The sequence below is a fragment of the Tenrec ecaudatus genome, chromosome X, assembly GCF_050624435.1.
Source record: "Tenrec ecaudatus isolate mTenEca1 chromosome X, mTenEca1.hap1, whole genome shotgun sequence".
In the NCBI taxonomy this organism is placed as follows: Eukaryota; Metazoa; Chordata; class Mammalia; order Afrosoricida; family Tenrecidae; genus Tenrec; species Tenrec ecaudatus.
In genome coordinates this window covers 168,026,007-168,314,364 of record NC_134548.1, presented here as the reverse complement: position 1 = coordinate 168,314,364, position 288,358 = coordinate 168,026,007, and the positions used below count along the sequence as shown (strand labels likewise).

Genomic DNA, 288,358 nt, shown 5'->3' with positions numbered 1-288,358 from the left:
TTGCTTATGTACCCACTTTGTCTTCAGAGATTGTGTAGGGAAGGTGAGCATCATGGAATGCCAGGTTATTAGAACAAAGTGTTCTTGTGTTGAGGGAATACTTGAGTAGAGGTCCAATGTCCACCTGCAACTTTAATTCTTAACATCCAGATATGAGTACATAGTTCTATTCTCCTCTCATTATATATATATATTTACATATGTACATGCCTGTATTTAGGCCTCTAGAAATGTCCTTTGTCTCCTGGTTCTTTCCTCTATTTCCTTTTACTTCCTCTTGTTCCACCATCATGTTCTGCCTTCATTCGGGTTTAGAAATTCCTCGCTGCTACATTGCCCTTGATTAAGCCCCAGTAGGCATCCTACACCCTTCTTTCTATTGATTTTAGTTCACTTGTTGTTCCCTTGTCCCTGGGTTGGCTCCCCCAACCCCTTCCTTTCACCTCCCACCCTCCCATATCCCCCTAGAACCACTGTTCCCATGTTTTGATCTCCAAATTATTTATCCCACCTATCTCATCTAGATACATACATGCAGATACATTAATAAGTGCAAAAACCAGGCAAAGCCAAACAAAACAACAAAGGAAGTCAAGAACAACAAAACACCATAAAAAGAAAGCCAGTACAAAAATGGAAGTCTATAGATAGTTCAAAATCTGTTGGCCTTTATGAGTGTATTCTAGTAGAGTCTGATGGGGTGCCACATTCTGTCTCCAAAGTCTGTTTTTGGTATTCCCTGGGGAATTTAATCATTTTGCTCTCCTTGCTGCTCTGTTGCATGCCTTTAGTGTTTTGCTCCAGCATGATGGGGTCAGATTGTGCACCATTCCTGCACTGTGTCTCCAGTGTTGTCCCCCACAGTGTTATGGTTTAGTGAGGGATGTCATGTCTCGTGTTGGGGCCAATCCTATGGTCCTCTCTGTGCATTGTCTGCTCTGAGCAGGAATATTGCCCTCGGGGTTTGGTGGGCCAATATGTCCTCCCCTCCCTCTCCATCCCTTTTCATTTCTCCCCTGTGCTCTAATCAGACACGCCCCTCTCCCCAAGCTGTAGCCCCACTGCTGTCCACTGGAGTGCATTCTTCTCAGGGGGGGGGCACATAATTGGGATTGGGGCTGGCCTCACAGACCCATTGGTTCCCTGGTACATGCTGCTATGTTCTTGGTGCACTGGGTTGAACCCTTGTCTCTCTCCTTCTGCTGTGGAGATAAAAACAATACCCTACCCTTGGGTGGGTTAGTGCCCTGATCCCCCCTACCCACATCTTTTTTCCTCTTTCTTTCCCCCTCTAATTTAGTTGGCTGCCGTATGTATCCCTGGATTGGGTTTTTCCCTGCCTTAGTTGCTGGACCTCACCCCAGGGATGTGTGCATATAGTAGCATTTCTTCTATGCCCCATGTTTTTAAAGCTTACCTCAGTGGACTCATGTTGTACTTGACCTTTTGTGCTTGAATTACTTCATTTAGCATGAGTTCCTCCAGTTCTTCCCATGTTGCAATGGGCTTCATGCATCCATTACTGCTTTTTAGGGCTGTGTAGTCCTCCACTGTATGTATGTACCACAGTTTTTGATCCATTCATCTATTGATGGAAATTTGGGTTGTTTCCAACTCCTTGTGAACTATGTTGCGATGAACATTGGAGCACAGATGTCTGGGCATGGTTTGTTTCTTGTCTTTTCTGGGTATATGCCCAGTAGGGGGATTGCTGGGTCGTATAGATTGCTGTTTTAGATATCACCAAATCGGTTTCTATAGTGGCTGTACATACCACAGGTCCACCAGCAGTGGATGAGAGTTCCTATCTCACCACAGCCTTTCCAACACTTGTTACCTTCTGGTTTTTTGAATTGGACTATCTTTGAGGGTGTTAGGTGGTATCTCATAGTTGTTTTAATTTGCGTTTCTCTGATGGCTAATGATTGGGAACCTTTTCTCATATGGTTATTAGCCATTCGGATTCCTGCCCCTGTGAAACTTCTGTTCAGGTCCTTTGCTCACCTCAGTGAGCAGTTAGCTTTTCTCTTATTGTAAACTTGCAAAGTATTACTAAATTCTACAGAATTTAGTTATAAGGCCTTTGTCTGATGCATCATTGCTAAAGCTGTTTTCCCAGTCTGTGGACTCTCTTATTACTTTACTCTTGGTGAATTCTTTTGATGTACACAGGTGTTTTATCTTCAGTATATCCTACTTGTCAATTTGTGAGTCCTCTGTATTTGTATCCTTCCCTATTTCCAATAACCTATGTATTGCCTGTGCCAAGGTTTTCAGGTTTGTTTCAATTCCCTCATTAATGGCCCTAATAGTTTGGGGTGTGTTTTCTTTCATATCGGGGTTTATACCTGTTGTATTTTTTCATTGTTGGTAGCCTTCGTGACTCTTTGCTATGTGCTTTCTATGTCTTTCGGTATATGAAGCCCAGGATAGGTGAATCTATAGAGACAACAATTGAAATAAGGGTTCCTTGGGGGTACACTGCGAGAGGGAGGAGTAAGGGTGAGCTGATGTCAAGGGGTTCAAGAAGGAAGAAAAGTTTTTAAAACTGATTGGTAGTGATTGTACCACATTGCTTGTTATTATTGAACTATGGAATGGTAGGATGTCTGAACTCAATCCTAATAAAATGGTTTGGAGATAAAAAAGACAAATACACTACTGTATACAAACATTCCTAGGGTGAGAATCTGGTAGTATGGCAGGGGCCAGAACAAATCCAGGGATACATATGGTAGCCAACTAAAAAGGAGGGGGGGCGAGGGAAAAAAATAAAAGAAATGGGTAGCGGGAGCACAAGGGACTAACCCACCCAAGGGGAGGGTATTGTTTATATCTCCACAGGGAAAGAGGGACCAGACTCCAACGCAGTGCTCCAAGATGTGAACGCAACATGTCGGCATGGAGTAAAGAACCAGTGGAGAGGTCTGAGAGGCCAGCCCCAATACCAACTATTATGTGGACACCTGCCCCCTCCCCCCAGAAGAATTTATTTCATAGGACAGCACTGAGGTTACAGCTCAGGGAGAGGGACATACCTGATCAGAGTACACGGGGGCAAATGAAGGAGGAGGAAGAGAGACTGGAACACATCCTGTCCCACCAAGCCTTGACGACGATATTCCCACTCAGAGCAGCAAGTCCACAGAGAAGACCATATGACTGGCCCCACTATGAGACACGACATCCCTCACTGACCCATAGCCCTCCAGGGGACAACACTGGATACACAGTGTGGGAATTGGGCCCGTTCTGATCCCACCCCACCTAGCAAAACACTAAGGGCGTGGAACAGAACAGCAAGGGGAATAGAACAACGAAGTCCCCAGGGAATACCAAAAATAGACTTTGGGGCCCGAAATTGGTGTCCCATCAGACTCGGCCAGAAAACACTCCAAAAGGCCAACAAACAGTCCTTGAACGAAATACAAGCTTTCCTTTCTTGATGTTGTGTTTTGTTTTCTTTTGCTGTTTGGTTTTGTTCTGTCTTGTTTTTGTGCATGTTATTATCTCTGCAGGTCTGTCTAAATTAGATAGGCTGGATGAACCATCTGGAGGAGAAAACCACGGGACCAACAGTTCCAGGGGGGCATGGGAGAGGGGGAGGTGGAGACAGGAAGTAGTGTTAACAAACCCAGGGACAAGGGAACAAGTGATCCAAATCAGTGGTGAGGAGGGTGTAGGAGACTGGTAGGGCATGACCAAGGGCAATATAACTGAGAGGAATTACTGAAACCCAAATGAAGGCTGAACATGATAGCTGAACAAGAGGAAAGTCAAAGGAAATAGAGGAAAGAACTAAGAGGCAAAGGGCATATATAGAGGTCTAAATAAAGGCATGCACATGTTAATATATGAGGATGTGAGATCTATGTGCATATATGTATAGGTTTAGTACTAAGGTAGTATATGGCCTCCACTAAAGTACTGCCTCAATGCAAGAATACTTTGTTTTATTAAACTGGCATTCCATGATGCTCACCTTCCCAACACAATTGCTGAAGACAAATGTGTGCATAAAAAAATGTGGTGACAGGTCTGTCTGAATAGGACAGGCTGGATGAACTATCTGGAGGAAAAACAATGGAACCGACAGTTCCAGGGGGACTTAGGGTGAGGGGAGGTAGGGGGTAAGGAAGTGGTGTTAACAAACACAGGGACAAAGGAACAACATGGGACCCAAAATGGTAGTGATGGGGGAGTGGTAGGACTGGCGGGGAATGATCAAGGGTAAGGTTGTGTAGAGAAGAGGTATAGCTGTAGCCCAGGTGGGGACAGAGCATGGTAGTAGGGCAGGAGGAAAGTCAAGGGAGATGGAGGAAAGACCTAGGAGTCAAGGGGCATTTATGGAGGTCTAGACAAAGACATGTACATGTAAATATATATAGGAGGATGGGGAAATAGATCTATGTGTCTATATTTATAGGTTTAGTATTAAGGTGGCAGAAGGACCTTGGGTCTCTACTCAAGCACTCCCTCAATGCATGAATACTTTCTTTTATTAAATTGGCACTCTACGATGCTCACCCTTCCGACACAACTGCTGAAGCCAAAGCGGGTGAACAAGTAAATGTGGTGAAGAAAGCTGATGGTGCCCGGCTATCAAAAGAGATAGTGACTGGGGTCTTAAAGGCTTGAAGATAAACAAGCGGCCATCTAGCTGAGAAGCAACAAAGCCCACATGGAAGAACACACCAGCCTGTGTGATCGCGTGGTCCCGAAGGGATCAGTTAACAGGCATCAAAGAACAAAAAATCATATCATTGGCTGCACACCTCCATGATATGATCGCCGAAGACAAACGGGTGCATAAGCAAATGTGGTGAAGAAAGCTGATGGTGCCCAGCTATCAAAAGAGATAGTGTCTGGGGTCTTAAAGGCTTGAAGGTGAACAAGCGGCCATCTAGCTGAGAAGCAATAAAGCCCACATGGAAGAAGCACACCAGCCGTTGCGATCACGAGGTGCCAAAGGGACCAGGTATAAGGCATCATGCAAAAAAATAATACACACACACACACCATAGTAAATGAAGGGGGAAGTGCAGAGTGGAGACCCAAGGCCCATTTGTTGGCCACTGGAGATCCCCTCACAGAGGGGTTTAGGAGAGGAGATGGGTCAGTCAGGGTGCGATGTAGTACCGATGAAGAACACAGCTTTCCCCCAGATCCTGGATGCTTCCTCCCCCCAACTACCATGATCCGAATTCTACCTTGCAGGACTGGATAGGGCAGAGGTTGTACACTGGTGCATATGGGGACTGGAGGCACAGGGAATCCAGGGTGGACGATACCTCCAGGACCAGGGGTGTGAGGGGCGATGCTGGGAGAGTGGAGGGTGAGTGGGTTGGAAAGGGGGAACTGATTACAAGGATCCACATGTGACCTCCTCCCTGGGAGATGGACGGCAGAGAAGGGGGAGAAGGGAGACTCATGACAAAATAACAATCTATAAATTATCAATGGCTCATGAGGGAGGGGGGAGCGGGGAGTGAGGGGGAAAAAAGAGGACCTGATGCAAAGGGCTTAAGTGGAGAGCAAATGCTTTGAAAATGATTAGGGCAAAGAATGTACGGATGTGCTTCATACAATTGATGTATGTATATGTATGGATTGTGATAAGAGTTGTATGAGCCCCTAATAAAATGTTTTAAAAAAGTAAATGTGGTGAAGAAAGTTGATGGTGGCCAGCTATCAAAAGATACAGTGTCTGGGGTCTTAAAGGTTTGAAGGTAAACAAGTGGCCATCTAGCTGAGAAGCAACAAAGCCCACATGGAAGAAGCACACCAGCCTGTGTGATCATGAGGTGTCGAAGGGGTCAGGTATCAGGCATCCTCAGAACAAAAAATCTTCTCATAGTGAATGAGGTGGGGGAGTATAGAGTGGAGACCCAAAGCCCATCTGTAGGCATTTGGACATGCCCTTACAGAATGGTCGTGGAGAAGAGACGAGTCAGTCAGGGTGCAGTGTAGCAACGATGAAACATACATCTTTCCTCTAGTTCCTAAATGCTTCCTCGGCCCCACGATCATGATCCCAATTCTACCTTACAAATATGGCTAGACCAGAGGATGTACACTGTCACAGATAGGAACTGGAAACACAGGGTATCCAGAACAGAAGATCCCTTCAGGACCAGTGGTGAGAGCGGCAATACTGGGAGGGTGGAGGGAAGTTGGGTTGGAAAGGGGGAACCGATTAAAAGGATCTACATATAACCTCCTCCCTGGGGCACGGACAACAGTAAAGTGTGTGAGGGGAAATGTCGGACAGTGTAAGATATGACAAAATAATAATTTATAAATTATCAAGGGTTCATTAGGGAGTGGGGAGCGGTGAGGGAGGGGGAAAATGAGGAACTGATGCCAGGGGCTTAAGTGGAGAGCAAATGTTTTGAGAATGATGAGGGCCATGAATGTACAAATGTGCTTTCCACAATTAATGTATGTATGGGTTGCGATAAGAGTTATATGAACCCCTAATAAAAAGATTTTTTAAAGACAAATACAAGAAATATTTAAAGTAGGTTTATTTATAATAGCACTTCAAATGTATGTGCACATAAATGAAAGATAACTTTGAAACAATGAATATAAAGAAAGATTTTCAGATCAACAAATATAAACTGTATTATCATATACCTAGACTCCATACATGAACATCTAAGTGATGAACTTCCAGAAGAGAGAAGAAGGAATGGTGACAGAAACAAATATCTATTCCAAAACCTCTCTAAATATTCAGATCTATGCCTGGAAGAAAAATCTACAATGTTAACTAAAATGTCAGTCCATCATATCGAAACTAGGTGGAGTGCTGTGGGAATTAAAGTGTTCTGAGGGACTTTTGATTAAATTCAGTTTATGATATTTTTGGAGGGCAAAATATCTATAATAAAAATTAAAATAATTTAAATGGAGTGCATTATCACCAAAAAAATGAAAGAATATCAAGAGCATTGCATTTTCAAGTCATTTTTTTTATTATGCTCAGGAGATGTGGATGATTCAGTTCAGGATGTAGAGAAATCATCATGTTTTCATCTATGAATCTGAATCTTTTTGCTTGGGTACCTTTACATGGGTTGTCTGTGTGAAAGAAAGATATGTACATCTGTAATCACCTCTAAGTGTTCTCTTTACAGTGATCAAATAAATTACCAATAATTGTATACAGAACTTGGATAATTTATCTCATCATCTAATACTCAAACTCTATCAGGCATCCAGGAACCGGAGACTCCAATTCATCAGCTGAAGACTGAAAGAAGAAACATTGTGAATATTTTTGCAAAAAATACTCTGAGGCAATGGACACCTGGATCATGACCCTCTCCCACGTTTCCTCTGCTCCTCCACTGTCCACTTCCTCTCCTGTTCTAAAGCTGGTCTGTCTCGCTAATGCCAAACTGCTATCCTGTGGGCATCCACTAGGGGAAGCAGTAAATACTCAATGCTTTCCCTGAATTAATTGTTCTCTCCTTTGAGCTCCCATGAGAGGCTGTCAGGTAAGAATTGGGCTGCTAACCGCAAGGTTGAAAGTTCAAACCCACCAGTTGCTCCACAGGGGCAAGATGAGCCTGTCTGCTTTTGTGAAGAAACCCTGCGTAGGGGCAGTATGAGCTGGAATCAACTTGACGGCAGTGGGTTTAAGCAAAACAAATACTTTGTAGATGAGGTTAGTCAAAATGTATTGCTACAAGACTAGCAACCTTTCTTAACCTCAAATATCAAAATGTGAAGAGATTGTTTCTTGATGGAGCCTTCGTCTAGGTCTAGAAGTTTCCGTTTATCTTTTAACACCCACTTCTGTTGTCGCAGCATGAGCTCATTATAACAATCAACTCATATATAGCTCTGGTCCTCTCTCTTTTGTGTTGTTATTGCCACAATTTATATCTTTATAAATGGTGTGACTATGACCACAAAATCAGGACTGTTATTCTGTGCCATTGTCATTTAAATAAGATAGGAGAGAAAGGGGGCTCCAGTATTGAAGACGGGGAGTAGGAAGAAGGAGGGAGCAACAAGATCAAATTAAGAGTTTTCGTTTGTTCTGACATGGTAAACAAATTTGTTTGCTCTGACTTTATAAAGTAAAATTAATACATATATATGGTATTGTATAGGTAAATCTACTCAAATACCACAAGAAGGTAAAAAATGGAATAAAGTCTTTTTCCTGGACTTTTTTTAACCATGCAAGGTTATTATTTTTATGGTCATATTTTAAAATTGTGATACATATACCTCAAATAAAGATCATTTAAGATGTCAGGGTTATGCATGTTTCTAAGTAACCCACTACCATCAAGTTGACCCTAAAGCACTGCAACCCTGTATCACGTTTCTGGGGCTGTATATTTTTACAGAAGCAGAAAGCCATATATTTATTCTGGGAAATAGCTGGTGGGTTCGAACCACCAATCTGGCAGTTAGCAGCACAATGCCTAGCCTATATGCCTGTGCCCCAGTGCCTAACCCAAACGACTAGTACCACCTGGGCTCCACATGTTTCAAAGTAGAAGACAAGAAGCCATAAAGACATTACTTGATGCTCTAACAAAGGGGAGAATTAAGTAAGCAACGTTTCAGTGGGAGAGATTGGAATTAAGGGACCTGGTCAGGAAGAAAGATGTCCTTTTCTAGATGCAGAAAAAAACCCAAACAAACCAAACTCACTGCAATCAAGTCAATAGCGACCACCCTTTGGATTTTCGAAACTGTGGTGATAGGAGTGAAAAGTCCAGTGTTTTTTTTCCTGATTTGCTACCACTGGCCATGTGGATCTCAGCCCTCTAGATGAAGAAGGTATTGCTTAATGTCCAATCACATACATGTCCCTGAACCCTAAGGCTTTGCTTTGCTTTGTGTTTGTTAAGGGAAAGCAGCTCTCTTCTGCTCCTGTAAAGATCTACAGTCTTGGAAACGCTATCTAGGGTCACTATGAGTCAGAATTGACTTGATGGCAGTGAGGGAGGGAGTGAATGGCTTAGAATAGTTGTAAATACTCCAACCCCAGACTCTTGCAGCATTGCAGCACAGGTGGAATACAGGCCGGCGAGGCAGAGAATATGGCTGGCGGCATAGGTTCTCTGACTTGGTTCGGTGGTCAGGTGGGTAGCAGTGGCAGGAGGCTATGGGTCCAGGCCATTCCTGCTGCTCAGTGGATGAAACTGGGTGTGCACCCCCCCCCCCTCCATCCTGGTTCACGTTCTTTCCCTCTAGCAGCAGCGACAACGTGGTAATGAGGATGACTGGAAGTGGACTCTCATAAGATTACTCTAACATGGTTTTGTCACATAATGTCCTATTTCACAGAATGTTTTGCTGACATTAAATGACCAATATGTGTACTTGACATCGAGATGGGGCTGATGAGGCCGTTAAATAGCTTCATCTTTGTGGTTCAGATCTATAGCCTTCTCCCTTCTGGCTGTAATTCTATTTCCCTCTTCAAAGTCCAAGTCGTTTAAATATCATTCTGTTGTTGTTACCTCTGTGGGCCAACTCCAACCAATACACAAAACCCTTCCTGCATCATGTTCCCTTCAGCTTAGGTGTCATTGCCATGGGCAGTCATACCTCAAACCTCCAGCCTGGGTGACCTACCCCTCCTGTTTGGTGAGTGAATAACTGAATAAAAGGATGGCTGACCAGACGGAAGAACCCAGCTGAGGTTAAGCAGCATATGCTTTTAGAGGACCAGGCCTGCATAGTTTCTTTCTTTCTTTCTGATGCTGAAAAAGCTAGAATGTGTCCTGCCTCTAGGGACTACCCATCATCTACCGAGACTCCAAACATACCGAATATCCTGGGGGCGAACACGATGAATAGGTGGTCCTTAAGTACAACTGGGTACAAACTGTGGGCTCGGATGCCATTCGATAAGGAGCTCCCATTGGACTTGGAACCTATGGATTTGACACAAAGGGAAAACAATTAAAGTAACAGAGGACAAACATTACATTGGGTGTGTGTCAACTGAAAGGGATGCTAAATGGCAAATACAAAGGGAAAGAGAGAAAGAGAAGATTGGCAAATGAATGGCTAGTGACAAAGTATGGAGGAAGAAAAGCACTGAAGAAGCATTCCTAAAAGGAGGTCTGAGCCAGTCTCACAGTCAGGCTTCACCAGGACACTGGGAAAAAGGGAGCTCCCCTGCTCCACAGTCTCGTGAAGGGACCGCGAGCCTGCCATTCAGGAGCTGAGTCTGTACTCCATCAGTTCTGGCTTATAGCATCGTTCCAGTGGACTCATGGATGCATTTTAAATATTTCAGAGTAATTTAAAATATATTATAAAGTTGAAAGGACATTTAGTGAAGGACAAACAGAAAGGAATTTCACAGACTCATGCAGATGAGGCTCTGAACACACACACACACACACACACACACACACACACACCCCACTGTGACCCCGTTTGGAGACTCTACCTGCTTCCTTTCTGACTATGGAAAATGTGCTCTCCTTCTTTATCTACTGCACTTTCCCTCAAAGTTGGACCAGAGTCAGCAAAAGGACATGAAGATTTCTTCATCTTTTTGCTCAGTGTTGTGGAACTTGCGTCTACCAAACTTTGCTCCTGTAACTGTAGGTAGCAGCAGCCCTGCTAGGACAGTGGGCATGTGTTAGGCTGTTAACCGCAACGTCAGCAGCTAAACACCACTAGCCACTCTGTGGGAGAAAAAGGAGGCTTTTGACTTTCATAAAGATGTACAACTGCTTATAGTATCTCCAGCAATGTTCTATTTCCTTTGCTATGGATGCTTTCAGTAGCTGGCAGTGCTCTGAAGCTATGCACAAGGTTTGTAGCGGCCCTTCCTCTGAATTGGGGTGCAAAGGCCTTCCTCATTGTCTGTTCTTAGTCTGGACATTCTGCTGAAACCTGCTCACTTTGGGTGTCCCTGCTGGCGTTTGAGGTATCAGTGACATAACTTTCAGCATCACAGCAACACACAAGTCACCACAGTATGACAGACAGACAAGTGGTGGTGACAGGAATAGTTCATGTGTTTCTTCCTATCTTAGCCCCATGCCAGCAGTTTAGATGGACCCTATTTTCTGCCTTGTTTGGAAAGAACCCATGTTGGGTTTTTTTTTTTCATGTGGCCCGTCACAGTTTTTACTCTAATCTACATGTTTTGCCTCAAGTCCTGTTATCCTAATAAAAAATAACTAGTGATTACTGATGCTTAACTTGGAACAAGGTCCTATGTAGCACACACACTCCTTTTAGGACTTAGCTCTTGAGTCAGACCTCCCCAGTAGATTATCTCACCTCTATCCCTGTTACCTCCAATCCCTACATTTAGTATTACGGATGCTGAAGTGAAGTTGTTATTATGATAGACAACCCCAAAGAAATGGGAGGGAAACCGAAGTATGGAATTTCCCAATCCAAAAGGAGAGAATAGTTCAAGAACCGCGCCTTCTCCTTCACTGGCAAGTCCTCTTCAGGTTCTTCCTCATGCCCTTGACCCACAATGATGGACCACTTCAAGACTCAGTCCTTGAATATCTACTTCTGCTTATATGTACACCTAGGCTCTGCCGTCCAGGCTCTCTGTTTGCACGGAGGATACTAAGAGGGAGCAGCCAGTTGAGAGTGAATAAAGCAATTTAAGAAGGAAGGAATAATCAATAGGATCAAAGGTTGGTTATGGAGCACGATGTCAACTGAGAAGTAACCACTGGATATAGAGGTAATGAGTGACTGAGATAATACCATTAATTGTACCAATCTGGATAAAGTACAGATCCCAAAGCCATGTAACTCAGCAACCCTATAAAACTTCATGGTATCAGAAAGCCACTATTTCCCAAGGAGCAGCTTGTGGGTTTGAAATCTTGACCTTGAGGTTAGCCATCTAACACTTACCTTACAGCACCACCAGGTATCCTTTAAGTGCCAATAGAGACTAAATATATTCAATTTTAAATTTTTATAAAATAATATTACAGATTTTAATGGTAAAAGTATAGTGATGATGGCATACATGTATGGCAGGCCATACATGACAAAATTTGTCACAGCCATTGTCGCTGGAAAATGACAGAGACAAGAGATATTTTGGCTCTGTTTCTGATGGTCAATTGGAAAGAAATTGGAAAGAAATTGGATGAGATGTTAACATTTAGAGATTCTGCGAGTCAGCTGCACGGAAGTCGGTTACCCTTTGTTCTGCTTGCATTTGTAACATTTTCCAAACAAAGTGAATGAAATAAAACAACATGAGGAAATTCAGTGAAGCTGAGTAACATCTCATACAATTTATGCAGCTTCCGGAAATCATAGGAAGGAAACTGGTGATAACAATTTTGAACTCAGTGCAAAACATTTTAAAACATGAAAATGCTGCCAAATAGGCAAGTCAGAACTAAGTGAAAATTCATTTCATTGGGAAACGGTAGAACAAAAAGGCCAAAATCTGGGGGAAAAAATTTGCTTCTGTGAATATTTTATCCCACTAGAAGCCTTGAGCAATGGGAACCAACCTATCCTCATGAAATTACGTTGATCTTTTACCTCCTTAATATAGGATGGAAGGGACACCAACAAATGAAAGGAAACCATGACAACTGAAGCAGCTCAAAAGGGAAGAATACCAGCAGTAGCTAGTAGTCCAGAACTCTTTAAATAACAAAACCAAATGAGACTTAAATCTATAGTATGAGTATGTGGATTATTCCTATTTTGGATTATCCATTAATTCTGAAAAACTGGCCCTTCACGATTCTATTTCCTCAGGATCCTTTCTCAGTTCTCTTTAGCTGCTCACAATGCGAGGGAAGGATGGGATGGATTGTTTTCCACTTTAAGTGATCTCTACCATGCTGCTTCTCACACTCTTCATGTTTTAAGAGAAATTTTCTTACCATTCTGTACATGGGCACTCGCTCACAAATCAATGGATAGGTCACTGAAGGCAGTACCTTGAAGAAAGATGTCAATATTTACTATATAGTAAGCACAGCATGTTGCCCTCTAATAGTTCATAAGAAATATTACAAGAAAATACAGAAAATACTCTACTATGCGAAGGGCTTCAAAAACTTTGTGGGAAAATTCCACATTTTTTAAATTTCATTTTGTTCTGTGAAGTTTTAGAAGCACCCTCATACAATGTTGAAAATCAATTCATAGGGACTTGCTTACATCCAGGACAATGATCTTTCTTTTATTTTTATTTAGGAAACTTACATGGTAATGATGCTTCTACACTCCAATTGAAGTGGTAAAATAATTGATTCTAAAAGACTATAAACTGATATTTAGTAATTATTAGAGAAAGCAAGAAAAAGACTTCAGAGAGAGATTGTAATAGGTCATGATCTATAATTTAAAATGAAATACTAAAAAATTAGAAGAAAACAGAAAATAGAGGACCTGAACAAACAGAAAATTAATAATGAAATAGTAGGTCTAAGTATAAGCACACTGAGAATGACATGAGATCTAAATTTAATGTCATTAGGTGTAAAATTAAAATAAATTGTTGGAATGTAGTTAAATTAAAGTAGAAACAGAAAAACAAAAAATAAAGTAGAAACAAAATACAGAAGAATAAGAAAATTTTCCAACACTTAGAAATAAGAAAACCACTTCTAATTAAATTAAATTATAAATCTATTGCAAATACACCCTCTGTCAACCCTGACTCAGAGTGGAACTGCTGCCGAGGGTTTTTGAGAATGTCAATCTAGACAAGAGCAGACAGTCTCATCCTAACCAGACATTTAACCCATTGTGCCATCAAGGATCCAAAAAAACTAAATTGAAGGGAACAAAAATTTTTAAGCCACATAAAAATGTTTGGGATACATTGCAAAAGAGAGCTTAGATGGAATTCTATAACATTAATGCATATACTAGAAAAGAAAGATCGTATCAAATCAATATCCTAAAATTCTACCCCAAGAAGCCAGAAAAACAAGAGCAAAATAAACCCAGAGCAGTCAAAAGGAAGAAAATAATTAAAAGCAAAAATCAATGAAACGGACAACAGGAAATCCACAGAGAAAACTCAATGAAACTAAAATCTGGTTCCTTGAAAATACCACTAAAATTGATCACTTACTATCAAGACCAAGAAAGAAAACAAAAGAGAAGAAACAAATCTTCAATATCAAGAATGAAAGTGAGGGTACAACTGCAGATCCTACAGATACTTGAACAACCCTCAGAGCCTGTGGCATGGTTCAAGTAGCTAAAGCACTCCGATGTTAACAGAGAGGTTGAAAGTTTGAATCTACCTAGATGTACCTTCTAAGACAGGCCTGATGATCTACTTCCAATAAAACCAGCCATTGAGAACCCTGGAGAGCACAGTTTTGCCCTGACGCACATGGAGTAGTCAGAAGTTGGAATCAATAACGCCAGGGACAAGGGAAACAACAAGTGATCCAAAACCAATGGCGAGGAGGGTGTACGAGGCCTGATAGGGCTTGATCAAGGGCAATGTAACCAAGGGGAATTACTAAAACTAAAATGAAGGCTGAGCATGATAGTGGGACAAGAGGAAAGTCAAAGGAAATAGAGGAAAGAACTAGGAGGCAAAGGGCATCTATAGAGGCCTAAATACAGGCATGTACACATGTAAATATATATATATAATGAGAGGAGAATAGAACTATGTACTCATATCTGGATGTTAAGAATTAAAGTTGCAGGTGGACATTGGACCTCTACTCAAGTACTCCCTCAACACAAGAACACTTTGTTCTAATAACCTGACATTCCATGATGCTCACCTTCCCTACATGATCGCTGAAGACAAAGTAGGTGCATAAACAAATGTGGGGAAGAAAGCTGATGGTGCCTGGCTATCAAAAGGCTTGAAGATAAGCAAGCAGCCACCTAGCTGAGAAACAACAAAGCCCACATGGAAGAAGCACACCAGCCTGTGTGATCACGAGGTGCCGAAGGAACCAGGCATCAAAAAACAAAAAATCATATCATTGTGTGCTCACCTCCACGATACGATCGCTGAACACAAATGGGTGCATAAGCAAATGTGGTGAAGAAAGCTGATGGTGCCCGGCTATGAAGATATAGCGTCTGGGGTCTTAAAGGTTTGAAGGTAAACAAGCAACCATCTAGCTGAGAAGCAACAAAGCCCACATGGAAGAAGCATACCAGCCTGTGCGATCATGAGGTGTTGATGGGATCAGGTATTAAGCATCAAAGAACAAAATATCATATCATTGTGAATGAGGGGGAGTGCAGAGTGGAGACCCAAAGCCCATCTGTAGGCAACTGGACATCCCCGTACAGAAGGGTCGTGGGGAGGAGACGAGCTAGTCAGGGTACAGGGTAGCAAGGAGGAAACATACAACTTTCCTCTGGTTCTTTAATGCTTCCTCATTCCCCCCCCCCCCCCACCACCACCAGTATAGACCAGAGGATGTACACTGGTACAGATAGGAACTGCAAACACAGGGAATCCCAGACAATAAACCCCTCAGGACCAATAATGAGAGTTGTGATACCAGGAGGGGAAGGGGAAGGTGGGAGAGAAAGGGGAAACCGATCACAAGGATCTACATACAACCTCCTCCCTGGGGGATGGACAACAGAAAAGTGGGTGAAGGGAGATGATGGAAAGTGTAAGACATGACAAAGTAATAATAATTTATAAATTATCAAGGGTTCATGAGGGAGGGGGAAGGGGTTAAGGAGGGGGAAAAGGAGGAGCTGATACCAAAGGGCTCAAGTAGAAAGCAACTGTTTTGAGAATGATGAGGGCAACAAATGTACCAATGTGCTTGACACACAACGGATGGATGGATGCATCATGATAAGAGTTGTACAAGCCCCTAATAAAATGATTTTCCAAAGTAATAAATAAATAAATAAAAATAGGAATGTTTTGTTCATTTTTGCTGAAGGTTTACATGACAGTTTAAGTTCACATTCAATAATTTCTCCACAACTTGTTCAGTGCCATTGGTTACCATCTTCACGAGGTGTGAATGTCTCCATATTTCTGTTCTGGTCCTTCCATTTCTGTTTATCTAGCTTCTAGCTCTCTCAAATTCCCTTCTTTGCTGTAGCAGTAGTTTTTGACCCGTGGGTCTCACATGGATATATATTTTTCCCATTAAATCTCTTTGAACATAAATTTAACACCCATTGCTGCATGGTGATATTTTGTCCTCTTTACTACAAGCCCCAAACTGTCTTCGTAGAGCTTTGGAAGCTTGTTTACCATCTGTACCCTGGCCTTACTAAGCATCCAGTGCCCTCACGCTGCCCTATGTTGTTCTCATACATGTCGCGGTAACCCGAACACACCTCTCCTATTTCAAAATTACATCTTACTTCTTCTAAAGCCTCTAGAAATTCTCATGCCTAGACTGTATTTCAAATAAATATTTGGAAAATGAAGTCACTATAGATGCCACAGTTAAAATGCATTTTCTTATATCATTGAAACAAGGAAGTTTTAAAGCAAATATATTCAACTATTGCACAGGTCAACAATCCCTTCTTTGGAGTCTGATGTGTTTGGGAATTTAGAAAGCTTTGTATTGTGAAAAGATATTTGAGAAAATGCAAACACTGTATATTACATAATACCCCAGTAGGGCTGTAATAGCACCTTATAATTAAACATATTAATATATGTGAAGTCAAATGAAATGTGATCGTGTATGTATTTCTGCACTTCTCTGTGCCACTGAGTGCATTTTGTCTCATGTGGACCCACAGGACAGAGTAGGACTGCCCCTGTGGGTTTCTGAAGTCATAAGAAAGCCGCATCTTTTGCACATACAGAAGGAGAAAGCCCCGTTAGCAGCCTGACCGGAACGGCTCTCCTCTGTCCTATGGTGTCGCTATCAGTCGGCACAGACGCTGTAGCGGTGAGTTTGCTTTGGAATTTGGGATAAATAATGAATGGCTACTGGTAACTGCCAGGTGGGCGGTTCGAAAGCACCAGCCGTTTTGATGAAGAAATAGCAGGCTGTGCTCCTATAAAGATTTCCAGCACCAACACTCATAAGGATGGGTCTTGTCTGTCCAATAGGTTTATTATGAGTCAGAAGTCACTGGAGTAACAATGAGTTTGGGGACTTGGTCATTTTATTCAGTTAACATTTTCCAGTCAAAAGAGTTTTTTGAAAACAAAAGAAAAAATAATCCTTATTTCCAGAGTGTTGTGGACTTTAGAGTTGCACATATATGAGTAGTTCAACTTTCACTCTATTACAAGTTCTACCCACTCTATCTGCGTACTTCTCAAATCTCTTTCCATTTCTAGTGTCAACTACTCTAGAGCAAGCTCCTTTAGCTCTCTCATCTAGATGAACGGAAGACTTCTGACTTTTCCATGTGTGTCTGACTTATCTACCAGCCATTTTTCACACTCCTACCAGACTAATCTTTCCAAATCGTAATATGATCATGTTATTGCTTTGAATTCCTCCCCCTCGAAGATAAAGTCCATACAAGTTCCTACAAAATCTGAGCTCTATTAGCCACTGTAGCTTTGTCTATTGCTATATATTAAAACCATGCACTGCCATCAAGTCAAGTCTGACTCACGTGGACCCTATTAGAGTTTCTGAGGCTGTCACCCTTCATGGGAGCAGATAGCCTCATCTTTCTCCCGAGGAGCAGCTGGTGGGTTTGATTTGCCAACTTTGAAGTTAGCAGTTCAACAACTAACCTGACAGTGCCACCAGGCTATACCATACATTATGTTTTGGCCATGTTAACCTATTTATAGTTTCCCAATGCCCCATGGAGTTTCTTGCCTTTGCTTATAACTGCCCTTATGCCAGGGGCCCCAGGAGCCCCAAGGCCAGTAGTTCAACAATAATAGCCTCTCTGCAGGAGAAGAAGGATGTTTTCTACTCCCATAAAGAGTTACAGTCTCAGAAACCCACGTGGGTAATTTTGTCCTGACCTACAAGGTCGCTGTGAGTCAGCATGGCAGTGAGCTTGGTTTGGGTTTGCCCTTAACCCCTTTATCAGCCAGTGACATTCAATTCATCTTATCTCTTTTCACCTCATGCACAGCTCCTTCACAAAATTAACCAATAAACTCTCATTCCATGCTAGCATTTTATAATATCCAATGCTTTTATTTTCTTATATGTCTGTTATTCATGTGTGTCTGTATTGTTTGTCATAGTTCCTGATAACTAATAATGCGTTCGATAAGTGTGGAGCAAATGAGAATTCTGCAATGGGCAGAGACTGCTGTTGTGGGCCATGGGGCATCTGGTGACTCCCAGAAATGCATATGGGTCAGAGGAGAACTGTCCTACAGGCTTTCCTGGGCTGTAATCTTTCCGGGAGCTAATTGCCAGTGGTGGGTTCAAAATGCCAACCTTTGGGGTAGCAGTCAAGTGCTTAAACTTTTCACCACTAAGGATCCCTGTAGACCTTATCCTTATTGTCATCAGGTCCATTCCAATTCATAGCAACCCTATGTAGGCTTTCTGGGAGCAGACAGCCTCCTCTTTTTCTCATGGGGTGGCTGGTAGGTTTGAACCTCGGACCTTGCAGTTAGCAACACAATGCTTTTAAAACTTGAATTTTCATATTTTGATCTATGGTATAGTTAAATATGTGTGCTAAAATGTTAGTGCAACACATTAAAACCGATTTAAAAGAAAACAAATTTCATTCGATTTTCGCAGTACAAATTTCTAAGATTTATATGTACCACATACACATATATCTATTTCTATATACTGCACATACAAAGATTGACATGTATATATGCAACAGCACAAGTGTTACCATGTAGGGAGCAGAAGGATCACTACTGAGGTTCCCGGTGGCCGGCGTGCAGGTGTTGGTGTTCAACTGGCAGTTCATTCCAGCATTACTTTCTGTCTCTAAGGGTTGATTCATATAAAATCTAAAACAGGATTGATAAATCAGCCCAGGTGGGAGAATCACAAATCTAGCATTTGAACATGTAGCTAGTATCTAGCCTTTGAAACATTGCTGATATTTACCAACAGGTAAGAGATAGTACACAGGAATCACAAAATAATATAAAAAAGATCACTGACAATATACTATATAACATTAACTTCTTACCATTACTAAATTATTTTTCAGCTTAGTTTTGATATATAATGCCAAATTTAAACCATTCTCCATTGACAAAGTAGAAGAATACATAGAAAAAAATTAAATGGTAGTTTTTCCATAAGGTGACTTGAATGAATATTTTGCTCTAAACCAGTGGTTCTCAAGCTTCCTAATGCTGTGACCCTTTAATACAGTTCCTCATGTTGTGCTGACCCCCCAACCATAAAATTACTTTCGTTGCTACTTCATCACTGGAGTTTTGCTACTGTTATGAATCAGGCGACCCCTGTGAAAGGGTGAGAACCGCTGCTGTAAACTATTGTGATAGCCTATGCTGAGAAAAAAAAAAACACCCCGTGGTGGTGGGTGAGCATATACAGTCTAATCTGAGGTCAGAGGCAGAAGTCGTAAATTCTGAGCTCCATAAGGCTACTCACTAACCAGATAACCTTGACCAAATAGCTTAATCTCTGAATGTCTTATTTGTAAAATGGGATTGGCCAACGGATTGTCTATATGCTTCACAGAATAAAGCTTTTAGGGCAATAAATAATGCCATAAGAAAAATAATTTGTAAAACTAAAAGAGAAAGGAAACAAACTCTCCTGGGCATCTCTTCTTCCTGGGCACGGTGTGAGGGACTGACACCGTTTTAAATGTCAGTTAATTTTCAGAACAATCCTGGGAAGTGGGTATCCCAAATTTTCCTTTTAAGGAGGAGAACAGTAGCTTTAGAAAAGATAAATCATTTGCTCAACATTCTACAGTCAATAAGTGGCACCACCATTGAGCTTGTGCATTCTCACCAGACTCTTTTGCCTCTGCACTTTGCAGATATATTACAGCGAAGTATCCAAATATTTTATGCAAATTTCTTCTTTATTACAAAATGATCAAAACCCAATGATTGCCTGTTGGTACTGAAATTTCTCTAGACAGATTTCTATATAATCTGATTCCAAAACTAGACTCCCCCTTAAAAAGAAAATGTTCCCACCAGTGGATTTTATTATCTTTCTTTTCTTCATCACCTTCACCTTGTCCCCTTAACCCACCTGAGATCCCTCCTCTACTTCACACAATGCACATCCCATATGTGACTCCATATGCATAGAACACTCTACTCCACCTACATTGTAGTGCAAATCCTAAGATATGATCCTCCTCTCTAAAAGCTGGTCTTCATTCTGTGCTCCTCATCTAATGTATTTACATTTAACTTTTTTTTAAGATGAGAAGTAAAGGTTTCTTTATTTGGGTAGTTTAAAGGGTCCGAATTAACCTGAGGACCCACAGCAATATAGAGCAAGAATGTCTCAGTCTTTGAACTTAAAAAGTGCATAAGGTTGGTCATGTTAAAGACTCCAGCTGGATTCAGTCAACAAATAGTCACTAAATATCTACGAGGTGCATGGACTATATCACCATATAAAACAAACAAACAAGTCTGTCCTCACGGAACTTATGATCTAGTGGAAATAATAATGCCTAACACAGATGATCATTGGGAAAATTAAATGAGTCATCATGTGTGAAAGACACATTTGGAATTCCGTACTTAAACTCTCAGCCAAACACAAGAAACGAGTATTCCTTTTCAGACACTCAAAATCTCAGAAAATGACCTATCATGCACCTTTGCTCAAGAAGTCCCTAGCACTTCCCATCACTGTCATCTTAGGTGGTCCCGACCACATTCCCTAAGTACACATCCCTGACCCCATACGTTCTTTCTCTTACTATGCTCCCCTGTTTTGCTGTAGCTATGTTCAAGTCATCCTTCCATTTGGTCGTGACTTGAGTATAGGGTCTTGATAGTGGAACTAATTTTCATTAAGAATTTCTTTTCTTAAATTTTATGTTGTTGAAAATAGAATATCGTATATACTCAAGTATAAGTCGATCCAAATATCAGCCAAGGCACCTAATTTTACCACAAAAACTGCATAAAAATGTGCTGAAAAACTAGGTTTATACTCGAGTATATACGGTATATACAGCAAAACACATACCATCTCCATAGCCTCCACACATACAATTCAGTGACATTGATTACTTTTGAGTTGTGCAACCATTCTCTCCTCCCTTGAGTTTCTCCTCCTGCACTAACATAAAATTCCCTGCCCCATAAGGTTTCTATCTAGCCTTTCAAGTTGCTATTGTCCATTTGTTGTCATATAGAAAGCTCTTCAAGCTTCTGCACTAGTTAAGCTCAATTAGTTTGGTTTTAAGATGGCTTCAGTGGTTCATTCACTCTCTATGCCTCCAGAAAGTCCAGAATCCATGTGAATTTGAAATTCTGGTACACCACCCCCTTTGAAGAACATTCTTCTATAAAATACTTGATCAAAATGTTCACTAATGACAGTTGGGGACCATCCAGTTCTCATAGAAAAGGAGATTGTTCATGGAGGCAGTCCATCTTTCCCATCTGCTCCTGACTTGGGGAACTAGAGATTGACTGCTTTGCCTTAGATGGCTGCTTGCAAGCTTTGAAGACCCGAAGTATTGTGCAACATGCTAGGAGGTGGAACAGATGCACTGAACAGTTTATTAGGCCAATTAACTGAGATGTCCCATGAAAGCATGATCCTAAACCTCCAAACCCAGGCACTAAATCCCACGAGGTGTTTGGTTTTACATAAGCATCCTCAGCAGCTACTTAGGGGTGGGGAGGGGAACGGACTATGTGATATAAGAGTACTATATTTCGTTTTCTGAGGAATTGCCACACTGTTTTACATACCAAAAATGAATAATAGTTACAATCTCCCCACATCATCACCAACATTTGTTACTTTCTATTTGTTTTTTTTATTCTTGCTGTTTTTGTTTTAAATATTAGCTACATTAGTGGGTAGGAGATGTATCTCATGGTGGTTTGGGTTTACATCTCTCTGATGGCTAATAACACTGAATATCCTTTCATGTGTTTAGTGGCCATTTGAATGTCTTCGTTGTTTAAATGTCTATTCAAGTTCTTTGCCCATTTTTTATTACCACATATATTCGTGTATAAGCCGAGTTTTTCAGCACAAAAAAAATGTGCTGAAAAACTGGGGTTCAGCTTATACACAGGTCAGTGGTACTCCAGTGAGGTGTAACATCTCGTGGCCCCCCTCCCTGCCGCCAAGGTAACGGGACAAGTGTCCATTATCTAGCAGGTAATTGCCATTTCTCCACTGTTCATTCCAAGGCCTGCTGACACTGCAGGGCTTTGAATGTTTGTTTACTCACATCTAACCAATCAGAGCCGTCCTATGATGTGTAGCTTTGAATAAACCTTTTAAAGACCATGTGCGAAGGATGTGGCATGAATAGATGTCATCTGGTCAACCCCGACTAACAAAAGGAGGAAATCTCATGAAGCCTGACATAGAGTTAATAGCAAAGTGGGTTCCAGATGCATGGGAAGACATTCCAGAAGACATGGTGCGACGTGCCTTCCAGAAATGTAGTATTAGTAATGCAATGGATGGCAGTGAAGACTGCGCTCTGTATGAAAATGACAGCAGTGACGGTGGTGGGGATGACGACGATCTCAGTGAGGACAGCATCTATGATGATCTCACACCAGCTGGAGCTCTGCATTGGGATACGGATGATGATGAGGAATACAGTTTTGAAGGATTTTAACTGTTTACATTTTAGCTTGGTTGCTGACTGAGCTTATTATTGATACCTTATTGTTTTTGTTGAACCTATTTTCCACTGACTGTGCTGGTTTACTAATGTTAAATGACTTGTTGTCCTATTATTTATGTTTTTATTTAAAATAAATATTCAAATACATTACCCCACAGATATCTCAATTTTTAGTAATTTTATTTTCATTTGTTTTGATTACTGAAACTCACCAATAGCTTCTGCATTTTCCAGACTAGGCTTATACTCGAGTCCATCCGTTTTTCTGGTTTCTCAGGTAATAATTAGGTACCTCAACTTATACTCAGGTCGGTTTATATTCGAGTATATACGGTAGGTTGTCTTTTTGTTACTTAGTTGTTGGCACTGCATATGTATTTCACACTTTAACAATGAACTTAACCAACACAAATTGGAATCGTATACAACCAATGAAGTTTGTCATTCAATAATTTAAGGACAACATCCACACAGTGTAGCATTTTATAACAAACAATTCCTACCTACAATTTATAAACAGTTATGTTCTTTTCGTTCCTCTTATAAGTCCCTTTTTCTAACAAGTTCTTACTGGTTGTCTTTTACAAATATTACCAACTTACCCTTTGGCCGGCATTTTTCCTAAGTTAAGATCTGTTTCAGAAAACAGAAAAAGTCTTACATTATTTTGGTATACATACTTTTTTCTTAAAAATTCATTTTAAGTATTCACTGAAGCATAGATACTTAGTTAGCAAACAGCCAGGAAAATGCAATGGAAACTGATTATGTCACCACAGTAATGACATATATGGACTTTCCCATTAAAGCTAACAGAACCTTAAGTTATTTCAGGGACTAAAAATAAGTAAAACGATATTAAATTCACCCAGCAGCCTACTTCTGGAATGTCAGCCATTGAGAAACCTATGCAGAATAGTTTGACTCTGACACACATATGGGCTCCATGAGATGGCCCTGCTAATGTTAAATTATTCATTAAATTAACTTTATTTGAGCACTTATGTGCCAGAGACTGACTTGGTGCCAAAGATAGAGCAATGAACAGAAATGCTGATAAAATTCCCTGCCTTCATGGAATTTGCATTCTATTGGAGACAGAAAACAAATAAGACAAATAAGTATATGCTGGACAATGATAAGTGCTAAGAGAAAAATTCATAGACAAGAAGGTGCTATGTTGGTAAGGGAGAGGCGTGCAACTTTTACATAGGTTTCACTCTAAGGCTAAGCATCTCTTATCTGGACAACCTTCCTAAGAGAAAGGAAGCCTCTGGAGGGATGTGAGCAGAGGAGAGACATGATCTGACCAATATGTAAAGAATGGGCTGTAGAAAAGTGGTCCGTGGAAGACATTATGGTAACGTGGCCCAGAATGGTATCCATGGAGATAATGAGAAGGGGTCAACTTTTGGAGTTCAGGAGGAGTGCTTGTGAGTGGAGATATTAATTTAGTAGTCCTCACCATGTAACTAATATAAAAGCCATTAGCCTGAATGAGATCACTATGAAATTAGTAAGTATGAGTGGGCTTCAAATAGGCTCATGGAAAAACAGAAGTAAAAGGTAATGAGATTTTCCCACGAGCTTTTTGGAGCTCCCTCATTTAGTTAAGGAGAGAAATGAGGAATCGGCAGAAGGAATGAAAAGAGGCCAACAGTCAGTTCAAAGGAAAACATGGAGGCCACCGAAGAACATGAATCCAAGAAGAGAGAGCACTAAACATAGCTGTTTTGGATCCAGTACAACACTGAACCAGGGACTTCAATATCGCTAACCCCTATGGTACTTTCTTAGGCTCTTTCCAGACCCGTCAGCTGCTGTTCCATTGTTGTGCTGGATCCAAAACAACTACTTCAAAACATAGCCAAATGAGGAAATAGGATAATTGACATATTTTCAATATTAATTAACTTATTAAATTTCTGACATAGCTGGTAAGTATTATTACTAGACATGTTATTGGTAAATAGTTGGTCTTTTCAATTTTTTTGTAGGACCTGAAGCAATTTCTATCATTCTTGATATTGATAATTTATTCTTTATTTCCTAACTTTTAATTTCCTTGGGTGTGTTTTATTGTTATTTTGATAGTATCTTGAGATGGTTCTTTGATTTTCATCTGTTCTTCAGGACTGAAATAAGCACTTAAAGATACATATTTTCCTCTAACTGCATTCCACAGATTGGATACATAACATTTTTATTTTATCGTGGTCAATATTTTCTAACAGTGTTATCTAGAAGCATATTTCATAGTTTTAGTTATATGAGGATCTTCTAATCATCTTTTTTGTTATTGAATTCTAGTTAAAATATAAATAGATTAATCTCACTATTATATAAGAACACAAGTAAATGGGTTTATTTTTAAAATGCATGGTTGCTCTACCTTTTAAAAATCAGTTAATGTAATTCATTACATTAGCAGAATTCTAGCGAAAATTCATGTGATCCTGTTGATAGAAAAAGCATCAATAAAATTCTAGCTTTCATTCATGATTGAAAAATCTTAACAAACTATAAATAGAAGTAAACTACCCTAGTGATAAATGTAACATCTACAAAAAATTACAGCAAATGTTATTCTTAAAAGTGGTATATTAAAAGCCTTCCCCCAAGAATCAAAGTATGCCTATGACCAATATCATCAACAAAAAAGAACTAATAGATATAAAGATTGAAAAAGAAGAAACAATGTTGTCATTATTTATAGATGGCCTAGTCATAAATATTAAAAATCCAGAGGGATCTACTGGTAAATTATCAGACTTAATAATGAAATTAAGCCATGTTACTGAATGCAAGTTCAACATTCAAATATAAAACTTTAAATGCTATTTACAATAGGATAGATATATACATCTAAGAACAAAACTAACAAAATATGTGCAAGATCGATACACAGATCATCTAAAAAAGATTATGGAGAGAAGTTAAATACTCGAGTGAATGGAAAGATTTGATAAGTCCATTGATTAGAAGAAACCATGCTGTAAAGGTGACCATTCTCTTTAAAATTCCGCAGGGAAATAAAGAAGAGCCAGCCAAAGGCCTGGGGTTGAACAACTTAGAGGAGTTTATGGAAATATACAAACTTGATTGGAATTCGTTTGAGAGATAATTTGAGGACAGTGAGTAGAAATAACTGTTGGAAAGGAGAGAAATGGATCAATAGCTAGAGAGAGAAGCAAGATCAAGAGAGGATTTGTTTGTAGGCTGATGAAAATTATCCATAGTATTAAGGTAGCAGATGGATATGGGGCCTCCACTTAAGTACTCCCTCAACACAAGAACACTTTGGTCTATTAAGCTGGCATTCCATGATGCTCACCTTTCTGACACGATTGCTGAAGACAAAGCCAGTGCATAAGCAAATGTGGAGAAGAAAGCAGATGGTGCCTGGCTATTAAAAAATATAGTGTCTGGGGTCTTAAAGGCTTGAAGATAAGCAAGCGGCCATCTAGCTGAGAAGCAACAAAGCCAACATGGAAGAAGCACGCCAGCCTGTGTGATAGTGAGGTGCCAAAGGAATCAGGTATCAAGCATCAAACAAAAGATCATATCACTGAAAATGAGGGGGGGTGGGAGTGGAGACCCCAAAGCCCATCTGCAGGCAACTGAACAGGACCTTACAGAAGGGTCACAGGGAGGACAGGAACCAGTCAGGGTGCAGTGTAGCACCGATGAAACATACAACTTTCCTCTAATTCTTTAATGCTTCCCCACCACCACCACTATCATGACCCCAATTATACCTTAGAAATCCGGCTAGACCAGAGCATGTACACGGGTACAGATAAGAGCTTGAAACACAGGGAATCCAGGACAGATAAACTCCTCAGGACAAATAAGGAGAGTAGCCATACCAAGAGGGTAAGGGGAAAATGGGGGAGGAAAGGGGGAGCTGATCACAAAGATCTAATATAACCCCTTTCCAGGGAGATGGACAATAGAAAAGTGGGTGAAAGGAGACATCGGTCAGTTTAAGACATGGAAAAATAATAATTTATAAATTATCAAGGATTCATGAGGGAGGGACAGGAAAAATGAGGAGCGGATACCAAGGGCTCAAGTAGAAAGAAAACATCATGAAAATGATGATGGCAACATATTATGTGCTTGACACGTGGATGGATGTGTGGATTATGATAGGAGTTGTATGAGCCTCCAATAAAATGAATTTTTAAAGAAAATGATCCATAGAGAAGATATATTCAGTGGCTTAAAAACAAACAAACAAACAAACCACAAATTCATTTTGATTAGGGTTTTCTTGTTTGCTTCCCCTTGTGCTTCTGTCCCACACCTTCCTGGATCTTTACTTGCTCTCTCTCTTGACCCTGGCTGTAAATCTTTATGTATAATTTACTGCTAATAGAAAAAATGCTATATAAAATGCATCAATCATGTTTCAAAATACCTAAGACTGTTGTAAAATGCTGACTCTCCATATAAATATTGTTTACTATGTTCCTGAATAGAAAACACTATGATCAATAAGACAAATATTGTCTCTTCCTCATGGTGCTTATAGTTTTGCTGGAAAACTACGATTTTTATGATGAAGGAGAGGTACAGGGTATTTTGTGACTATATCAAGACAATTTTAGTTCATCTACATAGTCAAGAAAGACTGCTTGGTGACAGACTTAAAGCTGAGGCTTCAAGAGGAAAATGTAAGTCTGATAATCCATGATTCTGGAAGATATTCAAAGTTCATGAAACAATTTGTGTATGCTAGAGAGTTAGACAAAACAACGCAAAATGAGGCATTGAGGGCTTATTCTCAGTTGAGCAATCACAGAGAGGTTTTGATTAAGGGACTGCTGTGGTTATAGTTGAGTTTCTAAAAGATTACTCTGGTGTAAATATGAACAGATTATTAAACTCAAACTTACTGCCTTCAGGTAGATTCCAACTCAAAGTTAAGTAGTTTAGAATAGTCCAGAAAAGAATGGCAATAGTTTTAACTAAGGTAATGGGACTTTGTATGGTTAGAAGTAGAGAGAATTAAGGGATCATTGAGAAGTAATGCGGGACTATGAACTGCTTTTATATGGCCTTTCTTGCTATGATACTGTAATATCCATCAAATGACTGGGTGGCTATAATGCAGGATTTTGTTCGATTGTTCTTAGGGTTGCTATGGTTTGGAGCCAACTCAGTGGTACCTAATGATAATAACAACATGCAAATAAGGTGCTTGTGGGCCAACAAGGGGGTTGGGTTGTTTGCTAATGATGTGGGTGTGGAACCCTGCAAGGGTGGGATCATGCAAATAAGAAGCCCCATTGCTGGAAACCAAAGTGACAGATGAGAGAGCTGTAACACTCAACCAGGCTCTGGAGAACACTGGAGTGCTCAGTGGCAGCAAGGCAGCAGGACCAGGAGACCAGCAGGAGGCAGTGTGGTGGACTTTCCAGCCCACACAGTGAGGGCACTGAGACTTTCTTCCTTGAGGCTTTACTGGGATCATGGGGTGCGTTCAGGCACTTTCTATGGGACTAAAAGAGCTTTGTAACATGTGCCAGAGCAGGGGCAGGCTGGACTGGGCTCAAGAGACTGAGAGAAGTGTGCATGCAGGCACAGCTGAGCAGAGGCTGTCTTGACTGAAAAACTGTATACTGAATCAATCGTGAATTATAACCTGTTCCTCTTCCAGCACACACCATAATTTTTAGTACTGAATATTGTCTATAAGTTGTGTATCACCATTACAACAAATTTTCAAACTCAGCATAGAGTAGAAAGTCTCATGGGAGGGATGGCTGGTGTGAAAATTGGATGCAAGGTCGGCGGGTGGAAGCGTGTCTGACCAATACTTCGCAGGGTTATCAGCCTTGGGTTGGTGTTAATGGCGAGTCTCTGTCCCCTTGTAGAGGAGGTCAGATGCCCCCACAATGCCATCATTACAGGTAAGATTAATATCAGGGGCTTTGAACGTTTGTGGAGGTGTTCTATTATCTTTTACATGAACTTCGTAAAGTCCCCTGGTACTTTTTTGGAAATGAAGTATGTGAACATCTGATGTTACTGGAAGGACTTAGGTTCCCTTGTGCTCATCATAGTTTTGGTCAAACTTACCCATTGCAGATGCAGAAGGCAAATCCATATGCACCAAGGGGGAAATATTTAAAACAGATACAGTTTAAGTTTTTCAGTTATATTAAGAACGAGGTTAATACAGATACATATAAGCCCTGTGAAAGCACAGATCATTTTTACGTGGCTCTGTGTCAGGAATAGAAACTGAAGTAACCATTAAGAAACAGGGCACCTGCCTCTGAGCAGTCATGTGCTGGTAAACAAGTAACAAATAGCTCTGCAGAAGAAAGACAAAAGGAAGAAAGTTTCCACTGGAGGAAATATTCCCACTGAGGTCAGTTGCATACTACCAACATGACCTCAACTTGCTGGCAAAATTCCAGAAATGGTAACAATTGGCTCTTATAAGTTGGTGTGTACTGGCTCCAGGATACCACTGAGCTTTGAGGTAAAGTAGCCTCGAGGAATTCCAAAGGACTTCTACCTTAAACACTACAAGGCATCACCCAATAGGCAGGCAATGATATGGAAATATTTCTTGGTCAAATTCTTATTTTAATAGGTAATGATTTTCATGGCACAAAACTCAAAAGTTACAAAATAGTACAGAGTGGAAACTCTCTACCTATCTTTGTCCAGGAACCACCAAGTTCTTGGAAGTACTTTACTTATTTCTTGTACATTCTATAAGTATTCTATAAGAAATTGTAAGCATTTATTTCAGTTTTTAAAAGCAATGGTTATAGCATAGTTTGTTCTACATCTTGCTCTTTTGAAATTTGATTATGCACTTTATTTCAGTAAATAAGAGACAGTACTATCCTGAAAGTCATTCTGTTATCATAGTGTGGTACTAGATATCCTTGCTTCGATATCACTTTACAACGGTGAAATTTCTGGGTCAAAGACTGCTTCATGAAATGGCAGCAGATAGAGTAAGTGGTTAAGAAGTGGAGGAATTACACATTCTAATCCTGACCTCCACTATTCTTGACATATTCATATAACAGAGGCATGTTACCTGCAAGCGAGTCTGTGTGTGGTGAAGTTGTCACAGCTGCATTCTGTGAACTGAAGAGAGCAGAAGAAAGATGACCCATCCTGTGGAATAAATAGGATATATATTCTATAGATCAAAACGTACATTCTTCCCTCCCGAAGAATTTACTTTAGAGGATGACACTGAAACTGCAGCTCGGAGAGAGGGACATGTCTGATCAGAGCACACCAGAGCAAATGAAGGGGGAAGAAGAGAGAGTGGAGCACATCCTGGCCCACCAGGCCTGGAGGATGATATCCCCGCTCTGAACAGCCAATGCACAGAGTGGACGATATGGATGGTTCCACTCTTGAGACATGACGTCCTTCGTGGACCCATGGCTCTACAGGGGACAACACTGGAGACTCAGTGTCCGGACTGGCCTGGACTGACCCTGAGACAGTCAAAACACTAAGAGGCAAAACACTAAGGGCATGCTGCAGAGCAACAGGGGGAGCAGAGCAGGGAGGTACTGAGGGACTGCAAAGGATAGACTCTGGGGCCAGGGCGTGGTACCCCATTAGACTTGACTGGAGGATACTCCTAGAGGTCAACAAACAGACCTTGATCTATTTACAGGGTTTTCTTTTTAAATTTTTGTCTTTTTATTTATTGATTTATTTATTGGCCATTGGTTTTCTTTGTTGTTGTTGTTGTGTTCTCTTTTGTTTCTTTATCTTGCTATGTCTTGTTTTTTTGTGCATATTATTATCTCTGAAGATCTATCTAGATGAGATGGACTGGATGAACAGTCTGGAGGAGAAAACAGTGGAACCGATGGTTCTGGGGGGACATGGGAGAGGGGGGGGGTGGGGAAAAGGAAAGGAGGGACAAGGGGACAACAAGTGATCCAAAATTAGTGTCAAGGAGGATGTGAGAGGCCTGGTGGGGATTCATCAAGGGCAATGCAACCGAGAGAAATTACTGAAACCCAAATGAAGGCTGAGTATGATATTGGGACAAGAGGAAAGTAAAAGGAAATAGAGGAAAGAACTAGGAAGCAAATGGCATTTTTAGAGGTCTAAATACAGGCATGTACACATGTAAATATATTTATATAGGATGATGGGGAAATAGATCTATGTGCATATATTTATAGGTTTAGTATTAGGGCAGCAGATGGACATTGGAACTCCACTCAAGCACTTACTCAATGCAAGAACAATTTGCTCTATTAAATTGGCATTCCATGATGCATACCTTCCCGACACGATTGCTCAGGACAAATGTGCTCATAAGCAAATGTGGTAAAGAAAGCTGATGGTGCCCAGCTATCAAAAGATATAGTGCCTGGAGTCTTAAAGGCTTGCAGGTAAACAAGCAGCCATCTAGCTCAAAGCAACAAAGCCCACATGGAAGAAGCACACCACGAGGTGTTGAAGGGATCAGGTATCAGGCATCAAAGAACAAAAAAATCATATCATTGTAAATGAGAGGGAGTGCAGAGTGGAGACCCAAAGCCCATCTGTAGGTAACAGGACACTACCTTACAGAAGGGTCGTGGGGAGGAGACAAGCCAGTCAGTGTGCAGTGTAGCAATAATGAATCATACCACTTTTCTCTAATTCCTAAATGCTTCCTCCCCCACCACTATCAGGATCCCAATTCTCCCTTAAAAATCTGGCTAGACCAGAGGATGTACAGTGGTACAGATAGGAACTGGAAACACAGGGAATCCAGGACAGATTATCCCTTCAGGACCAGCACTGAGAGAGGTGATACTGGGAGGGTGGAGGGAAGGTAGTGTAGAAAGGAGGAACAGATTATGGGGATCTACATATGGCCTCTTCCCTGGGGGATGGACAACAGAGAAATGGGTGAAAGGAGACATCAGACAGTGTAAGACATGACACAATAATAACAATTTACAAATTATCAAGGGTTCATGAGGGAGTGGGGAGCGGGAGGGAGAGGAAAAATGAGGAGCTGATACCAAGGACTTAAGTGGTGAGCAAATATTCTGAGAAAAGATGAGGGCACCATGTACAAATGTACTTTACACAATTGATGTATGTATGGATTGTGATAAGAATTTTATGAGCCCCCAATAAATTTTTTGAAAACCCTACATTCTTTCATTCATCTAGCCATTCACCCAACTATATACTAAGTGTATCCCTGTCTATGATAAAGAGATAACTAAGATTCATTCAATAGGTCTGTTACCTTGTACGGGTGACAATATAAATCAGTTACAATCAACATAACCGATAAAAGTTGAAAAAATGAAGCATGCACACTTGTAGAAAATTTGGACAATGCAGCAAAGTTCAAAAATGGAAGCCATTCATATTTTTTCTGTTCAGAAAAAGCTAACATAAACATTTTGATGTAGATCCATTATTCTTTTTCTTTTTACTCATTTTATTAGGGGCTCATACAACTCTTATTACAATCCATACACACATCAATTATGTAAAGCACATTTGTACATTCATTGCCCTCATAATTCTCAAAACATTTGATCTCCACTTAAGCACCTGGCATCAGCTCCTCATTTTTCCCCTCCCTCCCCACTGCCCCCTCTTTCATGAACCCTTGATAATTTATAAATTATTATATCTTGCTCTGTCCGACGTCTCCTTTCACCCACTTTTCTGTTGTCCGTCCTCCAGATCCATTATTTAATTTACAGGTATATGCATATGTGAAGGGCAATATGTGTGCACGTGTATCTAACACAAATGTTATAGTTATCAGGCACACTGTTTTGTGAATGAGCAATTTGCAATGATTAAATAATCTTCTTTACTAGTTATGCTTGATAAGGGCAGAAAATCTAATTCTTCCCATCCTAACATGTGACTTGGAGAATCACTGAGTTTAATAAGAGCGTCTCCTTTGGCAAGCATATCATCCTTGTAAAGAATATGTAATTCTGTGAAAGGTTGTAAAAGTTTGTCCCATATCATTATAATTTTAAGTAGCTGAATAGTATTCTACATATGCACAGCCCATTATTTATTTAGCCCTTGCCATATTGCTGAAAAGTTGGCACAAAGACATTTCTTAACGTACTTGTGAATGGGTGAAGGGTTGATTTTCACTTCCATAGAGTCTAAATGATGTTGGAGTGCTTCAAGTAGACTGTGGGGTGCCTAAAAATAGAAGTAAGCAAGATTTATTTTCTGATAATTCTTAGCACATCTGTACTTATAACAGAGTGTTTGAAAGCATCTCTTTTATCGATATGCCCTGGTGACACAAGGGTTACGAGCTTAGCTGCTGGCTGAAAGGTCAACCTTGCGAACCCTCCAGCCACTTGATGGGACAAAGATGTGGCCATCCATTTTCAGAAAGAGTCCAGCCTCAGACATCCCATCAGGCAGTTCTAACTCTGTCCTCTAGAGTCCAACTTTGAGTCGGAAGTGACTCCAAAGCAGTGAGTTTGAGTTTTGGAAGGGATAGCAAATGCAAAACGTTTAACCATTTGGTCACCCCCTCCCAAAACTTTCCGTCCAACAGTAGACAGACCTGAGACTTGATGGTGTCGTGGGCTGTATGTTGGGCTGCTAAACTGCCAGGCCAGTGGTTGGACCCCACCGGCCACTCTTCAGGAGGACATTGAGGCTTTCCACTCTTGTACAGATTGTCACTCTCAGAAGCCCACAAAGGCAGTTCTATTCTGCTCTATGACTCAATAGCAGTGAGTTTGAGTTGCGTTAGATCAACAATAACACCTAAGTACTCCTTAGGATAATCAACCATGCAACCTCAAAAGAGCAGCATTTGCCCAGGAACAAAGTTGACAAGAAGGTAGGAAAGGGCAGGGAAGGAGTATGGGATATAAAAAGACTTTCCCCCAGCTTTGTCTCCCCCAAAAGTTATACCAAACCTTAGAGGCTGTTTGCCAGCACATGGTGCGAGGTCAGATGCTTAGAGATGTTCTCCCTGAAGGCATTCAGCCATCAGACTACTGTCTGCTCCACCATAGGTGGGGCTCACACCCTACTGATAAGGAAAGTAATAGGTTCCATGGAGAGCCAGAGAACAGGTTAAACCTGCTCAGTGACATCCAAAGTTAGGCTGCCATCCTGACTCTAGGATCTGCCCATCTTGTCACATGTGTACCCCAATCCCTCCCCTTCTTATTGCATATATATACCCCTAGATTGTCCCCCTCTCATTACTGTATTACCTATCATCCTGTGACTTATGTCTTTACCTGTAATTAGGGGGCTTGCACGCCCCCGAAAGGTATATAAGCCTTGGTTAGAAACAAAGAGCTCTCTCCCTTGGTTCCCAATTCTTCTCGCCCAGTCCTCTCTCCCCCTCTCCTCTTGTCCGCCTTCCCCTCCCCCTCTATCCTGCCCTGTACCACTAAGAGGAGCTAAGGTAAGCATGCAACCATGGAATGTGTCTGACTCCATTACTTCAATCTCTCGTCTATCTCTTATTCTCTATGACTTTACTATAATCTTTACATATTATCACTGTACAATTGCGCCTACCAGGCCTGTGATGATGTATTAGGGGCTGGCTCCCCTGACAAAGGAGGAGGAATAGAAACAGGAAACCCTCTTTAGGATCACCAAGGCTTTGCAAATCTTTATGGGAGCAGAAAAGCCCCTCTTTCTCCCATGGAGCTCCTAGTGAGTTTGAATCACTAACCTCGTCCAACACTGACCCAATACCAGGACTTCTTAACAGGAGTCAGAAACCAAAACAACTTGATGGTGGTAGGCTTTATTTTGCTTTGCTCGTATGTTGTTTGGGGATTTTGTTTTATTTTGTGATTCTTGTTTGTCTCTCTAAAATCTGGTCCACTTTATTTTTCATTTATGGGATTTAGACACATAACTTGAAAATCTGATCTGATAAGAAGATGTTACCTTGAATAATGAACTTCTATGCAGTAATCAATTAACTTTTTATTTATGTATTCGGGTGACAGTTGACAAGGCAAATTGGTATTCCATTCAGAAATTCAAACACGTTTTATTCTGTGACATTGATTGCAATCCTGACAATGCAATAACTCTTTCCAACAAAAACAAACTCATTACCAATTTGATTCAATTCTGGTGTACAGCAACCCTAGGAGGAGCCCTGATGGTGTAGTGAGTTGTGTTGGGCCGATCACCACAAGATCAGCAGTTTGAACCCACCAGCTGCTCCACGAGAGAAAGATGAGGCTTTCTGCTCACAGAAAGCGTTACAGAGGTAGTTCAGCTCTGTCCTACTGAGCCACTAGCAGTTGAAATCTACTCAGTGGCAGTGCATTGAGTGGCCCTATATAGGGTTTCCAAGATGGCTGGTGGGTTTGAAACCAACAATCGTGTGGTCAGCAGCCCATCGCTAACTCAAAGTCACCAGCAGAGGCAAGGCCAAAGAGGATGAACAGGGGAGGTGAAGGAGATTTCCTCAGTCCAGAAGGAATCACTAAAACGAAGAGCCTCAAATCACATAAAATAGAACTTGTTGGAAGCACAAAGAGAAATTGTACAAATGTCACTTACAGAGGAAAATCAACACGCCCTTTGTGGCACCTGGCCTCAGATTTTCAGGGGGAGGTGGGGGGATCTTGGAAGCATTTTGTTGCTCAGAGCAGACCTGTCCGGAGGAGACCCACGGAGTGTGGCAGAAGTGGGGCCCCACCTCAACTCCCTCCCTCTCTTCCTCCCGTTAATCCTGCATGTCACACTCCAGTCCAGGGTTTCCAGACACCCAGAAAGGCCAAGGCCTTGACAAATGTACTTGTGCTGGTTGTGGACCAGAACACAGCTTTCTGATAAGGGAGCTCTTCCAGGAAAAGAGTTCATTTATGGTGGAATGACCTGAGGATTGGCATTGACATTTACCAGCCTCCCAGCCTTATCCTGTCTTGCAGTTATCCACTTCCTTTCTGACCTAGGGGTCCTGAGGACCACAGCTGAAGTGAGGGGAGGGCTGGCCCAATGGGAACCGCAGTCCTCTCCTGGAAGGTACCTCCAGTCTAAAGTTCCCTTAGAATTTTGGCCACAGGCGCTGAAGACTGAAGGAAGTTGATGGGTCAGTTAAAGTCCCTAGGACAGCAGAATGTGGCTTTCAGGGAAGGGTCCTTTTTCACCCTCAAGGCCTCCCTTGAGAAAAATCAGAGCACTAAAGTTTGGGACATCTCTAGTAATGTTAGTTCTGTTCTTAAAGAACTCAGAGGCTGGGGTCATGTCCCATCTGTTATAGTTCCTAATCTCCTCATAGGGGCCCAAGAATGTGTTTGTTAATGAATGCTGACTGGGCAATGACCCCAGTCTTCTCTCCTATGAATCTTAGAGTTGTCATTGTCTATTTCCACACAAAGGAGCCCTGGCGACTGAGTGGAGTATACATTGTGCTGCTAAACACAAGGCCAGCAGCTCTGCCCCACTAGCCATTCCAAGGGAGAAAGATGAGGCTTTCTGCTTGCCTGTATATTTACAGCCTCAGAAACCCCCAGGAGCAGTTCTACCCTAGCCTATAGGGTCCCTGTGAGTCAGAATTGAGTCGATGGCAGTGACTTATGACGACCTCTCCTTTAGGGATTCTTCCCTGCATGGCGACCTCCCACAGCCTTGATGCCCGACAGCCAGCACTCATTTAATCCTCAGGACGTTTCCATTTGGCACACATGCGCGCATGGAGGGCAAAGGGTGGGGGTTTCATACTAACAATAAACACAAACACAGAAGGACAAAAACGGGGTTGGTCCACTGACCTTAGTAAGATGTGGAATGGCATCCTGGCTAACGCCAACTTGCTGAACTCACACACACACAGAAAAAGAGGGGTGGGGGAGGAAACACATTTACCAAAAGAAGTGACAACAAAGTAAAATAAATTGTGAGATAAACGTGCCAGAGATTGAAGCTTTGGTGCTCTGGAAGGAGCTAAACCGCATTTTGGATATTTTTCAAGTAGTCGGACCTCAGCCATTATTTCTCTTGCTCTCCACCTCATCACAGGTGTGCAGAATTTGGGCTATGACTTACCTAGGGTCCTGCTCTATCTAGTGTTCAGTGCATAGAAAGGCTGATTTCATATATATATAGATATTCCTTCAGGTTTAGACTTGTTTCTGGTGGATGGGTAAGTTCAGTGCCAGTTATCCTTATAGTGAAAAGCAAAAGTTGCCACTTTGAACAGAAGTGAATTGAATAGTACACTGGAAGTCTGTCATGTTCTGTTTACTGTTCTGCAAAGCCTTAAAAACTACAGATTCTTGTGTGCTTATGTTGCGGTGCTAGTGGGATGAGTGGTGTGAATTGGACGGAAAGGGATCTCTGTACCTGTGCAACCTTCAGGAATTCAGCCAGCTTGCTCTTTCTTCCAAGAAACTTGATGTAAATATCTAGGCTTTCTTTGCATTGATTCTTCCTCATGTCAAAATACTTGTCTAAAAACAAGAGGGGGAAATCTCCATGAAAGCGCGAGATTTTCACTTGCTTTGAATCATTAGAATCATTAGAACTCATTTTAATCCTGTTCTTTACTATTGACAACAAGAAGTAACTGCTTAATTCACACAATTAATACAACCCTATGGAGTAACTACCTATGGAATTCAATAACATATACAACTAGCTTAAATTTTAATTTCTATAATCTAGTTTATAGTCACTTTGATTAACATGAAACTCTGAAGCTCTCTCAGAGAAGGAGCTGTGTTTTCTACTGGTTTCTACCCCACATGTGCACTCTGTACAGGTCTCAGATGCCCATCACTAACGTGTGCCAAACATATCTTGTGAAATGTATCATCCATTAGGACACGATGATAGAAATTTCCTGAAAAGACTAAGAAATACAAGTTTACATACATAAATATACACAACACCTACTGTCATGAAGTTGATTCTGACCCAGCAATCCTATATCTCAAACTTGATCTACTTCCTTTTCAGAAAAAAAATTACTCAGTACCCCCCTGGAAATTACAAATTTTTATATTATAGGCCATAATCCAGGATAAGGTATAGATAGAGGTATCTGCTTTTGCAGCACCCTTGGATCATTCTAGCACTGCCTCACTCCTTGCCCCAGGGAGTGGTATTGCCCACTTTGTAAACACTGCTATAGAGCAGCATTTCTCAACCTGTAAGTTGCGACCACTTTGGGGGGTCGAGTGACCCTTTCACAAGGGTCGCCCGATTCATAACCATGGCAAAATGTCAGTGATAAAGTAGCAAGGAAAATAATGTGAAGGTTGGGAGTCCCCACCACATGAGGAACTGTATGAAAGAGTCGCAACCTGAGGATGGTGGAGCATCACTGCTCTGGAGCGTCTCCAAGGATGTCCATCTTTACTGGAGCAGACAACCTCATCTTTCATCCACAGAACAGACGGTGGGTGTGAATGCCAACTTTTTTGTTAGAAGTTCAATGCTTAACCCACAATACCATCAGGACTTCTTATGTTTAAATAGAACATTAAAACGTATCTATGATACAGGCTATGCCTTCTTAGGAAAGCCAGAACTGTCCTTAATATACATTATATAAAAATATGGCAAATCATGGTGACTCCTTTGTAAATCTCCCAGAAATATCAGTTAGTGTCTATGAGTATGGGTTGAAAAACAAAAGCAAAGAAAGCAAACCCGAATCCACTGCCTATCATGCCAATTCTGATTCATGTGGCCCTATAGGACAGAGTAGAACTGCCTCAGAGGATTTCCAAAGCTGTAAGTAATTGTAGAAGCAGTCTGCCCCATCTTTTTCTTGTGGAACAAATGGCTTGTGGGTGTGAACTTTTCACTTTGCAGCCGAGCACTTAAACCATGTGCCACCAAGGCTCCCAGCATCTATAAAGAGATGGGAACATTTTGTGGCCAAGTAGCCAAATCATTTCAAATATGAAGCAAAATAATGTCTCACTATTTAAAGACATACATGACCCTGTATGGGTTCTTTTATCCCGAGTCTAAAACAACTATGAATCTAAATGATTTTTACATATAAATTATTACTATCAGTTTACTTTTTGAAAAGTAATGGTAATTGTTTGGCCTACCTAGCAGATTAAGGATCCCGTCATTATACACTTCAAAGAGCCGAAGAGAATCCTTAAAGAGGAGCAGAAAAGCAGCACGAATTATGTCATTGGTTATTTCATCGGGATTTGCCTGAAAATGAAATACAAGAGTAGTCAACTGTCACCCCATGTGATAGTTAGGTTTATAGTGCCAACCTGGCCAATAGGAACATGTGGGATTAATCTGGTGTCAGTTTGATTGGAGGGCAAAGAGTTACATGCCTCAGCAAGGCCCACCCCTCGCTCTCTTGCTCTCTGGTGATTGGACCTGTGTGTGGCTGCTTTAGCTAGGTCTCTGCCTCAACTTGTGAGCGACACTACCTGTGGGACAGCCAACCTGTGGATCGTGTTGCTAGAGCTGGAGGCTCCTTCAAGATCTGCTTCACCACGCTGCTGGTGTGTATATCTCTTGAGCTTGAGGCTGGTGGATCCTGTTGTCTTCCATTGTTGGAGTTCGATATAATATCCTGGCCTGCTTGCTAAGCTCCTGAGCTGATGACTGTTGGTGACCCGCCCTGCTGTTTGCTGCCTGTGGGCAGACTCTGCCTGCATTTCCCTTGGGAAGACTCAGCTGTCTGCTTCCTTGACCTGGGACCCTGGAGCCCTCGTGAGTTGAAGGGTTTTCAGTATATTAACTGTTCGAAGGAAGTGAGTTGAACAGAGCCCTCTATACTGCTGTGTGGACTAATTAGATGTTATAGTCCTTCGTGCTGTATAAACCCATCATTATATATATATTCCTAAGTGTCCTGGTTTTATTTCTCTAGCAAACCCTGCCTAACACACCACAGTTTAGAAAAATTCTTTCTATTCCCTACAATTAATACAATTTGCTAATGTTGTTTAAAAGTACAAAGTTCTTACATTAAAATTAAGAAGTGCATCAAACTGGGTCTGAATTACTGGAAGTGTGTTTAGTAGGTCTTTTGTATTCATGGTCCTCATTGTACCGTTTATTCTGTATGAGAGAAAATAAATTGATAAGCAACTACAATTGAGTTTAAGGAGCACTGTGATATCATCATCGTGAAACAGAGGTGTGCTTTTGACAAACATATATATCAAACCATATATGTCTATTTCAGTACAAAGGAATAGCTACTAACCCTCTCTTGGTTTTGGTGATGTCAAATGAAATCAGTCTACATGCGAGTGACTTCTCATTCAAGTATCTACTATATCGTCTGATGAAGATTGACATATTATAACCTAAAATGAGATATTGTGTTATTCCCAGTTTAATACATTTACAATATATTCAAAATTTTGATATTGCCCCCATGATGACTGTGGTGTCCCTAAACAGAAGAACTCTCAAAACTGAACTCACTGCTAACACTTTCAGGTTTCCAAAGCTGCTAATCTTTATAGAAGCAGAAAGCCTCATCTTTCTCCCCTGGAGCAGCTGGTTCATTTGAACTACTGGTCATGTAGTTATCAGCCCACTACACTACCAGGATTCCTTAGCAGAAGAACCACTTGACCATGATCAGTTCTTCCACCATTTTTACAGAAGCTACTGTAAATTCTCAGCACTCTCCTTACATTTCCGGTCCCACTGCCAACACCCCTTCCACTCAGTTAAGGGTCTTGTCATAGGGAAAGTGAAGAAACTCCCCACTACACATCCCACAAATAGACCTTGACACATTTGCTGCACTCATGAATTCACTCAGAAAAATGACTGAACCAGGCACTGTTCTAGAGACTGGAAGTTCAGCAGAGGCCCAAACAGACCAAAATCCCTGCTTTCAAGGAGCTTGCACTCCAATGGGGTCTAGCAGGCAATTAAGTGAAATGCAAAACAGAAAAGATTAGGTAATGTGGATAATACTTGGGCAAAGAATGAGCTGAAAAAGGAAAGCCATGGTGAGTAAAGATCTGGACGTGAAGTGGGGACCCAGTGGATGGCTAAGGGGGAATACTCCTGAAGGAGGGACAGGAAGTGCTAAGACTACTAGGTTGGATCGTTAACCTGTTTGGGACAGCAGAGTGCAAAGTGAGATGCTGGGCTCCCTAGGTACCCCAGGGCATTAGCTGAAACCCCATTGTAGTGATGACTGTGCCTTATTCAAACAGGTTGCTGCTTTAGCGATCTGCCAAACCAGACCATCTCATTCATGACGGTCTCTAGCATGCAAACATTTGTACTATCAATGAACCTAAGGGCCTTCATAAGATGTACACTACTCCACACCCTTCACAGTTTAGAACCAATGGGTTCTTTTAAAACCATACATGGTTTTCAGAACTTTTTCTTCCTTGCTCCATATACATAAGTTCATCAAAATTCATCTTACCCTCTATAACATTTTGATCCAGGAAGTTCTGTAAAGTGAACAAGGAGCTCCGAGATGCAAGATGTTGGAGAAAACGCTGTTGGACAAATGTAGCAAATTTGAAAATTAATTTTTGTGGACAAATTGAGCTCATTAATGATCCTGTTACCAGGGAATACATACTTAACAAGTCTATCTCTACAAATCTGTCTTGGAAGTAGTACAGCCAGAATGTTCTTTAGAGGCAAGGATGGTGAGACTTCCTCTCCCAAACTTTGGACACGTGGTCAAGAGAGCCCAGTCCCTGAAGGACACGATACTTTCTGAAGTAGAAGGGCAGCCCCAAAGAAGCAGCGCCTCCAGGAGATGGATGGACACAGTGGCTGCAATAAGGGGCTCGCGCAGAAGAACAATGATCTCTGAGGCCAGGGCAGGACCCTGCAGGGTTTTCTTCTATAGTACTACTGTTAAGTCAACTCTATTGGCTAAATTACCCTCCAATAAACCAGGGATTAAAGATCATACTATTTCACCAAGCCAGACTTTCCATTTAACAATTTCCCCACTTTTTGTCTTCTAAAAATTTAAATTACAGAAAATTATAATGAATAGTAAGACATCTCCATGTACCTCACTGCCCAGAAATGACAACTGTTGATGTTTTGATATGTTTGCTTCAAGTTTGTTTTTTTCTTTTTCAAGGGTGGCAGACATGGGAACTTTTAAAAATAAGTACAAAGCATTGCAGATAAAGAGCTCCTTGTCCCATCCCTAAGTTGCAGCTCCTTCTTCTCCTGCCAAACACCAGTCTAATGCATTATATTTCCAGCCTATTTGCTTCTTCCTTGTACACATATCTGTTCCATGGACAAATACTAACTGTACCCTTTGTAAATTAACTTAAATGTCATGCTATAACCTGCTTTCTCAACAATATTCTGGAGATCTAACCATGTGGAAACACCAAGAGAACAGAAACTCACTGCCCCCGAGCCAATCTCCTTTCATCTTACAAGCACAGCTCATTCTAACTCTCTGCTCCCCACTGATTTCTAGATTTGTATGATGATTAACATATTGTGAGGAGTGGATTTTCTGGGTCACTGGGCAGGGCATTCTCAATTTTACTAAATGTGTCTCAATGCTCATTGTTTTGTCTAGTCATTTTAAAACATGGTTTTGAGCACTTTGGAATATCATCCATGAGGACTTTACTTTTTGGATGTGGTATAAGGATCACATCCTATCTTTTCTTAGGGATGGTGAGCTTCCATATAAATTGAGTTCTGTTTCTAAGCTCTCCATTATATTCTGTTCATATTTATGTCCTATTTTTACCAATACTATACAAACTATGGTTACTGTTACTTTCTTTATAAGTTTCAAAATCAGGCAATAGCCCAACAATAATTTTTTTAATTCAAAGCTTCCTGAAACCAAATGTGCATCTAAAGTAGAAAATCAGAATGTGTTAGCTAGCATTGCACTTCTGCACATGGCAAAGGGGAGCTGTCTGCAGTGAGACAGAATCATTGAGTTACTGTTGTTCCTGTTCGAAATCAGCTAAAAAGACCTGAGGAAATGATCGGCCATTCATACAAACAGAAGGATGAAAGCTCTCTAATACACATGTAATTCATTCCCCCAATCTGTCAACAGTGAAGGCCCATGGGAGTCAGCTCTTGACAAGCCAAACTCATGTTCTGATTGAGTGCTCACAGTTCTTTGCACTACCAGGATAGAAAAGACCACCAAGCCGGACAGACGCCATGCTCACTCACCTCATTTCCATGCACGGTGAGATGGTGTACAGTAACCAGGGCTTTAAACACCACCACCCAGTTGCTGCTCTTAGTTTGTTCAGAGAGAATATCAGCTATACGTACAACACTCAAGTTTGTTTCATTTATGTACCGTACCAGATCTAAATTAGAGACAGTGAAGAACGTTAATTGCAGGCTGGCAAACAATTTTCAAATTCAATACTTTCACTTAACTACAGGTGCAAATCTAATGTCAGGAAAATGATGAAATACATAAATCTAAATTATATTCATTACACTTAGTAAAATTCATAACAATAGCTGTTGCCTGAAAGGAGATCCAGCAGGGAAGCCCTGGCTGATAACCAAAACCCAAACAACAGCCACTCGGTGGGAAAGTGACGTGGCAGTCTTTGTCCTTAAAGATTTCCAGCCTGGGACACCCTGTGGGGCACTTGTATGCTGTCATATAATGTCACGGTGAGTTGCAATTAATGACAACAGGTTTAGGGTTGTTTGGGTTTTAGGGTAGGGAGACGCTAGAGGATTCCATCCACTTGATGAGGCCAGGTCTGATACCTTTGCTCACCAGTGTCTCCCCAAGACCTAGCAGAGAAACTGACACACAGCGGACAATGGTCATCGACTGCTAAATAAGTGGTGAGGACTCAAAAAGGTCAGTAGTATGCCCAAAGTCATACAGGTAATAAGTTGCACGACAGGGATTTGAAACCAGATGGATCTTCTTTCAGGCAAAGCGTCATTCGATGAAGGTTCCGTCAGGAGTTTCCCTTGTCGCATCACCCCCTCTGGAATCCCTCCTTAACGATTTCCTGCTTCCTCTTCACAAATTCACTTCCCCATAGCCTTAAACCTGGCCTATTGTAATAGCTTCATAATTTCCTGCCTCAGGCTATAAAAACGAAACCCACTGCCATCTAGTGGCTAGACTCTAACAGCAACCCCATATAAGGTTTCTGAGCCTGTAAATCTTCATAGGAGCAAGGAGCTTCATCTTTCCACCCACAAAGCGGCTGCTAAGTTTTAATCATCGACTTGCAGTTAGCAGTCCAACGTTAACCCAACACCACCAGCCATGTAGTAATTTACTTTATAAAAAAAAGTTCATTGCCATCAAGTCTATTTTAACTCCTAGAGACGTTACAGGATAAAGTCGAACGATCCTTGGATTTCTGAGGCTATAAATGTTTTTTTAATCATTTTATTGGGGGCTTGTACAACTCTTATCACAATCCACACAGACAGCAATTGTGTTAAGCATATTTGTATATTTGTTGCCATCATCATTCTCAAAACATTTGCTTGGTATCAACTCTTCATTTTCCCCCTCCCTCTCTACTGCCCCCTCCCTCATGAACCCTTGATAATTTATAAATTATTATTTTGTCATGTCTTACACTATCCAACATCTACCTTCACCCACTTTTCTGTTGTCAGTCCCCCTGGGAGGGGGTTATATGTAGATCCTTGTCATTGGTTCCTCCTTTCTACCCCACCCTCCCTCCACCCTCCCGGTATCCCCACTCTCAGCACTGGTCCTGAAGGGTTCATCTGTCCTGGATTCTCTGTTTTTCCAGTTCCTATCCCTACCAGTGTACATCCTCTGGTCTACCCAGATTTGTAAGGTAGAATTGGGATCATGATAGTGGGGGAGGGGAGAGCATTTAAGAACTAAAGGAAAAGGAAAGTTGCATGGTTCATCGTTGCTACACTGCACCCTGACTGGCTCATCTCCTCCCACGACCCTTCTGTAAGGGGGTGTCCAGGTGCCTACAGATGGGCTTTGGGTCCCTACTTTGCACTTGTCCCTCATTCACAATGACATGATTTTTTTGTTGTTGTTCCCTGATGCCTGATGGGAGCAGAAAAGCCTCATCTTTCTCCGGAGGGGTGGCTGGTGGGTTGGAAATGCTGACATTGAGGTTAAAAGCCCACTACCCCACTAGGAGGCCCTTAAGGGTGCATTTCCTCCAACCCGTGAAAAGGGGCCTTTTGTCACTTCATTTTCTCAGTCAACCACATTATCCTGTGCTGCGTATCAATTCAAAATCCCTTTCCAAATTATCTATAAAGTATTATTACCAATTTCATTCCTAGGACTTATTCATTAATCAGCATTTTAACATTAATAGAAACAGGACAGAGATGTGGAAGGTGTGTAACCAATATGAGGAGCTTCACAAAGCCTGTGGAAAATGAAATTAAAATGACATTTTCCCAGAATTCTTTGAAGCCTTCTTGGATGCTAGGGGATTGAAGCAATAGACTGTCCCTAATTGTAGACATGATTCATTTATTTAACAAGAGCACCCTGTAAATGCTTAGCCCACACCAGCTGTGGTGCCATGTCTATCTACACAGACATGCGGAATTCTCTCCGAGTCACTTTCCTCCCCCTTTCTGTAAAAACTTTCTCTGTGGGCTCCTAAGTTTCTGTTTCCTGGTGATCTAGCTAACTGCTGCTCACCCTTGAGGTCTGGAGAGGCCCATCTGGCCCATTTATTGTCATAGAGACAGAGGCCTTCACCAAGTTCATGGGGTAAAAATCCCATTATCTTTTCATTCCAGTTTCCACAAACTTTTTTTAGACCCCTAATATTACTACAGACATAGTAAAGGTCCTGCCCAGAATAATGCTCAGCAAACTGTGAAGGGAAATTCATCAAGATTTTTAACATAGTAAACAAGTAGTTGCATATATGTTCTCACAATAAGAAAATCAAACTTCAGAAGGCAAATGGAGACTAAACAATAAATGGTTTGTAAGCAAAAAATAAATAAATAAAAATAAAGAAGTGATGGGAGAGGGAGGGGAAAATGAGGAGCTGATGCCAGGGGCTCAAGTAGAAAGAAAATGTTTTGGAAAAGATCACGACAACATATGTACAGATGTGTTTGACACAATGGATCTATTTATGGATTGTGATAAGAGCTGGAAGAGCCCAGAATAAAATAAAATTAAAATTAAATAAGACTCCCCCCCAAAAGACGTGATCAAATGTGTGAGCCAGCAGTGAGCTCAAACGATTTCGGCGGGGGGGGGGGGGGGGGAGGCGGGGATGGGGGGGGGGTGCGGGGACGGAGACGTGAGGCGCCTAACTTGGGAGTATACTTTTTCTTTCGGCGACATATCACTTGAAAAATAAAAATGCTCCTCAGAAACACACACCGGTCTGAGGCAAACCCACCACCATCAAGTCAATCCCACTCCCGGCGACCGTACAGGTGGTAACAGAGGGCGCCCACGGGGTGTGCAGGCTGTGAACTACTCACCATCTAGATGTTTGGGCTCGGGCTTCGTGGGCTCATCGGTGGTCGCCCCGAGGGCAGCCTTGGACCCAGCAGACCCCATGAGTTCCTCTCGGACCGCCAGCCACCAGGGCAAGAGCGGGGGCGACCATGCCCCAGTGCTCCCTGGCAGCCGACTGGAGGGAGGCTGGCCCGGCCCGGTGACTGGCCAGACCCCCAGTGACGGCAGAATGGCCGAGCCTCGTAGGCAGCCCTCGCCAGGCGCCCACCTCACGCGGTGCGGCGACGACGCAACGTGAGCCCGGCGGGAAGTTTCCGCTGGGAAGATGGCCGCGTGGAGCTGTCAAGGGGGTTCCCAAGAGCTGGCTTCGACGCGCGGACAGTTGGAGCTTCGGGGCCAACGCCAGTCCAGGGCAACGCGGGCAGAACCTAGAGAGCAAAAGGACACTTTGGTCCTCTAGCCAGGACAAGTGACACTGTTCGAGTCCACTGTCACCCGCCGTTTCCAACTCATAGTAACCCCGTGACAGAACCCAACTGCCCCACGAAGTACACTTGGAAGGCCGTGGCAGAGGCCGGGGGTGGGGGAGGGTGGGGGAGGACAAGGAAACAGGAGATTGGGCCACCTCCACGTGGTGGGGGTGGGGGGCTTTCTGGGATAGGGGTCCATGTGCCGAGAGTGGAACTGTACCTTTCCCTGTGGGTGTAATCACAATGAAAACCACCAGTTTGCAGCCTGCGGTGCTATGCGGCACTTCTAGTTTGTCTCATAGGAGAGCTGTGAGGCATAATTTCAGGCAATGGCGATAGGGTTTGGTTTTTGCTTCAGTATTATATTACAAGGAGCCCAGGCGGTGTAGTGGTTACGCATTGGGCTAGGATCCGAAAGGTCAGCAGTTAGAAAGCACCTTTCTCTCTCCTGGGAGAAAGTCGGGGTTTTCTACTCCTATAACAGTTACAATTTAGCAAACCTACATAGGCAGGTCTGAAGGGTCACTGTGAATCGATGGTAGTGATTTGTTTATGGTATCTCGTTTATGGTATCACTAATCACTGAAGCCTTGCTCACATTTTACAGCCTTTTCTTCCTTTATTCTTAAATTTGGAAGGTTTTTTTTTCCTTCCTCTGTCTTCAAGGTCACTGCTTTTGTGTTTTCATCTGTAGGCTAAGCATCTGTTATTCTTAGCCAGTCCTTGTAGAACCTCTAATACTATCTTTTTCTTCTCTGGGAGTTCCATTTAGTTATTTTTTACATCTCCCATTTCTCTTCTAATCATGGTTCACATTTCTCTTTACTTCTTAGGGCATATTCATAATTGTTAAAATACTGTTACTGTTATAATTGTTAAAACCCAGTCAATTTTGACTCACAACAACCTCATCTGACAGAGGAGATCTCCCCATAGGGCAGTGGTTCTCACCTTTCTAATGCTGCGACCCTTTAATACAATTCCTCATGTTGTGGTGACCCCTGACCTGAAAATTTTTTCTGTTGCTACTTCATTAGTCATTTTGCTACTGTTATGAATTATCATGTAATTATCTCATGTGTAGAATGTATTTTCATTGTTACAAATTGAACATAATTAAAGCTTACTGATTAATCACAAAACAATATGTAATTATATATAGTGAAATATTTATGTGTTTTCCGATGGTCTTAGGCAACCCCTGTGAAAGGGTCATTCGACCCCCAAAGGGGTCGCAACTCACAGGTTGAGAACCGCTGCCCTAGGGTTTCTGAGCCTGTAATCATTCCAGTATCAGATCGTCAGGTTTCTCTCCTTTGGACCTACTAGGTGGGTTGGCCCTGCCAGCCAACAACTGTTGCCCCTCCAGGGTTCCTTTAATAGTTATGAGAAACCATTTCTGTTCAGTCTTCTCAGATTCATAGTAACTCTATAGAACAAAATAAAGCTGCTCCATTGGGTTTCCAACACTGTTATCTCTACAGAAGTCAATCGGCACATCTTTCGTGCGAGGAACTGCAAGTGGGTTTCCACAACTGGCCTTTTAGTTACCAGGCAAGCACGTAATCACTATACCACCAAAGCTCCTTAATAGTTTTACTAAACAAACAAACAAACAAATAAAAAACCCACTGCCATTGAGTAGATTCCAACCAATAGAAACCCTTTATAGGGTGTAGGAGTAGAAAGCCTCACATGTCTCCCATGGTACAGCTGGTGGTTGCAAACCACTGGCCTGGTGACTAGCAGCCCAATACATAACCCTTTAGGCCACCAGGGTTCATTCCCTTACTAGAACACATAGCTCTAACCCCCTCCCACAGAATGACTGACGAACTTGAACCACCAACCTTGGAGATAGCTGTCTGATTGAAAGTGCTCATCTGGTAATTTCATCGATTGTCATTTGTAGGTCACATTTCTCTGCTTCCTCCCAGGTCTAGTAATTTTACCACCACTATACCCTGAGGGGCATAAAGTGGAGACAAGAGCTGAGAAGAAACTCAGAGGAGAGACAATGAGGTGAGTGGGAGCTGGTCTCCCAAGTCTCCCAGCCTCTGGTGTTCTGGGAGGAACCCAAGGCATCTTGCCAAGACAGATTTGCTGCAGTTCAAACTCGCCTACATTTTTACTAGGTTGTGAGGGTATCATGGGAGAGCCACTCCCCTACAGCTCCACCCTCTTACTCTCCAATCTTGCGCATGCGAATTCTTAGGAACATAAGCCACTCCATCAGATATATGCTACACAAATATACAATGGTACTGAGAAAAAAATTTTTTAACCAGAAACCTCTCTTATAGGCAACAGGATACAAGTGACCATGTCTGGGATTGCCTAGTATCATAATCAGGTTGCTTTGAAGAACAGAGCCAGCCAGGTTCACTGTTATTAGTCCAGGTGCACATACTCTAATTTGAGTGGCCAGCATTAAGTCCAGAGCTAACATAACTTATGTGTGGCAGGCTAGTATGGGCCTGATGTTCATATACCAATGAATAGTGACCTTGACAGCAGCATTGTGCTGATCTGGGATGAAGGCAAAATTCTATTACATTTCTGTAAGAAAGATTTTGATCTTTTCCAGAAAATTGGTCTTGTTTTACCATCTTGAGTGAAGGGCCATTTAGCCCTACAGTTAGCAGCTGCTAGTATATTTTTGAGAGTTCTTTGATGACAATTCTTTGTTGACCATCTGTCAAGTTGAAGGTGGTTTCTTTCTCTCCTTCCACAGCCATATGATCAGCACTTTCTCTAGTTTTGGGGAGGTGGGCTGTGGTATTGCTGTTAGGTGTTTGTTTCTAATAATCTGTTCATTTTCAACTTTGTAACAAGTCTGTTCTCATGGTCCACCTCAGTTTGTGGTAGTGTGCTTCTAGAAATGAGTCCATTGTTCCAGGTTTTCTAATGCCTTGGAAGAGTTTTTCATAGTATTCTGTTATTTTTTTTTTCTTCACCATGTTCTGTTGTGACATTGCCTGTTTTAATTCTCTTTCATGTTATTTGGATCTCCTCCCTCTTGTCCTTTGTTAACTTTGCCAGTAAGAAATCAACTTCCTGTCATGCTGATTCTTTCTATAGTTTTTCTGTTTTGTTTCTCCTGAAAGCTTTATTATTTCCTTTCTTCTGGTGACTGTCAGGGTGTTTTTGTTTTGTGTGTTCTTCTTTTTTTTTTTTTACTTTTGGAGCTGTGTGATTAAGGTGTTGATCCCCCCCCTTTTTTTTCCTAATGTGTGTATTTACTGCTATAACTTACTCACCCAGCACTACTTTTGTGTCCTCAGTATTTTGGTAATTTTTGTTTTCATTCTTGTTTGATTCAGAGAAACTCTTGTTTCAATTTTTATTTCTTCCATTACCCAGTAACTTTAAATCATGGTATTCATTGATTCATTGATGAATTCCACCCACCCTCCGACTTGATATTCCTGTTGTTGAGTTCCAATTTGTAGCACTGTGATCTGAGAAGATGATTTTATAGTATTTCAATGTTATGTAATTTACTGAGGTTTTCTTTGTGGCCTAGTGAGATAGTTTACTGTGCCAGCCTGGCCGATAAACACAAGTGGGATTAATTGAAGGGTGGAGAGATAAATGGCTCGGTGAGCCTCGCCTTTCTTGTCTCTTGCTCTTTAATCATCAGACCAGTGTGTGGCTGCCTTGCTTGTCCTGTGCCTCAATTTAAAGGGTACACTACCTGTGGGATGCCTAGCCTGTGGACTGTGTCGCTGTAAGTTGAGGTTCCTTTAAGCCCACACGATTGGAATGTACACCTCTGGAGTTGGGACCGACAGTTGGTGACAGTTGGTGATCTGCCTTGGTGTTTGCTGCCTGGGTAGATATAACCCAGCTCTCTCTACAGAGGAGGAACTGGCGGCCCTCAAGACTTAAAGGATTGCTAGTGTCTCACTGCTTTATAATTTAACTGCTCATTTCTTGTATTATATATCTATCTGTATATAATTTAACAGTTCATTTCTTGTGATATATATATATATATATATAATTACTAGCAATCTGGTTTTGTCTCTCTACTGAACCCTGTCTAACACACCAAGCATATATTTTTGAGAATGTTTCACATGTGCTGGAAAAAATGGATATTGTGCTGTTAGGTGGAGTTCTGCATAGTCTATGAAGTTTAGTGTTGAAACTTCTCTTTGTTCGGTTTCTTTATAGTTTTTCAGTTCTTCATTAAAAATTGTATATGAAAGTCTACTAATGTACTGCTAACCACAAGGTCAGCAGTTCCAACACACCAGCTACTCTGTGGAAGAAAACAAGGCTGTAAGAATTTACAGAATCAACCTGATAGCAGTGGGGACTATTCTTGTTATGTTGACTGTTTCTCTTTTCAATTTTGTTAGTGTGATTTATGTAGTTTTAGGGTTTTTCATTGGGTGTTTAGATAGCTATTATGGCTATGTCCTCTTGTTGAACTGACATTGTAGTCATTATATAATGGCCTTCCTTCTCTCTTGTTTTTATTTTGTCTTAAAGTCTATTTTATTAGAAATTAATGTTGCTACTCCTGTTTTTCTTGGTTGTCATTTGCTTGATGTTATGTTTTTTGGTCCTTTAAGTTTTAGCTTATTTTCATGGGTCATGTTTTTTCTTATCCATTCTGCTGCTCTCTGCTTCTTGTCTGGTGCCTTTAATCAATTTACATTTAGTGCAGTTATTGATAAATAAGAAGTTACTGCTGTTGTTTTGCTGTGCTTGCTTTGTTTTGGTGGTGGTGTTAATTTCTTTGTCTCATTCTGGTACACCGATCCTCGAGGGCAACGTTCTGGCAAGAAGCAGCCCATTAACGTAGAGGACTGCAAGCCTGGTCCCAACTCAATGCGTGACATTCCCCTCTCTAGATAACAGCGATACAGAGGACAGGACTGAAGATACAGTTTGGGGAGAGTGGCCGGCCTGTCCTAATCACATGGGAACAAATTAAGAGGCAAAGAGAAAGAGAGTAGACCTCATTCTGATGCACCAAGCCCTAAGGGTGATTTTCCTGTTCAGAGCAGCTAGTCCACCGAGAGGATGGCAGATCACAATGCTATAGAGGTCAGCACTAAAGATACAGTGTGGGAGAGTGGCTGGTCTGAGGCCCCTACATGTGGATGAACCAAGAGGGGACTACTATAGATCAGTAATGAGAACAAAGTCATTAGGTCTCAGAGGAATACTTCAAGTTAAGCTCCTGACTCTGGGGAGCAGCACATGGCACCTCATCTGAACTGGTTGGGGGACATCCACAAAGAGTAGCAGGCAGACCTAGAACTATTTATATGTTTTTGTTTGTTTGTTCATTTTCCTTTCTTTTTGATGTCTATCTGTATATGATAGACAGGACAAGTAATCTCAAGGAGACAAGAGTCCCGGCATTTGAGGGGGGGGGCATGGAGAGTAGGAGAGCAGTGAGCCAACACATCAGGGACAGGGGAAAAGAAGGGGCCTACAACCAATGGCCAGGAGGGTGTAGTGTTGTTGGGGATGTTTGATTATTTGAAATGAACCCGGGAGGAATTACTGAGAGGCGAATGATGGGTGAACATGATAATGGGGCAGGAGGAAAGAAAAAAGAAATAAGAACGAACAACTATGGAGTAAAAATTACGTAATATAGATATCAATATAAGTAACTATATAAATATAAATGGATATATTTACATATATACATTCCTAGGAATATAGAATATAATTATACCAGCACAGTGTGTACTAATAATGTGGCAATGTATGATACTCAATTTCCTGACAAGATTGCTGAAGACAAAATGGATGCATAAGCAAATGTGGTGAAGAAAGGCGATGGTACCCAGTTATTAAAAGATATAGCATCTGGGGTCTTAAAGGCTTGAGGTCAAATAAGCATTCATCTAGCAGGGAAGCAACTAAGCCCACATGGAAGAAGCACTCCAGCCAGTGTGATCATGAGGTGTCGATGGGAGTAAGTATCAGAAGTGCAAATGCAAACAATCAAATTTATATATAAAGGAGCATAGACAAAGTGGAGACCCAAAACCTCCCTGTAAAATAGTTGGACAGTCCCTTGCAGAAGGGCCATAGGGAAGGGACGATATATCCAGGGTGCAGTAGAGCAATGATGAACCACAGATCTACTCTCTGGTTCTTTTGAAATTTCCTCCTCCCACTACTATGGCCTTAGTTTTACCTCACTCATCTTGCTAGACTTGCATATGTACATTGGTACAATCAAGATCTTTGGATGCACAAAATCCAAGATAGATAAAACCCTCAGAAACAGTAAGGGGAGTGATGGCTCCCTGAGGATACAGGAAGGGAGAGGGACTGATAGCAATGATGACTGTATAATCCTACCAGAAGGAAATGAACATCAAAATTTTAGGTGACTGGATACATGGGAAGTTATGGCAAGCAATAACAATCACAATAATAAGATATAATATATTGAGGAGTCGGTGGGGGTAGGTGGGGAAGGAAAGGGATAAAGAGAACCTGATATCAAGGAGTTCAAGAAGAAAAACATATTGAAAATTATGATGGCAGCAATTGTACAATTATGCTTGAGCTAATGGAACTATGGATTGTAATAATACCTGTAAGAACTCCTAATAAAGTATTTAAAATAAATAAATAAAAATCATTTCATCCAAAACAAACAAACAAAACCCCTGAGTTTGAAAACCAAAGAGGAAAACACACGCAGCATATCTTAAACTGAAAGAAGAACTGAAGGAAAAATTCAAGCCTGAAGTCTCAATATTGAAAGATTCTATGGACAAAATATTGAACAATACAAAACACACCAAGATGGAAGGAGATTCCACTGAGAGGGATATCCTGCATTTCCTACTTACTCAAGTTATAAGCTATGTAGACCCAAGTTTCTTGCAGTAAGAGTACAGCAGTGCCTGCTGACAGACTCCCCTTTACAAGTGACCAGTGGTGTGAGCCACTTCTGTGGGCCCTACTCCTCCAGTACAGGCAAATTTCCCCTCTCCCTGCGACAACCTAGCCAGTCAAACCTCTTATCTTGCTGGCTTCTGGGGGCTCTGGTGGAGAGCAGATTGCACGGGCAGTGTAGTGACGACATAATCAGTACCCAAGCTTTGCTTTTTGATATTTTCCCCTTCCTCCTCCTTTTTTGATTTGTCCTCCAGTGTCTTCCCCGCCTATGTGCTCCACCTATCCCATGCAGCACATATGTATACATAGTAAAACAACCAAAGAAGAATCCCCACCCACAATGTGGTGTTAATTTATTTTCTTTTCATTGTTTTTTGCATTTTGCTCTATTTTCATACTTTTAATTTTTTCTAGTTCTTTCCCACTTCCTCTCCCAGTGATGTGTAAACATAATGGGAAATCCTATTTTAAAAGGGGTAATCAGAATTAATAAGTGTCATATATTGTTTCAAATATATTACAATTTATTTCCTTGTGGGAGTATGTTTCATGAGGAAAAAGCGAGATTGAAAAAAAGAAATAATGGGTGAATTTGCAGGGGAAAAGAGGGACAAAAGAGACAAAAGACTCAGATGTGGTTTGGCTGTGGGTGCTGAAGTTCTGTTGCTATGACATCATGAATGTGGGTGTGTCTGTGCACTCAGAGGGGAAAAAGCCCTTGTTTGGGTGGATGTCCTGGAATCCACACTCCTGTTTTTGCCTGGGGGAAATATGTATTCTCAGGATGGTGTGATTGCATCAGAAGAGAAAGCTGGAAGAAGCAATGGGAGGGAACTAGAAAACATATTAAAGGTATGATAATAGAAAAAAAGTACAAAACCAGAAAAATAAAATAAATGAAAAAACAACACTGCATTGTGGGCGGGGATTCTTGCTCCTTTGGTTGTGTGTGCATGTGCCTCACTAGTGTTACTGGTCCCCTTATAAACCTATCTATTATTTGGACTGAAAATTAGCCAAAGGAGTGAATTCTAGGTTTGATGGGTGACTAAGGGCTATAGTTGGGGGTGGGGTGTTGTCCCACCTGTATCACATCAATAAACTTGGTCTCTTTTATGGTATTGTCCCACGTTTTTGTTACCATCCTATCTAGGACCTTCTAAAATGATCCTTACCAGTGCAGTTGGCGGTGGTATCATGGCACCATCTAGGTTTTTTGGTCTCAGGATTGTAGACACTGGTCTTTGCGTGGTCTATTAATCCACTGGACTAATCGTTTCCATTTGCCTTTGATTTCCATCACTCTCCTTTCCTCCAGATAGGGAGAGAGCAATAGTTACACCTTAGATGACTGCTCATGAGCTTTTAAGACTCCAATCTTTACTCATTTTTATTTAAGATCATTTTATTGGGGGCTCTTACAGCTCTTATAACAAGCTATACATCAATTGTATCAAGCATATTTGTACATATGCTTCCATCATTATTTTCTAAACATTTACATTCTATTTGAGCCCTTCTTTTGACCCTCCCTCACCTTCCCACCCTAGTGACCTCTTAATAAATTATAAATTATTATTAATTTCATATCTGACACCCACAACTGTCTCCCCTCCCCCTTGGTTTCCCCCCACCCCCAACTCACCCCACCTTCTCCCTACCCTCCTAGTATCAATACGCCCATTTTTTTTCCTGAGGGGTATGTCTGACCTGGATTCTGTTTACTTATTAAACTACGATGTAGAACATTGTCTGTGGATAATGATATTCCATTTTACCTAAGTGTCCCCTGACAGTATGGTTCAGTGACTCATTTGGTCAAGGTGTTTAGTTATGTCTAAGAAGTTTCCAGAACTTTGTTCCCTGTGTGTTCTACCACATTCATGAATATATTTGCAGCAAAAGTAAATACCCATGTACACATACCATATATACTTGAATATAAGCCGACCCGAGTATAAGCCAGGTACCTAATTATTACCCGGGAAGCCAGAAAAACTGATTGACTTGAGTATAAGCCTAGGGTGGGAAATGCAGGATGTGAATTAACACAGAGGGGAGAGAGGGTGTGCAGCCACAGACATATCCTTACCAGTTCAGCTGCCGGTGTAAGTGAATCACTACGGGTGCTTCTGCGAATTGGAGCCATGTCATAGGACGGCTCTGATTGGTTAGATGTGAGTAAACAAACATTCAAAGCTCTAAAGTGTCAGCGGGGCTTTGAATGAACAGCAGAGGAATGGCAATCACCCGCGAGATGTTACACCTTGCTGGGGTACCAATGACCCGTGTATAAGCTGAACCCCAGTTTTTCAGCACATTTTTTGTGCTGCATAACTCGGCTTATACACGAGTATGTACGGTATTTGTTAGTGAATATACCCTCATTCTCCCTTACACATTCATTCAACATGCATGTTTATCAAGCCATCTACTCGTAGATCACATTTATTGCAGAATTATGGACATAACAATACTTACCTATTGCGCTTCTAGTGTCTTCACTTGCCCCAATATTTTTTGGTAAACCTCCCTTATAAGACCTTGCCTTCTCCTTCATCCAAATTTACAATACATGTCCACCCACTAGAAAGTGACTTATTTTCCTCTCCCTTTCTTTCCCACCACTGGAAACCATCAAATAATGTGTTGTTTCTTTTTTAAGTGTAAAAATCTTTTCTTGACTTTTTACAATAGTGGTCTTATGTTTGTCCTTTTGTGATGAACTAATTTCATTAAGTATAATGTCTTGTAGGTCTGTCCACATTACCAGGTGTTTTTATAGATTTATCATTTAAAATTTGTTCGTAGTATTTAATTTTGTGTACATACCATAGGTTATTTATCCATTCTTCCATTGATGGGCGTTTAAGTTGTTTCCATCTTTTTACTATTTGTAGTAGTGCTGCCAGGAACAATTATAGAACATATAGTATGTATCTATACTTGTTGTGGCTCTTATTTCTGTAAGATATACAAGGGGGTACCCCCCAAAAAACTGGAATTACACTGGGCAGAGTGGAGCTTTTGTAGTATGCATTTTCCCCACTAGGCAAGCATGTAGCAATTTGCTTTGAGTTAGTGCACCCAGTAGTGTTGCCTGCGAAGATTCTCTTTGGTCAGTGTGAATTTTTTCATATAAGCAGTTTCACTGGAACCTCATTTTATGTGATGGCCAATTTAAGAAAATAGTGTGCAGCTGTGAAATTTTGTTGCCTGCTCAGGAAAAACGCCGCAGAACCTGTTGTGATGTCGAACACAGCTTACAAAGAAAGCACTATGGGAAAAACTCAAGGGGACCAATGGTTTTCTCATTTCAAAAAAAGGTGAGATGTCCTTCCCAACACGATCGCTGAAGACAAACTGGGTGCATAAGCAAATCTGGTAAAGAAAGCTGATGCTGCCCAGCTATCAAATGCTATCGTGTCTAGGGTCTTAAAGGCTTGAAGGTAAACAAGTGGCCATCTAGCTCGGAAGCAACAAAGCCCACATGGAAGAAGCACACCAGCCTGTGTGATCATGAGGTATTGAAGGGATCAGGTATCAAAGAACAAAACTCGTATCATTGGGAATGAGGGGGGAGTGCAGTTGGGGACCCAAAGCCCATCTGTGGGCAACTGGATATCCCCTTACAGAAGGGTCAAGGGGAGGAGACGAGCCAGTCAGGGTACAGTGTAGCATCAATAAAACATACAACTTTCCTCTAGTTCTTAAATGTTTCCTCTCCCCCCCACTATCCTGATCCCAATTCTACCTTACAAATCTAGCTAGACCAGAGGATGTACACTGGTACAGATAGAAACTGGAAACACAGAGAATCCAGGACAGATGATCCCTTCAGGATCAGTGGTGAGAGTAGTGATACCTGGAGGGTGGAGGAAAGGTGGGGTAGGAAGGAGGAACCGATTACATGGATCTACATATAACCTCCTCTCTGGGGGACGGACAACAGAAAAGTGGGTGAAGGGAGATGTTGGACAATGTAAGACATGACAAAATAATAATAATTGATAAATTATCAAGGGTTCATGAAGGAGGTGGAAGCAGGGAGGAAGGGGAAAAAATGAGGAGCTGATACCAAGGGCTCGAGTAGAAAGCAAGTGTTTTGAGAATGATGATGGCAACAAATGTACAAATGTGCTTGACACAATGGATGGATGTATGTAATGTGATAAGCATTGTATGAGCCCCCAATAAAATAATTGAAAAAAAAGGTCAGATGTTGATTGATGACAAACCTCATTCTAGATATCAGTCAACTTTCCGAACGGATGAAAATGTCGTCGACTCAATGCATTTGGAGTTCATTCCACCAGATCAGACTGTTAATCAAGTGTTCTTCTGAAAAGATAGCAAAACAGTGTTCGACAAAAAAGGCCTGATTTGTGGCAGATGGGGGACTGGGTTTGCCACTATAACAATGCACCTCCTCATGCAGCCATCTGTGTACCAGTTTTTGGCAAAATACAGCATGCCTCTCTTACCCCACGTACCCAACTCGCCTGACCTCATTCCATGTAACTTCCTTTTGTTTCTGAGAGTGAAGACATGAAAGGACAGTGATTTGACGACATAGAAAAGGTGAAGAAAAAAGCGAGGGCAGTGCTGTCAGCCATCCCAAACAGATGAGTTTAAAAAATGCTTCCAAGACTGGAATCTCAGATTTGACAAATGCTTTAAGTGTAACGGAGAGTCCTTTGAAGGTGACAAAGGTTATAGTTTTACAGTCGCAGCTGCAGTGTGAGGGCTCCAGTCTCTTCACACCCTCACCAACATTTGTTGCTTTGTGATGTGGGTTTGTTCTTTCTAAAATTGACTGTCGATGCTGGTGTCGGGTAATATTTCCTTGTTTTCTTGATTTGCATCTCTCCAATGGCTAATTGTCATAAGCATTTCATATGTTTGTTGGTTACCTGATTGTTTGAGATAAATTTGCTTATCACAAAGGACTCCGGGTCCATTTCAATTTTCCTTTTCCTCCTCTTTTCTTTAAAGCCATTAAAACCATTACTTAGGTTTGAGGGGTTAGGAATCTGGAGGGAATTTTAATTTTGTTTTTAAAGAAACATACTCTATGGATATTACATAACCCATTTCAAGAAATTAAATCAGCGACAGGGAGGGAAGGAAGACTTTGGGGGTGAACAGTGGGGGGGGGGCTAGAACTGACTGATTGCACAGCTCAGTTTGGGACTATGGGGGTGGGGGGAGACTCTAAGGTAGACGTGGTGTTGATTGTACAACTCCGCTTGATGTGACTGAATGATCGAACTGTTCAATTGTATGATATATGCCAATAACACTTAGGAAAAAAAATGTTTAAATGAAAGCTACTTCAAAATTTAAAAAAATCAATAGCAATATCCTATCAAACCCTTCATTTTTTTCCTAGCCCCTTCTCCATCCCTCCCCTCTCTATTCCCACCTGTCCTTGGCCTCCTCCTGGTCATCAGTCTTGTCTATATATAAACCACCACATTTCTTCTTGTTTTCCCTTATAACCATGATGACATAAAATATTTTATTTTTTTCAGACTAAGCTTTCTAAGCATAATGTTCTCTAGTTTTGTTTATATTTTTCTGTGTTTAACAGTCATCATTGTTTTTTGATGCATAACATTCCACAGAATGAATGTACCAGACCATGTTTATCCATTCCTCTATAATTAAGGTTTTTGCTTGTTTCCATTTTTTTTGCTATTGTGGGTATTGCTGCAATAAACGTAGGTGCACACATTATCTGTTCATATTATAGTCTTAATTTCTTTAGGGTACATACCCACTAGAGATTGCTGGTACTTGTTTTTGCCTTTGTTTCGGGAAGTGCCACACTGATCTCTGTGGTTGGACAATTCGACAGTCCCACCAACAATGTAAGTGTTCCTATCTCTCCACATCTTCTCAGGCATGTTATTTTCTGTTCTGTTGAATTTGGACAAAAGTGTCAGTGTGACTGAGGGACAGGCATTTGGATGGGGGACAGATCAAACCCAAGGATGTACATGCCATTCCAACACAAAGAAGGGGGCAATGATGGCACTCGGGGAGCAGGGCACTAACCCACTGAGGGGGAGAGAATTGGTTGTCTCCACAGAATTGGGAGTGTGCATGCAGACCCCAGCATGGCGCACCAAACCTGGAGGGCAACATAAATAACCACATGGAGCAACTCATGAACAGAGAGGGCTACAGGGCCGGCCCCAATCAGAGCTAGACAGACCCTCTCCATAGAAATATATGCCACAGAGGACAACACTAAACCTACCAGTTGGGGAGAGGGGCTGGCATGCCATGCTCAGGCGGATTCGAACCAAGAAGGAAAAACTGAGGTTCTAGACCTCATATCGGCACACCAAGCCCAAAGGATGACACTCCTGCTGCATGGAGCCACTAAGGCACCGAGAGGACTGTCGGGACATCAGCTCGAGACGTGATGCCCCTCACTAGAACATACCCAGAGTACAATAGTCGGGTCTGAACCCCACATAGTAGCGAGAACCAAAAAGAAGACATGATAGATCAGCAACCGGAGCAAAGCAAAGCCACAAAGCCCCCAAGGAGCCCCCAAAATAGACTTCAGGCTAGGAGGGGCAGTTGCAATTCCTGGAATTCCCCCAAGACCAGTGAGGAGATAGTCATAAAGGTCAACAGACAGACCTGGAATTATGTATGCTTTTTTGGTTTTTTTTTTCCTATTCTTTTTTTATTCAATTTTTGTGTGTGTGTGTGTTTTGTCTCCGTTATTGTTGGTTTTGTCTACCTATATGATAGGCATGGGAAGCAAGCTTGAGGAGAGAAAGCAATGGAACCAACAGTTCCAGAGGGACCTGGGCTAAGGAAGAGCCCGCAATAAAATGATCTTTTAATAAAATAAATTCAGTACCAACATTAAAAAAGTCCTGTGTGAGGTGATATCTCAGTGTTAATTTAATTTGTATTTCTTATTGCTAATGACCACAAACATTTCATGTGATTACTGGCGACATGGATGTCGTCTGGTAAATTGTCTATTCATGTCTTGTGCCCATTTTTAAATTGGATTATTCATTTTTCTTGCTAACGTACTATAGTTTTCTATCGATTTGGGAGATTGGTTCTTTCTAGTGAAGAGGATTATTTGGTGTGTCTGAACAAGTGTGTCTATAGTTAGTGGAACATCACGTCCTCTAGAACCTCTCAGTGGACAACGAAAATGTCTGTATGTGTGATACAGTCATTTATAAGATAAGGCTCTTGTAGCCAAACTCTTTGTAATGCCTTCCAAACAACTGATGGGACCATGCAGATTGGGTGTCATGTTTCCCTGGTAGGTCTGAGAAAGTGAAGGTGGGGAGCATGGTGACAGATTATGATTCAGGTGTGAGTGATTGCTAACAGAATTGTGATTGCAAACACATAAAACTCATGGTCAAGTTTGCCATCCACTGGGTATAAAATGAGCCATCTCAGATTCAGGAACAGGGGTCTCATTACCATAAAGAAGGAAGATTATCAAGTTAAGTAAGGGGGAAAGTATGTCCTATGGACACAGATCCTTGCATGCTGAACCTCCTTGATCCAGTAGACAGAGAGCTGAAACACCAGAGAAGTTGAGGAGCAGCAGACGTAGCAGCAGCAAGAGTATTAGTCAGTGTTGAGCCTCTCAGCCTAGAGTGAGGAAAGTTGAGTGTTTTTGTGTTGGAGACTGGTTTGTGGACTAGGATGTCTCCAGGCAGTTCACAGGAGGAACTATGTTTGCTGACTCAGACAAGATTTATGGTGAAGTAGACTGCCCTTTATGCATTTATTGGCAGTGCTACAGGAGGTGACCAGAAGGGGGATAGTTGTATGCAGGACACAGTATTATGTGTGAAGATAATGGAGACTGGTGCACGTAGTAAAGTAATAACAGATCTTATGGCCATCTACTTGTTCATTTTGTACTCAAAGAAAATGAGGCCCAGAAAGGGAGAGAGATTTGTAAAAAGAGTCAAACCATTTTATTTCTTGCATTTTTATTACCCCCTTATTTTATAAAATAAGTATCAAAATTCCTAGTTTCTTGATTAATACTTATAACTTTATTTTGCAATTATAAATGTACAGGAAATTGCAAAGTTAGTACAAAAAGTGTCATGTACTCTTTACCTAGCTTTCCCAAGAGGGAAGATGTTGCATAATAACAGTACAACTTCAAAATGAAAAACTGACCACGGTACAGTAACTATTAACTAGACTATAGAACTTACTCAGTTTCACCAAAATTTACATGCATTCATTGGTGTGTGCATGTCCATGTTATTCTATGCAATTTTAACACAGGTATAAATTTGTGTAATTACATCAAGCAACGGAGCCGTTCAATTCCCTTTTATACCAGTTCTTGTCTCTGGCTACCACTCATCTGCTCGTCATTCCTGAAAGGGCTATTTCCACTTGCAGGTGACTGCAAAGAAAGCAGCTAGCAGCAGTCCAACACAGGTTTCTTTCTCTGAGATAAATGGGAAGGCGCATCATGACTGGGTCACATGTCAAGTGGACGTTTAACTTCAAAATACAATTCTAAATTCTTTTCTAGAGTGGTTGTACTGTTTTACTTTCCCATCAGATAGATGAGATGTATCGTTTTGAAAGGTCCAGCTTTTCTGTTGAAAATTCAACAGTATTTGGTATTATCACTATTTTTTCCCTTTAGCCATTCTGATAGCTGTATAATGATAATACAATATGATATTAATTTTTTATTTCCCTGTCAACTAATGGTATCCAACATTTTTTCATATGTTTACTCCCACTCATAAATCTTCTTCATTGAAATATCTATTCATGTCTTTTGCCCAATTCCTGACTTTTTTTTACTTTGGAGTTTTAACCATTCTTTGTATTTTCTAGATTGGTCGGATACATAAAAGGTTTATATATACGTTCCCTCAATTTGTAGCTTGTCTTTTCCTTTTCTTTAGTTTTTTACAGAGCAAAAATTTTAATTTAGATGGAGTCCAATATGTCAATGCTTTACTTTTGAGGTTCAAGCTTTTATGGGAAAATCTAAGAGTTGATTGCTTGCCCTAGATCCTGAGGATTTTCTCCAAATTTTTCTAAATGTTTTGATATCTTGCATTTACATGCACGGTTCATTTTTAGTTACTCTTTATAAAAACGAAGTGGTTTAGGTTGAACTTCATATCCTTAAGGTGGAGGGGGGCACTATGGATGCCCACTTGGGAAAAAGGCTATCCTTTCCTCTATTTGATTGCTTTTGCACCTTTGTCAAAATTGCTTGGGTATATTTGTATAGGTCTGTTTTTGTGTGTCCATCCTCCGCCAACACTGTCTTCATTACTGTGGCCTTATGTGGTAAGTCTTGAAATCAGCTTTATGTGAGTCCTCCAATTTTATACGTCTTCAAAATGGATTTAGTGTAATTAATTTTACATCTGGGTATTTTGCCTTTCCTATAGAGGAAGAAAAGAATAGAGAAAAACTGTGGCTGTGAGGAATCAGAACAATGTATCCTTGACACCCCATGTGATTTCAAACTTCAGTATGACTCAGACGCAGCAGATTTCTAGGCTCCATCTCCCAGAGCTTGACCTCCAAGTAATTCTGAGGCAAATTGTTCTAGATTAGACTGTGAAATATAAAAATAACAATAATTCAAGAAGAAACAAATTGAAAAAAAAAACAAACCCAGTTATCACCCTTTCTTATCATTGTTGGGGTTAGAGCGCTCTTTGCTTTCTTTTATACCTTCTCCCAATCCTCACTTCAACTTCTAGTGTATGATGGACCTACCAAAAGAACTTTGAAAAGCATGATTCTTTTAATACATCCTAAATCCTGATAGTTTCTGGAAAAACACATTCAAATTCTATTAGACGCTCCAAGGAAAACGATATTTGCTCAATAGGAATTTTTTTCAGAAACAAAAAGCAACAACTCCTCTATGTAGTTAAAAAGGGCCACGAAATGGGCTACACCTTTAATGAGTTAGCTTCTGACAGCTATTGCAGCGCATATTCTCGGAATAGACAAGGGTGGTTCAAAAGCCTTCTGGCAAATGGAATTCAAACAGAAAGGAATGTCCCACAAACTTTTTGGCGACCTTCTTGGTTTCCAAAATACACACCAGGAAAACATGAGAGACATGCCTATCTCTCTGACGGCAAAGAGGAGAGGGAGGGTAATGATGAGCTATCTACGTTTCTACTAGGCCTGTTGTGTTTATTACTCAAACACAAAAATTTTTTTTAGCTAATTCCATGAAAACAAAAACAAAATGAGGGAAAAATAAAGATTTAAAATACATATCCCAGGTAGAAAAGAAATTCAAAGTATGTATTGTATTGGAAAAATATGCTGCAAAAGACCTCTTTAAAAATAAGATGTACACTTCCCAGACGTTTCCCCAAGACTTTCCTTGCCAATGTACCTTAAAAAGATCATGGTCTATAAAAATCATCTTACAAATGCTATTTGCAGGCCAATTATAGGTAGGTGGGTTTAGTCATCAGCTGTAATGAAACTGCCCAAAAAGTATCATTGCAAACACAGATACATAAATATATAAAACTCAAAACACTGGGATAAAAATTGGTCTGTTTGTTCCACATGAGTTGCGTACATCTTCACAGACTATATATCATACTCATCATCACAAGATTGATGGTTTGAAACCACCAGCTACTCCGGGGGAGAAAGATGAGGCTTTCTGCTCCTATAAAAAGCTACCGCCTCAGAAACCTGCAAGGGGCAGGTCTACTCTGTCACATAGGGTTGCTAAGAGTTGCAAATGACTCAATGGCTTGGAGTTTGTTTGTCTTGAACATTCAGTACATTGAAAAATAATCTTACCACAGTTCATCTCCGGCTTATTCCAGGGAAGAAAGCTCTCGCATAAGCTCTTCTTTTTCTTGTTGCAGCTCCTGCAAATGCTGTTGGTTTTGCTCCAGTCTGTCCTCCAACCACTGCAGGAGAGGCCCGCTGACTGCTGACATCTGGCTGCACAGGTTCTTGGTAAACACTGGAACAGAATGAATGCCAGTGTAAGTTAGTCAAAAGGGCAAAGACAGAAGCATGGAACGAAGCAGACACCTGCCCGGAGGGAAAGCTGACTGAAAGCAGATAGAAGGCCAGCTGCAAAAGGACCCAGGGCCCCAAAGGGGGTTCCTTTCCCCAGCAGTTCAGACCTGCCCAGTCAGTGGCCACCGCCCCCCACCCCCCAAACCGGCGCACACACGGCAGGGTGCTGTCCCAAGGAGCTTGGTGGGGAAACTGCTCGTCAAATGTGACAATTCAACTCACCTGACGCTTTTTTTTTTCAAATTGAGGAAAAAACAGAGGGATGAAGAGTCAGGAATTTCTCTTTCATGTTTTATCGTAAATTCATGTGATTAAAATGTGGCCCTTCCTAAGCTTTGGGTGAAGGTCAGCTTCGCCGTGAGAATGAGTCTCAGGCACTCTTTTGAAACAAACTCCTTTCACAAAACAAAACTGTTCTAGAAATTACCACTGCTTGTACTGCAGAAAATAACTTTCCAGCGTTTCTTCAAAGTATACATTTATGTGGGTGCATGTGTGAGTGTGTGCACGCGTGTGCGCATGCACTTTCTAAAAACAGCTCTACTGGGGAATTTACTTCCCCCACCCATGTAACAATATAGCATAGAGAGCTTTTAGTGTCCAAATACCTAACGTTCCTCTTGAAGAGCTGCACAACATTCATCTGAATAGATGCACCAATTTAATAAGTTCCTTATTGATGGACATTTCACTAGCATGCATTTTTCACTCCCGACTCGCTAAAATTCATTTACATGTATGTTTGCATCTTTGTTCTATAACTTTTGAAGGATCTGTTTTTACAAGTGGAATTGCCAGATCCAAGTCCATTTATATTAAAACTGATTATTCTGTATTTTTCAGATTATACACCAAGATATACCTCCCAAAACAGTATATGTCAGTGCTCAGGTCCCTCATTATTTCTCAATTTTATTACTTTCAGGAGAAAAGAGGAGAAAAATGATAACTTGATTTTAATGTGTAGGTCTTTTATATTAAGGTTAGACAGTATTTCGTTGCAACTGGCTCTTTTATCGGCCCTCTTTATGTCCTTGGCTCATTTTGCTTAGAGTATTTTTCAATCGTCATAATAGCTAACATTTACTGAGACCTAACTATAGACCAGGCATTCAGAGTTCTTGACACAAATTACATCACTTAATGCTCACAGTAGAACTAGAACAATGGAATTTTTCCTCACTAAGCAGCAGCACATGGGTTAGTTAACTTGAACACCTCGCACATAGGATTTGCATTAGGTTCTATCTACTATGTGCCCTCAGGAACGTTATTCAACATCTCCGATCGGAGTTTCTGCATCTATAAAACAGGGCCAATAGTAGTATCGACTCGCACAGCTTAGCTTTTAAAGATCATGACTGACAATTCAATTTTTCTGGAAAGCGTCTATAAAAGTCCAAAAGTTATTCATTTAAATCTGTCAGTCTTGCCTTACATGACTGTTTCAGATAACACTTAGGCCATCATCATCTCCCCAGATTCTGAAAAAATATCCTTATCCTTTCTTCTTATGTTTGTTTCGCTTAAACAAACAAACAACGCTTTATTGGGGGTATACTTGGCAAGCAAAATATGCACCCATTTAGCGTTTACAGATAAATGAGTTTTCACAAATCTAAGTATATTTTAAAATATATTCACCTGTCACCCCCAAAAAGTTCCCTGTGCCATTCTCTGGGCAGCCCTTCCACTCCTGATCCCTTGCCCCTGCTCATGAATGTCAGTGTATAGAGATGGCCTTTGTGCCAGGCTTCTTATACTCAGCATGTTTTTGAGACTCACCCAATTGGTGAGTGTATTAGAAATCTATTGAGTGCTTTTACGGGTGTATAGTATATGCATGTATCACACTCCATGTATCTATTTATCCATCGATGGATGGTTGTTTGTATAAGCTTTTGGCTACTAGGACTGATGCTGTTACAAATCTTCATGTACTGGTTATCGTGTGAACAGAGCTTTGAATTTCTCTAGGAGAGGAACTAATGGGCATTTGGTAATCATAATCGTCAAACTCTCTTTTTTTTTCTCGTCAAACTCTCTTACAGAGTGGTTATACATATTTAACGGTGAAAGTTGAAATATATCTGGCATCATTTCTTTGGAAGTTATATGGTGGGAATCTGCACTTCCTTCAAATGGAAGTCTGGAAAGCTTAATATTGTCTCTTTGGTCAGGCAGTAAACCTAGTGTCTGAAACAGCCCAATAGAGGGTAGCCATTACACTGCTGAGTGAAATGCATGTATATTAACAATCAAACTGGCCCAACCTTTGTGAATAACCTTCCAATTGGTTAGAAGTAACATCCTTGTCAAATATAAAGTCTTATATTTAGTGAGCCTATTTTGGAACTCTATTCAGTTCCACTAATCTATTTATCCATGTTTGAGCTGTTATTATTTTACAGTAGTACGGCTTTAGAATGTGGTTGTGTATTAACTCTTTGTCCATGTTTTACCCGTAGGCAAAAATGACAGGAGAGACTAAACCATCTCTCCTTTTTTTTTCCTTCCTTAAAATAATTACTGTAAAAATTCTTTCACTTCGCACTGGTCACTAGTCTAAAGTCAGGGTTAGGCAGATAGAAGGGAGGAATGGGTAAGTATGTCTGTTGGGGAAAGTGACTTGGTGTATGTACATGAAGCTTTCTGCTCCTTAGGCCTGTATACAAGTTCCTTCTATATTTATTGATGTGAAAAATGTTTTTCCCCTTGCACTCTCTTTAATCTGTCTTTCTGTCTATCTACCTATTTATCAATCTGTCGAATATTTCAACCCTTACAACAGGCAAGTAGTGGTGTGCTGGGGTTGCTAAGACTCAAATATTAAAATTTCAGGAAGTTCACAAGCTAGTAGATGTCAAGACAGTAGTAGCTTGACACCAGCCATGGTAGGGTTATCACACCATGGAAATTGGAAAACACTACAAACAAGGGCCCACCTCACTCCAAGAGCTGCTGGTTCAACACCTAGCAACACCACTAAGTATGTAGCTTATTTTCTCTTGACTTATTCCAGATAGCATTTATAGTGCTAAAGGGTTCGCAGGCACAAAACAAACATCAGGAACAGGCTAGATGGCAAAGCTCTTGCAAAAGGAAACTCAAGAATAACTTGTACCCATTACTTCAATCGTTTAAACTAATTTTACTTCTGTCAGCTGAATATTTCAGGGATCCCTCCTCACACTCATGAAGAAAACCTTACCGGAACCATTATGGATCTTGGTTACTGAGTCCAGATGAGTAAGGCTAAAATGACAAAATGGAGGAGGTTAGTGGCAAACAAACAAACAAACAAACAAACAAACAGTGCAGTAGGGCAAACAAAATAGTCATGGGCCATTAAAAATGGCAAGTTGTATCAGACCTTTGCCAACTGGATGAGATAGACATGTGTGGCTTAAATTCCCATAGTGTACAGATGTTAAGGATTGTTGAGATATGATTTTATTAAAAAATTCAAGAGACACACATCATTTTGAAGTGATTGTCTCTCATGAAACCTTGGGCATCGATCCAAAGTGAAATGGGACAGATGTAAATGTTAAAGAAATTGTTATCCTACCATGCAAGAAATATGATGAGGGAAACTAATTAAAGACACAGCAGCTGTGCTACTCAAGATTAAAGGGCAGAAGAGACTAAGGTCCTGAGGAGGGAAAAAGCCAGGAGGGGAGAGTCTCTACCTGTGGATCCTCCTATATGCATCCTGCTCCTCCTGGCACAGGATCTTGGGTAACTCTACTGCTGATTCAAGGCACACTTTCCCAATGGTGACACGAGGCACAATATGGATTGGGATTTCGATTCTCTCATACCTGAAAGGCAATCAGCTCAGGTCAGCCTTCAGCCCAGGATCAGAAATTTGCTGTAGTTTTAATGGAAACTTTGGAAATGTTTACTTCAAAAACTCAATAGTCCTATCATTTATTTTTGTGGCTCAACTTCAAAGGAGAAAGCATTCATACTAGCTTTATTTGTGTTGAAATCCAGAGGCCCAGTTGCAGAGTCAATATTTTCTAATCCCATAGACAATCTGATGCAAATTTAATGAAGGCCTTAGGAACTCAGGAAGTTGCCAGGGACACTGAAGAGGTTCATCACAATGCCCGTGGCAGAGGCACCGCAAACTCGTCAATGACTCCAGCAGATTCACTCAAGTTGGGATTACTTGCATAACTGCTCACTTGTTCTAACCGAGACTCCACCACCACAGGAGTAAATATGTAAGAAATTCACAAATACTTGTAGGAGAAACAGATGATTGTTAACAGGCCAACCAATTGACCTATATCCATGGCTCCCCTCAAACACACCTAAATTGCAACTCGCAGTGAGCTCTGTCACATCTCCAGGCCGAAAGATGCCTGGAGATGTGAAAAGGAAGTATCGTCCATAAGCACTTAGTGATAAAGTAACACAGGACCTGGCTTACCCCTCTTTTTGCCCCATCTCGTAGTGTGGCTAGTCTCCATGCTACAACCTGGATGGAACACACACAATGGGGAATGATCACACTCCTCCCGCCACGACCCACAGAGAAAGAGGAATCCGTGAAACGGTATACCATAGCCATATGGCTTTCAGAAAGCCCTTTGAAGTAACACATAGTGACTATGATTGCTAGTAGTTCCAGCAACCTTAAAGAAATCCATCTATTGATTGCTACTGGTTTGGTTGGCAGGGCTTCCAGTGGAGCTTGGCAGGATCACGAGCAAAAATAGTTCCAATGGTCCATTGGCTTCAGAGAAACAGCTTCATAAATTCTAAGAGCGAACACTAGTGTCTCTAGGCTTACTCAGGACCACACTGTGAGGACCAAGTGTATGACACACTTTTGTTTCTGTGAATGACAGACTAGGTGGTGAAGACCCAAAGAACTGGACCAAGTGAGACAGCATTGATGGTCCTAGAAATTCTCTCTCCCAGCTTGGGAGATGGTTTTTATACACAGAGGAATGCCTTTGATGGAGGGGTGGCTTTTGTCTTTTGGGAGTCCATTCCCCCCCAAGGAAGCAAAGGGTGGTGACTTGATTCACATCTCTTAGTAAGATGGGAACTCAGAGTGCCTCCCACGTTAGTCCTGTCCATTAGCAAAGCAGAGCAATCTCCCCCATACCACCAACATGGGATTATAACCACAGGCCTAGAGGCTACATTTCAGAATACATCACATAGGGGATTATAGCTAGAAGGGCCACATTGACTATATCTCGCAAAGGAAAACCGTAAGGAGATACTAGCACATCACACTTGTCAGGATGGCTAAAACAAATGTCAGAAAATATCAATTGTCAACGAGACTGTAGAGTCAAGAGAGCTCTCATATTACTATGCAGGTCTAAATTTGTACAAGCACGTTAGAAAATTGCAATGGCATAATATACTAAAGTTCAGTGCAGGAAGTCCACAGGATACTATCAAGATCCATCCCTAACTTTGTCTTTAAGATGCTGTTGTTAAGTGGAACCGGAGTTGTAATAGCAGTGTGGGAGAAAGATGAGGCTTTCTGCTCCCATAGAGTTAGTCTCAGAGACTCAAGAAGGGGCAGTTCTACCCCCTCCTATGGAGTCACAATGGCAGTGAACTTGAGTGTCGCTGTGAAATAAGCACTGAACTGTCTATCTCAAGGTTGACAGCTGGAAACCACCGGCCTCTGTGCGAGGAAGACAAAGTCACCTGCCCTGTTGAAGATTGAGTCTAGGTCACTATGAGTTGGAATCAACTTGATGGCAGTGAGTTTAGAATTTGTTAACTGCAAAAGGAGCTTTGGTGGCACAGGGGTTAAAGTTCTTGGCTGCGAACCTAAAGACTGGCGGTTCGAACTCACTAGCTGTTCCACAGAAGGCGTGGCTGTTTGCCTTTGGAAAGACCCACTATGGGGCAGTTCTACTCTGCTCTATGGATTACTATGAGGCAACCCTGACTCCATGGCAGTGGATTACACGGCATTAAATTAACTGAAGCCAAGCAGCTGGTTCTGGCTCACAACAACCCTATAGGGAAGTTTCCAAGGCTGCCCATCTTTATGGACTCTTTCTCCCATGGAGTAGCCAGTGGGCTCAAGCAGCAAAGGCTCCTCAAAGCTTCCACTCCACAGAAATGCATGCCCATCAGGAGACATGCATAAGGTTTACTTCATAGCTTTATTTATATTAGCCCCAAACTGGAAAGAACCCAAATGCTTAACAGGAGAATGGATGAATAAATGATGGTAAATTATACAGCAGTTGAAAAGAACTACTGGTGTACACAGCAACATGGGTGGATCTCACAGATAATATGTTGAGTGAAGATGACATACAGAAAATTGTACTTACTGTATTTGGCCATTTATATAAAACTCAAATACTAAAAAGGAATCTATTTTGTTAGAAGTCAGAGTCATGGTTCTCATTGGAAAGGAAGGAAGAGGCACCTGGTGGGAGCAGCCAGGGAAGAGGCTGCAGGAGAGCGGGGGGTTCTTGACATGTGTCATCTGAGTTGAGGCTCCACTTTGTGAAAAGTGATAGATGCAAACACTTCTAATTTTTAAATGCTTTGTTATATGTGCTATGCTGCAACTGAAAAGCTCAATTTAAAATAAACATGCTCGAACTTCGAGTATGCTGGAACTCACAGGTCAGTCGTATCTCAAAAGTTAACAAGTATTTGAAGCCTACAGCTGCGGGGACATTCAACAAGTATGTTTTGAGCATCAGGGGCACAGTGGCAAAAAAACAAACAAAACAAGCACAGCCATTGTTTCAAGGAACTTGCGTGACAGAGGAGACAAAACATTGGGAGTTGAGCATATCATAGAAAAACCAAACCAAACCCAGTGCTGTCGAGTCAATCCTGACTCAAAATGACAGAGTAGAAACACCCCTGTGGGTTTCTGAGAACACAAATGTTGATAGAAGTAGAAAGCCTCATCTTTCTCCCAAAGAGCATCTGGTAGTCTCAAATTGCTGACCTTGCAGTTAGCAGCCCTACATGTAAACCCACTACGCTGTAAGGGCTCCCTAAGCACAAGTAAGGTGGCAGAAGCAGTAGAGAAAAGATGAATAACAAAAAACAGTGCCAAGCAATAGGTTAGATATTACTTTCAAAGCTGTATACTACACTCATACCACACATCAAAAAAATTAACTGGATAAAGTTATTAAATAAAATAATAAAAGATTGAATATACTAATTTGCTTCTCCTGCTACCAAGTCAGTTTAAATTACAGGAAAAAATATAAATGTGAAAAAAGTTTTAAATCTTTAATGGCATTAGGAAATAAAAGAGAGTATACTTTGTTCTCGAAAAATTAAGAGGCATTCCTGAAAGGCAGAAAGTAAATGGGATTGGACTGGTGAGCCAAAACAGAGATCAAGGTACCTAGGATAGTCCCAGTGAGGATCCTACATGCAGGCGCCAAACTTAATGCACAAATACTGAGGGCAGAAGGAGTCTTGGGGTAACTGCTAGCATACTGATTGGGTAGTTGCAATCTGAGCAACCATTCTGGACACACCTGTACTCACTGTCCCAGCCCCAACCCTTGAGCCAAGAAATAGGCAACAGAAGTGCCTGCTCTCAAGTAGGAGCAAGGGATATGGGGCATTTGAACCTAAGCGGCAGGGCTGGGCCCTGGTGGCAGGCAGGCTCCACATCTAAATAACGAGACAGTATAAATACTGTCCTCCCATAATCAATGAAGAGAGAAATCACAACACAAGAGAGGTTAAAGAAAATCTCAAATGTACTATTTTTTAAAATGAGCATATTAAAGCATCAAGCAGTTTTTTAAAAAAGAATGAAAAAGAGTCAACAGTTCCATCAACAAAGGCATCTGATGAACTAGAATGGCTAGATGTAAATGCGTAAGTACACACTTTAAAGAGAGTGCATTTTAAAACAAAATTTGATAGGATCACTGGAATTAGAAATGACTCCGCATTGATGAATCTAAAGGCTTGTCAGAGACAGAGTTCACTGAAAGGAAAATGACTTTTGCAATGAAAGGTTTATTAGATAAGAATAATATGGAACTAGATGAAGTCTGAAGCAATGAACTGAAATAAAAAACTAAGGAATTCTTCTAGAATATAGTGCTAGTGGTCAGATGGAGAATGAGAGCTAAAGGTCAAGAAATAAGTAAAATACATCCATATTTAACAGCAGTAACCAAAGAAGAGATAATCCGTAAAAATTTGGGTGAGCAAAAATATCTATGGTGTATATTAACAATAAATAATTGGAAACAAAAATATATCATTTAAAATTGCTAGAAAAAACACAAAATCCCTGAAATACAAAGTTATTATTGTTGTTCCCATGGCATGACTGCAACAAAACATACATAGGATCTGTATATTGTAAATTATAAAATCATGAAGAAAGAAAACATGTTAAGTAGACATGAGAAGATATTTAAAACACCCAAATTGAACTTCCAGACATGAAAACTTCAATGCGCAATACAAAAAGTACACTGGATAGAACTCATGGGAAATTAAACTGCAGAAGAAAAACGAGCAAGCTTGAAGACAGACACATAAATGATACAATATAAATTACAGATAGAGAAAAGACAAGGTAGAGAGGAACAAAGGATGACTGCAATAGAAAAATAGTTTTAAAGCTTTGAAAGAAAGTCAACCTGCAATTTTTAAAAAACTATCACGATTTGGGTGAAAGTTTACACAACAAATAGATTTTCCATTCAACAATTCAGACACAGTGTGATTTGTGCGCTTGATTGCAGTCCTCACAATACAAAAGCACTCATCACTTACTGCCTTCTGAGCTCTACCCCGGGGCCACTGGTACCCTTTGATCACTTATGGCTGCTGGTTCTACTTCCCTGCTGTTTTTGTTCACCTTAGACTCTAAGGCTTAGAAGCCAATCATTTGCTAAAAGTTGAACCACAGGGATGAGTTTAGTTCCAGGCCTGAAGGCTATCTAAAAACTGTAGTATTGGAGGTTCCACCAGTTTGTACCACACAAGTAAACCTAGTATTTTTTTATGAGTTTTGAATTTTGTTCCACCTTTTTCTCCTACTCTATCTAGGATCTCCTACTCTGTTCACTTTCAGAGCTGTCAGCAATGATAGCTGGACACTACCTAGTTCTTCTGGGCTCAGGGCTGTGAAAGCTAGGGTTCAAATGAGCCCTAGCTCATTTAGAATAATTTTCTTCACTCTTCTTTGCTCTAAATAGGGAGAGACCAATGGCTGTTCACGAGCTTTTAAGACCCTAGTTGCAGGTCAGTCCCACATGACAATAATTGAGCCCACAATGTCAATAATTCGGATGTTAGAAATGATACTACAAACATAAAAGCAACTAATAAAAATGATACAATGAAGAACTATAACTAATAAGCCAACAAGAGATAATATAGAATCATAAAAATTCCTCAATATCTCCAAAGCAAAGGAGAAAAAGAAAAAGCAGATGAGACAAATAGAGAAACTAATAGCAAGATGGAAATTTTATACCCAGTCACATTAATAATCTTATTAAATCCAAGGGGACTGAATATACCAACTAAAAGTCAGGGATTACCCCTTTGAATTTTTTTTACAAGTTCAACTACATAGTACTAGAAAGGAACCTAGGTGGCAAAGTGATTACACCTTGGGCTGCTACCTGCAAGGTCAGCAGTTCATCACCACCAGCTGTTCTGTGGTGGAAGGACAGGGTTTTCTATTCTCGTCCAGAGTTCCGTCTCAGAAACTCACATGGGCAATGCTACTCTGTCCTGTCAGGTCATTATAACTAAATGCTGACTTGATGGCTAGACGAATCACACTTCAAAGAGAAGGACACAAAGAGGTTACAAATAAAAAAGATAATCTTATTAATAATAATCCAAAGATAGTTGGTGTTAGCTCTATTAATATATGTTCTTTAGCGGCAAGGATGGAGACTTTGTCTTACATACTTTGGATATGTCAGGAGAAACCCGTCTGTGGAGAGAATATCATGCTTGGTAAAGTGGAGGGGGCAATGACAGAGATGGACGGACACAGTGGCTGCAACAATGGGCTCAGGCATAGGAACAAATGTGAAGATGGCGCAGGACAGGGCAGTGTTTCAATCTCTTGTGCATGGGGTCTTGTGTATGGGTTGGAACCGACTCAACGTCAACTAATAACAACAATACTTATAGTAGAAGAAATATATAGGTCTCAAGTCAAATACCACAACTTCCATCTAAATGAAAAGAAACTAGAGAATGAAGGGAAAAATGAGGCTCAAAGTAAGCAGTAACACCAATCAGAGCAGTAATTAATGGAACAATAAAGAAAATCAGTCAATCCAAAGTTGATTTTTCCTTGAAAATATCAGTAAAATTGCTAAACCTCTAGCCAGACTTATTGGGGGGGGGGGGAAATCACCAATATAGGCGTGAAAAAGAAGATACAAATTGCCAATATAGTAATTAGAGAAATGACATTATTATAGACTCTATAGACAATAAAAGGACAAGGGAACATTATGAACAACTCTATGCCCACCCCCTGAAAATCAACAACTTAGATGAAATAGATAAATTAATTGAAAAACTCAAATTGCCAAAACTCATTCAAGAAAAAAAAAAAAGATAACCTGAATAGTCCTTTACCTATAAAAGCTTCCAGCAAAAAAGCCTTTAGGACCAAAGGGCTTCACCAGATATGCAAGAAAGAAATGATATCAATTCTACAAAATTAAAGAGGAGGTAATACTGTGCAGCCCATTTGCTGAAGGCAACATTTCTCTAATTTCGGCCAAAGACTTTACAAGAAAACTATAAACTATATTAAATAATTCTAGATAAAATTTTAGCAAATTAAATCTAACAGTGTATATAATGGATAATATTTCATGACCAATGGGGTTTATACCAGAAATAGAAGGTTTATTTTACATTGAAACAAGTTAGTGAAATGCCTCAACATTAGCAGACTGAAAAATAAAAATATATATAATCATCTCCATAGATAAAGAATGAGCATTTGATAAAATCCAACAAGTACTGTGATGACTCCTCTCAATAGCTTACTGGAGGTACCGATGAGTGGAAAGAAAGCAATCACAAAACAAGAAAAACAAAAGACATCAGATTACAATAGAAGTAAGACTGTCTTACACAGATGACAGGATCACCTATGTAGAAAGTCTTTTCAAAGCTACTAAAATTAACAGGTGAATTTAGTAAAGTTGCAGGATAAAAATTCAATATACAAACAGATGTCTTTTGTTAACTTTGGCTTCTGAAAGAATTCAGGCCAAGAAAAGGATATGTACTCTGGTTCCATACATATAATATTCTGAAAATGCAAGCTAATCAATTGTAACAGTAAATCAGTATTAGCTGGGGCCAGGATGGGGAGAGGTGAGAATCAAAAAGGCGCACAAGGAAATCTTGAGGGATGATTGTGGTTTCACATGACAAAAAATTATCAAATTATGTCCTTTAAACACGAATAGGTCATGATATGTCAATTAAGCCTTAAAAAGCTATTAAAATAAAAGGAACCCAAAATACTTGAAGATATGCTGAATCTAGGATTGGGTACAGGAATGTAGGAGATAAAACCTGAGACATCACCTTGTGCTAAAAAAATCAGGTGGCACTCAAAGAAGTATTGAACATGTCAAAAGAACATGGGAGGGACTTTCGCTGGCTGAATCTAAAATAATGTGGGCTTCCAAGTACTCGAATGATAATAATGATATTGTTAGGCAGATAGGCAGGGATGGGATGTCCATTGACATTCCCAAGAGAGTCAAGCAGGAGAACAAAGGGTGGCGCACTGCACATGCTCAAAGGCCTAGGTCCTCCCCCCCCCCCAGGTGGGCATGGGTGGGCGTAAAACCTGGAAAGGCCCACCTGGGCCAGGTGAATTCAATCCAGCCAATGGGGTCGATCTGGGAGTCATCCACCAAGCCTCCCCCTGGAATCCTTGAAAAGGCAGGCGCGAGGGGGAGGGAGGAGGAACTGGGGAGAGAACTTGAGAAAGACCTTGAAAGGTCTTTGGAGGAGAACTTGGGAGAGAGATCTTTGCGTGACGCTGCATGGTCGGGAGGAATCCTATGGGTGCCACGTGAAACCTGAAGCTTCTTCTAACTCTCATTAAATTCATTTGGATCACGAGCCAGGTTTTGGCATGAATTCTTTCTCGTCTGCGGAGCCAAGGACCGAGGTGTAACTCTATCCCCAGAGAGATCTTACAATATCATTGGAACGATAATAATGGAGCAGAATTCAGATGTCCATACAGATTGAAATGAATGAGCAAATAACCAAAGGAGGAAAAAAGACAAAGTCCTCAGAGGGAAGTGTCAACTAATTAAATGGAGAACATTGCCATATGACAATCATCTTAGTAATAAATGGTCAAAAGAATAATCAGTGAACACCAAAACTCCCCAAAAGATTATTAACTGTAAAGGGAAAAACAAGTCACTATCGTGGAAAAGCCTCAACGATAAGACCTTATACACTTGATCAAAGTTGAAACCACCAGTAATGGGACAAATTGTTATCATGCATACCCTGATGCAAATCACTGGGGAAAATGCATTACTTCTTACCCAAAGTGAATAATTTGCACCATCATTATAAAATATTAACAAATCCAAAATGAAGGACATTTATCCAAAATAAATAGCCTGTAGTGGTCAAGAATGTTAAAAATCACAAAAGATAAAAAAAAATCCCAAAAGATATGCCCACTGAAGTAGCATTATGTGTGCAATACAGAGAAAAGAGGAAATGTGGCCAAATATTAACATTGGGGAATATGTGTTAGGGTAGACAGAAATCCTTTGTACTATCTATGAAATGTTTCTATAAATCTGAAATGATCATGAAACAGAAAGTTAAAGAGGAATAACTAAATGAACAAAAACAAAAGAATAGTTTCTAAAGCAGAAATGCAAAACAAACAAAACAGGTAACAGAAAACTCAATGCAACAAGTGACAGGAAGGAGAAACAGAACGAAACCAAAGGCCGCTATGCGGATAAAGGAACCTCTGAGAAGACAGGTGGCTCTGGGTGTTTAAAACTGCAACTGGAGATCGGATTAGTGTATTTACAAAAGATCTACCTGAAACGAAATAACCAAGGAAAACTGAAAATAAAGGAACGGAAGATGTTCTAACAAGCAAATGCTCAAACTGAGAAGTAAAACACACAGCAGGCAGTGGCAGATTGCTGGCTGTCTATGCCAAATATTCATTCTCACCTTCCTCCTATGTATTAGAATACCAATTTTTAGCCAAGGCAGGACCGTCTGAAGGAAACCACTACATTCACCAGCCACCCTTGTAGCTTACACATGACTTGGCTAAATTCTGCCAAAAAGATGGAAATAGAATTGCTTTCTGGGACTTCTGGGAATGTCACTTATAGGAAATTAACTCTTCTGGGACAGGTCCCTTTTACCCTCCTACCTTTACTCTTCCTTCTAGCCCTCAATGGAGATATGCTGGGCGGAGCTCCAGAAGTCCCGTGCTCCAGGAGGGGACCTTAGGATGGAGACCATATGCCAAGATGGTGAAGCAGAGAGATGGGAGCCCGCTCTCTAATGACAACATAGAGTCCTGGAATATCTAGCTCCATAATTATTTACCAAAGAAAGTAAGTATCTTTCTTCTTTAAAGTGATTTTATTTCTTTTTTATCATTTTATTAGGGGCTCATACAAATCTTATCACAATCCATACATACATCAATTGTGTAAAGCACATTTGTACATTCATTGCTCTCATCATTCTCAAACATTTGCTCTCCACTGAAGCCCCTGGCATCAGGTCATTTTTCCCCCTCCCTCCCCCTCCCCCCTCCCTCATGAACCCTTGATAATTTCTAAATTATTATTTTGTCATATCTTGTGATTTTATTTCTTAAAGTATTTTTCTAAAGGAAAGAACTAGGATACAAAATACATTTATAGAGGTATAAATACAGGCACATACATATATAAATATGCTTATATATAATGATAGGGATATAGGACTATGAATATATATTTCTATGTTAAGTATTAATAAGGTATCAGATGATTGGGCCTCTGCTTAAGCACTTCCTCAATGCAAGAACACTTTATTCTAATAACCTGGCATTCCTTGATGCTCACCTTCCCAACAAGATTGCTGAAGACAAAATGGATACATAAGCAAATGTGAAGAAAGCTGATGGTGCTCAGCTCTTACAAGATAATAGTGTCTGAGATCTTAAAGACTTGAAGTTACTATAGTGTCTGGGTTCTTAAAGGCTTGAAGTTAAACAAGCGACCGTCTACTAGGGAAGCAACAAAGTCTCCTCAAAGAAGCACATCAATCCATGTGATCACGAGGTGTCAACAGGATCAGGTATCAGAAGACCCAAAACAAAAAAATCATATTGATGTAAACATGGGGGGGGGGCTGGAATGGAGACCCAAAGCCCATCTGTAGACAATGAGACATCCCTCACAGAAGGATCACAAGGAAGGAAGAGTCACCCAGGATGCAGTACAGCGCCGATGAAACACACAACATTCCTCTAGTTCGTTAAGAATTCCTCCCCCCACTATGATGACCCAGTTCTACCTTACAAATCTGGCTAGACCAGAGCATGTACACTGGTACAGATAAGAACTGGAAACACACAGAATCCAGGACAGATAAACCCCTCAGGAACAGCAAAGGGAGTAGTGATACCATGAAGGTAGGGGGAGAAAGTGTGAACCGATCACAATGATTGACGTAAAACCCCCATCTGGGGAGACAAACAATAGAAGCATGGGTGAAGGGAGACAGCGGACGGTGTAAGATATGAAAATAATAATAATTTATCAAGGGTTCATGGGGGGGTGGGAGGGGGACAAAAGAGGAGCTGTTACCAAGCTGATACAAGTAGAAGGAAAATGTTTTGAAAATGATGATCGCAACTTATGTACAAATGTGCTTGATACAAATTGATGTATGGATTGTTATAAGAGCTGTGAGAACCCCCAATAAAGTGATTTTAAAAAATAAAGTGTTTTTCTAACTATGCAGATGGCAGATGAATTTAATCATGATAGACAGGAACAATTAATATTCTTTTATTCAAATCATAGAGACATGGAAATTATTTCATATTGAGTGAAGAAAGACAGCAGGAAAAATTCATAGCTACGAACCATCATGTACTGAAAACATAGCTTCAACATACATAAAGCAAACCCTGACTAAATTACAAGTAGATAAACTTACAGTTATGATAAAAAATTTATACATACCTATCTCAGGTATGTATAAACAAAAACATAAGCAATGAGAAAGATATAAGGACCTGAATAATATGACTTAACATGCTTATTTTTATAGGGATATACCGTAAGTAACTCTGTACTCCAGAAACAATACACATAATTTTTAATTAATGTAAAAAAGTCACAGAAATTGATCATGTTCTGTCAAGGGCCAGATAGACAATAAGTATTTTAAGCTTTGTGGGCCAATGGGTCTTTGCCACAACTATTTAACTTTGAGGCTTTAGCTGGCAAGTAATCACAGATAGTATATAGTTTTTAAACTCCTGTTATAGGTAACAGAGAGATATTTTTAAATATCCAGATAACTTTTATCACACAGGCCACAGTCAGCTATCATAATGTGGTTTTATATTAGCATAAAAACAATAACGCCCCAACTTAACGCACACAGACATTTTAATACAGCAATGTAATAGGAGGAGATGGGTAAGCAAAATAAAAATGAATAATTTAAATTGTTGTAAGTGCCATAAAAAAACTGAAGCAATTCAAAAATTAATTACATACCTCTTCAAGAAAAATAAGACGTTCATGAAATGTACAAATTTCTCGGTAATTATGCATAACCATAATTGACTTAAGAAGGTGAAGAAAACCAAATTTTTAAGGAAGCGATCATTCTACTTTGATACAACTTTCCCCAGGGCATACAACAGGCACAATAATAGAATATATAAAAATAAATGGGTAAGAGGGGAAACTGCATCTTCAAAAGAATATTTACAAAAACAAAACAAATAACCTAGAGCAGAAATCATGAATTTGGAAATAAGAATAGGATGTCCTCTCCCATTCCAGAAGTCAGAGTAACTTCAAGAAAAAGAAATAAATGGGATACAGATTAGAAAGGAAGAAAAAAATTGTGATTTTTCATAAATGGCCTGATTCTGTACATAGAAAAAAAGCCACACAATTAGAATTAACTAGATTTAGCAAGGTTATTGAGCACAAGTTCTACATATATGTCAGCAACAAATAGAAAACGAACTCTAATATGTGATACCACTTATATAGTAGCTATACAATGTTTTTTAAGCAAACATCAAAAATCCAGGAACAAGGGGACTTCTGGGAAGATGGCAACAGAGTAAAATATACCAGAGGGACTCTGCAGAATTCAGCCCAGGAGAGTTGCTTAGAGGGAAATTCAACACTGCTGGAATGCATGTGGAGCATCATCAAGATAATAGGCACAGACCCATGGGGTTTGGAGGGTCTGGGGGCTTTTTGCTTTCCTCAGTGGAGGCTGGCTGGTGCTTGACCTTGGCCCTGCCACTGTCTCTGCCGGAGCCGGGAATATTTGGAGCCCATAAAGGGGCTTAATGTTAACACAGCCACAGTTTGCCGCTGCCTGCCTCAGGGCAGGGATCGGGGTTCAGCTACATTGTTACTTTTGTTTCCTCTCTTCTCTATATCCCCACAGTCTTGGAGGGCTGCACAGGGGCTTTTTCCAACACAGCTACAGCTTGCCACTGCAGCCTCAGCCAGGGACGAAACACTTGCAGCTCCACGGAAAGGGATCAGGACTCAGCTACATTGTTACTTTTGTTTCCCTCTCTTCTCTATATCCCCCCCCCTGCGCGCCCCCTCACCCCCCCACCCCCCACCCCCCGCACATTTTAGCGGGCTTACAATTTAAATATTTTTTCTCTTCAAAGAAATGGAAAAACTGAACACCAACTTCACATGGAGAGGGAAGAATCCCAGAATTAGCAGAGTACTCCTCAAGAAGGACACAGTGGGAGGGGCTTGCTTTACCTGACTTTAGCACATATTTTATAGCCACAGCTGTCAAAACCACATGGCATTGGTACAATGACAGATACTCAGACCAATGGAAAAGAACTGAAAACCCAGAAATAAAATCATCAGCATACAGAAAACTGATCTTTGATAAGGGCCCAAAAATATCCAAATGGGAAGCAGATGCCCTCTTTAACAAGTGGTGCTGGAAAAATGGATATCTACCTGCAGAAAAATGAAGCAAGACCCTTATCTAACTCCATGCACAAGAATAAACTCAAGGTGGATCACAGACCTTGAAGTTAAACCCCAAACTATTAGGGTCATCAATGAGGGAATTGGGACCAACTTGAGAACTTTGGCACAGGGAATACATAGGCTATCAGAAATAGTGAAGTACACAAACACAAAGGAGGCACAAATTGACAAATGGGATATACTGAAGATAAAAACACCTGTGTATATTGAAAGAATTCACCAAGAGAGTAATAAGAGAGTCCATAGACTGGGAAAACATCTTTAGCAATGGCACATCAGACAAAGGCCTTATGACTAAATCTACAATACTCTGCTAGCTTCCAAAAAAGAAAAAAAATAATTGCCCACTGAGGAGGCGGTCAAAGGACCTGAACAGAAGTTTCACAGGGGCAGAAACCTGAATGGCCAACAAACATATGAGGAAATGTTCTCGATCTTTAGCTGCAAGAGAAATGCAAATTAAAACAACCGTGAGGAACCACCTAACACCCTCAAAGGTAGCCCAATTCAAAAAATCAGAAAGCAACAAGTGTTGGAGGAGCTGTGGGTAGACAGGAACCCTCATCCACTGCTGGTGGACCTGTAAGTATGTACGACCACTATGGAAATCAATCTGGCAATATTTAAAACAGATGGAAATCAAGTTACCATATGACCCAGCAATCCCCCTACTGGACAAATACCCAGAAGAGGCAAGAAACAAACCAAGACCAGACATCTGTGCTCCTATGTTCACTGCGGCACAGTGCACAATTGCAAGGAGTTGTAAACAACCCAAAATTCCATCAACTGATGAGTGGATTAAACAGCTATGGTACATACACACAATGGAGTACTATGCATCGCTAAAAAGCAGTGATGAATATATGAAGTACATCGCTGCATGGAAAGAACTGGAGAAAATCATGCTAAGCGAAGTAAGTCAAACACAAAAGGACAAGTACAACATGAGCCCACTGAGGTAAGTGTTAAAAAAAAGTACAAAAAAGGCATAGGGAAAAAGCTGCCGTATACAAACATGCCTGGGATGAGGACCAGGTAATATGGACCAGATGAAATACAGGGATATATATGGTAGACAACTAAAAAGGAGGTGGGGAAAGAAAAACAAGATAATAATAAAAAAGAAAAGGGTAGCAGGAGCATAGGGCACTAACCCACCCAAGGGAAGGTTATTGTTTGTGTCTCCACAGGGAAAGAGGGACCAGACTTGAACCCAGTGCTCCAAGATGTGAATGCAATATGCTTTCGTGGAGTAGGGAACCAGTGGAGAGGTCTGGGGGGCCGGCCCCAATCCCAACTACTACGTGGACACCTACCCCTCCCCACAGAAGAATTTATTTCAAAACACGCCATTGAATCTGCAGCACCGGGAGAGGGACATATCTTACACACGGGAGCAGATGAAGGGGTAGGAGAAGAGAGTGGAGCACGTCCTGGCCCACCAGGCCGTGAGAACAATGTTCCCAATTAGAGCAGCCAGTCCACAGAGAGGACCACTTGGCCGGCCCCACTATGAAACAAGACGTCCTTCACTAACCCATAGCCCTACAGGGTACAACACCAGAGACACAGTGTGGGAATTGCGCCCAATCTGATCCTGCCACACCGAAGCAAAACATTAAGTGGGTGCAACAGACAGAAAGGGAATGGAGTGGCAAGGTCCCCAGGGAATGCCTAAGGTGGACTTTGGGGCCAGGGCGTGGTGCCCCAACAGACTGGACTGAAAAACTCTCCTAAAGGCCAACAAACAATCCTTGAACTAACTACAAGCTTTTCTTTCGTGTTGTGTTTTGTATTTTTGTCACTGGTTTGTTGTTTTATTGAATATTGTTGCTTGGTTTTGCTGTCTTGTTTTTGTGCATGTTATTATCTCCGCAGGTGTGTTCTAGATAAGATAGGCTGGATGAACCATCTGGAGGAGAAAACAATGGGACCAACAGTTCCGGGGGGACATGGGACAGGGGGAGGTTGGGGGAAAGGTAGTGAGTGGTGTCAACAAACCCAGGGACAAGGGAACAACAAGTGATCCAAATCGGTGGTGAGGAGGGTAAGGGAGAACAGTGTGATCAAGGGTAATGTAACCAAGAGGAATTGCTGATACCCAGGTGAGGTCTAACCATGAGAGTGGGAGAGGAAAGTCAAAGAAAATAGAGGAAAGAGCTGGGAGGCAAATGGCATTTATAGAGGTCCAGATAAAGGCATGTACATATGCAAATATATTTATATGAGGCTGGGGAAATAGGTCTATGTGCATATATTTATAAGTTTAGTATTAAGGTAGCAGAAGGACATTGGCTTCCACTCAAGTACTCCTTCAATGCAAGAATACTTTTTTCTATTAAATTGTCATTCTATGATGCTCACCTTCCCAACACCATTGCTGAAGACAAAGTCGGTAAATAAGCAAATGTGCTGAAGAAGCTGATGGTGCCCTGCTATCACAAGATATAGCGTCTGGGGTCTTAAAGGCTTGAAGGTAAACAAGGAGCCATCTAGCTGAGAAGCAACAAAGTCCACATGGAAGAAGCACACCAGCCTGTGTGATCACAAGGTGCCGAAGGGATCAGTTATCAGCCATCAAAGAGCAAAAAATCTTATCATCGTGTGCTCACCTCCATGATATGATCGCTGAAGGCAAATGGGTGCATAAGCAAATGTGGCGAAGAAAGCTGATGGTGCCCAGCTATCAAAAGATATAGCGTCTGGGATCCTAAAGGCTTGAAAAGTTAAATAAGCGGCCATCTAGCTCAGAAGCAACAAAGCCCACATGGAAGCAGCACACCAGCCTGTGCAATCACAAGGTGTCGAACGGATCAGGCATCAGGCATCATCAGAACAAAAAAATCTTATCATAGTGAATGAGGGGGTGAGTGCGGAGTGGAGGGCCAAAGCCCATTTGTAGGTCACTGGACAACCCCATACAGAAGGGTCTTGGGGAGGAGACGAGCCAGTCAAGGTGCGATGTAGCAAATATGAAACATACAACTTTCCTCTACTTCCTAAATGCTTCCTCCCCGCCCACTATCATGATCCCAATTCTACCTTGCAAGTCTGGCTACACCAGAGGATGTACACTGATACAGAAAGGAACTGGAAACACTGGGAATCCAGGGCGGATGAGCCCTTCAGGACCAGTGGTGTAAGTGGCAATACTGGGATTGTAGAGGGAGGGTGGGTTGGAAAGGGGGAGGCGATTACAAGGATCTATATGTGACCTCCTCCCTGGGCGACGGACAACAGAAAAGTGTGTACAGGGAGACTTCGGACAGGGCAAGACATGACAAAAAAGTAATTTATAAATTATCAAAGGGTTCATCAGAGAGGAAGGAGCAGGGCGGGGTGGGAGGGGAAAAATGAGGAGCTGATGCCAGGGGCTTAGGTGGAGAGCAAATGTTTTGAGAATGATGAGGGCATTGAATGTACCAATGTGCTTTACACAACTGATGTATGTATGGATTGTAATAAGAGATGTATGAGCCTATAAAATGATTTTAAAAAAAGATACAGAAGTTGAAAAAATAATCCAGGAACAAATCTAACAAAAGATGTGCAGAACTGAAACTTAAATAAATGAGAGAAATGTAAAGATCTAGAAAAATAGAGGTCTATAACAAGTTCATAGGAGAAAACGCTCAACATAATAAAAATGCCAAGTATATAAAATTTTAGTTATCGATCAAATGCAATATTACCATATATACTCAAGTATAAGCCGACCCGAATATCAGCCAAGGCACCTAAATTGTAACACAAAAACTGCATAAATATTGCGCTGAAAAACTCGCCATATACACGAATATCTATGGTAATGAAAATGCTAGCTGATCTATTTTTTTTAGTTGAATTCTCAAGTTTATATTGAAATACAGAGGGCCAAGAACAGCTAAAGCAATCGTAAAGAATTTAAGGGGTGGAAAACTCCATTAGCACACGTCAAGAAACGATTATAAAGCTAGGATAATCAAGACAGGGTGGCACTGGCACAAAGATAGAAAAGCAATGGACTACAGATCTCAGAAACAGATTAATACATGCCTGAACTCCTGATCTGTGATCAAGGAATGATCTTTGCAGTAAATAGTTGACTCACTGGATAGCCACATGAAAAGAAAATTAATCTCGAACCGTGGTTCATAACATACACAAAACACAATCCCAGGTGTATTATAATTGTAGCAAAAGTTCCAGGGAAAATTAGAACATCTTAATGACTATGGTGGTAGGGGAAAATGTACATAATGACCTACATTAAAATTAAGAATTTCTGTTACCAAGACAGTAGTTAGACCCCTTTGCTGCTGGCTGAGCAAATCAGTGACCAGAAACTGGCTGAGTCGGGGGGACAGCAGGTGATGCCGTGAGCAGCCCCGCCCTTTCCTTTTTCCAGAGTGGGAGGTCAGTGGGCACCGCTGTCGCTAAGTCCCCAGGCTGGGGACTGAGTGTAGCGCAAGGTCACTTGTGCCAATGCTGTTTGTGAAAATGTGGTCTTCCCAAAAGACTAGTGGATTCGTTTGGGTTTTTTGCTTAAGTTCTAAGCCAAATCCTAGAGTTAGCTGATACTATTTAATAATCTGGAGGATGAAATAATGGTGTATCAATAAATGGAGGGTCCTCCTTATGACATATGCTAGATTATGAAAAATGTAAAATATTCAACTTTATCTCCCCTCCTTTTTGGACTTTGTATTTTACTGCATGTCTCCTTCATTTTTAATCAATAAAGAGTAGATTGTCCGTAGTGGTGTAAAAAAAAAAAGACGCTAGTTAGAGGGTAAAAAAGCAGGTCAAAGAGTATAAGAAGCTAAATAATTACAACAAATTAGAAAATGCAGACAACCCAATATAAAAATGCGCAAGGGGATTCAATAGGCACTTCTCAAATACTATTACACATTCATCATAATAGCTAAAATGTAAAAAGATAGACAAATACCATGTGTTGGCTGGAATGTGAAGTAGGTTATGCTGTTAAGATTATAAATCAGTACAATTTCAGAAAACTGCTAGTGTTATGTATTTAATAAAACTGAACACATACATATAGATTTCACTTTCAGGTATGCACTCAACAAAATATCCATCCAATAAATGCACATACGTTCACTAAAAGACATCTACTACAAGGATATCAATTGCAGCACAATTTATAAGAACCAAAATTAGAAGTGTCTAGCAATAGGAGGATGGACAAATTGTGGTATATTCATGCAATGGAATATTATATGGCGATATTGTTGTTTGGCGACTTTGAGTCAGCTCTGACTCCGAGTGAGCCAGGACACAACAGAATGAAACAATACCCACTTCTGCACCAGTCTCACATTGTTGCTATGCTTGAGATCATTGTTGCGGCCACTGTGTTGTGGTCATGTCATTGAGGGTCTGCCTCTTTGTTGCCCCTCTACTTTACCAAAAACGATTTCTTTCTCCACGGACTGGTCCCTCCTGATAACATGGCCAAAGCACCTATGTCTAAGGAGCATTCTGTCTGTACCCGCTTCCAAGGTACATATCTCCACTCTTCTGACAGTCTGTGGTATATTCAATATCCTTCTCTAATACCAGAAGTCAAACGCATCAATTCTTGTTTGACATAAAAGTGTGACTCTCTGGACTGAACAAATTGTAAACGATTTCTGAAAACATTTTTAGTACCTGGACATATTGCTCTTATCTGGTAGCATTTTGTTTAGGTGGAATACGTTGAAACTTTCATGTAAATACTGTCAATACCACTCTTAGGTATAAACGAGAAATGCTTAATACAAAAGAAAAACTAGTGTGTATGATCCCATTTATGTGAAATATATAGATAGGGAAATGCATGGAAACCACAGTTTATTACTGGTTACCAGGAGGGGGACAGACCACTGATTGCTCATCGGCAAGTATGTGCTGTGGGATGACATCAAGAATATCATTCATCCATGAAGAAATCAAAAGATCATTTAAAGACAGGAAAGAAAGAAAAAACCAAGGTGGATAGCACAAGAAACTCTGAAACTTGCTCTTGATTGTAGAGTAGCTAAAGCAAATGGCAGAAATGATGAAATAAAAGTGATGAACAGAACATTTAGAGGGGCAGTTTGAGAAGACAAAGGAGAATATTATAATGAACTATGCAAAGATCCAGAGTTAGAAAGCCAACAAGGAAGAACATGCTCAGAATTGAAGAAAATTTCAAGCCTCGAGTTAAAATACTGAAGGATTCCAGGATGTAGAAATCATCAAAAGATGAAGGAATGCAGAGTCAGAGAACTTGTTGATGTGCAACCATTTCAGGAAGTAGCATATGGTCAAGAACCAATGGTCCTGAAGGAAGAGATCCAAGCTGCACTGAAGACAATAGTGTAAAACAAGGCCCCAGGAATTAATAGATTATCATCTAAAGTTTCCACAAGCTGATGAAGCACTGGGCGTCCTCACTTGTCAATGTCAAGAAATTTGGAAAGCAGCTACATAGTCAATTGGCTGAAAGAGATCCATATTTGTGCTCATTCCAAAGAAAGCTGACCCAAAAGAATGAGAAAAACTATTGAGCAATATTATCATATGGAAGTAAACAGCAGTATATCGACAGGGAGCTTCCAAAAATTCAAGCCTGATTCAGAAGAATGTGTGGCATAAGGGATCTTGTTGTTGAAAGCAGGGAATACCTTGCTTTATCGTCTACGAAAAAGCATTTGACTCTATGGATCATATTAAGAATGGAAATTTCAACCTGTACATAGATCAAGAGGCATTTGCTCGAATAGAAGAACTACATGATTAAAAATCAGGAAAGGTATGTCAGGGTTGCATTCTCTATGCTTGTTCAATCTGCATGCAGAGCAAATCGTCAGAGAAGCTGATTTATATGAAGAATGTGGCATCATGGTTGGAGGAAGGCTTATTAATAACCTGCAATGTGCAGGTGACACAACCTCGCTTGTTGAAAGTGAGGAGGACTTGAAGCACTTGCTGATGAAGATCAAGGGGTGCAGCCTTGATTACAAGGATTTTACAAGGATTACAACTCAACGTAAAGAAGACCAAATCCTCACAATGGAACCAAAAGGTAACATGATAAATGGAGAAAAGACTGAAGTTAATGTCTTCAGGGATCAATCCTGGTCATAGCATATATCAGGATTTCATTTCTCTTTGTGGCTGAATAATATTCCATTGTAAGAATAGACCACATTTTGTTTATTCTTTTAATATCTGCAGTCAAATGCCCTCCCCTTCCATCCTGAGCTTCATAGATTATGTCTTGTCGCTCCTTACTATTTCAAATGTCCTATTAGTTTATTCATCTTATTTTTCCAAACTATTTTCTCTATTGTTTATCGGTGGCTAATTTAATTCATTGCTACTATTATATGCATTTCTGTCCTTTTGTGTAAGAAAAGCTCATTTTGCTCTTATTTTTCTAATATCTTAAGGCGAAAGCTTAGGTTCTTGACTAAGATATTCATTTTTTAATATAAGCATTCATTGCTACACATTTCTGGAACTTTAAGTACTGCTGTAGCTGCATTGCACAAAACTTTGATATATTGTATTCTCATTTTCATTCAGTTCCAAATCATTGAAAAATTTCAAGATTTTATTGTTCAACCTTTAAAAAATTTTTCCAGTATAATTGCATGATAGTCTGACAACCTACTTTGTAAAATTACCGCATATACTCAAGTATAAGCCAACCCGAATATCAGCAGAGGCACCTAATCTTACCACAAAAAACTGCATTAAAAACGTGCTGAAAAAACTCAGCACACACTTGAATACATATGGTTAATGGTTCCCTTTAATTCTGGGGTTGTACAATCCAGGAGCTAGTCTCCCTTGGTGAATAGTCTATGTGCACTTAAACAGGAATGTGTACCATGTGGCTCGTCACTTGCTAACCCGTCCTCCACCCTTGTAGATATTGCCTATTTCTATGACTGTGTTTAAGTCTTTTCTTTTAATTGGGGGCGGGGTTGAGACCAAATCTTTTTTATTATTATAAAATACTTTTATTGGGCGCTCTTACATCTCTTATCACAATCTATACATTCATGCAGTGTGTCAAGCATATTTGCACATATGCTACCATCATCATTTATAAAGTATTCTCTTCCCAATTGAGCTCCTGATATCAGCTACCCATTTCTTCCCCCTCCCTCCCCGCCTACCCTCTCTTAAAACCCTTGATAAGTAGAGATTATTATTTTCATATCTTACATCATCCTCCGTCGCCCCTCACCCACTTTTTCCTTGTTCGTCTCCCTGAAAAGGAGTTATAAGTTGATCCTTATGATCGATTTCCCCTTTCTCCCCCCACCCTCCCCTAATCTTCCTGGTATCTCTACTCTCATTGTTGGCCCTGGTGGGGTTTATCTATCCTGGATTCCCTGTGTTGTGGGCTCTTATCTGTAGCAGTGTGCATAAACCATGAGATAATTTGCATGTCTCAAAAATGAGTTATAACTTTCAGTAACATCAAAGTCATCTTTGTGTTTTGGAGAATAATGTAAATGATCTTTTATCTCACATTCTCTCAACTGTAAATCTCTTCAAAATTTCTTTTAAAAAGTGGGTCAAGGGGCGATGCTGGGAGAGTGGAGGGTGAGTGGGTTGGAAAGGGGGAACTGATTACAAGGATCCACATGTGACCTCCTCCCTGGGAGAGGGACGGCAGAGAAGGGGGAGAAGGGAGACTCCGGATAGGGCAAGATATGACAAAATAACAATGTAGAAATTACCAAGGGCACGAGGGAGGGGGGGAGCGGGGAGGGAGGGGAAAAAAAAAGAGGACCTGATGCAAAGGGCTTAAGTGGAGAGCAAATGCTTTGAGAATGACTGGGGCAGGGAATGTATGGATGTGCTTTATACAATTGATGTATGTATATGTATGGACTGTGATAAGAGTTGTATGAGCCCCTAATAAAATGTTTGTTTTTTTTAAAAAAAGTGGGTCAACTGTAGCTAATTTTTACTCTGGGTTATGGAAAACTCTAATAATTGAAAACAAAACAAATCTTATATTCAACACACAACAGAAGAAGTTAGTTCTCAGGGACACGCATGAATTTACTGCAATTTTTTTTATCTACAGCATGGGCCAGTGGAGAGCAAATGCTTTGAAAATGATGAGGGCAAAGAATGTACAGATGTGCTTTACACAATTGATGTATGTATGGATTGTGATAACATTTGTATGAGTCCCTGATAAAAATGTTTAAAAAACATGGGCCATTAGTGTGGGATTGAATCCCTTCTTAAATACCTGCAAAAAAACAAAAAGAGAGCACGAGAGAGTGCTTAAGTCTCCAACGATAACTGCAGATTGATCCACATCTGCTTTTCTATTCTTCAGACTGTCAACTGACCAATCCTCGAGCTTACTGATTATTTCTTCTAACTACTGAAACCTATTGCTGAATGCCTCTATTAAAGTTTTCATTCCCATTATTGTATTTTTTCTCTTTGGTTTTATCTTTAAATTTCTGTGTCTTTAATGGCATTTTTCATGTGGTGGGCATTGTTTTCCTGGCTGGAGTTCTTTGTTCACAGTTTCCTTTAGCTTTTTAAGGATAGTTACAGTAGTTGGTTTAAAATATTTATCGTACAAGTCTGATGTGTACACTTTTTCATAGACAGCTACTATTCATTTCTTTTTTTCTTATTTATGGGTCATACTTTCCTGTGATTTCAGGTTAAAAGCTGGCCATTTTGGACATTATAAAGTGGCAAATCTGTACATCTGAGTCTTTTACCTTTCTAGGGTTTCTGGTTGTAATATTTCAAAAATTTATTTTGTTGTTTGTGAGAATATCCATAGAAAACATACACCCCTTCAAGTTTTTACACATGAAATTCAGTGACATTGATTATATTCTTCAAGCTGTCTGAACATTCTGTTATTTTCTGAACTGTTCATCCCCTATGAAACTCAGTGTGCCCTAAGGTTCCAATCCAATCTTCTGACTCACTGTTGTCAATTTGATCCCATATAGAAAGATCTTGAAAAAAGAGGAAATCACTCAAGGTAGATAGATTGTATTGCACTTTTAACAGTTAAACTATTGTTTAGTTTTACGGAGATTTCAATATTTTAACAATAGTTAAGAAAAACTAGTGTTGGGTTTAAGGTTTAAATATTATCTCAGGACAATAATTTTAGGAGTTCATCCAGGCCCCATGACTTAAGAAAAGATTGATGTTGTCTTATAGATGAGCATGGGGTAAGAGACCTGGAAGAATGAATGAACTATCCTTCCAAAGACTGAGTTAAACTTTAAAGAGACTGTTGAAATTTATGAATTAGACTAAGCTATCAATAAGAATGATATCCCAGGAACCAGGTAGATTATGGAATGCTTTATCTAGCAAGATAATTATTAATAGGAACATTTTCGGATAAACAGATTTAAAGTTTAGTTCCAGTGCATATCTTTCTTCGGAAGTTAAATGATGGCATTTTGCCAGCAAAAACAGGTGATATGGACTCTAGGAAACGGCAAATTTTTGTTTTCTGTAGAAAAGCATTTATTCCATTAGAAGCACTTACAGTTAGTCACGGAAAGCAACAGGCCTGCTTGTGAAACAGGTCACCCAAAAGGGAGCTGGTATCCAACTAGTGGTCAAAGACTAGCGTTCTATTAAAAAAACCAACTCATCCAAAATTAATTTATTTTTAAAAACAAGTATCAGCTATCAATGCACTCTTCTCAACCTAACTGGACAGTCTGCCTGTGGTATAACTGGCAGGTAAAAACATCTTACAACTTGGTGGTCCCAAGTTACAAAAAATCCAACAACAAAATGAAAACAACCATTTCACAGAAAGGAAAGAAAGAATATGCAATCCATTTAAGAAATACACTAATGAGCAAAAATACATGGGAAACGAGGAACATGAATAGTTTTGACTTGACTGAAGGAATGGAGAGACTGGGCTACTGGGAAGAGGTGCATGACGGCAAGTTAGGCGTGAAGATTATGGAGTAGGACTCTCTAGCACTGGAATCTCCCCGGCTTCCTGAATGAACATGACACCTTGCAGTATTATAGTTCCTGGCTCAGACACCTACCTCATTTGGCTCTATCCCTTCCCCACTCCAGCCAAACTTGGGAGCATAGCATAAAAAGAAAAATGACCACGTGTATATATATATTCCCCCTTTCGGTGGCTACTTCAGACCTGGGTTTGTTTTTACAAAATTCCTGAAGAACATTTATTAGAAGTCTGTAGTTTTGCTAAATCAAGTCTCCCAGTTAACATTGAGAAAACCCCCAGTTTGGACTAAGAGCATTGCTGATGGCACCTAAAGAGGGGTAGGGAAACAGCAAATTTCATAAAGGAAAGTTGACCATAGGCCTAGAGATTGGGGGAAGACGGTAGCGGGTTCCAGAGAGTAATCTGAGGAAAAACAAGGATCCAAAGATTTTAAATATTATTTCTAAGAATTTGGAATTTTGGGAAATGTTCCAAAATTTAAAGGGAACAATATTTGTAACCCATGAAAAAGCCCCAAAAAATCTGTAAAAGAAAGGAAAAGAAATCATAGTAGACTACCTCACAACGTTGTATCTGTTCACTCAATACTATTTCTATAACAAGGAGCCCTGGTGGTGCCATCATTAAGCTCTTGGCTGCACACCCAAAGGTCAAGGGTTGGAACCACCCATAGCGATGAGAGACTAGGAAACCGTATAGGTGGTGCCACTCTGTCATAGGGTCACTATGAGGTGCAAGCAGCTTGACAGCATCTAAGGACAACAAGGTAAAATAGTTTCTATTTTTAGAATTATCTAATGTACAAAGCACAGGAAACACATTTGTGGTTACAATCTAAGCTTTAGAGAGTGGCAATCATGACAAAAGAAAAGTTTATGGTAAAATATAAATAACAATGGGGACTCAAAAGATACTGTCTGTTGACTATGGCTGTGGTTGCTTGTTCTCAGGTACTGATGAGATGGCTTAGATTTGGTGATCCTTTAGGCAACAAAACGAAACCAACTTCTTCACTCAGAAATGGATCACACATGCAATCAAGATGCACTGATGATGATTGCAATGAGGAAGTTGGAAACCAAGAGGAAGAAATAGCTGGAAAACATGGCCTCACCAAGGAAACAAAGCTGGAGGTCACGTGACAGAATTTTGCAAGACCAATGACTTCTTCATTGCAAATACCTGTTGTTGATAGAATAAATAAAGGATACATTTTATTGAAGGGTAAAAAAGTAACCAATAGAAGAAAAATTGTAATTTTATTAGGGGAACGGGAAATGATTTAAATCCTAATTTGTGAGAGCAAGGTAAGATGGTAATAATGAGAAGAATAGATAAGATCTAAAAATGATAAATTAAGTAGTGTCATAGGTATGCTAAGTAGAGTTATAAAAATGAGAGAGGTGTTTCCTTTTGGAGAATAAGACTATTTATTGTAAGCCTTTCAGTACCACTTGCTATTTTTATGATAAAAATGTTAAAGATCAATGTTTCCTAATTAGGTGACATTTGTGCATGGTTTCACATTTCAAAGCTACAAAAAGGATACATTGCCAAGTGCCATCCCCTCCACTCTCCTACATAGTTCCTCTCTGAAGAAGCGAACAAGGATTTTCTTTGTCCTTCTGGGCATGTCAAAGCCAGTAAGTGGGTGTGTGCATGCATATATTTCTCTGCACATCTTTTCACACAGTAGTAACAAACTGTACCTAGTGTGCCTGTACCTTGTCTGCTGGCAAACGGGGCTACACATTGAGCTGCTACACAGCAAGGTCAGCAGTTTGAAATTAGCAGGGGTTCCACGGGAGATACACAAGGCTTTCTAGTGTCATACAGATTTACTGCTTTGGAAACACCCCCAGGGCAGTGCTGTTCAGTCCTGGAGGGTCGGTGTGAGTCAGAGTGGATTCATTGGCACTGAGATATTGAATCAGAGATAGATTTTACTCACAGGTTATATTTTATATGTGCATAATATTGCATTCTAATATGGATACATCACAATTTATTTATTCAATTCTGTACTGACAGCTAAGGTTTTCTTCTTTAAATTTTTGCTGTTTCAAAGCACGCTACAAAAGAAATTGATTTAAGTATTGTATTATAAGAAGAGAATTTAAGACACTTGTTGCTTTTGCCTTCCAAGTAGACAGTGATTTCAGTCTCTGTATCCTTGATGTCTACCATGGTCAATATAGATTTGCTAATGTAGACTAAATAGAATTAAGTTAAACAAAAGCCTGACCTACATTTAATATGAAATATTTAATTCTGAAATTTAGTCTTTGCAAAAATGAGGATCTATACAAATCAGGAATAGTCTGCATGCATGCACAGTCTTTGTTTTTCAGATAAAAGAAAAGGAAATGAGGTTCCTAGGTTGTAGGAAACACTGTAGTTCTGTGTTATCACCAGTGAGAGAAATAAATGAGCCAAATATCCAGCAGTGTCTGCACATACTTACTCCGAGCTCTTCTGGGCCTGTACAGATTGGAAGCAAGTGTAGAGCACCCGGCCAGTCTAGCAAGGGAGAGGAGAGGAAAAAAAAGGTCACACCAAGATGGCTTCATATTGAGAAAGCTTTAGCAATTTGGTGGGTTCAAAACTAAACCCCAAAGTCCACTCTGGAATCACAAGGTAAAAGGGAGTGCCAAGAAGAACATAACTTCTGTAAGAAGGATTTGTATAGTCAGTCACCCGTGAGAGGACTGGGACCACACATCTGATTCTGTGACAGCAGCTGATGAACATGAGGAATAGGAACTTTAGAAGCAAAACTTTAAAATAGCAAATATCAGGCTGCAAAGAAATTCATGATGGTAAAAGCAAAAGCTGGTCAAAATAAAGTTGAAACATGAAATCTGCATGTTTCTGGAAGAGAACAATTTTATGGAGCACATCCTTAATTAACACAGCTCTGAGACACTAGTGAATAGACTACAATGTTAAATAGTTAGGCTCCTTTCATGGGACCATCAACTTGTACCAGAAGCATAGGCTGCTGGAAGAGTCAGGTCAAACTAGAACTGCGACGAGCGCTCAGCTATTTTCCTCCCTCTTCCTCACTTGGCTGCCACCACACCCACTTTCTAGATACCCCTTAGTGGTTCTTTCCTCTGCCTAAAAAGTTCTTCCCCAAGATTCACTCTCTTGCCTTCTTCAGGCCCCAGCTTAAAGGATGTGCACTTCTTGTAGCTTCTTGCTTTCCCTGCCTCTTACTGCCCTCAAGTCGATGCCGACTCATAGCGACCCTATAGGGCAGGATAGAACTGGCCCTGTGGGTTTTCAAGACTACAACTCTTTACAGAAGTAGAAAGCTCCATATTTCTCCCATCCAGTGGCTGGTGGTTTCAAACTGCCAACCTTGCAGATCACAGCCCAGCACGGAACCACTATGCCACCAGGGCTCGTCTCACTTGCTCTGCCGACCCTAGTAAAACTTCAGAGATTGCTTATACTTACACACACACACACACACACACACACACACACACACACACACACACACACTACCTTGGTGTTTTTATCTTCAATGAAACAGGAAAAAATCAGTCCTACAAAGCTTTGGTCCATCATCTGGTACATGGCTTGTGTGCGAACATCTGCAAATTAAAATTTAAAAGCTTCTGTCAATAAAATGCGTACCACACACTTGAAAATAGTAGTGTATTGTCTTCTCTGGATTCACATTCTCCAAGGAAAGCAAGGATGTATACATCCTAAGGACACTATGAGTATGAACATAGCTTACAGTTATTAGGCTTATTGTGTTGTGTGATGTGGGGTAGCACTCCTGAAAACTTGCAGCAAAACTTCAATGATTTGGGAAGATGTTCACTTGAGTTTCCTTAACAATGTGTTATTAGCTCTGGCCTCCAAATTGTTGGGGTTTATTTTTTCCATGACACCGAAAGTATCCCTCCGTGCCACCTTTTTGAAGGTACTCTATCTACTAAGCCCAAGACAAGTGTTTGCCTGAGAGAACTTGTCTACAGGCACCTACTGAGCACAGAGACCTGCTTGGAATCAACGTGTACACCCTGGCAGCAATACTCTCCTAAGAAATTCTGTGTAAGAGGAGTCAGCTTGAGGGTAAACATGGGGTAGCCTAATCAAAAGCAAAGCAAAAATTACACTACTTTGTAAGCACCATGGACACTGCAGTCCCCTCCTACTTACCAACATGAGAAGGCCAAACAGTGATATGAGGATGGGAATGGTACCAGCCCACGACTCTCATGGGGCGACCTGTGAGCTCGGCCAATCTGTGTGACTGTCAAGGTATTTTCCAAACAAGAGGACATTTGTGAAGTTTAAAATAAATGATGTAATGCCAGCAAAAGCCTGAAATAAGGTTGATGCTCAGATTTTCAAACTGCCCGCTTAAAACCAGTTTTTAAAAGTAAAATCCTTGTGACATCTATCACTAGACAGTTCATTTTACCCTATTAATTCAGTGTTAGCTAACATTCGATCACTCAAACCCCAGTCACTGTGCTGGCTGAAAAGCTTACCTCCATCTACAGCCAAGGTGGCATTCTTCTGAGGATAAATGTAGAGGAATGGAGAGACTAATGTGGGGGCCTTTATTCCTTTTCTCGCTGAAACCACGGTAATTCCAACTGTTGATGAACTCTAACCCAAAGCTCTGGACTAGACAGAAGCAGAGGAGGGCATACATAGTGTAGTACAGGAAGGGCAGGGTGAGGTAGGAAGGAAGGAGTCAGCAGGAAGGATGTCCAGCGTGCAGGGCTCCTGCAAGATAAGGAATACAGGTCCCACCAGCCCCAGGACTCTGCAGCCAGCCAGTAGAATGCTCAGACAGTAAGGACAAATTTATGGTCCTACCAACCTGCAAGTCTTAAAAACAGCAACACTTGAAAGGAACATCTGGGTGCCCTGGTGGTGCTGTGGTTATGCATTGGGCTGTGCTCTGCAAGGTCGGCAGTTCAAAACCACCAGTCACTCTGCAGAACGACAGGGCTTTCTACTCCTTTTGACAGTCTTGCAAATGCACAGGGGCAGTTCTACCCTGTCCTATAGGTGGTGGAGGTCGTGGTCTCTGTGCCAATGTTCTGTATCTTGACTGCTGTGACAATTACAAATGTATGCACAGAGCAGCACAGCACTACACACACTATGAATGGCAATTCTGTGGGTCTCATAGTTAGGTAACCTTTAGGGGGAAGTTGGGGCAAGAGTACAAGCAATCTATTCGTACCACCAATAAGTACTGTAAATGAAGAGGGTTTTTTTTAATTAAAGAGTTAAAGTAGTTAATGAAATATAAATTGCAGAAGGCTTACACCAGAAGAAATCAGTAAGTTGAAGATATAAACATGATCTATCAATTGGGAAAAAGCAAACACTATAAAACACAAACTAGGAAAACTGCTGCTCTTATCACAAAGGGCCAATTTTCTTCATCTAGTACCTATATGTTATTAAGAAAAAGATGATCAAATCAATAGAAAAGTGGACACGAGAAATAACCACGTAATCAACAGCGAAATACAAATAACACTTTAAAATGAAAATCTGATCCTGGTTATGTATATGAAAAATGCACATTAGGAATTTCAAGATCTAAAACACAATTTTAAAAATAAGATGTTGTATAAGGATACATAGAAAACTGATAACGGTGGATCCCTCTGGAGAGCAGAGGTTGGAATGAAAGTTGTTTTATTTTGTTTTTTAATACCTTTCTGTACTTTGAGAATTTTATAGCATGTATGTGTATGACCTATTTTTTTAAATGGCCTTTAGATTAACTCCACCAGAAAGGACAGGGAGTTATTAAAATCGCTGGAGCACCTTTAACTTGCAATCATGGATTACAGGAAGCAAATGCCCCAGTTGATTTTTTTTTGTTCTTCTTGTATTTAATATAGCATTGTATTTTTTGAAAGGCTGTCAATAGAAAGGAAATTTCTCCAGAGGGATTAGGGGACAAATCAAGTCCATCGTCATAGGATTTGACCCTGACGCCGAGACCTTTCAACATTTTGACTCCTTCCAATAAAAGGCACTCAAACAGAGCAGTGGAAAACATCCCCATGAACCCAGCAATCAGCTCGAAGGGGGCAAGCATGAAAACTGGGAATAGTCAGCAGAAAGAAAACTCATAAAACTGGAGGCTGCAGCCAAGGTGCCCCACCAAGGATATCTCTGCCTCTGTGGAAGCCGCAGACAACTGCTCGGGAGAAATCTCCACTCGGTCCTTCCTTTTATCAGAACGTCGCAAGATGATGACAGAGTGAATGTGAATAATCTTCCCAGTGTCAACCTACGGAAGGCCCACACAATTGTCATTTCTCTCCCTCACTAAAAGCCTCTCTTCCATTACAGAATTGCATTTTATTACATTATCAGGTGAAATATTCACTGTAGAAAATTGACATGCTTTGTTTTTTATTATTTGACATATTTGAATGAGATATAAGCCACATCCCATAAACTCTGCCCTTTTAAAATGTACAATTTGGTGAATTTTGGTGTACTCAGAGTTGTCCAATGATTACCACTGTCTGATTCAAGAACATTTCACCGTCCCACAAAGACGCTCCATACCTATTAGCAATCACTCGCCATTAGCCTCTCCCTCAGCCCTTGGCAACCACAAAACTACTTTCTCTCATTAGGGTTTTATCTGTTCTGGAGATTTCACAAAGATAGAAGCATATACTATGTGATCTTTGGTATCTGGTTTCTTTTACTTAGCACACTAATATGGACAGTCTTCTTGTGAATAATCAAATGTTTCAAATAAAAGACATCCAACATTTATATATACATTTCAAAAACAAACATCTATAGGCAAATATTTAGATCAAGGAGGGATTTACCTACCATGTGATCAACGAATAAGTACCATATATACTCAGGTATAAGGCGAGTTTTTCAGCACATTTTTAATGCAGTTCTTGTGGAAAAATTAGGTGCCTCCGCTGATATTCAGGTCAGCTTATACTCGAGTATATATGCTACTTGATTTACAACTATATACAAGACATTGGGTGGCACAAAGGAATCCATGTTTCAAGAAATCAATAGCCACACCTGGCCAATGGCTGCTAAATTAGGTGGTGCAGCCCTGACAAAAGGTGTGTTTTCACAGATCTTATTAGCTGCACAACCAGACTGTAGCTATTTATTTCCACTCACACACTGATTCCCACATTGGACAATGCTTGTACCATTCTGTTGTCCTGGTTTGGGTTCCTCCATCTTCCTCCCTGGCCCCTTTTATTCTAGCCCATCATAAACATAAAAGAATGGGTCAAGGTTCAACCATTTCTGGTGGTGCATATGATATAGAACTAATGGCCTTTAAATTGGAAATCCAACAAGCTTTGAAGGAAATGACCAAAAACAAGGTTCCGGTTATCACCTGAAGACCGATGAAATGGTTTAACAAATGCATGCAGCTCCAGAGATGCTCACTTGTCTATGTCAAGAAATTTAGAAGACAGGAAACTCATATTTGTGTGCATCCCAAAGAAAAGTAACTCAACAGAAAACAGAAATTGTGGAACAACGTCATGTGTGGTTGAGGCTGCCGAGGAAGGCGTCTGATTTCAGATGCGGCCTGCCCCACCTGCCCTGCCTTCCTGGTCCAGCTGGCTCACATCTGCTTGCCTGGCCCCGCCCCAGCTCTCCACACTTAGCAGGCACAGAGAAGAGTGACACTCCCTGTCAGCAATGAGAACCCACCATAAAGATTTACAGCCTTGAGAACCCTATAGAGCAGTTGTCTGGCTACAAGTTAGGGCTGATTCTGATTCTGTGGTGACGGGACCTGAGACTATGCTATAAACAACAGAAAATGAGGTTCTTTACCTAGAGAGCACATTCCTAGCTGATTTTAGTAGAAAGAGCACTCTACTCAGTCATAGATGTGGGGCTGCACACCCCAGATGGAGCCCTGGCTACCATCATCAGAATCCAGAATGCCTTCCCCAGTTGTGTTTCCATTATGCAAAAATATGGCGCACATACCTTTTCACCAACTGTTCGCAATTCAGCTCCAGTAGGTGCAAATTTTGAGTCACTTCTATTGGGGCTAAATTAGGAGGGGGGGAAAGAACTGGAGTTTGGATTACAAAAGGGGAGTAAAGGCAAATAACAGTATTAGCAGTTCATTCACCGAAGCGGCAGCATTGACAAAGGGTAACCGAGGCCTTGGGCTAGAATGAACATCATATTATCTAAGCACTCTGGGAACCATTGCAGTTCATGATGTCATCATGCACAAAGCGAAACTGTTGGCAGCCTGGGCACTGAGGAGGGGAGCTTTGTAGTGTTAAGTAAAGGCCACCCAGAACTTTATCTACTCCAAGCATCCAAGTTCCAGTGGCTCTGGGAGATCAATGGAAAGGAGGGGTCAGAAATCATTTAGCTGGAGGGGAGCTTAAAAGGGAAATGCCACAAAGAAGATAATCGGTAGGTTGCAAAATTTTCGGGGGAAAGAGAACAAAATCTAACTTATAAGAGCTTTCACAGGCTAGTGCATTTTCACACATCACACATGTCTCCGTCCTGGTTGATCAAAGCCTGATCACTGAGGAATACCTGACCAGCAGCGCTAGTCTATGATCAACTCCACACCTAAACAATATTGCCTAGTGCACCCTAAAATTTGAGATTGCAATGAAATAAAGAGTATAAGAGTAAACAATAAAATAGTCTTACCTTATGTCATCATTCAACTAGAGTGGGAAAGAGCAGAAAACATTATTGGCCATAGGATTCAGAGTATAAGAAAATCAGGTGTTGCCTGTAAGTGCGCTAGCCTTAGAGCAGCGGTTCTCAATCTGTGGGTCTGGACCTCTTTGGAGGTCAAAAACCCTTTCACAGTGGTAGCCTAAGACCATCAGAACACATGTATCGCAACCTTCTTACTGACTTTGGCTTTTTAAGAATACTGTTGCAAAATGTAGCAATGTAGTTTACTGGTTTTTTTAATCATTTTATTGGGGGCTCGTACAACTCTTACCACAATCCATCCATCCACTGTGTACATTTGTCGCCAGTTTACTGTTGTTATATTAAGCCATGCTACACCATGCTTCAAGAAAAAATTTCATTTCTTTGTCATTAGAACTAAACATTTTACAATCTACAATGACCTATTGCTTTGTGATGAATCACTAGGCTTTCATGATGTTCAATTTGTAACAATGAAAATACAACCTGCACATCAGATATGTTCATGACGATTCACAATAGTAGCAACATGACAGTGATGAAGTAGCAAGGAAAATCACTTGATGGTGGGGGGGGGGGTGTCACCACCACATGAGGAACTGTATGAAAGGGTCGCGGAAGGAGGAAGATTGAGAACCGCTGCCTTAGAGGCTGGGGGATTCTGACCGGGGGTGGATTTCTATAGAGTTCTCTCAAAGACTCCACTCGGGGCAGCGGGGTGGTCTGACTTGTGATGGCGAACAGCTGTAGGGTATTTAGTTTATCCTCCTCAGCCGCTCTGCAGCGAGAACTTTTTCAGCCCGCACAGCCTGCCCTCTCAGATTCCGTGGTACCGAAACTCGTTTGGGTTCATCTGGTTCCCTGCTGAGGAAGCAAGCAGCAATCGATTATTAAAATGCTACTAGCAGTCCCGTGAGGGCCTCGGTGGAGCACCCAGTGGTTGTCTAGCCTGTGTGGATCCAGTTTCCGTCACCGGGCGGCTGGCCGACCCCATGGACAAAGCCCTGAGGACTTCAGCAGGTAGCTGCGAGCGGCGGGAAAGCCCACCTGCGTCCGTGGACCGAGACCACTGGAGCCAGGCGCGGGCCCCCCAGTGCTGGGGGCTGCCCAGGGACCGACTCACCTCTCCGATGCACAGCCCCATCACCTCCTCCTTCTCTGTGCTCAGAGCGTGGTTGAGGCAGACGAGGAAAGCGTCCGACTCCAGATGCACGGCCTGCACCACCTGCCCCGCCATCTTGATCCGAACCGCCTCACATCCGCCTCCTGCCAACCGTCTCCGGGGGCGGGGCCAGACAGGAGGGGCGGGGCGGGACAGGCGACTGTGGGCGTGGCCTCGGGCACCTGGGGGCTCCCCACCCCCCTGCGCCTGGGCTGAACTTGCCGGCGGGCGGGGCCGGGGATGGGGGTGGCCCTGTGGTGGCCCTGTGGTCCTGGGCCGCCGAGCTTGTGACGCCTCCGTCGTCGGCTGGGCGCCCATCTTGCGGAGGAGCCTGAGCGGCCTTCGCCCAGCGGACAACCCTCGGGAGCCAGGGACAACCCTTGCGGTGCGGGCCTTAAACAGTTAAGGGTTTGTTTTCTTTGGTTTTCTTTCGGGTCAAACTCCCGGGCCACTTCCTGGTTCCCGACCTCCGACCGTCACCTCCGCCTGGGTTGCCTGACAGACAGTCTGGCCCGTGAGTAGCCATTCGCTGAAACCGAGCTGAGAAAGTGGTACTTGTCAGGTGACTTTTGATGACTTTGTACCGAGGGCCGGGGAAGGGGAGCTGAGAGACTTGAACTTTGATTCAAAATCGAACAGTCCCAAGTTGCCCCAGCTCCCCTTGCCGTGATGGCAGCAAAGGTGGTGAAATTACCTGGAAAGGTGATTTTTATGCTAGTGTGTATTCCCAACATGTCACCGGTCAACATACGGATCTTCCCCGTTTAAAGGCCACATGTACAGATTGCACATGGGTTTTTAGGGGTCATTCTAAATCAAAGGGGGGAGGGGGAATGTGGATTTCAGACTTCTCCGGGTTGTTTTTGCCTCTGTAAAGGCAGGCAGAGAGGGCGGTACTGGCAGGGGTGTTGATGCTTTGCTCTGTACTCCCAAGTCTGATCCAACCAAAGGCACCCTGCGGACAGGATTCCCCACCCCCACCCTCACCCCCACCTCCTTGATCCTCACATGTGACAGAATGCTTCAGGGTCATATAGCACATTTCCCCATGATCCTTTGGAAGATGAAGGTTGTGCAAAATTTCAAGTGCAATTGCATTAGATCCATCTAAGCTTTCACTTTAAGTTTCAACCCTACACCCAAGTAGTTTTAATCCATTGCACTTTGCACGTGTGCATGTGACAGTTCTGAGTTCTGTGGGAGAAGAAAACACAAAACAATGAACATGTCTTTGATTGGGTGCACTCACTCCACTAACTGTTCATATGCACACAGGCTTGGCAGCTTCTCAGCTATGGGGTTTGGGGCAAGTCACTTCTCCGTGCCTATGAGTTTCCTCGTGTTATTGACAATAATGTTCAAACTCAGAGTGCTTGCACCTTGAGATGTTGAACTCCTAACCCTGCAGTTTGTATCCAGCTTCTTGGGAAGTTTTTATACATAAATAACATTATATATATGTTACTCTATACAACTATATATAAATGTAACCACATATATCATGTGTATGTGTGTGTGTAACCACTGCTATCAAGTCAATTCTGACTCACACCAACCCTATATAAGTGCTAACTAAGGGCTGCCTCTACTGAGTTTTAACTTTCTCTTTATAGAGGTCTGAGGTCACAACGCTAGTGAGATGCCCACATTCTTGTCCATGACACAAGCGAATATATCAGTAGTCTCACCATTTGTCATTAGAGTAGAGCTTCGGATAAAGTGAGTGCTTTCAAAAAGTTTCCAGCTGTTCAAACATCCGCAAATTAAAGACAATCTGTACTTTCAGTAAAGGGCACAAGGGAATGCAGCCTATAAAGGAAAACCTGTCCTCTTAGATTGACTTCCCTGGGAAGCCCTCCTGGGCTGTGTGTGTCCTCAGTTGAGAGCAGAATTGACAAACGGCCTGCCTTAGTAAGAGTCCATCTTATCTGCTGTGGTGCTGTTCCCAGCATCCAGAGAACCTTTATGGTTTCCATCTCTCCTAGTGCCTTCATGGGTGAGAAAGCGAGAAAGTTCTCTAAGCAATTCTTGGAATCCATTTGCATTTACAGCTGGTAGTCTTTGAGCTGAGGTACGTCGTGTTCTGCATAGCATATTGCATCCTGTAACTCAATTTATTGTGGGGTTTGAAGAGATTTCCTGTAGTTCAAGGGGTCATGTATTTTGTGTCACGTGGAGGAAAATATCCTCTAGTCAGATTGGGGAAATATGGAGGCAAACGAAAGCATTTTTGGCCAAGTTAATGGTTCATGGAAAATGAAGGGAACGTGTTCTAGTCACTGTTCTAGTCACAGAACCCATAGGACTTGGTTGTAACCCTCTTGTTCAGCCTTTGATCACATGGAAGGCAGCTTCTCTGTCTCTTGATCCCTGCAGTTGCCTTTGTTCAGAGCTTCAGCCTGCTGACATTCCACTGGCTCTCTTCTGAGGAGATTTTGCAGTGACTCATAGTCACTGTGACGTCGATCTCCTTTGCTGGACTTCCTTTTAATCTCAAAATAGCAAAATCCTGATTGTTATGAAAAACAAATTGAAATTTTAGTATGTTCATTGTTGCTAGGACCTATCCATGATCAGCGCTCAAAACCTAGACTTTAAAATGTTGATATTAATATGTACTGATTTTTGTTTGTAGCTCTCCTTTTCAAAGCCCAGGAAAGGAGAAGCAGCAGAATAATTGCATCTGCTTGACGGAAAACAAATGGCTTTGAAAAAATGACATTTCACTAGAGGCTTAAGTCATCTCTACCCGTGTATGCATGGCCAGTCATACCTTCCTACACACCAGACATTTCCACCCACTCATGGCTACTACTTGAGACTTCAGCTAGGTCCAAGGCTTTTATCATTCTTTCTAGTGAGGAAGTTACCGCACTCTTTTTTTTTTTTTTTTTTTGGCAGAGGGATAGAGGTAGGGTGATTTCTGAAATAAGTGCAGAACGAATGTGCAACAGGGTGGTTTATAATTAAGGGCCAAACTGTGTCCTTAGGTGTAGACATAAATGCTACAGTAATCATACAACCCAACCCAAACCCACTGCCATCAGGTTGATTCTGACTCAGAGATAGGGATTCCAGGAATGTCATTTTTACAGGAGCAGGCTGACTCATCTTTCTCCCACAGAACTGGTGGATTCGAACCACCGACTTCTCAGTTAGCAGCCCAATGCCTATTCATGGAGAAGGCAGGTACCTAGACTATGTATGCCCTAAGAGTCATGAAATAGAAGTGACCATGGTATTTGGGAGTGTTTATTGACATAGGGTAAAGTCTACAGGTAGGATCAGAGTTTTATGAGAAGTTGGCCTCATATTTAAAAAAATAAGGTTATAATGGATTCTTAAATGGAGACCTGCTTTAGGAGGGTGCATCTGGGTCTTATATTCTAATCGATTGACTAAGGGAAGAGGCTAGTGACCAGTTTTGATAATGGAGTAATTCAGACATCATGGTGACATGGATTGAGAGGGGGTGGGGGTGGAAATGGAGAACCAGAAATGGTGTGAAGAAAGAAGGCTAAGTTTTCAGAGTGCATCACTAAAACCAGATCACTTCTTAAGTCTCTAAAGGTAGTTTCTACTTTACTTTTAGGGAAGGTAAATCAATGGTGTTAAGAGAAAGAAAAAATATCATCCAGCTCGTTGGCCTGCAATAAAAAGGATGGCTTTGTCTCAATTAATTCTTCTGGCTAATTTCTAAAGTATAGGGCTCTTTCCTGCACTCTGTGCTCTGCCAAAGGGAAAATACAGCAGGGCCCAGAAGATTTGATGATACAAAATTTGTATGGAGTTACTTGGCAGTCAGATCTGGGGCCAGACAGAGGCCAGGAAGCAATTACCAGTGGTGTTAGAGCCCAGGCTGCCTGCTGGAGGAGAAGCAAGGTTTCTACCGTGGCTCCATTAACATCCCAGCTCACCGGAATTACCCCCAGGTCTCTCACAGCCCCAAACTTGCAAACACGAAAACCTGCTTCTGAAAACATCCAGCCACTATGAGTAACCTTTCACAGCAAGCTGAAAATGGGTTCTTTGCCCTCAAAACAGGTTTTGATACAAATATAGGGAGCAGCACACCTAATCTGAGCTTCAGAATCTTCCCTTTCAAAATGGAAGTTGTTTTTTACCAGGGAAAGTGGCCTGCACGTATCTGCCATACATAGCCCTTTCTGGCCACTAGGCACTCTTGTGCAGTTTCCTGCTGGCTCTGGCTGTACGAATGCCCAGGACCCGAGGCCACTGCTGAGCTTTATGTAGTGCTAGGGCTACACGTTCACAGCTCCGCCTGGGCCTCAGTTCCATATCTACCAATAGACATCTGTCAGGTTTGGTTCTGCTTGGTGGTTGCTAGTGCCAGGTCACCTAGCTCCGTGGAAAACCAATCAAACCCAGAAAGTCACACTGTGTCCTGTGCGTGGGTGCTGCAGGCTTAGGTGGAGAAAATCAGGGATAGGATTGGAACCCAAGGCCCAGAATGGCAGGAGAGGATGTGGGGGCTCCACCCGATCACCTCTGGGTTCACCAAGAGGGTATCTACCGTGACGAGTACCAGCGCACGTGGGTTGCTGTCGTGGAAGAGGTAACTGTTTCTGTTTTTCCTTATTTTGCTTTCAAGCAGCTTGATTTCTCTCCAGTCTCCATTTCTGAAGTCTTTGGTTTTGTTTCTGATCATCCCTTTCCTTAGGAGACAAGTTGCCTAAGGGCACGAGTCCAGCAAGTTCAGGTCCCCTTAGGTGATGCAGCTAGGCCAAGCCACCTCCTGACCTCCCAGCTACCGCTCATGTGGCAGCTGTACCCTGAGGAGCACTACATGGATAACCAGTCTCGCTTGTGGCAGATAGAGCATCATTTAATGGTACATATTCTGTTTCACTGCCTCCACTTGCATTGGACTCCTCATGAGTCCTCTATAAATGCCTTTCCCTGACAGATCATGGGAGTACAGGAGCTGTTGCTGAAGCTTTTGCCTCATGATTAACCTGGTACGTATTTCTCTTTCTTCCCAGCCCACCACCTTCCTGTTGTGTTTCTTTTCTCTATTTGGTTACGGGGATTCTAATGACTTATTTTTATTTCAGGTGCTGGGATTATTGGAAGAAATGCTCCTTTATTCAATTCAGTATATGGCAATCACATCGTCCTCCACTGCAGTGCACCCACCCTGGGCCTGGGGGGGAGGGAGTGGGCTGAAGAACTGATGCAGGAAGTTTAGGAAGGGTCCTGAAGCTGCAGAGCCAGGTTTACACAGGCAGAAACCATTAGTCAGGGTCCAGTAACTTGCTACTGACTCCTTTGGAAATGGCTGTAGAACCTTTAATGGACCTCATCGGCTGGAACTGGGATCTGATAAGTCCCACAAACGTCAACGCGTGCTACAGAACAGAGGCTCTAACCACCAAGAACTTGGTCCTGATTTAGAGAAGAGAGCAGCTCCTGGCAACAGCAGCATCTATTTGTTGCTAATTTTCCCTGCAATAATCCACCATCCTTTCCTTCTCCCATCCTGTAAATCTCTTGAGTTTTTGCTCCAGTGTTGCCCATCCCAATACTAACCTAACTTGGGGGGGTGGGGGGTGGGGAGGAGTACTCACATTGATAAAAATAGCTGCAAAGGCTCCTGGGCCTTTTTCCTTCCCGAAATTGTGTCTTCAAACGATTAGGAGTCACTGATCAAAATCGGGAGCAACTTCAGCACATTCTCTGGTCACATGAGTGCCAAACAGCCCCTTAGCTGCTTATCACTGGGGCAGTTCTCAGGGAGTCCTAATAGCACCAAACCTTGCTGCTTCCTGGGAAAGCACTTCCTGAGCTGAAGTAGGCAGATAGTTTATCTGCATTGGGAGGAAGGGTGGTTCACTTAGAAAAAGTTCTACCATGCATTGAGTCCTTGCTGCCTTCCAGGCACTAGTATATGCACTTTATCTCCTCAATCCCATTCAGTCCTACCAGCGCTTTGCTCAGAAGTCATACGCACCAAGAGGCCAGGAGTTGAGTCATTTACCCACTTAACCCGAGGGTGTTGGTTACAATGGTAACGATAAATTGATTGAATTCAAGTTGTTTTGTTTGTTTTTTCATGTATAGCTTTTTATAGCTCCCAAATCTAATGAAATGGATATTATAAAAAATATTGTCTATTTGTCCTCTGAATGGGAAGAGTACTTTTTTAAAGTGTAATTTCTTTCCAGGAGTTGTAAGAAAATGCCACGCAAAAGGGGGTTTCAAGTCTTTATGGGCACAAAGGCAAAGTAAACATCTTTTCTTTCTTTTTTTTTTTTTTTTTTAGTTCTCTGGATATGCCACAGAAGGATCCATGTCAGAAGCAAGCCTGTGAGATACAGAAATGTTTACAAGGTAGTATGTGGACGCAATTCGGTGTTTGTCCAGCATTTCCATGCATGAAGGGACTGGAGGAGCTCAGTTGCTGTAGTGGGGTGGGGGTGGGGCTGAGGACTGCAAAGTCTAGGAGCACTTACCATTAGGCACTTCCTGTCTAACAAGCCACTTCCATCAAGATTATAGCCTGGGAGACACTACGGGGCCATTCTATTCCATCCTGCAGGGTCACTATGAGTTGGAACTGATTTGATGGCAGTGGGGCGGGTTGTGATAGGTTAGATCTGGTGGGCATGACAGGTTCCCTTGTAAGAGCTTTAACCACATTACGTCGTTTAATCTTGTAATCATTGAGATGCCACTGTGACTACATTCTAAAGATGAGAAGAGAGGCTCCGAAGTTATGTAAAGGGTAACGTCAGAATCTGAACCCAGATCTTAGTGGCTTCATCTTTCCTACTCCTGACTAACTCCGACACACCCGCATGAGTACTGGGGGGACTAGACCCCGAAGCCATTAACTGTAGCTGACCTAGAATCATAGGTCAAAATAAGAAAAAAAAACCACAAACCCATTGCACTGAAGTCAATCTTTAAGGAAGCAGCTCTCTTGAGGAGTAGCTGGTGGGTTTGAACCACTGACCTCTGGTCAGTGATTGAACTCTTAACCACTGTGGGGCTCCTCTGAATCCTAGGTCAAGTCTTTCTTACTAAAGGGTATACTAGAAGTGATACAGTGGTTTAGGGATTGGGCTGCTCATGGAATGGCTGATGGTTCAAATCCACCAACTGCCCTGCAGAAAGCCACAAGGCAGTTCTACTCTGCCAGAGAGAATTACCAGGCATTGAAATCCACTTGGTGGTAGTGGTTTGGTTTGGTGAGAGGCTGGCAATTTTTTTTTAATTGCCAGTCTTTGGGGAGGTCTAAAGTTCTCTGCTACATATTGTATGTGGGTTCATAAAATCCTTTAAACATGCAAAAAGCATTCTTAGCTCATAAGTTGTGAAAAAGATAAAGATGATTTTGGCCCTTAGTCTGTTGTTTACAGAATTTGGGAGAGGAAGTCTAACCTGAGCCAAACTCACTGCCATTGAATCAATGCCGACTCCCCAGGACCCTCTCGGACTGGGGATAACTGCCCCTGTGGCTTTCTGAGGCGGGAACACTTTCTGGGAGTAGAAAGCCTCCTCTCCCTCCTATGGAGCAACTGATAAGTTCAAACTGCTGACCTTGGCCTGGACCCAACGCTCCAGGGCTCTTTAACAATCACCTTTGATTGATGCAAAGGCTTTTCTAGTTCATCAAATTAACAAAAGGGGCTAGTGACACCCCCCAACCAAAAAAACAAAAAACAGGTCACAAGCACTCTAGAACAACAATACATAAGCCATTAACTCACCCTGTGAAACTGTTGACAAGTCTCTAACCCAGAAAGAACCTGGGGGTGGGGGTACCTCCTCTTGCTGCCAGCTTGCTAAATGACCTTATTATCCCACAAGATCATGGCCAGGGTATGCCCATCTGTTTTTCAGCCAACAACTACATGGAATCTAAATGTAAGGCTGTCATCCAAGAACTGCGGAAATGTTGTGCTCAGTATCCCAAGGGAAGATCCGTCGTCTGTTCTGGGTTTGAAAAGGAAGAAGAAGTAAAGCTGACATGACAGAGTCACAGGAGAGTCAGGTTGTGAGGTTGACTGCTGCTCCAGGGTTTCACCAAGTTCTGTTGTCCTGCCCCTTTCTGCAGGCCAATGAGCAGCAAATGACACCTGGAAAGTCCACTGTCAAGGTGAATGGATATGCCATTGATGTAGAAAAGACAAAATACAAATATACTAAAATAGAAATGTAGACTATAATAAAATAAGAAGACACAGAATGTAATAAATTGAGCTGCTTAAATAAACTTGTTTTCAACTAAACTCTTCTGTTTGGTTTAATGATCCCTAATTTATCACAATGGAAAGGAGGATAAATAATTCACCTGAAGTCTGTCAGACAGCAAGAGAATTAGAATTCGCAGGTGTTGTACCCCCTCCCTTCTCTTGTAATCAAAGCCTAGTATAGTTCATCTAGATGCCTTTCTAAGCAAGATAACAAATTCTGATACAACCCTGATGGTCCAAATACCATTCTTACTTGAGACCAACTGTGCTTTATCTCAGTGTTGCCCAGGACCTGCTAAAACATGAAAGAAGGCTCCTGTGGCCCAGTCTGGGAAATGCTAAGCAAAAGGCTTCTTTCCTGTATGTCATCAGAGCTTTTCATATGCACACTGGAATGATTTTTTCACATTGACTTGGACAAAGCGTGCCTGTGACGATCAAAATTGTATACCACCTTGGCTGGGCCATGGTCCTCAGCAGTTTGACAGCTACATAATGATGTAGCTTGGCAGTTATATAGTGATGTAATCATCCTCAATGTGAGCTGATGTGGTTAGCTGCATCTAGAATATGAGGGCTCTTCTAAAACTTCATGGAAAAATTCCATTAACTTTTTGTACCTCCCCTCCCCTAGTATGTATGGACATTCTGGAAAAATTTGTTCACTTGCTCTGGACCATGCATCCAGCTTGTCATCATGTAATAAGCCTACAAGCCTGTCATCTGACCTGCAGATCTTGTGTTCAGCAGGCACTGCAGCCACCTAAATGAGAAGAAGCCTCCAATCCGACACCTGATCCCCTTAAGACTTGCCAAACTTTACAATTGTGTGAGTTGTTCTTGTTTTGAGACAAATTTCCTTTCCTCCTCCTCCTCCTCCTCCTCCTCCTCCTCTTCTTCTTCTTCTCTCCTTCTCTCCTCTTTCTCCTCACCACTCCAAAAATATGTGTTCTGAATCCTAACCCCCATGTCTTAGCTAAGTAAATGAGACAGGATTAATGTGAGATATTGAGTTCATCTCTTTTGAGACAGAAAAGAGGTTAAACATGCAAGAAGGAAGACAGATGCCAGGCTTCATGAAGAAGGCCCAAGAACCATTCAGAAGAGACCAGGACTTTCCCTGAGAGTCAGCACCCTGCATTATGACATTAGCCTCCCAAACTTTGCGAGAATCTTGTTTCATGTGGCTCTTCTAGCCAAAGTCTGTAACTCCCACCAAAGCACCTTTCCCTGCATGGGTCTGGGTAACAAGTGGGAGGAAGATACTGATAGGGTTCATTTGTGAGCCATTGCAAACAGGATTCCCTGGATTAGCATCTATGTTAGACAGGGTTCTCTAGAGAAATGAAACCAGAACGCTAATAATTTTATGTATATATTTAGAGATAGATATGTAACATAAGAAATAATCTATAAAGCAGTACAAATGGCTCAGTGCAACTCACTTCCATGAGACAGTTGTGAGACACTGGCAGTCCTCCAAGTCTTGAGGGCCATCGAGTAGTCCTCTGTAGAGCAATCCAGGCTATCCGGGCACAGGCAGCAAACAGCAAGGTATGTCACCAACAGTTAGCCAGATGAAAGGGTCCGACAGTCCCCAGCTCAAAGATGTAAATTCCAATAATGTGGCGAATATTGCCACAATAAACGTTAACTATCTCAGCATCCTACTGTGTACAAAAATGGGCCCTCTGGGAAGCAGCAGGAGGCATCTCATTACAGGAAAGACCCAAGATTTCTGTGCAAATGAACATCTTTGACTCAGAAGCCAGGTGTGGCATCAAAGAGGCAGCAGCATAACCAGGAGCCAGAGCATGGGACAGAGCAGTGGACTTCCCAGCCCACAGAGCTAGTAAAGCTGAGTGCTTCGGTTTGGGGCAGGAGGCTGGCTCATAGTGGGAAGCCTCTGGGCAATTTATTGGGGAACCTGGGTTTGCTGACCCACAGACCAAGTTGAATGCCTTCGGACTGAGGCTTACAGAATAGCATGCCCTTTGGACATGTATTGGCAGCCCTAAAAGAACTTTGTAGCATGTCTTGACTGAACTACTATAACACGAGCATATCTCTACTTGAATTGTAAACTGCTACTTCCATAATAAGACCCCATAATTGTGAGCAGTGTGTGAGTTCTGTGTGGCCCTTGCAATGAATTACAGAACCCAGCATTACAGTAGAAAATGCTGCATGAGATGGTACAGGTTCTCAACGGCTCATTTTTTAGGAAGTTAGATTGCCAGGCCTTTCTGAGTCATCTCTGGGTGAACTCGAACCACCAACTGTTCAGTTAGCCATCGAGCGCTAAACTATTTTTACTACCCAGGGACTCCTCAGCTGAGAATAATGTGCCAAATTTCCATGAAATGATTTATATGAACTCTCAGGCTATTAGTAAAATAGCAATTTAATAAAGCATTTTACAACTATACTGTTGACATAATATACAAATCTAAACAGCTATACATTTATGATTATCAATGAGAGTGACACTAGGGTTTACGAATCACTACATGACCCAAGAAAATTTTCTTCTGTGCTCTCGTACAAAAATATCTGTAGTGAGTTAGCTACTCAAGTTTCAGACTGGCCTCCCCCCACAAGCTGCATTTTATTCAGTGGGATTTTGCAGGGAGAATTGTGGTTGGGAAGGTATCTCTGATACAACAGCTGGGTATCAAATGCCTTTATCTGAATGAATGGCACAAATGAAAAAACAGAAGTGGATGTTTGGGTACAATGTCAAGAAAAGGGACGGGTCTCTACCCAACATGTCTGTGCTGCCTTGGTGACTGGGGGAAGCCGGGCCACCACTTAGCCCTCTTTGTCACTGTCCCCCAGGGTGTGCTTGTCAAAGAGAGATTGGGCCAGGCTGGAATTGGGTGCGGGATGCATCTTGTGCGGGTAGATTGCCCCCCCAGTTCCCTGATGGATCTCATGATGCATTACCTGCTAGCTCAGGTAAATGCATCTCGATGAAGTCATAGGTATATGAGTTGTTCTTGTCGGGGGTGATTTTGTGCAGTTCCAGGAGGGACCAATTCACGTTCTTCTCCAGGTGCAGCATGTGTGCTCCCTTCCATTGAGCTCCACTATCCCCATCAGATGTGGTTTGTTGACATCCTGGAGGAAGATCCAGACCCCTCGTTGCTTCTAAAGCTTCATCAGATTCTTGGTATGATTCTTGGTTCCTTCTCATGAAAGACTGGTTCAGAAATATTTGACTAAATTCTCCCCGTGGAAGCAGTGAGACATGGAGGCGCAGAGTTCCAGGTTGATCTGACGGTGGTGGATGGAGGCCTGATTCATGGATGTCGTTCAGAGCACCTGTGAGGGGGACGCTTATCAGGGGAGTCCGTAGCAACCTTGGGGCATCCGAGGGCTCAGCTGGGAGGCAGTGATGGGGGGCTGGTGAGCACTGGGTTCCTCACAAGCCCTATTGAAGCCGGAGACTGTGGTGACTCTACCAAGAAGGTGTCTGTTGTTTTTTTAAGGTGCACTAGCACTTTTCAACCTTCAAAAAGTTAATTGTTCCTTATTTGGAAATTCAACCCTGTTTCAGTTCCACTCTGTCAATTGGCAGACACCGATTTAAGGTCTTCTTCCCACATAGAAAAATTGGTTGGCTGAGAAGGTCGACTGTTTATCAATAACTTTTGGTGTGTTAGGAACTATGGCTAGCATTGTTTCCCAAACATCAGGAAATAGCTCTATACAGGTAAGCACCATCATCTACTCAGTTTCGTGATGAAAATGCTGAGAAGGTCATGTCACCGAGAATGCACTGCTCATAAGTTACCCAGCTAGATGTCAGAGCCTAATTGTCCAAAGCCCTTCAATGTATTCTGAAAAAATGACAACCCTAAAGAAGTCATAGAATGACCCAGTACATACCCACCGAGTTTTCACTCAATTTATCAGCTGCTAAGATTTTGCCTGATTTGCATAATCTCACAGAATTTTCTTTCCGAGCCTTTTAAAGACTGGAGTAATAAAATCAAGTTCCTAGGTCATTAGCTGTTTCCCTAGCTCTTACAGAGGTGTCTCCTCAACGCAGGACTGAAGTGGGTATTGGGTTTCTGTTGAGTATTTAGAAACCTGGGGCCATAGCCCACATTCAGGCTTTAATTGCTTCTTATGAACTGGATTTTTTTTCTTTCTTGAATACTTCCTAGTTTTTGTGGTGGTGTGTCTTTATACTGCCTCACACCCAAAACCAACCTCTGCCATCAGAAGTCCACTCAATGGCAACCACGCAGGACAGGGTAGAACTGGCCCTGTGTGTTTCTGTGAGTGTAACTCTTTCTAGTAGAAAGACTTGGCTTTCTCCCAAGGAGTGGCTGGTGGTTTCAAACTGCTGACTTTGTAGTTAGTGGTTAACCCAATGCATAACCTGTATGCCACCAGGACATACTTTTCTCCAAGGGGTTTTTAGTGTTAGTGATGCTAAGTTAATCACTTGGTAAAGCAAACTGGTGCATGGAGGTCCCAGTAGGCAACACTGGGAGTAGCACAAACTAAGAGGTTGGTGTTACAGTAAGAGAACTATTATATTTTCTGCCAAACTGGCTTATTGATTAACTGCCAGGAATGTGATTAAGAAACCAAAAGGCAGCAACAGGGGAAGGAGAGTCAGCAAGAGCAGCAGAAGGAAATGGAACATATACCTCTTTCACCAGGAAATCAGAACTGGATGGTGCCTGGCAACCCTTCCGAACATTGGGATCAAATATGCCATAGAAGAGTCCTCATCCCAAAGTGGGAGGGGATTGCCCTGAAATAATGTTTTAAAACCTTAAACCAAAAATATTCCCTTCGAGTCTTCTTCAAATCAAACCATAGCATAACTGGCAGTGTCTGCTCTTCGGAGCTTAGATGGGAACCCTGGGGGTGGGGTGAGGGTGGGAGCAGTAAGTGGAAGGGAGTGGGGAGGGTGGCTGAGGAGGAGCTGAGGATGGTTACATGACTTGAAGAATGTCAGCATCACCAAGCTGTCGGCATCAGCTGGACTGGCGTTCTGCTGTGTGTGTTCTCAACATGAGAATTGAAAAGAAAAGTGCAATGCTGTGGATTGATTTCCTTTATACTAGTGTTCGCAAAGTTAATGATTCCTTCAAAAGAATAAAGCATCAGATATTTGCCACAATTAAAGTCAATTTTGTATTGACTTCTGGCTGAGACCCCAGTTAGGATGTGTACCACAGGACTTCAGGTCCCAATGTGGCACTAAGCTGGCCAGAAACTTCACCTTGGCCACCCTGCCCTCTGACTCCTTGGTACCCTAAAACATTCTTTGGATCATCTGGTTCCCTGTTGGGGAAGCCTGGGGGCTCTAACTGGCAGGCCAGCCACTGTCTCTAGTATTATGCTCCTGCAGGAGGAGGAAAGTGTTGAAAACAGCAGGCCCTCCAGGCAGAGACCAGAGGAGTTGCATGTGAACAGGGTATTGCAGTAACAATGACACCCAGTGTCAGCGAGGAAACACTGGGAGGGGCCAGCTGCCCAAGTTCAGCCCCTGACCCATTAGGGGAGACTCCAGCTAGGTGGCAAGCAGCCTCCCCCTACCCCCCACCGGTTTACCTCATTGCAAAATGGAAAGGCCTGTGTCCTGAAGCCTCCAAAGGACTGCAGCTGCCCTTCACTGGGGACTCCTGACAGCTGTTCAACCCACAGACCCGTAGTGGCGCAGATCTCACAGCAAAGAAAAAAACATGCTGGCCTTTCGCAGCATCTCTATCTGCACACCTTGCAGGGTCTGCTCACTTCTTCAGGCCCTGAAGCAAGGCTGCTGGCTCCATGGGGCCCTCCGTTCAGCAGGGGAAACCACAACAGTGCTTCCTCCCTCTTCCTCCCCATCCACATTCCTGCCATTGTTTCGTCACAAGAGTGTGGACATCCCCAGAAAGGGGTCGACTCTTGACTGCCTCCCAGGAAATAACCAGAGCTAAAGGACGGTAAGGTGTAAGAAATTATATAAAGCCATTTTTCAAATGTTGGGATACCTCTGACTCTTCTGCCACCTGAGTCAAATGGTTCAGGTAGAAATTTTAGTTCAGTCTCCAGTGGGTCAGGAGAGTTGATTGTTGGGAGATGCAATCTGCATCAGCCGAGTGTGCTAGATGGAAGGTCCTTCCCCTTCCAGCCCTCCGCCATTTCTAAGGGCTGTACTTTCAGCAAGCAACCTTGAGAGCTAAGAGCAGGCTTGTTACCAAACCCAAGCTCTGCATTCCTCCCCTTACAGTTCAGGCATTCATGAGGGGGACTTTCTGAGGCTTGGAGGGACATGAGGAATTGGCCAAAGCCAACAAGAAGCCATACCAGCTGTTTCCCCGAGTGATCAAGCTTTGTCTTGATGCATACAAGGAGGCTTCAACAGATTCAGATAACAGAATTTTCCCGTGTACTTTTTGAAGCTTTCCTGCACACCCACGTCTCATCCCCCAAGCACCTCATTGGTCACCCTCGAGAGCAGTGGTTCCCAACCTTCCTAATGCTGCGACCCTTTAAGACAGTTCCTCATGTTGTGGTGACCCCCCAACCATAAAGTTATTTTCGTTGCTACTTCATAACTGTAATTTTGCTACTGTTATGAATCGGGTGACTCCTGTGAAAGGGTCATTTGACCCCCAAAGGGTTGTGACCCCCAGGTTGAGAACCGCTGCTCTAGAGGTTGCTAGGGAAACAGTAAAAGCTAACCATTTAAACCTAAAAGTTCCCAAATAAGGAACATTCTCTAAGCATTTGAACTAAAACAAATGAAGACATGGCTATAGATTACCATATGTCAAAATACTAATGACAGGGCCATCGATGGTCTCTGAGACCACAGGTAAGAACATGCTAATGGAGGCACAGGACGCCAGCTAGGTAGAAATCTGGCCCCCCAAACTGTTGGGAGATACCACAGGGACATGACCAGCAAAATCCAAACTCTGGGGGGCGGTTGGCAACAAATAACTTGGGAGTCTTAAATGGCTAACAACAACAAAAACCCGGAGGGGGCTACAGGTTGTTGAGGCAAAATAGACCATCTGAAAGCAAATGTCCAGCTGTGAAATTACACAAGCCAGATGGAAATGCAACACTCAGGCAATAATTGGGGGAATTGTGAACACTGATGTTTAGTGAGACTAAAAAGTACTGCGAACTTTTTGGGTGTGACATAGTACTGTTTATTATTTTTCAAAATGAGCTTTAAAAGAAAGTTCTTACCTTTTAAAGATACATATGGACATATCTATAGGTGAAAGAATACATTTGGCATTTCAAAACATTGCTAACACAAGTGTAGCTGTTAAGTCCGTGATTGACACATGGGCTCATTGTGCTATTTTCTCAACTGCTTTATACAATCAAGTTTCCATAATAAAAAATGAAAAATAAGTTCTTATAGAAAATTAGGCGGCAAAGGGGCTCATACTATGATGGCTGATGGTTCATACACTTTGCAAAATAATGTCTGTTGCCATGATAGAATCCAGGAAAAATCCTGGGTGAATACTAAATAGTTCCCCACATGCACACCATTAACAAACATATTAAACTCAAGGCCTTAGAGACACACATACATTTCCTGAGGGATTACCTGGAAAGTTAAGATCTACTGCAATCGCCAGTAAAACCAGCCTTTTAAGTTTCCTGTACTCTCAGAACTCCTTCATAAAGCCTCCACTACTTCTTTGAAGCAGCACCTTCCCCAGATACCTGTCTTCGAGGTCACTATTGTTTCACTGAGCAAATACTGAACACTGAGGATGCGCTAGGCCCAGTGGAGCACAGTGTTAAAGATGACAACACACCTGGGAGCTGCAGGCACGCACACAGGTCATCACACCAAAATGTGCCAAGATTGTAAAGTTTATTTCTGAAAAAAAATGCTAAGAGTTGGGACCATTGGGAGACAGTGGATCACATCCTTTTCAATTCTGAATAGCCAGAATGCCACTTCTCTAAAAACTATGGTTCAAATGTTACAAATTTCCTCCAGGCTAAGGAAGGAAATACTAGAATTGGTACTGGAGCTTGGAGCTATGGCTACCTCGTAGTGTTCTGATAAAAAGGGGAGAGTATTTCAAATTTCAATGCTTAAATTTTTTAGAAAATATCAAGCCGAGCACTTCTTTCGGGCTCCTCTTAGTCACTCGCTTACCAATTACATAGCACTTTTGAGCAGTCGTGGAGTTCATTCTCCTGGCGCACTCACCTAAATTGGGCCAGTCCATGGTACAGACCAGCTCCCAAAGACCTTCCTACCAATCCCTTCCTAGGTTCATTCTATAGTCATTTTTACAATGATAATGTTTATATTGTTATTTACATCAGGATAATAGTAACAGGTATAAACAGTTCTTGTTCTAGCGTATAAAACCAATGAAAGAAGTAGACAACAAGACAGCACAGTGTTTGATGCATGAAGGCAAATGTATTCAAGGTCCTTTCCGTGCTGGACAAGATGTCTACTTGCTATTTCTTTTCCAAATCAACAATTTGGGGCAACATTTTAGGACCCAATCATCCTTCTGGGTAGGCCAGCTTGCAGCTTATGATGGGGAGACACACATTCTTGCTGACCTCCAGACTAGCCCTGTAGGGAAAGTGCTGGTTGGACAAGCTAAGGTCTATTGTCTCTTCTATCATTGGCAAGTTCAAGTCAGGTCAGTACTAAGCTATCTCGTACCAATAGAGAGCTATTCTGATCTGCCAGTGCAGGAGGAAGGCACAGGAGGAGAGGAAGACGAAGGGAGACTCAATGTCCTATGATGGAGTGTAGAGGCTTCTGGTTGGAAAAACACAACTGACATATTCTGATGAGATGATGGAGGGAAAAACAACACAAAGGTTGTCCATCTTAGGATGCCATGCCCAGCAGAAAGCCTCCAAAAAATCCCCCCGTCACAAGGACATTTTTCTTCACAAATGATACCACCTGCAAAGACAAGACAGCATCCAAATATTAGGAACTGCCTGCACTCAGAATGGACTATTTCATCTCTTTCACCTGGAGGTTTTTTCAAGTAATTTGCATATTAATCAAAGGGACTTTGTGAACACATGGGGGACAAGGGAGGGAGAGGTCAAGGGTAATGCCTATGATTCTGCCTTTACCCATGCTGTTTCATGAGCAAAGTCTGCCCAGGATTTACTCCAGTCACCTGGTACTTCAACCACCTCCTCCCCACCATCATTTAAACTCAAGTTTCCCATTAGAAAGAAGCAAACAGCTCATTCACCTCTCCCTTCCCCATACACCCTGCCCTTCCAGCTACTTTCTTCTCTTCCTCTTTTCCCACAAAATCTTTCTGAGTTACCTGCTATTATTCAGTGGCTTGACTTTCTTTCTTCATACTCATTTCTCAAATGTGCTTGTTTGGCTACTCCACTCCTCATCCACCCCTAATAAAACTGCTTTTTATCAAAGTCACCAGTGATTTCCTGGCTGCCAGATACCTAACTTACTGTTTTCTTCCACTATCCTGTCCTAACTTGTTTCTCTTCTTCAGAAAACATTCACTTAATCCTGGCGTCATTCTCCCAGCTACCGAAAGCAGAAACCTAGATATAATCCTTGCCAGCTCGTCACCCCTTCATCCCTCTTTATCTGCCCTCAATGTTTACAAACTCTCAGCCACTTCCTTCCTCCTTACTACGACCACTGTAGCCTCTCACAAATTATCTTTCTTCGTTTTTTTTGCAGACGTATTCCTTAAGGTTTAGGTTCCCAGATGCTCACTCTAGCAGGCTGGGCTAGGGGCCTCTCAAAAGTATGTTCACTGGCAACTTGTACTTAACCGCACGCTCCGGATAAGCCAATGTTCCAATGAGGGGCATAGCCGCCCACTGTCACCTGTAGGCTTATGGATGCTAGGGTAATAACAGGAACGCACATATTTGCTGAATGGACCAATTCCAATGTTTCAAGTGCCTTGAACTCTTCTGGAGATTAAGCAAATGTGGCAAAATCTTAGCATTTTCTTTTTCCAGAGTTCAGGCTTGACCAACACAATGTAGTTTGGACTCATGACTCCAAGGTTTGCGCTATCTTTCAACCTAAAATGTTAGCCTGACTACCCCATTTGTCTACATTTGTGAAATAAACAGGCCTCACCTCTTCTGCTTTGCTCTTGACTTCGCTAGAGATTTGGTTGCTCTTATGAATTTTCAGCTGCTCCTTGGCTTTCCTCATATCCTTCTCTACTCGTTTCCAGTCAACCTTGATGTAACCAGTATGGTTTGCAATCTAGTTTCAAAATAAAATAATTAGAAACAAGAAACACAGACTCACTATTTCTTTTTTTCAGGATAAATCACTGAAACCCACTGTCAAAACGCTTCTCAATTTCCAATTTTAGAATTATCTGCCATCAAGTTGTGTGTGGAAAATCTAGCCTTCTATGACTTCTGGCAATTGTTTTATTTGACTTTGTGTACCCCCAAACACCCCAACAGAGGTTTAGGTTAGTGTAAAAAATACAACATGAAGGGAAAATCAGAAGAGGTCAGGATTTAAGATCTCAGAGCCAACACAGGATTGCTTCTGAGGGCAGAGCACGAAAACAAGTCAGACTGCTGTGTGTATCACCCAACACCACTACTCATCAAAGTGAAATTCTTCTAGAGACCAAGAAGAAAACCACTGGGGAAAATGACCAAAGGTCACTTGCTATAGAAGAAAAAGTTCAAACGACACAAGTGATCAAAGGAAAAGAAGATAGAATAATGATAAAGTCTAAGTTATCAGACGGGAAAATGAAAATATGTTAGAAAGGATGTGGAAAAAACAGACACCTTATATGTTCTTATACTAATTGGAACAGCCATTTCTTCTAAAATTTTCTGTTTTGTTATGTTGAAAAGTGATGACATTTACCCAGTGTGCCACCATCTCACCCTCCTTCTCCGAGTAGCTCCCCCACACCCCCCACAAACTCTCCACCCCCTAAGCTCCCCATGGAATCCTAGGAGTTGCTGTTGTCCTTCTAATCACAGATCGATCTTGAAAGACAGCGATGCTCAAGGCAGACATGGTCATCTAGGTATCGTGAAGTATTGTTTGGCTTGAAGGAGACTTCAGGGGATATTTCTCAGGGAACTTGAACTTGCTTCCCCAAGTATGGAACCCAAACCCCTATCGCCATCCAGTTGATTCTGAATGTTAGTGACCCTATAGGACAGAGTAGAACTGCCCCTGTGGGTTTGCGAGCCTCTGAGTTTTGCCACATCTTCCTCCCAGGAAAAGGCTGGTGGGCTTGAACTGCAAGCCTTTGGGTGCTTAACCGCTGCCCCACCAGGGTTCCGCCAAATACCAAGGCTTATTATGAACCTATCAGCAGAAAAATAAAAGGTTAACGAGTGGAACAAAATAGTTAAAGAGCTAGATCCATCCAGGCAGGGACCTTAATATGTGAAACTAGTCAATCTATTCGCTACTGGGAAATCTATGACCCTGATGGCCCAGCACCGTGCCTCCGATGATAGGTAATGTGAATTATTCATCTGTAGATCACAGATTCCTCATGTCCCACCTTGCCAGCAATATGAGGCGGCTTCAAAAAATGCTGAAAAAATCCCATTCCCTTTCCCACAAACATTTGGAAACCCCCCTCGCCTATGCACCATGGAATACCAAAATCCCATCCTAAGGCCTTTCCTGTCTGCCAGGGTCCTGAAAGGGAACACCCAGCACTCCCTGGGACCCTGAGCCAGAAGCGCCCACCTACCTCTCCCACATTTCTGGTTCTGGAAAACCATGAGAGGTCATCAACTACCTGGTATGTAAGTCAGTCAGGTTTGGGGGAAGGAGCCCTGGCAGGTGGTTTTAGAGATCTCCAAGGCCCTTCTGTGCTATTCAGGGACAGCTGAGCCAGCAATGCTGTTCCTTCGCCATCTCGTCTGACCTACTTGATCCCAGCCCACTTCCCTGAAGGTCAGCCAGCTCCAGGACCAAGAACTAGGACAGTGTATCACAATGTATTGTTAGCCTGCACCTCTGATGGACACTTTGGGGTTCAAGGTGTCCCAGGAGTGAAAATGGCTATTTCCGCCTCTGAGAACAGATCTCACACAGCACTTGCATGCCACCACTTTTTAGTTTGGCTTTAGATTTCAATGGGTCTCAACTCTGTGTAAGGAGGCTATGGGAAGGAGTGTGTCTGTCTGTCTCCATTTATGTGCTAACTAGTACGTGACACAGCTTAGCCACACACCTAACAGCTTTCTGAAACACAGATGCAAAGGCTGGCACACTCGGAATCAACTCCCAACGCCAGACAGGCGGAATCTGAACGCATGCCACATACAGACCTGAAGGAGGAAAAATCCACCGCCCACAGCTGTTGCCGCCAACTTTCCAACCTTCTGGAATATGAAACCCGTACACCTACAAAATCAAACCAACATCAGACAAGATGACAGGTTGCCAGGTCCACAGAGATATGCATTTTTGACAGTGTTCAAATCCTAATTACCTCAAGCTGAACCATCTCCTCCATGCAGCCAGGTCCCATGAGGAGGTTTTAGAGAAAGTAACCCAAGAGAGGACAGAAACACTGAGTCAACTGATTTTCAACAGACTCCGAAGGGTTTCAGTGGAGAGAGGACAGGGCTTTCAACACACCTGGATGGCACAATTGGACACCTATATGCAAAATAATGAACTTGGGAGTCTTACTTTGAACCATATTCAAAGGATCATGGTCAAGTTCAGTTTATCTGATATTTAAAAAATAAACTATTAAACTAATAGTTGAAGCTTTTGGTGTCTTAAGAAATGTTTATGTAACACAGAATCCCCAAGGTTTTCTCTGAGATCTTACATAAACATTTTTTAGAACACTAAAAGCTTCAACTATCAAAAAAAAGGTTGATAAACTGTACTTCAAAACCAGTACCTTTTGCTCTTCAAAGACAATGATAAGATAATGAAAGGCTACAGAGTATAGTAATGTATGAAATGGGCTTGAACAAGTACGGAGAAAACTCCATTATCTTTTCCTTCCATTTTCCCATGAACTTTTTGAAATTCCTTCAGTATTTACAAATCACACATCTGATACAGGACTTGTAACCAGAATTCATAAAGAACACCCACAACTCAATAATGAGAAAACAAATAGCTCAATAAAAATAAGGGGCACCGCTTGGAATAGATAACATCGCAAAAACTCCAATCAAACTCCCTGCCCTCAAGTCCATTCTCACACCGTCCCTAGTGGGTTTTGCCCCATAGTTTGTATTGAGCTACCTTAGTCTCATTACCAAATCTGCTGCCATTGACTCTTTCTCCCCTTATCAGACTATAGGGAAATCAAAATAAAGTATCAATGAGATGACATTTCCTATCCGGGTGGTTACAATAAAAGAAAGTCGGTGAGAATGTGGAGATGACTCGGTCACATTGGAAGACAGTTTGGTGGGTTTGCACTATTGACCTTGCTGTTAGCTGCCAGTGCCTCAGTGCTGCTTCTTGCACTATCGCAAGAGTGACAGGTGCCCAGTCCCCGGGCTGTGTAAAGCCTAAGAAAGTATCAATACCAGCTAACATCACACACCTCACCAATGATAAGCCATTTCAGCCATCACAGTAGGGGTGAGTTCATGAAGTATTTGACCAGTATGGCCCTCGAATGATGTTATAAATGTCCATATAGCCTTTGGTAAAATGATAGTTCCCCTCCCCTGCAGTAAAGTGAAAATAAGTAAGAACTGTATGCACCTGTTGTGACTTAACAACAAATCTCAAAGACACACTTAGGAGTGGAGCTTGTGTATAAGCAAGGGACTGCTTGTATTCAGTAACTGTAACCACTAAGTAAGTAGCACTTCAGTACACTGAATTTAGATGAATGTGACACAGTAAGTTACCAACTTTACAAAAGTCAAGGTATCTTCATTTATTAAGGAGATGTTTCCTACAACCACAGAAACCAACATGTCTCATCACCTACCATCCGGTGACGCCTCCTATGAGCAGCTGGGTGGTCACACTATACTTTTCGGCAGAGGGCCCAGATTCTTGGCCGAACAACTTGCGCCACCATGGCTGCTTTTTAGCAAATTCTGCGAGGTCCAGAGGCTCAAAATTTCCATCAAAGTTTCCTATAAGCATTAAGACACTAAATAAGCATAGACATAGTTTGATGATCATTCCTTACCATTCTTATGTCAATTAAAAGACTTTTAAGGGAACAAGGGTTCTTTTTTAAATAGTAAGTGAATTTTAAACTTCAACTAGCAATTTTGGAAAATCAGTCTAAAATTAACTAATACTAATCACTGCATTAGAGGGAAAAAGAAGTCTTAAAATTTTAGTTCTCTGCTTCCTTTAGAAACCCCTCTGAGGCAGCTGTACCCTGGCACATGGATTGCTATGAACTGAAAATCAAGTCAGTGGTGCCCTGTGTACAAACACTGTGTCCTTATAGACCGTCCAGTGAAGGGCTGGTATTTCTGTAGGAAGCAGCACAGAAACCCAAGCTGGGAGCCACGATCTTGATTTCCAGCTGTCTAGTACTAAAGCCAAGTTTCTTCTTATAGAGTGGCAATAATAGCTACCTCATGAAGTTGTGAGCAATGAAATTAGGCATGAAAAGCGAAGTGCTTGCACAGTACCTGCACTCCATCAGTGTTCATTTTTATTAGTGTAAATATATGTAAATCTTAGCAGCAGGTCTAAAACAAGCTGGGAGTGTGGTCTGTGGGTTCTGCATGGCCACTGCCTTGCGAGTGGGAGGGGTGGCTGGTGTTAGGAGTGTTCAAGTGATTGTAAAGTGGCAGCATGTCTCAGTGCAGCCTCGGAGGAAACCAGCCTTGGACTGGTGGTGATGGGGGTTCTGCCCCTCTCTCTACTGTCGTTGGAGGACGTCATATGCCCCCCCCGGACGATTTTGAAACCACCTTAATGGCCCGGTAAGTCACAGATTCACAGTATTATGTGGTCATCACTATGAGATTGAAATTAGAGATGCTACAACGAGGTGATCAACCTATAAATTTTAAGTGAATGAGGGCAGGAAAATGATTTCGCCTGGCTGATGACTGTCTAACAACCAGTTTGGAGGGGGTGGGGGATGTGATTTGTAGTGCATGCCACTCCACCCAACATGAGGGACATCACTGGATGGGGGCCTCATTGAACACGATACAGCCATATTGCCCTGTACAAATAAAATAGCTGTAACTAACTGTAATAGCAAAACCTAAAGGGCAGGAAAAAAGTAAAGCACGGCAAACTAGAGAAGATGCGTTTTTCCAGGCTCACAGCCTTGGTTGTGAATTTAACGTACTTCGTCTTCAAGGGTCCCATTTGGCCGGGCGGGGGGCGGGGGCTGTGTGTGCTGACCTTGTGAAGTCGGGTGGCAGCGTACTTTACTGGATGCATGCAGCTGGACAAGCGGCCCGCACGAGAAGCACGCCTGCCGGGCTTGGGGAGGAAAGCACACGCAAACACGGATGTCGCCTCAGTCCTATGGCAAGCGCATTTGAGCAGGAAGAGGTCTCAGAGCTTTTGGCCAGAGAGCCTGACCAGAGGCAACATCCAAGGGTGGTTCGGCCCCGCCTGGGCGTGACCTTGACTGGACCCTGGGAGGCGGTTGGGCCAGGCAAAGCCAGGGAACAGGCCACCTTCCCCGCCCCGCGCCTCTCGGGCTCCCAGGGGAGAGCGCAGCCAGACTGGCAGGCACCTAGCTCGTCCCCTTCCGGGCCCAGGACGGCGCCTCCCCAGGGCACACACCCTGGGCGCCCGCGCTTACCTTGACTGGAAGCAGCCATTTCGGCGAGCTGGTTTCGCGAGGTCACCCGCAGGGTCTCGGTGCGATGAAACACCGCCGGTAAGCGCGTCGTTGTCGCCACCCGCTGGCTTCCGGCACGTGGGGCAGATGTTTCCATCCCCTCAGCCTTGGTGAAAGAGGGCGGGATTGCGCTCAGTCGCCCCGCCTCGGCCGGCGCAGCCGGCTGCGTCACAAAAGCGTCACAAAGCCGCCCCGCCCAGCCTGAGAGCCTCCTTGGCCAAGCGCTGGTCAGTTGCTTCAACGGTTCAGCCTGCATCTGCGCCTGTGCCCGAGGCCCCGCCCAGCCGGCAGTACCGCGCATGCGCAAAAAGGCTTTCGGGTGGGAACGGCGCGTGCGTAGAAAGCTTTCAGGCGGAGCCATCCAGCCAGTTGCCCAGCCTGCTACGCAGTTCATCCTGTTTCTGAGTTTATTTGGCGACCATTTTCCCTTAGTCGCTGCGGCCCTTTGCAAGTGCCTATTGGACCCGCAACTTTGCTGGAAATAAAGTAGCATTGTCGTGCTTATTAACCATGACACAATATTTATTAGCGTCTGCGAGTGCCCGACGCTGTTGTAATGTAAGGTGACCAGATTTTAACATTGCTAAAACCGACACCATTGACGGGGGTGGGGTGGGGTTCTTGATTAAAAATTTGTTCTATGTGGAGCAACACAAATTTTCATAGAACGCAAAAATAGTATTGTAATATATATTTTTCAATTTCAACAAAAGTACAATTTACAAATATAATACATTAAAATTATAGTGTTATTCTTTGACATATTTCTCATTTGAGTGAATTTTTTTAGTAGATTGCTGTCGTTTAAAAGGTCATGAAAATTTTCACAAGAATTTGTTAAATTATATTTCACACACAAAATGGCTTTCAAAGTCTCAACACTTCATTGTGATTTTTCTGATGTCCACACTTTATTTACCATAGAAAAAACACGTTCAGTAGCAGCATTAGTTCCTGCTAAGGACAGCGGGTATTTCACAATTTTTAGTGGATTATTGTATGGAACATGGTTTGTTTCAAAATGATGAAATATTTCTAACCATTTGTTCTCTGTTGTGATTTTTTTGATGCCCAAGACTTAATCTTTTCCTTATCAATATATTTTTAAATAATGATACCTCATTAAAAAGATCATTTTTGGAAATCTTACTATATGGGAAATTTTGAGTAATATGATCAAATGATTTTTGCACATCATTCCAATTAAGTTCTTGTTTTCATGTAACCCAATGAAAATGTTCAATATCAGTGTAATGTACCATCCGCTCTTCTAAATAATCGATGCAGTTACTATAGAACTTTTTAATGTGATTTATGATATCTGCATGATTTATTGCACCTTGTTCTTCTAGCTGGCTTATACTATTATGGATAGTTAACGGAAGAAAATTATTTTCTAACCGCTCTTGACACTGAAATTTTAAATTATCAACTTCACTTGCTACTTTGAGTACCGAAATTTTGTCACCTTCAATAAGTTTTATAGCATTTTGAAAAAGAGCTGCTTGATTGTGTACAAACTCTAGCCAAATTTTTGAAGATTCTTTTTTAAAAAACTCTTCTAAAATTCTAGGACATTTATCCTGTGATAGAAAGTAGGATTTCAAAGGATCGTGTATTTTCAAAATTCTTTCGACAGCTGGCAAAAGAGCTAACCAGCGCGTTTTACTGTATCCAAGTATTTTCTGATATTCGACTTCTGCAGTTTCACAAAATTCTTTAAGCATTTCAATGCACACAGTGTATATATAGAAATAAGAATATATTTTAATAACAATATTTTCCACATCTACGGGCAACAAATCAGCAGCTGTTTGGCGTTATGTATTATGTGCGCTTGCACAATCAACACCAATAATGTTTTGATTAAGGTTTTTGTTTAATTTATAAAAAATATTATTTGTACCGCTTCTCGCTTTTCCTCCAAAATTTGTGTTCATGTTGTCTGCACAATATGAAATCATTTTATGTTTTAAATGTTTTTTCCAAAATATTAATAATGGAACTGAAAATTATTTCAGAAGTTTCGCCGGGCACAGAAACGAAATCTAAAATTCTAATTTTTATTCCAGTTTCTGAATCCAAAAATCTAATAATGGTTGGAAATAACTTTATATCATGATCAGATGTGTCATAATATATGGATATAAAATTAATTTTTTTCTAGATTTTTGTTTAATTCTGAAAATGCATATGGGGAAGACACGTTATACACAATTGCCTAGGATTTTGTTCTAGCACAGGCAAATTTTTTGTTGAATAACTTTTTGACAACTTGTGATGTAAAGTCCATAGATCTGAAGGAGTGATTGTGATTAAAAGACATAAGTCCTTCTGCTAATGCTAATTTCTTTTCTTTGTCTCCATACGTTGTTTTCCAAAAAAAAAAATTCCTGTATTTTGGAGGAAGATGCAGCAGTATTTAAATATCTTTTATGTTTCTGTGTCTCCAAGTGCTTTGAAATATCATTCTTCCTGCCGTACGAAATGGAAAATTGACCATTACATTTCTCACATTTTACCATGTAATCGCTTTTGCTTTTTTTAATAAAGGAAATTCACTTCTTAGATCATTGTTGAATTTGCCTCCTCTTTTCTGACTCAGTATGTTAAAAATCTAAAAAATAAATTTAAAATTATATTATAAATTGTTATATACATATTGCTTAAAGACACAGCAAGTAGGTACATAATTACATGAATATATTTTATTGTTAGTTTATAAATTAAATTAAGTTGATTGTTATAAAGTAACTATATATTTTTAATTATTTTAATTTTAATCCTATATTTATTTCTAAATAATAACCATACTAACTTGTATTATTTTTTTCTCTGAATTTGCCGTAACATAAGTCGTAAGTGTCACTTTCAAGGCTGGTGCTAACTTTCTGTCGCCACTATAAAATATAAATAATATGAGTACTGTCTGCTAAATTCGAGAAAATGTATGTATTTATGAAATAAATAAATAACCTAAATTATCTGAATAGCTGATTTGTTGACATCCCCTGTTTAATTAGCACTAGCACGCAGTACGATGTGTGTCGTCTGAGAGACAATTACAAAATGTTTCCGTCGTTGCCAATGCCAAAAAATGTCACTGTTCATTAAGTCCAAACAATGGTGGTCGAATTCTAACAACTGATCAACAATGCGAACTTTGATAAGCAGTTCTCGATAATCAGTTCTCAACAATTATTTGTTATTATTAAAGTTTAACATTATAAAATTAACAAAAATAACACAAAACTCATATCCTGGTGAAATAGCCACATGGCACCCGAAAACCATATATTCCCTTCCGGTTCTCCCGCCGTTCCCTAGCTTGTCGTGCATTCTTCCCCAAAATCGGGACTTTTTAAAAACGCCGCGGGACAAATTGTTCAAAAGCGGGACGTCTGGTCACCTTATTAGTGGAGAAAAACAGCCCTTTACAAAGCATCAGAACCACAGGAAGAAATCTGCTCCGAAAGCAGGGACGTGGTCTTCTAGTGCTGATGGAGGAGATCCCTCCTTAACTCAGTTAAAGGCACCTGACTGTTCAGATCCAATTTATCAGCAACAACCATAAGCGCAGCCTTCACACTCATAACTCTCTCGCCCCAAAGCCATAGTCGTTTTTTTTTTCAATCTCAGTTAACAGGTCACCCTGATCCTACCCTTGACCTCCTAATAGACTCTCTCCCCTCCCCCCCACACCACCAGCACCATCCATCTAAAAGGTGCTTCTGGTCACCTTTCTCCTGTACTCCGAAGCCTGCCATGGCTCCCCACTGCCCTCCGTGTAAAAACCAAAGGCCCTTTGTTCAAATGTAGTTTTCTCAGTGAGACCTTCTATGACCAGCCCCTGTTAAAATTGCACCCTGTTACATCCGGAATCTTCCTTAGCCTGCGTATTTCCTAGTTTGCACCCAGCGCTGACAATGATGTCTGTCTAGGACAAATGGGTAGTTGACTGACCTTGGGAAGCATGCCTTTTGCTTCTTTTGTGTCTACTTTGCAGTGTTGTTGTGATAGCTTTATGCTTCCACCACCACCCCCACCCCCACCCCACCACTGACCTGTGATTCCAAAGGACAGGATCTGGGTTTATTCATCTGATGAATTGGGGCCATGACTTCTGGAGCTATATTACAGGGCTTTGAATGCTACCAAAAACTACCTGTGTGACCAGGGCAAGGTGTCTACGTTTCTGAATATTTTAGTTTCAAACGTATTCTTATTTGGTGCAGACTTAATAAAATTCCTTGGACTTTCAATGATGATATTTATTATAGCAACCTGAACCAAGTTTTCTATTAGCTCCTGTACATTTGGGTCCTGGAGAAGTCTGAGTATACTATACGTTAACTTGAATAACTCACTGCCATCAAATCAACTCCAACCTGCAGTGACCCTATAGGACAGAATAGATCTGCTCCTGTGCGTTTCCTTTTGAACTGCAGCGTGCCTGGTGATTGTCAACTGCTGACTTTGCTGTTCGCAACTCAACTCATGAACGATCACACCACCAGGACTCTTAATAATTTGAATAGATTTGCTGATTACTTAAGGTTTCTGCTTAGCATGAGCTTAGCATGGCTGCATCTTGATGTAAAGCAATAAAACCCTAAATGTGGACCAAACTTAAACTACCTCAAAAAAGGACCACATAGCTAGAAGCCAAAATTAATAGGCATGTCAATGCCAAGTGCCAAGTGACTATGAGTGCTATGGGAAAGCCTAAAGTAGAGAGGGGGTGTCAGTAGTGGTGACAGAAATTAAAAGCATAGCAATTGAACATGGTGCTCCATAGTTTAACTCATTTTTAAGGCAAGATTTGGAAAAAAAAAAGATTTCATGAGACTTTTAATTCCTGTAATGAATTACGATCTCAAACACACAGGGGCAATTCTGCCCTGCCTTGTAGGGTCACGCTGCATCAGAATGGACTTGATGGCAGTGAGTTTGGCAGTGAGTAAAGGTGAAAGGTGTGGAGATCTCGGAGAATGAGGTTCTGCGAGAGGAAATAGAAAGTGCTAAGGAATACAGGTTGGTCTCTCCTGCCAACCTGTCCAAAGTACATGAGATGAAGTACCTTGCCTCTAAGGAACATTCTAGCCGCACTTCTTCCAAGAGAGATTTGTTCATCCCTGGAAAAGGGCATCATACTTGGTTACGTGGAAGGACAGTGACCAAGAGGAAGGCCCTCCACAAGCTGGATGGACACCGAGGCTGCAACAATGGGCTCAGACATGAGAACCATTTGTGAGGATGGCGCAGGCCTGGGCTGCACTTCCCTCTGTTGTGCATAGGACCGTTGACAGAACCAACTGGAAGGCACCAAACAATAACCAGGGCTATAGCAAGAGCTCTGGCAGAGTATTGGGCTATGCAATAGGCTGTTGGCTACAGCGTCTGAAGTTCAAGCCTTCCAGTCTCTTCATGGAAGCAGGGCTCTCTGCTCCTGAAAAGAGTTATAGCCTTAGAAGCTCATACGGACCATTCTACTCTGTCCTATGAGCTATCAGTTGGTATCAACTCATTTGCAGTGAGTTTTGAGAATGGCCAGGGACACAGCTATCCTTGGTATTTAACAGAATGCCAGAGGATCCCTGGTGGCAAGGTGGGTTAAGCATTGGGCTGCTAACCCCAAGGTCAGTGATTCAAACTCAGCAGCCAGTCTGTGGCCATTTGCTCCTGTAAAGATTTATAGCCTTGGATCAGTTCTATTTTCTATAGGGTCACTTTGGGTTGCACTTGACTGGCAGTGGGGTTTTAGGAGGTCAGGATGACCCAAATAGAGTAAATGAGGTAAGAAGCTATTAGAAGATGTTTGAGTGTTACTGTTTTACAAAATGACTCTGCAGCAGCTCTGGGAGGGGTAGGGATAGAAGCAGGATGTTTGTGACACCTGCTTGTGCAACTGGATTCCAGAATAGTCAGCCTCCTGGATTTCTCATCTTACTGCTACTAAGAAAGAGGATTTGAGTAGAGGAGAGGGTGCTGATTGAGCTCCTCTTGACCGTGACCTCTGTCCCTCTCTTTCCTTCCTTCAAAGCTCTTATTACAGCTGGCTTCTTAGGCCCACTGATCTCGGAGGTGAACTAGTTAAGCTTTGGCTAGCTCAGCGACGATTTTCCTGCTTCAGTTCTTCCTGCCAAAAAGGAAGCAATGCTATCAGCGGCTGCCTTCAGTGCTGATGCTGCCACCCCAGGCAAATTTCCTACAATTCTTGGGAACTTTTCACTGAATCGCAGATAATTCACCTTTTGTTTTTTTTAATCTCCTCCTGAGAGCCAAAGCTATTTCAGAGAAGAATCCATCTCATGTTTCTCTGGTTGAACCTTTTCTAGCAGTAAGAGCCATGCAAATAGAGCTCTCTGTCAGCTTTTTCCTTTGCCTCTTACCATTCAGCTTGAGTGCCACCAGAAGACACTACCTGGCTGCCATGGAACTGTCCTGGGACTACATGACAAGTGACCTGCTCCATCAGCTGCATGCAAACCCAAGGTAAAGGCCGGCCTGACCAGGGGCAGCAGTGTGGGAATGTGACATTTCAGATGTAGGTTGGTTACTGGTTTGTTGATTTATTTTGCTGATTGAGTGATTCACATGCTGTGCCCTATTTTCTTTGACCTGTGAAATTTTTTATAATGATGAGAACCCTTTTACTGTTACAAATATTAATTAACCCTTTGTCATCTGTATATCAATGTCCCCCAATTCTATTGTTTGTTTTTTGATTTTGTTTATAAATTTTACCAAAAAGTTTTTCAGTTTTATAAAGTCAAATGTATCTCTTTTCTTTCATATCTTCAGCCTTGCTAGAATTGGTTACAAATGGCTCCCTCATAAGAAGAGAAATCATAGAAGGGGCAGTTGGGTAAACGATTGGGAGCTGGATAAGTAATTGACTACTACATCCATGCTGTGAAATAGAAAAGCCACATCTGTTTTGCGTGTTACATTTACGTCTTTCATCCGACGTTGTTTGGTGTCTATGAGCTAGAGGTCAGTGGCCGCCGTGGCTGCACACAGGGGTAGATGCTGGGCTGCTAACTGTAAGGTCAGAGACTCTCCCATCAGCTGCTCTGAGGAAGAGAGAGAAGGTTGTCAATTCCCAGTAAGATGATCAGTCTCAGAAACGTTGCATAGGGTTTTAGTAGATCAATAGCCAGTGGTGATGGCACAGATTCATTGCATAGCCTTCCCATATATGTTGGTGTCTCTCTGTGGAGTCATTATGCAGTTTTTCTCTTGCTATGTCAATATCATTGATTTGATTCGAGTGGCTGTACAATATCTTGTGAGATCAGGGGAGGTTAATTATTCTTTGTCCTAATTTTTATATCTGCCTTAGCTGTTCTTAAGGAGCCCTGACAGTGCTGTCGGGTAAACATTGTTATAACCACAAAGTCAGTGGTCAAACCCACCAGCTGCTCCAGAGGAGAAAAATAAGGCTGCTTATAAATCTGTTCCCCTAAAGATTTATAGCCTCAAATGCTATCTGAGTCGGAATCCACTTGATGATAGTAGATTTTGAGGTAGCTGTTCTCAGGCATTTGATTCTTTCATGTAAAAATGTTAAGATGTGGTTTTCAATTAAAAAAGGCAAGCTTTCTTGTGATTCTAATAGAAATTTCATTGAATTTATACATTTTATTAATATAACAAACATGTAATTTTAGTATTAAATTTATTCCTAAGCATTTGTATATGTGCATTACTAGTATAAATGAAATTGCTTTTCTCCTATTGTCACTTCAAAGAGAAAAGCTATTCATTTGTGTAGATTCATCTCGAATCCAGCTACCTTTCTGAACTCCTTTGTTAATCCCAATCATTTTACACACATCTCTGAGCATTGAGCAGTATTATCCACAAAAGGAAAGACATCTTAGCATTGTTCAATGTTTGTAAGTAGTCAGTTCATTTTCATATTACATTTATTGGAGAACACAAGACAATGTTAAATCCTAATGGTGAAAGTGAGTATCTCTTCTATTCCATCAGTTCCTGAAATAGTTTTAATCTTTTGTCACTTAGAGTAATGTGAGCCTGCCCCCACGACCCCCACAAGCCAGAGGATACCCTCCGTCCTCCCACTAATTGGCAATAAAGATGGCGTGCTGCTCAAAAAGCAAACAAAAAGAATACTGTTAGTGCTTGTTTTGATTACCATAGATGGTCTTTGTAACCTCTATTCCAGCGGTTCTCAACCTGTGGGTCGCAACCCCTGGTCGCCCGATTCATAACAGTAGTACAATGACAGTACAATGAAAATCATTTGATGGTTGAGGGGTCACCACAACATGAGGAGCTGTATTAAGGGGTCCTGGCATTAGGAAGGTGGAGAACCACTGCGCTAGTCCTTTTCTCTCTCTTTAAGGCATTTTATTGGGGGCTCCTACAACTCTTAACACAATCCATCCAGACATCCATTGTGTCGAGCACATTTGTATATTTGTTGCCATGATCATTCTCAAAACACTTGCTTTCTACTTGAGCCTTTGATATGAGCTCCTCATTTCTCCCCCTCCCTCCCTGCCCTCCCTCCCTCATGAACTGTAACTTCTATTCCTATGTGTCACAAGATTTTATTAGTAATGACATTTTAGCACCTAGCATCATCTGAATTTTCCTCTTTAGTGTTTGGATAGACAAACACAAGTCCCATGGCAGCAATTAGACAGAGTAGAACTGGCCTTGTGGGTTTCCAAGACAATCACTCTTTACTAGAGTAGACAGTCACATCTTTTGCCCATGGAGCAGCTGGCGTTTTTGAACTGCTGACTGGTTGTTAGCAGCCCACTTTGTCACCCACCTTGAGAGACAAATAGATTTTGTTCATAGATTTCCTGACATTGAGTCTAATTTTTTGGAGTACACTCTACTGTTCGTGTAGTTTGCATATTTCTAAGATTTCTGTGCAAATATTCCCTTAGAAACTGTGAGCCTTTACTATTTGGGTGTTGTAGATGAAATTGGATCCCGAATATATGTTGCAAATCCTAGCCCCTGTGATTATAATCCTATTTGTGAATAGGTTTTCTTTGTTATGTTAATGAGAAATCTTAAGCAATTGAATTGAGAGGCCTAATTGCATGATACCAGATGCCACACACCTCATAAATATCACCAAGAAGCCCAGGAAGGAAGCCCTTCCCCTAGAGTGTCAAGAGAGAAGAAAACCTTCCCGTAGAGCCAGTACTCCGTAGAGGAGAGAGTCAGAGAAGAGGCAGGCACTGAAAGAGATGGATTGATACAATGGCTTCACCCATGAGCTCAGATCTAGCAATGACTGTGTGGCTGGAACAGTGTTTTGTTCTGTGAGCAAGACCTGACTGGACAGCACCTAACACCAGCATGAATAGGTGCCCTGAATTTGGTCTTCTAGCCACTTAAACTGTGAGGAAAGCAATAAAGCCATCTAGTTATGATATGTCTAGTATAGCACCACTAGTTAATTAAGGCAATGGGATTTTAATGTTTTTACTATTACTGTTAGATAGTAGTACAGTTTTATAGGCTTTATGAGTTCATGAGCTTTTTAATTATTTTGAATATGTTAAATAACATCAGGATAATCCATTTTTACAAGTTACAAAACTTCACTTATTAGTCCACTTGGTAACTTTTGCAATATTTTACATACGCTTTCCAAAATCTTTCATGGTGCTCAACTCAAGTTTGCAACAGACTCGCGTGGGTCAGTCTGAATCATTCTATTCCTTTCTAGGAGCTCGTTTCCTTTCGCTTCTCTCTCTTATTGCCTCAGTATCGCACACAGCTTCATGTTCCCTCTTTTCATGCCGAAGCTCCTATCTTTGCTATTTATTGGCATGCATTTTCTACAAACACATTGCCAGTGACTTGTCTGTAATCTTGTTGTCGCTGTTCTTTCCAAAGAACAGTTTGGGTGTTTGTCTATATATATAGACATTTTATCTATATATAATATAAATGTCTCTCTATATAGACATTTTATCAGTATCACTTATCTCTCCCTAGTTTATTTTGGTTTATCATACAATATTTTTGTAATTTGGGGGAACAGTAATATGCTACTTCCCCCCTTCATTTTTAATAATGAAGGCATTCACTACTATAAAGTTTCCTCTTAGAACGCCTCTTCCACTCTCCGTAGGTTTTGGTATAAAGGGTTTTCTAGTCCTTGTTTTCAGGAGACTTTAAATTACCTTCTTTGATTTAATATTTGATGCAGTTTTTATTTTCTCAACATGTTTTTAAAACTATTTGAATAAAAAGTACAGTGCTGTGTTCATTTTTATTGCAGCCATAGCAAATCTCCACCAATTTCTCAGCTTGAGAACTCCTTTTTTATTAATATATGTATCTTATCATCCCATAGTTCAATCACGTCCAGCAGAATTGTACCATTGCTGCCACACTCAGTGTCCCAACATTCTTTCTCTACATGGACTCCATGATATGGTCTCCCTTTTAGCCCCTCCCCGCCCACCACCACCGTACCCTCTTCCCCTGAAACCCTAATTCTACTTGCTGTCTCTATAGGTTCATCAAACCTGGGTTTCATATGTTGAAAAACGGAAAACCATATAACACAACTTCAAGAGGGTGCCCTCCAATGACATGACACCTCGGAGGTATCCACACAGAACAGGACAATTTTGGAATCCAGATCAGGTCTAGCCTGCATCGTGACGGTGGGGGGTGGGGGAATATACTGATAACGTTTTAACTCTTCAAGTCAGGTTTACACCTTTGGTTAAGAACACCTAGTTAATGATCTCCCTGGTATGGATATAGAAAAGCACTCAGTGGCTAACCAAGGGGTCCCATGGTGTCATTGTGCCTTACAGTTGGTCAAGGGGGGGTGTCAATTTTTGCTTACCGCAAACACAATTGACATAAAATGAAACACATGAATTTTAAGTGTTCAGTGTGATGAGTTTTGTTGATGCTAAGAGCCCTGGTGACATAGTGGTTCGGTGTTGGGCTGCGAGCCGCACGGTCAGCAGTTGGAAACCAGCAGCAGCTCTGCGGGAGAAAGACTGGGCTTTTTACTCCCGTCCTCAGTGACCGTCTCGGGAACCCACAGCATTGACTCGACGGCAGTGAGAGCCATTATGATAATCAACATATAGAATACTTAAATCAAGCAAAACACGCTCCTTCCTGTAACTTTTCAGTGAGTCCTCCTACCTTAACCTGGCCTCAGACAACCAGTTACCTGCTTTCTTGACTTCTAGATTCCTTTTTGTCTTCTAGGATTAAGTCCCAGAGTAATCGAATCGTATAGTCCACACACTTCGCATAGTCTGAACTCTTCTGTGGCTGACATATTTTCTTCAGCATAATTATCTTGAAAACATCCAGGTTGTTTTGTGAAGTTGTTGGATTCTTTGTATTGCTGCTTATGATGTACACCTGCTCACGGACCTGTGGGTTGTTTCCAGGTGTTTTTTCATTAATATGAATCAACTTGCAGTCAACATTTCTACACAAGCTTTCGTATGATAATTGTAACGCATTTGGACATTTTATATTGCCATTGTTTTAGTCATTTTAATAACTGTGTAGTAGTATCTGACTGTAACTTTAATTTTAATGTCTGGTGGTGTAGGTGGTTACACTGTGGACTCTGCCCCGTAAAGTCCGCAGGTGAACCCCCGCACCATTCCTCGGGAGGAAGATGGAGTTTTCTACTCTTGTCAATGGTTTCAGCCTCCGAGACTCACAGGGGCAGTAATACCCTGACCTATAGGCCCGCTGTGAGTTCGCATCCTCGCCTCGAGGGCATGAAGTAGCGTTTGGACTTCCTAAGCGCTCATAGACAGGCGCACTGATGGCATTGGGCTGCTAATTGCAAAGATAGTGGCTTGGAAACACCCACCAACTGCTTTTCAGGAGGAAGATGAAACTGTCTGCTCCTATGAAAATTAACAGAGCAAAAGTTTGGCAGTTCGAACCCCAGCTAATTCTCGATATATGCAGCAGTCTTTCTCTGGGGATTAGAATCATGGAAAGCCTGTGGGGGGAGTGAGACAATATACGTCTTAATCGAATTGACTGAAGATGTATGCTCATTCTCTGATTGGATGGCTTGTCCTCCTACTGTTGAGTTTTGAGGGTGTTATTGAATTTTGAGTTTCTTATACTAAAAACCTTCATGAGGTACATGTAAAAATGAAATTAAAAAACATGGGATTTCCCCACAAACGTTTTGAAGACCTCTCATATGCTCATATGTTCTGGAGACAAGTGTGTTTACAGATGTACCTGTTTTGAATATTTCCCCCCATTTTCTAAATGGTGTCTTTAAAATAGCAGTGTATAGGGCTTTTTAAAATGAAAATACTGTGTATTCCACTGGTATATTTCGGTCCCCCAAACATTTGCATTGGTCTGATCACGCTGCTTTTCTGTCCTATCATTGCATTCCAACATACTTAGAACCAAGCACAGGGTGGAGTCCCATGTTTACAAACAAGCATTATGGACAACACATTCTTGGCAAAGGAATGTGGCCAACACTTATCAGGCATGGTAGGGAATGTTCTCACTGTGCAACGCAAAAAGGACTGCCAGATATCAACTACTACAGACATGAAAGATGGGAATTGTAAACAAACTTTTCTTTAAAGAGATTCCCCTCTACTACCAGAGATCTTGAATAGCCTCTTGGTTCATTACCTGGAATCACTTCTTCACTAAATGATTAATTTGGATTCAACTTGGGGAAGTGAACCATCTCTTTCTACACTTACTTGTGGTGTTGCTTTAATATCTTCTTCAAAATATGGGGGCCCTGGGAGAGTAGTGGGTTAATCCACCAGCCTCCCCAGTTCTAATCCACCAGCCTCCCCAGGGGAGAAAGCTGAGGTTCTTTACCCCCATAAAGAGTTATAACTAAAAAAAAAAAAGTTATAACTGGATGGAAACAAAGCAACAATGTAGCTGAGTCACAATCCCCACCAGCTGAGCTGCAAGAGTTTAGTCCCTTCTTGGATGTGGCAGCCGCAAGCTGTGGCTGTGTTGTGAAAGGGCCCCTACGCAGCCCTCCAATAACGAGGGGGACAGAGAGGAGCTGCAAGGGTCCTGTCACTGCCCTGAGGCGGGTGGTGGCAAACTGTGGTTGTGTTGAGACCAAGCCGCCCTACAGGCCCCAAATGGTCCCAGCTCCGTCAGAGACAGTGGCGGGGCCAAGGTCAAGCCCCAGCCAGCCTCCACTGAGTAGCCTATCATCTTATCTGCCTATCTTGGGATTGCCAGCTCATGAAGCTACATTATTCAGGAGAAACCTCCAACCTGACCTCTGAACCATAAAATTGGGACTGTCAACATATACAACCACATGAGCCATATCCCTCAGATTATGTCTTTTCCATCTGTGCTCCAATGTTCATTGTGGCACAGTTCACAATTTCAAGGAGTTGGAAGCAACCCAGATTTCCATCAACCAACGAATGGATTAAAAAACAGTGTACATACATACAATGGAGTACTACGTATCATTAAAAAGCAGTGATGAATGTATGAAGCACATCACTGCATGGGAAGAACTGAAGGAAATCATGCTAAGCAAAGTAAGACAAGCACAAAAGGAGCATACAACATAAGTCTGCTGAGGGGAAGGTATTGTTTATATCTCCACAGGGAAAGAGGGACCAGACTTCAACTCAGTGTTCCAAGGTGTGAATGCAACATGCCGGTGTGTAGTAGGAAACCAGTGGAGAGGTCTGAGGGGCCAGCCCCAATCCCAACTACTACACGGACACCTGCCCCTTCCCCCAGAAGAATTTATTTCAAAGGAAGGCACTGAATCTGCAGTTCTGGGAGAGGGTCATTTCTGATCAGAGCACATGGGAGCAGATGAAAGGGGAGGCGAAGAGAGTAGAGTACATCTGGCCCACCAGGCCTTGAGGACAATGTTCCTGATTAGAGCAGCCAGTCCACAGAGAGGACCATATGACCGGCCCCACTATGAGACATGACGCCCCTCACTGACTCATAGCCCTAGAGGGGACAAGACCGGCGACACAGTGTGGGAATTGCACCCGATCGGATCCCGCCACACCAAGGCAAAACGCTAAGGGGGTGCAACAGAACAGCTAGGGAATGGAGCGGCTGAAGGTGAACTTTGGAGCTAGGACATGGTGCCCCAACAGACTGGACTGGAAGGTCAACAAACAGTCCTTTTCTTTTTTGTTGTGTTTTCTGTGTTGTTGTTTTTTTGTAATTGGTTTGTTATTGCTTTGTTGTATATTGTTGCTTGGTTTTGCTCTGTCTTGTTTTTTGTGCATGTTCTTATCTCCGCAGGTCTGTCTAAATAAGATAGGCTGGATGAACAATCTGGAGGAGAAACAACGGGACTGACAGTTCCGGGGGGGACATGGGAGAGGGGGAGGTGGGGGGAAAGGTAGTGGTGTTAACTAACCCAGGGACAAGGGAACAACAAGTGATCTAAATCAGTGGTGAGGAGGGTGTAGGAGGCCTGGTAGGGTGTGATAAAGGGTAATGTAACCAAGAGGAATTACTGAAACCCAAATGAAGACTGAGCATGATAGTGGGACAAGAGGAAAGTCAAGGGTAATAGAGGAAAGAGCTAGGAAGCAAAGGACATTTATAGAGGTCTAAGTAAAGGCATGTACATATGCAAATATATTTATATATGAAGATGGGGAAATAGATCTATGTGCATATGTTTATTGGTTTAGTGTTAAAGTAGCAGAAGGACATTGGGCCTCCACTCAAGCACTCCCTCAATGCAAGAATACTTTCTTCTATTAAATTGGCATTCTATGATGCCCACCTTCCCGACACAACTGCTGAAGACAAAGCAGGTGAATAAGCAAATGTGGTGAAGAAAGCTGATGGTGCCTGGCTATCAAAAGATATAGTGTCTGGGGCCTTAAAGGCTTGAACAAGAGGTCAACTAGCTCAGAAGCAATGAAGCCCACATGAAAGAAGCACACCGGCCTGTGTGATCACGAGGTGCCGAAGGGATCAGTTATCAGCCATCAAAGAACAAAAAAAATCATATCATTGTGTGCTCACCTCCTTAATACAATTGCTAAAGACAAATGGATACATAAGAAAATGTGGTGAAGAAAGCTGATGGTGCCCAGCTATCAAAAGATATAGCGTCTGTGGTCTTAAAGGCTTGAAGGTAAACAAGCGGCCATCTAACTCAGATGCAACAAAGTCCACATGGAGGAAGCACACCAGCCTGTGCGATCACGAGGTGTTGAAGGGATCAGGTATCAGGCATCAAAGAACAAAAAAAATCATATCTTAGTGAATGAGGGGGGAAGTGTGGAGTGGAGACCAAAAGCCCTTTTGTAGGCCACTGGACATCACCTTACAGAAGGGTCTAGGGGAGGAGACGAGCCAGTCAGGGTGCAATATAGCAACAATGAAGCATACAACTTTCCTCTGCTTCCTAAATGCTTCCTCCCCACTCACTATCATGATCTCAGTTCTACCTTACAAATCTCGCTAGACCAGACGATGTACACTGGTACAGATAGGAACTGGAAACACAGGGAATCCAGGGCAGATGAAACCTTCAGGACCAGTGGTGTGTGTGGCGATAGTGGGAGGGTGGAGGGAGGGTGGGTAGAAAGGGGGAACCGATTACAAGGATCTACATGTGACCTCCTCCCTGGGGGATGGACAACAGAAAAGTAGGTGAAGGGAAACGTCGGACAGGGCAAGATTTGACAAAATAATAATTTATTAATTATCAAGGATTCATGATGGAGGGGTTTTGGGGAGGGAAGGGGAAAAAAAGGACCTGATGCCAGGGCCTTAAGTGGAGAGCAAATGTTTTGAGAATGATGAGGGTAATGAATGTACAGGTGTGCTTTACACAATTGATGCATGTATGGATTGTCATAAGAGTTGTATGAGCCCCCAATAAAACAATTAAAAGATGGGAAAAAAGTTATAACTGCAGAAATCCATAAAGGTAGCTGTAGTCTGTCCTATAGGGGCACTGTGGGTTAAAGTGGACCCCACAGGAGTGAGTTTTTCTTTATATTCTTTTATAGAATTTGATGCATTTGGTGTTTGCTTGCTTGCTTGTTTGTTTGTTTTTGAATGATTCTTGATCTTTTGAGATTGGCATTGATAATTCTGAGTCTTTTCTATTCTGGTGTGATGTTGTGCATTTGGGGCTAGGGTATCTGTATAGATTTCTTCATTGGAGCTTTTACTTCAGTTTTTTATCAGCAAAATTATCCTCATCATCCTCATTCTCGTCAGCAGCAGGAGTTGATGTTACTGAAGTGTCACCTCTTCCTCCTCTTCATCACCTGATACGCTCACTGCAACGTGAGCCCCAACCCAGCAGTGAGAGTGCAGGTGCAGTTATTTTACAGCCCCCCCCACCCCAAGGCTGGGCAGACATTGCCCAGGGTGGCTTTCATTAGGCTGCCTTCATAGTTCTTGGCCTCTGCTTCAACAATGGGCAAGCCACACTGTGCACCACCCCCTAGTGGGACCATCCTTACAGATGCTGATTTTCATCCCCAGTCACATGAAAATGACAATCTGTGTGGACCTTTAGTTCACAACCAAAAGGATAGTGAGGCTTGGCGGCCTGGGGAAGCTCAACTCTCCTGGGGGTGGGGTGGAGGTGGTGGGGGCAAGCACTTAGAGAAGAATGCTACTGTTGGGATTACTGCACACGGGAGAATCCCCCAGGGCAGAGGTTATCACTTTGATCAAGTCTTCTGTATGGCGTTTCTTTTATGACTCATGCTGTTTTTAATCTTAAGTTTTGCTTACTCCAAGTTCACAAAGCTTTTCTGTTTTCTTCCAGATGTTTTATATTATTTATGTTTAGGCTTATGCTGCACCTGGAGATAAATTTTCTGTACTGTGAAGTAAAATCAGGGTTCATTTTTATTATATAAAAATATTCAGTGGATCTAGAACCATTTGTTGAGAACTTTTCTTCCTCTGTTAAATTGTCCTGGCATCTTAAACAAACAAAAAAACCTCAACCAATCCTATATACAGTGAGTCCCTTATAGATTATTGAACTCCATTGATTTATATGGCTGTGCTTATGCCAATATCATATGGCTTTGATAACTGTCATTTTATAAAAAGTCAACATTTCTAACTTTGTTCTTCATTGAAATTGCTTTTGATATATTTAGGCTTTTGCATTTCTCTGTTCACTTTATAATCAACTTGTCAAGATGTGTAAATGGGAATTTTGTGAATTTGGGAGCTGGAGAGGAATTAAATTGAATATAAAGACCACTGTGGAGGGAATTGACATATAAAACATATTGAACCATTCTATCCATCAACAAAGTACAGATTTCCATGTCTTTTACCTCATTGGGGCAGAGTAGATCTGTGTTTCCAAGGTGTAAAAAGAAAAGATGTATCATGTCTGACCTCCTCTCGCTACAGAAGGGGAATGGGAGATCACCATCATCAGTATCAGCTGGCTAAGGCCTGTAAACTCCAGGTCAGACATGCCTCTACCCTCCAACCATCCCTCCCGCAAGGCACTCTTCTCAGCTGGGTTGGATAATTGCATGGCCACCCAGAACTCAAAAACAATGCTAACTTTTATGGCAGTGGTTCTCAACCTTCCTAATGCTGTGTCCCTTTCATACAGTTCCTCATGTTGTGGTGACCCCTTATGTGTGTGTATCTGCATGTGGGCCGACCCACCTGGAGACAATAGAGGAGCGGTGTCTCAGTTCCTAAGACCATTGGAAATGTGGTCTTAGGTGACCCCTGTGAAAGGGTCATTTGACACCCCCCCCAAAGGGGTTGCAACCCACGGGTTGAGCACCACTGTTTTATGGGATTTATTTAGGAAATTAATATGTTACTATTATTCAGAATATAATTATTCAGGCCAGACAGCCTCCACAGGCAGGCCTCTCTCTGGTCTTTGGTCTCTCAGCCCCATGGCCTCTGCCCTACTCATGCAATTTCACAAAACTCTTTTAGGGCTGCCAATAAATGCCCCGAAGGCATACCACTTCTCCATAAGTGTCAGCTTAAAGATGCTCAGCTCTCGTTCTGTGGGTCAGCAAATCTAGCTCCCCCAATTAAATGCCCAGAGGCGCTACATTCCACAAGCCAGTCTCCTGCCCCAAATAACTTGGCTTTACTTGTTCTGTGGCCTGAGAAGGTCACTGCTCTGCCTCATGCTCTCGCTCCTCATTCTTCTGTTGAAGTTTCTCCACCATCATAGCTGTTTCCCAGATCTAGGTTCCCTGCACAGGAATCTTAGGGTTCAAAGGACTGGCTTGACTCCTGCCTTCTCTCTCTCTTCACTCTCGCTCTCCCCCTCTGTGCCTCCCCTACCACATTTTATATACAGTAGAATGACACTGATCCTATTAATAATCAGTCAAACTGAATCACATAATCCTATTAGCATGTTCCCCTATCTTCTTACCAAGACCGTTCAGGCAAACGTCATTTGGTATCAGTAACAAAGACTATGGCCACAAGAGTCATATTAAATAATTCACTGTATTGAACAAGACTCTAAAACTTTATACAATCAGAAAGCTTCATCTTTTTCTCCAAGAGTAGCTGGTGGGTTTGAATGGGTGACTTGTGGTTAGCAGCCTAATACGTAACCAACATCTCATATAAATGGAATGATATAATTAGTCAGTGGCCTGTTTAACTATTTGTGGAAGGGCCAAACTGCTTCCTAAAATGATTGAACTCGATAAGGATTATCATTTCTCTGCACTCTTGCTACCAACACTTACCATTTTCTATTTTTTTGTTTTGTCTTTTAAATTATAGCCATCCTTGTGGATATAAAATGGTATCTAAAGGTAGTTTTGATTTTGTATTTCCTTAGTAACTAATAAGGTTGTAAGCCTATTGGCCACTTGTGTATCTTCCTTGAAGAAATTCTACTTAAATCCTTTGCCCATTTAGAAAAAAATTTTTTTAAATCATTTTATTGGGCGGGGTGTCATACAACTCTTATCACTATCCATCCATTGTGTCAAGCATATTTGTACACATTTAAAATTTTTTATTTTAATTTATTATTAGTTGGGAGTTAATGCATATATCCTATCATTCCATAGTTCAATAACATCAAGCAGGATTGTACATTTGCTACCACAATGAATTTCCAAACATTCTTTTGCTTCCAGGACTCTTTTTCTTCCTGGACTCTTTGACATCGTCTCATTTTTATACTACCACCCCCCCTTTTATATGAGGTCATCTTTTTATTGTTTAGTTATTTGCATTCTTGATATACAAGGATGATATTGCACCTTATTAAATGTATGACTTTCAAATATTTCAAGGAACATATTCTATGAGTTGTCTTTTTACTTTCTTGATAATGTCCTTTGATCCACAAATGTTTTCAATTAAAACATATTTTAAATCATTTTATTGGGGGCTCTTACAGACATTATAACAATCCATAAATCAATTATATCAAGCAAATTTGTACATATGTTGCCATCATCATTTTCAAAACTTTGTCTTTCTACTTGAACCCTTTGCTATCAGCTCTTCTTTTTTCCCTCCCTCACCCGCCCTCCTGCCCTCATGAACCCTTGATAAATTTTACATATATATATATTTCATATCTTACACCATCTGCTGTATTCCTTCACCCACATTTATGTTACTCATCCCCCTCGGGGAGGGGGATTATATATCCATCCTTGCTATCAGTTCTCCCTTTCTCCCCTTCCCACCCCCACCCCCTTCCCTGTACCCTCATGGTAACGCTACTCCCATTACTGTTCCTGAGGGGTTTATCTGCCCTGGATTCTGTGTGTTGAGAGCTCTTATTTGTACCAGTGTACATGCTCTGGTCTAGCTGGGTTTGTGAGGTAGGAGTGGGCATAAGAATGGGGGAAGAAGTATTAAAGAACTAGAGGAATGTTGTGTGTTTCATTGGTGCCATACTGCACCCTGGGTGGCTCATCCCTTGTGAGGGGATGTCCAGTTGTACAGATGGGCTTTGGGCCTCCCATCTGACCCCTTTCCTTCACATGATATAATTGTTTTTGATCTTCTGGTACATGATCCTATCTATCCTCATGATCACACAGGCTGTTGTTTTTCTTCCATGTGGGCTTTGTTGCTTCTCAGCTACATGGCCACTTGTTTAACTTCAAGCCTTTAAGATCTCAGACACTGTATCTTCTAATAGCTGGGCACCATCGCTTTCTTCACCACATTTGCTTATGCACCCATTTTGTCTTCAGCAATCATGTCAGGAAGTTGAATATCACACAGTCAGGTTATTGGAACAAAGTGTTCTTGTGTTGAGGGAAGACTTAAGTAGAGACCCAGAGTCCGTTTTGCTACCTTAATACTTTTAACATGTAAATATATGTTTGTAGCCCACTACCCCTATCGTTATATATTAATATATTTACATATATGTCTATAATTATACCTCCATATCTAGCTTTTACCTCCTAGTTCTTTCCTCTATTTCCTTTTACTTTGCTCCTTGTTTTCAATTTGTATGTAGTCCAATTTATTTAATGTTGTTTCCTGTACGTTTAGAGTCATACCTAAGAATTGATTGCTTTATGTGAAGTCAAGACACTCTACACCTATATTTTCTTCAACTTTTAGCTCTTACATTTAGGTCTTTGACCCATTTTGAGTTCAGTGTTTTTGTGTGGTGTGAGGAAAGAATTCAGATTCAGGCTGTAGTCTAGATAACCTACAGCTGAGCAATGTCAATGCTGATGCAGTAAAGACCCAGGTGGTCAATACTTGGTATGTAATTGAACAAATAGTCGCTTATCCCTCAACATTGACCAACAATTAATTTTGAGGTAGTTCTGCTTAAGACTGCTTGAAGTATTGTGAACAAGAGCCTGGGTGTACAATTGAATTGAATAGAGTAAATGATTAATCTGTTATTTAGCTTTTTATTGCTGTGTAGACAGTCACATGTATTTACCAGGAAAAGGATTACAGAAGTTGTATTTTGATGATACTAGATTATTTTGATAATGATTAACAGGATAAGCTGTCCCTGGACACATCCTGACAGCCTTTGCCAGGGTTTTGAAATAAATAGCTGAAGAAATGTAGATTTATATTATCTGTTCCTGCAGCTGCTTATGTACTTGTAAGTAAAGGTCAGAGAAGATAATGAGTTTTCTACTCTATTTTAGATAAAATGTGAAATAACAATTCTTGTCAAGGATATTGTTGCCAAATATATTTGGCATGATTTACATATTGAATCCCCAGGGAAATTCACACAGAAAAACTGCACAGTCGTTGGGAAGAAGCTAATAGCGTGAACTCGGGAACATTTTGTCACTTATTGAGGCAAGCAAATATATCACATATTTCTGTTGTGATAGAAAATATTCAATCGAAAGGAGAAGGTATCAGGCCAGAGTGTAGTATTTTGACAGAAGCAACACTAATGATAGACTCGTTAGCTGAGGGATGATACCAAGACCATCATACATGAAGAAAGCAAAAAGCTCATTTAAAAGAAAGGAAATGAAGACAAGACCATAGTGAATGCCAGAAGAGGCTCTGAAACTTGGTCTTGTTTGTAGAGTAGCTAAAGCAAATGGAAGGAATGACCAAGTAAAAGAGGTAAGGAGAAAATTTCAAAGGGCAGGTTGCAAAGGCAAAGAATTAGACAAAGTAAAATATAATGCAATGTGCAGAGAGAACGAACAAGAAAACACACACTCAGCAGACCTCAAGATGAAAGAACTCATGAAAAATTTCAAGCCCCGAGTTCCAACGTTTAAAGATGTTATGGGCAAAATATTGAATGATGTAAAAAGCATCCAAAGAAGATAAGAACTAGTTGACATTCAACCACTTCAAAATATAGCACATGATCAAGAATCAATGGTGCTGAAGGAAGAAATCCAAGCATCACCAAAGGCATTTGCCAAAAGCCAGGCTCCAGGAATTGATGGAATACTCATTGAAATGTTTGAGCAAGCTGATGAAACACTCGCATCAATTACTCGTCTAGGTCAGGGCAATTGAAAGACAGTTACTGGGCCAACTGACTGGAAGTGATCCATATATGTCCCCGTGCCAAAGAAAGGTGACCCAACAGAATGCTCAAATGATAGAGCTCTATCCTTGGAATTACAGCAAGGAAAACCATGCTGACAATCATACAGCAAAGGTTGCAGCAGTACGTTCAAAAGGAGCTGCCAGAAGTTCAGGCTGGATTCAGAAGATGACGTGGACCAAGGGATATCATAGCTGATGTCAGGTGGATCTTGGCTGAAAGCAGAGAGCAGCAGAAAATGTTTACTTGTGTCTTACTATTTAAAGGTATTTGATTGTGTGGACCATAACAAACTGTGGATAGTGCTGAGAAGAATGAGAATTCCAGAACCCTTCATTGTGATCATCTAGAACCTGTATGCAGAGCAAGAGGTAGTCCTTTAAACGGAACAAGGGAATACTGCAGGAGTTAAAAACCAGGAAAGATGTGCATGAGGGTTGTTTCCTGTCACCATACTTCTGAGAAAATCATCTGAAAACCTGGACTATATGAAAAAAAGTGTAGCATCAGAATTGGAGGGAAGTTTCTTTACAACCTGCGATATACAGATGACGCCACCTTGCCTGCTGGAAGCGAGGACTTGAAGCATTTGCTGATGGAGCTCAAGGATTGCCATTCACCATAAAGAGAACCAGACGACAAGAGGAAGGCCTCCAAGGAGACGGAGGGACACAGTGGCTGTAACAATGGGCTCCAACAGGACAACAGTGGTGAGGAAGATGAGCACGTGTATGCTTGGACCTGGGCAGTCTTTCCTTGTGTGGCCCATGGTGTCACTCTGGCGAGTCCAACAACAACAGCAGTTTCATCTCCACCTGAACAGGGCCAGTGCTCTCAGGAATGTCTGCCTGTCTTTAAAGAGGAGGTTCTCACCAAAATCATATCCCAATTGGCCACAAACAGAAGCAAACAACAATGCGTTGCCAGCAAGTAAGTTTTGCCATCTGAGCAGCAGAGGCGAACAATTCCCCAGGGTTTCTCAGACTGTAAATCTTTACAGGAGCGGGAGAGCTCAGCTTTCTCCTGCAAATTGATTGGTTGGTTTGCAGGGCTCCCCTTATGGTCCCAGCGCTTCACCCACTGTGCCACCAGTCACCCTCCCACTTGACTAGGGCCCGAAGGCTCTCCCCCTCTGCCAAGGCATGCTTGGCTTTTCTCTGGAGGCAGTTGCTGCTTTTCTCACCCTTCCTGCAGAGGAGGACAAGGGTCTGTGTCCCCTTGATCACGCTCCAAAATCTTATAGGTTAATGTTTCCTCCATGTCAGAAACTAGGAAAAGGAAAGCCAGACGCTAAGCATATGTCAAAACACCTCTCTGCAGGTGTCTCAGAATCTCGTTCATTTTGATGGACACTTTGGAGAAAGAGGGAGAGTATATTCAATAAAACCAAGGAAATGCTGCGTCGCTGGTGCAAACAATGGGAAAATTGTAAAGGCAATGGAGGGCAGAAGCCAGAATGGACACAGGGAAAAGCAAGGCCGCAGGGCCGGCCCCACACAGCCTCAGCAGGGAGCTCTGGAGCTGGAACCAGCAAGACCAGGCCTTTCTATCTCTGCAGTGAACAGTCCTTGAGCAGATGCCCTGTGAGGGGCACGATCACCCGGGGACAGGGCAGGGCTGCCCTGGGAGCAAGGTGTGACCCCAGCCTCAGGGACTCTGTAGCCAAAGTAGTCCCGGCATGACCGAGGATGTTCATTGAGGTGGAAGTGGGAGTACACAGGATGAGGGGTTGTCAACCTACTTGCAGTCTGCTTGGGTCATTTTGTCTGTGCAAAATCCCCAGGTCATTCCACCATAAATGAACTCTTTTCCTGGAAGAGCTCCCTTATCAGAAAGCTGTGTTCTGGTCCACAGCCAGCACAAGTACATTTGTCAAGGCCTTGGCCTTTCTGGGTTTCTGGAAACCCTGGACTGGAGTGTGACATGCAGGATTAACGGGAGGAAGAGAGGGAGGGAGTTGAGGCGAGGCACCACTTCTGCCACACTCTGTGGGTCTCCTCCAGACAGGTCTGCTCTGAGCAACAAAATGCTTCCAAGATCCCCCCACCTCCCCCTGAAAATCTGAGGCCAGGTGCCACAAAGGGCGTGTTGAGATTTTCCTCTGTAAGTGACATTTGTACAATTTCTCTTTGTGCTTCCAATAAGTTCTATTTTATGTGATTTGAGGCTCTTCGTTTTAGTGATTCCTTCTGGACTGAGGAAATCTCCTTCACCTCCCCTGTTCATCCTCTTTGGCCTTGCCTCTGCTGGTGACTTTGAGTTAGCGATGGGCTGCTGACCACAAGGTGGTGATTCCAATCTACCAACCACTGTGTGTGTGAGAGAGAGACAAGGCTATCTGTTCCCATAAATAGTTACAATCTCAGAAACCTTATACAGGAATTGACAGAATTCCAATGGAAACATTTCAACAAGTTGATGAAGTACTGGAAGCATACACTTGTCTATGCCAAGAAATTTAGAAGACAGCTACTTGGCCAACAGACTTGAAGAGACGTATATTTTTAATCTATTTTAAAGAAACGTGTCCCAACAGAATGCTCAAATTACAGAACAATATCACTGATATCCAGAACAATATCACTGATATCATATGCAAGCAAAATTTTGCTGAAGATCACTCAACAAGGGAGGTAGCAGTACATTGACAGGGAGCTGCTAGAAATTCAAGCTGGATTCAGAAGAGGATATAGAACAAAAAATATTACTGGCAACAGATGGATCTTGACTTGAAGCAGGGAATACCAGAAAACATTTACTTTGGTTTTATTGATTATACAAAGACATTCAATTGTGTGGATCCTAACAAACTATGGAAAACCTTGAGAAGAATGGGCATTCTGTCGGGCCCCATCACGCTGGGGCAAGGCACTGAGGGCATGCAGCAGAGCAACAGAGGAAGAGACTGATGAAACCCCCGGGGAATACCAAAAATAGACTTGGGAGACAGAGTGTGGCACCCCATCAGACTCTACTGGAAAACACTTGTAAAGGCCAACAAACAGACCTTGAACTATTTATAGGCTTCTCCATTTTTTGTCAGTGGTTTTCTTTTTGATATTTTCTGTTTGTTTTTTGGTGCTGTTGTTATTGTTCTGTTGGTTTTGATTTCCTTTGATGTTTTATTTGGCTTTGCCTGGTTTTTGCACTTATTAATGTATCTGCATGTCTCTCTAGATAAGATAGGCGGGATAAATAATTCGGAGACAAAAAGAATGGGACCAGTGGTTCCAAGGGGGATATGGGAGAAGGGTGGGTAGGAGAAAGGAAATGGGGAGGGGGGGGGCATCCCAGGGACAAGGGAACAAGTGATCCAAATTTAGTGGTGAGGAGGGTATAAGAGCCCTGGTAGGACTTGATCAAGGGCAATGTAACCGAGAGGAACTAGTGGAACCCAAATGAAGGCTGAGCATGATAGTAGGACAAGAGGAAAGTAAAAGGAAATAGAGGAATGAACTAGGAGGCAAAGGGCATTTATAGAAGTCTAATTACAGGCATGTACAAATGTAAATATATTTATATATGACCATGGGGAAATAGATTTCTGTGCATATATTTAGAGGTTGAGTATTAAGGTCACAGATGGACATTGGGCCTCCACTCAAGTAATCCGTAAATGCAAAGAAACTTTGTTCTATTAAACTGGCATTCCATGTTGCTCACCTTCCTGGCATGATTGCTGAAGACAAAGCAGGTGCATAAGCAAATGTGGTGAAGAAAGCTGATGGTGCCCGGCTATCAAAAGATATAGCATCTGGGGTCTTAAAGACTTGAAGGTAAACAAGCGGCCATCTAGCTCAGAAGCAACAGAGCCCACATAGAAGAAGCACACCAGCCGGTGTGATCACGAGGTGTCAAAGAGATCAGCTATCAGGTATCAAAGAACAAAAACTCTTATAATTGAGAATGAGCGACAGTGTGGAGAGTAGACCCAAAGCCAATCTTAAAGCTACTGGACATCCCTTACAGAAGGGTTGCGGGGAGGAGAGGAGCCAGTCAGGGTGCAGTGTAGCAACGATGAAACATACAACTTTCCTCTAGTTCTTAGATGCTTACTCCCCACCACTATCATCCCAATTCTACCTTACAAATCTGGCTAGACCAGAGGATGTACACTGGTACAGATAGGAGTTGGAAACACACAGAATCCAGGACAGATGAATTCTTCAGGACCAGTGCCGAGAGTGGCGATACCTGAAGGGTGGGGGGAAGGTGGAGTAGAAAGAGGGAACTGATGACAATGATCTACATATGGCCCCCTCCCTGGGGGATGGACAACAGAAAAGTGGGTGAAGAGAGACACCGGACAGTGTAAGACATGACAAAATAATAATAATTTATAAATTATCAAGGGTTCAAGAGGGAGGGGGAGCAGGGAGGGAGGGGAAAATGAGGAGCTGATATCAAGGGCTCAAGTAGAAAGCAAATGTTTTGAGAATGATGATGGCAACAAATGTATAAATTTTCTTGGCATAATGGATGTATGCATGGACTCTGATGAGTTGTATGAGTCCCCAATAAAATTATTTTTAAAAAAATAATGGGAATTCCAGATCACTTCGTTTTGTTCATCTGGAACTTGGACATGGATCAAGAGGCAGCGATGTGACCGTAACCAGGGGACGTTGCATGGTTTGTAATAGGAGAAGGTGTGTGTCAGGGTTGTCACCATACTTATTCAATCTGTGTGCTGAGCAAATAGTCAGAGAAGCTGGGTTATATGAGGAATGGGGCATCGTGATTGAAAGGCAGCTTATGAACAACTGGACATATGCAGACGACATAGCCTGACTTGTTGAAAGTGAGGAGGACTTGCAGCACTTGCTGATGAAGATCAAGGATTGCAGTCTTCAGTGTGGATGATGACTCAATGTAGAGATCAGAATCCTCACGGCTGGACCAATAGGGAACAAATGGAGATTGACGTCAAGGATCCCACCTTACTTGAATCCACAATCGATGCTCATGAAAGCAGCAGTCAAGAAAGCAAATGTTGCATTACATCAGGGACGCTGTGGTGCAAGACCTTTTGAAAGTGTGAGAAGGGCAGTGATGTCACTTTGTGGATGGAAGTGGGCCGTGCTATTTTCATAAGACTCTCCTGCCCAGCACTCCAGATCCTTTTATTCGGGGACTGTTGTTTTCAACTGCTGAATTTGTTGTTGTTTTTCAGTGCATCCTTTTCTATCATTTGTTGCCTATAGTGTAGGGCACCTTTCCCTCAGTGCCTTCCCTCAACATCCCTATACTGATCCTGGATTTGGTCTGTAGCCTTGATCCAGCCCTCCCCTTGCCCGCCTTCTCTTAAGACATTTCCTTGTGACTTCTAGGCCAAATTCAGCTGACCTTGACTTTGCTTGCTCAGGTGCTGAGCCTTCCAGGGGCTTTCCTATTTCTCCTCAATGCTTCCCCCATGAGGAAAGGGAAGGATGGCCTCCGCCCCAACTCCTGGGATCTTCTATTGTCACTAAAGACAAAGTCAATGTAACAAGTGTTCAATCCTGATATGTGTTATCAGTTAGACACAACACCCAAATGATGAAAAGTTTCCAATGAAAATACAAAGAACTTTCCATACTCAGCCTTACACGCATGTTGTGCACTCATTTCCTCAAGTATAAAATTCCTTCTCATTTGCACCAAACCTTGGATATTAAAGTTTACCTCTGCTTGAATGACCTGCATAACATCGATAAGCCTTATTGTCTTTTATTTCGCATACAAGAAATGCACAGGTTCAGAGAAGACACAGGGTAGAGCAAAGCAGCGTAGATCAAGGGTAAGTCAAAAGGTATTGCTACTGAGGTTCCAGTTCATACATGTATGAAACATAAAGTTTAAACATGTCTCTGAGATCAGTGGATGGCTGTAGACAAGTTCTTTAAAACACTTATCTTCGTCTCATTACCCAAACGCCAAACCAAACTCACCGCCATTGAGTCAAGGCCAACTCATAGTGACCCTGTATGACAGGGTCGAACTGCCTCTGTGAGTTTCCAAGATGGTAATTCTTTTTAATCATTTTATTGGGGGCTCGTACAATTCTTATCACAATCCATATATACATCCATTGTGTCAAGAACATATGTACATTTGTTGCCATCATCATTCTCAAAACATTTGCCTTCTACTTGAGCCCTTAATATCGGCTCCTCATTTCCCCCCTCCCTCCCCACTCCCCCCACCCCGTGAACCCTTCATCATTCATATATTATTATTGTTTTGTCATATATTACACTGTCTGATGTCTCTCACTGCCCTCTTCTCTGCTGTCCCTTCCCCAGAGAGGAGACTATATGTACATTCCTGTAATCTGTTCCCGCTTTCTACCCCACATTCTCTCCACCCTTCAGGCATCGCCACTCTCATCACTGGTTCTGTAGGAGTCATCTGTCCTGGATTCCCTGTGTTTCCAGTTCCTATCTGTACCAGTGTACATCCTCTGGTGTAGCCAGATTTGCAAGGTAGTATTGGGACCATGATAATGTGGCGGCGGGGGGAGGAAGCATTCAAGAACTAGAGGAAAGCTAAATATTTCATCGTTGCTACCCTGCACCCCGTCTAGTTCATCTTCTTCCCACAACCCCTCAGCAAGGGTGTCTGGTTGGCTACCCTTGGTCTTTGAGTCTCCACTCTGCACTTACCCTCATTTTCAATGATATGATTTTATGTTCCTTGATGCTTGATACCTGATCCCTTCAACACCTCATGTTCACACAGGTGGTGTGTTTCTTCCATGTGGGCTTTGTTGCTTCTGAGCTATATGGGCACTTGTTTATCTTCGAGCCTTTAAGACCCCAGACGCTATATCTTTTGCTAGCCTGTACCATCAGCTTTCTTCACCACATTTGCTTATGCACACGTTTGGCTTCATTGATCATATCAGGGAGGTGGGCACCCACCGATATGGTTTTTAGCTCTTTGATGTCTGATAACTGGTCCCTTCTGCACCTTGTGGTCAGGAAGGCTCGTTTGCTTCTTCCTTGTGGGCTTCGATGCTTCTCAGCTAGATGGCCACTTATTTATCTTCAAGCTTTTAAGACCCTAGACGCTATGTCTTTTGATAGCCAGGCACCATTAGCTTTCTTTACCACATTTGCTTATGCACACGTTTGTCTTCACTGGTTGTGTCAGGAAGGTGAGCACCCACTGATATGGTTTTTAGCTCTTTGAAGTCTGACAACTGGTCTCTTCTACACCTCATGTTCAGCCAGCTGGTGTGCTTCTTCCATGTGGGCTTTGATGCTTCTCAGCTAGATGACCTCTTGTTTATCTTCACGCCTTTAAGACTCCAGATACTATATCTTTTGGTAGCTGAGCACTGTCAGCTTTCTTCACCACATTTGCTTATGCACACATTTTTCTTCAGCAATTGTGTCGGGAAGGTGTGCATCATGGAATGCCAATTTATTCGAACAAAGTGTTCTTGCATTGAGTAAATGCTTGAGTGGAGGCCCAATGTCCATCTGCTGCCTTAGTACTTAACCTATAAATATATGCACATAGATCTGTTTCCCCACACTCATATAAATATATTTACATATGTACATTCCAGTCTTTGGACCTCTATAAATACCATTTGTCACCTAGTTCTTTCCTCTATTTCCTTTTGCTTTCCTCTTGCTCCCACTATCATGCTCAGCCTTCATTTGGGTTTCAGTAATTTCTCTCAGTTACCTTGTCCTTGCTGACTCCCTACCAGGCCACTCACACCCTACTTGCTACTGGTTTTGGATCACTTATTGCTCCCCTGTCCCTTACTTGATCAGCACCACCTCCCTGCCCCCTCGCCCCCCTCTCGCACAAGACGGTAATTCTTTATGGAAGTACACAGTTTCATCTTTTCCCCATGGAGCCGCTGGTGATTTTAAACTGCTGATCTTGTTTGTGGTTAGCAACCCAACACATCTCGTTAGAACACATTAAAAAAAGGGGGATACTGAAAAAAAATTTGCACAAAGGTCAACTCATTCAAAGAGCTGATCTTTCTTTCTTTTTTTTTTTTTTTTTACATTTTATTAGGGGCTCATACAACTCTTATCACAATCCATACATATACATACATCAATTGTACAAAGCACATCCATATATTCTTTGCCCTAATCATTTTCAAAGCATTTGCTCTCCACTTAAGCCCTTTGCATCAGGTCCTCTTTTTTTCCCCCTCCCTCCCCACGCCCCCCTCCCTCATGAGCTCTTGATAATTTATAGATTGTTATTTTGTCATATCTTGCCCTATCCAGAGTCTCCCTTTCCCTCCTTCTCTGCCGTCCGTCTCCCAGAGAGGAGGTCACATGTGGATCCTTGTAATCGGTTCCCCCTTTCCAACCCACTCACCCACTACTCTCCCAGTATCGCCCCTCACACCCCTGGTCCTGAAGGTATCATCCACCCTGGATTCCCTGTGCCTCCAGCTCCCCTATGCACCAGTGTACAACCTCTGCCCTATCCAGTCCTGGAAGGCAGAATTTGGATCATAGTAGTTGGGGGGAGGAAGCATTCAGAATCTGGGGGAAAGCTGTGGTCTTCATCGGTACTATATCTCACCCTGACTGACCCATCTCCTCTCCTAAACCCCTCAGTGAGGGAATCTCCAGTGGCCGACAAATGGACTTTGGGTCTCCACTCTGCACTTCCCCCTTCATTCACTATGGTATATATATATATATATATATATATATATATATATATATATATATATATATATATATATTTGCATGATGCCTTATACCTGGTCCCTTTGGCACCTCGTGATCCCACAGGCTGGTGTGCTTCTTCCATGTGGGCTTTGTTGCTTCTGAGCTAGATGGCTGCTTGTTCACCTTCAAGCCTTTAAGACCCCAGACGCTATCTCTTTTGATAGCCGGGCACCATCAGCTTTCTTCACCACATTTGCTTATGCACCCGTTTGTCTTCGGCTATGGTATCATGGAGGTGTGCCGCCAATGATAATGATTTTTTGTTCTTTGATGCCTGATAACTGATCCCTTCAGGACCACGTGATCACACAGGCTGGTGTGTTCTTCCATGTGGGCTTTGTTGCTTCTGAGCTAGATGGCCGCTTGTTTATCTTCAAGCCTTTAAGACCCCAGACACTATCTCTTTGGATAGCTGGGCACGATCAGCTTTCTTTACCACATTTACTTGTTCACCCGCTTTGGCTTCAGCAGTTGTGTCGGAAGGGTGAGCATCGTAGAGTGCCAATTTAATAAAAGAAAGTATTCATGCATTGAGGGAGTGCTTGAGTAGAGGCCCAAGGTCCTTCCACCACCTTAATACTAAACCTATAAATATAGACACATCGATCTATTTCCCCATCCTCGTATATATATTTGCATGTACGTGTCTTTGTCTAGACCTCTATAAATGCCCTTTTACTCCTAGCTCTTTCCTCCATCTCCCTTGACTTTCCTCCTGCCCTACTACCATGCTCCGTCCCCACCTGGGTTACAGCTATACCTCTTTACGTAATCTTACCCTTGATCATTCCCTACCAGGCCTGCCACTCCCCCCTCACTACCATTTTGGGTCCCATGTTGTTCCCTTGTCCCTGTGTTTGTTAACACCACTTCCTTACCCCCCCACCTCCCCCTATCCCAAGTCCCCCCGGAACTGTCGGTCCCGTTGTTTTTCCTCCAGATAGTTCATCCAGTCTGTCCTATTCAGACAGACCTGTGGAGACAATAACATGCACGAAAACAAGACAGAGGAAAACAAAGCAACAGTATACAACCAGACAACAAAACAACAAAAACAAACCACTGACAAAGAACAAAACAAAACACGTCAAGAAAGAAAAGCTTGTACTTAGTTCAAGGATCATTTGTTGGCCCTTAGGAGCGTTTTCCAGTCCAGTCTGTTGGGGCACCACGCCCTGGCCCCAAAGTCCACTTTCAGCATTCCCTGGGGACCTTGCCGCTCCATTCCCTTGCTGTTCCGCTGCACTCCCCCAGTGCTTTGCCTCGGTGTGGCGGGATCAGGTCAGGTGCAATTCCCACACTGTGTCTCCGGTGCTGTCACGTGCAGGGCCATGGGTCACTGAGGGACGTCATGTCTCATAGTGGGGCCAGCCATGTTGTTCTCTCTGTGGACTGGCTGCTCTAGTCAGGAACATCATCCTCACGGCCTGGTGGGCCAGGTTGTGCTCCACACTCTCCTCCTCCCCCTTCCTCTGAAGAGCTGATCTTTCCCTCAGTCTTTTAATCAATTTGGAAACTAATGAAGGTGATTTTATGAAACAAATTATAGTCTTGGATTTGCCAATAGGATCCAGAGGGGTCATCTTGAGCGATATTTCGGAAGGCCACTGGATAGTCACGGGGGTTATTAGGCTTGTTGGGAAGAAGTTTTAAGAAATTTGGAAGCTGCATCGATGGGAAAATGACCAGTTAAAAGTGCACCTAAGCTTGGTTCCCCGATCTTGGTAATGCACCTTTGAGGACAGCAAGGGCTGTCCTAGGGGAATTTTGCTGGCAAACCCTGCTCTTGCCTTTTCAGACTTCCTTTTGCTCCCCAAACTCTAAGAGGATTTGAGAGAAATATAATCTGAGTCCCTAAAGCTGCTGCGTTGATGTAGTATAAATTTAAGAGCCCAGAATTCATTGAAGATAAGGAAACGCCCCTTTCAGAAGTGTGTAAACCTAGATGTAGGCTACGTAGAGAAACAGGAGCTTCACATTCTAATCTTTTACTTTAATGCAGATTTCTACACTTTTGTAGCAATACTTTTTTTACTTCTTCCTGTATTTAGGATATAGGTAAGAACTCTGGCCTAGATGTCATACCTGGATTCCCCAAATCCTAGCTTTGTCAGCTCAGAGTAAGGCAAAAGTTGGGAACCAGCTTTCACATAAAAAAGTTTTGATAACCAAGGCAAAGAAAAATATTTTGAGAATATTTACAAAGTTTCTTAATAGACATAGTCCTCATTGGAAGGCATTTTCTTCCAGTGGTATTCCCAGTATTCCTAAGAGAGGAAGTATGGTTTTCGGTACACACACCACTTGCAAACAAGATAATTGGGTAAAATTCTGTGGTTGTTTCTTTGGCAAAGGCTATTCGGGTTGATGCGCTGCATGGTCATTGGTTTGATGATGTTTCTTAACGTATGGTTCCTGAGTTATCAGCTGACTTGTGAAAACAGTCTTCTAGTTTAGAATGTTAGGGTGGTAATTCTCAAAAAGATATATAGAAGTCCTAACCTGTGGCTGTGACTTTGGCAAAATATGGTCTCTGTAGGGTCAAAGAAAGGTCCAACTAAATGAACAAACTTTTCATTTATTTACACAGATTGCTTCATCGAGAGCCGAGCCCTTTCCCATTCAACACTTCAGCCCTGTTCAAGAAGACCGTGTTTGTGGAGTTCACAGATCACCTTTTCAGCACTGCCAAGCCCAGACCACCGTGGATGGGTAATGAGGACCGCCCTGACTATTTACTTTTGAAATGGTGTAGCTTGTCTTCTAGCACATATTCTCCAAGCTTGGGCTCTCGTTTGAGAAGACAGCTGCTAGGAAAAATGCCAGAGGGGACGCCTGATGGAAGAGCCACACCCTCCTTTCCTTTCCAGTCTTTTCTCTGCTGTGCAAGGAACAAATCGGTTTATGTTTTATAAAATCTAAGTTCAGCCAAATTTCTGTGGTCTATGAAGTCCTACATAGATTATTCCTTGCCTATCTCCTTGACCTGGTTTTATATTATTCCCCTGCTTCTGCCATATGTTACTCAACCGTGCCAGACCTGTGCCTGCTTTAGGAATTTCCATTTGTTTTATCTGCCTCTGCAAGCGTTGTTCCTTTTTCAATAGCCATATCGCTGGTCAAATGCCAGCTCATCCGGGAGGCTCTTCTTGACCACTGTATTGAAAGTATTCCCTGCCGACTGCCTCATCATTTTCTAGCACACACCTATTTTATGTCATATTTATTACATTCTTAAATTTTATTGTTTACTCAATGTCTCTTGAAAGTGGTCTCCCCAATCTGTCTGATTTATCTTTGTTTGGATTCTCAAGTGCTGCTGCAGTAGAAATATCACATGGATGGCTTTAACAAACAAGTTTTATCCTGTCGTGATTTGGAAAGCTGGATTCAGGGCGCCAGTTCTGGGGCGCTGGGAGGGGCGTTTCTTTCTCTGTCAGCTCTGGAGGAAGGCGCTTCTCTCTTCTGAGTTTCGGATTCTGGGCAACCTCTGTGTGGATTGGCATTCATCTTCTATCTTTGCTGCCTTGCTTGCTTGTTTAATGTCTTTTCTACGTCAGAAGAGATGGGCTCTGCTTCCAGTCAACTGACAGACTAAGCAGACATGCTGCACACCCTCTCTACAACAAAGATATGCGAGACTGGATGAAGCAGGCATGGATGATCATCCTGGGACCCTGAACTGCAGAGGAAAGGATAGAGAAGTGGATTGAATAGAGACTAGAAGAAGAAGAAGCAGAACAAAAGTGCAAGAGAGGAGACAGATAGATGGGTAGATTGCTAGCTGGCTTGATGAGGCATGACTCTCTTGAAATTGTGCAAACAGCATTTGATGGAAGACAGCGGCCCAGATACATGAAAACATAGCAGTGCCTGTCAATAAGAAAGGTGGGATCCTCCCTCCTGCCCCATACCCTTCTGGTGACCAGAGGAGCAGCAAGGTCCCATGTCCACCCATCATCTAGTGACACAGTGACAGCCCTCCCTCCATCTCACCCCCACCCCCCAGCCGCGTAGCTCATGCTCTGCCTGAAGTCAGAGCCTTGCCCTCTTGTCCTGGGCTCCCGGTGTGTCTCTGTCCTGCCTGGAGGCACATGAACCCTGCCTCCAAGTGAACTAGCAGAACATACAGTGCCAGTCCCTCGCCACCCCTGAGTAGGCGAGAACTCCTTCTGCACCAGTCATCCTCCTTCAGCTGTCCCCCAGGCCCAGGGGGCGTTTCTTCTGGGAATAAGCACCGGACCTCACTCACCCTCTAAGCCAATACAAACTACTTTCAGATCATCTACCCTGACACAACAACTAAGTTGGCAGGATTGGACATCCCACCTGCTCCCCCACCCCGTTCCCATCCTGTGCGCTCCTTGATGACAAGGGGCGCTAACAGGATATACTGGATACCCTGTTCCCCAACACTTTTCTCCTCTCTGGGTCCTGCTCTTGCTTTAGCTTTATCCCCTCTCTCTTTCTTCTTTATTTTTATTCTTTCTTTCTCTGCTTTCTTCCCTTCTTTTTCCCTATTGCTTATTTTTGTTTTGAGTCAATTTTTCTTGTGCCACTCAATAATAGACCATAATGCTGTCCCAAAACTGTACCTCCTGCAGCCACACTCCCGGGAGGAGAGTCACTGATAGATTGGGGCCAACATTAGATAAGCCTTCCCTCAACTGAGCTCCACAAACAGGGAGCAGAGGACTGGACACACACCATCCTATTCACTATCCCACTCACCGGGAGGCAGGTGGTGAGTGCTGGAGAACACACCAACCTACAATCATTCCATGCCCTTGCGACCAAAAGACCTCGATGGGGCCTGGCTACCACTATCAACCGCTCTGGAAGGGATCACATTCGAAGGTCCTGGAGAGAGCAGAAGTGAAATGTGGACTAGAACTCAGAGTCCTAAAAATGATTAGGTTTGCTGAGCAGCCCGAGGCTGGTGGAACTCCCAAGGTTGTGGCCTTTCAGGTCTGAAATGGAACTCCCCTTCCAAGCTCCGTTTCTAAGCAGGTGAGTCTGAGGGGGGGGGGCGCACTAATACTAGAGAGGTACACACCTTGTGACAATTAGCCACTTGAGATCAGAAAGGGAGCATGTCCTCATGGACAAAGGTCAGAGGGTTGGGACGGAACAAGGCATGGAAAACGGAGACACCGCGAGGAAGTGGGCAAAGCCAGGCTGCATCAAGGGGCTCGCCATGGATGAGCTGCACCAGGATGCGTGCGAAGTGGTGAACGGAAGACCGTTACCTGCTCTGCAAACCTGCCCAATTCACAAGGGAAAGTTTTTTTACAGAGATCGACTCAAGAGGACGCCACACAAGTCCTGATTCATTAACACAACAGAAATAACCTGTTGCGGAATGCCATTATAATCACAGGGTAGGATTTGCAACACACAAATATATTTGTGGAGAAATTCAATAGACTCCACCACTCTGTTATTGTTATTAGGTACTTCCAAGTCGGTTCTGACTCAGACTGATTCTATGCACAACAGAACAGAACACTGCTCGGCCCTGTGCCATCCTCACGATTGTTCTTATGTTCGAGCCCATCCCAAAAGCCACCATGGCAATCCATCTAGTCAAGGGTTTCCAGGGACTGATCTCCAAAACACTGGTCTGCCATCCTCTTTTCTAAGGAGCATTCTGGCTGGACTTCTTCTCAGACAGATTTGTTTGTTCTTTGGCACTGCATGGTACTTTCAATATTCTTCACCAACACCACAATTCAAATGCATCGATTCTTCTCTGGAATCCCTTACTCAATATATATAAGGCAGTGAAAGATTCCATGACTTGGGGCAGGCACACCTTAGTAATGGCTTTACTTTTCAGTACTCTAAAGAGGTGTTGTAGAGCAGACTTACCTAACGCAATACATCATTTCATCATTTGACTGTTGCTTCCATAAGCATTGATTGTGGACCACAGCAAGACAAGATTCTTCACAACTTCAAGCTTTTCTCCATTGATCATGATGTTCCCTATTGGTCCAATTGGGAGGAGGTTGACCTTCTCTACATTGAGTTGTAATCCACGCTGAAGGCTGCAGTCCTTCATGTCATCAGCACATGCTTCCAGTCCTCCTCACGTTCAGCAAGCAAGGTTGTGTCACCTGCATATCACAGGTTGTTAATAAGCCCTTCTCCAATCCGGATGCCACATTCTTCTCCATAGAATCCAGCTTCTCTGAAGATTTGCTCGGCAAACAGATTGAACAAGCCAATTGTAAACCAGGCTGTGCGCCCTGGTTCTTCCTCAGTCTTATTCTGAGTGCCGTGTGACACCGTTCTGTGGCTATTCAAACTATCTGACAGCGTTTCTATGCGATCCAGAAAGTGTTCAGTCGCTGTTTCCTCATTTTTGTAGGTCTTTTGGGTCCTACCATTCGGACTGAAGTTTATGATACAGTAATAATTACACTTAAAAATATGGCTTCTCATCCCGTCAGCCTTCATGCTGTTGGCATATCCTACTGGAAAGCTTCCGAAGGTGAGTGCAGTGCCCTCTTGTGGTCAGTCTGGGGAGGTAAGCATGAACCACGTGTGCTCTGCGAGGGTGCCACACTTTGGATTTTGTATGCTCTCCTTTCTCTTGGTTTTCTTGCCAGGTAGGCTTTTCATGCTGACAAAGTGAACCGCCATCAGCACAGACACCCCAGGTTCTCTCCCTTACCCCTCCCTGGCCCTCACCATCATCTAGTGCAATGCTTGAGACAAAATCCATAGTCACTATGTGTTTACTGAGTTGAATCGACTTGAGCTCGAATGGAAACAAGGCATTGATTGGTCAACAAGATCTGGAGATCTCAGTAAGAAGCTAGCTCGCTCCACGTCCATCAAGTCCATTATTGAAAATAAGCTTTATGTGTTCCCTTGAGTCAACCACACCCAGAAAGGACACTTTTATCTTTCTTGCTTTAGGAGTTGAATACGATGATAAGACCAGCCCAAAGGAGAAAGAAGATGGTCAAGTCATTCCCGGGGAGAGCCACACCTACATCTGGCAGGTCCTCAAGGAGAATGGTCCAATGGCTTCTGACCCCCCTTGTCTCACCTACTCATATCTTTCTCATGTGGACCTGGTGAAAGATGTGAATTCAGGGCTCATTGGGGCCCTGCTGGTATGTAGACAAGGTAAGTGCAAGAAAGGGTAGCATTAAGATGAACTCAACTGCAAAGGACAAACAGCTGGGGAGTTGGTAAGAGAGCACTAGTATTTTTAATCTGAAGGAGCTTTATTTAGCATCTTGTCTTGGATGAAGAGAGGGGCAGATGCCACAAAGCGATTAGCAGCACAGGTGAACGCCCACACGCACCAGTGGGCCTTGACCCAGGCCCAGGTTTCAAAGATTTTCTCCTCTTTTACACCTCACACTTCCCAGTTCTCTGTTGTTTTACATTTTCTTTTCTTTTAATTAATAAATCTTTTTATTGGGGCTCATAAAGCTCTTATCACAATCCGTACATCAATTGAGCAAAGCACCCTTATACATTCGTTGCACTCGTCATTCTCATAATTCACCTTCCACTTGGGTTCCTGGAATCAGCTCGGTTTCCTTTTTTCCCCCTCCCCTTCCCTCCCCAATCCCCTTCCCCCTGGTTCCTTGATAGTTTATAATTATTATATCTTATCTTATACTCCCCGGTGTCTCCCCTCACCCACCTCCCCATTGCCCCTCTCCCAGAGAGGAGGTTACACATAGATCTCCAAGATCGGTTCTCCCTTTCTACACACCCTTCCCTCCTGTTGTCGCCACTCCTACCGCGGGGGTTGAGGGGTTCGTCTGTCCTAGATTCCCTGTTTCCAGATCCCTACTGCACCGCTGTACATCCTCTGGTATAACCAGGTCCGCAAGGTAGAATTGGGGTCATGATAATTGGGAGGGGAGGAAGCGTTCAGGAACCAGAGGAGGGTTTTGAGTTTCATTGTTGCTACACTGAACACTGAGTGACTCATCTCCTCCCCACTACCCCTCTGGAAGGGATGTCCAGCTGTCTACAGATGGGTATTGGGTCCCCATCACTCACTCCCCCTCATTCACGGTGATATGATTCTCACCACCTCCCCGCCTTTGTTGTTTGAGACCTGGTCTCCTCTGCCCTTCACGATCACCTATGTTGGTGTGCTGCTTCCATGTGGGCTTGGTTGCTTCTGGGCTAGATGGTCGCTTGTTTGCTTTGAAGCCTTTAAGTCCCCAGACGCGATATCTATCAGTAGCCGGACACCATCAGCCTTCTTCACCACACTTGCTTATGCACACTTTCGTCTTCAGCGATTATGTGAGGAAGGTGATCACACAACGATTGTTTTTGTTCCTTGGTGTCTGCTACATGGTCCATTCAACACCTTGTATTCGCTTAGGCCGTGTGCTTCTTCTCTGTGGGCTTTGTTGCTTCTGAGCTAGATGGCTGCTTGTTTGCCTTCAAGCCTTTAAGACCCCAGACGCTATCTCTTTTTGATAGCCGGGCACCATCAGCTTTCTTCACCATGTTTGCTTACACACACATCTGGCTTCAGTGATCATGTTGGGAAGGTGGGTATCATGCAGTGACCGTGTAGCAGGACGAGGTGCTATTATATTGGGGGATTATGCATGAGGAGGTCCAATGTCCATCTGCTACCCTACTACTGAACCTATAAATATATGCATATAAGTCTATTGCCCCCATAATCATAAATATATTTACATATGTACATGTCTGTATTTAGGCTTCTCTGTATGCACTTTGCCTCCTACTCCTTTCCTCTATTTCCTTTCGCTTTCCTCCCGTCCCACTACCATGTTTAGCCTTCATTCTGGTTTCAGTAATTCCTCTCAGTTACCTTGCTCTTGGTCACTCCCTACCAGTTGTTTTACATTTGCATTGGAATCTATGTTGAGTTAATATTTCAAGACTTGTGATGAGGGAGAATGATTTTGAGAAGACCCCAAAACACAATCCATTAAAACAGATACATTGGACTTTATAAAAATCCATCGCTTACCCAAAGCCCATCCGTAGACATTGGACGTCTCCTCACAGAAGGGTCACAGGGAAGAGACGAGCCAGTCAGGGTACAGCATAGCACCGATGAAGCACACAACTTTCCTCTAGTTCTTGGGTGCTTCCTTCCCCCCACTCTTGTGACCTCAATTCTACCTTACAAATCAGATTAGACCAGAACATGCAAACTGCTACAGAGAAGAGCCGGAAACACAGGGAACCCAGGATAGATAAACCCCTCAGGGCCAACAAGGAGAGTAGAGATACCAGGAGGATTAGCGGAGGGTGGGGGGAGAAAGAGGGAATCCATCACAAGGATCAACCTCCCCCTCCTGGGGGGACGAACAACGGGAAAATGGGTGAAGGGTGACAGAGGACGATGTAAGATGTGAAAAGAATACTCTATAACTTATCAAGTTCATGAGGGAGGAAGGGTGGGGGAGGGAGGGGAAAATGAGGAGCTGATATGAAGGGCTCAAGTAGAAAAAAATGCTTTGAAAATGATGGCAGCAAATGTGCTTGACACAATGGATGAATGTATGGATTGTGATAAGAGATGTAAGAGCCCCCAATAAAAGTATTTAATTAAAAAAAGAAAAGATCTCCAGTGGCCAACACTTGAGCCTTGGGTCTCCACTCTGCTCTTTCCCCTTCATTCAATATGGTATATATGTACATACATATATATACACACACACGTATATATATCTTTTTTTTCTTGCATGTCTTATACCTGGTCCCTTTGGCACCTCGTGATCGCAACGGCTGATGTGCTTCTTCCATGTGGGCTTTTTTGCTTCTGAGCTAGATGGCTGCTTGTTCACCTTCAAGCCTTTAAGACCCCAGACACTATCTCTTTTGATAGCCGGGCACCATCAGCTTTCTTCACCACATTTACTTGTTCACCCGCTTTGGCTTCAGCAGTTGTGTCGGAAGGGTGAGCATCGTAGAGTGCCAATTTAATAAAAGAAAGTATTCATGCATTGAGGGAGTGCTTGAGTAGAGGCCCAAGGTCCTTCCGCCACCTTAATACTAAACCTATAAATGTAGACACTTAGATCTATTTCCCCATCCTCATATATATGTTTGCATGTACATGTTTTTGTCTAGACGTCCATAAATGCCCCTTGACTCCCAGCTCCTTCCTCCATCTCCCTTGACTTTCCTCCTGTCCCACTACCATGCTCCGTCCCCACCTGGGCTACAGCTATACCTCTTCTCTATGCAACCTTATTTAATTAAAAAAAGAAAAGAAAAAGAAACACACACACACACACACAACACAAATCTATCACTTGTGTTTATCAACAACCCCGTGACAGGCATGGAGAGTGAGCAGGTGGCCTCCAAGTTTCGGGCCCATGTCCACCATGGGCCTTCTTGTGTTTCGAAATACAAATATTCTGCTCTTTCCAAGGCCCCCAATGGCGTCAAAGCTGTGATGATTACGCACGCGGGGTTCGCCGAAGTGCCCCTTCCAGCTGTGTCAGCTAGCGCCTCCTATCCCACTGGAGAGCTTTGCCCCTTGGAGAGCTAGTTTGGGCCACAGTAAGACCCAGGAGCCTTGTGTGGTTTTGGAAGCTGGTCACTGGTGCCAGCTGGAGGGCATGGTGGCTCCAGCAATGTTTGCCCAGAGGAGGGTCCCCGCCACCTTCTGTGGGCCATCACCCAACAATCCAGCGAGGCTTGTCCCACAGGAACGCTCCTGAGAGAGAGGCGTCCGTTTGTCTCCTACCTTGCCCACTTGGTGGGTGATCAGGATCAGTTTGCCAATTTCCTCCAGTTCTATGCTGATGAATTTAAATTCCCAAGTATCTTAGCTAATGACACTGGAATTCTTTGTAAACCATTTCCCTGCCCCTACCTTCCTGATAGCTCCCCTGCTGAGGAGTTTATCAGGAAAACGAGTAGGAATTGCTGGCAGACAGTTATGCGGGTGGGGAGGGAGTCTAATTTAGCACAAATTCCCTTAAATGTCCTCATTCAATTTTGATGGAAAAGACTATCAATGTCTCCTTCACAGTGCATGGCCACGCATGAAATGGGAATTCAGGGGCTTGAATTTTCTGTCCTTTGACTATTTATAGCAGTTTTCTTTTGTTATATTTCAGTAATGTATTGATCTTCAAAGACCTCCAAATACAGGAACTTAGTCCAGATAGTTTTAGAAGCACTGGAATAGACACCAAAGGAAAAGTTGGGACTGCCTCTCCAACCAGCAATGGAGTAAAATCGCCCCCTTGTGGCAGTTTCCTATAATCGCATTATTGAGTAGATAAATCCCTTTCCTTCTTTTTTAGGGAGTCTGGCCAAGGAAAGTACACAGACCTTCCACGAATTCATACTACTTTTTGCTGTATTTGATGAAGGTTAGTGAGTTTCCATTTGAATTTTGAGATCCTGGAAAAACATTAGCTAATATTTGCGACAATGGGATGTTATGGACGAGAAGAGGTGAGGAAGGAAGAAGGAAACTTCGTTTCAAGGGGGAAAAGCAGGCCAAATTCCCTTTGCAGCCATGAAGAAAGAACAGAAAAGTTGAGGAACAGGCTGGCCTCTGACTCATCATTAAATTAAATTAAATAGCTTCCCTTATCTTCGCCTCTTAATCAGCATTTGACTTTTGCAAGTTGCTTACTGTCTGCGTGCCTCAGTTTCCTCATCTGAATTTGAGACAATTGTAGTGCCTTTCTCATAGGATCGTTGTGAAGAATGAGTGAGTGTTAGTACTTCTGGCTTCTAATATCGTCATCATTGTCATCAACAACATCCTAATCTTTTCTCCTCGTGCACAAGGAGCAAGCTAGGTCTTTCTGTTCTCATAAAGACTTCCAGTCTTGAGAACCCGCAAGAGCGATTCGACGCTACCCCTCGGGGTTACCATGAGTCGCAGTCAACCTGCAGGCAGTGGGGTCTGCTTTCGTTTGGGTTTACTCCTAACAGTCCCCTCCTTAGTCGAGGGACTCGGTTTTCCTTCTCCTGGATTTTCATTCTTTCTGTCCCTGACACCCCATTATTATGAAAGCAGCTAGAAGAAGCAGGTCACTCGGGTGGTCCAGACTTCCGGTGTAAAAGCCTTGGCACAGTGGTGTATGATGTCACCCCTACGTACTCTTCCACCTTCCAGCTAGAGCTTTTCTTTCGCCCAGAACTTGGCTGGTGCTATGCGTTCTTCCTGGAAAACCTTTCTCCCTGTTTCCACCAGATGAATTCCCGCCACCTCCCACCCCCAGCCTCGTTGACTCTGAGAGCAGGGTTTGGAGGCGGTCATGTTTTCCCTGGGCAGAGGCTGGAGGGCTTTGAATTGCCCACCTTGTGGTTAGCAGTTGCTCTCCCAGAGCGCATCAGCCTGGGATCGACGCTGGCTTTATATAGTCCCACAGCACTTTTTGCGTACGCGTTCTTGTACCACATCATCAGTGTCTGGTTTACTTTAGTAAGAGTTATCTTTGTGAGCCCCATGGCCTTTCCCTGCATGGAACGAGAAATTGTGAAATTCCAAATTCCTTAGCTGCTTAAGCAAGCTGACTGCACAAACAGGCGGCGCCCTTATCAGTACTCAGGAAGCCTGTGCTTGTTTGCAGGATTGATTAATTCCCTCCGGCTGAAGGCTTCTGGTCAGAGGCTGAAAGTATTCCCTGGCCAGTCCTTCCTGGAGATGTTGTCTCCTGCTCAGGCCTCCAGTTCTTTAGCTTTTATTACTTTCCCGGGGCGCATGGGAGCCTCGCGGGTAAACTGGAAGATGTAGCCGCAGATACAGCACTCTTTCCCAGGGCGGTCTGCTTCCTGTTCCACATCTCAGGATGAGGATGAAATCACCCTGGCTGAAATGAACCAAGATGCTCCCTTCTCCCAGCTATCATTTATCACCACGTCTGCCCACCTCTGCTAGGAACACATAGAAGCCAAACGTGTTTTGGCTTGCTGTCAAGTGAATTCCAAACCATACTGACCCCATAGAGAGGCACTGCCCATAGGGTTTCCAAGGCTGGAGATCCTTTTCTTGCAAAGTGGTTGGTGAGTTTGAACTGCTCACCTTATAGTTAGCAGTTGAGTGCTTTGACCTCTGGGCAGCGCTGGATTCTTACGGACAAATACAAGGAGAAAAACCCATTTGGGGTGGGGGGCTGGGGTGGGGGGCAGGATCTGCCTTTTCATGACTGTCTTTGTCCTCTCACTCATTGATTTTGTTAAGATCCATCCTCTGCCTACTTTGAAGATAACAAATCCCGAAGGTCTGAGCTTTCTTCACCCCACAGGAGGAAGAGAAGGGGTGAGGGTGGACCAGTCAAGTGAAGGTTGCTTACCTGGCTCTCTCCTTGCCTCCTTTCTCCTTAGGGAAAAGTTGGCACTCCAAGGCAGATGAATCCCGGGCCTTGGATGCAGAGTCTGCACCAACTCAGTCCTGGCCGAAAGTACACACAATTAATGGCTATGTAAACAGGTCTTTACCAGGTACGTACACGCTCGCTCAAGAGTCCTCAGGGTCTTCCGAAATAAATGCCGGAGCTCTTTTAGCCCACTGAATTCTGGTCTTTTGGGAGTCTTAATATAGCAGCGCACAAAGCTCATAATCAGATTTCTCTTTTGTCGACGGAATGTGAGTCGGCGACCCAGGGTAACTAGACATTTAAGGGAAATTTGAAACAGTAAAGATATGTGAAAAGACAAGCAAAGATCAAATAATTCCAGAACGAGTTTACTTTTCCCCTGAGTATTCAAGAAGTGACTGCAGCCCTAAGTCAATCACGAGACTGCAAAAGAAACAACCAGAACAAGAGCACAGTTAGACAGATGGCTGGCCAATCAAAGCTCAACAGAACACGGTAGATAGAATCCAAAAATAAATCTCCCGGATAGTCAAAGAATAAGAAAAGAGATAGAGAGTACAGTTTAAAACAAGTTTGTAAAAGGAATCAAATAAATTGGAGAAGAGAATGTTGAGAAGGCAAAGATATGAGTCTCCATATGGAAAAGGCTTGTAAGATCTCTCTGGGGACAGAGTTACACCTCGGTCCTTGGCTCCGCACCAGAAAGAATTCACGCCGAAGCCTGGCTCGTGATCCAAGTGGGTTTAATGAGAGTTAGAAGAAGTTTCAGGTTTTACGCGACACCCATAGGATTCCTCCCGACCATGCAGCGTCACGCAAAGATCTCTCTCCCAAGTTCTCCTCCAAAGACCTTTCAAGGTCTTTCTCAAGTTCTCTCCCCAGTTCCTCCTCCCTCCCCCTCGCTCCTGCCTTTTCAAGGACTCCAGGGGGAGGCGTGGTGGATGACCTCAGATCAACCCCATTGGCTGGATTGAATTCACCTGGCCCAGGTGGGCCGATCCAGGTTTAACGCCCACCCATGCCCACCGCAGGGGGTAGGGGGGACCTAGGCCTCTGAGCATGTGCAGTGCATCGCCCTTTGTTCTCGTGCTTGGCTTTCTGGGAATGGGTCAATGGACATCGCAACCCTGCCTATCTGCCTAACAGGCTCAGCCAGCTAAATGAAACCATAAACCAAGAATAACGAGTCTTGGACAAAGAAATGAGCAGCAGGTTGCAATAGAGAGGTTAAAAGATCTGAGGAAAATTTCAGTTTCAACCTAGACTTCAGAACCAAACTATGAATCTTCTTTGAGGGGAAAATACTTTAAAAAAAAAACCCCAAATGGCAGGCCTCAAAAGGCACTAATTATGAGCAATCCAGAAACCCAGGGGAATAACGAAGAAATGAGGAGAGAGATATTTTCGTCTGAATTATTTTTTGTATTTTTCCTAGTAATTAAATGCTGACTAGGCATACATTTTAGAATCCTTTTCTTTTTAGGAATCTATTTTAAAACATGAATGTCTCTGGAACCTTTAAAAAAGTTCATGGGAAATTGAATTAAGAGATAATAGAATTTTCCCAGTAGCCTTTTGGTCTCTCCATTATATGAGGGGGCTTCAAGAAGTTCATGGGAAATTCTTTTAACTCAATTTTCCATGAACTTCTTAAAGCCCCTCATATAATGGAGAGGCCAATAGTAGTAGAAATCAATATAATACGTGGAACATTCCAAACTGAACCTTCTCACTGAAGGAAAATGACATGATCTGGGGGAACATGTAGGAGTCGGACCTGCCTGGAGAATCAAAGCCAGCTTCCCCAGCTAGCTAACAGTCTGAGGTGTAAGCAGATTGCCGCCTTGGTTCAAATAGTGAGCAAATTAATGAACATTTCTGGGTGCCAGTTTCCTCTCCTATAGGAGACGGATGATAATAGTTTATATGTTCAGAGAATTATTATGAGGAGTGACTGTGTTAAAACTTGCAAACCATTTTGGACAGTTCTTGATACAAAGCAAGTGCTCCGTAGAGACTAGCTATGGCCTTGCCAAGGATGGGCTATGAGAGGGCACAGGTAACGCTCACGTCCTGGAGGGAAGAGTGGTGCCTGTCACCAAGACACAGAGCTCAGGGAGAGGAGGAGGTGAAGTCGTGATGACCTCACCACTTCTACTGGAAACATGGATGTGTGAGCTACTCACAGACGGGCGGCGGGGCTGTCCAGGTGGTTGGCTGCAGGCATCTGGGACTGAGGAGAGGTCTGAAGCAAGAGTGTTGTCAGCATAAATGGTCACCAGGGGCAGAGGAAGGGAACCAGCGGCCATGGAAGTTTGCTTGGAAGCAAGCTGTGCATTCAAAGTTATCAGGCCCGTTGGCTCATCTTGCACTAGCAGGTGGTTTCTAATTCAAAGTCCGTCCATTGTGCTTACGGCTACTTCACTCCTCCCTCGCGGACAGGTCTGGCTGGATGCCACCGGAAGTCAGTTTATTGGCACGCGATTGGAATGGGCAGTACCCCTGAAGTGCATTCCATTTTCCTGGAAGGTCATACCTTTCTTGTGAGAAACCACCGACAAGCCTCCTTGCAGATCTCACCAATACATTTCCTGACTGCTCAGACTCTCCTGATGGACCTTGGACAGTTTCTCTTGTTTTGTCACATCCCTTCCCACAAACACGGTAATATCTGTGGTTCTTACAAGTAGATATTGTAGTAACTATACAGCTTTCCTTTTAATGGAATTTATTAGACTGTGTTCAAGAGCATAGGGAGTTGCATGCTGTTGTGAGATTGTTAGATGCTACTGAGCTGGTTCTAACACATAGCAATCCCATGTCCAACAAAATGAATAACTGCCTGGCCCTGCGCCATCCTCACAGTTGTTCTTATGTTTGAGCTCATTGTTGCAGCCACTGTGTCCATCCTTCTTGTTGAAGGTTTTCCTCTTCTCTGCTACCCCTCTTACCAAGCCTGATGTCCTTCTCCAGGGACTGGTTTCACCTGACCACATGTCCAAAGTACAAAGACTCGCCATCCTTGCCTCTAAGGAGCGCTTTTTGCCCTACTTCTCCCAAGACAGATCTGTTTGTCCTTTTGGCTTTCCATGGTACTTTCAGTATTCTAGCTCAGCATCATAGGTCACAGATTCATGGTCCAGCTTTTGTACGCATCTGAAATGCCTGGCCACTTGTCAGTTTGTCGTGGTGTGGCGGCTTGTGCATTGCTGGGAGCTATGTCACTGCCAGCAGAGTCACCGGGTGAACAAGTTTCAGGGAGCTTCCAGACTAAGGGCAGATGCTGAAGAAGGCCTCCATTCTCCACTCTGGAGCAAGTAACTACTGACACCCTTGTGCATAGCACGGAAACATGGTCAAACACCGACAGTGTAATGAATGGAAGGAGAACGTTGTTGGACTGGGATTGGCCATTTTGAATCAGAAAATCAGATGGTTTGTTGTGTCGGGAATGACACAATCCAGAGGAATGGTGTGGCATTCCCGTTAAAAAAGGACATTGCAAAATACATCTTGAGGTGCAGTGCTGTCTGTGATAGAGTTAAACCTATCCACTGTGAAGTAAATCTAATCAATACAACTATTATTCACATTTGTCCACCAACCACAAAGATTAGTGATGAGGAACTTGAAGGATTCTACCACCGACTTCAGTCTGACATTGGTTAAACATGCAAGCAAGATGCACTGATAATTATTGGTATTTGTAATGCAATATTCAGAAACAAAGAGTTTTGGAAAATATGGACTTGGTGAAAGAAACAAGGCTGGAGATGATATGATAGATTTTTGCAAGACCAATGGCTTGTTCATAGCAAATACCTTTTTTTCAGCAGCACAAAAAGTGACTGTACACTTGGATTTATTCATATGGAGTACACAGAAATCAAATTGACTTCCTATATAGAGAGAGACCATGGGGCAGCTCAATATTGGCAGTTAAAACCAGACCAGGGGCTGACTGTGGAACAGATCATCAATTTCTTATATATTAATTCAGGTTAAGGCTTTAAAAAATTAAGAGAAGTCCATGAGAGCCAAAATACGACTTTCATTCTATCCCACCTGAATTTTGAGGACATCTCAAGAACAGACTTGATGCATTGAACACTAATGACAGAAGACTTGATAAGCCATGGGAGGATATCCAGACCATCACCCATGAAGAGAGCCGAGGGTCATTAAAAAAGACAAGAACGAAAGAAAAGGTCAAAATGGATGTCAGAAGAGGCTCTTAAACTGGCTCTTACTCGTAGAGTAGCTAAAGCAAATGGAAGAAAGGATGACATCAAGGAAGTAAACAGAAAAATTTAAAGGACAGCTTAAGAAGATATAATCGAATGTTATAATGAAATGTGCACGGACATAGAGTTAGAAACCCAAAAGGGAAGAACACGCTCAGCATATCTTAAGCTGAAGGAAAAAATTCAAGTCTCAAATTGCAATATTGAAAGATTCTATGGGTAAATATTGGACGATTCAGGAAGCATCCAAAGAAGATGGAAGGAATACACAGATTTACTGTACCAAAAAGAACGAGTCGACAGCCCACCATTTCCGGAGGTAGCATCTGAGCAAGAAACAATGGTGCTGCAAGAAGAAGTTGAAGCTGCACTGGAAGCATTAGTCATAAAAAAGAGTCCCGGAATTGATGGAACACCAATTGAAATGTTTCGACAGGAGTGATGAAGCACTGGGAGCACTTACTGGTCTATACCAGGAAATTTAGAAGACAAGTACCTGGCCAATTGACTAGAAGAGATCTATATTTGTACCCACTCCAAAGAAAGGTGACTCAACGGTAGAACAATATCATTGAGATCTCATGCAAGTAAAAATTTCCTTAAGATCATCCAACAACGGCTACAACAATACATTGATAGGGGGGCTGCCAGAAATTCTGGTCAGATTCAGAAGAGGATGTGGAACAAGTGATATCGTTGCTGATGTCAGATGGATCTTGGCTGAAAGCAGAGACTACCAGAAAGAAGTTTACTTGTGTTTTATTGACTATGCCAAGGCACTGAACTGTGTGGATTATAACAAACTAAGACATGAATGTAAATCCCAGAACACTTTATTGTGCTCATTTGGAACCTGTACATGGATCAAGAGGCAGTTGTGCAAATAGAACAAGGGATTGGAGGAAGATTTATTAACAATCTATGATACACAGAGTGACACAGCCTTGCTTTCTGAAAGTGAAGAAGGCTTGAGGCACTTGCTGATGAAGGTCAAGGATTGCAGCCTTCAGGATGGATTACAACTCAATGTAAAGACAACGCAAATCCTCACAACTGGACCAGTAGGTATTCTTGATGTTGTCCAGGATTTTGTGTTGCTTGGACCCGCAATCAAGATTCATGGGAACCACAGTCGAGGGATCAAAAGAGGCACCATGCTGAATCAACGTGCTGTGCACGTGCTGAAAAGCAGGGCTGCTCCTTTGTGGACTAAGGCGCACCTGAGTCAACCCATGGTGTTATCTTCCCTCTCATGTCCATGTGAAAGTTGGCCATTGAGTAAAGAAGAGCGCAGAATTGATGGTCTGACTTCTGATGCTGGTAGAGAAGGTTGAAAGTACCACAGATTGCCAAACGAACAAACCAATCTGTGTTGGAACAAGTACAACCAGAGTGCTCCTCAGAGGCCAGGATGACAAGACTTTGTCTCACAGACTGTGGACATGTGGTTAGGAGAGACCAGTCCCTGGAGGAGGGCATCCTGCTTGCTAAAGTGGAGGGGCAGGGAAAAGAGGAAGGTCCTCAAGGACATGGACGGCCACCATAGCTGCAATGGCAGGCTCAGGGAAGAAGGGGTATTGGTATGAAGGTGGATCGGATGGGGCACTTACGAGAAGGTCTTGAAGTCCTGACAGGGAAGAACGGAGTCATAAAAATTATAGCGAGAAAATCTTATGAGACTCTGACATTGTTTGGTTTGTATGAATCCAGATGGCATGGAAGCTTACATCAAAGTAGACAGCTGCCTAGAGAACCCCCAAGTACGCAAGAAACTCAAAGAAGAGGACAGTTCTGAGGATTACTTTTATGAGTCTGACATGGAAGTACTCAGTTTTGATGACGGCATCTCTTCTCCCTACATTCACATGCGTTCATTTGCCAAGAAGTACCCTAAAACGTGGATCCACTATCTTGCTGCTGAGGAGGAGGAATGGGACTATGCTCCTGCAGCCCCCCACTCCACTGACAGGTAAGCACCTTTGGACTTTTCCAAGTTCTTCTGATAAAAAAATCTTTAGGACATAGTCAGTGTTAGGTACATATGTGGACTCCAATGGCAGGGACATTTAGCATGGTTTGACATGAGCACAGGGAAGCATGTTTCACTCCTTTCCAGCTGTTTGATACTTGTCCTTTCCCGAGAATTTTCCACCCCACACCCTCTCTCTTTCAGAAGTTGCAAAAGTCCACATGGAGATGATACTCGGTGCATTGGTCGGAAGTACAAGAAGGTCCGATTTGTTGCATACACAGATCAAACCTTTCAGACACGTGCAGCTGTCCAGTACGAATTAGGAATCCTGGGGCCTTTGCTTTATGGAGAAGTTGGAGACACATTGTTGGTAAGTTGAGGAAAATACGTATGAGAGTAGGGAAGAACAAAATGGAGAGATGTGACTTTCTAAAATATTTAAGAATTCCACATTGGGCTTAGTGGGCATGATCTTTTAAGAACTATAAATGTTACACAAGTAAATGCTAGTTGTTAAGAATTAAATATGAGTATAAAAGTTTAATAATGTCACTCAATGATCCTGTCATTCCTCTGAAATAGCTATTGCATAGACGTGTGTGTGTGTATACATATCTCCTTCCAGAAGTTTTCCCATTACATAAGAAACAGCAAATAACCGGTTACAAGGATCTACATATAACCTCCTCCCTGGGGGACAGACAACAGAAAAGTGAGTGAAGGGAGACATTGGACAGTGTAAGATATGACAAAATAATAGTAATTTATAAATTATCAAGGGTTTATGAGGGAGGGGGAGGGGGAGGGGGGGGGGAAATGAGGAGCTGATGCCAAGGGCTTAAGTGGAGAGCAAATGTTTTGTGAATGATGAGGACAACGGATGTACAAATGTGCTTGACACAATTGATGCATGTGTGGATTGTGATAAGAGTTGTATGAGCCTCCAATGAAATGATTAAAAAAAAGAAACAGCAAATAATGGCCTGTTTATCAAATTTGTAGACACTCTATGAGTATATAATGGATTTTTATATTTTCCTTTATTTTTTCATGGTGAAATATGAAAAAAATAATTGCCACTTCGACCAGACTTATATGTCTAATCGAGTGACATTGATTACATTTCCCATGTACAGCTATCTAAATATTTTGTTTTTGAATAGTTGTAAAGAATTGATGTCTGTATATGTATGGATTGTGATAAGAGTTGTATGCGTCCCTAATAAAATGTAAAAATAGAAAAGGAAAAAAAAAGAAAGAAAATGATTAGGGTAAAGAATGTACAGATGTGCTTTATACAATTGATGTATGTATATGTATGGACTGTGATAAGAGTTGTATGAGCCCCTAATAAAACGTTTAAAAAAAAAGAAAAGAAATATGGGACAGAGACCCGATACTGCTTACAAAGCTTAGAATCCTTTCCAGAGAATTTTTGTTAACCCTCTATCTCATGTGGTAGCAATTGTATAATTCTACTTGACATGATTGAAATATGGAATGATATATGTATCAAAGGCATGTACTGTAAGTTCAGTTTAGCCCTTTTGTGTTGTTGTCTTTAAACGCCATTAAAAAATTTTTTTTGTTTTTCTTAAAAAAAATTTTTTTTCTTTTAAAAATTATTTATTTATTTATATGTATTTTTTAAACGCCATTTTACCAATATAAAAAATCAGCCCTTGGTCTCTGATGCAGTCCATCTTATTAAGTCTAGGACTTCCACAGAATAAGAAACACAAACCATATTTTTGCGCAGTAATAATTCCTATTTTTCAGTGTACTGTTTTATCAGTACATATTCTGGCCTCAGATTTTTCACTCAAAGGGATGTTTATTCTCCTTTATATTTTTTCTCTGGAGATCAATTCCTTGTAGATCACTTCTTCCAAGGTTTCATAAAACTTCAGTGTGGCCCGTGAGATCGAACTAGCCCAGCCTTGATCTTCATCTTCTTAGAGTTGACAACATTTTTTAAGAGGGGCGAATTTAACGCCTCCAAAGGTACACTCAATCAAATATATCATACTTAATGTGAAGTATATAGTACGCTCTACAACTTGATCATTTTATTTCTTAGCTGTAGCTTTTCCACTTAGAAATTGAACTCTTCTTTTTCCACTTATTAAGCTGTGATGATTTCCTTATCCTTCACTAGTCTAGAGATAGTGTGCAAAAGGCTTAATTTGTATAAATTGCTATGAAATTAGATTTTCATTTATATATACCTTGTTTATAAAGTACTCCAAATTGTGCCTTATGATGTGTAACTTTTTAAAATTAAACATTACTCTTAACATGCGTGTTTTTCTCTGTGGAAAACATTCTACATACATTAGAACATGTCTGTTTGGGAAATTTCCTATGCACAAGACTAAAAGAAAAGTATTGAGGAGCCGATATTAAGGGCTCAAGTGGAAGGCAAATGTTTTGAGAATGATGATGGCAAAAAATGTACATATGTGCTTGACACCACTGGTCCTGAAGGATCATCTGTCCTGGATTCCCTGGAAACACCAATCCATTAAAAACAAGTCAACCTGCTTGAATAAATGGTACCCATTCTGATGAGGTTTTAACCTTCTATAATGGAAGAGAGCCCCAGAACTGACTTTCAGCAAGCAAGCTTGTGTCATCTGCATATCACAGGTTGTTAGTGAGCCTTCCTCCAATCCTGATACTGCAGTCTTGTTCATATGATCCAGCTTCTCTGATCATGTGCTCGGCAGCCAGTTTGAATAAATATGTTGAGAGGATGCTAAATGGATGCACACCTTTGCTCTTGATATTTAAGCATGCAGTAAGGGAAACGAAGTCCTAATATATGCTGCAAATACGGATGGAGCTGGAAGACAGGATTGCGCTGAGTGACAGAAGTGCATCACAAACACAGTTTTTGTATGACTTTACTTTTCTGAAAAGACAGAAAAGGCAGATGTAGAGAGAACAAAGTTTTACTGGTTAATGGGGGGGGGGGGAAGCAAGGAGGGCAGAACTAAAGCCCCTCAGAAGCAGTTCTGCTCTGTTGTATAGGATCACTATGCGTGTGAATGCGCTCCATGGCAGGAGGTTTGGATTTCGGAAGGGCAGGCCTGAACAACTGGTTATTGTAATTGTTGTCAATAAGCTGTTCACCTGTAAAAAGTGGAATTGTCCAAAGTGTATGATAGATGTGTTTACAACAATGACTGAAAAAAAAGAAGACAAGCTTGCAAGTGTGCAACCAGGGGACAACACTGGTCTCTTCACTGGAGGTAGATCCGAAGGAGGAGGAGGAAGTCTGGAATGTCTCTAGTGACAGCAACCCCCTTCACCATGAGGTCAGAAGACCTGCACGGTGTCTGGCCACTGTTACTGAACATTTTGAGCAAATGTCCATAGAAGAATCCTGATCAAAAAGCCATAAATGCAGAACAGAATATAAAATTTTCATGGAGTCCAGACTTTCCAGAACACCATGAAGGGTGGCGGAGCTTCTGAAATCATTGCACTAGTAGAATTATCAAGCTTTAAACCAAAAATATTGCCTGAAGTCTTCTTAAAACCAAATACTACTAAAAAAATGTCTGCCTTGAGCATTGTGGTTTTTGAAGAACCACCACCTAGATGAAATCAAATTGACAATAACAACCGCAAAGATGCGACAAGAACCTTGCACGGCAGTGAGCTTAGCTCAATGAGGCAGAGACAGCTCCGAAAAGGCAGGGGAATGTCATCAGTGATTCTAAGTGGTCCAAGTGCAAGCTGTTGAGTTGCTCTATATCTTGCTGCACATATTCTCAGTGACAAGAAGACATAAAATTAGAAAAGAATGTTATGCATAAGACTTTAAAATAATAAAATGTGTTAGAGTATTTTAAACAAAAGAGAACAGGGCTTATACACTGAAAAAGTCACTATTGAGATAACTGTAGTATTCGCAAAGGTTCATTTTTATATTATTGATCCATTTCTAGTTTTTTCTTGCCTATGAAGTGTGTTATCAATCCTATTATATCTTTTTACCACATGACTCACCAGTTATCCCCGCATAATTTACTTAGAAAAAAAAACAACCTTTTGTTCCAAGTAGTTGAGATGTCTCCTTTATGCCATTTTAATTTTTAGATGGGCTTGTGTCTATTTCTGGATTTTCTAAGGTAGAAATAGAAGGTGAGCCACCTGAATCTGATCATAAAAAGGAGCAAAGAAATAAGATGGTGGCTGGAAGAGTGTTTTTGAAGGGCAAGGTGGAGCGCTCGCCACGGAAGCTCCTACAATCGCATTGAGAGTAATGGTAACTAGTAAACAAGGAGCCCTGGTTGCACTGTGGGTTAGGCACTGAACACCCGGGAAAGATTCATAATCTCACAAGCACACAGGGTCACAACGGTTTGAACTCGACTGAATGGCAGGGGCCTAGTAAACAAGAAGAGATGCTGCAGCTGATTTTAATAGGAAAGAATATGGCCATATGTGTACACAGGTGGGGATATTGGGTTGTGAGAAGATGCGGGAGTTCTAACTCAGCCCCTGAAAGTGAGGAGGAGCAAGTATGTATTGAACAGTCAGCTAAGGGGTGGAGGGTGAGCTTCGAGGCAAATAGGCAAGGGTAGCTGGGTAGCTTGAGTGTTCTTTTGAAAGCTGCCGTCCTGAAGGGAAACACGCTAGTGACAGTGCTGTGATTGTCCTCCAGGACCAGTCTGGTGCTCAGCTGACATCCAATATCAGCTAATGTGAGAAAGGACCAAGAATATTTTATTTATTGATGTGATTGAATTTTTAAAAAGTTATTTTAAATAACTATGACTGTGGGCAATTTTATTCATGGAACAAATATTTTAAGGTTTATCTAGGCTCGAACCTCTATAGTGTCAATACAAGGGGTCTTCAAAACTTCATGGAAAAATTTCATTAGTTTTCTGCTCAATTTCCCACAAACTTTTTGAACGTCCTAGTACAGGGAGCTCCCGCAACCATTCCTAGAGGCAGGCCTTTTTCATTTTTCTGGATCACAATTGTCTTAGAACTTGACCTTATAGATCATTTGTACTTTCAGATTATATTTAAGAATCAAGCCAGCCGACCATATAACATCTATCCTCATGGGATCACCCATGTCAGTCCTTTGCACTCAAGGAGATTACCCAAAGGTAAGCACGCCCCTCGTTTGTACAGCTCGCGCCTGTAGGCACACGTGAGGTTACGGCATCGATCAGAATGAAATCTTACAGGTTATTGACCCAAGTTATTGATCTAGGACCTCCAACCCTAGTCTAGAGTCATGCCAAATCAACTCTACGAATCCTCAGGGGATGACACATATAAGTTGATTGAGTTCCTGGATGTATTTTTGATATTACCTACCAGTGATGCTTAACTATCACACAATCAATAAGGTTGACGCCTACGCCTATCTACTGTCAGTGCCCTAAAAATCAAAGCTAGGTCTTCTGACCAAAAAAATAAATAAAAGAAAAGAAATCTTTCACTGTTTCTCTTACATTATTCTATCAGTCTGTTAAGTGAATGCAGTTGAACGGCATACTTATATTTTCAGTTTTATAATTGTTTTTAAATGTTCAAATATATGTGATTTTCCTAGTATTTTTGTTGTTAATGGTGTGTAATTTAATCTCTATGTGATCAGAGAACTCTGCATGATTTGGATCACATTAAGCATATTGACACTTGGTTTGTGACCCCAAATATTGTTTGGAGACTATTCCGTGTACACTTCAAACATGTCTGCGTTTTGGTTGCAGGATGTAGTATCCTATCAGATCACCTGAGTTCACAGAGTTGTTTTGGGGTTGTTCTCTAAATCACTCTCAGAGGGGTATTAAAATTTCATACTCTTTTGAATTGTCTATTTCTCCCTTTAATTCTGTCAAAATAAAAATAGATATTCCTACATATAACCTCCTCCCTGGGGGACAGCCAGCGGAGAAGTGGGTGAGGGGAGATGTCAGATGGTGTAAGATATGACAAAATAAAAATAATTTATAAATTATCAAGGGTTCATGGGGATGGGGGAACATGGAGGGAGGGGGAAAATGAGAAGCTGATACCAAGGGCTCAAGTGGAAAGAAAATGTTTTGAGAATGATGATGGCAACAAATGTACAAATGTGCTTGACACAATGGATGTATGTATAGATTGTGATAAGAATTGTACGAGCCCCCAATAAAATGATTAATTAATTAGATAAATATATCTATTCCAAAGCTCTATTCTTAGCACATAAAATTTATGATTGTTATAGCCTTAGATGAATCAACCCATTTTTGTTTGTCTCCTTTATATCATAAAGACTTTTGTCTTAAAGGCTAATTTATCTGATAGTAGTATAACCACTCTGGCCTTTTTTTTTTTTGCTTTCTCTGAGGGGTTTGGATCTTTGTCCATCCATTTACTTTTAATTTACATATCTCTTGTATTATAATTTTGAATCTTGATCTTTTATGGTGTCTCCATCCTAGCCATGATGCGCTCATGCTAACTTCAGTTCCCCCCATTTCCACTCACCTTCACCCTTGGCTCCTAGAACAGAGATGAGAAATAGGGTAAACAATATAACCCAATACAATTTTTTAAAGAGATACTGAAAGATTATATCATGACACTCCCTTTCTATAGGTTTCTTACTCTTAGGTCAGGCCTAACCTAATGGGGGTAAGGAAGCTCTTGGAATGGATATAAAATGAAATTTTATATTTATATTGGATCTTCAAGTACTAAACATACCCCAAACGCATTTACCTAAATTAGACAATGAATCCATACAAATTCATTTAATTAAATTAGGCCATTTATACCCTTAGACCTATTAGCCTGGAGGAAGCTCTTAGTTCTTGCTTTTATTGTTAAAAAAGGTGTGCTATACCAGTTTCAGTTTTCATTTATTGAGAGACTCTGTATGTACACATAGAGTTGTTGATCCTTTGGGATAATAGGATTGCCAATGTGTGGCTTGTAATCCTCTAATTGATCTATTTTGGGTTTGGATGTGGTTAGGTGTGAAACATTGGAAGGATTTTCCAATTATGCCAGGAGAGACATTCAAATATAAATGGACAGTGACTCCCGAAGATGGGCCAACCGACTCTGACCCCCAGTGCCTGACGCGCTATTATTCTAGTTTTGTTCATCTGGAGCGCGACATGGCTTCAGGACTCATCGGGCCTCTCCTCATCTGTTACAAAGAATCTGTAGATCAAAGAGGAAATCAGGTGAGCACTTTCCTGTGCTTATGTTTGGTTTGAAGCTAAAAAAGGTATGAACTTCCAGGTAATCGTTCCTGTCTTCTCTCAGCCTCTATCACCTTCTAGACTATAGAAAACATAGCACAGATATAAAAACTAAGAAAAGGAATGAGTTGGGGCTTGCTTGGCCTTTATTGAATATGTGCTTTCCTTTTTTATTGCTCTAGTTTCTTTCTAAAACATTCATTTCCCATCGGGAATTTTGCTTTCTCTAAGTGATCTTGCCTAATTTTCAATCTTCAGTGACAACCTATTTTAGATAACCCCCACGCCCTATGTACAGCCTAGACTTCTCTGGACATCTCATTTTGAGGGACCCAAAGGCATTTCAGAACGCATGTGCTGTAAGCATCTTACACAATTCATGGAACTCAAGAAATAATAGTTGTTGAGTGAAAGAAAGGGAAAGGGATAAAACATTTCAGAATTAGTTGAATGCAATATGGCTAGAATTTGGGCCATATCTATTAATTCTTTTTAAAAAGCGAAATCATCTGAACAAACCTCGTTGCTTAGCTCCAAACTCACTCGTGGGGGTGCAGTTGGGTCAGCGCTGGGCTGTGGAGGCAAGGGATAAAGAGAAGGCCGGCTGCTTCAGTAAAGCTAGCTGGGGAAACGAGAGAGAGAGAGAGAGAGAGAGAGAGAGAGAGAGAGAGAGAGAGAGAGAGAGAGAGAGAGAGAGAGAGAGAGAGAGAGAAAGAGAGAGAGAGAGAGAGAGAGAGAGAGAGAGAGTTGACTGGATCATCTGAGAGGCCCCTAGGAGCACTGTGGGCTAAGCTTTGGTCAGTGATTTAGAGCCACCATTCACTCAATAGAGCAAAACTACTTTGAAAATAGTTTTTATCTAACATTTCACAAATCCAGAGAGGCAAGCATTTTGTCAAGACCTTATCCTGACAAATCTTTCCTAATTAAAGTCCCCCTGTCCCCCGCCACCCCCACTTTTTTGGAGAAAAGAGTGAAATTTTCCTCTATATCCCTCAGTCTTCCTGATTTGGCAAGTGCCAGGTTCACAATTTTGATGTATTTGCAAACTGAGCTTCTAAAACAAATGAAAGCATTTTAAAGCCTCAGACTTCTGGTGTGACTGTGGTTTAATGGATCTAGTCACTGTCTTGCCCTGAAGATCCATTTGTTCTACACACATCCCCACTGCTTGCTACCATCATTGACACCTGACAATACCAATAACATTGACCTCTCCCTTTTAATACCTGTAATTAACAGATGATGTCAGACAAAAGAAACGTCATCCTATTTTCTATATTTGATGAGAACCGAAGCTGGTACCTAACAGAGAATATGCAGCGCTTCCTCTCCAATGCCTCCGGGGTACAGCCGCAGGACCCACAGTTTCAAGCCTCCAACCTGATGTACAGTGAGTAATAGAGGCGGGAAACTGATGCTCCAGCTTGCTGTCTACATCGTGGATGCATTTAAATTGTAGGTATGTCAGGCTGGCTTCTCAAGAGAAACCAAAATGAGTGACGCTTAGATGTGCACCTACCTGCTGGCTGCGAAGGTGGTGAGAAGCCCCTGAAACAACCCACGCAGCAGACCCAGGAAGTGGACGAGGAAGGCTTTGAAGCAAAGCCAGAAAGAAGAGCAGAAGAAACTGGAGGAACTAAAAGCAAAAGCCTCAGGGAAGGGCCCCCTGGCCACAGGTGGAGGGAAAAAAATCTGGCCCCAAGTCAGCAGGTCTTGGGGACTGCGGCAATGAGGACCCTTGATTTCATTCCCATGTAAACATCTGGATTTCCTGCTTGAACATCTGTTGCCACCTAGCGACGAAGGGTTGTCTTGGAGCGTGCTGTACATTTGAGAATAAAGTTTTGTCAATAAGAGGAAACATAAATCATACGACGATTCATCTCTTTAGTTCTCGCTGAGCCAGTCTTCTCGCAGCTGTGAGGGAGGGCAGAGGGAAGGCAGGCCAGAGCCCTGCCAGAGCGACTGCGCTGCAGGCTTGGTGAGGCCGGCATTCTGTACCACTCACAATGAAAGCAGATCATTGGGAAAAAAGAAAGAAGGACAGAAAGTGGCTCACATGGCGGTAGAATTTGGTACCAAGAAATTCACTGCCATCGAGATGATGCCCATTTCTAGTGACCCTATACGACAGGGTAGAACTGTGCCTGTGGTTTTCCGAGACTGGAATATATTTACCGGTCAGAATTTTACTGTAAAGATCCCTCCCTTCGCTATCTTTCTATTCACTCCTACATGCATAGATCACCAGTGTCAGGCATCCTGGGGACACAGTGGATTAACTATCAGGCTACTAATCTGCCAGCTGCCTATAAGGCCGTCTACTCCCACAGCTTCGCTATCTAGGAAACCCTATGAGGCAGCTCAACTCGGTTCTATGGTATCACTTTGTGTCAAAATCGACTCATGGTGGATTCCTATTTTATTCAATGGGTTACTATATTTACTAATCTTGATGTTTAAATTGTACTTTAATTGTTTAAGGTACTATACTTACTGTACTCATTAATTTTGCTGTTTAGAATGACTGTATTTGTCCAAAGGGAGACATGACCCTGTAATTTGTTTTAAGTACTTCCTTGTTTTCCAGCAGCCTTGCTTTCTGGCCGAAGGCCCCAGGCTCATTTTGTCCCTTTCATGACCCACAGCCTAGCATTAGACCATTTCTCCAACGTGCTTTGGTTCCTTTTGTTTGGCGATGGTATTTAGAAATTAAGACCCAGGCTTGACATACAATCATCATTCCTGGGGGTGTGATTGCTACAAACACATACCTTCACACACTTACCTCTAATTACTATACGAAATCAAACCAGTGCTACTGTTTACTTTCTGTTCAGCCCTTGTGGCTGCTGCTTGGTCTTCTTCCCTCCAAACTTTTGGGTCAGTTGCATAGCATACGTGACCTCACCTATTTTTCCCTACATTCCAAAAGGCTCTTAGAAATAATACCTGCATATCAGGCATCAAAGACCCAGAACAAAAAATCATATCAATGTGAATGAGGGAGAGGGCAGAGTGGAAACCCAAAGCCTGTCTGTAGACAATTGGACATCCCCTTACAGAAGTGTCACAAGAAAGAGACGAGTCAGTCAGGGTGCAGTATAGCACCAATGAAACATACAACTTTTCTCTACTTCTTTGATACTCCCCCGTCCCACTATCATGACCCCAATTCTACCTTACAAATCTGGCTAGAACAGAGCATGTACTCTGGTACAGATAAGAGCTGGAGACACGTGGAATCCAGGACAGATGATCCCCTCAGAACCAATATGGAGATAGCCATACCAAGAGGGAAAGGGGAAGGTGGGGGGAGGAAGGGGAACCGATCACAATGATCGACATATAACTCCCTCCCAGGGGGACAGTAAACAGAAAAGCGGGTAAAGGGAGAGGTCAGTCAGTGTAAGACATGAAAAAATTTTGTAAATTATCAAGGGTTCGTGAAGGAGAGGGGAAATGAGCTGATACCAAGGGCTCAAATAGAAAGAAAATGTTTAGAAAATAATGATGTCAACATATAAACAAATGTGCTTGACACAATGGTGGTATGTATGGATTGTGATGAGAGCTGCAAGAGCCCCCAATAAAGTGATTAAAAAAAGAAATGATACCTGTAATTTCTTAGTTGCCTACTTTTTAATAGTCTCTATGATTTTCAACAAAGAATGTGTAGTTATAATCATATAGTCCACACAAATTCCATTTATTTCGTTATTTTCTTCCGTTAAATTATTATTTTAATCATTTTATTGGGGGCTCATACAGTAAAATTAGTTTTTAGCAGTTTCATCAGCACTTCAACCACATGTCATGCATGTCAATATTCAGTCATATCAAGAAGAGTTGTACAGCTATCACCGCCTTAAATTCTAGAACATTTTCTTCGTCCTTGTAGTCACTGTTATTCATGTAATTATTTATTTTCTAATTGTGGCAAAAATATACACAACAGAACATTCTCCAATTCCACAGCTTCTGTTTGTATAATCTAGTGTCATTGACTATATACTCTTCGTGTGGTACAATCATTATTGATATTCTTTTCCAAATCATTCTACCACCATTGATATAAACTCAATGCCCTCTACGCACAAATTTTGCTTATTTCACTGCTTTTCCCAAGAGTCAGACCTGATACACATTGTTGCATTTGACTATTGAGTGGGGAAAGCTTCCCACCTCCACAGATTCAGAAAGCTATGTATAAGTCTATGACTCTCTCCTCTCTTTGTCATTGAAGCCAAGCAGATCAACTCCTAACATATATACCCAAGTAGGAGGCAACTCTACAGTGAAAGAACTCTGTAAAGTGTCAAACACAAAGCGATCACTTTGAAGACTCGGATGCACCTGACCAAAGCCAGGTTTTTCATTGCCTCCTGTACACGTGAAAGCTGGGCATTGAATAAGCAAGGCTGAAGAAGAATTGCTGCCTGTGAGTGATGGTGCTGGCAAAGAAGAAGGACTGTGGGCCTTGGACTGCTGGAAGAATGAACAAGCCTCACTGGGATGAAGTCCAGAAGAATGCTCCCTAGAAACAAGGATGGGGAGACTTTGTATCTCACGCTTTGGACATGTTCTCAGGAGAGACCAGCCCCTGAAAAATGACATCTTTCTTGGTAAAGTGGAGGGGCAGCATAAAAGAAGAAGACTCTCAGTGAGATGGACGGACACAGTGGCTGCAACAATGGGCTTAGACATAAGAACAACTTTGAGGATGGCACAGGACCGGGCCGTGTTTTGTTCTGTTGGACATCGGGTCACTACGAGTCAGAACACACTCAATGGTAGCTGACTACAACACACCTGGATGGTGCAGACAGGCAATTGACTCTTAGCCAAAGGTTAGCTGTTTGAACCCACCCAGAGGTGCCTTGGAAGACAGGCCTAGCCTTCTGATTTCAAAAGGCCCCTGCCTTGGAACCCCCTGGGAGCAGTTCTACTCTGCACACATGGGGTTTCCACAAATCAAGTGACTCGATGGCATTAACAATGTCTGCCATGACAACAACAGCAACACACTTTTTGGAAATGTTTCTTCTTAAGGATTAAGTGATGGCCATAATATATAATCGTTTCTAAACATGTTATGATAATCCAAAGTGATAGGCTTGGCATACTGCTAATATCTCTTGTTTTCCATTTCTTTTTCAGGTATCAATGGCTATGTTTTTAATAGTTTGCAGTTGTCCGTTTGTTTACATGAAGTGGCATACTGGTATATACTAAGTGTTGGAGCACAAACTGACCTTCTATCTGTCTTCTTCTCTGGATATACCTTTAAGCACAAATTGGTCTTTGAGGATACACTTACCCTATTCCCATTCTCAGGAGAAACTGTCTTCATGTCAATGGAAAACCCAGGTTAGTCTATATATGTATATGCCCACTATAAGATTAGAGTCACATGTAGTAATACTATCTGTTTCTCTCACCATCATATGCTCTTTTCCCCACAAGTTCATATCTGAGGAAATACTCATCAGTGCTAAGCACATAGCATTTTATTTGCAGTACAAACCCAAAGATGTCACTTGAAGTCCTTGCTGTGAAAAATGTCTTTACACGCCATAAGCCCAAGTTTTAATTGTGCTTTTTAAGCTGTACCGGTGAGCATGCATTGCATGTTAACCACAAGGAATAAAAAGAACAGTGTCCCTCGTAGAGATGATCAAAATGAAATGCACCATGTGATAACATAACACTGTCTGAAGGGCTAGGTCACTTCACACTTCTGCAGCAGGGAGCACTTAGAACTGCCTGTAGTGAGTCTCTTAACCTTATGGCTTTTCTGGAGCTACATTCGTATAGGAGAAAATTTGGGTCATAAAGAGTAATCTCTTCACCTATAAACATATTCACCCTCATAACCCAAAACTAATATTCCTTAAAGTGATGCTTTTGTGGCAAGTGAGTGAACAGGAACCCGGCAGAAATGCTATAACACCTCCTACTTGAAAACATCCAGACCGATGTTTAGAACATCTTTCACAGTCCCAGTGCCCATCTTACCGGGCAGTCCCACAGATGAAAACCAACACACTGAAGTCATCAGAATAACCAGCACTGCTGGCCCTTATACTTCATACCTCAATTCACCAAATGCTATTTTCATCTCTCACAGTGAAAAAGATTAAAAAGAAGAAATAGCTGTCATTGGCAAAGGTACGGTTTAATGCCAATGGTATCCGCAAACCATTCTGACACTTTTTTTTGCATTAATTTTTTTTCTTTAAAAGGAGTGACTTGTGTATAGGAGGTTAAATGCTTTACAGACTGGAACCAACTTATTTATCATGATCTTCATCTTCTGCTTCCCTTTCCTCCTCTTCATATTACTTGTCCTCTTCTTCCGCCTTCTTCTTACTGCTTTTCTCAGGCTTGACAACTCCCTTTTTGGCAACACATGGTTTTAAGGAATGTAAATTGATAGACTTTCCAGAGATTGATTTGGAAATAGATAGAAAGGCCTAAAAACATATATGTTAATTTGGACCCAATAGTTTTAGAAACCATTCAAGAGTCAAGGAAGCTATAAATAAATCATTGTCATCAGTCACTTCCTACCTCTTTACTCCATTTGATGTTTAGGTTGGTATTTATCAGATCATCACCACTCATCTGTGGCTTGTTTTGTGCTATGATGTTGGCTTTGTCAGTAGCATTTCAAATACCAAGAGTCACACATAGTGAACAAGTTTCAGCAGAGCTTACAGACTGGGAAGAAGGAAGAGATGGTCCATTTGTGAAAATTTAGCCACTGAAAACTTTATGGATAGCAGTGGAACATTGTCTGTCACAGTGCTAAAGATAAGCCCCTCAGGTTGGAAGGTGTTCAGATATTATGAAAGAAGAGCTGTCTTCTCAAAGTATACTCAACCTTAATGATGAAGATGGAGCGAAATGTTTAGGATTTTCATTTTCTGATGCAGCATAACTCAAAATGAAGAGAAACTGCTGAAAACATCTAGGAAAAATTGATTGGAATTGTCAAAAAATTAAATGAAATGCCTAAGGATCAATAGCCTAGATATTAGTGATCTGAAGTGGGACTGGTAGTAGCCATTCTGAATTAGACACCGATATGGTTTACTATGCTGGGAAAGGCAAATTTATTCCTTATGGAAAAGAACATTTCAAGATCAATCCTGAAGTATGATGCTATCTCAAACTCACTGCCATGAAGTCAATGCCAAATTGCCTCTGTGGCTTCCCAAGATTGTAAGTCTTTACCAGAATTGTAAGCCCAGTCTTTCTCCCGAGGAGTGGCTGGTGGCTTTAAACTGCTTGTGGTTTGGAGCCCAACTCATAACTACTACACCAGTGGTGATAGAAAAATATCCACCTATCTACCAGGAAACCCAATTAATATGACTGTTACACAAATTTATGAACCAATCACTAAAGCTGGTAATGAAGAAATTCAAGATTTTTCCAACTTCTGCAGTCTGAAATTGATCAAATATGCAATCAAGATGCATTGATAATTATTGGTGGTTGGAATGCAAAAGCTGGAAACAAAGAGGAAGAAATAGAAGTTGAGAAATGTGGCCTTGGTGACAGAAATTCAGCCTGACATTGCATGACAGGATTTTACAAGTTGAATCACTTCTTTATCACAAATAATTTTGTTTAACAACACCTAAGGAGACTATACACATGGACTTCTCCAGATGGAATGCACAGAAATCAAATTATCTACATCTGTGGGAAGAAAAGATGGAGAAGCTCAATATCAGCAACAAAAGCCAGGCCAGGGACCAACTGCCAATTACTCATATGTAAGTTTGGGATAAACTCACTTCCATCGAGTCAATAGTGACTCATAGTGCCCTCCCTGTGGGTTTCCAAAAGCCCGGTCTTTCTCCAGCAGAGCTGCAGGTAGTTTCAGACTCTCAACCATGTGGATCGCGTAACCACTATGCCATTAGGTGTAACCACTAGGGCTCCAAGTTCAGGCTAAAGCCGAAGAAAATGAAAACAAGTCCACAAGACCCAAATTAGAACCTTCAGTCTATCATACTTGAAGTTAGAGACCATCTCAAAAACAGATTTGATGTATTGAACAATAATGACCATAGACCAGATGAGTTGTGGAAAGTTTCAAGAGCGCCGTTATATGGAGAGAGTGAAACTTCATTAAAAAGGAAAGAAAAGACCAAAATAGGTAGCAGAAGAGACTTTTGAACTTGCTCTTAAGTGTAGAGAAGCAAAAGTGACTGGGAGATACAATGAGGTAAAAGAGCTGAACAGGATCTTGTCAAGAGAAGCTTGAGAGGACAGGGTAAAGTATTACAGTGAAAATTGCAAAGAAATTTGGTTAGAAAACCAAAGGAAAGCCCACACTTAGTATGTTCAAAGCTGAAAGAGCTGAAGAAAAATTTCAAGCCTTGAGTTGCAACAGTGAAGATTCTAGTATTTTTAAATCAGGAAAGGTGTGCACCAGGGTTGTCGCCTCTCAACATATGTATTCAAATTGTCTGCTGAGTAAATCATCAGATAAGCTGGATCCTATGGAGAAGAGTGTGGCATCAGGATTGGAGGGAGGCTTACTAACAACCTGCGGTACGCAGAGGACACCGCCTTGCTTGCTCAAAGCGAGGAGGACTTGAGGCACTTGCTGATGAAGATGAAGGACTGCAGCCTTCAGTATGGACTACAGCTCCATGTAAGGAAGACCCCAATCTTTTCCACTGGACCGATAGGTATGATCGTGCTAAATGGAGAAAAAGTTGAAGTTGCCAAGGATGTTTTCTTACTTGGACTTATAATAAATGCCCACAGAGCAGCAACCTACAGATCAAATGGTGTATGACATTATGTAAATTTGCTGCACAAGACCTCTTGAAAGTGTTGAAAAGTAAGGATGGCAATTTGAGGACCAAGGTGTGTCTGTGAACCTGGATGTTGAACAGGGAAGACCAGAGAAGAATCGATGCATTTGAATGTGCTGGAGAAGAATGTGCTGGCTCACCAGCGACTGCCAAAAGGACAAGTCATCCTGTCTCCAAGAAGTATGGCCAGAGTGCTCCTAAGAGGCAAGGATGGTGAGACTCTGTCTTACATTCTTTGGACATGTTATCAGGACAGACTAGTCTGTGGAGAGAGACATCGTACTTGGTAAGTTAGAGGGGCAGCGATAAAGAGGAAGGGCCTCAATGAGATGGATGGGCACAGTGGCTGCATCAATGCGCTCAAACAGAACAACAATTGTGAGGATGATACAGGAAAGGGTAATGCTTCATTCTGTTGTCGCTATGGGTTGGAACTGACTCTATGGCACCTAATGACAATAACGACATGGACGAAATCTTGAATGATGCAAGAAGCATCAAAGAAGATGGAAGGAATACACAGAGTCACTGTGCCAAGTATAACTGGTTGACATGTAACCATTTCAGGAAGTAGCATATGATTAAGAACCAATGATACTAAATGCGGAATTCCAAATTGCACTGAAGGCTCCAGGAATCGATGGAATACCAAAGTTTCAGCAGCTGATGAAGTACTAGAAGCCCTCACTCGCCTATGCCAAGAAATTTGGAAGACAGCTACCTGGCCAACTGACTGGAAGAGATCCATATTTGTACTTATTCCAAAAAGAAAAGTGACTAAATCTAATGCAGAAATCATTGAACTGTATCATCCATATCACATGCCAGTAAAATATTGCTAAAGATAATTCAGAACAGTTGTAGCACTACATCAATAGGGAGCTTTCAGGCCAGATTCAGAAAAGGTTGGGGAACAAGGGATATTATTGCTGATGTCAGATGGATCTTGACTGAGGATACAAGAAAGACGACTCACTTGTGTTTTATTGACTAAATGAAAACATTGGACTGTGAGGATCACAACAAACTATGGATAACCTTGGAGGAAGGCTCCTTAGCAACCTGTGATATGCAGCCCACACAACCTTGCTTGCTGAAAGTAAGGAGGACTTTACTGATGAACATCAAAGACTACGTCCTTCACTATGGATACATCTGAACTCTGCCGCTGGGGAAGACTAATCAGTTTGTGCATGGACTGGCAGAAGAATGAACAAATCCTTCTTGAAAGAAGGTAGCGTGCACTTTAGGCATGAGGGTGACAACACTTATTATTTACATACTTCGGATACATTTTCAAGTGGGTCCAGTGCTGCCTGGTAATGTAGAGGGTCAGCAAAGAAGAGCCAGACCCTTCCGGAGATGGTTTGATGCAGTGACTGCAACAATGAACTCGAACGGAAGAACACTTGTGAGGACGACTCAGACGGGGCAGTATTTCATTATGCTGTACGTCAGAATTCAGTGGATGGCACCTACCTACAACAACCACACGTTCCCTGGGGAAGGCACTTGTGTGTTCACTGAAAGGTCAGCTGTTGGAACCTATTAGCTTCTCCACATGAGAAAGTTGTAATGTTCTTCGAAACAAGAGATAGGCCCTTGACAAGATAGGTTGACACAGTGGCTGCAATAATGGGCTCAAACATAGCAACAACTGTGAGGATAGAGCAGGACCAGGCAGTGTTTTGTGCTGCTGAACATAGTTGCTATGAGTCAGAAATGGACTCGACAGCACCCAACAACAATGAAAATTCACCATTTTAAAGTGCAGGATTCAATGGCTTCCAGTACATTCTCAATGTTGTACAATCATCATGAAATCTACAGGCCATGGGCTTCCATTCTGTGTCTTTTGATACCTGCTTTCCCTCACGTAAAGTATTTGGTATTTTTCTATGCCAATAAGGAAAGTTGCATCTCATCATTTAGAGAGATTGCTTAATATTCCATCCTAGGAATGTTGTAGGCGCATTGACTGGGTCAAGCTTTGTCTATTGTGACCAGCTGAGTTACTCTGGGTTACCTTGATAGCAGCTAGTTCCATAATTGTATTCAGTGGAAAGCAATGATTTAATCACTGAGACAGAAGGTTGGCCACATGTCAGGAGTTGAAGGAGCAAATTGGAAAAGGAGTTTCTAAGGGATTATAATTCTTTTCTTTTCCTTTATATCTGTGATTATAGTCCCCTTATTATAAATTTTGTACATCGGAGTTTCTTATATTTAAGTTGATTATTTTGTTGCGTTTTCATTATAGAACTAACTCTCCTTTAATCTGTCTGTTTTCAGTTTGTTAGTGATAGTGAAGGCGTGCTGTTTTATCTGTTACACTATAATACAATGAGATGTTCCGATTACAAAAATCCAGTGCTATTTGTATCTATCATTCCAAATTCCAGAGTTAAATCCTATTATCAATGTAGTGTATGCCATTCCATGTTTTTTTCTGAAAGTTCATTTCCTTTTTTCTGATCCAATCACTGCCCTTCTTAGGGGGAAAGGGGGAGGATTAGTTTGGTCTCAATTATTACTCAAATTTTAAGAGTCAAAGTCTTACTTAGAAACTCTTCATTACCGCTCCAATCCTGGTCTACCCTGACCAAATAGGGGTTTCACTATCAAAATTGTGCTTGAAATCACATGAAATAAGGCTGGCAGTCCCCAAAGTATGCTATAGTTATGCCCCTATTTTTAGTGAAATCTCATTTTTGTAATGCTGCAAATATTCTTCACCTTGGAACCAATAGGATTATATTTTGCTTGTTTGTTTCAGAACATGTTTAACTGGAACTTATAATTGTTTTTCTGTTCTCTTAGTTATTATCTTCCCCCCCCCCCAAGAGATCTATCATAGACCATGTTATTCTTTGTTATGAACCTGCCTTTCTAGAAATATGTGTGTTGCTACTCTCATCTGGGCTGGTTCTCAGTATGTCTCAGGCTCTGCTTTCAACGTGGGACTTTCTTCACCCTTCCTCGGGATAGGTACCTGGCTCTTGCAACCCATGATTTCTTTTAAAACAATATATACTCCTTTATTTCAGTGGATAACTTTTTGTAATAATATTTTGAAAATAACTGCAATAGAGGTAGATTTTCTGAGTCTTTGCATGTTAGGAAAGATCTTTTTCCTTTTTTTGCAATGAAGAATTTTATTTTTTTACATTTTTATTGGCACCTAATGCACATATCATTCAATTCAATATTTCAATCGTGTCCTTTTCTTTCAATTGTTAATTTGGCTCATCATAGAGTTTTCAAGTTGGATATAATGTTCAATGACTCTAATATTTATTGAACCACAAAGACCTTTTTCCATGGGCATCATATTATCTCACAGAGTTCTATGCAGGGTTCCAAAAAAAGGATTTTTTAAAAAGTTATGTATTTAATTTTTTATTTTTACAGAACAACCTTATCACCTTCAGAATACTCTCCATTACACTTAATACATTTGTCGAATCTGCAATTCCATTCTTGGAAACATTTTTCACATTCACCTGTTTGGGTGGCTGACAGCACCTCCCTCATTTTTTTCTTCACCTCTTCTATATCATCAAATCGCTGTCCTTCCATGCCTCTCTGCATGCATATAAACAAATAAAAGGTCGCATGGAGCAAGATCAAGTGAGTCAAGTGTGTGGGACAAGAGAGGCATTTTGTTTTTTGACCCAAAATAGCACAGTGAGATGGCTGTGTGAAGAGGTGCATTGTCATGGTGGCAAAACCTGTTCCGTGTCTGCCACAAGTCAGGCCTTCTTTGTCACACACTATTATGCAGTCTTTTCAGAACCTCTAAATAGAAAGCTTGATTAACAGTTGACCTGGTGGAATGAACTCCAAATGCACTACGAGTTGACATTTTCATCTGTTTGGAAGCTGATGGATGTCCAGAATGAGGTTTGTCATCAATCGACATTTCACCTTTTTTGAAATGAGAAAACCACTTGTACACTTGAGTTTTTCCTACAGTGCTGTCCTTGTAAGCTGTGTTCAACATTACAACAGTTTCTGCAGCATTTTTCCCGAGCAGGAAACAAAATTTCACAGCCGCACACTGTTCTCTTAAATTAGCCATCACAAAAAACGAGGTTCCAACGAAACTGCTTTCATGAAAAATTCACTGTGACCAGAGAGAACCTTCCCAGGTGATGCCACGGGGTGTACTAACTCAGAGTGAGTTGCTCGATGCTCGCCTAGTGGAAAAAATGTGTTTCACAAAAGCTCCACTCAGTGGATCTTTTTTCCTTTTTTTGGGGGGGGGGGTACCCCCTCGTACTGTTAGGAAAGGCTTCCTTCAGAAGAAAGCTTATGCTTACAGATTTATCTTACCACTATGGGATTGGCATATTGTAATTTATTGTATTTTTTACTCAGATAATCCTTTTCATAGTAGAAATTATTACTGTGGTGAGTGTTTTGTGTTAGTTGGATCCTAGACCTAACTGGCTCCCTCACACTTACTTATGCTGCAAATTGGTGATGGTGAATCCTATGCATTGTGATACGTGATTTGAATCCCTTATATCCTGGTAGATACTAGTAGACTCACTTACAAATTAGAAAATTGGAGTGCTGAGACCTTATGTGACTTGCCCAAAGAAATACAGGCAGTAGATGGTACAGCTATAATGTGAACCAGACAACCTATGTTACACAGCAGTCACATCCATCCTATGTAAAAACTTCCCTGAATTAGTCATCCTCCTAGAGTCCTGTGAGACTAATAAAACTCTCCACTACTGCATATATTAATTACCTTTCTACATTCTGTTCAATTGACTGTTCAATTTAATCACAGTCCTTCCTTGGGTTCACAAAAAGGTAGAACACAAGTGAGGCATTGAAAAACCAACCAAACCAACCCAAACCACATTCACTACTCTTGTTGGACTCCTGTCACCCTTGTCAGGAATTTAATCCTCTGGCCTATGATTAGGGAATGGGAGTGACCTTGGAACAAAGAATTTGGGTGATGAGTAACTGAGTCTTGTTCTCCCTTCTCTCCAGGTCTTTGGGTTCTCGGGTGCCACAATTCAGACTTTCGAAACAGAGGCATGACAGCCTTACTGAAGGTTTCTAGCTGTGACAAGAACATATATGATTATGAAAACATATATGAAGATATTCCAATCAATTTGTTGACTGAAGATAGTGGCATTGAACCTAGAGCCTTTTCCAGGAACTCAAGGAATCTTAACTCTAGACAAAATCAAATTGAGGCCACCACAATTCCAGAACATGACCTAGAGAATCTCGACCCTCAGTTTGGAGAGAAAACACAGCTGCTTCAGACACAAAATATTTTCTCTAGTGATTTGTTGCTGCTCTTGGGACAGAGCAGTGCTCCACATGGTTTATCCTCATCTGATATCCAAGAAGCTAACTATGAGGCTATTCCTGATGACTCTTCCCCGGAAAGAAGAGGAAGTAAGGAGAGCCTATCTGAAGTGACACACCTCAAGCCAGAGCTCCATCAGAGCTCCCGCAGAGAAAACTGGAAACTTGATTTAAATTTTTCTAGTTCATCAAATAATGCAATTTCACCAGTAAGTTCAACAAACAACTTGCCAGCAGGCACTGAAAAGACAGACTCCTTAGGAACCCTAAGTACACCAGTTCACCTTAGTAGTCAACTAGAAACCATTCTAATTGACAACAAGTCCTCTCCTTTTATTGAGTCTGGTGCACCTTTGCATGTAAGTGAAAGAGATAATGATTCTACCTTGTTACAAGTAGCTTTAGGGAGTAGTCTAGAAAGTTCACCTGGAAAAAAGCTATCACCAATGGAGAGTAGTAACTTATTTAAAGAGAATGAAAGTCATGGACATGCTTCTTTGATCAAAGATGAAGCTGCATTAAAAGGTAATATTTCCTTAGTAAAGGCACTCAAAGCACCCAATAACTCAACAACTAATGGAAAGCCTCGCATTGATGACCCAACATTAGTAAATAAGAATAATGCACCAGGCTGCCCAGGAATATTAGAAAATGATACTGAGTTTCAAGAAGTGACTTCTTTGGTTCATAATGAAATGTTTATAGATAGAAATACCACCTATTTGGGGATAAATCATACATCATATAAAACCACTTCATCAAAAGATGAGGAAATAGTTAGCCACATAAAAGGGGGGCTTGCATCACCAGATGCAGAACATCCAGGTGCGTCTTTCTTCCCTATACCAGATTCAGCACATCGGACTACAAGGACCCCTGGAAGGAACTCCTCGAGCTCAGAAAAAGGGCTGAGCACAAAGCAGCTCCTAGCCTTGAGCTTAGAAAATTCTGGGAAAGATCAGAATTTGTCAGAGACAAGTAAGGCGGCAGCACGAAAGGATGAATTTGCAAAGGGCCCAGGATTCCAAGAGATGATTTTTCCAAACAATAGAAGAGTATTTTTTACAAATTTGACTAATGTACAAAAAAATGAAACCCCAAATCAGTTCCAAGTAGAAGAGAAGGAAACACTAAGGCAAAGGAATGCAGCGGTCCCAGTGTCTGGTGCTGAGAATTTCCTGAAGACACTCCTCTTACTGAGCACTAGGCAAAATGTTACAAGGTCATTGACTAAGTCAGCAAACAGATCCGGCCTTCCCGATGCCCACTTCCTAAAAGGAAGGGAGGAAACACACTTGGAAGGCTTGAGAAATAAAACCAAGCAAGTGCTTGAGAACCACCCGAACCCCACAGGGATGTCTTCTAGTGCAAGTCAGGAGAATGTTATCACTCAACATGATAAGTGGGCGTTGAGACAATTTGGATCCTCACTAGAAGAAAAGGAGTTTGAAAATTACACCTCAACCAGGCATTCAAGAAACATGAAGAATTTGACCCAAGGCATCCTCACAAAGCTACACTACAATGAAAAAGAGAAAATGACCACAAACGGGTCTCCCGTGTCAAATGATTCTCTAAGAAGTTATGGCTTCACTCAAACGAACGACTCTGCATTGCCCACTGCGAAGGTGTCGGCACTTCCCACAGCTAGCTCTGCAGACCTGACCAGGGTAGCATCCCAGGACAGCAGTTCTCGTTTCCTGCCATCAGCCTATCATTCGAATTTTAGTGAGAAGAGTTCTAGTGTCCCACAAAGTCATAACTTATTACAAGAAGCTGAAAAAAATAACCTTTCTTTGGCGATGATTAGAGGTCAAGAAAATGCCACCAACCCATTCAAGTATGAGAAACTTGACAACAGCGTTCTCTTGAAACCTCGGCTAGCTGGAAAAGTTGAATTGCTTCCTAAAACTCATGTTCATCAGGAAGACCCTCTCCCTACTAATGTTTCTCCTGGCCACCTGAGTCTCATGGAAGAAATCTCCCGTAAAAAACCACAGGGGACTGTTACATTGAGTGAAGGCAACAGACCTGGAAAAGTGCCCTTTCTGAAAGGGACAACAGAAAGCCCTAAAAAGATCCTCCCCATGCGACCTGACGCTCTGGATAACCAGTATGCTGCCCAGATATCAAGAGAAGAGTGGCAATCCCAAGAGAAGTCATCCCCAAACACAGCTTTTAACACAACAGACACCCTTTGTCCCCTGAACCCTTGTGACAGCAGCCATAAAATAGAAGCGATCAATGAGGGGCAAGATGGGCTTCAAACAGAAGCCGCTTGGCCAAAGCCAAGAGAGACTGAACAGTTAGACTCTGAAGACCCACTGGTCGTGAAACACCATCATTTAAGGGAAACAACCCTTACAGCTTCTCTGCAAGAGCAAGACAAAATTGACTATGATGATTACCTCTCAAATGAAATGAAGACGGAAGACTTTGACATTTATGATGAGGCGGAAAAGCAAGGGCCTCGCAGCTTTCAAAAGGAAACACGCCACTATTTTGTTGCCGCAGTGGAGCGACTCTGGGATTATGGGATGAGTACATCTCCCCATGTTCTAAAACCCAGGTATGCTTCCATTGGTTGGTTGTTTGTCCCTCTGTTATAATCCATGACTTTAGTAACTCACTGCCATCGAGTTGATTATGACGCTGAATGACCCTATAGGACAGGGTAGAGCCTTCCATGTGGGTTTCCAAGACTGTAACTCTGTATTGGAGTAGAAAGCCTGGTCTTTCTCCCATGCAGCATCTGGTGGTTTCAAACTGCTGACTTTGCAGTCCAACTCATTACCACTACGCCATGCTAGGTGCTCAAATAATAAGAGAGCATGCCCAATCTGCAGCAGTGAAACTCCAAAGATTGTTTTCTAGAGGAACTCTGAAAACCACGTAGCAAACTCTAGATTAAGCCAAGGAGTGGATGGAAGTTTCAAGAGGACAGCAACACTGAGAGGGAGGGATTGTAAATCCAGATTGCATGAGTGTCTCGCTCGCTTGTTCTGGAAGGTTGCAGGAGAGGAGAGTTGCAAAGAGAAATTTGAGTCTGGAAGTAACAGGGGAGAGCAAAAAGAACATCAACCTCACCCCCCAGTCCTATGGCCTCATGCTCACGTGTGATCTCTGAGGGGCAAGAGAACGAACTGAAGTATTTAGTAAAGAGAATGGGAGTGTAGGAAGTTTGGTTTCCCTGGCACAGGACTGTCAGGAAATAAAGTAGGAAGATGTGATTGTTAAGCAGGCAGAAGGTTGTTGGGACAAGGAAGGACAGACAGATTTGGATGGTAAACATAGGGAGTGTATTAGGCTGGGTTGACTAGAGAACCAAATCCAGGATACTCATTTATGCATTAGAAAGATATTTAGATTAAGAAGTAGTTATATATCAAAAAGATAGTCCAGCCCAGTGCATCTCAAGTCCAACAAATCCAATGCTGGTCCGTAAGTCCTTCTTCATACTCACATAACCACATGTTGGTGATGCAGAATGACGAGCTTAGAAGCAGAGGATCACAGGCCAGTGGGTGCAGAATTGGGTGGATCCAAGGTCAGTGGAACCCTGGCAGGATGCCAACAACTCGCAGGGCCAGGCAGCCCACTTGGAGCTCTCCCTGGAGGCAGAGCATTCCAGCAGGCAGGAAGGCAGAGGGCCCGAAAGCGTTTCCTGTTTCTCTCACTCTTATAAGAAGGCTGCACCCCCAAAAGAGGCCTCTTCAAACTACCATTTAATTGACAGGTTAGACTCTGTCCATAGCCAAGAGTGTCAAGTTGACATAATATCTGACTGGCACGGGGAGGACCAGACAGTTAATATTTATTGAACATCTACTCCATGCCAGACATTTTTGTTGGCACAGTACAATAGGAGCTTGCATTCTATTGTGAAGAGCAAGAGATAATAAATTATTAGAAAAATTAAAAGATGACCATAATAATTCTAATCAGAAGATAAAACAATAATATGGTAGAATGAGTGGGGAAAGCTACTCTAGTTGGGGTAGTCAAAGAATTCTTTTCTGTCAGGATACAAATCTAAAGCCTGAGAGAAACATTGCCAGGCAGAGGGCAGGAAATGCAAAGGCCCGGAGAATAGAGTTCGCTTGGCATGTTTACAGAATCGCAAAGAAGAATAGCAGAAGATAGTTGTGAGATATAAGGTCTGAAATCGATCCTTGGCCTTTTGCCTGAGATAAAGTGAGACAAGGTGTTAGGCACAGAGTCAGAAAGTCAAGATTGTGGTCTTGCTTTTTCCCTCAAGCGAGCCTTCTCTTCTGCGGAACAACCATGTTGTAGTTCTGTGTTCCACTGACTCACGCCATTTCCTTGGCCTCTTTTTTTACATCTTACCCTTTATCCTTAAGTCTCCAATATATTTTACCCCATTCTCACTCTTAGCTCATCTATGCAGTAAACTTCCACAAACTCACTCACATTATTCACGTTCACATAATCTGCCTAGGCACTTAGGACAGTATGTTGACTGTCCTTCCAACTAAGGCCAATCACTCCAGTTTTTCACTTTATCTCATCCCATTTACCTGCATAAAAATACGTTGCCCCTGTTCTCTCATATTATCAATTTCTCCTTCTCTACTAGATCAATCCCACCAATATCTCTCCTATTTTAAAATAAAGCCTACCATATCCTCCTTTACCCTCTAGCTACTGTGTTCATTTCCCCCTTAACATCACATAAAATGTTTTAAAAATAATTGTCTCACGACATCCCATGGACCCATGGCCCTATGAGAGACAACACTGGAAACTCAGTGTCGGGATTGGCCTTGTCTGACCCCACCACACCAAGGCAAAACACTAAGGGTGTGCAGCAGAGCAGCGGGGGAAGCAGAACAGGGAGGTCCTGAGGGAGTGCCAAGGGTAGACTTTGGGGCCAGGGCATGGCACCCCATCAGACTCGACTGGAGGACACTCCTAGAGGTCAACAAACAGACCTTGAACTATTTACAGGTTTTTCTTTTTTAATTTTAATTAATTAATTAATTTTGCCATTGGTTTTCTTGTTGTTATCATTTTGTTTTCTTTTGTCGCTTTGTTTTGCTCTCTTGGTTTTTTTGGTGCCTATTATTATCTCTGCAGGTCTATCTAGATAAGATAGGCTGGATGAACAGTCTGGAGAAGAAAACAATGGGACCGATGGTTCCAGGGAACATGGGAGAAGGGGAGGTGGGGAAAGGAGGTGGTGTTGACCAACCCAGGGACATGGGAACAAGTGATCCAAAATTAGTGGCAAGGAGGGTGTGAGAGGCCTGGTAGGGATTGATCGAGGGAAATGTAACTGAGAGGAATAACTGAAACCCAAATGAAGGCTGAGCATGATAGTGGGACAAGAGGAAAGTAAAAGGAAATAGAGGAAAGAACTAGGAGGTAAAGGGCATTTATAGAGGTCTAAATATAGACACTTACATATGTAAATATATTTATATAGGATGAGGGGAAAATAGATCTATGTGCATATATTTATAGGTTTAGTATTAAGGTAGCAGATTGACATTGGGCCTCCACTCAAGTACTTCCTCAATGCAAGAACACTTTGTTCTATTAAGTTGGCATTCCTTAATGCTCACCTTCCCGACACGATTACTGAAGACAAATGTGTGCATAAGCAATTGTGATGTAGAAAGTTGATGGTCTTAGTAGTATTTGATAGTTGATTCCTACCTGCACATTCACATAATCCAGCCGCTTCTTGTCTATCTTCCCCTAGCTAGAAGGTAAGCTAACGGAGAGCACAAGCTTTGACGAGGTTGTTCATGATAAGTGCTCAGAACCCTGAAGAGTGCCTAGCATGTAGCAGATGCTTAAATAAGTGTCTATTGAATGAAATGGTAACTGATTATGGGTGCAGGAATACAAGAAGTCTTCCTCCATGTGTATACAAACCCCAAGGAACATCATTACCATGGAGATGTGTGAAATAGCACCTCCCACTGCACCAGGCAAGAACAGAGGCCAGGAGACCAGGTAAAAGGCTACTGCCATCATCCAGGAAAGAGAGGAGAGTTAGTTGGACTACAATGGTGTCAGTTCACATGGAAATAAATGGAAGGATGTGGGGAATAAATTTGAAGATAAATAAATTGATGGCAAATTGACTGGGAGGAGTGAGCAGAGAGGATGACTAGATGTTTATTTTCAGTCCTGAGCAAGATATGGAAGACTTGATGTAAATTAGAGTTCTTTGAGGAAAGAATAGAACGTCTGTTTTGTACAAATGGAGATGCTGCATAGGTGGTTCGATGGTGTAAATCTGGAGTTCAGGAAAGAGGTCAGTATGAAAGACATACATTCGGAAGTCATAAGTATTTAAGACAGCATTCCAATGAAGGTAGATGGAATTACTATGGGACTAAAAGCAGATGTAACTCATCCTAACTTTCAGCTGGGCCTCCAAAGGGCTACATCTTCAGTGCTATGGTGAACCGTCCACTGGAAGTGGGGGGAAAAACAACATACTAAGCCTCAAACTCTTTTCTTTTTTTTTTCCTTTCTTTTTAGAAAAATCATTTTATTGGGAGCTCATACAACTCTTATCACAATCCCTACATACATCAATTGTGTAAAGCACATTTGTACATTTGTTGCCCTCAACACTCTCAAAACATTTGCTCTTCACTTAAGCCCTTGGAATCAGTTCCTCATTTTCCCCTCCCTCATGAACCCTTGATAATTTATAAATTATTATTTTTTCATGTCTTATACTGTCCGATGTCTCCCTTTACCCACTTTTCTGTTGTCCATCCCTGAGGGAGGAGGTTATAGGTAGATCCTTGTCATCAGTCCCCCCTTTCCACCCCACCTTCCCTCCACCCTCTTGGTATCACCACTCTCACTACTGGTCCTGAAGGGATCATCTGTCCTGGATTCCCTGTGTTTCCAGTTCCCATGTGTACCAGTGTACATCCTCTGGTCTAGCCAGATTAGTAAGGTAGAATTGGGATCATGGTAGTGGGGGCGGGGGGCGGGGAGGAAGCATTTAGGAACTAGAGGAAAGTTGTATGTTTCATTGGTGCTATACTGCACCCTGACTGGCTCCTCTCCTCCCCGCAACACTTCTGTTAGGGAATGTCCCATTACCTACAGATGGGCCTTGGGTACCCAATCTGTACTCCCCCTCATTCACAATGATATGATATTTTGTTCTTTGATGCCTGATACCGGATCCCATCAACACCTCATGGTTACACAGGCTGGTATGCTTCTTTCATATGGGCTTTGTTGCTGCAGAGCTAGATGGCTACTTTCCACCTTCAAGCCTTTAAGAACCCAGACATTATATCTTTTGATAGCCAGGCACCATCAGCTTTCTTCACCACATTTGCTTATGCACCCATTTGTTTTCAGCGATTGTATCATGAAGGTGAGCACACAATGATATGTTTTTTTGATCTTTCATGCTTCATAACTGATCACTTTGGCACCTCGAGATCACACCAGTGCTTCTTCCATGTGGGCTTTGTTACTTCTGAGTCAGATGGCCGCTTGTTTACCTTCAAGCCTTTAAGACCCCAGACGCTATTTTTGCCTCAAACTATTTTCATATATATATGCCAAATAGAACATCAGAGCACAAATAAGCTAGGCACAAAGAAAGATGACACCAAATGAGCAAGAGGTAATGGAAACAATAGGGAACCAAAATAAATACCCAAGCCTAACCTTTTGAAAGCATTAGACACTCTTCTGAAAACAGCTATGCATCCTATTGGATCTGTGAACTGATAGGCATACAACAATACATGGTATGGAATGCAATATGTATTTTTAAAATGGAAAATACAAAAGATATAGCAAGAGACTATGGCCAACTGTTGTCCGAAGATGGTCATGCTAGTACCTCCTGTCTGATATATTCCTGTACAATGTGACTCTGCCGCTCTCCCATCCAAAGGTCAGGTCTCATTCCCCTTCCCTTGATCTTGACTGCCAGTAGAACTTGTTTGTGACCATTAAACAAAAAATAAACTCCCTGTGAATTCCCAGTTAACCTAGGGGGCAAGGTAAAACTGCTCCACGGAGTTTCTGAGCATCTTTAAGGGAGCAGACAGCCCTGTCTTTCTCCCACTGAGCAACTGGTGGTTTTCAACTGGTGACCTTGCGGTGAGCAGCCTGATGCCTAACCACTGTACATACCACCAGGGCTCCTCTTATGACCAATAGGTTGTGATAAATGGGTGGTCCTTCAGTATGTTATCTGCTTCTTGAGGCGAGGTGGGAACAATGAGCGCACACATAAGGACGGTTTGGGGGGAGCGGGGCCCGGAGTAGACAGGGTCTCCTTCGGCTGTGCATCAGGTTGCTGTGAGTGGGAACAGACTCGAGAGCACCTCCCACGACCACCAAAGGTGGGGAAATGCAATGCAGCTGGCAGTTGGTTCTCTTGGGATGCTCCCGCAGGCCCTGCCAACACCTTGATTTTGAATTTATAGCCTCCAGAACTATCTGAGAATTTCTATTGTTTAAAATTATTTATTGTGGACACTTGTTATAGCAGTCATAGGACACTAATGTAGGAGCCCTGGTGGTATCGTGGTTATGCATTGGGCTGCGATCCACAAAGTCAGCAGTTCGAAAGCACCAGCTGCTTCTCTGGAGAAAGAGGGTTTTCTACTACCATAAGCCACTACAACCTCAGAAACCCATAAGGTCAGTTTAACCCTGTTCTAGAGGGTCACTACGAGTCAACATTGACTTGATGGCAGTGAGTGAGAGCACACTAATCCAGCCACCATCTTATTGTACTGATCACTTCTGTGAGTCAGGAATTCTTGCAGGCTCAGGAATTCTTGCTCTGTTCCTCATAGTGTTGACTCAAGTCATGCCGTACTAGATAGTTGGCCAATGGACCTATCTGGAGTGTCCAAGATGCCTTCATGCACATACATGTCTGTACCTTTGGCAGAGACTAGTGGAAGACTGAGCTTACCTGGTACTATTGATGGGAGAGGCTGTGAATGACCTCTCCAATATGGAGATCTCAGGTGCTGGCAGGACCAGACTCCAGGGAAGAGTCGTGGGGGGTGTTTTTGGTCTCTTTCCAGCTAGCTCCAGACATTCCTGGGGGGTGCACCTGCATCATTGTGGTCTCTGTATCTTTCTCCACATGTATTCAACCCACTACAGTTGCAATTCAAAGCCACTGAAGTTTTGCAACAGATAATCAGAAGAGAGACCTAAAAGTTAAAATGCGTACTGACTGGAAATTCCAGAAGGCAAGGAAAAGTGACTGAAGGAGAAACAATAGAAGGGTACCTCTGAAAGTATTGTTTAGAGGGTTCTAGTTCATATGTAACACCGTTTATTTCATACAACAAGTATTTAAATATGTCTCTGCCATTCGTGGGTGTTTATAGACCAGTTCGCTCAGGAACACACTTACTTGTCTTAGTTTCATTAGGGTGCTTACAAAAAAAAAGCCACTGCTGTCTGGTTTATTCCTGCTCATGTGGTTGTTAGGTGCTGGCTCTCAATTCATAGCGACCCATGTACACTAGAAGGAAGCACTGCCCAGGCCTGTGCCATCCTCACCATGATTCTTAGGTGTGAGCCTATTGATGGAGCCTCTGTGTACATCCATCTCAGTGAGGACTGCATTCCATTGAGAAACTTTATCCTATGCACTCTATCCTACACCCTGATTTTGCCTCTTTAGATTTCTTTTTTCATCCTTAAACTCAAATGACATTGAAAAGGAAGTTGACTTGAGTCCCTTGAGGATGGTAAAATGTCTATTTGACATGGTATCATTGAAGAGTGTAACATTCTTCAAGGTATAATCATAATCATACATAACAATAATAACAAGGATCAGAGAGGGAGGGGATAAAGGGAAGCTGATATCAAGGAGTTCAAGAAGAAATAAAATGTTTGAACCTGATTGTAGTAGCAACTGTACAATTATGCTTGATCTATTTGAATGATGGACTGTTATGACCTCGGTAAGAGCTCCCAATAAAACGATTAATAAAATAAATAAAAGATGGAAGTGATTGTGAATGAGAAAACTTGACACCCCCCCCCCAATTTTTTTAAAGGAAAGATTCTCACTGCCATCGAGTGGATGCCAACTCATAACAGCCCAATAGGACAAGGTAGAACTGCCCCTGTGGGTTTCCAAGACTGTCACTCTTTATGGGAGGAGAAAGCCCTGTCTTTCTCCGAGGAGTGGCGGACAGTTTCGAACTGCTGATCTTGTGGTTAACAGCCCAACTCGTAACCACTACGCCATCAGGGCTTCTATGGAAGGATTACATAGATGGAAATACTGCCTTCAGAAATATGTAGATTTGGCAGAGGATATACTTGGAAACAAAAGCTTCACATTTGGATTTTTTTGTTTAATAGAGGTTTCTATGATTTCATAACAATACTTTTTGACTCACCCTTGTATTTGAAGAAGCAAGGGCTGAAAATTTTTCAGAATGGAAAAGGTAGCAATGCAGATTCAGGAAGCTCCACATTTGCATACAACACTGTAATGAGCAATGAATACTCATTCTTTTCTAGAAAATGTGGAATATATCTCAATGTTGACTCTGCACAGTAATCATGAAATAAATTTCACTCTGTTATAAGGAACTAAAACAATAAGTATACTATTTACCTAAATTACAATGAGGTTAGAAATATACATACAGGATGTTATATCATGTCTATTTGATTTATTCCTGGATTACAACATTGGTTTAACATTTTTTAAACAATCATTTATATACAGAATTTGTTTTATGTACTTTATTGTATACATTTTATTTCTAAATTTTTAAAAGCTCAAAGAAAGCCCATAGAAGAGGTTCATGGATTGTTCAACACATTCTCTTACCTTTAAAAATCTTATTGTGAATTTGGTGAATGTTTACACAGAAAATTAGTCACCTTGTGTTAACGCTCTCATTTTTTCCATCTGGTTCTTCCATTTCCATGAATCTAATTAGCTTCCCGGCCCTCACCTTATCCTACCCCCCGATCAGCCTTGTCATTTGTGTTTTTGGGTGAATGTTGACCACTTGGTGTCATGTAGAATATTTTCATAAGTTACGGGTTCCATTGTTTATTTTATAAGCCAATTTGATATTTAACTGTAATATGTTAGTAGATATTTATAGAGCACCACTATGTGCCAGGCACTGTCTCAGGTTCTGGAAATGCACCAGTGGACAAAATGAGGCTAAACCCCTTACATACTAGAAAAGCCTAGAGAAAGTATTTCAAGAACGATGGAGTGATTAGCTATGTAAAATGCTGCTCACACATTGAACAAGACAAGGACATAAAAAGTGTCCACATGTATAGAACTATTACACCCCACATCGACTCCTCCTCTAAGGTTCCGTCTCAATGAATTGCCTCACCATCCTATATTTTCCCAAACCAGGGACTTGAAGCTTATCTTTGATTCCTCCATCTTTCTTCGTTGTCCCATTACACTTCTCATCCATCATGAATTCTACCAAAGGAATTTCAAATCCAGGGAAAGCAAAGATGTGAGGCGTTTCAATTCATTTGGTCCATGAACATACCGCTTTTCCTCTGCTTTTTCCCTCCAGGGCTCAGGATGGCAATGTCCCTCAGTTCAAGAAGGTGGTTTTCCAGGAATTTACTGATGGCTCCTTTACTCAACCTGTATATCGTGGAGAAATAAATGAACACTTGGGACTTTTGGGGCCATATATAAGAGCGGAAGTTGAAGACTTTATCACGGTGAGTTGAAGACAAGGAAATTACGATAAAATTTATCTGACATGCTAGATGACTGGATTCTTGAACACTTGTGAGCAGCCATCTAAGGTGCAGCCATTGGTCTCTTCCCACTGGGAGCAAAGAAGCATGACAGAAATCAAAGACAAATGGGAGCAATTAGTCCAATGGACTAATATTATGATCACCTGCACCTATGAGCAGTCAAGCTGAAATGGGTCACAGTAGGAGGTCCTGAATAGAGTGGGAGAAATACGTGGAACAAAATTCGAAATAACTAAAAAGTTTAATATTTTTTAAAAGGACCAGGCTTACTGGTCAAATAGAGACTGGTAGAACCCTTGAGACCATGACCCTTTGTCACCCTTTCAGGCCTAATCTGAAGTCACCCTTGTAGCTCAATTTTCAGCCAAACAATAAAACAAAAACAAAAAAAAACCCACTTATGTCAAGCCTTTAAGACAGAGTACAGCTGCCTTTCTGGGTTTCCAGGACTGTAACTCTTTACAAGATAGCCTTATCTTTCTTCTGAGGAGAAGCTGGTGGGTGGAAATGCTGACTTTGTGGTTAGCACCACACTTTGTAACCCACTACATCACCAGGGCTCCTTTGGGTAAAGATCAAGGAGAATCAAACAATGGACAGGGCTACAAGGTGACTAATCACACTAGGGTGTTACTCAGAATACTCAACCATCTGAAATAAAAAAGACAGCATGTATGTGCCCAAGTACCAAATTAAGACGGCAGGAAAAGTTAGGAAAGAAAGAGGAATGGAAATGGGAAACACGGGAGAGTGCCACAGGTGTTGTTACATTGTGGGAATTACAGTCAATGACATGCAGCAAAATGGGTATGAGTTGTTGAATGTAAAATGGATTTTATCTATAAACCTTCACCTAATATACAATAAAAAGGTTTTGTTTATTTTTTTAATTTTGATTTTGTTGATTTTTGAAAGTATTGCTACAAAATAATAAAATCCTTATCGAACAATAATATCAGAATGTGAATCTATTGTTTCTCAATATATTCTTCATCTGTGTTTATACATTTCTGAAGGAAGTGTTCATCTCTCTAAGCCTTCCTGAAGAATCCTGCATCTTCAGGTTACACCACGGCCAAAGGGCAGTTTGGGAAACCTCAAGGTATTCAGATCATGTTCCTTCTCAATGCTCGCTGAGTTTGGGGAGCAACAAGAAGTCTGAAGGGACAAGCTCAGAACTGCAGGGCAGACAGGTTTCCAAAGAAATTCTCATAGGATAGCAGCTCTCCAATATTAAGTAGGTGCATTTTTGTAATGGAAAAAATTCCTTTGGGCAACTTTCCTGACTTTTACTCATCACTGTAGTTTCCAATTAAAAAGCAAAACAAAACAAAACAACCCTCTATGATCATATTTTGTCCTTTAAGGAAATCTATTCACATCATCCCTTTGGAATATATAATCTTTCGAGTTTACCTCTGCCTTGAGTTCATCTTTGAGATCTTCCTGACCTATCTTAAAATGGTTGATCCGTCAAAAATGGCTGTATTGTGTGGGGTACCATTCCTCTCAACCTTTTTCAAACTTTCACTGATTTTCAACGTCCACTTGAGTTTTGTTAAAAATTGGATATTAGCCCTGACCTCAAACCCATTGTTTTCCATGGCACACACACAAAAATCTTTTTTAAAAAAGTCGCCTCAATGAGACTAAGACAAATATATAACGAAGAGGACTATGTCTGTAGCCACCCACTGATCACAGAGACCTATTTCCTATTTCCCCACAGCCCCTCCAACACTTGTTGTTTTCTGATTTTTTGAATTGGACTATCTTTGAGGGTGTTAGGTGGTATCTCTACACTTGATCTTAGCCAAAAGGCTGAGTAGTGATTAATAGGTGGTATCTCATAGTTGCTTTAATTTGAATTTCTCTTATGGCTAATGATCGGGAACATTTGCTCATATATTTATTGGCCATTTGGATTTCTGCCCTTGTGAAACTTCTGTTCAGGTCCTTTGCCTACCTCCTCAGTGGGCAATTAGTTTTTTTCCCATTTGGAAACTAGCAGAGTATTGTAGATTTTAGAAATAAGGCCTTTGTCTGATATGTCATTGCTAAAGATGCTTTCCCAGTCCTTGTGCTCTCTTATTACTCTCTTGGTGAATTCTTTTGATGTACACAGGTGTTTTATCTTCAGTACATCCCATTTGTCAATTTGCACCTCCTCTGTGTTTGTGTCCTTCCCTATTTCTGATAAACTATGTATTCTCTGTGCCAAAACCCTCAAGTTGTCCCAATTCCCTCATTGGTGGCCCTAATAGTTTGGGGTTTAACTTCAAGGTCTGTGATCCACCTTGAGTTTATTCTTGTGCATGGTGTGAGGTAAGGGTCTTGCTTCATTTTTCTGCAGGTAGATATCCATTTTTTTCTCCAGCACCAATTGTTAAAGAGGGCATTGGCTTCCCATTGGATATTTTTTGGGCCCTTATAAAAAATCAGTTGCCTGTTTGCTGATGTTTTTATTTCTGGGTTTTCAGTTCTTTTCCATTGGTCTGAGTATCTATCATTGTACCAATACTATGCATTTTTTACCATTGTGGCTCTATAGTATGTGCTAAAATCAAGTAAAGCAAATCCTCCCACTCTGTCCTTCTTCTTGAGGAGCTCTCTGCTAATTCTGGGCTTCTTTCCTCTCCATATGAAGTTGGTAATCAGTTTTTAAATTTCTTTGAAGAAAGATGATGGTAATTGTATTGGGATTGCATTGAACTTATATAGATCCTTGGGCAGAACTGACATCTTTACTATATTGAGTCTTCCAATCCATAAGCATGGGATATTCTTCCATTTGTTGAGGTTACTTTTGGTTTCTTGTAATAGTGTTCTGTAAATTTCCTCATATAGATCTTTTGTTCTTTCAGCCAGGTATATCCCAAGATATTTCAATTTGTGCTTAGCTATTGTGAAGAGTACCACCTTTTTTAATCTCCTCTTCTGTGTTTTTATCCAAAGTGTACAGCAGTCCGGTGGACTTCTGTTTGTTGATCTTGTATCCTGCCACTCTGCCAAACTCCTCTTTTGCTTCCAGTACTCACCTTGTGGAGCTTTTGGGATTTTCCATATATAAAACCAAATCATCTGCAAATAACAATAGTTTCACCTCTTCCTTCCCCACACGAATACCCTTGATGTCTTTCTTTGCCTTAGCCTGTTAGCTAAAAGCTCCAGTATGATATTAAACAAGAGTGGGGACAAGGGGCATCCTTGTCTGGTCCCCCTTTTCAGTGGGATTGTGTTAGTCTTTTCTCCATTGACTACCATGTTGGCTGTTGGTTTTTCATATATAGCTTGTATTGTCTTGAGGAATTTCCCTTTCATTCCTATCTTCTCAAGTGTCTTAAACAGGAATGTTGGATGTTGTCGAATGCTTTTTCTGCATCTATTAATAATATTATGTGGTTCTATAGTTTTTCATGTCAATGTGGCGAATCATACTAATGGTCTTTCGTATGTTGGACCATCCCTGCATGTCTGGTATAAATCCCACTTGGTCATGGTGAATTATTTATTATATATACTTTTCTATTCTATTGGCCAGTATTTTGTTAAGTATTTGTGTATCGATATTCATTAGGGATATTTGTCTATAATTCTCTATTCTTGTGGGACCCTTGCCCGGTTTTGGTATTAGAGTTATACTAGCTTAATAGAAGGAGTTCGGGATTTTGCTGTCTTTTTCAATGTTCTGGGAGAGTTTGTGTAGGATTGTGTTAGTTCTTCCCTAAATGCTTGGTAGAATTCTCCTGTGAAGCCATCTGGTCCAGGGTTGTTTTTTTGTTGTTGTTGGTAATCCCTTGATAACCTTGTCTATTTCTTCTATTGCTATGGGTCTGTTGAGATTCTTGACGTCCTTTGGGGATAGTCTAGGGAGGGGTTGTTTTTTCAATAATTCGTCCATGTCTCCCAGGATGTTGAATTCATTGGAGTACAATCCTTCGTAGTACTGTGTAATTATCCTTTTGATTTCATTAGGGTCTGTTGTAATGCCCCCTCTTTCATCCCTCATTCTTGCTATTGGAATTTGTTCTCCCCTTTCTTTAGTTAGGTTTCCCAGTGGTCTGTCGATTGTTTATTCTTTCAAAGACTCAACTTTTAGCAATATAATTTTTTTCATAGTTTTATTTTCCCAACCCTGAATCTCAACCCTGATTTTTATGATTTCTTTTCTTTTGCTCGTAGTAGGATTGTTCTGCTGACTGCTCTAGTTGTAAATTTTGTGCCAGCATATCAATCATGAGACTCTCTTCCTTTTTCAGGTGTGCATGAATTGATATGAAACTTCCTGATAACTCCTTTGCTGTGTCCCATAAGTTTTGATACGTCGTGTTCTCATTCTCATTGGTTTCTAGAAATTTCCCTATTTCATCTCTGATCTGTGCGAGTACGCACTCTTTTTCCAGTAGAGAGTTATTCATCCTCCAATAGTTTGCTCTTGTTTTCTTTGTCTTCCTTTTGTTGATTTCCAGCCTCATGGCCCAGTGGTCAGAGAGAGGTCTGTATGATATCAATGTGCTTAAATTTATGTAGATTCGCCTTATGCCCCAGCATGCGGGATATCTTCGAATATGTGCCATGCAGGTTTGAAAATAATGTGACTTTTTTTGTATTTGGATGAAAAGCTTTGTAAATATCTATCAGGTCAAATACCCTATTTATAGAATTTAGATCTCTAGCTTCCTTGTTGAGTTTCCCTGTGATATATCTTTCTCAGAAAGTGGTGTATTGAAGTCACCCACTATAATTGTTGAGGCTGTGATTTCTTTTTTCATCTTTTGGAGTGTTTGGTTGATGTATTTAGCGGGTCTCTCATTCGGGAAATACATGTTTACAATGCTTAGTGGTTCTTTGTCTACTGTTCCCATGAGCATTATATAGTGTCCCTCCTTATCTCTTTTTATGGTTTGCACTTTGAGGTCAATTTTATCCGAGATTAGGATTGCAACCCCTGCCTTTTTTTTTTTATTTGCTGTTTGCTTGGTATCCTTTTCTCCAGCCTTTGATTCTCAGCCTGTTTTTATCTGTAGCATTCAGAGGCATCTCCTGTAGGCAGCAGATTGATGGATTGTGTGTTCTAAGCCAGTCTGCTAGCCTCAATCTTTAAAAAATATAATTTTATTGGGTGCTCATACAATCCTTATCACTATTCATACATACATCCGTTGTGTCAAGCATATATGTACACTTATTGCCATCAACATTCTCAAAACATTCTCCTTTCACTTGAGCCCTTAATATCAGCTTCTCATTCCCCCCTCCATTCCCCCTCCCCTACCTCATGAACCCTTCATAATTCATAAATTGTTATTATTTTGTCATATGTTACCCTCTCCAACGTCTCCCCACACCCTCTTCTCTGCTGTTCATCCCCCATGGAGGAGGCTATACATAGATTATTGTAATCAGTTCCCCCTTTCTATGCCACGTTCCCTCTACCCTCCAGGCATTGCCACTCTCACCACTGATCCTGGAGGAGTCATCTGCCCTGGATTCCCTGTGTTTCCAGGTGCCATCTGTACCAATGTGCATCCTCTGGTCTAGCCAGATTTGTAAGGTAGAATTGGGATCATGATAGTGGTGGGCGGGGAGGAAGTATTTAAGAACTAGAGGACAGTTATATGTTTCTTTGTTGCTGCCCTGCACCCTGACTGGCTCATCTCCTCCCCAAAACCCTTCAGTAAGGGGGTGTCCTGTTGGCTGCCAATGGGCTTTGAGTCTCCACTCTGCACTCACAAATTTACAATGATATGACTTTTTTCCTTGATGCTTGATACCTGGTCCCTTTGACAGCTCGTGGTCACACAGGCTGGTGTGTTTCTTCCATGTGGGCTTTGCTGCTTCTGAACTAGATAGCCACTTGTTAATCTTGGAGCCTCCAAGACCCCAGATACTATGTCTTTTGATAGCCGGGAACCATCAGCTTTCTTCACTACATTTGCTTATGCACACTTTTGTCTTCATTGATCGTATCAGGAAGGTGGGCACCCAGTGATAAGATTTTTAGTTCTTTGATGTCTGATAACTGGTCCCTTCTACACCTCATGGTCAGACAGGCTGGTGTGCTTATTCCATGTGGGCTTTTATTCTCAACTAGATCGCCACTTATTTATCTTCAAGCCTTTAAAACCCCAGGCGCTATATCTTTGATACTCAGGAACCACCAACTTTCGTCGCCACATTTGTTTATGCACACATTTTTCTTCAGCAATCATGTCAGGAAGGTGTGCATCCTGGAATGCCAATTTAATAGAACAATGTGTTCTTGCATTGAGTAAGTGCTTGAGTGGAGGACCAATGTCCATCTGCTGCCTTAATACTAAACCTATAAATATATGCACATAGATCTGTTTCCCCACACTCTTATATAAATATGTTTACATATGTACATTCCAGTCTTTAGACCCCTGTAAATACTCTTTGTCACCTAGTTCTTTCCTCTATTTCCTTAAACTTTCCTCTTGTCCCACTATCATGCTCTACCTTCATTTGGGTTTCAGTAATTTCCCTCGGTTACCTTGTCCTTGCTGAATCCCTACCAGGCCTCTTACGCCCTCCTTGCCACTGATCTTGGATCACTTGTTGCTCCCCTGTCCCTGGGTTGGTCAGCACCACCTCCTTCCCCCCTCCTCCTCCTCTCCTGTGTCCCCCCAGAACCATTGGTCCCATTGTTTTCTCCTCCAGACTATTCATCCAGTCTATCTTATCTGAATAGATCTGTAGAGATAATAATATGCATCAAAAATCAAGCCATAGCAAGATAGGCGATGGGTGAGAACACAGCGATGACAACAAAAAATGAAACCAATTACCCATAGAAGAATACATTAATTTTAAAAAAATTTAGAAAGAAAGCAAAACCTGTAAATAGATCAAGGTCTGATTTTTGATCTCTAGGTGTGTGCTTCCATCATGTCCCATGGGGTACCATGCTTTGGCCCCAGAATCTGTCCTTTGTATTCCCTCAGGGGCTCCCTGCTCTGCTCCCACGGTTGCTCTGCTGCACGCTTTTAGTGGTTTGCCTCAGTGACACAGGGTCAGTCTGGTCCAGTCCCGACACTGATTCTCCAGTGTTGTCCCCCTTAGGGCCCTGGGCCATAAAGGGACGGTGTGTCTCATAGTGGGATCATCCATATTGTCCACTCTATCCATTGGCTGTTCGGAGCGGGGATATTGTCCTACAGGCCTGATGGGCCAGGATATGCTCCACTCTCTCTTCCTCCCCCTTCATTTGCTCCCATTTGCTCTGATCAGACATGCCCCTCTCCCTAGCTGCAGCTTCAGTGCCGTCCTCTCAAGTAAATTCTTCTGGGAGCCTCAGTCTTTTAATGCCTGTGTTCAGGCCATTGATATCAGGGTTATTATCTCCATCTGCGGATTCTGTGATGTCATCTTATACCTTTTTTGTTGGGTGTTTTCCTACCTTCCTTTCTTATTAGTGTGCTGTGCGTGCATGCGTGTGTATGTATCATTCATGACTTCTTTCCATCCTTAAGCCAATGTTATCTTGGGGTCTGTTTTTTTCTTTGTTGCCCTCTGGGTGAGGTTGTTCTATGTGGCGGTTTCTTATTTATGCTTGGTGAGTGGTGTTCTTCTGCCCATACTGGGTTGGCAAGGATCTTTTGTAGGACTGGGTTTCTTCTAACATATTCTTTGAGTTTTTTCTTGTCTGGGAAGATTCTTACTTCTCTATCTGTCTTAATCGATAATTTGGCTGGGTAGAGTATTCTTGGGTTTGCATTGTTTTCCTTCAATTTTTGGAATATGTCACTCCACTCTCTCCTCTTCTTCACAGTTTCTGCTAATAGGTCTGAGCATATTCTTATTTGGGAACCTTTATATGTGATTGCCTGTTTTCCCCTAGCTGCTCTCATGATTTTCTCCTTTTCCTCAAAGTTGCATAGTTTAACTATTATGTGCCTTGGTGACTTCTTGGGATTTAGTCTAGCTGGTGTTCTTTCAACCTCCTGAATGGTTGCCTGATTTTCATCCATTAAGCTGGGGAAGTTTTCCTCCAAGAATTCTCTTACTATTGTTACAGATGACTTCTTTGTTTGTGTTCCTCTGGTGATCAAAGCTTTCAAATATTGTTCCTCTTCATAGCATCAGACATAGCTCTTACGTTTTCTTCAGCTTCTCTGATGATCTTATTCGATTTTTGTTCATGTTTGTTAAAGTCTGCTTGGCTCTCCTCCAAGTCACTGCTGTGGTTCTCTGCTTCCTCCAGTTGATTCTAGAGGTCCGTGTGCCTGCTACTGGTTTTTGTTATCTCCTCCCTAAGTTCTTGTGTTTCCCTTTGGTATATGGACTTTATCTCCTCTATCATTTCATCCTTTTTCTGTGTCGTTTCCCTCAGATCCTGTATGACTCCAAGTAGCACTCTGGAAATTTCTTTCTGTGGCTGTTCAATGCCTGCTTTTTCTATGCATGTCATTATGTTCAAGACATCTTCTGCCATTGCTTTTTGTTTCTCCTGTTTTTCCGTTGAGGTAGTTGGAGCTGATGGCTGTTTCTGTTGCGTTGTTTTAGAGGAGCCAGGTGTCATTTTCCAGGGAGTTGAAGAGCATTGGCTCTCTCTGGGAGACTTGTAGGAATGCTTTTTTGAACTGCCTACACCTAATTTCACTATGGAATTAGCCTACCACTTTATCCTCCTTTGGCTTCCCACTCAGGGGAGTGCCCCAGAAGGCTGGTAGCTTGCCTGCTTTGGTGTAGAACACCGCAAATGGTGGGTGGAATTGCCTTGACCAGGTAGATCACTGTAGAGGTTGGGCAGAGGTTCCTGCAGCAGCTTGGAATGTTGGCGAGTGTTGGCCAAGCTGCCTTAGGCTGTGTGAGGTACTAAGGTAGGCAAGAGAACGTTCCTTTAGTCACGTGGGACAACTGAGGAAAAATAAGAGCTCCCCCGGTAAGAAGTTGGGTGGTGTATCCCCTAGTGGAGGTCAGCCGGATTTCCCCCCAGCCTCAGGCTACGCTGCACAGGGTAGAGCTCACCTAACTGGGTGGGCTGCTGGCAGTAGATGCCCTAAGATAAGGGGAGTGGTCTGGAAGTCGGCAGTGGAGTGTGAGAGAATAGGGAAGAGACAAAGAGGAGAAAAAACAAACTAAGTCTGTTGAGACTGTGGCACAATAGAGAGAAGAGAGGGAAACAAAAGTAACAATATAGCTGAACCCTGAGCCCTGCCCATGGGGTGGCCTGTGTTGAGATTAAGCCCCTATGCTGGCTCCAAATTATCCCTGAACTTTCAGGGCTAAGGTCAAGCCCTAGCCAGCCTCCACTGTGGTAAGCCAAAAGTCCCCAGTCTCTCAAAACCTTGTGGGTCTGTGCCTATTTATCTTTATGATGCTTCTCCTGAGATCCGGCAGTGTTGAATGTGCCTCTTAGTAACTGTCCTAGGATGATTTCTGCAGAGTCCCCTAAAGTTGTGTGTTTCATTGGCAGTGAAGGTTATTTTTCCAAATTTGTTCTCTTAATTTTATGTTTTTCAAATTTTAAAAATTAGTGGTAACCCATCAATCTTTATCTTGTTTATTCTTTATTTATTTATAAAAATTCCTCCACATTCAGAGGTTACAAAAAATAAACAAACAATAGTTGTTCCAGATATATGTTTCCAGTTTTATATTTCGCGTCTAACTTTTAAATCCATTCATATTTCCAATGGACCAGAAGTGGTTGTGGTGCCAAAGATCAGTCATTATCTATCTATTTATTTATTTATCTAAAAAATAGACATATTATTTCTGAATTGATTATTGATATGAAAGATGTTGAAGATTGTAAACTTAAAAGAGTGTCAGTGGATTGTTTTTACCTTTAATTTTATTGTATTTTTATATGTTCTATCATAAATATGAGTAACTTTTTCAATCCTTTAAAAATCATCCTGAAATTTATCGTGTAGAACCTCAAGTGTCAGCTCGTGAGGGTATTGTCTCTTAAAATCCCTGTGGTGATATTTCATCTTTGACTTTGGAGTTGTTTTCAAAGTATTTAAGAAATTTTCTCTTTTGCAGCATCGAGTTCATACCTTAAATAATTCCTATTTCTTCTGTAGATCTTTAAGCTTGGGTTCTAACAAAATCCACTTCCTAGATCAACTTCCTGCATGGTATTAAAAACTTCAATAAAACCAAAAGATGGGCATTCCTATTAGGGATTTGAACTCTAAGCTGAAGACTTTATGATCCTACAAAGAGTGTTACTTTTTTCCCCTCATTCTTTTCTTTTTCCTGCAGGTGACTTTCAAAAACCAAGCCTCTCGTCCTTACTCCTTCTATTCTAGTCTTATTTCTTATCAAGAAGATCAGAGGCCAGGAACAGAACCTGGAAAAAATGTAGTGATGCCGAATGAAACAAAAATTTACAGTTGGCAAGTGCAGCATCATATGGCACCCACGGAAGATGAGTTTGACTGCAAAGCCTGGGCATATTTCTCGGATGTGGACCTGGTAAGCAGAGGTCGTGCTGGCCACCTCATGGTGGAGAAGGACTGGTCAAATTTTTGTCTTTATCACCAGAGTTACTGTTGGTTGGTTGGCTTGGCTTGCCATCATGTGGCGGCTTGGATTGTGTGGCACCAGGATTTCCAAGACCAGCAGGGTCACCCAGTGTGAACAGGTATGAGCAGAGCTTTCTCACTGGGAACAGCATAGGAAGAAGGAGGGATTATCCAGTAAAAGCCTTATATATATAGCAGCAGAGCAGAAGACATTATCGGGGAAGGCTAGTCCCTGGAAAAGTTCATTGACATAGGGGGCCAGGGAAGAAGAAGCAGCCTCTCATTGAAATGGATTGTCCCAATTGCTGAATCAAGGGGCTCAAGCAGAGGAACAATTGTGAGGATGGTGCAAGACCAGGCAGGGGGTTTTGTTCTGTTGTTCATAACGTCGCTGTGAGCTGCTGGGAGAGGCAACAAAAACAACAATCTCCAAAGCAAAGGGAAATTTTAAATAGGGAGGTGTTTGTTTTTAAGAAATAAAGAATCAACTGAAGAGGGACATACTGAAGTGGCATAAAAGCTTAACAGAAATCTACTCTGTAGATGACTTGAACTCCTAGTTTTGGCTTCTTCCCTCCTCAGGAAAAAGACCTGCACTCAGGCTTGATTGGACCCATTCTGATTTGTCACGCCAATACACTGAGCACTGCTTATGGAAGACAACTGACAGTCCAGGAATTTGCTCTGTTTTTCACTATCTTTGATGAGACCAAGAGCTGGTACTTCACTGAAAACAGAGAAAGGAACTGCAAGTCTCCTTGCAATAGCTACACAGAGGACCCCGATTTTAAAAAGAACTATCGCTTCCATGGTAACATATCCTAGACCCAAATATTACTCATGGTAAAATGTGGCCAACACTATATCAAATGAGCCTTGAACACTATGTGAATCAAGAGTATATGTGTGGAAGTGGCATCTTCAGAAGCAGCAATGCTTGGGGTGGGCTGGAGAGAAATGTCTGCCATCTGTTTTTATAGCCTTCTGTGCTTTCTTCTCTAGCAATCAATGGCTATGTGATGGATACTCTGCCTGGTCTAGTCATGGCTCAGGATCAAAGAATTCGGTGGTATCTGCTCAGCATGGGCAGCAATGAAAATATCCATTCTATTCATTTCAGTGGACATGTGTTCACTGTACGGAAAAAAAAGGAGTATAAAATGGCAGTCTACAGCCTCTATCCAGGTATGAGCTGGTGCATGCTTTTTCTTCTATGGAGTGCTTTAACTATTCTGGCCACTGGTCTAAGCACAAAGCAGAGAGACTTCCTGTTCTTAGAGAACTTCCATTTTCAAGTAACTATAACCTAGAGAGAGGTAGATGCAGAAAGCATACTTGAAAGGAAATTCAGGAGAATTATTTCATAGCGAGCATGGGAGCACTGTCACTTTCCAGCTCACATCCCACATTGCATCAGTAGTTAGCCAAAGAGTTATTGGGTTATGGAGCTTTTTCCAGCTCACATCCCACATTGCATCAGTAGTTAGCCAAAGAGTTATTGGGTTATGGAGCTAACGGGTATATTAACCAAGCTCTATTTAACACGTTTTTTAAAAAACACAAATTAAAAAAAAAGGTTTGATAGTGAGGGCAAACGTCTCCTGTTTGGAGGTGAAAATTCTGAAAATCTCTGTGACTTTTCTGATTACTCTTAAACAATAAACAAGCCTGCAATCACTTTACTGTTCAAATCATAAAATAAAATGTCCCCTCCAAATACTACTCACAACTCAGGAACTTGTAAGTAAAGGTGGTTGAGTCCATCATCTTTATGTTGGTTATACTGTGCTGTTTGAACACCAGCATGGATACGGCAAGGGTAAATGGATAGGCTAGATCTTACTGACTTACGTTGTTATTAGATGCCAATGAGTCAGTTCTGACCCATAGCAACCCTATGTACAACAGAGCAAAATACTGCCATGTCCTGCACCATCCTCCCAATCATCAAGCCCACTGTTGCAGCCACTGTATCTATCCATCTTGTCAAGAGTCTTTCTTTGTTTCACTGCCCCTCTATTTTAAAGTGTTATGTCTTTTTCCAGGGACTCATCTTTCCTGATGTCCAAAGTATGTGAGATGAAGTCTTGCCATCCTTGCCTCTAAGGAGCATACTTCTTTCCAGAGAGATTTATATATACTGCTGTATATCTGGCACTATTCCCGTTGCCTGCACCTGGCAGACACTTAAAGTTGACTCTTCCTCTTGCAGGACATTTTCAGGGACCTTTCAGCAATGCTCTCTCATAAATTCCTCTTTCCCTGGCTGGTTTCACTTTATTTTGGATGATTCTTGTGACTCGGTCCTCAACCTTTCAGCGTTCATCTCTAGTTTCATGCTACTGGGCTTACCCTTCTAGGTCCCTTTCATGGACTAGACCCAAGAGGACTTTATCCTGACCTCCCTCCCCCAAGAATTCCTTTTCTGTTCAATGGAGGAACTTATCTTTTGCTCTGAAATATCTTGCGAGGGCAGGCTACTCTGACTGCATACTCCGGTCTCCACCATCAAAGCATTCCATTACTGGCCTCTCAGTTCACAGGGAGGAGGGGCATCAGAACTCAATCCCCAGTGCCTGCAAGGGTACGGGTCACGTAGCAAGGACTTTGGGTTTGAGAGGTCCAAGAGTGATGTGACTAGTTTCAAGAGATCTATTTTGATATTTCTGCATAAGCCAATGGTCCTTAGCTCTTTTTTTTTAGTGAAAATAAACAATTACTCTTTTTTTGTTTTAACAAGGTGTATTTGAGACCATGGAAATGCTGCCATCTAAAGCTGGCATTTGGCGGATAGAATGCCTGGTTGGAGAGCATCTACAAGCGGGAATGAGTGCTCTTTTCCTGGTGTACAGCAAGGGTGAGTAGCACTGTGGGCGAGGCTCACTACCTCCCAGAGGCACATAGACTTTTCTTCCTGCCTCCAATGGTTGCCGATGTATGGAATTAATACAGGCACATAAGCGGTTCTTAGACTGAAAACGGATATTGCTGACAGAAATCATCAGTCCTCAGTGTGAGGGCAAGGTATACTTTATGCTTTGGACACTTTGAATTTGAAGCTCTAAATATTTAATAATTGGTTCTAAAGCATCTCTTTATTTTCACTAATTGATGGAGTTCCAAGAGCTCAAGAGCAGATCATGGGACTGAATCTTGAGTCAGTAACCAACTCTGGGAAGAATTAGGAATCTAATCCGCTACAAGTAGGGGACCTTCTGTAGAAACTCAAGTTGCTTGAGGTGCACAATGTAAGTGTGGTGCCTACCGCTGGGCTGAATGCCAGGAAACACTTAGGACAGTTCTTGACACATAGGTCACACCAAAGGACATGAATTTTTGTAGTGTTCTCTAATTTTCACTGACTTACATCTCTGTAGCTGAGTTCTCTGCACTTCCAGCTACTATTTCCCCTGTTTTGTTTCAGAGTGTCAGACTCCCCTGGGAATGGCTTCTGGACACATTAGAGATTCTCAGATTACAGCTTCAGGATATCATGGTAAATACTGTTTCCCTCTAAGAATCTGTGCTGATTATATATGGTTTTTTAAATTTCTGTTAGATTCAGACAACCAATCCATCTCTATAGTTGTATTAATTCTATTCCATAAGTAACCATCAACTCCACCCCTTCTCCATTTTCCATTGTGATTATTTTGAATCAGGTCATGATCGTATCTCACCTAAGCAATGATTCTGCTTTGTTGAATGCCCTTCATTTATACTGCTCTTCAATGTGTTGTAAAGCACAGATCAAATTACTTCACTTCTGCTTAAAACATCTTAGTGGCTTTCTGTTGCCTTCAGAACAAGACTGAACTCTGCCACAGTCTCCATTCTCATTTCTACTATTCACTGGCCCTTGCCTCCTTTCCTTCCAGAGCACTGAAGACTCCTGCCTCAGTGTGCCGGTTTCTAGCTTTGTATATTTTTCCCCTTAGAGGTTTTTTGGTAAGCCATAAAATCCACAGATCATATGATTCAATAATTCCATCATATTAAGAAAAGTGTACAATCATCACCACAATCAATTTCATAACATTTCTTATTTCTTGTACTCGTTGTTAGCTCCCCATTTTACCCCAACCCTCCCCTGTTATGCCCCTAGGTAATTATTAACCCAATTACTGTCATATACAGGAAATCAGAAAAAACAAAACAAAATCGAGAAACAATAAAAACCCCAGAACAATGGCAAATTAAAACTGATAAAAACCTCAACCAAAATGCAAGCAGAAACTATTGAAAACTGGAACACATTTAAAATGGGTCAAAGGGGAGATCAAATGATAAGGTGTTACTTTTAACCCTCACTGCATCTACCATAAAAGCCCTTACAGTGCTCTCTGATAGCTAAGGTCCTCACCTCCCTTCACTACGGTCAGAGAGGATTCACTCACTCGAGGCAGAATCCATGTGAGGACCCTGCAAATGGATTTTGGGCTCCTACTGGCATCGTCGTCTTCTGAAAACGAGGTTTCACAATTTAAACTCTGATATCCTTCCATCCTTCAGATTTGGATTTTTTTAAATTTATACTCCTTGGATCACACAGGCTGGTGTGCTTCTTCCAGGTAGACTTAGTTGATGGCTCACTTAGATGATAGCTTGGTAAAGAGAAGCTTTTAAAACCCCACACGCTATTCTTTCTGATGCCTGGACATCATCTGGTTTCTTTACCAACTTTGCTATTGTACCCATATGTTCCGTGATCTCTTCTCAGAGTTAGAAAATAAGAACACAATACAGCCTGCCACCTGTTTTTGTACAGCTGAGGAGTGAAAAAAAAGGCTTTTACATTTTTAGATTATTTGAAACATAAAAAGAAGAAAAATATTTCCTGACATATGTTCTTCAAAGTTCAGAATCCATACATAACTTCATTGGAACACAGCCATCCAGTTTTGTTTGCACATTGTCTATGACTGCTTTTTCACAGTTAAGTAGCTGCTGCAGAGACCATATGTTCTACAAAGCTTAAATTATATACTATCTAGGCTTTTAGGAAAAAAATTCACATTCTTCTTTAAGAGGATAAAAAATTCTCCTTGAAAACAAAACTTTAGATTATTTACTGAAATAGTACCATAATTTTTTTGAGGCAGAAGTTTGTTTTCAGAAATATCTTTGATTTGTATTTTTACTTATATTTTATTTTCTGGTTTTCTACAACGAATATGTATTTTAGTTTGTTTATTTTTAACAATTTTAGCAACACGCAACTCACTTCCCACACATCTCAGTTCAGTCACATTTGTAAGAGTTGTGCAATCATCACCACAATTAATATGTTGTATGTAATAAATTAATAATATTATTTGTTAACTCTGGTAAAATATTCCAGTTTCAGCCCATTAGAAGTATGAACAATCATCAGAATTATTAAATGTTAGTGGATCCTCAGCTACGAAGTCTTTATTCATTTCTGTTTTCTCCACAACTATGATTAGTTTTTCTCAAGAGAAAGAATTTCATTCCCAAGTTCCAAGAACCAACCTAACTGAATCTAATCTCTCTCGCTTTGTTTGGGTAAAGAACAATGGGCCCCAAAGCTGGCCAGACTTCATTATACTGGATCAATCAATGCCTGGAGCACCAAGGATCCCTTTTCCTGGATCAAGGTTAGAAAAACTAATCAATAATGGGAAATACATCATATCATATTTAATCACATCATGTCTTCCTCTTGTAAGCTCAAAGCTCAAGGGTGCTTTTGTGCTTTCTCTCTCTCTATCTACCTACCTATCTATCTGTTACCAATCATACAGAAATATAAAGCTGTTGTCTCTCAATATATTGTCCATATAGGTCTACACACCACCACTTATCTGTGAGTTTGTTTTACTGTGGTGGCATGGGCATTGCTGTATGACACTGGTATTTCAAATACAAGCAGGGCACCCATGAACAGTTTTTCGTGGAGCTTCCTAACTAAGAACAGACTATGAAGAAGGACCCATCTGTCCATTTCTGAGGGATTAGTCGCTGAAAACCTTATGAGTAACAGTGGAACATTGTCAAATATACTGATGGAAAATGAGTACGTTGGGTTGGAAGACACTCAAAATATAACTGAGGAAGAGCTCGTTCCTCCATGTGGAGTCAACCAACCATAAAGCCATAGATGAAATAAAGCTTTCTACACCTTCATTTTCTGATGTGTGGCATGACTCCAAGTGACAAGAAACAATTGCAAACATCCATTAATTATCAGAACGTGGAATGTACAAAGTATGAATCTAGGGAAATTGGAAGTAGTTAAAAATGAAATGGACTGCATGAAGATCTATATCCTTCCTAGGTATTAATGAACTGAAAAGGACTGGTATTGACCATTTTGAATCAGACAGTTATATGGTTTACTATGTCAAGGATGACAGAATAAAGAGTAATGATACAACATTTATTTTCAACAAGATATTTCAAGATTTATCTTGAAGTACAATGCTGTCTGTGATAGGCGAATATCTCTATGCTTATAAAGAAGTCCAGTTAACACATTATTCAAATTTACACACTGTCCACTAGAAATAAAGAAATTGAAGAATTCTATCAATGTCTTCACTTTGAAATTGATCAAACATGCAATCAAATTGGAATGCAAACATTGGAAAGAGGAAGGATCAGTAGTTGAAAACTATGGACATAATGATAAAAATGAAGCTGGAGATTGAATGATAGAATGTTACAAGGTCAACAGCTTCTTTATTGCAAATACCCTTTTTCAACATAAACAACAATTATACGCATGAACCTCATCCAATGGGATGCACGGAAATCAAATTGACTACAGAAGAGATGATGGAGAAGCTCAATATCAGCAGCCAAACGAAAGGCCAGGGATGACTGTGGAGCACGCCATCAATTGCCCATTTGCAAGTTCATGTTATGGTTGAGGAAAATTAAAACAAGTTCTTGAGAGTGAAAATATGACTTTGAGTCTATCCCACCTGAATTTTGAGAACATCTCAAGAACAGATTTCACACCTTGGACAATAATGACAGAAGATCTGACGATTCTATTGTCCCCTTCCACCGCATCACTTTCTGGACCTCAGCCACCATTTCTTCTTGTTTGAGGTTACCAGATTCACTCTCATGATTTATCTTCATTGTCTTCTTCACCATTTCGACCTTTTTTAAAATGCGTAATACATCTACAAATTATTCTTTTGTGTGGACCAGAATTCCCACAAACTTGTTGGAAAACTTCAATTATTTGGGATGTTCACTTAAATTTTGTTAATTTTTTATATTACAAAAAAATAAAACTTGAAAAAATATTTTCCTTGGTACAAAAAGTATCCTTTTTGTAAGGCACCTTAACCAGACTAAGACATGTGCATTGATGAAATAACTCCTCTTCAGCCATCTTCTGATGGCAGAGACATCTGTAAACACGTTTTGTTTGGAATAGACCTGTGTGCATATGATTTATGACCATAGTAGTAATACTTCTTGTCTTACCATCATAAATATTTCAGTTATTCTCACCAGACCCCAGCTAACAGATGGGAGAAGCTAAAAAAACAGGGTGGCTTGTGTATTGTACAAAAACGGGGTTTGAACTACTGACTTTGCCGATAGTAGCTTATCACAGAAGGACAGTAGCGTAGAGAAAGAGGAGACAGTTTGACTAGAAAACATGTAAGCAGAGGTAAAGAGTACATCTATTAATGACACACCAGCTCACATTTTTCCTGTAATTTGAGCTGAATATTCACTAATCCCTAAGTATTTTTTGTGTGTACTGCTGCCAAACTATATATTCACCGCCTTGTGTTTTTTGCTGTTCTTGAAAAAAATTTTGTTGTGTTTTCTATGGAAGTTTACCTAGCAAATTAGGTTCCCTCAGACAAATTTTGAAGAGCCTGCCTGCTGCTGTGGGTTCAGGGTTGGGCTGCTAACCACAGTGTCAGTGGGTCAAACTCACCAGGCCCTCTGCAGGAGAAAGATGAGGCTGTCTGCTCTTTCAATGATTTAGAATCTCAGACACCCTACCGAGCAGTCCTGCTCTGTCCTACATAGAGCTGTGAGTTGGAATTCATTTGATGACAATGGGTTTGGTTTTAACGATTTGATCTAATTGTTCCATCCTATTGGTTCATGATTCAAAATCATAAAACATTCTTTGATCCACAGGAGCGCCTCTCCTCGGCCAGCAGCCAAGTCTCTCTGTGGTCCTCAGCCTCTCTGCCATGTGGTCCCTTGGTCTCTGCCTTGTTCAGTGGGCTCTGCCACCCAGTCTCATAGTCTCAGCACCGCAGGCTCTTCTGCTCTGGTACCTCCAGTCTCAGCATATCATGAGCATTGGCATTTCAGATAGAGGTCTCAAACACGTTCCGCTGGTGACTTTTCTTCCTTGATGTTCCCAAGACATCTCTCTGTGGTTACAATTTGTACAATATGTCAGCATGATCATTCCCCATTCTATTTGTTACATTTCCACTGGTCTAATTTTTCTTCCCCTCCTTGCCTTCTCGTCTCTATTTTGGGGTAAATGTTGATCCTTTTGTCTCATCTAGCTCACTGTTTGAGGCAGCACACTATGCATAGTGTTTAGTTTGGAAGCCATTCTATTATGTGGCTGAGGGGTGACTTGGAAGTTACTTTAGGGCGATAGTCTTCATTTGGGGTTCCTGCAGTTTCATTCAGTCCAGTACGTTGGCCTTTTAAAGGGATTTAAATTTTGTTCAACGTGGTCTTATATTCTAGTTGGGAACCTAAGGAGCCCTGGTGGTATCAAAGGGTTAAGAAGTGGGCTGCTAACCACAAGATTGTCAATACAAGCACACTGGCCTCTTCACAGGGGTAAGTTGAGGCTCTCATAAAGATTTACTCTAAGAAGCAGCTCTACTTTATCCCATAGGGTCTACATGAGTAGGAAGCAGAGGGTCAGGTTATTCATAACCTTCTACTGTGTCCCTTGTCAGAATGGTTGTTATCGGGAGTTTTTCTGGTCTCAGGTTTGAAAAGGTTGTATGAGTGCTATTGGTCCCATTCGATAGGTGATCTTTTAAAAAAATCATTTTATTTTGGGCTCGTACAACTCTTATCAAGTCACACATACATCCATTGTGTCAAGCACTTTTGTACGTTTTTTTCCCTCATCATTCTCAAAACATTTGCTTTCTACTTGAGCCCTTGGTATCAAGTACCTCAGCTTGGTAAAAGCTCCTCATTTTACCCCTCCCTCCCCGCTCCCCCTGCCCCATGAACCCTTAATAATTTATAAATTATTATTATTATGTAATATATTACACGGTCTGACATCTCCCTTCACCCACTTTTCTGTTGCCTGTCCCCCAGGGAGAAGGTTATATATAGATCCTTGTAACCTGTTCCCCTTTCTCCCTCACCCCTCCACCCTCTCGATATTGCAACTCTCACCACTGGTCCTGAGGGGTTCATTTGTCCTGCATTCCCTGTGTTTACAGTTTCTCTCTGTACCAGTGTACATCCTGTGGTCCAGCCGGATTTGTAAGGTAGAATTGGGATCATGATAGTGGGGGGCGGGGGAGGGGAGGAAGCACTCAAGAACTAGAGGAAAGTTGTATGTTTCATCATTGCTACACTGCACCCTGACTGGCTCATCTCCTCCCCAAGACCCTTCTGCAAGGGGATCTCCAATTGCCCACAGATGGACTCTAGGTCCCCACTCTGAACTTCCCCTCATTCACAATGATATGATTTTTTGGTCTTTGATACCTGATACCTGATCCCTTCCAGTCCTCGTGATCTCACAGGCTGGTGTGCTTCTTCCATGTGGACTTTGTTGCTTCCAAGCTAGATGGCCGCTTGTTTATCTTCAAGCCTATAGGACCCCAGACTCTGTATCTTTTGATAGCAAGGCTCCATCAGCTTTCTTCACCATATTTGCTTATGCACTTGCCTTGTCTTCAGCAACAGTGTCGGGATATGCTGGTGTGGTTCTTCCATGTGGGATTTGTTGTTTCTGAGCTAGATGCCCGCCTATTTATCTTCAAGCCTTTAAGACCCCAGATGCTATATCTTTTGATAGCTGGGAACCATCAGCTTTCTTCACCACATTTGCTTATGCAGGATCAGTGTTCCATTGACCTTTGATTTCCTTCATGCATCTCTGCTCCCTATAAGTAAAGACCAATGGTTGTATTGTGAGGAATGGAGAAAAGGTGGGAGCTGTCAAGGATTTTGTCTTGCTTGAATTCACAATCAATGCTCATGGAAGCAGCAGCCAAGAGAGCAAAAGACACATTGCCTTGTGTAAATCAAATCTACTTCACAAGGCCTCTTTAGAGTATTGAAGGGTGAGGAGGTTACTAAGGTGCACCTGACCCAAGCCATGGTGTTTTCAATTGCATCATATACATGTGACAGTTGGACATTGAATAAGGAAGACCAGAAAAGAACCAATGCATTTAAACTGTGGTGCTGGAGAAGAATACTGAAAGTGCCATGGACTGCCAAAAGGAAAAACAAATCTGTCTTGGAAGAAGTACGGCCAGAGAGCTCCTTTGAAGCTAGGATAGCAAGGTTCCATCTGACATCCTTTGGACATATTGTCAGGAGAGACAAGTCCCTGAGAAGGACATCCTGCTTGGTAAAGTGAAGGGACAGGGAACAAGAGGAAGGCCCTTGATGAGATGGAGGGACACAGTGGTTGCCACTGTGGGCTGAGGGTAGGGGTAACAGTATAACAGGACCAGACAGTATTTTGTTCTGAACTGACCTGAAAGCATCTAACAGCAACAACAACAACAACAACAACACACACACATAGGCTTCATAAAATTCACAGGAAAATTCCATGATCTTTTATTTCCATTTTCAATGAACTTTTTAAGCCCCTTTATACACACAAATGTATGTGATATAATTGGTTGGTTTCCAAATACAAATTTCATAAGGGAAAGGCCTTTTTCTTGTTCAGTACGCTCTTACTGATGTCTAGAACAGTCCTTGGCACCAAGCAGATGCCCAAAAAATATTCCCTGAACTGCTTTTTGGGCAGAAACAAATCCCAAAGTTGGTCTCTGTGCACTTCAGAATCAACCAATGTGCACCAATGTAAATTCTTCTTAAGTCAAGAGTTCATTACGGAAGGTGAACACACCTTTTCAAATAGATTAACATAAAACATTGCTTGGATTGGTAGGTGGACCTGTTGACACCAATGATTATTCACGGCATCAAGACCCAGGGTGCTCGCCAGAAGCTCATCAACCTCTACATCTCCCAGTTCATCATCATGTACAGTCTGGATGGGAACACGTGGCACAGTTATCGAGGGAATTCCACTGGGTCCTTAATGGTAGGTTATGAGTTTTCTCACAAGAAGGTATGAATCCTGTAAAGAGCTTTTGGCAAATTTAAAATATGGGACAAACATTTCTAGCTGCTACAAATTTAACTCCAAAAAACTTTTCCACCATGGGCAGTAGGAGTGATTGTGGTTATGTGGACACAACCAAAGTATTAGTATCAAGGATCTTATTGGCTATAGAAATGATGAGATGAAATTGACAGGAGAGAGAGGTGGGGGAGTTGGGCTATGTGTATGTGTTTTAGAATCCGCTTGCATACCTAATACTGTGCTCACCGGGGATGCTTTGCAAGGCGTTTACACCAGAGGCTTAAGGAGGCTCCTCCTCAAGCCAGAATGCAAAGGTTATCAGCAGTCACCCTCAGTGGCTCTTAAGCATTCCTGTCCTAAGAGAGGACTGACTGACCAGGCCTGCAGTCGCGGCTGGGGAGTGTCCCAGAAACAGCCAAAGAACACAGGAGCGTGCACTCTGACCGGATTCCCGGTCAACTGGGCCAGGAGTCTCCTGCCTGGCAGCTGAGTGAGAGCAGAGAAAGGGTGGCCAGCTCGGTCGAAGACAGGCCTCTCCTGGATTCCCTGACCTGTTTGCTGGGCCCGCGCAGAAGGAGGCAGAGAAAACAGAAAATCGACCTCGCCACCTCCTGGCGACCCCACATGTGTCAGGGGGGATGGAAGGCCCGCTATTTGGGGAGTCGACCACCAGGCCCCTATTTGGGGTGGTGGTGCTCTGGGCCGACTCAGACCTCCAAGCTTCTGGTTAGCAGCCAGGCACTCAGACCGACGGGACCACCCAGGGAATAGGAGAGAGACCCTTCAAAGGCACACCAATCTGAGGCACCCGCACCCCAGGTCGCCCTTTCAATCCCATCCCAGAGGTTGAGCACTGCATACATGGTCCAGGTCAGCTGCTCCCAACCCCGGGGCCACTCTGCTCCCGGGGACAAAGACAAGAGTGGCTGTAGAGCACGGTGCAGAGGGACAGTCTCGGAAGCCCCCATGTGCCCTGTCCTATGGGGTCGGGCTTCGAGTCGTTAAGGATGAGGCCACATTTCCTGGTGTGCCTACCACCCCGCTCACAACTAGGAACTCATCCACAGAAGAGGACGGGCGTGGGCGGGGGCAGGAGAAGCGAGAGGACAGCCACGGTGGTTTTCGTGTCACACTTGGCCTAAGGGTCCTCGGAAATCGTGCATCGTCCGCATGGAGAGCCACCCGGCCGGCCTTTTGGTGGCGAACGGCACTGACCAGATGCCAGAGACGTGCTCTTTGCATCAAAAGCAAACCGCAGGCAGGCAGACAAAGAGAGAGCCCTATTGCGACAGAAGCGGCAATTCAGGTCGTGCCCGGTTGGCTACCAGAACAGGACCCGGACTGTGAATCCCAGTGCCTGAGGGGTGTGGGAGAGACGACGACGCCAACGACAATGGGAAGATGGGCCTGGCAGCCCGCAGAGCAAGGGGCCTCGGGCACGTCGGTTCCGGACAGTCACTTGCTGTCGTAGCCCGTCTACTCCCTGTCATGCACACCCCACATCCGTACACCGCACGTGCTCAAAGTAGACTGCACGTTCCACACACACGAGGGTCTATTGGCACAGCCAGGGGAGGTCCCAGCTGTGCTTCTTGCCTCCCAATGAGGGGGCTCAGATGGCCACGTGCCGCAGAGGGGGCACGTCTAGGCCACCCGGTTGGGAGTGCTGGCGGGGCACGCTTCTCCCTGTGCATTTAGGGCTGGCTGTACCAACAAGCGAGCTGTCAGGCACCCAGTGACTCCTGCGGCTGGATAGAAGGGTAGGCATAACACACAAGGCAAACCGGTGATCGCGGAGCCCTTGCACTCAGCTCAGAGTCCCGGGAAAACCACAGAGGCAGCGTTTAAGGACAACCCTGCCCCCGTCCAAGACAAAGCAGAGTCGGGTGGGGTGGGGTAGCGGAAGAGGAGGAAGGGTACGGAGTGCAGCGCTGAATGGGAAGGATGCCAACCCCAACACCCTCAACGCCCTGCGCTCTCCCCGCCCCCACCCCCCTCGCGAGACCTGCTGTCCAACCCGGGACACCTGTGAAAAGTGACCCTCCTTGGAAGAAAATAAGGTTCTTGGCAGATCCCACACTAAGTGAAGGGTCTGGAGAGGAGAGTGCTCTTGGTTACCCGGACGCGCCCCCCGGGACCGCAGGGAACCTTGTCCCTCCTCTAAAGCGGGATGGCCGCCCAGAGAGGAAGGCTGGAGGCAAAGGTTGGAGGGGTGTGCATCTAAAAGCCAAGGGCCACGGGTCTGAAGACGGAAGAGGCGTGAGCCAGCCCGCAGAAGGTACTCTCGTCCGGAGCCTCCGCTTTGGCCTCCAGTCTTGTGAGCTTCATGGTCACTCGTTAGGGCATCCCTGGGCAACCTCGAGATTGACTTTTATGCTGCGGCCTTGGGGGAGTAAGCCCTGTCTTTTGGCTGGCGCGCGCGCGTGTGTGTGTGTGTGTGTGTGTGTGTGTGTCTCCTTCCCTACCACTGGCAGCCGCGCGGATGCTCTCGGAAGAAGGGCCCGTTGGGCTGGTTCTGAAAGGCCAGAGGCTGGAAGAACCCCGTGGAGCGGAGCATCCTCCTCTGCCCCCCTGGGGTGGCCGTGAGCCACGGGGTGGGGGGGACTCCAGCCAGGGCTACTGTCTGTTCCTCAGGCTGGGAGGAGCAAGTGGGGTGGGATGGTGGGGGTGGGGCTTCAGGACCCCGGGAAGGACACCACTGTCACGAGGTTCAGGATCAAGGTATCTTTTATTTCAGGTACCCTGCAGGGGCGGGAGCAGCATGAGGGTGGAGGGGAAGGCGGACGCCGCCCCTCAGATGCCCTGCCCCGAGGGGGAGACAGTTTCTTGCAGCACGAGGTGAAGGAGGTGGTTCTGCTCGGCACTCAGCAGCGGCCACAACTCGCGCTGCAGCGACTTGACGGCTTCAGTGTCCTTCTCGTGGGTGGCCATGACCAAGGACTGGAGTAGCAGAAAGAGTTCCTCGGGCAGCTGGTCACCGCTGTCCTGCGCGTGGCCGTCGAAGGCGTCCCAGGAGTACTTCTCCAAGGTGTGCGCGTGCTCGGGCAGCAGCTTGGCGGGCGGTGGCTGCAGCAGGAGCAGCAGCAGCACGCGGGACACCTCGCAGCGCACCAGCACGTCGCAGAAGGCGCCCAGCGCGGCGGGCGGAGGCCCAGCGTTGCCCACCTTCGGGCCTGAAGGGGCGTGGGCGGGGGCGGCTTCGAGATCGGGCCCGAGTGGCGGCAGCGGTGGCGGCAGCGGTGGCTGCTGCTGCTGGGGGGCCTGGAGCGGGGGCGGCGTGGGGGGCGGCGGCGGCGGGGCGGGCGACGACTGCAGCAGCGGGTGGGTGCCGTGCTCCAGCGCCAGGTGCTGCATGCGGGTGAAGAGCGCCAGCGCGGCGTGGTAGTCGCGCGCCAGCAGCTGGCAGGAGGCGGCGTCGCCCAGCGCCTGCAGCGCGGCCAGGGGCAGCTGGGGTAGCTGCAGCGCGGCGGCCCGCTGGAAGTGGCCGGCGGCGGCGGCCGGTTGGCCCAGGTCGCGCAGCGCGGCGGCCAGCTCCAGGCAGAGCGCGGCGGCGGCGGCCGGCTGGCCCAGCTCGAGGTGCAGGCGCACGGCGGCGCCCAGGGCGGCGGCCGCGGCCTGCAGCGGCTCCCCGTAGGCGGCGGGGCAGAGCAGCCGCTGGCGCGCGTCGCGCTCCTGCCGCAGGAAGAGGCGCGCGGCCTCGGTGAGCGCCAGCGCCTCCCCGGGCCCGTGGAAGAGCGCCTGCTGGCAGCGCGCCACCGCCAGCTGGCACCAGGCCGCGTAGGGCAGGCACTCCTGGGCGCGCAGCTCGCGGCCCAGCTGCCCGAACTGCTCGCCGGCCTCGGCCACGTTCGGCTTCCGCAGGAACCGTTTCTTCAGCTTGTTGGACACCAGCCGGTAGCGGGCCAGGAAGTCGCCGGCCTCGGACCCCAGGCCCGCGGCGCCGCCGCCGCCCAGGCCGGCCCCTGCAGAAGCCATGCTTGCAGTCTCTGTTGCTGTGACCACGGACTTAGCGCTTCCGGGTGCGCGGAGGCGCCAGCGAGGTAGATGAGAGAACATGGCGCTGGCACTGTTGCCTAAGAAGTGCCTTGTGTCCCCGCTGCCTTGGTAACTAGCAAGAGGTGTGTTTGGGGGCGTGGCCTGGCCCTAATGCTAATAATGCTAACATGCCGCCCCTGCTGGCCCTGAGGGCCCACCGGCCAGCCCCTGATTGGTCAAAGCGCAGCCTGCGTGGTGACACATGACCCACGCACGTGATGTCACTGACTGACCTCGAGGACCATGAGGATGGGGGCCTGAGAAGGTCACACCAGCCCCTTACAATCAATCCGCGTACCCTGGGGATTGGAGGGAGCCAGGACTCAAGGTCAAACACCCCCTCCTCACAGACACTGCCTGGACAGTGGCCTGGGGACTCTTGTCTTGGACATAGTGTCCCGTAGCCTCCGCTAAGGTGTCTTGAAACTGGCCCCGCTTTCCAAGGCCATCTCTACCCACCCCCACCCCCACCCCGCTCAATCCTCCGTGCCTGTGAAAGCACCCCCTCCTCGCAGACACTGCTGGGACAGTGGCCTGGGGACTCCTGGACATAGACAGTGTCCCGTAGCCCCCACTACGGTGTCTTCAAACTGCCCCCGCTTTCAATGGCCATCTCTCTCACCCCCCCCCCCCCGCCACCACCACCACCCCCACTACCACCCCGCTCAATCCTCCCGTGCCTGTGAAAGCACTCCCTCCCGCGGTCTCCCCTCCCTCCAGGCCCTGCCCATGCGCCTGAGGTCCCCTGGGTGAGCTGCTAGCCCTCTCCCGTGCGGCCATGCGCCCCTATCCTGGGCAGAGGTACCAACGGAGCCAGGAGCCACGCACTAGGAGGCCTCCTTTGGGGCCCGGCCTCCCTCTCTCAGTCCCCAGGCTCCCGCCGCGTGCGTGAGCATGCATGTGCGCCACTGGGGTTTGCTCCCATCCCTCTGACCCCGGCACGACTGTGTACACCCTAGGGGGGAAACCCCGTTCTCCTTTGGACGTTTTCTTAATCCGTTCATCCCCGGTGTGATCATCGGGTGGGTCACTCCTGCACGCAAGCCATGAGCCCAAAACAAGGCTCCAGGAATTGATGGACCACCCATTGAAATGTTCCAGCCAGCTGATGAAACACTGGAAGCCCTCACCAGCTGTGCCGAGAAATTTGGAAGGCAGCTAGCTGGACCGGACGACGTCCACATTTCTTTCCATCGCAAAGAAGAGTAACCCCACAGAATGCACACAGTGTACAACAAGATCATTGATAGCGCATGCAGGTAACATTGTGCTGAGGATCCCCCAACCACGGTGGCGGCAGCACCCGGGCAGGGAGCTGCCAGAGGTTCCAGCAGGATTCAGAAGAGGGGGTGGAAAAAAGGTGGATCCTGGGTGAAAGCACAGATTACCTGGAAACTGTTTGTTGATGTTTCCTTGACTCTGCAAAAGCATCTGAATGTGTGGGTCATCACAAACTACTGATAACTTTGTTCTGACTTTCAATATTCATTATATGATGCATAATGTTTTTTTATTTACAAAATCAAACTCACTGTTATGAGGCAACTTTGACTCATAGTGTCTCTCTAGAACCATAGAACTACCCCTGTGGATTTTCAAGATTATAACTTTTTTTTAAATCATTGTATTGGGGGCTTGCTTGTACAACACTTGCCATAATCCATATATCCATACATTGTGTCAAACACATTTCTACATTTGTTACCATCATCATTCTCAAAACATTTTCATTTTATTTGAGCCCTTGGTGTCAGCTCCTTATCTTTTCCTCTTCTTCCCCGCCCCCCCTCACGAACCCTTGATAATTTAGAAATTATTATTATTTTGTCATGTATTATCCTTCCCGACGTTTCCCTTCACCCACTTTTCTGTTGTCCATCCCCCAGAGAGGAGGTTATATGTAGATCCTTGTGATCGGTTCCCCCTTTCCCACCTTCCGCTTCCCCTCCTAGTATCGCTACTTTCATTATTGGTCCTGAGAGGTTTATGTGTCCTGGGTTCCCTGTGTCTCCAGTTCTTATCTGTACCAGTGTATATTCTCAGGTCTAGCCATATTTGTAAGGTAGAATTGGGATCATGATAGTGGTGGGGGAGGAAGCATTGATGAACTAGAGAAAATTTGTGTGTTTCCTCAGTGCTATACCGTACCCTGACTGGCTCATCATCTCCCCGCAACCTTTTTGTAAGGGGATGTCCAGTTGCCTACAGATGGACTTTGGGTCTCCACTCTGCACTCCCTCCATTCACAATGATTTGACTTTTAGGTCTTTGATGTCTGATAACTGGTCTCTTCGACACCTCGTGGTCACACAGGCTGGTGTGCTTCTACCATGTGGGCTTTCTTGTTTCTGAGATAGGTGGCCGCCTGTTTATCTTCAAGCTTTTAAGACCCCAGGCACTATATCTTTTGAGAGCCAGGCATCATCAGCTTTCTTCACATGTGCTTATGCACCCGCTTTCTTTATAGGAGTAGACAGCCTCCTCTTTCTCCCACAGAGCTTCTGGTGGTTTCAAACTACTGATCTTATGGTGCATAGTCCAACACATAACCATTATGCTGTTGGGGTTCCTGGTGGTTTTATATTTAGGGTTGCTGAATTAGCATTCCTACCATATTTCTCCAACTGTGTTCCCTTTCCTTTGAATTTATCACACCTGTTTCTCTAGATTATACACATGGCAAGATCCTAAACTCCACATGTTCAATACTGTGTTAGACAGGGTTCTCTAGAGAGACAAAACCAGATTTCTAGTAATTATATATATATTTATAAAAATAGATATATAACATAAGAAATAAACCGTTAAATTATAAAGCAGTGAGACACTAGCAGTCCATTAAGTCTTGAGGGCCACCAGTTCCTCCTCTGTAGAGAGAGCTGGGCTATATATACCCAGGCAGCAAACAGCAAGGCTGGTTTCCAACTGTAACCAACTGTCGGTCCCCAGCTTCCAGAGATGTACATTCCAATTATGTGGGCTTAAAGGGACCTTAACTTACAGTGACACAGTCCACAGACTAGGTGTCCCACAGATAATGTATCCTTTAAATTGAGGCACAGGGCAAGCAAAGCAGTCGCACGCTGGTCCGATGATTAAAGAGCAAGAGACAAGAAAGGCGAGGTTCACCAAGCCATTTATCTCTCTGCCCTTCAAGTAATTCCACTTGTGTTTATCAGCCAGGCTGGCACAATAAAGTATCGCAAATACTAACATGTTTTTCATGAATTTATACATAAGGGTTTATTCTTTAGTGTCCCACAATTCATGCACACACATATCCATGCACACTCACTCATACTTGCATAGCAGACCTAAGACAGAGTACAACTGTCCCTGGATTTCTATGGCTGTACCTTTTGATGGGAGCAGTCTCATCTTTCTGCCAGGGTGCTCTTGGTGGTTTTGAAATGGTGCTCTTGTGGTCACCAGGGCGCTTGCTTCTACTTTGGGTCCTGATAAAAGAATCAGAAGTTGGAAAAGCTGTTTGGGGTTTTGCTATTCCAGTGTAGTCCAAAGACCATCTTCACCTGAGCGCTGATAAGAAATGCAGGATCGATTGTCACCAGGGTGACAATGACAGCGGCTGCTTGGGGTACTTGGCTCCCTCCCATCTAGGCTGGCTCTGGCCCGTATTGTCCCTAGGTCCGTCTTGTCCACACTGTTTGTGGCAGTGGACTTTCTTTTCTTTGGGGGTGCCTGGGAGAGCTGGCCGTACCGACTTGCGATCTCCAAATAATATCGGGGAAACAGAGGTGACCATCTGTGGCAGGTTGGGGTAGACTGGAAGTGACGAAAGCCGTCGGCCTTGCAGCCCAATGCTAGTACCAGTACCAGTATGGAGTAGCCTGGAGGTGCTTGTGAAGACCGTGGACTCTGAGACTTGGCCCTTTATTTGGGGGGCCCAGAGGAACGTGAAGGAGTTCAAGGAACACATTGCTGTCTCTGTTAGCATCCCCACTGCGAAGCAAAGACTGGTCTACCAGGGGCGTGGGCTGCAGGCTGCAAAGAAGCCCCAAGAATACAATGTTGGAGGAAAGCCTATTCATTTGGTGGAACGGGTTCCTCCTCAGACTAAACTCTCTTCATCTGGGGCTTCTTCTGGGACAGGGGTCCTGGGGACTCTGTTCATGACTGGGATGCCAACAGCTGTGTCATGGTTGGAACTTGCGATCTTCCTTGTGACAGCTCTGCACGGACATGCACATTGACATGGAACAGGCCCTGATCCCGAGTGAACCTAGGGAATGAACGGCTGGTGATGGCTCAGCACATGGTCAGGGACGTACACACCTTGCTCTCTCAGACAGAGTGTGGAAGCCCCACCTCGGAAGCTTGTGGAGGTGGAAGAGGTCAAGGAGCAGGTGCGAGCTCAGACCCCAGAGCTCACTCCTTCTGGTAGTCATCCATCCCCCTTCGGAACCAGCACCTGACCCAGAGACAAATGCAGCCCACCATCCTTCCCCTGTGGAATGCCACAAGTGCTCTAGGAGCTGATCATCTCAGTCGCAGGGGAGAGTCTGTGGTGGCAGGACACCTTTGTGACACTGTCACCTGCCTTGCGTGCCCCCTCACCCCTGCCCCGGTCACCCTCATGTGGCCTGGCCCATGTCCCACGTCAACGCCCCATGGAGCTCCACATCCATGTCAGCACCACTGTGACTATGATGGGGAACAGGACTCACCGCCCCCCAGACCACCCCCTCAACCTCCTCTGCCAATGCGCAGGCACCTCCCCCTTGTCCTGGGCAGGCTTCCTCGATGGCTCCCTCCTCTACCACTGTTGAGCCCTCCACTGAGGGGGCACCCCACTTGGGGCCAGTTCTGGCCCCCCACCACCAGCCACCCTCTTGGACGCCCTGGTTATGGCCAAACCCTGGGATAGCAGGTGCCAGGCTTGCCAACAACTCCTACCCAGGTGATGATTACCCGGCCACCCCTCCACTGGCTTGCTCTTCTCACGCAAAGGGACCACTATCTCCCCCCTCCCCCTGTCTCACTGTGACTCGGCAGGGTGTCGGTCCCCCGATGGTGAGCAGCCTTGTAGGGCAGCTTCCCATCAAGCCTGCCCAGCCTCCACCCCCACAACCCTCCTTGGCCGACCTTCAGCTATCTAAGCTCCTGGGGAACCTCCTGGGACCAACGGAGCCTGGGACAGGAGCACCTGGCATGGCATCCCCCACCATCACCATAGAGATGCCTGGAGTCCCAGCCTTCCTCTAGGACATGAATGACTTCTTGGGGTCAACTAAGATGGCCCTCCACCCCACCACCCCACGGCCACCCCCTACCCCAGAGCAGCAGACTATGCCCCCATTCTGGTCCCCTCCTGGAGGCGCGGGGAGTCCCAGAGGGCTGGGTCATCAGAACCTGCCCCAGAGTTCTTCACCTCAGTGCTGCAGGATGTGCTGCGCCCCCTGCTGGGCTCCTGGAGAGCTTGGACCACCAGCAGCAGCAGCAACAGCAGCAGAAGTTTTGCTGCCTTCACACTGCACATCATTGAGCCTGGGCGCATGGGCCCTCAGATCATTTAGGACTCTGCTCTCATTCTTAGGCCAGAACCTTGCTGTGTTGGGCGTGGTGATGCCACTCCATGGACGGTGCCAGCACTACCTGATGGCCAGGAATCCACACCTGATCACATGTGGGAACAACCCACCAGCTGATCAACGGGCAAGAAGACACGCGGGAGAGTTTCATCTCTGGTGCACCCTGAGCCTAGTGTGGACATCCTCCAGACAAACCTGGCCTTGCACCAAGAAGAGCCGTTTCATCGCCCTACTGCCTACATGCTGCATGGCACACACAGTGGATTCAGAGCCCGTTTGCTGAAGTCTTTTAACCAGGGCCTGTTTGAAATGCCTGCCCCTGAGCCCACACTGCCTGAGGGGACAGCAGATGAAGCTTGTCGCTGGAGAATTCTCCACAAGTCTCGAAGGGTGAATCCCTCCTTAGTGAGTTGTCTGACCACTGGGACTGGACTGAACACATGCCCAAGGCTCTGATACTTCGCAGGGCTGGTGATCTGCTCCAGGAACTTACTGAGGAGCCAATGGAAACTCAAGGAGCAGAGAGAATACCCATAAGCCCCAGGGGGGAAATACTTCACCAACCCCGGGAACAACAGCAAGAGAAGTCAGGTCTCAAGGCCCACCCCCTGCTCCAGAGGGGGCAGGCTCCAACATGAGCAGGATGGAGCTTTCGGTGACACAGAATCTTGGGCTGCTGCAATCCCCCCCCACACACACACTGAATGGATCCCTATAATCCAGCAGGACATTCAGAGCCAACGGAAGGTGAAACCGCAGCTGCCCCTGACTGATGCCACCCTCGGCAGTGGTATGCCTGCCAAGAGATGCAAGACCATGAAGGGCGAGGGCCCCCAGCCAAGGCTGCTGCAGCTCCGGTGTGATATGCAAAAGCAACTGCAAGGGACCCCAACCACAGTCCTCCGTGTTTCCCCAGTGCCCACCAGGCCTTCGCTCATGATCCCTAGCCCTTTACTCTGCAAGCCCACATCATCTGGGGACCATTTCCCCCCTCTTCCTTCATACTCTTTAAGAAATGAAAGGGGAATTTTCCCGGCAACACCACCAACCAAAAAAAGGCAGAATCTCAGGCCCCATCCTGGGTTCACCAGAATGTTCACAAGCTCCCCACCTGCTTCCAGGGCACGTGAAGGTGTGAGTCTGGAGTTCTGTCAAAAATCACCTGCCTCACAATTCATCCTTGTGTCTTACAATTCTTGGTAGTTGACCCTGTAAAGACGAACTGAGGCACAAGACGAGTGAGAGGTAAACCAAGGCACAGGGAGACGGATAAAGATAGTTGACAGGACAAAGGGAGAGCAGAAACAGAAATAGCTTTATTAGGGGGGAGCTCCCAGGCAAAGCCCCATGGTCTAGCAAGTAGTCCAGGGGAATCACGGGCTCCTGTTCAAGGTCTGGGGTTTGTAAAGGAAAGGGGGTGGCGAGGGGGAGGTCCATGCTGCAGCAGCAAGGTTGATGGCCCAGGATGTCAGCAGTGAGGTTTATGGCTTTGGAGGTCAGCGGTAAGGTTTATGGCCCTGGAGGTCAGCGGTAAGGTTTATGGCCCAGGATGCAGTTTATCAGCTCTGGCAGACAGAGTGTCCGGTTATCAGGGAGTCAGGCATCCCTGGTGCCGTTTCTCGGTCCCCTTATTTCAGAGGGAACCTGCTGACCTTCAGGGACGTGCAGGGAAGTGGGGCTCCAAACATGCTTAAGCTTAGCCCAGGCATTCCAGCCTTTTAGTGATAAAAAGGGGCGCCGAGATCTGATCTGACTACTTCCTGATGGTACGGGGCAAAGTGGGGAGGGCTATGGGCTGGAATGGTTTGGACCAGCATCAGCAGGCAGGAGGCTGTAAGGATGTAACAAGAGTTGGTTCACAGATTGGATGTGTCTTTCATTCGTTCTTGAAGGAACTCAAAAAGACAGGGACTAAAAGTAAAAGTAAGCCAATCATTACTAGGGGTTTGAATAGGGGCATGACTTAAGACATAATGGGGTTTGGGGACCAGGGGGTGGTTGCTGCATTGCTTCAGCGGTGACTTCTGATCTTTTCAGCCATGGTTTTTTAACACCTTGCCATTTTGCCCAACAACTCTATAGTAGCAACACTCTTTTTTAGAAACCTGCACATGCCTTTCTTGTCAGCTGTTAACAGATTCAATGCGTGATGGTTCTGAAGGGCTGTCTGTGTCAGGGATGTAAGCTGTTGCTGCAAGGAGCTGAGAGACTGTGAGGTGGAGTCCAGGACCAGCTGGAGGTGTTTGTTACAGTCCTGCGTTTGTGGGAACAGAACTAGTTTTTAAATTTTCCAGCCATTCGAATCCTGTTTATTCATACCTGGTGAGGTGGGGTGCTATGGTAACTGGGAGACAGGGGAGTGGTGTAGAGCTATTCACATTATAACAGCACTCTGGTGCTATCACTGCAGGGAGGCTAGATAGACCAAGGTGGGTTAGGAAGCTTTGCTGTGGAAAAGTTTATACATTTAGTTAAAGTTTTATTGCACCAAAATTTACACAGTTTCAAACCATCAAAAGAATTGCTTGGGTAACAGTTATATCTGCAAACTTCATTCAGAGAAAAGCCATGTGCACCCTGATGTGTGAAGTCACAGACTAGCTGTGGCTGGACATTGGGCAGGGATGAGCTGCTCTGACGCCTTTGTGTTACCAGGGAGCCATCAGCTTGATGTTTTTCGTATTCCTACACTGTAATCCTTCTCTTACAATAAACACGTGTACTTTCCCTTTTTCATTAACTTCTCAGCAGTTTTCTGCAAACTTTCAAGCTTCTTCCACACTCTAGCACAGTCAGACAGACATTTTATAATAAGTTATCCAACTCTTTTTCTATTTTCAACTTACTCTGACCTTCTGAAACGTACTGTTTCCATTTAAACGTAAGCAGTCACTGAATATGAGAATTGTATTAACTGTCAACAAAGGGTTAAAGGTTTGCTGGGAATTCTCTTTGCTGCCTCACTAAAGGGTGCTGTGACCACCCTCCTGGAGTTTAATGGCTTAGCTATAAGGGAGAAATTGGGGATTTAATGTTTGAAAATTTTACAAAGCTAAGGAAGCGAAGTATTTGCTTCATTGCAGTTGGTGGAATTGTAAAGAAAAAGGTTTTCAGATCCAGTACGGAAAAGTGGGTAGGATTAGGGGGAATAAGAGACAGAAGGGTGCAAGGGTTAGGGACTACTGGGTGAATGGGGACTACGCCTTCATGTATAAGACGCAAATCTTGCACTAAGCCATAGGAACCATCTGCTTTCTTAACAGGCAAGATAGGGGTGTTGCAGGGAGAATAGACTGGTATAAGAAGCTGATTAGCAAGGAGGTGTTGAATGATAGGCTTTAGGCCTTTTCGATGGGTGAGGGAAATTGGAAACTGGGGGCAGGATGGGACGGTGGAGGGGTCTTTAAGGCGGATAAGGACGGGTTGGTGATGCTAGTGAGGATGGGTGGGGAAGTGTTCTATACTTTCAGGTTTACCCAGGGGGACAGCAGAATCGAGGAGGGTGTGGGCGGGGAGTGGTGATGGAAAGTATTAACACAAAGGGGGTTGGGGAAGGAGAGGTGGGTGGCAGGCCGTTCTACTGAAAGCTGACTCCTAGTTTAGAAAGCAAATCTCTACCTAGTCGTGTCACAGGACATGAAGGCATTACTGAAAAGGAGTGGGAAAGAGGGGAGCCCCCTGTGTCCAAGAACAAAGGGGAAGTTATTAGGGGTGTTGAGGGTTTGTTGTCTTCTATTCCCATAACCATGACAGGGGAAGAAGTTGGGCCCTTGAAAGAGGTGAGGGCTAAAAAGGCAATTCCTGCACGTTCACCAAAGAGGAAACTGGCCTACCTGATGCCTCGATATCGCCCTGGGCTGGCGGGGAGAGTCACTAGTCACTAGTCCCAGCAGTGTCAACGGCTGGTCAGGGTTCAGAGGGACAGTCTCTGCACAGCTAGGCGCCAAGAGGCAGTCCATTTTCCAATGGCCTGCTGACCACACACCGGGCAGAGCTTACTGGGGGCGCAGGGCTGCGGATAGTATTTAGCCCAGTGCGTTTCCTGACCGCACTTGAAGCAAGGTCATGGAAGCGGGCGGTGAAAGCTGTTCTTTCTGGCAGTTTTCTGCCCCTTCCCACTGGCTGGCTTTGGAGCAGCAGGCCGGGTTTGCTTGTTAGCTTTCTGGCGAGCCAGGGATTTGTGTACCACCTCTGCCTATTCCTCTTGGGCGTTAAAAACTTTAAAGGCCCTGTTTACCAGGTCACAGATAGGGGTTTGAGAACCATTCTCAGCTTTCTAGTTTAAATATCATGTTAAGTGAGGTCGTGTGCCTGAGTAAGGGATCGGAACTCTTTGATAAAGGTGGTAGGATCCTGTGAGAAAACACCTAGCCTGCTTCTTACAGGTGGCTATTATGGGCTTGGGAGGCTGCGGGTGTTGCCTCAGAGGAGGCTGAGCAGGAAGGGAGCTGGAAATGAGGAGAGAGAGACGCCAGGAGTCTGAGGGGTCTGGCCCCGGGGAAGGGACGGGTGTCAGAGGCATAGTCACCTCAGTTTTGGGGAGTTGAGGGGGCAGGGGAGGGAGGTGATGGTGAGGGGTACCCAGAATATGGAGGAGGCTTTACTAGGGGCAAAGACAAGGAGTCCAGGGGTTCAGAGAAAGACAAGGGGGAGTACTGTCAGGGGCCTGATTAAGAGATTGTTTGGCTAAGAGGACTTGAGCAGAGTGACAGGCAGTACACAGAGAGGGGTGGGAGCAAAGAAAGAAAAATACCTGGACATAAGGGACTTCAGACCACTGTGAGTTTGCTGACAAAAAAAAATGTCGAGGTCGTGGAGGATGTTCAAATTGAAAGTGCCATTTTCTGGCCAGTGCAACTCATTGCCCAATTGGTTTTGAGGCCAAACTTGATTACAGAAAAAGACCAGGCGCTTAGGGCAGAGATCAGGAGCCAAATCCAAGTCAGTAGGGTTGGCCAGGAGGCAGGGGCTCCCGATGGTGTCTCAAACTGTAGGGGATACGGGCAGAGTAGAAGGGTGTCCCTTGGTCCCCGTCCGCACCCATCAGTCAGGAAGCGGCTGGCAACCCTGGGAGGCATCCCCATCAGACTTAGGGACCCAGGAGAGAGTCCTGGACTTCTCTGGAACAGGAAAGCTCCCTGGCGCAGGCCTGTGACTTTGTCCAGCAGACAGGGACCTTGGATCAGTGAGAGATGCAACAGGGAGCAGAGGAGGTGGAGGGAGGCCTGGCTTTTATGGCTGGTAAAATGGAGGTCGGTCAGAGGCCTTTGTTCAGGGTGAGAGAAAGGGGGAGGAGTAGAAGGTTTTAGAGAAGGTACTGCAGAGCTGCAGACCCAAAGCACACAAATAAGTAGAAAAGGGTCAGAAATAACTTAGGCACCTTAGTCGTCTGAACGCACGGTGTCTGGAGTCCTGTTCCAGAAAGTAAACACGGAGATAAAGACAAAGGGCTGGGGGCCACACGAGGGAAGTGAGATAGACACGAGAAACTGTCCTGATTGTTGCACCCCTTTTGGGAAAAGGCAGTTATTTCCAGCTCCTCCTAGTGAGTTTGCTGGTCCTCAGTGTCCGGAAAGAAAAACAAGACAGATGAGACAGATCGAACATACACAGAGAGATACTGACCCGAAATCTCTGGTCCAGGTGGGCTTCCAGAGGTTCGAGAGGAGAGGAGGGGTGGGCTACATCCCAGCCAAAGCAGGGCCGGGACAGCATGGAGCCCCTTGCCCCCCTGCCTCTCCTGGGCTTCAGCTCCGGATATCAAGATGAACTGAGGCACAGGACGAGTGAGAGGTAAACCAAGGCACAGGGAGATGGACAAAGATAGTTGACAGGACAAAGGGAGAGCAGAAACAGAAATAGCTTTATTAGGGGGGAGCTCCCAGGCAAAGCCCCATGGTCTAGCAAGTAGTCCAGGGGAATCACGGGCTCCTGTTCGAGGTCTGGGGTTTGTAAAGGAAAGGGGGTGGCAAGGGGAGGTCCATGCTGCAGCAGCAAGGTTGATGGCCCAGGATGCAGTTTATCAGCTCTGGCAAGCAGGGTGTCCAGTTATCGGGGAGTCAGGCATCCCTGGTGCCGTTTCTCAGTCTCCTCATTCCAGGGGCCGATTGCTGACCTTCGGGGACGTGCAGGCAAGCAGGGTCCCCAGCCTGCTTAAGCAGACCCCTTCCCCTCACTGTCCCTGAGTGCATTCTGACTCCTGGTGACCTGCCAAGACAGGGGAAAGTGCCCTTTTGGGCTTCCTTGACTATAACTCTGTACCAACGCAGAAAGTTGCAACCTTCTCCCAGGGAGCAGCCGGTGGGTTCAAAGGGCTGGTTTAGTGGTTAGCAGCCCAAAGTGTAACCTGCCACAGCACCAGGGCTCCCCACTTGGTTCTTTAATATATGTTAAAGAAACAAACAGAAATCATAGCCCCACCATTTCCATTCCAGCTCCTAGGAAGCCTATATTGCAGGATAGACCTGCTCCCTAGGGTTTCTGGGATGGTCCATCTTTACAGAAGCAGAAAGCCTCAAGTTTCTCCAAGACCACTTGATGAGTTTGAACCACCAATCTTGAGGTTAGCGGTCCAATGCTTACCCCAGTGCCACCAGGGCTTCCTCAATTATATTATGATGTACACACACTAGCCCGAATGTCGAGCAATGCACAAAGCATAGGACAACGGAAGTTCTGACTGCAAACACACTGTGGTCAATGTGGCGCCCTGAGGAGAGGGCAGTCTAAGCCACTGGCCGTCCAGAATTTGCATCGTGAACTATCCGCCTCCCAGGGACCCCCAGGGCAGGCAGCGCAGGAGAAAGGGATCCAAGCAAGCTTCGGTGGCTGTGGAAGGGTGATGAGCAAGTAGGACCTGCCTGCCACACAGCCTGATGGGGCTGCAGTTCCTGCCTGCCCACCTGGCCCAGAGCGGTCACGTGGAAGCCCCTTCCTGGAGTGGGTCATGGAGGCATGGAATGGCGTCTCCAGGGAGTTCGTTCATGTCTCTAGCAACTTGAAAGGTGAGGATGACACCCTGCCAGGAGGAGGCACTGAAAACGTGGCTGAGAATAACTGAAGGAAACAGCAAGCCCAAGAAACAGTGCCTGCAGGGTAAACGTAGAAAAGGGCGGTGGGACACAAACCAACCCCACCTGAGAGAGGGCCCACATGACCAGGACACATGGGCTTCAGGAAGATGATCCGAAAAGAAATTGCTTCGGTCCATTTCTTGGTGTGGGGAGTCCACTGCGTTCCCATCCCAACTCCAAACTCAGTGCCACTGAATTGATTCCCTGCACTCATGGACCAGGCTATGTAGAAATGTTCTTTGGGAAAAATGAGATGCTAACATCGTGACAAAATTATGACCAATTGCCTCCGTGCCAGCTGGTGGCTTTTCAATAGAGAAAGGAGGTGAACGTGGAAGAGGGTGGATAAAATACATGATGCTGTTTCATTTCTCTTTCTTGCATGTGTGTCGTCCTAAGGTCTTCTTTGGTAATGTGGATGGGTCTGGTGTCAAGCACAACACTTTCGACCCTCCGATGATCGCTCAGTACATCCGCCTGCACCCCACCCACCACAGCATCCGCAGCACACTTCGCATGGAGCTGATGGGCTGCGATTTAAACAGTGAGTGTCACGCCATCTCATGGCTTTCTCTTTCCTCATGGCACATACCCCGCTTGCCCAGGCCTAAGGGATGTCCCAAGACCCAGGAAAGATCGGGTAAGCCAACTATTTGCTCATCCTATCCATGGGGTCCCCGGGGTCAACCACCTGCTGCATAACTATCAACAAGGCAGAGAGAACTGGGTGGGGCTGAGCTCAAGCGGGCGGCCCATTCACAAAGCAGAGCGCTGCCAGCCGCCCTGTGTGGTGAGTGGAGGCCTTTCTTTTCTTTGAGGTTGTAGCATGCCACTGGGAATGGAGAGTCGAGCAATATCTGATGCACAGATTACAGCCTCCTCCCACTTCACCAGTCTGTTTGCCACCTGGTCTCCCTCACAAGCCCGGCTTCACCTCCAAGGCAGGACCAATGCCTGGAGACCACAGGTAAGAGGCAAAAACAAGGGGTCATTTCACTGCCTCAGAGCGGGGGGGGGGGGGGGGGGTCACACCTGGGGAGGAATAGGGAACGTCCTTTACCGTTCCTTCAAAGACATTTCCGTCAACTTGTTTTCAGAGTGTCAAAGAAAGTTGATTCTAAGCAGAACATTTTACAGACTGCTCTTAAATGTATACTGTGATTTCACACAGCATTCACTGGAGAAATGACCTTCACGAAACCTTTTGGAAGGAGACCCTCTCTCTCCAGTAGTGGGCTCAGATGCATCAAAGACTTGGAGGAGTTGAAGTTCCGCTGTGTGGAGGAATCGCAAACTCTCTTGGCTTTTCAGTTCCACACAGGAACAACTCGCAACCACGTGCAGTGTGCTGGGCGCAATCCCCTCCCAGAACCACGCTGTTGTGCTGCTCAGTGACTGAGCAGCATTTTGAGATGAACGGAGCTTATTGGCTCCCTTCCTCCACAGACCTACTGTAAACAAAACAGGCAGGTGGCCATATCCTTCACACCGCCAAACTGTCTATACTTTAGTCATCATGATTTTTTGCTTGTTTGTTTTTCCCGAGCGGAAAGGGTTTCGAAAAAATTGTGGAACAATTCCATTATCTCATCATTCTATTTTCCATGAGGTTTTGGAAGCTCCTGCGGATGTGGCTCATCTATTCTTTCAGAAAATATTTGTGGAGCTCCTATTAAGTGGCTGAAGCTGGAGGGACAGAAATGAGTCATGCAAAACTCCTGCCTTCAAGTTCCTTAGTGTCTAGTGGGGGTAACTGACTAAGAAGCAGGCAATTAAAGTGCAGAATGGTAAGTGCTGGGGTAGAGTTAAGAAGAGACTGAGGGTCAGCAAACTGTGACCAACACTCACTTCTGCAGGTGAATAATGCACAAGAGTGGCTACAAGTGGACTTCCAGAGGACAGTGAAGGTCACAGGCATTACCACCCAGGGTGCCAAAGCTCTCTTTACCAGCATGTATGTCAGGGAGTTCCACATCGCCAGCAGTCAAGATGGCCAGCACTGGACCCCCTTTCCGCAGGAGGGCAAGGTCAAGGTATGCTATCCCCTCTCTTAGAGCTTCACATCCAGCAACATATGAAGTGATAGTTGATCAAATGTGCAGGGTCATCGTTTGTGGTCATACAACCCCATGCATGGCCTTGGGGAGGACACAGTGACTCTGAACAAGAAGGTAGCATCCCAGGAAAAGGTCAGAGTGAGGCCAAACACGGACGTGATGGATGTCGATGTTGTAATACATTTGCACCCAAGATCGATGAATCACACGTCATTTTATATAAAAGCCTTTATTAATGGCTGGTTTGAGAGGGAACTATCACCCTGAAAAACACTCGTGACCTAAGACAAATGGAGCACAGGGTTTCATCATTGTTTAAAGGAGAGGTTGGTTCAAGATCAGCCTGTTGAGGTATGGTGGGGAGGGGGCGGGCACACAGCTGCAGGGGATCCTTCACAGCATAACAAGATAGTTTACATTTATTGCTCATTGGGCAGGCAGAGTCTGGAGACATCTCAAGAGAATCAAGGTCTGTCAGGAAAGCAGTGGGGGAAGGGGGAGCTACCTACTAGCTTGGACTTGAAGGCCGTTCAAAACAGAACGGCTATGACAGGGCTATCCAGGATGATGCTCAGATCTTCACTGGCAAAGCTTCCTTGGCCTTTGGCTTTCGTGAGCCAAACAGTCTTCATTCTTGGTCTGCATTTGCTGGCATGTTAGATTCCTAGTGCCAGCATAACAAGAAATATCAAAAGTAGGTGGCTTTAAAGGACAGAAATGCATTTCTCCAGAGTGATAGAGGTTAAAAGTTCAAAATCAGGGCATGAACTCTAGGAGAATGCCCTTCTCTGTCGCTTTCCACTCTCGTCACCACAGTCACACAAGCTAATCGATGCATCTGTCTCTATCTTTACCTGTGTGTCTGTGTTTTGTCTATTCTCTTTCTAAGACACTGCTCCCTTCTTATGAGATGTGATCTTATTCACACACAAAAGAAATCCCCTGTGTCTAAACATGGACAGTGGTTAGGACTTCAACATGACTTTTCCGAGGACACAATTGAATCCATATTGTTGTTGTTGTTGTTGTTGTCACAACAGACAGACTGTACCTTAACAACAGCCACAGGGTCCATCCAGCTCATTGAGGGCCTTCCTCTTTTTTGCTGCCCCGCCACTTGACTGAGCATGACGTCCTTCTCCAGGGACCAGTCTCTTCTGACAGCCTGGCCCAAATATGCAGGACGAAGTCTCACCATCTTTGCTTCTAAGGAAAACTTCTTCCAAGACTCATATGTTTGTACTCCATAGCAGCATGGAAAGTCAACATACTGTGCTTATTAGAAGCTATGACATAAAACTGTGCTATCCTAAGTAATGGCCTTTATTTCTCTTCATGGCTTTAAAAGTTATTACTACTATATTGGTGAAATGTAGATAACAACACTTAGACTAATTCAACAACATGTACTTGTACAGTATAGTGACATGGATTACATTCTTCAAGCTCTGCAGTCATTCTCACACCTTTCCCAAAATACCCTGTCCACAGTACCTTAACAATACATAGTATCTTAACAACAGACAGGACCTTAATAATAGAGAGACAGTACCTTAACAACAGACAGTATCTTTAACAACAGACAGTTCCTTAACAACAGACAGTACCTTTAACAACAGACAATACCTTAACAACATACAGACAGTACCTTAAAAATACATAGTATCTCAACAACACACAGTAACTTTAACAGCAGACAGATATTACCTTAACAACAGACAGTACCTGTAACAACAGACAGACAGTACCTCAACAATACTTGGTACCTTAACAACAGACAGTACCTTTAACAACAGACAGTTCCTTAACAACAGACAGTACCTTTAGCAACAGACATTTCCTTAACAGCAGTCAGTACCTTAACAGCAGACAGACACTACTTTAACTACAGACAGACAGTACCTTAACAGCAGACAGACAGGACCTTAATAGCAGACAGACAGGACCTTAACTACAGACAGACAGGACTTTAACAGCAGACAGACAGTATCTTAACAGCAGACAGCCAGTACCTTAACTACAGACAGACAGGGCCTTAACAGCAGACAGACAGTATCTTAACAGCAGACAGCCAGTACCTTAACAACAGACAGTACCTTAACAACAGACAGACAGTACCTAACAACAGCCAGACAGTACCTTAACTAGAGATAGTACCTTAACAACAGACAGCACCTTTAACAACAGACAGTACCTTAACAACAGACAGTACCTTTAACAACAGACAATACCTTAACAGACAGACAGTACCTTAAAAATACATAGCATCTTAACAACAGTACCTTAACAACAGACAGACACTACCTTAACTACAGAGAGACAGTACCTTAACTATAGACAGACAGTACCTTAACAACAGACAGACAGACAGGACCTTAACAACAGACAAAACCTTTAACAACAGACAGGCAGTACCTTAACAACAGCCAGACAGTACCTTAACAACATATAGTCCATACCTTAACTACAGACAGACAGTACCTTAACAGCAGACAGACAGGACCTTAACAACAGCCAGACAGTACCTTAACAACAGACAGTACCTTTAACAACAGGCAGTACCTTAACCAAAACCCAGGAGCTTTCAATGAAAGTTAATGAAGCAAATTAACCCAGAGCAGGAACCGATGGGACATGAGCAAATGTAAGAAGTAGGACCTTTCCTGAAGAAGCAGCCCTAGTGGTGTGTAGGCTCTGCCAACCATAAGGTCAGCAATTTCAGCCCGCCCGCTGCTCCTGGGGACAAAGTGGAGGGTGCCTGTCCCATAAACATGTACCGCCTCAGAAACTCAAAGCAGCAGTTCTACCTTGTTCTACAGGGAAGTTGTGGGTCAAAGCTGACTCTACCCCCAGCGAAATTCCCAGGGGAAAACCCCAACAGCCTTTATTAGTATTGATAACGGAAGTGGAGACATCTGAAGGCAGAAATGCCGGAAGGGAGCTCAAAGTGGGTGCATATTAGTAGCATACTCTGCCCCATTGAAACTGCCTCTCAAATCTGAAGTAGAGGCAAGAAGCCCCAATTTAGACCTCTAGCATTTCCACATGCTAATATCAAAGAAATATGAGATCATCACATCAGTAAACATGGAAGAAAATAAGCCATTGAGCACAAATGACCCAAGCACAATTTGAATCCAAAGTCCATCAGCTTATCAGAAAGATAACATCAAATCAGTACGTACATTTAAACATAGAAATGCACAATAAAGGGCAGAATATCCAAAATTAGTAAGCAGATTTGAGAAAAATAACTTTTAGAAATGACAAATAATATAATTGTTAACGTTTAAAAATTAAGGAGCGATTGAAATAGGAGACTATGCACAGCTAGAGAGACATATGATCAACTGGAAGCTAGCTGAAAAAAAATGGAAAATATGAGATAACAATGAAGAGACGCAGAACATGTGAACAGAAGGGAAAGAGAAAGCGTAGCGGAGAGGAGCAACGTATGAAGTTTCCAGAACCAATGAAAGGTCGCAAGGCAGAGAGTCAAGAAGTCAAGCATATCCTATTCAAGATCAAGAAAAGAACAAGTCTATAACTAGTCCCTTTATAATGAAGTGACAGAAAATCAAAAGAAAAAGGACCTCACTGCCATCTAGTCGGTTCTGACTCAGAGTGACTGTATCGGATGGGACAGAACTGCCCCTGTGGTGTCTGAGACATTTATGAGGGTCCACGTGGTAGGGATGGTGTGTGTGCAGTAGAATATATAGTGTGAGGTGTGTTTGTGAGTATGCAGTGTGTGTGATATGTATGTGTGGTGAGTTGTATATATGTGTGCATGATGTGAGGTGTGTGTGCGGTGTGAGGTGTGTGTGTAGTATGAGTGTGTTGTGTACATGTATGAGGCATGTGTGGTGTATATGTGGTATGTATGGCATGAGATATGCATTATGAAGTGTAGCTGTGTGATGGGAGTGATATGTAGGTATGTGGTACATGTATAGGTGGTATGAGGTATGTATATGTGTGGTGTAGATGCGGTCTGAGGTATCTATGTGGTGTGAGCTATGTATGTAGTATGAGATGTGTACGGTCTGAGTTATACGCAGGTGTGTTATGTGTATGGTGTGTATGTGGCTGGGGGTGTGTAGGTAGAATGAGGTGTACATGTGCGTGCTATGAAGCATGTGTAGGCATGTGATACTATGTGATATGAGGCGCGCACGTGTGTGTGTAAATGAAGACAGTCTACAGACCGCTGACCCCTGTTGCAGCCGAGACCACCCCTGGGTGCTCTCTCCACCCACACAGCATCCAGCTTTTGCAGAGTCCTCCCCACATAGCGGGGACAGGTCACCCCACACAGCCCCAAGTCCCAAAGCTGACAAGCAACATCAGGTGCACGGTCAGCCACGCAGACTGTGGCCCTGGGGCCCCTTGAGGCTCAGCTGCCCGCAGCATCAGGGAGTCTTCACCCACACCTGTCATCTCGTGGGATGACTACTGACCCACCACCCAGGACTCCATTCCATCTTGGAGCGCCTCTGTAAGACAGAGGTGAACTGCCCCTGGGGATTCCCCAAGCTTCCGGTGCGTAGTGGGGCAAGCGGCCTCACCTTCCTTCCTGGGAGCAGTGGGTGGGTTTGAACCACCAGCCTTGAAGTTAGCGGCCCCACCCTTAACCCACAGGGCCCCCAGGACTCCTCAGAATTATTAAGAATATCCATCTACACTCAACCAGAGGGCCCCAGTTTGGACAATGGGGATGTTGCCACTAAATTGTCTACCCCATCGCTAATTCAAGTGGGGACAGCATGTGAGCACTGGGCTGTGACCTGGGAGACACTTATGGCCTTTTCACATGTAACTAACCAACATTGTGAGGCATCGTCCAAAGGCCTCCTGACCTCTCTGAACCCCATGGAGCCAGCACTCCCAAAGAGGCTTCCAGGAGACGCAGACCGCAAGTCAATGCCATGAAAAGGAGCAGGCCTACTGCTCGGACAGAGCCGGGTAGAACCCTGAGGACAACAGCCTGCAGCCATCCTTCGGGCCTGAAGATGTTTCAGTCTGCAGCCCAACAAAGGGCAGGCCTGTCAGGTCACACTAGGGTCACACAGCTAGGGTCACAGGGTAACACAACAGTGTAAACCAGGGATAGGTAAGTCTATAGACACAGTGCCCGGATGAATGGTACCTTGGTGGGGGGTGGGGGGAAGGGGAGCTGGCAGGGGAAGTTATGGGGGAGTGGGGAGCTAATAGTGACGAGAGCAAGAATGAAGAAAACGTTCTAAGATGGATCATGGTGATTTGCACAGCCTCACTTAATTGGACATGTTTTCAGGAGAAACCAGCCCCTGGAGATGGACATCATGCTTGGTAAAGTGGAGGGGGCACCGAATACAAGGAAGGCCCTCAAGCAGATGGATGGACATAGTGGCTGCACATGTGCGCGCGTGCACACACACACACACACACACATACAAATATACCTTCTATACAAAAATAGTTCATGAAATCCACTAAAGAAACAAATAATGCAATAATAAACACCCTGGGAAGGGGAGACAAACTAACTTCCAAAATGACCACACTGTAATCTTCCAAATGCTGATTTTTCCACAACAAAACCCCAAACAGTCAAAGAAACGACGTTCTGTCCATTCATAGGGGAAAAGGAAATGAACAGAAAATGTTCCTGACTACTGTACTGGATCTTTTGGGGGGGGGGTATCTTTTTGTTGTGAACTGGACAAAGGTTCACAGAGTAAGTCAGCTTCCCATCGAACACTTCACACATATCACTGATTGCCATGCCCACAATACAACATCACTTATCCCACTTCCTACGTTTGTTTCCCATTTCCATTCCCTTCTTCCTACCCTTTCTGAGCTTTGTCCTGGGGTAAATGCCACCCACTTGGTGTCCACAGTTGGGTACTCTAAGAGTCAGTGCATGCTTCCCTAGTGTTGTCACTCCCCTGGAGACCAGAAAGCTGACCTATAGGCTGAGTGCATTTCCATAGCGGAAGAGTGACTCAGAGCCCTACTCTGGGAGTACCACCAGTCTCGATCCGATCAGCAAGCCTAAGCTCTTTGATGCGTTTGGGTTTTGTTCCACATTTTCTCCCACTCTGTCCAGAACCTTCTAGTGTCATCCCTTTGAGAGCAGTTGGTGTCTGAGGGACGGAGGTGGTGTTTGCATGGAGCCTGGGTCCAGTGGACCGTGTCCAGATGGCTCTTCTTTCTTCTGGCCTAGGAGAGACCAGTAGTTGTACCTCAGATTGTTGCTCATGAGAATTTAAAGACCCCTGTGTCTTGTAGAACATTGCTTATGTGGACTATGTTATGCCAAGTGACCATGGTGTCCCCCAAGACAATAATCCAGAGTCCCTAAGCCCTGTCACTCATTCCCTCAAGGTGTTTGCTTATAAGCTAAGACATTTTCATAACTTTGTTTCACCACACTCATGGATATCTTTGCAACATAGGTAAATGCACATGTAGAAATCACCTCTGTCAAACATGTATGTTTGTGAGTAGAGTCTCACTCTCCCTCCCACACCTGTTCAGGTGACAGGTCTGTCCATATTCATGCATCTACTTGTCAGTCATCATTGTTACAGGCCTGTGTAGCTAACAGTATTTACCTTCGTCGTCTGCAATGCTTGCGGCGTCTTCCTCTGCCTCTAACTACAACCTTCATATTGTGGGCAGAGTCAAACTTTGAAGGACCTTCATTTGCTGACAATGAGAAGCAGCTGCAGGTCTCTATTAATAACCAGAACATGGAATATATGAAGAATGAATCTAGGAAAACTGGAAACTGTAAGAAAGTAAATGGAACACCTGTAGATAGATATTCTAAGCATTAGAGCTGCAATGGTCCGGTCTCAGTCACTCGGAATCAGACAAGCATATGGTCTACTATGTTGAGAATGATAAGCTGAAGAGGAATGGCACCAGACAACAACAACAACGCATGCATGCCAACACTGGGTAATGAATGGATGCATCTGGATTATAGCAGAAGACACTGCACCAGTTATTCATTGCTGCCCGACAAACCACTGGGAAGCACGCTCACAGTTTATAGACCAGCAAATCGGAGGCTGGTGTATGCGGCACCAATGAGGGAAGTGGGTCCACTTCCTAGTTTTTGTTCACAAAAAGATTTGATAAGTTTGATTAATACAAAATCGAGACGCAAAAGTATCCTATTTCAGTGTACCAGAAACAAATCATTGGGAAATGATATTGTAAAAGATAATGCCATTTTAAATAAACCTGAACAACTCCACACAGCCTTCAGACCTGGTAGTGTTTGAGATAAAACCACCCAGGACTTACCTACGGAAGCAGGAGACATGAATACTACTCATTTCAATTGATTTTGAAATAAGAAATAAAAATCCAAAGCTAGAAGATCCGGCGGTAGAGCTCACCCTCCAGAGACTCAGGAGGCCCTGTGTGGAGAATCTGCATTGGCTGCCAGGGGAGTTGAAAGTACTCCTACATGGGACTAAGGAGCCAGCCTAGGAAAGACACTACTTCTGTGAAGGAAGATACCTTGGTGAGGAACAAAAGAAGAAAACAAATGGTGGAGATGAAGTGTCCTATAGAAACAAAAAGAATCACAAATTCACCTGACACACACACACACACACATAAATCTCTTCCTGCCCTATTAAGAAAATGCATTTCACTTTATCAACAGCAGAGGGTGCACTTGTGCCAAGAAACTTGGTAAATCATCTAACCTTCCCATCATGGGTCATTGCAGCAACTCCCGTACATACTTACTCCAGAGAAAGGAAAATGCATGCCCACCCCAAAATGTGTATCCATGGGTGTATAGCAACCTTATTCACAGCTGCCACAAAGGGTTGGTGGGGGGCAGGGGGGACAGCGTGCCTCTCAACAGATGAAGGGATAAACAAGATGTGCTCTATACATACATTCAGAGATGGATTATTACTTGGCTTTGATAAATAAAGTTTGGATACTCGCCATGGCATCAATGGCTCTTGAAAACACCATGAGGGGTTCAGGAAGTTAGTCACAAAAGAACCGCTATTGTGTGATCCCTCTGACGTGGAATAGCTACAGTAGGCAAACGGCCAAGGGCTCAAGCAGAAAGCAAATGTTTTGAGGATGACGGTGGACACAAATGTGCTTGACACAATGGATGGATGCATTGAGATAAGAGTTGCACGAGTCCCCCAAAAAATGATTAAAAAAGAAAAAAGAGGAGCTGATACCAAGAGTTCAAGTAGAAAGAAAATGTTTGGAAATGATGGTGGCAACATATGTACCATCGTGCTTGATACATGGATGGATGGATTGTTGTAAGAGCTGTAAGAACTCCCAATAAAATGATTTTTTTAAAGTAGGCAAACTGAACTAAAGTTCGTTAGTGATGGTCAGGGATGGGAGGAAAAAGGGAGGGGAACCCGTACTTATGGGTCCCAGGTGACGGCTGTACCATATGAGGAATGTAATGAACAGAAAATGGCAGGTGAAGTAGATGGTATTTTGTTCTTGATATTTTACTCCCACCTTCCTTGTAGGTCCCATTGACGTTGACCTTGGCCCTGTGACTTAGTTGGACCAGGGAAATGTGAGCCCATATGACTTACATCTCATCAACAGAAATTGTATATGCAATTGCGTGCTTTGATGGTCTTGCGCTTCTGCCATAAGTGAAAAATGACGCAGCCCGCCCTGACTGTCCTGCAGCCTGGCCCTCGGCCTGAGAAGGCACCCGAGCCCTCTTGTAGTTTGAGCAACAAATAGACTTCCAAAAGAAAAACAAAACCAAGTGTCCGTGGTAAGGGATTGATCAGATTTCGAGGAGGCTTTCAACCACAGCAAAAGCGGATTCATACAGCAGACAACAGAAGCAAAAAACTACTAGCAGGAGAAGACCGAGACTGGGAATCGCAAAACCCCTTCCCGGACTCATCGCAAACAAACCAACAAACGCGCTCCTACCTGGAAGACAGTAAAGACCCTGGAAGCTGAACTGTTCAAGTGATTCCTTTCAAGCCATTGGAGGGGCCCGAGGGGGGTGTTTAAGGGGAGAGACTGTCTTGAGAGGTGGGAGAGCCAGAGGCTCAAAGACGGCGTTATTTCAGAAACCCTGGGGGTTCCAAGAATCGAACTCTTTCAAGAGCAGAAAGCCCTGTCTTTCTCTCACAACACATCACCACTGTGCCACTGGGGCTCCTGGCTTCCTGGAGACTTCTGCAAAGTCTTCCCATTTGGCCTGATTTTCTGCTGTAGGAATCCACAAACATCCCAGGTGTTGAGAGTTGCCTTGAGTGACATCTGTGAACACACCCTTTCCTTTTCCCAAACTGTCCCTTGTGCTCCCTTCTCTCTTCCTGCTCACCCCCCTGGGTCCCGCCACACATGCTGTGTTGCTTTTGATGTCCTTGGCTGTGAGCGTCAATAGAACAGGCCTGTGTCCTGACTGTGGCTAGTCTGCACTGCGGGTGTGGGCGGGGGGTGGGGGAGGGCACAGCATTGACTACATTGAACTTTGGGGAGGTGGGTGAGAAGATTGTAGAGGGAAGACTTAGCTGGAGCAGGTAAACAGAGGCTCTTCATCCTTTCCCAGTCGCCGATATGTCTGACATGCCTCCTCGTAGGGTGCACGCCTGGGTGATTGGGAACAATGTCTACCCAACTGGAAATTTCAAAACCATCAGGACTTTGGAGTGGCAATCCTGATGGCTGCCAGCATGGAGGGGCCATGCTGAGGGCGGAGACTGGCAGAGAAGGAGTCCGGTAAGGTTGGGGATAGATCTTTTTTCTTCTGCTGGGCAACTAATAAATGCTATCTTCTCTCTTTCAGGTTTTTCAGGGAAATCAGGACTCCTTCACACCAGTGGTAAACTCTTTAGACCCACCACTAGTGACGTCCTACCTGAGAATTTACCCAAAGAGGTGGACGCACCACATTGCCCTGCGGCTGGAGGTTCTCGGCTGCCCATCCCAACAGCACTACTGAGTGGTGGTTCCCAGCTCCTGGTGGTTCCCAGCTCCTGGTGGTTCCCAAGCTCTGCTTTCCAGTCCAGGCCCTCCTGGGAGGGGGAGGGGGGTGCTGGGGCCCTCTGGTGCAGCTGTTTGGGGGAGAAACGCCTTTATGATGTAAGAACTTTGGAAGCAGCTCCAAACATTTCATCTAAAATGCTCACTTATTTATTATCCGAGTCAAGCATGGGACATCGCAACACCTGCAGGACAGGAAATGAACTGTCGCCATGTCCTTCCAGCAAAAGAAAGCAAACCCAAAGTACATGTTGTCTGGACACAGTGCCAATTAAATGGAGGGCTTTCTTTTCAAGAGCTAGACCTCAAGCCCATGTGTTGAGCTGAGAGCAGCACAGCTTTGAAGTGACAAGACAAGCAAATTCGTTTGTCCATCTGTAACATAGAGACCATGTGAGAGCCTCCTGATACTGAACTAGTTATTCACTTTGGGACATTGTTAGTGTACAGTCTGACTTCAAAAGTTCATGTGCTTCAACAGAAATGATATGTAATCAGAGTTTAAAGGGGAGGGGGAATGGTCTTAAAGGAGTTCTGTTTAATCTCATGTAGTAGAACTAATGAAGCTATTTGATCTTAATTCTAAGTAACAAAAATATAGAAGTATTGGGAACCTTGACATAAAGTGACCGTGTGATGGTCAGGAAAGGTCATGATCCCCAGAGACTTCTAAAGGACAGACTTCTAATCGTTCTGGGAAAACTGACAAGAACCCATTGCTCTCTGGGACAAACTCACTGCCAACGAGTCGATTCCGACTCACAGCGACCCTATGGGACACAGGAGACATGCCCCTGTGGGCTTCTGAGATGGGCCCAATGTACTAGAGCAGAAAGACTCCTTTTTCTCTAGACCAACAGCTGGAGAGTGCGAACCGCTGACCTTGTAGTCAGCAGCTCAGTCCCTAGCCCACTGCCCCATGAAGGCCCCTTAATCCAGGAGAGTAGCTTCCAATACTATAATTCTAATGGTGCAAAAATAAATGCCTATTAAAAAGACACAACAAAAGTTCTGCAAAGGCAATGCAGTGTCTAACCTAGACAGTAAAAACATCAAGGAGTCAGAAGCAAATTGAGCAAGGGAACAAAGAGAATCACAGGGCAGTCCGCTACAGCGACCACACATGAGAAACGTCACTAAGTTTGGAAGGGTTCACTGTTCCTAAGAATGCGCGAGCAGGTGAAGGGATTGGAGGGTGCGTCCCAAGTTGGCCAGCCAAGCCATTGGAAAACAAGAGTTCTTAGTGTAATCAAAGGTTTATCCTTCTCTCAGAAAAGCCAAGAGAAATACTGCTTTTGTTTTCTGTCCCCCCCCCCGCCCCCCCCCCCCCATATTACCTAGTAAGACCTGACCTCATCAGATATTGTGACTCCGCTGTCACCGTCACTGGATAGTTGCTTAACAAGTCCTGTGAGGTTCTGTAAAGTTCGAGGTTAACTTACAGGAATCAATACATTGTTTTGTTTTATAACACAGTGGAGAAGTTTAATCCCAAAGGTAACGTGGCGTGTTCGGGGTGGTTGTTTGTTTTCTTTTTATTGTAACAGATTGACCAGCCTTCTGTCTGACTTAGCAATCTTGTATTGGCACTCCTTTCTCATGATTTCTATAAATCTTCATTTCTCAAATTCTTTTGCAATGAGCACTTTTGTCTTCTTTCTGATTGCCTCAATAAAATACTGATGTGTACAAACAGACGCCTTTGTTTAAGATGAATGCATGCACATTTGAAATAAAAAAGAAAGGAATGGTATTGCACAACCAAACAGAGGGATGGTACTAACAGCATGGATTTTTCAGAGACAATTGCTAACTTCAGAAATCTCCACCATTTTTTTCATGCTGGTTGAGTTAATTATAAGATCACTAAGGTCAATAGTCTTGGCAGGGTGGGAGGGAGGAAATATCAAGGTCAGTTATCAAAACATCATCCACAAAGATAATGTTCTATGTCTAACTTTGGTGTGTAGGCACTGAGGTCTCATGACCGGCCTTCTAAGGTACAATTATTGATCTCTCTCAGGCCAGAGGAAAGGAGAAGGATGAAAATCGAAACCCATATGGAAGAACTTAGTCTCATGGACTCATGGGCTGTGCACACATGAGCCTCCACAAACCTGAGAGCAGAAAACCTAGATGATGCCTGTTGTCTGCCTCTACCAATGGTTCTGAAAAGGATCCCATTAGAGCAGCGGTTCTCAACCTTCTTCCTGCCGCGACCCTTTCATACAGTTCCTCATGTGGTGGTGACCCCCTCAATCTATAAAATTATTTTCATTGCTACTTCTTAACTGTCACTTTGCTATTGTTCTTAATCTGGTGACCCCTGTGAAAGGGTCATTCAGCCTCCAAATGGTTCGCTTCCCATGGGTTGAGAACCACCGCATTAGAAGGTCCTGGGTAAAGTGGGAGAAAAATGTAGAATAAAGCTCACAATCATTAAAGAGATCAGGCGTATTTGTTGGAGAGAGACTGAGGGAATCCCCGAGTCAATCTTTGGATCTGGAATTGAACTAACCCCCCCTGGTTCAAGTTCAGTCAAATAATAGACCTATTCTCTAAGGAGAATGATAACACTAGGGAGGTACCCATATCTCTGAGTAATCAACAGTTTGAGATACAAGAGAGGCATTTACTAAAAGACAAAGTTCAGATTGGAGGAGGAAGACTAGAAGCAGGAAACACAGGGAAGAAGTGGGATACAGTATTGACATTGTGGGGTTTGCCATGAATTAGGTACAACAAAATGTGAATGAATGGTTCAACAGAAAACTGATCTGCTCTATAAACCTTCAGCCAATTCATAATAAGAAGCATATATACATATATATATATATATATATATATATATATATATATATATATATCCCTGAGATCATAAGTTACTTACCAGAAGACTGCTGAGTAAATTCAGTCTCCTATAACAAATGCAGTTGTACCGTTAAATGAACAGCTATAATTTTCTGTCACAAACATTCTATCAAACATAATCTCAAGGTTATAAGTCAAATATCTTTGGAAGACACATATTCAAACAAATCTCATTGATACAGAAAAATTTTGTACTCTTTTTAGTAAACAGATTGTACAAAAACATCTTTCTGATGACAAGAAGCAGACTAATTATGGATTAAACTTTAACATTCACTAACTGGCTACAAATGGTACTTGGTGTCAACTTCTTTTTCTCAAAATGTCTTGTTCAGAATGATTTAAACTTGTGGATTACAATTTCATAGCCAAAGCTGAGACTTCCAATCTTAAAATTTTCTATTTCTGTCAGGAGAGACAAAATAATGGAAACATCTTGTCAGAAGAACCGATCACCTGCAAAAACAAGAGAATTAGAGTGCTATCAGAGATGTTCTGTGTCTACCCAACCTTCCGTCCTTTGGGAAATTACCCCTCTTTCATTACAAAATATGCTTGTTTGGCCCCTGTTCCGTGGGGCCCATTCCACAATCTTCTTGGTGCTTAAATGAGTGGAAGTTTGATTTTTGGCACTTGCAAAACAAAGAATACTTTTTTTAAAGCCTCATCATTCTCAACTGTAATCCTAAATGTGACAAGACAGAGAAAGAAAATCCCTCAAAGAATTTTCCAAAGCAGATTAACGAAGATATAATTCACAGGCGTATTCACATATAGTTCACCCCTTTAAAACGTATGGTTCAGTGGTTTTCAACCTAGTCACGGAGTTCCGCAATTGTATATATTTACCGTGGATACCATCGGGAAGGTGCTCCTAGTGAGGAACAGTGAAAGGTCATCGTCGTGTTTATTTATCCAGAAATAGCCTCAAATCACGAGGTGGACTACAAAACCAGTCACCAAGGACGTGAGGCCATCCTACAACAGCCTCAATAGCCTCAAATCACGAGGTGGACTACAAAACCAGTCACCAAGGACGTGAGGCCATCCTACAACAGCCTCGCGCAGACAGACGGCTGGAGTTCCTGCTTCTTGAAGCCGGTTGCCCAAATCAATGCCTAAGGCAAAATTTTCTCTACTGATCTGTTTACTGAGTTCTTGTGACTCCAGTGAACCAGTTCCTTCAACTTTCCCAAAGGACACCTATGGGTGGATGGCCTGCCTGGGCCACCCCAATTCTATGAACCCAGAAATCTAGATTTGGGGGAACCCAAACAATGTTGTCAACAGTTTGAGAAGTAGTTAGTGGAGTAACAAACCTGAGGACAACCGAGGTATCGGCAGATCTGAATCGAGTGACCTCAGACCTAAATAAAAAACTCCATTTTGATTTAAATGAAGAATGCCGTTCTACTTAGGAAACAGAAGAGACAAAGATCAGGGACTCCAACCTGGAATCATGAAATGCTTCATGTCTGGTGAGAATGTCCGAGCAGGAGAATGGGAAATAAACCCAATGTTAAATGGAGGTAGAGCCTTAAATTCATGATCCTGCCTTCCTCCCAAAAGTCAAACTTACTCACTAGGCCTCTCCATTTTGTTCTTGTCAGCTTTTGATAAATCTGTTCCTAAGGTAGATACCAAAATTTGATATAACAGAGACAAGATATAACAGGAAATTAGCTCCTGATAAAAGAACTCTCAAGGTATAACCACCAAATCCCCTGCCCTGCAGTCAGCGTGCCTCCAGGCCCTGGGAAACTGAGCTGTGGATTTCTGAGACTGCAAAGCCTCCCAAGAGTAGTCTCTGTCACATTATTTCTTTCAAACCTTTCCACGGTGCTATTGGACGCTCAACTGAATAAAGTGTAACATACTTTCTGTCTGCCCTAGGAAACTAGAAACAAAAATGTGTGACTGGCTTTATTGAGATCTTCACTCTATTGCTTTGGTCTGGAACCTGCTATCGCTCCAAGGTATGTCTGTTGATGACATCACAAGGAGTGACATTCCATCGGAACTTTGGTCAAGAAGACTCATCTCTTCCCATCCGTTGGTGGTGAGTGGTTAAGGTGAGTGACTTCCCACCTGCGACGGGCCCTTTTAAGGCCCATCGAATTAGAGATGAGTGCAGCAGTATGGACCGTGATGGGGGGGGGCTCCCTCTCACATACTTTGGACATGTTGTCAGGAGAGACCCATCTCTGAAGAGGGGCAGACCCAAAGAGGCAGGCTCTCAGGATGAGTTGCCATGGGGCCCAAACTGTCAGGTCAAACAGAACAATGGTGAGGCTGCCCCGGGACCCGGTGGTGCTTCCGAGTCCATGACACACAACAACAATGTCAGTTAGGGATGCCTTTAAGGGGTCCAATTTCCAAAGCATGTTGTTGTTAGGGACTCAGAGCCGCCCTCTGTACAGCACAATGAACCACCCCCCAGTCCTGGGCCAGCCTCGAACTCGTCCTAATGTTTCCGACCATTGTTGCTTTGTGTTCATCCATCTCATGGAGCCGAGAGTCTGATTCTCTTTAAATGCCATCCACTTAACCATGCACAATAATCTCCTGAGAACACTTCCAGAGTAGAAGAGACAAACGCTTGCAGGTTCTCACTTCCAAAAAGTCATCTCGGGGCTGTACTTCTTCTGTGGCAGACGTGTCCATCCTTCTGATGGTCTGTCCGTGGCACATGCATCCATTCTACATCAGCCGGTCTTAATCGCTGCCCCATGTTCACACGCACATGGCGTGATTAACAATGCCATGACCTGAGTCAGGCACACCTTAGTCTTCAAAGGAACATCTAACTCTTTGTAATCCTATGTAGGACAAAGCAAAACTGCTCCTTATGAGAGCAGCGAGCCTTGGCAGTCTCCTACAGAGCTGCTGGTGGGATCGAGCCACTGAGCTTGCAGTTAGCCTTTCATTGGCTGGGTTCTCTAGTAGAGCAAAACCAGTGAGTATATATATAGCGCAAAACCAGTGGGAGAAAAAATATATATATATATCCACCCAGGAGCCCTGGTGGCGGAGTGGGTTACATGTTGGGCTGCTAACCACAAGGTCAGAAGTTCACAACTACTGGCCACTCTGCAAGAGAAAGATGAGGCTTTCCACTCCTGCAAAGAGTTACCCACAGGGGCAGTTCTCCCCTGTTGGAATCAACTTAATGGCAGCGAGTGAGTGTCTCTTTGCACAGAAGCAATCGATGTATTCCCTGTGTATTCAATCTGGTGAGGTTCACTTGTGTATTTGCATTTATGTTGTTGTTGGGGTGGGGTAGGCATTTAAAATGAATAAGTCGTTGTTGCTGTTAAATTCTATCCTGCAATCTCCACCTTGGTTTCTATCCCCAAGGCCTTTGTCTTGCAACTACTGTACTTTCCTCTTTGTTTCTAACTTTTGCATTCCAATCACCAGTAATTATCAATGCATCTTGATTGCATGTTTAATCAATTTCAGATTGATGAAATTGGTATAGTTCTTCAGTTTCTTCATTGTAAACTTCAATGATTGGTGTATGCATTTCAATACTAGTCGTATTAAGTGAACTTTCTTGGAGGTATATGGATATTGTCCTGTCCCAAACAGCAGTATTCTTTAAGTCAGATTGTTTACATGAAGATAGATTTTGAAGACAAATGTGATGACATTCCACTTGAACTTGTCAATCCCAGCGCAGCATACCATATAATTAACAGATTAAAAATGACCAACACCAGTCCCTTTCAGCTCACTAATTTGCAAGGAATAGTGGCTCAAATAAGGATTTAATGATTTATTTTGGGCTGCGGGTCAGTTTCATGGTATTGACTGAACACATGAGGCTGGATCAGAGGAGAATAGTAGGATACAAGGTCGGAGAAAGAACTACACTCTAGTTCACAGAGCCCTTTGTCGACCACCATACTTTGACTTTTGTATGTGTGAGCGAGCTGGGCGCTTGTGGAGTCAGACAGAAGGGAGGCAGGATGTGAACAGAGAGCACTGTGAGAGGCTCTGGCCTAAGCCAAGACGCAGACGAAGGCGTGGCGAGGAGAAGTCAGGTTTCTGGATATGCTATGTATATGAAGCTAAGAGGATGTTTCGGATGAGTACGGCAGGCGAGTGCAAGAGAGGCAAACGCCACCAAGAGTTTCTACTAGGTAAACTGGGAAAGAATGAAGGGGTGGATCAAGTTCAGGAGGGAATCTCAGATAGCTGAACTTACAGAGCATAGTAAGTTTGTTTTTGTGTTTGTTTGTAAAGGCGCTACCTGTTACTTTAGAAACCAACCACAATCAGGATTCTACTGTGTCATTCAGTGAATGATGTCTGTGTTTATGCAGGTGAAAAGCTTTTTCCATTAGGAACTAAATCACCAGAAATCATCCCCCTCCCCCAAAAGAACTAAATCACCATTTTCTAACTTTTCAGGAACCGCTGCCTTGAGAAGAGTAGGTGTGCCATTCACCCAAGGAGCTCAGTGTGTCCGCTGAGATTGATGAAGCCTAAGAGCGTGCTGAGCATGGGGTTTCTATGCTTTCTAGCATGCTTCATGGTACAGACTTTTTCTTTGTACCTATGTGTTTTTGAAATACAAGATGAAGAATTCATACCACGCTCAAGAGGTGTGTGTGCTATCAGGATAAAAGTGGCCCCAAGTATAGTTGTAAGCTTCATGCCATAGGTCCAGAAATTTTGATTTTTTTGTTTAATAAAAATAATAATTCCCCCCCCCAAAAAAAACAATCATAACTTGATCGTACTTAGACTTGTCAAAGGAGGCGAAATTTAAGGGAAACCCTACTTCATACATTTGGTTTTCCCAACCTTTTTCCTTGGGGTCTAAGCGCAGGACCCTTTCCTCTGTAACCCGCATCCTTCCAAAAGAAAGGTGTATATCAAAACTCATTCCCCATTCCCACGACCCCTTTCTCCTCTGGATGTTCTAAAGCTCTGCAATTCTGGCCCTGGGGCTACAGTCCTGCCTGCCGCCCTCCCTCCTCCTTCCCCCACCCCGCAACCTGAGGGCAGTCGAGTCACTGCCCTCAGCATCTTAGTTTCCCCAAGGCATACTCCCAACCAAGACCAAACCCACTGCCCCAGAGGTAGCAATTCCATGGCCTCACTCTTCTCAGCCTCAACCCACAGCCACTCCAGGTCCAATCTGACCTACAGGGTTGATGTGGGCTTGGAAAGGATTCAGGGCAGTCATTTTTCCCTACTATCAATTCATGCTCCTCTTTCACAAGGACCCTATTGATTCCATTCAGCTCCCTGGGGCAGAGATCTAGCATCCGGTGTGACTTCTGAGGAGGTGAAACAGCCATCGGAGGATTCCTTGAACACTTTAGAGACAGAACAGCAAAGTAGCTAAGAATGTGGGCTCTCAGTTTACCTAGTTGCCAGCCCCATTACTTACCATGTAATTCTGGCTTCTCTTCAATGAACACCTATGTTCTTCATGCAGATCATCGCCAATCCTGGCTGAGCAACTTTGGAAATTATGTGTGGGAGCTCATTAAGGCTTCCATACCTCCAGCAGCAATTTTCGCTTTCCTCGTCTGCGCGGCGCTAATGGGGATTGTCTGCTGCTTCACGTAAGCTGTTAGGGGGCAAGAAAAGAGGGAACTCAAAGGAGGGACAGGAACAGTAAGGTTCCAAACCAGCCTGCACACATAAGAAGATTTGGGGAATAATAATCTGAATGGCCATTCGAGTTTGCTTTTAAAGTCACTTCTTTAAAAAAAAATCCAATCTGCCCTGCTCTCTGTTAGCAGTTAATAGGTGTCATTTAATACCGTGTATTTTCAACTGATTTTTTTACTAACTTCATTAACTCTTAATAGTCCTTTCCCCTTGTGTGGGAGCCATACTTGGAAAATATACCAAATTTGCTAAACATTTTTTCCTGTTTAAATGACATCAGTTCAATACTAATCCCGAGGAAAAACTAAACAGGTAGGTGTGAATTTTATCCAGAGAAATTTCTAAAGATTACAAAATAGTCAGGCACAAGCTAGAAAGCCCTAATTGTGTTCATCTGAGTCCTGGGGAGAGGGCTCAGGTGGGCTCCCAGGTGGGCTGCTAATAACAAGGTCAGCAGTTCAACACCACCACAACCACCAGCTGTTCCTCAGGAGAAAGATGCAGCTTTCCACTCCAGTAAAGACTGCCAAAACCAACTAAACTCACTACCTCTGAGTCAATTCCAACTCCTAGTGACCCTATAGGACAGGGCAGAACTGTCCCTGTGGGTTTCGGAGACTGGAACTGCTTATGGAAGCGGAGAGTCTTGTTTTCCAGAAGTAGACAGCCCTCTTTTTCTCCCATGGAGTGGCTGGTGGTTTCCAACTGCTGACCTTGAGGCTATCAGTCCAACTTAAAATCACCGCGCCACTGGGGCCCCTCGGAAACCCACAGTTCTACTCTGTCCTATAAGGTTGCTCTGAGTTAGAGTCCTTTCCATGCAGTGAATTTGGTTTTATTTGGTTATAATTGGTCTTTACCGAGAGACGCTGACTTACCTGGCTCAAAAGACAGAGACGAGACAATTAAATAAAAACTGGCAAAGTTGGAGGACAGAATTCAAGTGGGGGAACCTATGAAATATACTACAGAATGCATTTTTACCTACAATCAACCAAAGTATTCAAAAAAATAAGATTAGGGAATAGGTAGTTTTCAAGAAAACATGAAAAGGAATAGTCAGGAAGTCTGTGGGTTGCTGTAGAGTTCTCAGCATGTGGTGGGATTATGGAAAGGCTTTTGTGGTAAAAGATTCAATTTTATCATTTTATAAAAAGTGCCTAAAGGCAAAGATAAAAGCCCTGGTGGTGTAGTGATTATGCATTGGACTCCTAACTGCAATATCAGAAGTTCGAAACCACCTGTGGCTGAGAGAGAGAGAGAGAGAGAGAGAGAGAGAGAGAGAGAGAGAGAGAGAGAGAGAGAGAGAGAAGGGGAGAGGGGAGGAGAGGCGAGGGGAGAGAGAACTTTCTATTCCCATAAAGTGTTGGTCTCAGAAACTCCGAGGGGCAGTTCTATCCTGACCTATAGGGTCGCTGTGAGTTGGCATCAACTCGATGGTAGGGAGTTTGGTTTTGTGTTTTGAGGGCAAAGATCAGACTGAGGGCGCGGCATCCCCGCCAGTGGCTGATCAACAGTCTCAAAAGGAATCAGAACTGTGTGCGGGAAACCACCTTGGGTATGGGCATTGGCACCTGGAAGTGAGTGGGGGTGAGGCGATAAGCAGCCGGCTGCACGTTTGAAAGAATCACATAGCCGAAGAAACCAGTTGTCTGAGTCTTAACAGATACTCGGGCCTTCGGCTTTCCTTAGAAAGACTCAGGCTGTGCAGACTGTGCAAGGCTTGCTTTGGATGTGCAGGAAGAGTCACCCCTGAGGGACAATGGAGCGCCTAGAAAGCAGGGTCCGGACCTAATCACTGTGGGCCTAGAATGACGCCAGAGCGGTCACTGCTGGGGCTCCCGTTCTTCCTCTTCACAAGCGGTCAGGTTTATGGCTGTTATCTTCTTCCTGCTTCATCATTGTTGGAGAGCAGGGGGTCAGAGAGCTTTTGTTTCCATTCATATGTCACTGAACCTGGGGGACCCACACCCAAGCATCGCCCAGATAGATCCTGTGGACTGGGAGCTAGACACAATGACGAATGGGATTTTGAACTTGCGGAAGGGTTGTGGCACAGGCCAGGCACACTGGAAGCTGAGTCTGAGACACGAGTGTAGCACATTGCATATCAGAATATTTCTTTAAGGATCAACATCTGCAGAAGGGAGAGGGAGAAGTCAAGCTATATTGCAGGCCTAACAAAGCGTCGCTTGACCTCACAGGGAGCTCAGACATGTATGTAGCCTACTGGAGTTGTCGCAGCCTCTCCTGGAGTAACTGGACAGTTGCTGGATGTAGTCGGTCCTAAGAAGTACAAGGCAGCTCTCTGCAGCTGAAGCAAATTGTAGAAGAGCTAGCAGCTGTAGGCTGTCTGCCAACAGCACTCTCAGCAGCTAAGGAAACAAGACATTAATCAAGAAGGAATTTGGGTGGCCTTGTTCCATGTCTACAGGAACCCGGGTAGCATGGTGGTTACACACGGGGTTGCTAACGCTTAGCTAAACTAACCTCAAGGTTAGAAGTCTGAAACCCCCAGCGGCTCTTTGGCAGAAAGAAGAGGTTTCTTTCCCATATAGAGTGATGGTCTCAGAAGCCCATGGGGCTATGAGTCAGAATTGACTCGATGGCAGTGAGTTTGGTTTTGAGTGAGTTCTGCTAGAGGGCAACTACGTTCCATCTACAAAAGGAAGACTGACATAGACAGTTAATTGGGAAGTAGACTGTGACAGATTCTTACCTATCCTGTTTCTTCTTTCTAAGTACATAGGAAGACTACATTTTCGACCTTTGCAGTTAGGTTGGAGGTCACATGACAGATTTTACACAGTAACATATAGATAAAAGTGAGATATGCCATTTCCAGGCCTGACATGCAATTGTCCATGCTATCTTTCTCCCTTACCTTTGCATATACATGAAATGAAGGGCTCAGAGATGATGGAGTTACTGGGATCCCTGAGTCATTTCCTGGAAGAAAACACTTGATCTGAATCAGAATGAGAAACTTTGATTATATCCAACCACTGTGATGTGTCAGGACTGTGTGTGGCAGCAGAGTGCTAGCCTGCCTAGTAGAGTTAGTTACCAGCTAAAGAAACCCCCAAGCAGACCCCTTGTTGTCAGGTTGATCCAGGCTCCTGCGTAGAGCTGCCCCGTAGAGCTTCCAAGGCTGAAAAGATTTCGTGTCGCAGCTACGCACGTAACCACTAGGTGGCCGGGCTGCTCCTAACCACAGAGGCTAGTGCGTAATTGCAGATGAAGCTGCTTTCATTCTTGTCACTCACACTGTGGCCAGCGTGGCAGCAGCATCAAAAGCATCAGAAGTCTTCCCCCTGCATGCCCTTTCAGAGGGACTTTTCTAAAGAGAACGTGGGTAAGATCCCCAGAGAAAGAAGATTGTCTTTGAAGCAGAAGCGTACTCTGAAGAGAAAAACCAGAAAGGCTTTGTGGGAACGAGCAAGCTGGACAGGGAAAGAAATACCTCCGCACCCGAGTGGACGAGACCGAGTGGAGACCGAGTGGACGAGACCGAGTGGAGACCGAGTGGACGAGACCGAGTGGAGACCGAGTGGAGACCGAGTGGAGACCGAGTGGAGACAGACCGAGTGGAGACAGACCGAGTGGAGACCGAGTGGAGACCGAGTGGAGACAGACCGAGTGGACGAGACCGAGTGGAGACTGAGTGGAGACCGAGTGGAGACCGAGTGGAGACAGACCGAGTGGAGACTGAGTGGAGACCGAGTGGAGACCGAGTGGAGACCGAGTGGAGACAGACCGAGTGGAGACTGAGTGGAGACCGAGTGGAGACTGAGTGGAGACCGAGTGGAGACAGACCGAGTGGACGAGACCGAGTGGAGACCGAGTGGAGACCGAGTGGAGACCGAGTGGAGACCGAGTGAAAACCACAGCAGCAAGCCAGCTTTCCAAGGAGCAGTCGGTTGCTGACAGGCGAAGGTGAAGAGAGAAACTTAATGATGCGCAGACCTGCCGCTGCCGTCCTCGGTGGCCTGGCATGAAGTCCGGCTGCATGCTGTCACTGCTCGCGTATGAGTCTGGCTGGAGAGGAATTACTAGAAGAGAAGGACAGGACACGTGAAAGGCCACTGAGGAGCACTCACAGGAAAAACGTCTCAGTGCGGATACAAAATATGCACTCAGATATGATGATAAAAATGTAAAACCTAATTAGAAATCACATTTATAACATAAGAGCTCTAAGCGTAAGTAAAAGGGGACAGGTAAAATCTTTCAAAAAATAGGAAAACTGAAAATTAGATCAAACAGCCCATGAAATATGTGAAAGACAAAAATTTTAAGTATCCAAATAATAATAACAATATGTCATTGATCAAAGATTCGTGAGGGTGGGAGGTTGGGGGAGGGGGAGGTAAAAGGAGGAGCTGATAGCAGGGGCTAAAGTAAAAAATATTTTGGAAATGATGATGGCAACATATGTACAAATATGCTTGATACAATTGATGTATGGAATGTGATAAGAGCTGTAAGAGCCCCCAATAAAATGATTTTTTTAAGTTAAACAATCAAAGAAATGAATAAATACAAAACAAGAGATATTGACCAAGATATCCTAATAGCTAATAAATATAGAAAGCAGAGTTGAAACTAGCAAAAAATAAAGAAAAATTAGAGCAAAGACTAGAGAAGAATATTACACAGAAGTGACATAATTACTTTTTGACAAGGAGAGTGAACATAATAAAATAGTATTTAATGGTATAATGTTTTAAATATTGCAAAAATCAGAGAAGACTTGAATCTACAGTCAGAAAGTACACATCAAATCCCAGGAAAAATTGACACATGGTACCAGGCACTTAAATGGACTAGTCGATTACCAATAAAGCGTTTAAAATTATGAATTAGTCCATTTCACTACTTGTCTGTCAGTTTGTCGTATTGTGGTGGCTTGTGTGTTGCTGTGATGGTGGAAACTTATGTCACTGTTATTTGAAATGCCTTCAGGGTCACCCAAAGTGAATAGGCTTCAGAGGAGCTTCTGGACTGTGATAGTTAAATAAACTGGTGTGAATTTGAGGATTAAGAGCTTAGGGGTGGAGTCAAGCCTATCAATCAGGATATAGCCAATGAGGCCTCTGTGTGAGCATGGCCTTCTCCGGAGGATTCTCGGAATTTCTGTATTTCCTCCTTGGAGGAGGGAGTCTCTCTCTCTCTCTCTCTCTCTCTCTCTCTCTCTCTCTCTCTCTCTCTCTCTGTCTCTCTGTCTCTGTCTCTCTCTCTCTCTCTCTCTCTCTTCACTCGCTGCTAGACATCCCTGTGGAGCAGACACATGGAGAGAGGGGCTGATGGAGCCAGACCTCTGGAGACAGAGAAGCCACATGGAGACCCCTGCCAGCGCTGAGAATCTTTACACTGCCACTGAATCCACAAGACCTTTCACCCACTGGCCTGTGGTCTTCCTGCATTTGGCATCATTGCATGTGTTTCTTGAGTCTAAAGAATACTTTAGTGATTGGTTTTGGACATATGGGCTAATGTCAGACTGATGGACTTGATCTGGACTGGACTGTGATGTTTTCTCCATACTCAAAAGCTCTTTCTTATACACATATGAGTGTGTCTATGAATTTGTTTCTCTAGTCAACCAGGACTAACACACGGACTAAAAACAAGGAAGAAGGACTCCACTAAAGACTTAGAAGGAAGGGGCCCCTGAAAACCTTATGCAGAGCTTAGAAACAGTGTCAGCCACTGAAGGCCTGATGAAGGGAAGCAGAATGTTGTTGGAGATGGTGCTGGAGGATAGCATCAGATCATTAAAATAGTTAGCAAGGTATCCAATCCTGTTGGTGGGCTTCCAGCATTTGATTGACATATCCCACCCAATTATTCGGTGAGAATGGTACAAGACAATGAAAGAAAGGCCACATACCTCTATTTAAGTCCTACCTCGATGCAAGAACACTTTGTTCTACTAACCTGGCATGCAGTGATGCTCAAAAGAACAAAAAAATTCGTATCATTGTGAATGAGGAGTGAGGAGTAGATACCCAAATCCCATCTGTAGGCCACTCGACATCTTCTTACAGAAGGGTTGCAGGGAGAAGAGGAGCCAGTCAGGGTGCAGTATAGGAATGATGAAACATACAACTTTCCTCTAGTTCTTTAATGTCGTCCCTCCCCGCCCCCACTATCATGATCCCAGTTTTACCTGACAAATCCAGTTATACTGGTACAGATAAGAGCTTGCAACACAGGGAATCCTGGACAGATAAGCCCCATAGGACCAATAATGAGAGTAGCAATACCAGGAGGGGAAGGGGAAGGTTTGGGGGAGAAAGGAGTAACCTATCACAATGATCTATATGTAACCCCCTCCTTGAGGGATAGACAACAGAAAAGTGGATGAAGGGAGACATCGGTCAGTGTAAGACAAGACAAAATAATAATTTATAAATTATCAAGGGTGTATGAGGGAGGAAGGGTGTGGGGGGAAGGGGAAATGAGCTGACACCAAGGGCTCAAGTAGAAAGAAAATGTTTAGAAAATGATGATGGCAACAAATGTACAAATGTGCTTGATCCAATGGACGGATAGATGGATTTTGATAAGAGCCACCAATAAAATGAATTTTAAAAATTAGAGGGAAGAGTCAGTAACAAACTCAATGAACAGGGAGAGCCAGTCAGGGTGCAGTATAGCACCGACAAAATAAAACAACTTTCCTGTAGTTCTTTGATGCTTCCTCTACCCCACTATCATGACCCCATTTCTACATTACAAATCTGGCTAGACCAGAGCATGTACACTGGTACAGATCAGAGCTCACAACACAGGGACTCCAGGATAGATAAACCCCTCAGGACCAGTAATGACCACAGCAATATCAGGAAGGTAGGGGGAAGGTGGGGGGGGGGAACTGATCACAATGATCTACATATAACTCCCTCCTGGGGGGACAGGCAACAGGAAAGTGGGTGAAGGGAGATAACAGATGGTGTAAGATATTAAATTAATAATTATCAAGGGATTATGAGGCAGGGTGGGGAAGGGAGGGAAAATGAGGAGCTGATACCAAGGGCTCAAGTGGAAAGCAAATGTTTTGAGAATGATGATGGCAACAAATGTACAAAAGTGCTTGACCCAATGGATAGATCGTTGGATTGTAATAGATGTATGAGTCCCCAATCAGATGATTTAAAGAAAAAAAAAAAAACAAGGCCACATCAGAGTGATCCATCACACCACCCCGAAGTCCTGTGTTTGTTAAATAACAAACTCTACGGACAAGAAGACACAAGCCTCTGAGGCCCTGACCAAAACGCGAGACATTGGCTATCCTGTTTTGGCAGTGTCCACTTGAGTTTAACTTTTCCTATTAAGTTTGTCTGATCTTTCTTCCACAAAGTGTATTATTTGTTTAATGAGTATAATAAGAACAAAGGAAGAAAAACGATTTTTCTTCTGCTTCTTGACCCGACTCTTACCTTCTCACGTCTTCAAAGCACTTGGTCAATTATTGGGCAAGAAATGTAAAGCACAGCACTCATCATTTGATCTTATTTCCCCAGCATTTTTGTCGGTGAACCGATCGATGACTCAGATGATGAGACCATTGAATGAAGAGCTCCAGATTGCACTACTTAAGATGGAGTATCTTTTAGTTAAAATTAAATTCTCTGCTATCTTAAAACTATCTTTGTCTTCATTTTTACCTTCAAAATACTCTATTGAAATCAGAAATAGCCGTATTACTAATTTGGTTATAAAAATGATACATATGGCCAAAAATTTCAGGAACTACAGGAAAAAGATTAGATAAGTTAAAAAAATCATTTTACTGGGGGCTCTTACAACTCTTATCACAGTCCATACATACATCAATTGGGTACAGCACATTTGTACATTCATTGCCCTCATCATTCTCAAAACATTTGCTCTCCACGTAAGCCCCTGGCATCAGCTCCTCATTTTTCCCCCTCCCTCCCCCCCCCCCCTCCCTCATGAACCCTTGATAATTTATGTTATTTTCTCATATCTTACACTATCTGACTTCTCCCTTCACCCACTTTTCTGTTGTCCATCCCCAAGGGAGTAGGTTATATGTAGATCCTTATAATCGATTCCCCATCTCTAGCCCATCCTCCCTCGACCTGGTATCGCCACTCTCACCACTGGTCCTGAAGGGATCATCCGCCCTGGATTCCCTGTGTTTCCAGTTCCTATCTGTACCAGTGTACATCCTCTGGTCTAGCCAGATTTGTAAGGCTGAATTGGGATCATGATGGTGGGAAGAAGGAACTAGAGGAAAGTTGAACATTCCATTGTTGCTACACTGCATCATGACCCTTCAGTAAGGGGATGTCCAGTTGCCTACAGATGGGCTTTGGGTCCCCACTCCACACTCCCCCGCCCCCCATTCACAATGATATGATCTTTTGTTTTTTGATGCCTGATACCTGATCCCTTCAACACCTCGTGATCACACAGGCTGGTGTGCTTCTTCCATGTGGGCTTTGTTGCTTCTGAGCTAGATGGCCGCTTGGTATACCTTTAAGCCTTTAAGACCCCAGATGCTATATCTTTTGATAGTTGGGCACCATCAGCTTTCTTCACCACATTGACTTATGCATCGGCTTTGTCTTCAGCGATAGTATCATGGAGGTGAGCACACAATGATATGATTTTTTGTTCTTTGATGCCTGATAACTGATCCCTTCAGCACCTCATGATCACGCAGGCTGGTGTGCTTCTTCCATGTAGACTTTCTTGCTTCTGAGCTAGATGGCCGCTTGATTGCCTTTAAGCCTTTAAGACCCCAGGTGCTATATCTTTTAATAGCCGGGCACCATCAGCTTTCTTCACCACATTTACTTATGCACCGGCTTTGTCTTCAGCAATCGTGTCGGGAATGTGAGCATCATTGAATGCCAGTTTAATAGAACAAAGTATTCTTGCATTGAGGGAATATCTGAGTGGAGGCCCAATGTCCATCTGCTACCTTAATACTAAACCTATAAATATATGCACATACATCTATTTCCATTTACATGTGTACATGCCTGTATTTAGACCTCTAAAAATGCCCTTTGCCTCCTAGTTCTTTCCTCTATTTCCTTTTATTTTACTCTTGTCCCACTATCATGCTCAGTCTTCATTTGGGTTACAGTAATTCCTCTCAGTTACATTACCCTTGATCACACCCTACCAGCCCTCTTACACTCTCCCAACCACTGATTTGGGTCACTTGGTGTTCCCTTGTCCCTGGGTTTGTTAACATCACTTCCTTTCCCCCCACCTCCTCCTCTCCATGTCTCCCGGGAACTGTCGTTCCGTTGTTTTCTCCTCCAGATTGTCATACAGCCTATCTTATTTATACAGACCTGTGGAGATAATAACATGCACAAAAACAAGACAGAGCCAAACCAAGCAACAAAAGAAAACAAAACAACAACAAAAAACCAATGACAAAACAAACAAACAAAAAAAACACAACACAACAACTACAAAAAAAGAAAAGCTTGTAGTTAGTTCAAGGATTCTTTGTTGGCCTTTAGGAGTGTTTTCTGGTTGAGTCTGATGGGGCACCAAGCCCTGGCCCCAAAGTCTATTTTTGGTGTTCCCTGGGGACTTTGTTGATCCAGTCCCCTTGCTGTTCTGTTGCACACCCTTAATGTTTTGCCTCAGTGCATTGGGATCAGATCAGGAGCAATTCCCAAAGTATGTCTCCAATGTAGGGCTATGGGTCAGTGAGGGATGTCCTGTCTCATAGTGGGGCCGGCCATATGTTCTTCTCTGTGGATTGGCTGCTCTGAGCGAGAATCTCGTCATCAAGGTCAGGATGTGCTCCACTCTCTTCCTCCCCCTTCATTTGCTCCCGTCTGCTCTGATCAGACAGGTCCCTCTCCCAGAGCTGCAGCTGCTCAATGCTGTCCTCTGAAGTAAATTCTTCTGGGGGGCAGACAACTTTTAACAAATCTCCTTAATAGGACCTTCAAGAGCCTTTAACAGGCTAATCTGAGTCTCCATCAGAGAATACAATATGCAGCATTTCCTCAATTAATTTGAACATGGAATTTTTTATGGCATATACTTCCTACCAAGAACCAAACTCACTGCCATTGAGGGCAGACTACAATTACTTCCTCAGGCTTAGGGAGCATGTAGCAGAGCGCAAGGCTTTAGGGATGCGCCCCGGGTGAGTTGTGATGGCTACAACGGCAGAAGGTTAGGGATTCATTACAGAGAGGAAGACTGAAGTGAGGTCCTAATTATGTCCTTTCAAACAGTCATGTACAGCAAAGAGTACAACTGCAGTTCAGGCTTGAGAAAGTTTTGCTATGGTTTCACCTGATTTTTGAGCATGCCACTCTCTACTATAGAGTTTTCTAGAGTTATGCCAAATCCACCTGAGCCATATCCAAACCAAAGTTGTGAGTGTGAACAGGTAAAAGGAAGCCCTGGGGTAAGCTTTCTCAAGCCATGCCCAGCTCCTACGTGTAATGGCTGTGGAGGTAAGAGCACTGGGCTGCCATAGGCCTTATCATTTGAACTCAGAGTAAAGGGGCAGTCAGCTAGGTGGAGGACCTAATATAGGTTTAAGGAATTTGCTGCCAGTTGGAATCAAGAGTGTTGGATTGATTGTGGTCTCTTGTACCTCTCCTCATAACATGAGATGTCATAAAGCTACATGTCAACAGGGGACTATGATTCTTATAAAAGAGAACATCACCTGGAATGCTAGGTAATGTAGCAGCTTTCACTAAGTTTTAGATCAGATTGGACTTTTCTCCTCCTCTTCCTCCTCCTCTTCTCTTCTTCTTCTTCTTCTTTTCCTACTATCAGCCATTGGGAGCTTAGAAGGTCATTATGTGTGGACAAACTAGAAGAGCTGCATTTTCTCTACACATCTCAGTTGTAGTGTTAGTGGAATTGGGGACCTTGCTAAATGAACAAGTTGATGACCAATTTAAGAAAATTAGTTTTATTGACATATCATACAATTTAATGGTTCAATCGTATTAATATTTGTGCAATCATCACCACTATCAATTTCAGAACACTTTCTTATAGGCATTGTGGGTAGCTCCCCGATTTCCCCCATCCTCCCCTACCAATGCTCTATCCAATTCCTGTCTTTATAGATCTACCTCACCTAGGAGCTTTGTTTTTAAATGATAATTCTTACACACAGGTTTATATTCATTCTCGCCCATACTGATCCTTAAGATACATTGCTGAACATGGAATTTTTTGGTTATAGGGCACAACCACTTGAAGGCTGTATTAGTCCGGGTAGCCTAGAGAAACAAAACCAGGTAGACTCATATGTGTATAAGAAAGAGCTTTATAGAATGTGTATAAGAGCAGGTGGATATTGAGAAAAAAATCCCAGCCCAGTCCAGATCAAGTTCATAAGTCCAATATTAGCCCAGATGTCCGATACCAATCACTGAAGTCCTCTTCAGACTCACGAAACACATGCAATGATGCGGAATGCAGGAAGATCACAGGCCAATGGGTGGGAAGTCTTGTGAATCCAGTGGCAGTGGAAGCATCTCTGTGCTGACAGGGGTCTCCGTGTGGCTTTTTCAGTTACCAGGGCTCTGGCTGCAGCATCAGGGTTGCTCCATGTGTCTTGTCAAAAGGAATGTCTCCCAGGGAGTGGGCGGGTGTCCCACCTCCAGTGTGCTATTTATCTCCTTAGTGTCTCCAAATGAGGTCATCAAGGTGCAACCTGATTGACAGGCTAAACTCCACCCTTTCACTCTTAATACTCAAATTGACAACAGATGATGTAACTACCACAACGGCTATTGATATTCTACATAATGGTTGTACCAGTTTATGGTCCAGTATCCAAGCCCTCCTTCCTCCTCCCAACCCACTGCCACGGAGTCCATTCCACCCCCTAGAGGACAGAGTGGAACTGCCCAGAGGGTTTCCAAGGCTGGAAACCCTTATGGAAGCAGACTGCCTGTCTTTCTTCCATGGAGCAGCTGGTGGATTCGAAATGCCAGAAGTTCTGTTATCAAGCAAGTACTTTACCACTGTGTCTTGCTGAGTCCCTTTCTCCTCCCCAGAAGTTACCATACTGTCTTGGATATTTATGGATTATGATTATTCATTTCCTTGATTTTCTTTATATTTTTTCATTAGTGTGTGGGGGAAATGGAATTTAAAATAATGATATTTTCCCACAAAATTTTTGGAGTTCCCTGGTATATTATTTAATTTTGCCATTAAAAACATTCACAAAGTGTCTCTGTGCTTGATGTCCTGGGAGTCAAAATTTTATAACATACATTTGAAGAAGAGGGGGAAAAAAGAACACAGATAAAAAATATTTAGCTCTCACTCTCTCATTCACTAACTCTCTCTCTCACTCTCTCACTCACTCATTCTCTCACTCACTCTCTCACTCACTCATTCTCTCACTCACTCACTCACTCTCTCACTCACTCACTCACTCTCTCACTCACTCACTCACTCACTCACTCACTCTCTCACTCACTCACTCTCTCACTCACTCTCTCACTCACTCACTCTTTCACTCTCTCACTCACTCACTCTCTCTCACTCACTCACTCTCTCACTCTCTCACTCACTCACTCTCTCTCACTCACTCACTCTCTCACTCTCTCACTCACTCTCTCACTCACTCACTCTTTCACTCTCTCTCTCTCACTCACTCACTCTTTCACTCACTCACTCTCTCACTCACTCTCTCACTCACTCACTCTTTCACTCTCTCTCTCACTCACTCTCTCACTCACTCACTCTTTCACTCTCTCACTCACTCTCTCTCTCCCTCTCTCACTCACTCACTCACTCACTCACTCTCTCACTCACTCACTCTTTCACTCACTCTCTCACTCACTCACTCTCTCACTCACTCTCTCACTCTCTCACTAACTCACTCACTCACCCTCCCACTTAAAAAATGTATTTAGCTATAACAATTACCAAAGTGAACCTGCCATTGGATCATAAATAGATCATGACACAACCCCATAGTAACTAATACCTCCTCGCCCCTCAAAGTCGCCTGGATTCTGTCGTGTGACACCATCAACATGTGAAAGGTGGGCATTGCATAAGGAAGACTGAGAGGAGTCCATGCGTTTGGATTTGGTGTTAGCAAAGAATAGTAACGGTATCATGGACTGCCAGAAGAGCAAACCACTCTGTCTTGGAAGAAGTGCGGCCCAAGTGTTCCTTAGAGGCAAGAATAGGGAGACTTGACCTTTTGACATGTTGTGAGGGGCCATCAGTCCCTGGAGAAGAACGCCATGCTTGGTAAAGTAGGAGGGTAATGAAAAAGAAGGCCCAACACTGTGGCTACAATACCAGGCTCGAGCATAGGGAGGCCTGTGAAGGTGACACAGGCATGGGTGGCGTTTGGTTCTGTTGCACGCAGTCAGACCTGACACAGGGCACAGAACATGAACACCAGAAGTTAGTCCTGCCTGGTTTTAAAGCTCATCGAAACAAAACCAAAAGATATGGATTCTTCTAGGGTTTTTGTTTTTCACTCACATTATGTTTTGAAATCCCTCCTTGTTGAGCCTTGTCATGATAGTTTATCCATTTTCACCTTTTCTGTACAATGTTCTATAATATGAAGAAGTTGTAATTGGGATGGATAACTGTAAAAGGACATTTGTATTTTTATTTCTTTGTGTTTTGTTGCTAACTAATTCTAGAAAAACTCAAGCTTGTCTCCTAAAGACATGTGCATCTGTGCAAGAGTTTCTTGAAAGAACGTACTGAGTTGCTAGATGAAAGGGTAAACGCATGATCCATTTTTTTTATAGTGCCAAGCTTCCAAAGGGACTCACCAACTTGCACTTTTACCAGCGGTATTGGGCAAGACTTCAGCTCCCAGACTTTGAACACATGATCAGGGGCGATTGGTCCCTAACGGAGGACCTCATGCTTGGGAAAGTTGAGGGTCAGTGAAAAGGAGGAAGAACTCAAGCAGATCGATAGCCACTGCAGCTCCAACCATGCCCCCACCCCCTAACAACTGTGGGAATGGTGCAGGCCTGGCCAGCTTCGTTCTGCGGACAAAGGTTGCTATGGGTTGGAACAGAATTGCATCTCCTTAAAGACAGTGTCACCACTCAGGTTAAAAAATTATTTGCCAATCTGGTAGATGAGAAATTGTATGCCATTATTTTCTTCACTTGCATTTATTTCTCTGTGAACTTATGAGATGAAAGACTCTTGTGTGTGTGTGGACCATCTGTCTTTGTCCTTGATGATCGCCTTGCTACTTGTGCCCCATGTTTGTAATTCGTAGCTTCATATCTGCCTCGTTGACTAGTAAGAATTCTTTTTTTTTACATTTTATTAGGGACTCATCCAACTTTTATCACAATCCATACATATACATACATCAATTGTGTAAAGTACATCTGTACATTCTTTGCCCTAATCATTTTCAAAGCATTTGCTCTCCACTTAAGCCCTTTGCATCAGGTCCTCTTTTCTCCCCTCCCTCCCCGCTCCCCCCTCCCTCATGAGCCCTTGATAATTTATAAATTATTATTTTATCATACCTTGCCCTATCCGGCGTCTCCCTTCACCCCCTTCTCTGTTGTCCGTCCCCCAGGGAGGAGGTCACTTGTAGATCCTTGTAATCGGTTCCCCCTTTAAAACCCACTCACTCTCTACCCTCCCAGTATCGCCCCTCACACCCCTGTTCCTGAAGGTATCATCCGCCCTGATTCCCTGTGCCTCCAGCTCCTATCTGCACCAGTGTACAACCCCTGCTCTATCTAGACTTGCAATGTAGAATTCAGATCATGGTAGTGGGGGCGGGGGGAGCGGGAGGAAGCTTTTAGGAACTGGAGGAAAGCTGTATTCTTCATCGGTGCTATGTCGCACCCTGACTGACTCATCTCCTCCTCTAGACCCCTCTGTGAGGGTATCTCCAGTGGCCGACAAATGGGCTTTGGGTCTCCACTCTGCACTTCCCCCTTCATTTTTAAGAATTCTTAATGAGGATCTCAGTTAGTGTGGAAAATGCCTTCTCCAAGTTTTAGGGTTGTCGGTCACTCGTGGTGTAATGCATTTTGATGAAAGGACATATATTATTTTAAAGGAGTCCAACCTGGCCACCGTTTATCTCAATATTTTCTATCTGTGGAGGGCATACTCTTCTACTCCAAAATCATAAAGTACTTCTCTCGTTTTTCTAAAAATGTTTGTTGTTTTGCCTTTCACATTTAAGTTGTTAATTGGACATTTATTATAGCTGTTATTGTTGTTGTTGTAGTAGTTGTTATTGTTATTTGGTGTGCGGCCAGTATCATTTATGAAAAGCTATAATTTTCCACACATGAACTTTGACCTGAGCTTTGGTGCCAAAAGGCAGTTCTAGGAATTGATAAGAGCACATAGTTGCAATCAACTCCAAGAAGCAATAAATCCCAAGATGCAAAACTAGATTCTGTGCAATGGCCATGAGAAGAAGCCCCAGGAATGCTGGGGACAGACCAGTCTTATGACCTCCCAGCCCTCTGAGTCAGCAGACTTGTTTGCCTGGTACTTCCCCCACCCCCACCCCCGGAGCTTTCTTTGCCTCAGTAAAAATGTTAACTGCCTTTTGCTCTGATCATCAGTCCCCTTGAGCCCTGTAGCCCGCAGTCAAAATGCTTGCTTTCCCTTCGGACTTGCCGTGCTATCCATTTTGCTCAGTGCCATTTACTGAAAGTCTGTCCTTTCCCTTCTGGTCATACTGCCAAATGTCTAAATATGCACACGTGTGTTTCTAGTCTGTCTTATTCCATTGGTCTGATGCTCTGTCATTGTGCTAGAGAGACTCACCGCCAACACGTGGCCCTCGAGGAAAGAGGAGAAGCTACTCCTTTGGCTTTCAAGGACTGACAATCTGTGCACGAGCACACAGCTTGGCCTTGCTCCCCCGAAGCAGGGTGTAAATTTGAACCACAACCTTGCAATTAGTAACTCGACATCTAACCCACAGCCCTGTCGACCACACTCATAAAAGAACCCTGGTGGAACTGTCCTTAATGCCCTTGGCTGTGCATCAAAAAGTTGGTGATTCGAACCCACCAGCCTCCCTGAAGGAGCGAGATGGGGTGATCTGTTTTTGTAGGAATTGCAGCCTTGGGAACCCTAAGGGGAACTTCCCTTGGACTCTCTGCATGCGCATAGCTTTCTCAGAACCCTTCCGGAGTAGTTTTACTCAGTCTTACATTGGGTTTCTGTGAATGTGCAGTGGGCTTTGGGTCAAAGCTGGTAGGACATACAATATGATGTTAACAAATAAGTAGCTATAGAAGCATTCTGTTCTTATTTGAAAATGTAAAATTAATTCAGCTTTCTATTACCAAGTGTATTTATTGTAGGTACTTTTAGAAATAACTTTAAAAATCATGCCTAATATGTGTTTAATTATGCTGATTTTTTTTCACCTACCAAGGTAATATGTTTTTCCTTTGCATGTGTTAAGATGGTCAATTGGATTCATACATTTTCTAATGTAAGTGAACATTGAATTCCACAAAATTTGTTGTTCTATTGGGTGAGTTCTAGTTTCAGCTGGATCACATTTACAGGCCTTTGTTCTTTGTTAAGTGGATTTTTTTTACTGTGAGTCACACATCTTCCAAGCAAACATAAGTGACTTAAAGACTTAAGTCCCATTACAGTGCAGTCTCAACTGCTGCAACTTGTCAGAAGATTCTAATTGATATTCATCATGTGTCTCTTCCATCACCCCTGATTTATATCCTGCCTTCTCAGTCAGCACTTTGGATTAACTGGGGGTTGTCATCATTGACCGGTCAGTCCCCTTGCTGAGTGTATCCCCTTCATTTCCCTATTTACAGTTTTTATTGCGCATGGAGACACTCAAGTGATCCCTTTGCGTTTCAGACATACCTTTTCCTGCTCTGGTGTACTGGGTGGGACCATGTACCAGGCGTAGAGGATTGGTCAGTTTTGCTATTCTGTTCAATATAGGAGGAACCCCACTCCATCAGAATAGAAGATGTCCCAGTGGAGTACAAGTAAGATTCTTGCCTGAAGTGGTGGAGGCACCAGAGGTGTACCACCGAGACCATGCGACAGAGCAGAGGGCTTCCCCACTTACAGAAGGAGAAAAACGGACTGCCCTTGGGCAAGAAGCTGGCTTGTAAACCGGGGTCCTTTTGGGATGTTTATCATCACCGAAAGAGCTTTGTAATATTTGCCAGAGTCAAGGAGAGGGCAAAAGACTGTGTGACGAAGAGGCTGAGGACCAGGGCCATGCGGCCCATCATAGCTTGAAGAGGCATGGCAGATAAAAGGATTGTATTCTTCATGTTTTTGGATCCTGATTTCTGATCACCTGTTAACTTCCCTCGTAAACCCCTGGAATCAGGAGTATATTATCTATGAGTTCTGTGGGCCCATTGCACTGGATTATCAGACCCAGCAGAAAAGGAGAGGGATATGCAGGGTAAGGAAATTGGAGGGTGGAGGCATATCTGATCGCTGTTTTATAGAACTCACCCTGGGACAGAGGTACAGTTGGGGTTCCTTTCCCTCTGGTGTAGCTGGAGGGGGTCAGGCATGGCCTTCACACCATTTCTTCTAGGAACAACCTGACTTCTTCATCGTTATCAGCTTACTAGCACAAAGAACCCCAAATAGCCAGGGATTGGCCACATCTTCTATATTTATTGTATACTATTTTTATTGTGTCTCTAATGAAACGGTTTACCTCCCCTCTTACCCTAGACAGCAAGACCACTAATCTAACCAAGCCTAAAAGTGCGGACAAGAAGCACCCATTCTTGGACTCATTTCACCTGCTGAGGACACGGCTCAATCAGTCAGCCACATAGCAGTTCATTGCAGGCACAGAACCTTGTCAGATAACATCCAAGCACTTCAAAGTGTTCCTGGGCTGGTGCCCCACTGAAGCCATTACCAGACCATTCTCTTATTTGCTTCTGGATAATGGGACACATATTAAGGACACAATGACTCCCATGATTATGGATCCATTGCCCATCTTCCTTTACCACAGAACAGATTCCTTGGTCCAAGCCAATATTCCATGGACTAGAACAGGTATTACATAAGCCTTTAAATAGTATTGTGTGTATGTATGTGCATGTGTGCCTGCACGAGCATGGACACTCCCTTCAATTTAGATTCCTTTAGATCAGCGGTTCTCAACCTGTGGGTGGAGCCCCCTTTGGGGGTCGAATGACTCTTTCACAGGGGTTGCACAATTCATAACAGTAGCAACATGACGATGATGAAGTAGCAATGGAAATCATTTGATGGTTAGAGGGGTCACCACCACATGAGGAGCTGTGTGAATGGGTCGCAGCAGGAGGAAGGTGTAGAACCACTGCTCTAGATGGAGAAGGCATTCTTCAGTTCACCCAAATCTGCATCGCTCCCTATTGTTTTATGTATAACCTTTAAAAAAACATTTATATTATCTGCCTTACCCTTGGAAGCATTAGAATTTGCAATGTATTCTGTCATCCTTTTTCAAGAGCACCATCACCTGGGAACAGCACACATGAAATCTCCAACTCTGCAGTGTGAAACAGCTTATTGGTTTCACTTCCTTGTTGCTAAAGGACTGATGGTCTCCGAGGGGAGGAAGTGATAACAGAGCGTTGGGAGGAAGCGGAGAGGCAGAAGGGACCAGTATTCTGAGGAGGCGTGCTTCATTGGAGGTAAAGGGAAGGAAGATTTGTCTGGCCTAGGAAAAGCAAGACTTTGCCTTCCATGGCTTCTCGGCCTGAACACACAAGGCAACACTCGCGTTATCTCTTGTGAGTATTGAAGAAGGCATGGGAGGTTCTAGGCCAAGGTTAGATCCCCTCTGGGGAGGGGGAGGGGGAGAAGAAAGGGTCTATGTTGGTTTTATCTCTATGACTTTCTGATTTATTTTATTTGTTTCCACTAAGCAGGTACTACTTTTGTAAAGTTGGAAAAATCAGTGAAAACAAGGTAGAAACAAGTGAGGGTTGATGTGCGAGGGTGAGTCAAAAAGTATGGTGACTGGAGTCCCAGGTCCCACATGTTTACTCCAAATAAAACATGTTTGAATACATCTCTGCAGAAGGCCATGGGGCCGGCCCCACCACGAGACATGACGTTCCCCTGACTGACTATGGGGGACAACAGTGGAGACACTGTGCAGAAAGTGTGCCCAGTCTGCCCCACGCACAGTGAGGTGAAACGTGAAGGGAATGCAACGGAGCAGCAAGGGGTCCAAAGTAAGCAAGTCC

The 288,358-nt window shown here is 43.0% G+C and overlaps 6 protein-coding genes and 2 pseudogenes across 13 annotated transcripts; 5 read left to right on the top strand and 3 right to left on the bottom strand.

The window, feature by feature from the left end:
- Positions 1 to 61,485: 61,485 nt before the first annotated feature.
- BRCC3 (BRCA1/BRCA2-containing complex subunit 3) lies at positions 61,486 to 102,766 on the bottom strand. Of its 2 annotated transcripts, none has more exons than XM_075539679.1 (11): positions 102,605 to 102,765; positions 101,467 to 101,483; positions 100,774 to 100,837; positions 98,942 to 99,061; positions 96,952 to 97,039; positions 96,286 to 96,374; positions 95,237 to 95,292; positions 68,199 to 68,330; positions 67,718 to 67,761; positions 64,279 to 64,447; positions 61,486 to 62,879 (listed from the first exon to the last, which is right to left on the bottom strand). In XM_075539679.1, the coding sequence occupies exons 1-10, from the start codon at positions 102,716 to 102,718 to the stop codon at positions 64,296 to 64,298; spliced, it is 876 nt and encodes a 291-aa protein (XP_075395794.1). In that variant the 5' UTR covers positions 102,719 to 102,765; the 3' UTR covers positions 61,486 to 62,879; positions 64,279 to 64,295. The 2 variants fall into 2 exon arrangements, with proteins under 2 accessions (XP_075395794.1, XP_075395795.1); XM_075539680.1 differs by lacking the exon at positions 61,486 to 62,879 and adding an exon at positions 62,886 to 63,055 and having other exon boundaries at positions 102,605 to 102,766.
- A 67-nt stretch (positions 102,767 to 102,833) lies between these two features.
- On the top strand, positions 102,834 to 110,888 carry CMC4 (C-X9-C motif containing 4). Of its 6 annotated transcripts, none has more exons than XM_075539688.1 (3): positions 102,834 to 103,028; positions 108,927 to 108,994; positions 110,510 to 110,888. In XM_075539688.1, exons 2-3 carry the CDS (start codon positions 108,937 to 108,939, stop codon positions 110,638 to 110,640), a joined length of 189 nt encoding a protein of 62 aa, XP_075395803.1. In that variant the 5' UTR covers positions 102,834 to 103,028; positions 108,927 to 108,936; the 3' UTR covers positions 110,641 to 110,888. The 6 variants fall into 6 exon arrangements, with proteins under 6 accessions (XP_075395803.1, XP_075395799.1, XP_075395800.1 ...); XM_075539684.1 differs by having other exon boundaries at positions 102,906 to 103,044; XM_075539685.1 differs by having other exon boundaries at positions 102,919 to 103,051.
- Positions 102,914 to 107,857, top strand: MTCP1 (mature T cell proliferation 1). Of its 2 annotated transcripts, none has more exons than XM_075539681.1 (5): positions 102,914 to 103,044; positions 107,068 to 107,219; positions 107,325 to 107,495; positions 107,571 to 107,622; positions 107,719 to 107,857. In XM_075539681.1, exons 2-4 carry the CDS (start codon positions 107,115 to 107,117, stop codon positions 107,616 to 107,618), a joined length of 324 nt encoding a protein of 107 aa, XP_075395796.1. In that variant the 5' UTR covers positions 102,914 to 103,044; positions 107,068 to 107,114; the 3' UTR covers positions 107,619 to 107,622; positions 107,719 to 107,857. The 2 variants fall into 2 exon arrangements, with proteins under 2 accessions (XP_075395796.1, XP_075395797.1); XM_075539682.1 differs by lacking the exon at positions 102,914 to 103,044 and adding an exon at positions 103,060 to 103,157.
- A 7,129-nt stretch (positions 110,889 to 118,017) lies between the features above and the next one.
- FUNDC2 (FUN14 domain containing 2) lies at positions 118,018 to 126,792 on the bottom strand. Its single transcript, XM_075538757.1, has 5 exons — positions 126,606 to 126,792; positions 124,803 to 124,953; positions 123,160 to 123,235; positions 120,965 to 121,096; positions 118,018 to 119,785 (listed from the first exon to the last, which is right to left on the bottom strand). The coding sequence occupies exons 1-5, from the start codon at positions 126,739 to 126,741 to the stop codon at positions 119,708 to 119,710; spliced, it is 573 nt and encodes a 190-aa protein (XP_075394872.1). The 5' UTR covers positions 126,742 to 126,792; the 3' UTR covers positions 118,018 to 119,707.
- Positions 126,793 to 132,993: 6,201 nt separating this feature from the next.
- F8 (coagulation factor VIII) lies at positions 132,994 to 260,615 on the top strand. The gene is made up of 26 exons (XM_075538595.1): positions 132,994 to 133,139; positions 159,949 to 160,070; positions 163,732 to 163,854; positions 164,286 to 164,498; positions 168,650 to 168,718; positions 170,688 to 170,804; positions 173,123 to 173,344; positions 176,635 to 176,893; positions 177,098 to 177,266; positions 181,935 to 182,028; positions 183,893 to 184,107; positions 185,368 to 185,518; positions 189,289 to 189,498; positions 197,982 to 200,880; positions 209,876 to 210,029; positions 220,308 to 220,520; positions 221,153 to 221,381; positions 221,573 to 221,755; positions 223,311 to 223,427; positions 223,995 to 224,066; positions 226,103 to 226,188; positions 231,705 to 231,860; positions 248,959 to 249,103; positions 249,378 to 249,526; positions 250,416 to 250,592; positions 260,428 to 260,615. The coding sequence occupies exons 1-26, from the start codon at positions 132,994 to 132,996 to the stop codon at positions 260,581 to 260,583; spliced, it is 6,846 nt and encodes a 2,281-aa protein (XP_075394710.1). The 3' UTR covers positions 260,584 to 260,615.
- F8A1 (coagulation factor VIII associated 1) lies at positions 234,618 to 236,000 on the bottom strand. The gene has a single exon (XM_075538747.1). The coding sequence runs from the start codon at positions 235,956 to 235,958 to the stop codon at positions 234,696 to 234,698; it is 1,263 nt and encodes a 420-aa protein (XP_075394862.1). The 5' UTR covers positions 235,959 to 236,000; the 3' UTR covers positions 234,618 to 234,695.
- Positions 236,066 to 240,434, top strand: LOC142434737 (large proline-rich protein BAG6 pseudogene; annotated as a pseudogene).
- LOC142434736 (large proline-rich protein BAG6-like) lies at positions 240,966 to 242,433 on the top strand (annotated as a pseudogene).
- Positions 260,616 to 288,358: the final 27,743 nt, after the last annotated feature.

What these genes read in the sequence shown, in the direction of transcription:
- FUNDC2 (XM_075538757.1), bottom strand. Translation starts at nt 126,741, where the DNA reads ATGGAAACATCTGCCCCACGTGCCGGAAGCCAGCGGGTGGCGACAACG. An exon ending in GTGGATTTTTCCTCCTTCAG is followed by an intron (nt 121,097 to 123,159) that starts GTCTGTATGTGG and finishes TTTTGAAACTAG; the next exon opens with ATTGCAAACCATACTGGTTA. An exon ending in TCAAGAGCAAAGCAGAAGAG is followed by an intron (nt 119,786 to 120,964) that starts GTGAGGCCTGTT and finishes TTGTCTTTGCAG; the next exon opens with GTGGTATCATTTGTGAAGAA.
- F8A1 (XM_075538747.1), bottom strand. Translation starts at nt 235,958, where the DNA reads ATGTTCTCTCATCTACCTCGCTGGCGCCTCCGCGCACCCGGAAGCGCT.
- CMC4 (XM_075539688.1), top strand. Translation starts at nt 108,937, where the DNA reads ATGCCACAGAAGGATCCATGTCAGAAGCAAGCCTGTGAGATACAGAAA. An exon ending in GATACAGAAATGTTTACAAG is followed by an intron (nt 108,995 to 110,509) that starts GTAGTATGTGGA and finishes TCTGTTTTTCAG; the next exon opens with CCAACAACTACATGGAATCT.
- F8 (XM_075538595.1), top strand. Translation starts at nt 132,994, where the DNA reads ATGCAAATAGAGCTCTCTGTCAGCTTTTTCCTTTGCCTCTTACCATTC. An exon ending in GCCCAGACCACCGTGGATGG is followed by an intron (nt 160,071 to 163,731) that starts GTAATGAGGACC and finishes TCATTTTTGTAG; the next exon opens with GTCTTTTGGGTCCTACCATT. An exon ending in GCCCCCCACTCCACTGACAG is followed by an intron (nt 176,894 to 177,097) that starts GTAAGCACCTTT and finishes TCTCTCTTTCAG; the next exon opens with AAGTTGCAAAAGTCCACATG.
- MTCP1 (XM_075539681.1), top strand. Translation starts at nt 107,115, where the DNA reads ATGGCAGGAGAGGATGTGGGGGCTCCACCCGATCACCTCTGGGTTCAC. An exon ending in GGGTTGCTGTCGTGGAAGAG is followed by an intron (nt 107,220 to 107,324) that starts GTAACTGTTTCT and finishes CCCTTTCCTTAG; the next exon opens with GAGACAAGTTGCCTAAGGGC. An exon ending in AGATAGAGCATCATTTAATG is followed by an intron (nt 107,496 to 107,570) that starts GTACATATTCTG and finishes TTTCCCTGACAG; the next exon opens with ATCATGGGAGTACAGGAGCT.
- BRCC3 (XM_075539680.1), bottom strand. Translation starts at nt 102,718, where the DNA reads ATGGCGGGGCAGGTGGTGCAGGCCGTGCATCTGGAGTCGGACGCTTTC. An exon ending in CGGCTTCCACAGAGGCAGAG is followed by an intron (nt 97,040 to 98,941) that starts ATATCCTTGGTG and finishes TGACAGTCACAC; the next exon opens with AGATTGGCCGAGCTCACAGG. An exon ending in TGTTTGGCCTTCTCATGTTG is followed by an intron (nt 96,375 to 96,951) that starts GTAAGTAGGAGG and finishes TTTAATTTGCAG; the next exon opens with ATGTTCGCACACAAGCCATG.